General features: G+C 42.9%; 2 protein-coding genes across 13 annotated transcripts; both read left to right on the forward strand.

The window, feature by feature from the left end:
• The first annotated feature begins 2,266 nt into the window (after positions 1 to 2,266).
• FAM135A (family with sequence similarity 135 member A) lies at positions 2,267 to 143,894 on the forward strand. 11 transcript variants are annotated; one of them, XM_073336369.1, is made up of 22 exons: positions 2,268 to 2,397; positions 22,750 to 22,832; positions 25,211 to 25,333; positions 43,657 to 43,736; positions 65,316 to 65,455; positions 65,552 to 65,622; positions 66,109 to 66,282; positions 71,009 to 71,135; positions 74,111 to 74,264; positions 77,665 to 77,742; positions 81,692 to 81,741; positions 89,689 to 89,844; positions 104,311 to 104,384; positions 104,650 to 104,804; positions 105,060 to 107,391; positions 111,326 to 111,486; positions 119,701 to 119,792; positions 125,854 to 125,951; positions 137,355 to 137,506; positions 139,937 to 140,047; positions 141,638 to 141,751; positions 142,416 to 143,894. In XM_073336369.1, exons 3-22 carry the CDS (start codon positions 25,257 to 25,259, stop codon positions 142,619 to 142,621), a joined length of 4,602 nt encoding a protein of 1,533 aa, XP_073192470.1. In that variant the 5' UTR covers positions 2,268 to 2,397; positions 22,750 to 22,832; positions 25,211 to 25,256; the 3' UTR covers positions 142,622 to 143,894. The 11 variants fall into 11 exon arrangements, 10 of the variants coding, with proteins under 10 accessions (XP_073192475.1, XP_073192470.1, XP_073192476.1 ...); XM_073336368.1 differs by lacking the exon at positions 2,268 to 2,397 and adding an exon at positions 2,995 to 3,082; XM_073336371.1 differs by lacking the exons at positions 2,268 to 2,397; positions 77,665 to 77,742 and adding an exon at positions 2,995 to 3,082.
• Positions 143,895 to 158,114: 14,220 nt separating this feature from the next.
• SDHAF4 (succinate dehydrogenase complex assembly factor 4) lies at positions 158,115 to 162,600 on the forward strand. Of its 2 annotated transcripts, none has more exons than XM_073336378.1 (3): positions 158,115 to 158,328; positions 159,884 to 160,036; positions 162,307 to 162,600. In XM_073336378.1, exons 1-3 carry the CDS (start codon positions 158,295 to 158,297, stop codon positions 162,414 to 162,416), a joined length of 297 nt encoding a protein of 98 aa, XP_073192479.1. In that variant the 5' UTR covers positions 158,115 to 158,294; the 3' UTR covers positions 162,417 to 162,600. The 2 variants fall into 2 exon arrangements, with proteins under 2 accessions (XP_073192479.1, XP_073192480.1); XM_073336379.1 differs by lacking the exon at positions 158,115 to 158,328 and adding an exon at positions 158,906 to 159,766.
• The last annotated feature ends 53,976 nt before the right edge of the window (positions 162,601 to 216,576 follow it).

Here is a 216,576-nt window from a genome sequence, read left to right on the forward strand (position 1 = left end):
TGGTATCCCAAAAGGTGGTCTTGGTTCAAAGGGACTGTCAGGCCACCATACTTCACATAAGCAATCAATGAATGACACACTGGATTGTACACCTTCTGTACTGGGAAGCACAGCAAGAATGGCAGTGGGCTCTGTCCTAAACTCATTGCCACTTATCTAGAAAGGAAGAACATGATCACAGATTGACTCGATCTGTGACAGATCCTGACAAGTAGTGTCTGGACCAGGGGATGGCAAATTAGATCTCTCTGGTGGGAGATGGATCTCTGCCCTAGACAATTGCTCTCTGCCCTCATCTGAAGAAGCTATCAGTCTGTTGCTTATAGCTTGAAAAAAAGATTGTGTTAGAAAAAATTCTTTCACCAGTGGATGGAGAAATAGTTTCCTGTACATTTATCCACTAGTTCATCTGGCAGCAAAAGTTCTAGAAAAGCTTAGGAGAGACAAAGATGATATAATGGTCCAGATAGGTATGTTTCTTAATTCTGTTGCAAATATCCAAATCTAATGCTACCATGGTGTCAGTTTGGCCTTGGATAATTGCTCCGAATCAGGACCCTTTTCTACACTGCAACACAGGAGCCCACTCGCAATGCTTTGGTTCCTAGCATCCATATGCATGATTTCTCTGGGCAGGCTGCTTGTGTACTTTTACTCAGATATCATCTACCAGAAAGACCTACATCTCAAGTGGAAAAGATTTATTGTGTGGTGTAATCAAGATCAAGTACACCCTTTTATTTGCCCTGCATGAAAACTGTTTCAGTACCTTTCTCATATGTCTGAGTGTAATTTAGTCTTACCATCTAGGCACATTTGGCAGCTATTTTGACCTGTCATGAAATAGTCAAAGGTAAATCAGTATCATTGTAACCTCATGTCAGGTTTGAATGACAGTGTTGACACTTTGGAAAGCTCCATTATAACAAGCCCCTGGTATAGTCATGTTGTCCTGATAAAGCAGATGTAAGCTTCTCTTGAGTCACTTACTTCCTGTGAACTTAAATTTCTTACAAGGAAGTTCATCTTGCAGGTGACTGTGACTTCAGCCTGCAGAGTGAGTAAACATCTGGATGTAGTGTCTGATCTATCTCTGTGCAGATTTTACAAGAATAAACTGGTGCTATGGACTCATTGGAGATTCCTCTCCAAATGTGTTTTTAGAGTGCCACCAATATCAGTCTATAATCCTGCTATCGTTCTTTCCATGCCAATCCCAGTGAGGCCTTCCTCCATATGATTGATGCTAAGAAGTTCTTGGGTTTCTATTTGGCGCAGACTACAGCTCCAAACTCCTCTTTTTATTTCTTTTGACAACAGTTTACTGGAAAATGCTATTACCAAAACAACAATATCTAAATAGACATCTGATCATATTTAACATTGCTATGACTTGGTTGGCATGAAGCTAGAAGGCTACAAGGTTTATAAGACTAAAGGCAGGTCTGCCACCCATGCCTATCTTATAAACATTTCCGACACAAACATCGACAAAGCGGCTGCATGTTGGATTTGGACTTAAGACAGAAATCCAAGTTTGCTTCTACAGAACTGGTTTCCAAGGCAGGGGAGGCCAGGCTGTTCATCATGAAAGAAATTGGGGAATGGAGGTAGGAGGAATGGTTGGTTTGAGTGATTTTGTTTTCTGGACCCTGGGAGGGAATATCTTATTTTCACTAGGCAACCTTTGGGGGTTGGTTACCTGTCTGAATGGAGCCTGTTAGTGAATTTCAGAGGCATCTTATCCTCCTTGCTTTTCCGGTAGCGTTGTTGTTGTTGTTATTGCTTCTCTTTGCAGATGTGCTCTCATTTTCTCTCAGTACCTTTCTTAAGTCTTTCCAGGAGTGAGAATGCTGCCTGGTGAGTGTCATTAGAGAAGACTAGTTTGAGAGTAACAGCCATGTTAATCTGTATTCACAAAAAGAAAAGGAGGACTTGTGGCACCTTAGAGACTAACCAATTTATTTGAGCATAAGCTTTCATGAGCTACAGCTCACTTCATCGGATGCACAAGAAGACTAATTAATTATCTTTAATTCTGCTTCTATGAAGCTACTACCTTGTAGGATTCTGGCTCACCCCCAGCCCCCTTCAGAATTTGGAATTTCTCTTTTGAGGTATTTTTCTCTTGGACCTTGGTGGGTGAACGGCCTCTAAGGCAGATCTTATGTTGATTATTTTAAACCGGCTATTCCTTGTGCGAGTCTGGTGTCTTCCGCCAATGAACGGAGTGGCATGTTCGGAGGGCAGCGTTTGTGAGTGACAGGGGCGGCCATGAGCGGCCAGTAGGGGGCCTGATTTATATTACACCGCCCGCTGCTGTCAGACAGTCCCAAGCCTTGGCGAGGAGCCTTCGCTGTGTCCCCCCAGAGCGTTGCCTCAGAGCGAGAATTAGGGGTGAGTAATGTCCCCTTGTTATCGGCTCACCCTCCCCTTTGCCCCGGCCAGCAGTGGCAGCGGAAGGCTAGCCCAGCCGCCCTGGGGCTGGCAGAGGCGTCTGGGTGGCAGCCGATCCCCGCTGCCGCGGTCATTCCCCTGTTCTCTGGCCGGGACAACTGCACCCGCCCGCAGCAACGCTAGCACAGGGCAGGCTTCAGCCCGACCCTCCCTCGCAAGCAGCAGGAGCCCGGCTCGGAGGTGCAGCAGGGGGAGCACGAGCCCGGCTCGGAGCAGAGACTAGGAACCGGGAGCAGCGCGAGGGTCTGGCGCCGCCGCCGAGCCTGAGGCGGCCGCGGCGAGACCCAGCACGCGGAACCGAGGATGTGGCGGCAATAGCTGGGCAGTCACCGCCGCCGGCCTCTGCTCCCTCAGCAGCCCTCCCGAGCTCCGGCCGCCGCGCGGCTCCTAGGAGCAGGAGCGGCGTGTGCCCGGCGGCGCCCGCGGCCAGCAAGCCCCCGCCCTCCCAGAGGAACGGGGCGCCGGCGACACGGGCCGCACCGGCAGCAGTAGGCTCTGGCGTCGGATGCATGCGCTACGCCATCCCGGTGCTGCCGAGGCCTGGACTCCGCTGGAAGAGAGCACAGTGGGGCGAGGAGGGGGCGGGCGATCCCCGGACACCGGCGGCGGCTCCATTATGGCTCAGGTTGGTGCGGAAGGGGCCTGTGCAGCGGACCGGGAGTCGGAGCGGAGGGAGGGTTGAATGCCCTCGCCGCGGCCCCCCCACTGCAGCTGCGATGGGGTAGGGGTGTCTGCATTCAAAGCACACAAATAAAAGCTCCTCTGATCGGCAGCGAGCCCGCCTGCCTGCCGGCCCCCTGGTCTGGCCTGTGCCCCGTGGGACGGGGAGTCAGGACCCTAACAGCAGGGGCTTGTTTGTTTCCTTCTGGCCTGCGATGATCATACTAACCCCGCCTCGCAATGGGGCAGCAGCAGGAGAGACTAGGAAACCAGGGAAGGAAAACTCTCCCGCACTTCCCTTCCTACCCCCGCCTGTAGGATGTGGAGGGCCCGGGATGGGTGTCCTTTCCGCCCCCCTGCGCAGCCCTGACTGCATGCAACTCTTTCACTGTGGTAGAAGGCGAGAAATCGTTTATATTCGCCCCTTTCCTCTTTTATCGTTTCTTTGGCTAGTAGATAATTCTAGTGTTTTGGTACTTTGTCCCTTAAGAAGTTCTGGCTGGGTAGGATTTTTTTTAATTGTGTTTAATCTGTATAAAAGAAAGTATTGGAAATAAATCAGAATAATTTCTACTTCATTCTCTTGGTAAAGTGACCAAGTATCAAATGTGGTCAGTTAATGTACACTTAGATGAACTCCTTGGCTTTTGTTGATCTTTTTTTCAGGTTCTTTGTGAGGACAACTCTTAATATTGCCCCAATGTTGGAAGAATTATCAGCTTTGCTAATTGAATGTTGTTTCCTCCTGTAATCTAGAAGTTGTTGGATGTGAGTTAGGAATATTTTACAGCTATTTCCTGGTACACATAGCTACTTAGGGATTGCATTTGAAGGACTTGCCAAATACATTTGGACACCATCATTTAATGCTCTGCAGAAACTTCACATAGGGCAGTGTGCTGTGTGCTTCTCTATGAGAAAAAGGATATGTTGTTACCATTCCTGCTGCAGAAACAAAAGCATACTCTTATCATAATAAGTGATCTGTTCTTCACTCAGCAAATATGCAAACTTCCATTAGCATCAGGAGTAGCTGTGTGTATTTTAAAGGGAGAATAAATCAAAATATCAGCACAGTGACAGTGAATTTTAATGTTGTAGGACTGGAAATAGCCTTATTTAATAAGAGTTGGCTAGAGAGACTGACTTAATGGGACTCCTTGCTAAATTTTGTATATTTAGGTTATTTGAAATCTAAGATCAATATTAAAATTTTTGCTGAATTCTGTTGAAAACTGCTTTTAAACAAGTATTCCCTTCATGCTAGTGAGTGAGACACTGAATGTGAATTTGACTACAAACTTGACCCCATACAGAAGTGACTACTAGATGTTTCTAGTCTGAGGCCTGGTCTACACTATGAGTTTAGGTCGAATTTAGCAGCGTTCTCAATTTAACCCTGCATCCGTCCACACGACGAAGCCCTTTTTTTCGACTTAAAGGGCTCTTAAAATCGATTTCCTTACTCTACCCCCGATAAGGGGATTAGCGCTGAAATCAGCCTTGCCAGGTCGAATTTGGGGTACTGTGGATGTAATCCGACGGTATTGGCCTCCGGGAACTATCCCAGAGTACTCCGTTGTGACCGCTCTGGACAGCGCTCTCAACTCGGATGCACTGGCCAGGTATACAGGAAAAGGTCTGCAAACTTTTGAATTTCATTTCCTGTGTGGCTAGCGAGACGAGCTCACCTGCACAGGTCACCATGCAGCGCTCATCATCACAGAAGACCATGCACTCCCAAAATCGCCGAAGAGCTCCAGCATGGACTGAACAAGAGGTATGGGATCTGATCGCTGTATGGGGAGACGAATCTGTGCTCGCAGAACTCCTTTTGAAAAGACGAAATGCCAAAATATTTGAAAAAATCTCCAATGGCATGAAGGACAGAGGCTATAACAGGGATCTGCAGCAGTGCCACGTGAAAATAAAGGAGCTCAGGCAAGCCTACCAAAAAATCAGAGAAGCAAACGGGCGCTCCTCTTCAGAGCCCCAGACATGTCACTTCTATGATGAGCTGAATGCCATTCTAGGGGATGCAGCCACCACTACCCCACCCCTGTGCTTTGACTCCGTCCAAGGAGTGGCAGGCAACACGGAAGCCGGTTTTGGGGAGGAGGAGGAGGTTGTAGATAGCTCACAGCAAGGAAGCGGAGAAACCGGTTTCCCCAACAGCCAGGATCTGTTTATCACCCTGGACTTGGACCCAGTACCCCCCAAACCCACCCAAGGTGGGCTCCCTGACCCTGAAGGCGGAGAAAGGACCTCTGGTGAGTGTACCTTTGTAAATATTATACATGGTTTAAAAGTGAGCGTGTTGAATGATTAATTTGGCCTGGCATTCGCAGCCAGTACAGCTACTGGAAAAGTCTGTTAACGTGTCTGGGGATGGAACGGAAATCTTCCAGGGACATCTCCAAAAAGCTCTCCTGGATGTACTCCCAAAGCCTTTGCAAAAGGTTTCTGGGGAGGGCAGCCTTATTCCGTCCTCCATGGTAGGATGCTTTACCACGCCAGGCCAGTAGCACGTAGTAGGGAATCATTGCAGAACAAAGCATTGTAGCGTATGGTCCTGGTGTTTGCTGGCGTTCAAACAACATCCGTTCTTCATCTCTCTGTGTTACCCTCAGGAGAGTGATATCATTCATGGTCACCTGGTTGAAATAGGGTGGTTTTAGTAAGCGGACATTCAGAGGTGGTCTGTTCCTGCTGGGCTGTTTGCCTGTGGCTGCACAGAAATCTTCCCCACTGCTAGCCACATGGTGGGGGAAGGGGTGAAGCCATCATCCCAGAGAATCAGGGCATGTGTATGTGTGTGGGGGGGGATTAGTTGGGTTTCTGCTGCACGTGAACCCAGAAACTGCAGCCCCTCTTTTTAAATTGCCAACCCATTTTCAATGGGCAACCCAACGGCTACTTCGTATGGAAAATGAGGGCACTGCTGTTTGAAGCCATTTCCACTTCTTATGAAGGTTAAAGAAACCAAAAGACTGTGGCTTACCATGGCTGCCTGCAAGCCGAATTCTGCTGCCCAGCCCTCCATGAGTGATGGCGGGCTGAAGATGGTAGGTGGCATCAGCTTGCTGAAAGAAGGCAGGAGTCAATGCTCAGGCTGCTGGAGGATCAAACTCATATGCTCCAGCGTATGGTTGAGCTGCAGGAAAGGCAGCAAAAGAACAGACCGCCGCTACAGCCCCTGTGTAACCAACTGCCCTCCTCCCCAAGTTCCATAGCCTCCTCACCCAGACGCCCAAGAAAGTGGGGGGGGCCTTCGGCCACCCAGCCACTCCACCCCAGAGGATTGCACAAGCAACAGAAGGCTGGCATTCAATAAGTTTTTTAAAGTTTTAAACTTTTAAAGTGCTGTGTAACCTTGTCCTTCCCTCCTCCACCATCCCTCCTGGGCTACTTTGGACAGTTATTCATCATACAAATAGGGGGATAAAGAAAGAATGCCTGAATGTGAAGCAACAATGGCTTTATTGCCTCTGCAAGTTGTAATCGAAGGGATGAGGAGAGGGTGCTTAGCTTACAGGAAGGTAGAGTGAACCCGGGGGAGGAGGGGGTTACATCAAGGAGAAACCAACAGAACTTTCACACTGTAGCCTGGCCATTTCTGAAACTGGTTTTCAAAGTTTCTCTGATGTGCACCACGGCCTCCTGTACTCTTCTAACCGCTCTGGTGTCTGGCTGCGCGTAATCATCGGCCAAGCGATTTGCCTCAGCCTCCCACCCTCCATAAACATCTTCCCCCTTACTCTAACAGATATTGTGTAGCACACAGCAAGCAGTAATAAGAGTGGGAATATTGGTTTCGCTGAGGTCTAACCGAGTCAGTAAACTGCGCCAGTGCACTTTTAAATGCCCAAATGCACATTCTACCACCATTCTGCACTTGCTCAGCCTATAGTTGATCAGCTCCTGACTACTGTCCAGGGTGCCTGTGTATGGCTTCATGAGCCATGGCATTAAGGGGTAGGCTGGGTCCCCAAGGATAACTATAGGCATTTCAACATCCCCAATGGTTATTTTCTGGTCTGGGAATAAAGTCCCTTCCTGCAGCTTTTGAAACAGACCAGTTCTTGAAGATGCGAGCGTCATGTATCTTTCCCGGCCATCCCACACTGATGTTCTTGAAACGTCCCTTGTGATCCACCTGTGCTTGCAGCACTATTGAAAAGTACCCCTTCTGGTTTATGTACTTGCTGCGTTAGTGCTGCAGTGCCAAGATAGTGATATGGGTTCCGTCTATGGCCCCACCACAGTCAGGGAATCCCATTGCAACAAAGCCATCCACTATGACCTGCACATTTTCCAGAATCACTACCCTTGATATCAGCACCTCAGTGATGGCGTTGGCTACTTGCATCACAGCAGCCCTCACAATAGATTTGCCCACTCCAAATTGATTCCCGACTGACCTGTAGCTGTCTGGCATTGCAAGCTTCCACAGGGCTATCGCCATTCGCTTCTCAACTGTGAGGGCTGCTCTCATCTTGGTATTCTTGCGTTTAAGGTCAGGGGAAAGCAAGTCACAAAGTTCCATGAAAGTGCCCTTACACATGCAAAAGTTTCGCAGCCACTGGGAATCGTCCCAGACCTGCAGCACTATGCGGTCCCACCACTCTGTGCTTGTTTCCCGGGCCCAGAATCAGCGTTCCATGCCATGAACCTGCCCAATTGACACCATGATGTGCACAATGCAGTGGCCCGTACTTTGTGAGAGGTCTATATCCATGTCCTCATCACTCTCGTCATCACACTGCAGTCACCTCCTCCTCGCCTGGTTTCGCTTTTCTTGCAGGTTATGGTTCTGCATATCCTGCTGGATAACACGCACGGTGTTTATAGTACTCATAATTGCCGCGGTGATCTGAGTGGGCTCCATGTTCCCAGTGCTGTGGCATCTGCGCTGAAAAAAGACGCGAAACCATTGTCTGCCGTTGCTCTGACGGAGGGACGGGCGACTGACAACATGGCTTTCAGGGTTGGCTTACAGGGAATTAAAATCAACAAAGGGGGTGGCTTTGCATCAAGGAGAAACAGAATGGCCCCCTCAAGGATAGAACTCAAAACCATGGGTTTAGCAGGCTATTGATTTCACGGAGGGAGGAGAAAATGAATACAAAACAAATCTGGTCTATTTCTTGTTTTGATCCACTTCATCCATCTTTATACATCTTGCTGGCAGCAGAGTGTGCAGTACGACTGCTGGCCATTATCATCTCCTGGGTGCTTGGCAGAAGACGGTGCAGTATGACTGCTGGCCATCATCGTCTCCTAGCTGCTCGTTAAAAGATGGTGCAATAGGACTGCTGGCAGGACTGAATCACCATGAAACGAAACTTAAAAGGGAAATGACCTGGCTGAGTCACTTCCATGTTTGCTCAGGCACCCCTGACCTCACCAAGGTCGGTTAAAAGAGCACCCTGGAGTGCATCAACAATGGCTACCAGTCATACTGCACTGCTGCCGCCAAAAGGCAATGAGCGGCTGCCGTGTGGCAATGCAGTACTGTGTCTGCCAGCACCCAGGCGACATACGGTGATGGTGAGCTGAGTGGGCTTCTCTGCTTGGGTAACCCAGGAAAAAAGGTGCAAAACGATTGTCTGCTGTTGCCTTCACCGAGGGAAGGGGGGCTTGACTATATGTACCCAGAGCCACCCGCGACAATGTTTTTGCCCCATTGGGCATTGGGATTTTTACCCAGAATTCAAATGGGCGGTAGAGACTGTGGAAACTATGGGATAGCTACTCACAGTGCAACACTCCAGAAGTCAATGGTTGCCTCAGTACTGTGGACGCATTCCGCCGACTAAATGCCAGATAAATGCACTTAGAGCTTTTGTGTGGGTACACACACAATCGACTGTGTAAAAATGCTTTCTACAAAACCGACTGCTATAAATTCGACCTAATTTCATAGTGTAGACATTTGCACAGCATACATAGCAAATAAATGGAAATAACTTTAAAAATCTAATTATGATAATCTGTAGTGGTCGTGTTAGTAGTAAGAAAATATCAGTTTTAAAGCCATCTGCTTTAAAAAAAAAAGGGGGGGGGTTGTGTGTTTGTTTTGTTTTTGCTTAAGGTCCGCCTATTCTGTGTCTGTGTTTCCTGCTAGTGTTGGAGGGTAAAGTTATCTCGGTTTGGGAGTCTGACCTTATAAGCGGACAAGGCACGAGTTTGGGTTGTTTTTGTTCTTGTTTTTTCTTTTCTTTTTTTTTTTTTTAAGTCAGCCCACTGAGTTAATCTGAACGCATTTGCACTACTATTTTGGGATCCAAAGGCAAATCCTATTCAATTTTTCATTTCTTGAGCTGGCAAGAGGTGAAAGTGTTACTGAGGTGATTCTTATTCCTGTAGAAGGGATTAAATTGTATTGCTAACAGTGGCATTGGAACAATTTTTATGATGATACTGAAAGACATTAAACAAAATTGTAAACCTCTATATGATGGAAACCACTTAAAGCCAGGGGGTCTGCTGCACCCCCACTTCCAGCACCCTGATTGGTAATACAGAAATCGGTTAACATTTTGGTTGTGAAAAACAACTCAAAAGGGTGCCTGGCTCTTTTTGTAGGATGCTAACGCAATCAGAATCAGTAAGGGATCAATTCTGCTGGAGCATCATTGCTATCTGTCATGCTGGAACAATTCTTGGTTTATGGAAGAGTGCATTAAGTGCTTTAACCTACCTGTATAGCCCCTGCAAAAAAATTCCTTGAGCCTGTTCAACCTGAAAGGGCTGTTCTATAAGAAGCAAATAAGAAATCAGACCTCAGTCATGTGTCTTTGAACTTTGTATGAATGAGGCATAAGCCTATCATCTTCTTTCCATCTGAATCTTAGTGACTACCTTAGTCATTTTCTGAACATCCACATGAGAGAAATACACCACCAATCTGCACCAGACAGGGTGCCTTAATTTGTGTTTGTTTTCATCCTTACTTCTGCTTTCCCCCCAAGTCTTTCTAGGTTTCTTTCACAGCATAGTTCATCTCTCATTCCAGCTTCCCTCAGTCCTTAAGTCCCACTGCTGCTGAAGTCGATGTAAGTTACGCCAACCCCCCTTTCCCCCCCGAACGACGAAGCTTACATCGACCTAACACAGTGTCTACACCACACTGTGTCAGCAGGAGATGCTCTCTTCCTTCCACCTTTCAGGGAGGTGGAGTACTGAAGTTCACGGGAGAACGCGCTCCCATCGATTTATCGTGTCTTCACCAGACCAGCTAAATTGATGCCAGTGCATCGACAAGTCCTCAGTACTGGCTTGTAACTGATTAAAATAATAGAACATGTGTTAAATAGTATTCTTTGAAAGGATTTAAATTAGTTTATGTGAAATGTAGTACTTTAAATCCAGTTACAGAAACTGACTGACATAGTGAATGAAAGGTATTAGTTATTTTTCATAGGGAGAATGAGATGCTGCATTTAGTGAAATTAATATGGTATCCTTAAATCTAGCTCAGGTAAAAAATACATAATTTATGTTGTCATTGTTAGAATTTGGCATGAATAGTAGTCTGTTATGATTGGGAGCATGCAAGGACTAAGCTAATGTAGTGGATGAATTGCTTTTTCTACCAGAGGATGGACCTTTTAATGTCAAGATTAAAATTAATTGCAGTGGAGGAAGTTAGAACTAAAGATTTTATTACCAACATCCTTTTTAAAAAATGTTATTTGTATGGACTAGTGCCCCTCATTCTTTCTTCACCTGTAAACCAAAATAATTTGCCTTCTCTTTTTATGATCGCAGACCTACCCACCTTTTTGTCCTTTGTCTCCCTTGTCGCAGAATTCTTTTGGGATTTTTGACTTAAAAAAAAAAAAAGCACAAAAGGCTGTAATGCAGTCCTACCAAATTCTACTCTCTCAATCAACCAAGGGGTGGGAGTTTAGTTATTTATTTTATGGGTACATAAAATATCATTAAAGCTTTCATTATCTTGATAGGGGCAGATGAACAGCGTTTTTTGTGTATGAGCAGGTAAATGCTCTTGACAGTTTTGCTAATCCACTGTTATATGTGATAAATAGTCAATTTAGTAAATTCATTGTGCCAGCCCACAAATGTCCAAAGAAGGCATTTACATTCAGTGCAAATTAGGGCTGTCAGACGATTAAAAAAAATTAATCGCAATTAATCACGCAATTAAACAATAATAGAATACCATTTATTTAAATAGTTTTGGATATTTTCTACACTTTAAAATATTGATTTCAATTACAACACAGAATGCAAAGTGTACAGTACTCACTTTATATTTATTTTTGATTACAAATATTTGTGGTGTAAAAAACAAAAGTAATAGTAGTTTTCAGTTCACCTAATACAATGTAGTGCAATCTCTTTATAATGGAAGTTGAACTTACAAAAGCAGAATTATGTACAAAAAACCCCCTGTATTAAAAAATAAAACAATGTAAAATTTTAGAGCCTACAAGTCCACTCAGTTGTGCTTCTTGTTCAGCCAATCGCTCAGACAAACAAGTTTGTTTACATTTGCAGGAGATAATGCTGCCCGCTTCTTGTTTACAATGTCATGTGAAAGTGAGAACAGGCGTTCGCATGGCACTGTTGTAGCCTGCATCGCAAGATATTTATGTGCCAGAGGCACTAAAGATTCATATGTCCCTTCATGCTTCAACCACCGTTCCAAAGGACATGCGTCCATGCTGATAATGAGTTCTGCTCGATAACCATCCAGAGCAGTGTGGACCGACGCATATTCATTTTCATCATCTGAGTCAGATGCCATCAGCGGAAGGTTGCTTTTCTTCTTTGGTGGTTCGGGTTCTGTAATTTCCGGATCAAAGTGTTGCTCTTTTTAGACTTCTGAAAGCATGCTATACACCTTGTCCCCCTCACGTTTTGGAAGGCATTTCAGATTCTTAAACCTTGGGTCGAGTGATGTAGCTATCTTTAGAAATCTCACATTGGTACCTTTTTTGTGTTTTGTCAAATCTGCAGTGAAAGTGTTCTTAAAAGGAACAACATGTGCTGGGTCATCATCCGAGACTGCTGCAACATGAAATATATGGCAGAATGTGGGTAAAACAGAACAGGAGACATACAATTCTCCTCCAAGGAGTTCAGCCACAAATTTAACTAATGCATTATTTTTTTAATGAGTGTCATCAGCATGGACGCATGTCGTCTGGAATGGTGGCCGAAGCATAAAGGGGCATACGAATGTTTGCATATGAATGTTTAGCATATATGGCACATAAATACCTTGCAATGCCAGCTACAAAAGTGCCATGGGAACGCCTGTTCTCACTTTCAGGTGACATGGTAAATAAGAAGTGGGCAGCAGTATCTTCCATAATGTAAACAAACTTGTTTGTCTTAGCGATTGGCTGAACAAGAAGTAGGACTGAGTGGACTTGTAGGCTCTATACTTTTACATTGCTTTATTTTTGAGTGCAGTTATGTAACAAAAAAATTCTACATTTGTAAGTTGCACTTTCACCATAAAGAGATTGTACTACAGTACTTGTATGAGGTGAAATGAAAAGTACTATTCGTTTTGTTTTCATTTTTGCAGTGCAAATATTTGTAATAAAAAATAATATAAAGTGAGTAAAGTCTACTTTGTCTACTGTGTTGTAATTGAAATCAATATATTTGAAAATGTAGAAAAACATCCACAAATATTTAATAAATTTCAATTGGTATTTAATTGTTTAACAGCGCGATTAAAACCGCGATTACTTTTTTTGAGTTAATTGCATGCATTAACTGCAATTAATCGACAGCCCTAGTGCAAATACATTTGAGTTCACATTGATTTTTCTTTTAGACAGCATATGTTCTTCTTGAAAATTTCATGAATTGCATGTTAACCAATGCTACATATTCACCAGACATAAATATGATATTACATTTGTTTTTTTCCTTATTGTAAGAGCAAGGAAGGGGTATGAGGTTTTGGTTTTTGTTTTTAAATTTTTTGATTTTGTAGAAAATATCATAACTCCCAGAAAGTGACTTTGCATCTGGGAAACTCTCCATACATCCATAGCAAAAATCAGTGGGTTTGATCCTGCAAACACTTACATGAGCAATCCCATTGACTACAATCAGACTATTTATGAGTAAGGACCATCTGTGAGAGTGATTCCACGGTCAAGCTCTGTGGCTCTGATTCAGCACAACACTTAAGCATGTGCTTAAGTTCCACTGAAGTGGAATTTAAGCACACACTTTGCTGAACAGAAATGCAGTTAAGCACTTGCTTAGTGTTTTGCTGTATTCGGCTCTATGCAGATCTTCTATTTGGCATTGAACAATTTTTCACTTTCAGGTACATCCTGAAGTAAACTGTATAGAAAACTACAGAATTTTTTTATTTCAAAATATGAAATTGGGAATTAAATAGAGATGCACACTCTCTCATTTCTAACTATGACTGCAGATATTTGTTACAGTAAATGCAATTTTATAAATAGATGTAGAAATGTCTTTCTTAATAATTCTTTCTCACAGGACAATGCATGAAGCATCCAACAATAAAAGTAACAGGGCCTACAACAAGGAAGCAGGAAGGGAGGAAAAGAGGTTTTTTTTCCCACTCTTTGGGGTCAGTGAGAAGTCGGGGAGCAAGATGTGTTTATTTTAAGCAGAAAATAGAAAACTATGACAGCACACTTCCTATGGCAAACACAGATGGAAATACAGGGAATTAATGAAACAGCTGTGGCTTCAGTTTGTAGGTAGAACACAGATTGAAATATGCCAAATATAAACACAGTGTGAGAGATGGAATAAAACCACATCAGTCACTTTAATCTTCACCAGATAATTCTATTTTATAGTCTGTGTTCAGTTTCCTTTTTTCATCACTCTTGGAAGTTTTGGAGTGGAGGATACATCTCAAAACAGAAATGTTTTATTGTTATACTTTTGTCAGAAACAGGATACAGAGAACTCCTCATCAACATTTTTATTTTCTTCCTTTGCAGGATTTGTATAAAGAAAACTAAAAGTAGTGTTCTGTATTTATTTTAATTTTGAGTGATTTATCTTGGATTCTCTTCCTGTCTCGAGAATCATTAAAAGGGGCAATTACAGTACCTCCAGCAACATATTTACCTTCTAACATTTTGGTGACTGTGGTAGCATCTTCTGATATTTATTTATACAATCGTCCTTCATATTAGAAACAACACAGTAGAGTTTTATTTTCTATAATATTCATCAATTGTGCAGGAACCTTCCTTGCTGTGATTTTGACATTTCTGAAATATGGAGCTGTCTTGTTAATCAGAGTCAACCCATTCACACTGATCAGCTCATGGCCTTTGTTTTATAAGTCTTCTTAATTTCCTAAATATGTCCCATTACCTGGCTTAATACAGGTTCTTTGGCCTTGGTGTACAGGATGTCAGATAAGATGATACAGTGGTCTCTTCTGGCCTGAAAATGCCTGAATCTCTCTGTTCCCCTCTGCCCCCGCATATGTTGTAGGTGAGTCTCCACTGTTCAAGCCACAGAATCTATGTAGTAACCCTGGCACTGGCACCGTGCACCTGCTGCAGCTGTGAAGTAGCAGCACAGAATGGTGTCCTGAATGGGGAGAGGGACAACCAAGAGACGGCAGCTTGATCTGGGGACAGGGTTTGGAATCCGCCCCGAAGGGGAAGCTGGAAGAAGCTGTTAGAGAAGAAGGAGGGAAGGAGAAGAATCTGGATGCTGAGCTAGTGGATGAACTGGAGCTGGGGTAGGAGGTGAGGTGATAAAAGTACAGGAGAGTAAAAGTAGCAGACTTCGAAGTGAGAAGAAGGAAAGTAGGAAAGGTTTCAGGTCACGTGAAACATTAAAAAATAGACTTGGGTGTGTGAGCAGACATTATTCAAGAAGGGAAGTAAAGGGAAATAAAATCTACCAACATACTAGAGAGTCTCAAGGGAAATAACTGAAAGGAAATATAATTGGTGAAAAAAGGAATTGATCAAAACGCTGTTATATGAAAACAGTAAATGAGAAACCCACCCAGGAATGACCTAAAGTACCTGAAGAGAGAGAGTGACTGTTTGAACTTCTGTTGATGGAATACAGTTCAAAGGTCCCTAATAGACAAGTGGGAGCCCATTAGGTGAAATACCCTGCTTTTGGATAAACTTGATGCAAAGAGGTACAGCCACAGGAACATCAAATCTAAGGAGCATTTCAAGCCAAAGAGAAGCAGAGAACAGGACAGAAAGAATGGAGCTGGATTTACAGCAAAGGAGAGGAAAAGTTGATTCTTCTCTGAAGTCACAGTATATTGTTGAGTAATCTCTTTTGTTCTTGTTAATGCATTTGCTATTTACTGCACAGAGTAAGGAAGATTAGCATGTACAAGTTTGCAAAAGTTAATGTATTGGTAACCTATAGTTCATTATTATCAGTAATAAGTACTTGGTAATGTGCTATATTACTTAGCCGTCTGGTACAATTTTTGGGTTTTCTCTGATAATTTTAAATTTTTAGAACTTCATCCCTTTTGTCTTGGTTTGCCTCTGCCTCTCCTTGCAGTTAGCAGAGTCTAGCCTAACTGGGTAATTGCAAATGGGAAGTGCAAAGCCAGAGATACCCATCTTAAAACAACGTAAGTCAGTCAGGAGACAATGCAGGAGAAAGTAAGAATGCTAACTTCAAGAACCTTAACTCTGTCCCACAATGATCACCCCAGATCAAGAGTCAGATTATACACAATTGTTGTTAGGTGTGGAAGCAGTTGATTTTTTTTTTATTGGTAAGTATCAGTAATCATCAATTTCACCATGTTGGAATTAATATTTGAAATTATTAATATTGATATGGAAGATCACCAAATACTAATTTAACCATAAATTCCTTTAAATTTAATAAAGGCCATATAGTATTTATACAACTGCTCTAAACATGCCTAAAAAGCCTAACTAGTAAGAAATTTACCAGATTCAAACAGTAACAAACCATTTATAAGCATTTTGATCAAGATACTTACAAATGGGCTAACCTCAGGGGTGCTTCGATCCACATTGGTTGGCTCCAGCATAGTCAAGCAGGTATTAGCAATAAACCCTTTAAAAGTTTACATTTTATACCATTTAACAAACATATGATGTCATTGCCAGTTTCTGACTTCATCTAAAAACCAATTGGAGACAATTCACGCTTATTTCCAGTTTTAATCCAGATAAGATTTACAGCCTCCTTTATTCCCAAGGCCTTTCCTTTCTTATCTCTTCCCCTCCCTCCCAATCGCCCTGCTTTACCAGCAGAACAGTGGGAAGATTTAGGCTTGTTTCTCTTAAGACAGTTTTTCATTGTCTTGTTACTATAGCTTTTTATTTTATTAGTTACTTTTACAGCCATACATTCTTCCCATCCACTACAAGTAATATTACTTCTTATTCTCACAGCCTTCTTTTACTTCCTGGTTGGGACCTTCTTTACAATACTTATATAGATCCTTAACCAAATTTAAGCAAACTTTAATTCTTTAATTTCGTACTTATCCTACACACCATATACACACAAACTGACCAAAACATTTCTATTGATGATAATCAAAATATTCAGATAGGCAAAGTAAGAAAAATGCTGCTTGAGAGCTTATTAGAGTCTGATTTAAGGCTATTTACTTTTTATTTTTTGGCAATTTGGGTTTCAGTGGTTATAGAGATTCAAAAAGTTAAAGCTTTATGTCTATTATTATAAAATTTATCATAAAATTGTCTTACCCCCACCCCAGTTCCCTGCAACTGTGAAAATAAAAATAGAAACAAATGCCTAAATAAACGTTGATATTATCCGTTGAACTTATAAAAATAAAAATTGAATTCTGCCATGCCTAACTATTGTACACTTCATTGCTTACAATGCCACCTAAATAATACAGGTCTCTACCAAAATTGATCATTTTCTAATATTTCTCTATTTTAGTGTTACACTTTTTGTCCAGTGGTCAAGGTCCCTGTGAATATGGTCATTTAAAGCTATATAACTATGTGGCTTGCCTAACTATACTTAGCTATTTAAGTGTGTCACACTTAGTTTTAGATAAATTATCCATGTTTTTAGACCTTTCTAAAGCCCATGGGCAAACTTTGAAAGTGCACAAGATCTGTGATACATGCAGCCACAGGCTATGGAAATAAGCTACACAGAGAGCGGTAGAATTTGGGTCTTCCTCACTTAGTCCTAATCCGATGCTTACTCTGTTAGACCACACTACCATCCTTAATGGATGTTCTTGTTGTCTAGGTAGCCTTATGTAGTCAAAGTTAAGGTGGTTGTTTCCCTTACTTTGCAACTTTTAAAAATAGGATCTTTTTGTGGGGGGAGATGGAGGTGAACAAAAAACACATGCCACCTTTTAAAACTCCTTATATTTGAAAGTGTTCTGATGCTTCAAGCATTAATCTCGAACTTTTCGACTATGAACGGAAATATTAAAAAGTTTTAAAATAATAAAGGTGGTTCTTGTTCCTGCTGGGGAAAAAATAAGTTATTGAACTGTTTAGAAGCTTACATGAGAATAGGAATGGGTGGAGTCGATGGCGATTTGATAGAGGAGCATGTGGCTAGTGAGTAGGATCAGCTGTCTGTATGTTCTGGAGGGAAATGGGTGAAACTGTGAGTGATAAGGAAGGCATTGTTAAAATCCAAATACCTGGAAGGTGAGTGGGGCTTCTTATAACCTGGATTTGTACAGAAGTTCATCTTATTTTTTATTCTTCATAACATTGTATTTAATAGGTCATTTCTCATTCTAACTGAAATAAATTTGAAAGCTGCAAACTGGTGTTTACCAAACATCAGTGTCTGAATTTCTGACTCAGCATGACAAGTAAACAGCAGAAAAAAACAATCAAATTAATAACTATTCTAATGTAAATGTTCTCATCAGTAGTTTAAATAGTAACATTAAAAGGATTCATGCTCCTCTCAAAAAGCACAGAAAACTGGTTCCTTTGGATTCATCAAGATCACCAAATGTGTGACTAAATGTGCTGCTGAAGGTGTTAGAGCTGATCATTAAGTATGAAACATTTTTAAGGCCAATGTTTCTGAAACATATACATGATAATTTTAAGTCTCTGCGAGGCCTTCTCACAGCTTTTCAATATTGGCTTTGTTTTAGAGCAGTCTGTCTATTTTAGACACTCAAAAAAGTTGCAAAGCTCGGTTTATTCATAAAAGCAACAAAGGCAAAAGTTGGACTTGATAAGGTTGCTACATTCCTTTATGCTAACTTTACCTTCAGTGTAGCACAATATTAGAGAGACATGATTGAAGTACTTTGTCCTAGAAATAATTCTGCACACAAATTTTAATTCTAATCCACTTCTAGATGCTGCAAGTGAAAAAATAGAAAATTAAAGGAATTACTCTAACATTAATGCAAGATGGTTAGTCTGTTTTGATAATGACTATAAGCATCCATTCAAATAAAAATGCTATTGGCTTTGCAGCTGAAAAGAAAATTGTCCAAGTTGCTAGAGATGCCATCTGGGAATGCAGAGTAAAGTATGGCTCTTTGCCACTTGTTCAGTCATCTCAGGATGAGAACATATCAGGTGTTATCATCCTATACTTATGATGTATAGGTGTTTACACATACTATTTAAACATTTCTGAAGAAGAAGTAACATTTAACACTCTAAAGCAGTGTTTCCCAAACTTGGGACGTCGCTTGTGCAGGGAAAGGCCCTGTATGTCCCATGGCCTGCGCCATTTCCTGCAGCCCCCGTTGGCCGGGCACAGCGATCAGCCAGACCTTTAGAAAGGTAAACAAACTGGCCAGGCCCGCCACAAGCCTTTCTCTGCACAAGCGGCATCCCAAGTTTTGGAAACGCTACTCTAAAGCAAGTTGTGAAATGTGAAAAATTTTTCTGTGACCATCACCTCCTTTATGGTCACCGGTCTGAAGAAGGTGGTCCAGATGACATTTGGTGGATCTCACAGGAAGATTATATCTCTGTTAGGGTTGCCAGTTTTGGTTAGATGTATTCCTGGAGGTTTCCTCGCATGACATAAGCTTTAATTAAAGATTCTTTAATTCCTGGAGAGGCCAGGATAATCCTGGAGACTCGGCAACCCTAATATCTACATTTATATCAGACTATATAAACATTTTGAAATTAGCACTGAAAAGTTTAGGACTTCGATTGAAACATAGTATATATTGTGCAAAGATGGAACTCAAGGCTCTAAATTTAAAAAACAAGCAAAGGTTTCCAAGAAATTGGACAGATGAAGAACATATTACATGATTATTATAGCCTCAGCAGAAATCTGATTTGATCAAATTAGTAACAAAAAATGAAGATGCTAAGGAAATACGATAACTGATACCAAATAAAGGTCATAGGTTGACTCCATAACAGGATAAAAAGGCTATGTGTCTCATGAATTGTCAGTCTGAGTTGGTTCCTTTTTTCTCCTAGCATTTAAAACCAAACACCTAAACCTGTGTGCAACGAATGTTGTGTTAAAGTTCCTTCCATCAAAATAGTGAAAAATAGCGGAAGACAGAACAGTTGAATTCAGAATTCTGTCAATTTTAAAAGGCCTGTATTCATGTACAAACAGCTTGGAATCAATTGGGCACGTTTTTAGCACGTTTAAATTAGGTAGTGAAAAAGTAAATAAGGCTTTGATCCAGCTCTCACATCTCTACATGTGTTCCCTTGCAACTGCATGAAGCCTCAGTGGAATCACTGGTGCCACAGGTGCTGGCTTCCTCCTTTCCATGGGGGTGCTCTGCTCCCGCTCAGTCCCTGCCGCCTCCACCCCTTCCCCCAAACTCCCACCCTCGCTCTGCCTCTGCTCTGCCCGAGGCCCCACCCTGTCTCTTCCCACCCCTACTCTGCCCCGTCCTGCCTCTTCCTGCCCAGTTTCACCCTCTTCCCCGAAGTGCGACCAGTCTCTGCTCCTCCCCTCCCAACCAGCGTCTCCCGCATGCCGTGGAACAGCTGATTGTGGCGGGCAGGAGGCGCTGGGAGGAGTTGATTGGTAGGGCCACTGGCAGACGGGAGGCGCTGGTGAGCTGGCTGCCGGTGGGTGCTAAGCAACCTCGCTACGTCGTTCAGACGTGAAAAATTCACCCCCCGGAGACATGTAGCTAAGCTGACCTTCGCCTCGATGTAGAGACTGCTAGGATGTAGAGACTTCTAGGTCAATGGAAGAATTCTTGAGGGGGTGGCTACCAGTGTTCCCTCTAATGTTTAACAGGCCGTGTGCGCAAAAAATTTGTTCTGTGCTGCCGCCGAAGCAAAAAAAGAAAAAAAAAAAGCCGGCGTGCCAAAGCCGGAGTGCTCAGGGTGTTTTGCCGTGTGCGCAGGGTTTAAGATCTGTGTGCAGGTGCACACGCGCACAGCTTAGAGGGAACAGTGGTACCTACTACAGTGACAGAAAAAGCCCTTCCGTTGCTGTATTAAGTGTACTCTGCAGTACTACACTGCGTAGCTCTGTTTTAGCCATATTTAGCTTGAGTCGATGGCTAGACGTCAATGAGACATATCAGACAGTTTGAGATTTTAGTTATAGCACATGAAGACGTTTCTGGAGTAGTGAGGTAGATCTGTGAGTTGTCACCATATAGATGCAAAAAGAACAGGAGTACTTGTGGCACCTTAGAGACTAACAAATTTATTTGAGCATAAGCTTTTGTGGGCTACAGCCCATTTCATTGGATGCATGTAGTGGAAAGTACAGTAGGACAATTTTATATACACAGAGAACATGAAACAATGGGTGTTACCATACACACTATAACGAGAGTGATCAGGTAAGGTGAGCTATTACCAGCAGGAGAGAAAAAAACAAAAAACAAAAAAAAACTTTTGTATTGAGAATCAGGATGGGCCATTTCCAGCAGTTGACAAGAACGTGTAAGGAACAGTAGGGGGGGAAATAAACATGGGGAAATAGTTTTACTTTGTGTAATGACACATCCACTCCCAGTCTTTATTCAAGCCTAATTTAATGGTGTCCAGTTTGCAAATTAATTCCAATTCAGCAGTCTCTTGTTGAAGTCTGTTTTTGAAGTTTTTTTGTTGTAATATTGCGACTTTTAGGTCTGTAATCGAGTGACCAGAGAGATTGAAGTGTTCTCCAACCGGTTTTTGAATGTTATAATTCTGATGTCTGATTTGTGTCCATTTATTTTTTTACGTAGAGACTGTCCGGTTTGGCCAATGTACATGGTGGAGGGGGCAGTGCTGGCACATATCACAGTGATAGATGTGCAAGTGAACGAGCCTCTAATAGTGTGGCTGATGTGATTAGGCCCTGTGATGGTGTCCCCTGATATGTGGACACAGTTGGCAACAGGCTTTGTTGCAAGGATAGGTTCCTGGGTTAGTGTTTTTTGTTTTGTAGTTCTCCTGTTCTTTTTGCGGATACAGACTAACATAGCTGCTACTCTGAAACCCACCATATAGATGGTAATTGAATTTGTGTTTGCTTAAGTTGCAAAGGGAGATAAGGTGTAGAGGGAGAAGAGAGGGGGACCAAGGACAGAGGCCTGTAGAACTCTCCCCGAAAAGTTGGAGGACTATCCTCCACAGGTTTCAGAGTAACAGCCGTGTTAGTCTGTATTCACAAAAAGAAAAGGAGTACTTGTGGCACCTTAGAGACTAACCAATTTATTTGAGCATAAGCTTTCTTGAGCTACAGCTCACTTCATCGGATGCATCAGGACATCCTCCACAGGACTCGCTGAAGGAGCAGTAGGAGACATAGGAGAAGCACAAGATTACAAGCTCGTGTAATTTACTGTCTTCTCTCCTCCCTTCATCGTTTTATGTATTTCTGCTCTTCAGACTCTTCTCACTGTGTTTTTAGTGGCTGTGATGGTAAACTGCTTCTTCAGAATTTAAATGGTGATTGAATTGCTAGGATTTTAGGACTAAAAATGTCAACTACTCAACTTGAGTTTTTTCAAGTTGTTATCCTATTGTATATCTTAAACCATTTTTAAAAACGAGTGTGGGGAAATATGTATTACACACTCTGTAAGCAAAAGAAGTGAAATCCTGTCCCTATTGATGTCAATGGGGGTTTTGCCAGTGACATTAGTGGGAGCAGGCTTTCACCCCAAATCCTTGGGATTGAAAGGCACTGCGTTAAGAATGACCCACCAAGAAAAATGCCCATTTGAGAAATTGCATGTATATTTTTTTATACTGTACTTTTATTCGTTGATTTTTTTTTCCCCTCTGAAGCTAAGGCAACAATAGTTCAAATTTTATAACTGTACAAGCCTACAGAAGTAAGCTTGGGCACTATTTCTCTGCAGTTGAGAGAGATACAGAAAGGAAAACTGCAATCTGTTTGAACCATCCTTAATAAAAAGAAGTAGAGTTCAGTGTATTGAAATATGTCTGAATCCTGTTCTCTGCCTGCCTGAAATCCAAAGAAGATTGGGAAAATAAAAGTCTCTGACAGTACTTTCATTCACTTAAACGCCTGGATTGTTCACGAACATGGTGGAGATAGAATTATTCTTCACTAACATTTTGTTAATCTATTACCTTCAAACACATGAGGAAAAGTTAGGAAAAATAGTGGATGTTGAGCTATGTGTGCTTACATTAAGAGGTACAATTAATTATTATTATTCTTTTTTTTTTTTAGTATAAACATGTTTTTGATTGCAGTAATGGAGAATTGGAAGACTGATTATTTCACATATTAAAATGGATTGTTTACCAGTAGAGGTAAGAAACAAAGATTCTTCTTCTAATAGTTTATTGACCCTCTTTTGTTACCTAACATCCATGCAACTCCTACTACAGCCAGTGAGAATTAAAGATGTAAATGAAAGCAAAATTTTGGTCCTTAGTATAGTATAGAATAGAATGATTGACATCTGAATGTAAGCATTTCCATTCTTAATGCTTAATACTATTGGATTTCAAAATGATCTTCAGATTTTACCTGTGTTAAAAGAACTAGACACAGTACAGTAGAACTTCAGAGTTTCGAACTCCAGAATTTTGAACTGATTGGTCAACCACACACCTGATTCGGAACCAGAAGTATGCAATCAGGCAGCAGCAGAGTCAAAAAACAAAAAGCAAATGCAGTACAGTACTGTGTTAAACATAAAACTATTAAAAAAAAAAAAAAGGGAAAGTTTTTAATAAAAAAAAATTTGACAAGGTAAGAAAACTGTTTCTGTGCTTGTTTCATTTAAATTAAGATGGTTAAAAGCAGAATTTTTCTTCTGCGTGGTAAGGTTTCAAAGCTGTATTAAGTCAATGTTCATTTGTAAACTTTGGAAAGAGCAACCATAATGTTTTGGTCAGAGTTACGAATATTTTAGAGTTATGAACAACCTCCATTTCCAAGACGTTCGTAACTCTGAGGTTCTACTGTACTTTTACTAAAACCTTGCATTAGTTCTGGTCTTTGCATTAAGATACACTTCACTTTCATTATAAGGTCTGCTGTATGTCTGATGTTTACATAACTGCACTGACTCCTGTTGTGTGCAATGTGGTTGTAGCTCGGGATATTAGAGAGACACACTGGATGAGGTAATATCTTTTATTGGACCAGCTTCTTTTTGTGGTAGAGGCAAGCTTTAGAGCCACACCGGTCTGAAGAAGACTGTGTGGCTCGAACACTTGTTGCTGGCTATGTCTATACTACTGCGGTAAGTCGACCTATGCTACACAACTCCAGCTACGTGAGTAACGTAGCTGGAGTCAACGTACCTTAGGTCGAGAAACTGCGGGGGATCGATGGGAGAAAACCTCCCGTCAACTTACCTTACTCTTTTCATTGGGGGTGGAGTACAGGGGTTGACTGGAGAGCAATCTGCGGTCGATGGGGGGTAGGGGGTGTCTTTACTAGACCCGCTAAATCGACCGCTGGTGGATTGATCTCAGACCCTCGATCCCTGCTGTAGTGTAGACCTGCCCTCTCTCTCCAGCAGAAGTTGGTCTAGTACAAGATATATTACCTCACTCACCTTGTCTCTTGATTCCTGTTGCTTATATATAGCTAGTTTTCCACAAAGCAATCTGCTGTTTCTTAGGCAGCAGATGAGTGTTGAGTTAAAGAAACACCTCTTTCTGGATGCTAATCACTAGAATGTTTTAAGACCCAATATGGACTAGCCTTATCTGATTATTTTCATAATACTGCTACTTGTTGAATTTTGTTAATTAAAAGGCAAATTTTTGCTGCTGTTGAATCCAGTGGAAATTTAGCTGTTGATTTCAGTGGTATCAGGTTTTGGCCATGTGCAAAGAAACACTTTTAAGGTTCTGTTTTCTTCTTTTTACTTCAGCTTTTTTGGTGCTACAACATATGTAACAAACAGAAATCATAGATATAAACAAACATTGTTGGAGAAGAAACTCAAACCTACACAATCTGTTAATGATTTGTAACTTTTTAAACTGTACAGTAGGAAGAATGTTGAAATTCAAGACACTGTTCTTGCTTGCACTGACATGATTTAAACTGAAGTGGAACATAGTGATTCAGTCTGTTTTTAAAACTGATAACCATCATAAAAAGTAAATTAAGCAAAGGAATGTCAAAATAGTGTTCTGTGTGGTTAGGATTAAATGGGGTCCTAGCAATATTCTTTTTATGGCTGAAAATGGATGTGAAGACTTATTATAAAAGAAATATAAAATCATTTTTTAAAAGGGCTAGATAGTGGTTTTGCCAGAAGCCCTGAGTATGGGATGACATGAAGGTGCACTGGACCTAGGAGCAGTGCAGGGAAAGTATTGTGCCTTAGAGAAGCAAGACTCCTTCCCTCACGTTGCTTTGGGGGTAGTAATTTGCTACTGGCCAACACCTATATTTAAATTACTAACCCCCCATCCCACATACTGGCTCAGCTGCACTAGCCAAGTATGTTTTGGAGTGGAGATCTGGAGCTGAATCAAGGAGTGGCGCTAGGAACTGCTGGCATACAGCATCTCTTTACCCCTAATGCACTCAGACTCAAAGTGCAGAGAGGCAGTGTAGAAGCTTATGCACAGCCCATGCCACATACTGGTTCTGAAGAAAAAAAAAAGTGTCTTTTTGCCTCTGACTCCAGAAAAAAATTGTTTTCTCTGTTTGTTTCTAGTAACTAAGGTGCAGACAACAATTTTGGCTTATGCAGCTACATAAAAATGAGTGAAGTACAGGCTATGATAGAATTCTCCGTGGAGCTCCACAAATTCTACAATGTGGATTTGTTTCAAAGAGGGTATGTACTGAATTCTTCCAAAATGAAGAGGAAATTGTACTGTAGTGAATGGCTGTACTGAAAAATCTTAATGTTTAAGTTCTGTCATACTTACTCTTTTAAGATATGTGGATATACTGGCATTGTAAACCAAGTTCAACAGATATGCCTGTCTTTGCCAGAGTGACGATTCATGTTTTATTACTAGTTTTGTATGGTGACTTGAAAATTAAGTGTTTACTGCTTATTAGAAAGATAGCTGTGAAGGGCAGCTACTTTCTTGGAGTTTACTCCAAGGTTCAAAAATCTTAGGCATAGAACTTCAGCTAATATCAAATACTTATAGTCTGATTGGAGAGGGGTGAAAGGGCTACAATTCTGAATGTGGATAATGTGAATAATAATCTGAATGTGGATTATGCTCTTGTCCAGGCCCTTGCCCCCTCCCACCTTGACCAGTGTAATCTCACTGGTTTAACTAATGCAGCCTTGTTTTTTCAAGTCCATTTAAAATCATAGAATATCAGGGTTGGAGGGGACCTCAGGAGGTCATCTAGTCCAATCCCCTGCTCAAAGCAGGACCAATCCCCAATTAAATCATCCCAGCCAGGGCTTTGTCAAGCCTGACCTTAAAAACTTCTAAGGAAGGAGATTCCACCACCTCCCTAGGTAATGCATTCCAGAGTTTCACCACCCTCCTAGTGAAAAAGTTTTTCCTAATATCCAACCTACATCTCCCCCACTGCAACTTGAGACCATTACTCCTTGTTCTGTCATCTGCTACCACTGAGAAGAGTCTAGAGCCATCCTCTTTGGAACCCCTTTCAGGTAGTTGAAAGCAGCTATCAAATCCCCCCTCATCCTTCTCTTCCGTAGACTAAACAATCCCAGTTCCCTCAGCCTCTCCTCATAAGTCATGTGTTCCAGTCCTCTAATCATTTTTGTTGCCCTCCGCTGCACTCTTTCCAATTTTTCCACATCCTTCTTGTAGTGTGGGGCCCAAAACTGGACACAATACTGCAGATGAGGCCTCACCAATGTGGAATAGAGGGGAACGATCACGTCCCTCGATCTGCTGGCTATGCCCCTACTTATACATCCCAAAATGCCATTGGCCTTCTTGGCAACAAGGGCACACTGCTGACTCATATCCAGCTTCTCATCCACTGTAACCCCTCAATCCTTTTCTGCAGAACTGCTGCCTAGCCATTCGGTCCCTAGTCTGTAGCGGTGCATGGGATTCTTCCGTCCTAAGTGCAGAACTCTGCACTTGTCCTTGTTGAACCTCATCAGATTTCTTTTGGCCCAATCCTCCAATTTGTCTAGGTCCCTCTGTATCCTATCCCTACCCTCCAGCATGTCTACCTCTCCTCCCAGTTTAGTGTCATCTGCAAACTTGCTGAGGGTGCAATCCATACCATCCTCCAGATCATTTATGAAGAGATTGAACAAAACCAGCCCCAGGACCGACCCTTGGGGCACTCTACTTGATACCGGCTGCCAACTAGACATGGAGCCATTGATCACTACCCCTTGAGCCCGACAATCTAGCCAGCTTTCTATCCAGCTTATAGTCCATTCATCCAGCCCATACTACTTTAACTTGCTGGCAAGAATACTGTGGGAGACCGTGTCAAAAGCTTTGCTAAAGTCAAGGAACAACAAAATGTTGCTGCCAAAATCATCTTCCTCACTTATTGTGACAATGGCACATCCTACGTGAGCTCCTCCACTGTGTCTCCTGTTTATCTAGTCTTTCATCTCATTGCATCGTGCCTCAACACAGACGTCTCTCTTGCCTGCTTGTCCATTTCTTCCACTAGCACCTGCATGGGTTCTTCTGCTCCATCCCTTATGCATCAGACCCTGAGAAAAATCACAGATTTGTTTAAAAAAAATTGCAGTAGTGTCATGGGTAAATGTTCCAATTTCACAGGATATGCACAGCCCCCAGGCCCTCTCCCTCTCCAGCAGGGAGGTGGAAGCGGGTATCCTGCTTCTGCTTGCCTGCTTAGGCTGCAGCTGTTCATTGGAGGTTAGTGGGCCAGGCCCATCCCAGGAAGAGTGGGAGAATGGGGAGGTTTCTTACCCCATGGTGCTGCCTGGTCCAACCCAGCCTGGCCTGGGGTAGGGATTAAGGCCCAGTTTACTCTGAGATCAGCTCCAGCCCAGACCATTGCTGCTGCTTCCTATCCAGCCAGTAGGGAGAAGGGGGCAGTGCTGACCACGCGGTGACTAGGAATCCCAGTCCAGCGAGCCCCACGGCAGGCCCCTCAGGCCTGGGGGAGACATCAGTGTTGGCTGGCAAGGAGCTGCTGAGACTGGGATCCATCACCCCCCGATAGTTGTGTATCTAAGCTTCATGAGTGCTTTTAAAAAGTTGCATGTGTGCATGTATATAAAATATAGCTTTTTTTATTAATATAATAAAACTTGTAGGAACCATTACAAAATATCCAGTTCTTTGATTAGTGTTCCTGTGGGTGCTCCACTTCAGGTGTGTATGCGCCCTGTGCCTTTGACCAGAGATTTTTGGTAGTGGTGGCCATTTGGTCCATGCATGTGACCCACAAATCCTGGTGCCCTACACCGAGGCTATTTGGTGCTGCGCAGGTAAACTGCTCTCAGTGTCTTCTCAATCGCCTTTTGTCTGAGATGGGGTCTGCAGCATGTGTCTGTTCTCCTTTTAGGATTTAGATAGTTTATAATTACTTACCTTTTAGTGTTTCCTTCGTTTTTCCTTTCCCCCCTAAAAATAAAAGGATTTTATTTTTAGATATAGTTAGATAGTAGTTTAGAACTTCCCCTTCTTGGGGTTGTCTCTTTTGTTGTTTTTTCTCAGGAATGCCACGTTCCTCAGGATTCAAGAGGTGCCTCTCCTTCTGAGAGGTTCATTTCAATCAGTGACAGGCTTTCCCAATGCCTGCACAGTTAGTGTGTTACCCATATTCCTAGTAAGTGCAAGATCTGTACATCTTTCAGGGGTAGATTTTAAACTTCACTTCCCACTATTTTTTTTTCAAACTACTAATGATGGAACAAGCCTTATGTCCAGCTTTGGATCCAGAGGCAGAAGACCTCTCAGTACTCCTGATGCCCCACAAGATCTCAGTCATCAGAAACAGCTAGAGACGTAGGCAGTACTGTGTCACTGAATACTTCTATGCTACTGAAGTTCTCATCTACATCTTCCTCTAAACAGAAGGAGAGAGGTATAAATCTCCAAGAAGATCTTGGTCACCAACACACAACAGGGCTACAGAGACCTCGGGTCCCAAGGGGAGTTCAGCGTAGGCTCTGAGTGATGCAGGTACTGCAAAAGCAAAGAAGAAAACTCAGTCTAAGACTGACTTTGGATATCTGGATCCTGACTGACAGAGACATAGGTGTCCCGGAATAGCACTTGGTACTGATATCAAGGAAGACAACTGTAGCGAAGACCACTAGACCCTATATAATACTGCGAGAGTCAGAGCCGATTCACTCACAGGCCAAGCGCTCAGTGCTGGCTACATCAGTACTGAAGCCATCCTCCAGGTCAGTCTTTGTTACTGTCGGTACCACAAGAGTTTAGGTACCCTAAACACTTGATAGTCTCTTCAGAGTGTTGGGGGTTTGTCAGCAGCAAGACCCTCTCAATCACTGATCTCTGTATCACACAGGGAACCAGGCTTGCCCTAATCTACTTTGCAAATTGAACAGCTCCCCTCCTTGACCCCCGGAGAATGCGTAAGAGGAATCTTCAGATTTTCAGGTCTTGGTGTAGGGTTCCCCAGAACACATCACTCTCCCTCCTACACTGATGTTTTACAAGAGAATAGACCTCAAATGACACCCTCCTGGCAGGAACACAGATGGATGTCTCCATCTTTGCCTTTTGGCCTCCCTCAGTGGCCTTGCTGGGATCCCTGGGTGTTGTAACTCCAGCAATTCGTGACGAGGTCTTCACACTGTTGGAGGGAACAGAGAAGAAGGGATCATCTTCAACCTTCTTTGTCACCACCCATGCCAGAGGATGAGACCCATGAGGAAAAAGACGCAAGGGCAGACAAGGAGGTGACACCTCTTACAAATATTTCCTCTTCTTCACCTGATATGTCATGCCTCCACCACCTTCTGTGGCAGATGACTTCAGACAGTTTCAGGAAATGATAAAGCAAATTGCTGATACTTCAGATTCCCTTAGAGGATGTTCAGGAATCCCATCATGCACCTTGTCATGGATGAGAATTGCTATTTCAGTGAATTAAGCTCTTATGGAGCCCACTAAGGCAGTTTGGAAAACTCCATCTATAATACTGTCTACCTGCAAGAGAGTGGATGAAAAGTATTATGTTCCTGCCAGGGAACAGGAGTTTCTATTCTCTCACCCAGCTCTGAACTCCCTAGTGGTAGAGGCTGTTAATGAAAGGGGCAGGCAACATAGCTCTAAACAGAAAGGACTATAAGCAGCTCTATTCCTCCCCCGCCCCCCCCTCCACACTTCAGTTCAGAAGAGTAAACCATCAGGTGCTCATGGCCAAATAGGACTACGTAAATTACAACAGATTTAGTTTCTATAGTGAACATCCATCAGAGAAACACTGTGATCACTTTAAAGTCACTGTTCAGGAGGGACAACCTGTAGCAAAAACATTGCTCCAGGCTTCCTTAGATGTGGCACATACTGCAGCACAGTCTAGATCCTCTTCAGTGATCATGAGAAGAACGTCTTGGCTGCAGATGTTGGGACTTCTGAGAGAGGTTCAAAGTACCATTTGAATATCTCCGCTTTGACGGTTGCAAGCCCTTTGCGGACTCAGTGGATGTCTTTTTACACAAAGGACTCAAGAGTCACACCGAGATCCCTTTGAATCTGTATTCCTGTAAATAGGAGGAGATTTTATAGATATCAGATAGTACAAAGAGCATTCCCAGACCTGTATTCAACCTACCATACACTCTCTGAACCCCTGGCCGAGAGACCAAGGAACTCAAAAAAGAAACCCCCTTGGCTACAACTACATCTTCCCAGCCATCCATGTCCTTCAGCAACAATTATGACGGCTTGGTTGAGTGTGGTTTTTGGAGGGGGGTGGGGGGGTGAGAAAACCTGGATTTGTGCTGGAAATGGCCCACCTTGATTATCATACACATTTTAAAGAGAGTGGTCACTTTGGATGGGCTATTACCAGCAGGAGAGTGAGTTTGTGTGTGTGTGGGGGGGGGGGGCAGAGGGTGAGAAAACCTGGATTTGTGCTGGAAATGGCCCAACTTGATGATCACTTTAGATAAGCTATTACCAGCAGGAGAGTGGGGTGAGAGGAGGTATTGTTTCATGGTCTCTGTGCATCTAATGTCTTCTGAAGTTTCCACAGTATGCATCCGATGAAGTGAGCTGTAGCTCACGAAAGCTCATGCTCAAATAAATTGGTTAGTCTCTAAGGTGCCACAAGTACTCCTTTTCTTTTTGCGAATACAGACTAACACGGCTGTTACTCTGAAATCTGACCATCCAGTTCATGGGACTTTACAGCTGCAACATTCTACCGCCACTTCCTCATTTTGGATGCTGCCTCCTCCCCTTTAAGGATGCGTGAGAGTATATAATATGAGACAAATGTGTTTTGGAAGCCATAACCTCTGCTTACACTGTACATTTCAAGGCTCTCTCTCCTACCCATCCCTGTCCTTCTTCAGGGACTCCTCTCCTCATAGTCAGTTACTAGAGCAAAAAGTGACCTCACTGTTAAGTTTAGGAGCAACACAGAAGAATGGGATTCTACTCAAAATACTTCCTGATATCCATAAAGAAGGGGGAATGGAGACCAGTTTTAGAACTCAGGCTGCTAAACAGATACATAAATGTAAAACAGCAAAAATTCAGGATGACTATCCTGGCAGCAATAATTCCATCATTACAGTTAGGAGATTGGGTCAAATCTCAGTCTACAAGATGCATATTTTCATTTTGCTATTCATCCATCACACAGGAGGTTTCTTTGTTTCCAAATCAACAACGAACACTGCTAATACAGGGTGTTGTCTTTTGGATGATCTTTTGTACCACGGATGTGCTCAAAGATTTTGGCAGTAATTGCTGCCCACCTCTTTGGGCATAATAGTTTTCCAGTGTCTAGATGATTGGCTGATAAAGAGCAGATCTTGTCAGGAGGTTTGGAGTCAATAAACACCATGTGTTCTTTATTTTACAGCCTGGTCCTTCAAGTCAACCTCAAAAGTCCATTTTGACTCCACTAGAGTGTGTAGATTTTGTAGAAGCATCACTGGATGTTTTGATAGGCACAGCTACCATCCAGCACATTTCTCACACTAGTGAACCACATCAAGGATTCAGGGCAAGTTACAGTAAGAGATTACCTTCAGCTGCTGGGACATATTTACATGTGTCTTTGTAGTGTTCAAAAATGCTTAACTACACTTTCTACCTCTACTCAGATTGAAGTCAATAAAGATAATGACAAACATGTTGTGCATGTATTATCAACCATCAAGGAGGAGCACATTCCCCACCTATCTGTGCTAAAGTGAAAACTCTGGAATTAGTGCATAATCAAGCACATACTCATCTCAGCTTCTTACCTTCCAGATATTCAACACACCATGGCAGACTACTTCAACACACATTTCTCTCTAAATTACAAATGGGAACTAAACTCCAGAGGTCTTCACATAATATTCTCGGTCGGGGGGTGGGTTCTTAGAGGTTGATCTGTTTGCCATGGCAGCAAATGCTAAATGCATCACTTATTGCTCCAGAGGGAATCTTGATCCCCTATCTGTAGGGGATGCATTTCTCATCACACGTAGGGAAGTCCTTTCGTCCACGTATCCACTAACATAGTTACTATTGATGGTTCTCAATAAGATTGGGCCAGAGTCATACTAATTGCATCAATGTGGCCAAGACAAGTCTGGTATCCCTTTCTCATCAGGCTCACATCTTCTTTATGGAAGCTTCCAATCAGTCCTTACCTAATGACTTAAGTTGCAGGTCAAACACTTCACCCCAATTTACAGATTCTGTGCCTCCAAGCATGGTTCCTCGATGGTTTTCAGGGATAGAGAGATCTTGTTCCTCATTTGTACAATGTTTTATTAAATAATAGAAAACCATCTACAAGAAATATGTATCTCCAAAAATGGAAACGATACCATCTTGGGTGTAACAGTCATCAGATTTCACCAACTTACTCTCCCTTCCTAGAGTACTGGATTACCTGTTAGTAATTGAAGACAAAGTCTTTCTGTGAATTCTATTAGGGTTCATTTAGCGGCAACAACAGCCTTTCACATACCCATAAGTTTGTTTTTTCCCCCCTCTTTTATCTTCCAGCTACGGCAAGATTCGTGCAAGGTTTGACAATTATCTACGGATCAGAAGCCCCATTCTTAGCTAGGATCAGGACCTAGTCCTTAATGGCCTTATGAAGCATCCATTTGAACTACTAGCTTAAATGTTAATTATTAGATTTATCTATGAAGACAGCCTTTCTGGTAGCGATCACTTCCACCCAAAGGGTAGGAGAATTGGGGGCTTTAATGGCGGACCTCCCATTTATGGTGTTCTTCAGAAAGCAAGATTCTTCCCTAAAGTCTCCTCGGAATTCCACATTGAGGAATTGAGGACAACACATCCAACCTACCCTTAGTGAACTCTTAACTGGGAGAAGATGGCATGTATTGCTAGTCAAAGTTGGTTATTCATTGAATATCTTGCTCTGCAGGAGGTTGTATTTAGTCTTAGTGCATGATATTCCTTACTAATATAGAGTGGTTAGAGATTTCCCTGGCTGTGGAAGTGTCCCAACTGCTGATTTCTCAGAGGTAGAGACAAACCTTCCCTGTCACTTCTTGGCAGGTCTGGTCTGTCTCCAAAGCTGTATAGAAAAGCGACATAATGCTATGATCTGTGGACCTCATTCATCCTAGAAAGGAGATTTTCACATAAGGCACAAATACATTTCCCTCGTGTGCCTGGTGTGGATCAAAAATCCACTTTCCTAGTTAGTCTGTAGAATTGATGAGGTTTGTATTGTAATAGTTAGGTTTGGATGCAAATCATATTTCAGCATGTGGGGCTTTAACAATAATTTTTTGTATTGTAATAGCATTCAAAATATGTTGGGTGCGGTACAAACACAAAAACACTGTCCTTGCCTTGAAAAGCTTACAGTCTAATCTAAATAGACAAGACGGACAAATAGGCCAACAACAGACAAGCCAAATGTTTGAGGAGATGATAGGAATATGTCTAGTTGTCTTTCCTGTTTTTCTTGTCCGACTATCCCGCTGTCATATGACAATGGTAAAGTGTCATGGACAGATTGGTTTTCTTCTAGAACTGAACAAAGAAAATTAGAATAATCCTTCAAGATATCTCTTCACTGCACTGGGATAGCTTCCCCGGCCTACCCCTACCCCTATTCTTCCTACAGATGTTTTAATTAGTAATCAAATCCCAAAAGTATACACACCTGTTCAATAAGTGTAGGCTTCTTCCTTCACTTAGGCTATTGTATGAATATCATTGCCATTAGGGTCATATGGCAGTTTAACTTTTTAAGCAGGTGAAGGTGGCCAACTTTTTCTTCTGTGCTTAGTACCGTGATCAGCTTCAATCACACGTGCACTAACTCAGGGTACAGTTATGTCCATTGATTACGTCCAGTAGCTACATCATGTCCTATGTTTCTTCATTTGGCAAGATGGACCCTCCTGGTTTCATCTTGGGTAAGCTTTTTGTTATATTCCAATAGCTAAAGAAGAGAGCCTGAGACTACCAATATTTGGTGTATCACATCTCATCCTGGTGTTTTTAAGCAAGGATGGCAAATGGAGGTATACTTAAAGTTTGTAGCATTCTGTTGGTCCACAAATAAGTAGCTGAGCTTATCCCCATAACTGACATGTAGTTGCCCTAACAGCTGAGAAGAGTTAGTGTGAGGCCATGATTTGGCTGAAGTGATTTAAACATTATAAGCCCTCACATTGACGAATATGCACAATGAATGAAGAGGAGCTCTTGTTCTGCTTGTCTGTAAATCATTTTGTTTTTCATAATACTTTTTATTGCTGAATTTTACTCAAGGCATTATTATTTCTTTTTGAAACACACTTTCATAAATATGATACAAAAATGTCAAGCTGCCCCAGATCACACATTTTAAATTGTTACAGCCAATGAAAAATCTAGAGCTTCCCAAAATGTTATCTATTTTGCAAGTTTTAACAATGTAATCAGCATTAAGCATATGTCCTTTTTGATCCTTTTAAAGATATTAGATCCAACACAGGATACAAATGGATTCCCTCAAGATAGCAAAGCAAAAGTTTACCTTCGAATTCTCTGAACTCTAAAGAGATGGAGGACAGTGGGATGGGCGACAAATACTTTTGCCTCAATATTAAAGGGGTACTGTCAGATTGATTTTTAAATCAAAATGTAGGTCTTGTACAATCTTACAAAAACATAAAAGTAGTAGAATGGTGAGGGGGTTGGTTTGTTTTTTAATTCAAGTGAAAACTTATTATTTGAAGACCACCATTTTTTCAGGATTTCTTACCCTGTGCAAACACCATCTAGAAGTCCCAAAAGTGAAAGGTTTGGAGGCCTGCACACATTAACAGATGGAACACTTCAAATAGAGCTGGGCAAAATTTTTCAGACAAATAGTTTATGCACTGAAAATGCCAGTTTTAGTCAATATAAAATTGTTCCTGAATTTGACCCAATTAGTTTTTGCTGGGAAAAACTTTTTCCAGGCCAGCATACCATCTGTGGGTATGTTGGCATTGCAATAAAAGACACAGTGGCATGGCTGTGCATGGTCTGGGTCAGCTGACTCAGGTTTGTGGGACTTAGGGTGTGGGGCTAAAAACTGCAGTGTAGATGTTTGGGCTTGGGCTGGAGCCGGGGCTGTGAGAATTCACAAGGGGGGAGGCTCCATTCAGAGCCTGAATGTCTACACTGCAATTTTTAGCCCAAGCCCTACGAGCCAGAGTCAGCTGACATGGGAATCTTAGACTCCATGCTTTGAGTGTTTCATTGTAGTGTAGACATGTCCTGTGAGTCCTCCTCTCTCAGTGCATCTGTGCCTCCCACTTTATAACATTTAGCCCAGTGGTTGGGGCTCTTGCCTGTAATGAGAGAGATCCAGGTTTGATCCTCACTCTGAATCAAGTAAGATCTTCCCCCATCCCATTTGAGCACCCTAACCACTAGGTTATCCGCTGTTCTGGGGCTGGTTACACAATCTCTCCAATCGAGCTGTTCCATTTTGCATTAATACTTAAAGATTCATTAGCCCAAAGAAAGAGAGCACTTGAGAACGACTATAGCCTCATGATTAAGGCAGTCACCAGAGCAGTATGAAATGTGGATTCATATCTTCTCTATGTCTAGCTCTAATTTCAACCTTGCTGTGTTAGTGGTACCAGCCAACTGGTAACCTCACCTGTTGGTTCCTTTTTACCACTAATAATTGAGGAGCTTTCTTGGGCTACTCCTTTCAGTAGCTATAACCAGTCAACTTTTTGGCTGGATTTCTTTCTCAGGGTATTCCTCAGTGTTTTAAACCGATTTATTTTACTATTCATTTATTTCTTCTGTCAGATTTAATAAATTGGAAATAATTTAGATTTGGTAGGAAGGGCTTTTGTGGTCTCTCTTAGCATTATGATCTCTCTTTTTCTCTCTCCTTACCCCACGAGAACATACTAGTTTCCTACTTACAGTACCACTAAGATATGGGATGGGATGCTTTCTTCAAGTACAGGAAGGATGCCCTTGTATTCCTTTCCATCAGAATCTCTAGTAGAAAGATTCCTGGCAAAGCAAAGGAGAGTCAGCATTTATTTTTCCTAATAGCTCCAGACTAGCCAAGATAAATATGATTCTCAACTTCGTTTCCAAATACCAAAGCCAAAAAAGTCCTCGAACAAAATAGCATCATCCTGTGATGGTGGCTAAAGGAGAGAAAATTACTTGTTTCTTTGAAGATATTATAGTGGAACACCAGATCTGCTATAGTTAAGGTTAAGCATCACTCTGTTTAAAAGTCGACTATTCTAAGTGCTCTAAAAATCTGCATTCTGACTCAGATTGCCTTGAAATTTGCTGTGCCACATGGGAGTAGTGATGGTGCTAGTTTTCCAAATTTCTGTCATTTGAGCAAAGCGTTCCCAAAACACCCAGCGTTTTACAAAATCATCTTGTTTTTCTGAAGGTTTTCTTTGTGCACATCTGGGATTCCAACAATGGCTGTGATCCTCCATAAACTGATCTCAGTTCCTTGGGATTTAAGTCAGTTAGTGCACAGCTTTTTTTGCTGAAGCAATGTTGAAAAAGTTACTCAGTTAGGGACTTCAGGTTGACACGTACCAAACTGTCACACCTGGGATCACGAATAGAATGGTGAAATATACCTGACATCAGTCAGAGTAGCTCAGGGTGACACGCTGTAGTCATTGAATTCCAGCTATACTCAAATGTGTCATCTGGAATCTGAGAGTAATCGTTGGCCATGTTGCTACTTTGTGTCTGTAGCAAGGGAGTTTTATGCTTTTGGGAAGTGTGCCTTGCAAAGTACAGTTCTTTTAAAAGGGCCTCTAACTATTTCTGAAAGATAAATAACACCTTACACCTCCATTCTACACAGATATGTAAGAATGGTTGTTGGGCATGTTGCTGTGAAAGTGGGATAGAGGTTTTTGACTGTTTGGAAACTCCCCTAGAGTAACATAGTTAAAAGAGCCTCTAATTTTGTTTTGAACTATTGCTCTGTATACTATAATGCAGCATATGGTGCCTTAATGGATATTTCCCAAACAAAAGTTTCCAGATCAAATATGGGTTGATTCACAGGTTGCAAAGAGAATGAAATGGGTGTGCACTGTATTGAGATAGGGAAGAGTCTGTGGAAGCCTATCTGACATCACGGACTTGGAATAACTCAGGGGGATAGTCACTGAACCCGAGTGTAAGGGAGCAGACTCACCCCTGCGGCACCTCCTGCTGGTCTTGGTCAGGAATCAGCTCACCAGGCTCTGGAGCACCCTCTGCAGGTCGGTGATCTGCCTTACTGCTGGCCCCACATCCCTCCCAGACCCAGTGCCCCTTGTCTCTTGGATGGGTGCCCCCTGGCAGTACAGCCATTGTTTCTCAGGGTCATCATCCCCCCCCCCCCCCCCCCCGGGAACCCACACCCACTATCTCCACCTTGCCTCAGTGTAAGGCCAGTCACCAACTAGCCCCTTGTATCAGGGCAGACTGCAGTGTAAAAGCCACTCATCACTGGCAAGGAGGGGTTTGGACCTGCTGCCTCAGCCTACCTATGGGCTGCCCCCTTTCCAGCCCCGATACCTGCCTGGCCTTCTACTAGGCCACAGCCTGGGATTTTCCAGGTCAGAGCTCCCCCAGCTCCCTTAACCTTTCACCAGCCCTGCTCCAATCTAGGTGTACTCTGCTCCCTGCAGCCAGGTCCCTCCCTCTCCAAAGGCTGGTGAGAGAGTGAGTGTATCAGCTCCTGGCTCACTGCCTACTTATAAGGCCAGCTGAGCCCTAATTGGGGCATGGCTCCAGCTGAGCCTACTTCCCTACTCAGCCTGGGCTGCTTTCCCTAGCTACAGCCCTTTCCTGGGCTGTTCTAAGCCCCTTAGGGCAGCAGTGGGTGTCTACCCTGCTACACCCGGTCATACTCATTGACTAAATTTGAGTCCTGCCCTTGGTTGGTATTTGAGAATGGCTGCTAGGCATAAATGTTATATTTTTAGGTTGGGCACAAGTAGTGCCCCTTTTTCAGCTATTGTTGTTATATTTTGTCTGATGTCTTAACATGACTCATGTAAAGTTTACTGAAGATAGTGTTACCCACCTGGAAATCAGTTCATGCCCTGAGTTCCTTGTGCAGTTTCTCCCTTTTCCTCCCAGAATACTTAGGGTATGTATATACTAGAGCAGAAAGGTGTAAATTCCTGCGTGAAGAGACATACTCGCGCTAGCTCTGATTGAGCTAATGGGCTAAAAAACACATGTAGCCACAGCAGCACAAACTTCAGGAGAGGCTAGCTGCCCTGTGCCTTGGGTCTTGGATGGGATTGTACTTGGAGTGGCTAGTAATTGGGTGGCTCTGGGAGACATGCTGTAGTAATTGAACGGTTTTTGTTAAGGTAAATCTTGGGTTTAGGTCAGGTGTAGCAGACTGGAGCATCCTATATGGTCTATCCTCAAACACTGAGTCTACTGAGTGTAAATGTTAAAGAGAAGGTTAAGGGATGACTTGATTACAGACTACAAGTACCTACATGAGGAACAAATACTTAATAATGGATTCTTCGGTCTAACAGAGAGAGGTACAACACAATCCAAAAGCTGAAAGATGAAGCTACACAAATACATATGGGAAATAAGATTTAAATTTTTAACTGTGAGAGTAATTAACCATTGAAACAATTTACCAAGGGTTGTGGTGGATTCTCCATCACTGGCAATTTTTAGACCAAGATGTTTTTTTCTGATGTTATTTTCAAAAATATGGAATTATTTTGGGGACATTCTGTGACTGTGCTATACAGGAGTTCAGACTACATGATCACAATGGTTATTTCTGGCTTTGGAATCTGTGAACCCCTTCACTCTGCCCAGAGGATTCTTTCTGAAACATTGATTTCATTTACTCCTCAGTAAGCCCCAAAGGCCTTTGTCATGTATGCCACCAGACTGTTAACAATTCATATAACAAGATATCTGTGCACTGCTATTGACAGTTGCAATTATTCAACAAAAAAACCTTCAAAAACAGACTCCAACGAGAAACAGCAGAACTGGAATTAATCTGCAAACTGGACACCATTAAATTAGGCTTGAATAAAGACTGGGAGTGGATGGGTCATTACACTAACTAAAAACTATTTCCCCATGCTAATTTTCCCCCTACTGTTACTCACACCTTCTTGTCAACTGTTTGAAATGGGCCATCCTGATTATCACAACAAAAGTTTTTTATCTCCTGCTGATAATAGCCCACATTAATTGATTGATCTCGTTAAGGGTTGGTATGGCAACCCCCATTTTTTCTTGTTCTGTGTGTGTGTGTGTATATATATATATAATATAAAATCTTCCTCAGGGCCAGCTCTAGGATTTTTGCTGCCCCCAAGCAAAAAAAATTTTGGCTGCCCCTGCTTTTTTTTCATGCCTCCCCGCTCCTGGCTCCGCCCCTTCCCAATCCCTTCCCCAAATCCCCAGCCCCGCCTCCTCCCCAGGATTTGCTACATTCCCCCCCCAATCGCTTCCTGCGGCTCCCTTCCACCCCTGCAACGCCCTGCCCTAGCTCACCTCCGCTCCGCCTGCTTCCCTGAACAAGCCACCGCTCCACTTCTTCTCCTCCCTCTCAGGTGAGGGAGAGGCAGCGCGTTCAGGAACCGCTCTCTGCCCCAGCTTGCCTCCGCTCCACCACTGCCGCCTCCCCTGAGCGCACCGCCGCTCGTCTTCTCCCTCCTTCCCTCCCCGTGCAAAACAGTTTTGGGCGCTGCAAGCCTGGGAGGGAGGTGGGAGAAGCCGAGCGGCGGCAGTTTCCCTCAGAGGAGCAGGCGGAGCGGAGGTGAGCTGGGGCAGCAGGGGCACATTTCTAGGGGGGGGCATGGCCAACGCTGGAATGCCGCCCCTAGAAATGCATTGCCCCAACACCTGCTTGTTTTGCTGGTGCCTAGAGCCAGCCCTGATCTTACTGTATTTTCCACTGCATGCATCTGATGAAAGCTTATGCTCAAATAAATGTGTTAGTCTCTAAGGTGCCACAAGTCCTCCTTGTTCTTAATATTCACAGTACTCTATTTGCAAATCAGTAAGGCAGTGTACTGGTGCACAGTTTTGGTAAATAGAGTGTCTGTGTGTGTTTGTGTGCGCGTGCGGATGTGGATGTGCGCCTCACTGTAGTTAAGTCATTACTTTAAAAATCAGGGGATGAGATTTTAATTTACCGTTTACATATTTTGCCCTGAGCTGAACCCCTACAGGATTTTGATATTAGGATTAGAAGGTAAATGTTTTTTGTATTAAAAACTGCTTAAAGTATAAATCTGCACTGAGTATCATGAGGCCACCTGTCTTCAAAACAAATAATCCTCTCCTCTGTTGAACTACATAGTGCAGGTAATGGTATGTGGCGTTTTCCTGAATTGGAAGTGAGTAATGAGAGGAAAGGTAAAGATGATGAAATATATTTTTCATTTAATCATTTTAAACGTTAAACGAATACAGCAGGGCTTTGGAGCTGTGCTCCGGCTCCACTCCAGCTCCAGGCAAAAACCTGCAGCTCCACTGCTCTGGAGCTGATCTGCGCTCCAGCTCCGGGCTCCACTCCAAAGCCCTGGAATACATCCCTCAATCTCTGGATACATTTATGATAAAATAATTTAGAACTTGGATTGTAGACATTATTGTCATTAAATCGTATCATTAAGGTGAATTAACTTTTTTTTGCATGAAATAATTTTTAAAGATGTCAGAAGTCTCTCTTCCCTTTTAAAACATACCTTTTCCAAATTCTGTTTTCTTTTCAGTACTCTTTTTGCTTTTAGCTTGCCTCTGGCCGAAGGGGCAAATTAAGATTTCAAGTCAGCAAACCATCCCTATGCAGCAAAGTTCTTAACGTTAAGTATGTGCTTAAGTGCTTTGTAGAGCTTGGACCCAAGGTCCTGAACCTGCATTGAAAACTGTGCAGATGCAATGATCTGTGCACATGATTCTGTGTGTGTTTGGGAACCAGTTTTGTAGGTAAAGATTCAAATGGGATGAACTCTGAGTAAAGTGGCTGATATCTTTCCAAACTGTAAAAACTAAATATTTATTGTATAGAGTACACAAGTTTTTCATATGTAAAAACAACTTCTAAAACCTAAATTTCTTAAACAGCAGTACACTACACTCTGCTGAAAATCTGAGGTGGACCACCAGAGTTTTGAAGATTACCAGTTGTATTTAACCACAGTTCAGCTGCTTTAGATTTAAATAAATTAATAAATAGTAGACTTATACAAATGCTAAAAAGGGCATATACTCTAGGTGCCTTTGACATAATTAATTATATCACAAAAAATACCTTCACTGCAGCAGTACGATTCACTATAACACACCAAAGGTGAAACAGGGAAGTTAAAAGTTTATATCAGTGTTACCTCCAGAAATTTTCTACCTTTGTAATTCCCCCCCCCAGTTTTAAATGCTTGGGGTAAGGAGACGAGCTTTGTGACATGCCCCTCAGAGTATAGTTATTTTGGACTAAGGAGTGGAGCAAATTCCAAAGTAATATTCAGAATAACATGTCAAGATCTAGGTAGTTATTAGAAAAATGCTATATTTGGATCCAGAAATTATTACATATATTTGACTATATTGCATGTTTAAGATAATGGCCATTGATGAGGGTTGACAGTATGCCACCTCATCTTGTTTTAACTGAAATCATTATTAGCTATGAGGTGATGCAAAGTCATAGCTGATCCAGTGATGAGAAATAAATTCCTGTATTAGAATGCGTCCTGTATTAGAATGGATTTCTGTTGTGAAGAGTTCTCCTTTAGTTAAATAATCTCCTCAGTTCCTTACAGTAATAGAACGAGATGTTGGATATCTAATTTAAGTATTTTGTATGTATTTAATGAAAAATTATCATTCTTAACTCATGCTTGATAGGTGATGAGTCATTTCTTTGAGTATTTTGTTTTTATAGCTATTTTTTATACAGCTTCATTGTAGGTTTTTGAAAAATTGCAGAGCTTGTAAATTTAATATGGGTGCTGTTTTATCACATTTTTAAATGGTTATTTTCTAGATTGTGTAAATTGTTCAGGGTAGGGATGGTCTTCCTTTTATCTCTTGTACAAGTATTGAGCACGTTATCAGCATTTAGTTATTAACAGTGCCTTCCAACATCTCACTATTTTTGTCACACAGTTTTGGCCAAACTGAAGTTTCTTTTAACTTAGTTTTGTGTAAGGGTTCAAATTTAGAATTGATTTTAGTTACCTAGTTCTCTCTTATGTTACTTATGTTATGGTAGTGTTGAGAGGCTCTAGCTGTAACTGGAACCCTGTTGTGTTCAGTTTTGGTCACAGTATTTCAAAAGAGATGTAATAGAAATAGAGCAGGATGGGGGACTAAAGTGAGTCATAGGAGATTGAGATGATTGTGACTGCTTCATTTAGAGAAGAGATGAATAAGAGGAGTATGGCTGATGTATACAATAATGAATGGAATACAAATGATAAATCATTCACTGCTAATTATCTTTTATCATAATATGAGAATATGGGGACAGTCTGTGAAATTGAAAGAAAGCTAACTTAAAAATGATACAGGTAAATTCTTTACACAATGAATGGTTAACCTGTGGAACTCATTCCCACAAAATATTAGTGAGACTGAGCTTAGCGGGATTCAAAAAATGGATTAGACATTGATATGGGTTATCAGAAATTCTCCATTACATTAGATGAGAATTAGATGAGATATTTTTTTAAATTGGAAAGGACCAACCTTTTTGCCTCTGATATTTTATGAAGAAGCTTCTTCTGTGGGCATGTTATTCCTTAATTGTCCCCTGCAGAGCTTCTTGCAGCTTCCTGAGAAGCACCAGTTCCTAGAGATGGGATACTAGACTACACAGAGCACTGGGCTGAATGCAGTGTGGCAGTTCCCAAGTTATGAGCTATATAAAAATAGAGGTAGACACAGTTCTTGTCCTAAAGACATTATAACCTGATAATGAGCTGGTCTAAATGTAAAACCTACCCTTCAGTCTAGCCTTTCTATGATGATGAAAATGGGAAGTAAACAAAACAGGGATCATGTAGTTTACTTTTAGACTTTTATGTCATGGTGATGAGATCAGCAGGAGTTCAGTAGATTAAAACCAATATTGAAAATATATTTTCTTGAGATATTTTGACCAAAAACCAAATCAGTATCAATAAGGAACTAGAACGGGGAGGAGGCACTAATAAAATAGGGAAGAGAGACCCAGAAGATGAAATAAAGGTGGAAATGAATTGTATAATTTAGCTTCAGAGTGTATTTGAGTTTTCTACCTATCCTTATAGTTAATGATAGGTAATCATGTGGATAGCAAAAGAAAGTTAAAATTGTAACCTCACATTTTGAGGTTTGGAATTCTCTCTCTCTCTCTCTCCCCACCACTTTTAAAAGTGTGAAACTTAAAGAAGGTCGTGAAAGGAAAATATGTATTTTTGTATTAGAATTTTTGAATCTCTGTATATTGGTAAATATACGAGTGACTGTTTATTTCATAGTTTGCAAATTATTTTTTGGTCTCTTTCTTTAGTTTTTACCAGATTCGTGCTTCTATGAAAATTCCTCCAAGAGTGCCGCACAAATTAGAAGCCAGCTTGTTACCTGTGACAGGTAAGTACAAGAATTTTTATAGTGAATGTAGTCTAGTTTGACTACATTAATTAAGAGGACACCTCCAGGATTTTTATGTGCAGAATCCGACTTCCTTTAAATTATTTTAAGCTAAATGCCAGCAATGCTTCACATTCCTCAATTTGTAATTTAAAAAAAAATCTGTAACAGTAACTGAGAATAAAAAGTCTTTTTTTGTGCTGACCTGTGTTATCTGCCTTGTTCATCTTCACAGAACTATTCATTGAAGCTGACCATACACTCTATTATTGGAAATGATATGGGAGAAACAAATAAAACAGCTTGACTTTCAGATTTCATGTTGAGTTTGCAGGGTTGCCAGGTAGAAAGACATCTTTTTGCTTGTAAAGTGAGCAAATTTAATGTGGACTCACTGAGAGATCCCAATCACCATGACTTTATTAAAAGTAACTAAGTAACTTTAAGTGGAACCACACTTGAAAGGGAAAATGTTCTGACATACTTATGAGATTAGAATTTTAGTCCATTTGTTTAAATAATTGTCATTGCCTTTATGTAATGCTATATACCGTATATACTCATTCATAAGCTGAATATTTTTGGTAAAAAAGTGATGCATCAAAGAGTGGGAGTCGGCTTACAAATGGGTCTACACTAAAATTTGATGATTTTAAACTCTATGAAATCATTGAATTGAATATCTAATACATTGTCATTTTGTTTACTTGGAGCGTCTGCAGGCATGGCGTGCCACTTCCCCAAGCTCCCGTTGGCTGGGAACGGCGAACTGTGGCCACAGAGAGCTGAGGGGCTCCATGCCTGCAGACGCTCCATGTAAACAAAACGTCCCGACCCGCCAGCGGCTTACCCTGATGGGCCAGGAGCCAAAGTTTGCCAACCCCTGAAATATAGGGTCGGCTTATGAAAGGGCCATACAGTTTTTACTATTTTTACCTATCCATCTTGGCTTATAAACGAATGGGCTAATGAACGAGTATATATGGTATATTAAATTGTTTTGATGAAAAGGAATTTATTGCCCCTGATGTAAACCTTGAAAGTCAAGAGTACAACATAGATCTGAAGTGGGGAAGGGGAGCCAAGGTAGCCCTTCTGACATCACTTTTAACAATACCATCTAAATAGCTATTTCCTAAAGTCTCCCTCTCCACACCCGGTCCCAGTCTCTTTTTCCAGTCAGTCTGTCTCCCCTCCTCCATCTCCTTGCCAATCTGTATTGCCCAGTCTCCTTGCGAAACAAGTCCCAGCCTTCCTCCCCTGCAACCCTGCTCCCAGTCCCAGCCTCTTTGCCCAGCCAGTTCCAGTCTTCTCCCCACCCAACTCCCAGTGCCAGTTTCCCACTCCTTCCCCAACAGCTTTTAGTCTCAGTCCCTCCACCCACCCAACCCAAGGCTCCCTGACCCAATCTAATGCCTTTCTCCTCCTCACCCCATCCCCCCAGTCCAGCTCTTGTCAGTTGAATCAGGCAGCAATCATCCTCTATGCTTGCTTGAGTGTAAGCAAGGGGATCACTGAGAGCTTAGGGGAGACAGGCTTCCTGCTTTTAGTTCCAGTTCTCTGATCGAGCCCAGCCTGCCGCCTACAGCTCCATTTTCAGGGAAGGTCCAGCTCAGCCCTAGGCTGCTGGACTCTTCAAGGAAGTTTGTTCTGAAGCTCTAGCTACTCTCCACTGAGCACGTACAAACTGCAGTTTTTCCATACACTTATAACTTGGCCTAATCTGGGTGGATTTTCACAGGAATGGCAAAAGACACATCACTGGCATATACACATACACTCTCACATAAAAAAGCTTCCCCTCCCTAACTGAACCTGGTCAAATTTCAGATCTCTGCTCCAAAGCATGGGGGTACTGAATCTTCTCAAAGAAAAGGTTGCCTGAATTTAATATGGGCAAAACAATGTAATTTCTTTAACCTTATTTTTGTTAATAGGTGAACCATTATTACTGAAATTTCCCAAAACAGTTCAGCCTGAGGCTGACAATCAGCATGTAAAATTTCAGCCCAAATGGTTAAAGTTGGGCAAAATTATAAGCAATTGTAAATAGGTTTTGCAATAGGAAGTAGGAGGCAACCTTAATAGGTGTTGCTACCTCTCCTGCTTATAATTATAAATGGGCACTATTCATAGATTATAAACTCAGAGGGAATTATTGTGATCATCTAGTCTGACCTCCTGCATAAAACAAGCCTGAGGATTTCCTTGAATTAATTCCTGCTTTAAGTTCAGTAGCTTTGGTTTAACTGTAACATATCTTTTAGAAAAAATATCAAATCTAGATAAAAATTTCTGGTGATGGAGAATCCACCAGAACCCTTGGTAAATTGTTCCAATGATTAATTACGCCCACTGTTAAAAATTTCCACCTTATTTGTATCTGAATTTGTTTTACTTTAACTTACAGCCATTGGATCTCATTATAACTTCCTCTGCTACAATGAAAAGCCCTCTTATATTAAATTTCTTTTCTCAAAATATGTTCTGAAGGGGTGATTTGATCACAAAGTATAAAAGTCTCTTTGATGAGCTAAATAGATTGAGCTCCTTGCGTCTGTCACTGTAAGGCAGGTTCTCTGATTTTTTAATCATTCTCGTGGCTCTTCTCTGAACTGTCCCCAATTTACCAACATCCTTCATGAATTTTGGACACAATATTCCAGTAGCAATAGCACCAGTGCTGAAGACACAGGTAATATAATCTCCCTACTTCTACTTGAGCTTCACTTGTACATTCAAGGATTTCCTTAGCCTTTTTGGCCATAGCATCGTTCTGGGAGCTCATGTTCAGTTGATTATCCTCATAACCCCCAGAGTTGCTGCTTCCCATGGTAGAGTCCCCGATACTGTAACTATGCTCATGTTCTTTATTCCTAAATGTCTGACCTTATATTTGGCTGTATTGAAATGCATATTGTTTGCTTGTGCCCATCTTACCTAGAGATCCAGATCACTCTGTGTCAGTGACTTGTTCTCTTCATTATTTGCCACTCCTCCAATCTTTGTGTCATATGCAAACTTTATCAGATTTTATATTTTCTTCCAGATTATTGATAAAAATGTTAAACACAACCCTTAGAACCCCACTAGAAATGCAGCTGTTTGTTGATGATTCCCCATCTACAATTAGATTTAGAGACCTATCGGTTAGCTATCCATTTAATGTGTGCCATGTTGAATTTGTATTATTTTAGTTTTTAATCAAAATGTTGTGCATAACCAAGTCAGATGCCTAACAGAAGTCTGTTACATCGTTACCTTTATTAACCAAATTTGTAATGTCATCAAAAATGGTATCAATTTAATTTGATAAGATTTATTTTTGCATAAACTCATTCTGATTAGCATTAATTATATTACCCTCTTTTAATTCTTTATTAATTTAATCCCATATTAGCCATTCCATTATTCTGCTGAGGATCAGTGTCAGTCTGATGGGCCTGTAATTACTTGTATCCTCTTGTTTACACTTTTTTAATATTAGCATGACATTAACTTTCTTCCATTCTTTTGGAACTTCCCTCGTTTTCCAAGAATCATTAAAAAAATGTTAATGGTCCATGAAGCCCCTCAGCCAGCTCTTTTAAAACTCTTGGGTGCAAGTTATCTGGATCTGTTGATTTTAAAGTGTCTTTCTTCAGTAGCTGCTGTTTAACATCCTCATGAGTTACTGTTGTAATGGAAAGTATTTTATTATCATTATCATCTGGCTTTTCCCCAAAATACAGAAGAGAGATATTTTGAAAACTTCTCTCTTTTCTGTATTATTATTTATAGTTCAATCTTTTCCATCTGATAATGGATAATTATTGGGATTCCTTTTGTTCCTGATATACTTAAAATACTCCTGGTTGTTGTCCTCTGCTGACTATAGATTTCTCTTTGTGTCCTTTTCCTTCCTTTATTAATTTTCTATATTATCGTCTAATTTATATTGCTAGTATCTTCCCCTCCTGTTCCATTTTTATATCTGTCTGTCTATGTGTCTGTCTGTCTCTGCTTTTACTTCCCCAGGCTGTTCTTTTTTTTTAACAAGTATAGGCTTTTTTCTTGATTGTGGCTTTTTGGGGGGGCATCTAGTAAAAAAGTTCTTAAAGCTCCTAATATAAGTTTGCTTAATACTTTCCATTTTAAGACCCCGTTTTCAGTTGCTCATAACTTGGTCACTTGTTAAGTGTTTGAGCAAAAATTTTCCATGTAGGGTATCTGCCTCAGACTGATTTTTTTATTTTTGTTTTTTTTTTAAGTTTCAACTCCAGCAGTCAAGCCTGTTTCTAAGCTGCAGGCTCTAAGGCCAGAAGGGGCCATCATGATCATCTAGTCTGACCTCCTGCACACTGAAGGCCACAGAACTTTCCCCCACCCTTTCTGTAATGGACCCAGAACCTCTGGCTGTGTCACTGAAGTTCTTATATCATGATTTAAAGACTTCAAGTTACAGAGGATCCACCATTTACTCTAGTTTAAACCTGCAAGTGACCCATGCTTCAGAGGAAGGCAACCCCCCCCACCCCCCGGGTCTCTTTCAATCTGACCTGGGGGGAAATTCCTACCCAACACAAAATATGGCTATCATTTGGAACCTGGGCATGTGAGCAAGACCCATTAGCCAGACACCTGGAAAAGAATTCTCTGTAATAACTCAGAGCCTTCCCCATCTAGTGCCCCATCTCTGACCATTGGGGGTTTTTTGCTATTAGCAGTCATAGATGGGCAGCATGCCATTGTAGGCATCTCATCATACCATCCCCTCCATAAATGTATCACATTCAGTCTTGAAGCCAGTTAGGTTTTTTGCCCCCACATCGCCCCTTGGAAGACTATTCCAGAACTTCTCTTCTCTGATGGTTAGGAACCTTCATCTGATTTCAAGCCTAAACTTGTTGATGGCCAGTTTATATCCGTTTGTTCTTGTGTCAACATTAGCGCTTAACTTAAATAACTCCTCTCCCTCCCTGGTATTTATCCTTCTGATGTATTTATAGAGAGTAATCATATCTCCCATCAGCCTTCTTTTGGTTAGGCTAAACAAGCCAAGTTCTTTAAGTCTCCTCTCCTAAGGTAGGTTTTCCATTCCTCTGATCATCATTATAGTAGCCCTTCTCTGCATCTGTCCCAGTTTGAATTAATCTTTTTTAAACATGGAAGACCAGAATTGCACACACTATTCCAGATGGGGTTTCACAAGTGCCTTGTATAATGACAATAACACTTCCCTATCTCTACTGGAAATACCTTGCCTGATGCATCCTAGGATCACATTAGCCTTTTTCATGGCCCCATCACAATGGCAGCTCATAGTCATCCTGTGATTAACCAATATATTCAGGTCTTTCTCCTCTTCTGTAGCTTCCAACTGATATGTTCCCAGTTTATAGCAAAAATATTTGTTCTTAGTGCCTAACTGCATGACTTTGCACTATTAAATTTCATCCCATATCTATTACTCCAGTTTTCAAGGTCCTCCAGATCATCTTGTATGAAGTTCCAGTTCTCTGTATTGGCAATAACTCCTAACTTTGTGTCATCTGCAAATTTTATTAGCATACTCCCTCTTTTTGTGCCAAGGTCATGAATGAAAATGCTAAATAAGATTGGTCCTGAGACTGATCTCTGAGGAAACCCACTAGTAACTTCCCTCAAGCCTGATGGTTCACCTTTGTAGTTTTCACTTTAACCAGTTCCTTATACCCCTTTCAATTCTCACACTGTATTAATCTGCATCTTCTCCAATTTAACTAATTTTCCATGTGGAGCTGTATCAAATGCCTGACTAAAATCCAGGTAGAATTAGATCTACTGCATTTCCTTTGTCTAAAAAATCAGTTATCTTCTCAAAGAAAGAGATCAGATTGGTCTTGTACGATCTACCTTTTGTAAAACGGTGTTGTATTTTATCCTAGTTATCGTCAACTTCTATTTCTTTAACTACTTTCTCTTTCAAAATTTGTTTGAAGACCTTGCATACAATTGAGGTCAAACTAATGAACCTATAGTTTCCCAGATTGCTTTTTTCCCTTTTCTTAAAAATAGATACTATATTAGCAGTTAGCGTATTCATAGGATATGACCCCCAATTTTAGACATTAATTAAAAATCCTTGCTACTGGGCTTGAAATTTCATGTGCCAGTTCCTTTAATATTCTTGGATGGAGATTATCTGGGCCCCCCGATTTGGTCCCATTAAGCTATTTGAGTTTGACTTCTACTTCAGATGTGGTAATTTCTGTGATGGGTTGGGTCACAGAGACCCCCTTGGGACTGCCACCTGATGTGGTGAGACTACCTCTGAGCCCGTTTTCCCTGGCAGCTTGGGACTTCAGAACTCTGCATTGTTGAGCCAGACGTGCCAGTCTGCTCCAACACAGACCGAAGGTCTGAACCACGTCCCCCAAAAACTGCAGACTTAACTGAAAACCACGTAGCAGGTACTCCTGTCTCTAACACCCAGACACTCAGCTTCCAATGGGATCTAAACCCCAAATAAATCCGTTTTACTCTTTATAAAGCTTGTACAGGGTAAACTCATAAATTGTCCACTCTCTGTAACACTGATAGAGAGATATGAACAGCTGTTTGCTCCCCCAGGAATTAATTGCTTACTCTGGGTTAATTTATAAGCAAAAGTGATTTTATTAAATACAGAAGGTAGGATTTAAGTTGCTCCAAGTAATAACAGACAAAACTAAGTAAGTTACCAAGCAAAATAAAACAAAAGCACACAAGTCTAAGCCTAATACAGTAGGAAACTGATTACAGATGAAATCTCACCCTCAGAGATGTTGCAATAAGCTTCTTTCACAGACTAGACTCCTTTCTAGTCTGGGCCCAATCCTTTCCCCGGTACAGTCCTCCTTCCAGCTCAGGTGGTAACTAGGGGATTTCTCATGACTACAGCCACATTTGTTCTGTTCCACCCCCTGATATATCTTTGGCAAAAGGCGCGAAACTTTTGTCTCTTTGGGTCCCCACCCCTCCTTCTAAATGGAAAAGCACCAGGTTTAAGATGGATTCCAGTACCAGGTTTGATGGTCATATGTCCTGTGAGACCCCAAACCTTCATTCTTCCCAGCCTGACTCACAGGAAAGCTTGCAAGTAAACAGAGCCATCTACAGTCAATTGTCCTAGTTGATGGGAGCCATCAAGATTGTAAACTACCATTAATGGCCCACACTTTGAATAACTACAGTAGGACCTCAGAGTTATATTTTATATTCCTAGTTTCAGATAAAAGAATGATACATTCATACGAATAGGGTGAACACATTCAATAGATTACAAGATTTGTAATGTACCTTACAAGAGACCTTTTGCGTGAAGCGTATTCCAGTTACATTGTATTCACACTCATTAGCATATTTTCATAAAATCGTATGGAGTGCAATGTCAATTTCTATTTCCATATCCTCATTTCCATTAGCCACCCTGCCACGACCCCTAAATTCCTCATTATCCCTCTTAAAAACTGACAAAGTATTCGTTTAGGTATTGGACCATTGCTAGATTATTTTTAATCTCCATCCCATTCTCAGTGTTTAGCAGTCCCACTTCTTCTTTCATTGTTTTCTTTTTATTTATATGGCTATTACTCCTGATGGCATTCTGCACCAAAAAAAATCTGCGCACAATATTTTAAAGTTCTACAAAATTTATTTGTCAAACGTGGAGGCTTCAGTATGGCAGTGTGGAGCACAGGCCACTGGCTGCACAGAGGTGGGAGATCACTGTGCAGCTTGTCCCCCAGGACACAGACTCAGAAATTAGACTGCACCCAATCCTGACAGCACAAGGACCAGGCCTGCTGCAGAAACATGCCAGGCCCCGCCTCTCTATGCCAGGTGCACCAGATGTGGGCAGGCAGGCTCAGCAAGGCAGGATCCAAGTGTGGAGCTGCTTTGTGTTAGGGGATCCAGGTGCGGGTTGAGAGGGTTCTGTGTGGTGCAGTCTGGGTGCGGGTGGCTCAGTTGGGGATCAAGGTGTGGGGGGGATCTGGATGCACAGGGACTTGTTGGGGGGTTCTAGGTGAAATCATAATGGGACACTGCAGGGGGGTCCAGGTGAAGGTGGTTGGGGCTCAGCAGGAGGGTCCGGGTGTGAGGGGCTCAGTGGGGGTTCAGATGCTGGGGGAGAGGAGCTCAGTTGGGTGGGGATCCAGGTGCCACTAGTTAGGGCTCAGAGGGATGGGGATCCCTGTGTGTGTGGCTTGTTGGGGTGGTCCAGGTGCAGGGGGAGTGGAGTTCATCGGGGGGTTATGAGAACGGGGGAGGGTGAGGCTTGGCAGGAGCATCTGGGTATGAGGGGGTCTAGATGCATGGTGGTTCGTTGGATTGTGGAGCAGGTCCCTGTACATGGATCTCTCCCTCTGCAGCTGAGGAGCAATGGGTGCAGGCAGTGGGGGGTGGGGAAGAGGGAGTTTGCAGAGCTTCCTGGAGCTGGGGGAGAAATCTGGGGGTAGGTCTGACCTGGGTCCAGATGCTGTGCAGGGGAAGAGGAAGCCCCATTCTCACCAGCTCAGCCAGGACTAGCAGCTGAGCCCGTCGCAGAGTAGGAGCCACCAGTCGGGTCTTCCCCTGTCCCGCCCCCTGCCCCACAGTGATTTACCTCTCTGCTGGCTGCCCTGGGCACCCAAAACATATTGCTGGGGAGGGTTGCATGACCGCTCTTGTGGCTTCCCTTTGCTTTCCCGTCAGAAAGTCATTTTTCTGCAAGGAAGCAAAGAAATCTGCATGGGACATAAATTCTGCGCTTGCACAGTGGCACAGAATTCCCCCAGGAGTAAGCAGCTGTAGAACCTTTTCCTGTTGGTTTTAATTTCCTTTGTGAGGGTCCAACTCTGCTTGGCTTTTGGCAGTTCTCACTTTATCTCTACATTTTCTATCACCAAGAGTTAGCTTTCCTTGCTGATCCTTTCCATCTTCCATTCCTTGTAGGCTTTCTGTTTTCTCTTAATAATCTGTTTGAAATGCTTGTCCATCCAGCTTGGTCTGCAACTCTTCTCTTCAAATTTTTGCCCCTAGCTTGGGATGCAGACTTCATATAGCTTCTGCAGCTTTGACTTAAAGTAGTTCCAAGCCTCCTCCAGATTCAAATCCTTGAGTTCTTCAGGGCAGTCCAATTCCCTACATTCCCTTAATTTTTTAAAGTTTGCCCTTTTGAGATCAAGGACCCTAGTTACAGACCTATTTTTTTTTTATCCCTCCATTTAGTTTAAATTAGCTCATGATTCACATGAACCATGGCTGTCCTCTCCAACCAGTTTTTCTGTGAGGTTCTTTGCTACTTACCAGTACTTAATCTAAAATGGCGTAACCTCTTGTTGGTTCAGTGACTGATGAAAATATCATTCAGCTGTCACATCTAGGAATATCTGGGCTCTACCATTGTTACTAATACTTGTCCTCCAATCTATATCTGGCAAATAAAAGTCTCCCATAATCACACAATCCTAGTTGTATTTATTTCAATAAAAATATTAAAGAGGTTTCTATCCATAACCAAATCAGATCCTTGGGTCTGTAGAGACCCCAAGCACTATCCCTATGGAACCTCTATTAACTTTCTTTACCAAAGTGATTTTGACCCAAACGAGATTCTGTGTTATCCATTCCATTACCTCTAATTTCTTTACAGTCTACTTCATAATTTATGTACAATACTACTCTACCACCTTTCCTTTATTTCTGTCTTTGCTGAGCAACACATACCCTTCAATACCTGTGCTCCAGTCATGACTACTATTCCACCATGTTTCTGTTATCCCTATAATATCTGGTTTCCCTTCCTGCATCAGTAATTCTTCTTTGAGTGATTGCTCATGTGTATTCCACAGTAGGTGTGCATGCTCGCCATGTGCACTGGTGCTGGAAGTTTTTCCCCTAGCAGTACCCATTGGGGGGAGCGCCCCTGCCCGCAACCCCTGAAGCGGCGCCTGCCTGGCATGGTATATGGGGGGCTGCACTCCCCTCACCCTCAGTTCCTTGTTGCCGCCAGTGAAGGTGCATCGGAACTGCTCAGCTCCAGCTTTGCTGCAGCTCGTCCCCAGAACTCTTCGTTTGTTCAGTAGTACCTGTAGTCAGTTAGCTAATTCAGTTAGTTTAGGTAGTCACTGAGCCCGGGCCGGGGCATGCCCTGCGCCCCAGGCTTTAAGTCATGTGGCTCTTGTAGGCGCTCTGTGCCAAGGAGCGACCCGCATGCGGATTGTCTGCGCTGCTTGGGAGAAACTGATATCAGCGAAAGGTGCAAGATCTGCAAGTCTTTCAAGCCCTGGACCAAAAAAGAAAGGGACATTAGGCTCTGGGCCATCCTGATGGAGTCGGCATTGGCTCCAAACTCGGCACCCCACTCCAAACCGGTACCCGGCACTGCGGCGTCAGTACGCAGAGACCCTCCAGTACCATCATCCAGTTGGCACCACTCCCCGTCCACGGGGCACGCCGAGAGGACAGGAAAGACTCCCTCTTCGCAGCGGCACCGAGGGAAGTCTGGGACAGAGGCTAGGCCCATGTCGACTAGTCCTCGATCCCCATCGGGCTCTAGGCCTCCAACTCACATTGAGCGGAGTAGCCCGGCCCTTTGGAGCAGGCCTCTCTGGATGTCCAGTTGCCATCTAGGCCCGAAGCCCTCCAGGCAGCCAGGGATGTCATGTCCATGCTGGTGCCCGGAGCTCCGCTGATGTTGGCCCCACGCTCCAGAGGCTAGCCACCGCTGGGATCACCGCAGTCGTCACCAGCTCAGTACCAGTCTTGGTCGAAGGAACGTTCCCAACACCACTCAGCGCCCAGTGACTGTTCAGGGTTCAGTCCATGTGGATCGCTCTCGATGGCAGCCAGACTGTCTGGATGGGTGCCGTCCGACCAGGATTCCCAGCACTGCTCGTCTTCGCGAAGCAAACACCGATGGGACCGTGGTGGACGTCACCAATGGTCCTCGTCTCGCAGAAGATACTGCAGTCAGTCGCGGCACAATCGTCAACGCTTTTCCCGCTTGGCTTCTATTCCAAGTCCCCGCCAAGGCACCGTAGCCCCGGGTGTCGATCGCTGGCGTCTCGCCAACGCGGATCTGCCTGTCGAGGCCATTCGTGGAGCAGCTACTATCGTCGGTGCCGCTCCTCCGCATTGAGATTGCGGTCCCGTGGTCGACATAGGTCTCAGCACCACCGATACTCCCGGTCCTCCCGGCACCACCGATACTCCCGGTCCAGAGGCAGCAGCGGATCTTACACCAGCCTGGCCTCCCCTTACAGCCGCCCGTCTACAGGCCAAACTAGCCAGCCCGAACGGCTGGCCCCACCTGTGCCTCAGCAAGTGCAATGGACCAAGTGTCGTGGCCGGCCCAGTGGTACCAGTAGGCACCGTGGCCTCCGACGCAGTCCCCGCAGTCGGGACCATCGGCGTCCATCTTTCGACTGCCAGAAAAAAGGTCAGGGGGACCTGTGTCCTCGATACTGTGCCCAGAGTCCAACCAGGTGGTGGATTCTCCAGTGCCGGATGACACCAAAGCACCGGAGGTCCCACAGGAGGACTATTGGGCCCACCAAGACCTCCTAAAAAGGGTGGCAGCGAGCCTCTACCTCCAGGCTGAGGAGATGGAAGAGCCCTCAGACTCCCTGTTCAATGTGCTGTCCCCTTCAGCACTGGGCAGGGTGGCCTTGCCGCTCCATGAAGGGGTATTAAGAATTTCAAATGTCCTGTGGCAAACACCAGCCTCGTTGGCTCCCATCTCTAAAAAGGCAGAGAGCAAGTACTTTGTACTCACGAAGGGACATGAGTATCTGTATACCCACCCAACGCCCAACTCCTTGGTGGTCGCGTCGGTCAACCACAGGGAGCGGCAGGGGCAACCAGCCCCGACCCCCAAGGACAAAGACTCTCGGAGGCTGGCTACTTTCGGGTGAAAAGTGTATTTGTCGTCAAGCTTTCAGCTACGAGTAGCAAACCATCAGGCTCTCCTGGTTCGCTATGAGTTTAACCTCTGGGAATCCCTCCCCAAGTTTGAGGACTCCCTCCGCGATAAGGAGAAGTTTAAGGCATTTGTGGAGGACGGGGCGGCGGCCGCAAGGGCATCCCTTCAGGCTGCTTCGGATGCAGCGGACATAGCCGCACTGTCCATGGCCTCAGCGATGTCCATGAGACAGGCATTATGGCTTCTGCTCTCTGGGCTCTCCAGCGAAGCGCAGTCACCAATGCAGGATCTCCCTTTCGACGGGAAGGCTCTGTTTGCTGAGGAAACAGACACAAGGCTGCATGGAATGAAAGATTCCCGTACGACCCTCCAGACAGTGGGCCTCAATGTCCCTCCTCTGGCAAAATCCAAGTTCAAGCCGCAGTAGGTTCCCGCCCAGACAACCCCCCCGAAGTATGAGGCCGCCCACAAAAAGCAGCGGGACTATAGAAAGCTCCCGCAATGGAAATTCCTGGTTCTTCTAAGGGCAGGCAGGCGGGCAAAAGGCTTTTTTGACAGGATGCTCGGGGGTACCCCCCCAGTTCTCAGCAGGGACGTACCCCCAATAAAGCTCCTTTTCTCCAATCGGTTATATGCTTTCCTCCTGGAATGATCACGGCTCACCTCAGACCGATGGGTCCTCAACACCATCTCCGAGGTTACACCCTTCAGTTTACCTCCTCACCGCCCAACCGCCTTCCATCCCCATCCCACCTGGGGGACCCCTCTCACGAAGCTCTGCTTGAGCAGGAGGTGTTTCCTTATCCCGAAGGCCAAAGGGGGGCTCAGGCCCATCATGGATCTGCGAGGCCTGAACCACTACATGGTGAAACTCAAGTTCTGCATGGTTTCCCTGGCCTCCATCATCGCCTCTCTGGATCCCGGGGACTGGTACACTGCCCTCGATCTACAGGACGCCTACTTCTACATCCACATATTCGAGGGGCACAGACACTTCCTCCGTTTCATGGTGGGACAGAGTCACTACCAATTCACAGTCCTACCGTTTGGTCTGTCCACTGCCCCCAAGGTCTTTACAAAGTGTATGGGGGTGGTAGCGGCCTACCTAAGATGCCATGGGGTCCAAATATTCCCATATCTGGATGACTGGCTAGTCAAAAGCACCTCCTGGTCGCAGGTGAGGGATCATGTGGCGCTCCTCCTGTCCACACATACTGCCCTGGGCCTGTTGATAAATAATGCCAAGTCCACATTAGTCCTGGTCCAATGCATAGAGTTTATTGGGGCATTACTGGACGCAGCATCGGCCAGGGCCTCTCTCCCACCAGACAGGTTCGAGACCCTGAAAGGGCTCATCAACTCGGTCACAAGGTTCCCAGTGACAACAGCCAGGGCTTGCCTGCAACTGCTGGGTCACATGTCTGCTTGCACATATGTGGTCCATCATGTCAGACTCAGAATGAGGCCCCTCCAGCTCTGTCTGGCTTTGCAGTTCTCCCAGGCCACGGACAGAATGGACAAAGTCCTCACCATGCCAAACTTGGTGATCACCTCCCTGCGGTGGTGGTCTGCCCCAAACAACACGCTCCAAGGGGTCCCATTCAGGGTCAGGGTCCATCATTGGAGCTGGTGTCCGACGCGTCGGACCTGGGTTGGGGGGGCCCATGTGGAGAACTTTCAGACCCAAGGCCTGGCGGTCTCTGCAAGACCTACCCCTTCATATAAACGTCAAGGAAGTCAGGGCGGTGCAACTGGCATGTATGGCCTTCTGCTCGCATCTGGAGGGCAAGGTAGTCAGGGTCCTCATGGATAACATGGCCTCAATGTACTATATCAACAGGCAAGGCGGGGCCCGATCCTCTGCCCTCTGCTATGAAGCCCTCAGTCTGTGGGACTTCTATATAGCCCACAACATCTACCTAAAAGCCTTCCACCTGCCTGGCGCCCGGAATGTCAGGGTGGATCACTTGAGCAGGAATTTTTCCTCTCAGCACGAGTGGTCTCTATCCCTGGAAATGGCTCACCAGCTCTTCCGAAGGTGGGGTGTGAGCAGGCAGAACCAACGATGCCCCTGGTCTGTTCCGGGGGGGCGCAGGGAGGGGCTCTATCTCTGATGCATTTACCCTGTCCTGGTCAGGCCAGCTCCTCTACGCCTTTCCCTGGTTCCCTCTGATCAGCAAGATCCTGGAGAAAATAGACAGACAAAGCCAGGGACCTCCTCGTTGCCCCGGCATGACCCAGGCAACACTGGTACAGTACCCTCTCGGGGCTGGCAGTGGCTCCGCCATGGCAGTTGCTGCTCTACCTGGACATGCTCTCTCAGAACCAGGGCCACCGCCTCCATCCCAACCTAGCAACGCTTTACCTCACGGCATGGCTGCTCAGTGGCTAGGTGGCAAGGAAAGGACATGCTCGGAACACGTTCAGTGCGTCCTCCTCGAAAGTAGACGGCCCTCCACTCACTGCTCCTATTGTTATACCAATAAAATAAAAACCAGCAGGATCTTATTAAAGGGAAAAAGGCAAAATACCACATTAATTGTGAATACAGAAAGAATCATAGTAAGCAGTTAGTTATAGCTATAACATTCCATTCAATCTCATATTTATTCACACATTCATTCCTACACACACATACACGCACACACAGGTTCTGCAAGGTTGTTATCATAGTTACCAGCCTTAGAGTTGCTCATGCCAAGCCACTGGCCAGGTGGCCTGGACATGAGGAGGGAGCAGGGCCTTGTCAGATGCTCATCTGATGCTCCTGGCAGTTGGTTTGCAGAATGGGACCCCAAAGTTCTCACTTTCTAGAGTCCATTTTTATAGGAATTTCTTCCTATGCCAGTCTATGGGAATTGCTTCATCATGCTGTTGCTGAATCAATCAGCAGATGGCACATTCCTGACGGCTTTGTGCTGCTAGATGTTATCTTGTTCTTTGGTTCTCCCATTCTTGAGGCTGTTGGATGAATTCCAGTCTGTCCTCCGGGGGTCCTCTGGTTATTTCCACTTGACGCCTTCTTCAGCCGATGGACACTGGATTCTTAGGCTGGCACCTCCCTGATCATTCAGTTATTATCCACACCAAGCATCCATCCACATACATCCTCTATCTCTATTTTAATCACAGTTGTTAACAAAGCGAGATGAATACAACAAAAGGGCGGGGAGTCTCTGTGTGCTGTTTCTGTTGTTACAGAATATTGCTTTGAGTCTCTCTCTGTGTGAATTGCATTGAGAACAGACACTGTCTTAGAAATGTACTAACGCAATTAGCAGCTTGCAAGTTTCACACATCGAGGGAGAGAAACAGTACCAAAAACGAAGAGATCTCTTAATTAGTAATACCTTGGAATTTAAACTATGGGGAATCAAACTCATTTGTGATTTTAATACAGAACTTCTTTAATATGATCCAACACTATGTGGCGAAGTGGTCTTGGTTTTCAAGGTGGGCTGCATGCCAGGGTGTTTCCCCAATGGCTGCCCCAATCCAGCTTATCCTTGATTACCTCCTCCACCTGAGGGCCCAGGGACTGGCGCCCTCCTCAGTCAGGGTACACTTGGTGGCCATATCGGCCTTTCATCCCCTGATGCAAGGGCACACGGTGTTTTCCCATGCTGTGACCGGCCGGTTCCTTAAGGGTTTGGACCATCTCATACCCATATTCTAAGCCCCTGGTTCTGCAATGGGACCTAAACCTGGTGCTGGCTCGTCTCACGGGGGCCCCGTTTGAACCACTGGCCACGTGTTCCTGGTCTCACCTCTCATGGAAGGTGGCCTTCCTGGTAGCTATCACGTTGGCCAGGCGGGTCTCAGCGCTCAGGACCCTAACCTCCCAACCGCCGTATACGGTTTTTCATAAGGACAAGATCCAGCTTCTCCCACACCCCGCATTCCTCCCAAAGGTGGTCTCCGCCTACCACATGGGTCAGGACATTTTTCTGCCAGTCCTCTGCCCCAGGCCTCACACGACTAGTGAGGAATGCCATCTCCAAACGCTCGACGTGAGGCGAGCTCTGGCTCTCTACCTCGAACGGACCAAGCCGTTCAGAAAGTCTTCGCAACTGTTCGTCGCCTCGGCTGAGCACGCAAAGAGTCAGCCGACTTCCACCCAGTGGCTTTCTAAGTGGATCACTTTGTGCATCTGTTCCTGTTATGAGCTGGCGGGGGTTCCCCCGCTGCCCATTTGTGAGAGCACACTCGACTCGGGCGCAGGCCTCGTCAGCTGCCTTCATGGCCCACGTCCCCATGCAGGACATTTGTAGGGCCACCACTTGGTCTTCTGTTCACACGTTCACCTCGCACTATGCAATCGTCTCCCAGGCCAGGGATGATGCCGGATTCGGCAGGGTGGTACTCTGTCTCGAGAACTTGTGAACTCCTACCCACCTCCAACAGATATAGCTTGGAATCACCTATTGTGGAATACACATGAGCAATCACTCAAAGAAGAAAAGAAAGTTACCTTTTCCGTAACTGGTGTTCTTCAAGATGTGTTGCTCATGTCTATTCCATATCCCACTCTCCTTCCCCTCTGTCGGAGTTGTCTGGCAAGAAGGAACTGAGGGTGAGGGGAGCTCAGCCCCCCTTATACCGCTCCAGGCAGGCGCCGCTCCAGGGGTCATTGGGGGGGCGCTCCTCCGTACAGGTACTGCTAGGAGGAAAACTTCCGGAACCGGTGCACGTGGCAAGTACGCACACTTATTGTGGAATAGATATGAGCAACACATCTCAAAGAACACCAGTTACGGAAAAGGTAACTGTCTTTTCTAGTTCCTCCATTTTGTCGCCCAGGCTCCTTGGGTTGGTGTACAGACACCTTAGTTGTTTCTGCTTGGCTTCATCCAGATTCCTCACCCGATTAGGTACTGTCATTCTACTGCCAATATCACCTACCTAACTGTTAGTGTCGTTGGTATTGACACTCTCTTTGCTCTTGGTGTCCATTCTCCTACCCTCTGTTGCTCCTTGCTCCATTGCTGTGTCCTCTCGTACTTGACTTTCCCTCCCACTTAATGTTAGAATCAGGTGTGGAGATTACATGTTTGTTGTGTTCCCCCTGGTGGCACCAAGTAACATGCAGGAGGAGCAGCCTGACTGGAATTGAGAGGGTGAAGAACTGTAGGAGCTGGAGCCAGGGGCGTCTGAGGGGACAGAGACATGCTAGGAACATAGAGACAGAAGAAGGGTCTGTACATAGGCAGAAAACTCCTTCAGAATGTGGAATTGCACTCAGGAGTCCAGAGTGTCTATGTTCCTCTGCTGTCAGCAAATAGCCGTGAAATTCACAAGCGAAATGTATTTCTCAGCTCCTTTTAGGAGCTGATCTTTGTAGATGGTGACAACTTACTTGTGCTACCAGTTAGTCTTTTAGCTCAAGTGGTAGAGGTCTCTGCTGTGTATCTAAAGGCTTGGACTGCACTGAGGACTCAAGTTGGAGAGCGTCATGAATTCCACATGAGAGAATTACTGTTTTTCAGTTTGTGTTTTTTAAATGTAAAAGTTGGAAAGTTGAGCTCTGAAAAGTTAGGGAATGCCAGAATTAAGGTTGCTTGTGTAATCTTAATTTGGCCCCGTTCTGCATGTCAATTATGATACAGTTTTTAATTACCTGATTTTACTATTCTTTCCACAGACTCCCTGCCTCACTCAGTGCATAGAATGAACCTGTTGTGGGGATGAATCAGGGTAGTTTAGTGAATGAGGCTGTGGCTGTGTCATAAATATAAAGGGAAGGGTAAACACCTTCAAATCCCTCCTGGCCAGAGGAAAAACCCTTTCATAGAGTCATAGAATCATAGAATATCAGGGTTGGAAGGGACCCCAGAAGGTCATCTAGTCCAACCCCCTGCTCAAAGCAGGACCAATTCCCAGTTAAATCATCCCAGCCAGGGCTTTGTCAAGCCTGACCTTAAAAACCTCTAAGGAAGGAGATTCTACCACCTCCCTAGGTAACGCATTCCAGTGTTTCACCACCCTCTTAGTGAAAAAGTTTTTCCTAATATCCAATCTAAACCTCCCCCACTGCAACTTGAGATCATTACTCCTCGTTCTGTCATCTGCTACCATTGAGAACAGTCTAGAGCCATCCTCTTTGGAACCCCCTTTCAGGTAGTTGAAAGCAGCTATCAAATCCCCCCTCATTCTTCTCTTCTGCAGGCTAAACAATCCCAGCTCCCTCAGCCTCTCCTCATAACTCATGTGTTCCAATCCCCTAATCATTTTTGTTGCCCTTCGCTGGACTCTCTCCAATTTATCCACATCCTTCTTGAAGTGTGGGGCCCAAAACTGGACACAGTACTCCAGATGAGGCCTCACCAATGTCGAATAGAGGGGAACGATCACGTCCCTCGATCTGCTCGCTATGCCCCTACTTATACACCTGTAAAGGGTTAAGAAGCTAAGACAACCTCGCTGGCACCTGACCAAAATGACCAATGAGGAGACAAAATACTTTCAAAAGCTGGGGGGAGGGAAAAACAAAGCCTCTCTCTCTATCTGTGTGATGCTTTTGCTGGGGACAGACAGGAATGGAGTCTTAGAACTTAGTAAGTAATCTAATTAGATATGCGTTAGATTCTGATTTCTTTAAATGGCTGAGAAAATAAGCTGTGCTGGATGGAATTTAGATTCCTGTTTTTGTGTCTTTTTGTATCATAAGGTTTTGCCTAGAGGGATTCTCTGTGTTTTGAATCTAATTACCCTGTAAGGTATTTACCATCCTGATTTTACAGAGGTGATTCTTTTTACTTTTTATTTAATTAAAATTCTTCTTTTAAGAACCTGATTGCTTTTCATTGTTCTTAAGATCCAAGGGTTTGGGTCTGTGGTCACCTACGCAAATTGGTGAGGATTTTTATCAAGCCTTCCCCAGGAAAGAGGGTGTAGGGGTTGGGCGGATTTTGGGGGAAAGATGTTTCCAAACGGGCTCTTTCCCAATTATATACCGGTTAGACGTTTGGTGGTGGCAGCGATAAAGTACAAGGGCAAAAGGTAAAATAGTTTGTACCTTGGGGAAGTTTTAACCTAAGCTGGTAAAAGTAAGCTTAGGTTTTCATGCAGGTCCCCGCATCTGTACCCTAGAGTTCAGAGTGGGGAAGGAACCTTGACAGGGTCTCACTCACAATCACTGCTCTTTGAGTTTGATTTTATTATTTATTTATTTATTAACGGGGAGAAATGAGGAAAGGGAACTGTCCCAGTCATGTAAGTGTAAGGCAGGATGATGCAGTAGACGATGCTTTCATAGGCCCTACTTGATAACTGGACTTGAGGAATCAGCCCAAAAGGACTCTTCACAGGAATACGTGTTTGTAACAGAATGGCTTGCCTGGGGGCTGGAGATCCTGGGGCTAAGCCAGCCCTGATTACCAGACGAGCCCCCCCCGTAAGTGAAATCAGGGGATTCTAATAGAAAAGGTAGCAGGAAGCTGCAAGGGAGTGTGGTTGAGAGAGTAACTGAAACTGCCAAAGGCTGGAAACCTGACAGTAAGCTGTGGAAGTTCAGGAGAAAGCTCTCCAGGCAGGGAACCCCATGAGAGACCCTGCCCAAGGAGCAGGGCTGAGACTGCAATGGCATGTCTGAAAAGGCATCTGGAGAAGGATAAACTCCAGACAAGAGGTACAGGGAAGTAGGGATGTAAATATCATTTTAAAAGTTAACCGTTTAAACAATTAAAAAAATTTGTTTAAGCGGTTGACCGATCAAAGGGCTGGCTGGCGCCGCTGGGGCTGGGGCTGATCTGGCCAGCGCAGCTGGGGCTGGGCTCGATCTCCCAGAGGCTACTGAAGCCAATTGGGGAGATTTTAGCCTGCTAAAAGTCTGGCAGCGCAGCGGGGCTAAGGCAGGCTCCCTACCTGCCCTGACTCCGTGCGGCTCCCGGAAGTGGCCAGCTTGTCCCTGTGGCCCCTTGGCACAGGTGGGCCCAGGGAATCTCTGCACGAAACCCCCACTCCCAGCACCGACTCACAGCTCCCAATGGCTGGGAACAGGAAACCACAGCCAATGGAAGTTGCGGGGCCGGCGCCTGTGGGCGGGGGCAGCGTGCAGAGCTGCCTGGCTGCCCCTGAGCCTAGGAGCTGCTGCTGGACATGCCACCACTTCCAGGGGCTGCCCGAGGTAAGCACCTCACAGCCGGAGCCTGCATCCTGAACCCCTCCTGCACCCCAACCCTCTACCCCAGTCCTGAATCCCCTCCCGCACCCAAACTCCCTCCCAGAGTCTGCACCCCCTCCTGTAACCCAGCCCTGAGTCCCCTCCTGCACCAAACTCCCTCCCAGAGCCAGCACCCCAACCCCAGGCTAAACCCTAAGCCCCCTCCCACACTCCAAACCCCTTGGCCTCAGCCCAGAGCCCATACCCCCTCCTGCACCTCAACCCCCTGCCCAGTGAAAGTGACTTTGCGCCACGAGGGAGTGCTCATGGTACTACATTGTGTTTGTCCACATGTGGACTTTAAAGATTCTTCTTTGCTGACTGCTGGTCTGCCTTGAAAGAATCTATTCTTTCTCACCACCAAACTCACGTGAGCTCAGTGCATCCTCAGCGTCATTCTCCTATACCATTCTGGACTGGTGTAGTATATAAAAGGGACAAGATTTGGGCAGCTCTGTCAAGCTGAAAATGTGACTCATTGTGAAGTCATTGTCAAAAGTGACTATCCCTTGGGATTGACAGGATGCAGCTTGTATAGCTGTTTAGTCCAAGAGGCATGCAGAGAGTTTGCATGGCTGGAGACAGAGAACTTGAATTTGAGTTGGATAGCGCTCATAGCAATCATAAATATAACCTGAGTATGTAGATTAAAAACACTCCAATGAACTAATACTTATATTTGCTTCTAGTTCCTGATAGATTGCAAAAGGCAAAACTAAAATGTTATGAGGATTATAGAAGGGCATTGTCTGCCACACTTACAGAATCTAGAAGTGGAAAACATCTATTAGGATATTGCCCTGTCTGCCCGTTGAGGATTGTTCCTTATAGTATAGTATATACTGCATAGTAGTGCTCTTACTCTTATTTTGCCTACTCTAGTTAGTATTTATTTCGTTTATTTGTTAGGCAAAAATAATGTAGGGTCCTTAATCCACCACCTTTTTGATCAGTAGTTACATATTTGTATATGATTGAAGAATTTAACTGTACTGTTTGTTTGATTTCCAATTTTTTTTAAAAAAGCATGAGACTATTGGATCTTATATGGGAACAAAGAGGAAGTAATATATTTAACTGCCCTCTTCTCATTTTAAATCACTCCCGAAGAATCACTTCTAAGCCAGTGCCACAAGAAATGAAGCAATAAATACACTTGCATGTTACGTTATATATATTTATATGTGTGTGTGTGTGTGTTATATATAATATTTCTTTTTAAAAAATCTGACTGCACTGTGTTACACTTTTGCTCAGTAACTCTGTAATCTGATTGCTGTAACCCGCTATTCTTCCTGCAGTGTCCCCTCTCCCTGGTTTTATTGGCTCACTTCATTGCATCATATCTGAAATTAGATAGAAATTCTTCGAGATTGGGACTTTGGCTGCTGTATGGTGTCTAGCATACATTTGGATACTGTAAAATAATAATAGATTTCAAAGTAGAACAAAATAATATTTTCATTATCTGCGTTGTATTCTTTTAAAACTTCTATGTCTGCTTGATTTTCAGGTGCTGATCTTGCCTTTCCAGCTTCAGTCCATGACAATGTAATTTGCAGTAAAACGTTCCAAATTCTTTACAAAAATGAGGAGGTTTCTGTGAATGATGTTATGATCTTCAAAATTAAAATGCTCTTAGATGAACGGAAGGTAATCTGCCATTCAAGTATATTTAACTATTCAGATCCTTTAGGCATAATTTGCAAAATACTGAACATAATTGTCATGTTTTTAACTCCTTTTCAGATTGAAGAATCCCTTAATGAAATGAATTTCCTGCTATCCTTAGATCTACACTTCACAGACACAGATTATTCGTAAATTTAAAAATAATACAAATTTTATTAAATAATTGAAATGCCTGTTAACTGCTTTTTTAAAATTGAGATTAAAATTATAACATCGTACATACAAAATATTGCTGAAACATTTTTAAAATCTAGAATGCTTAATTTATTTTATTTTATTCCGCTATTCATATATTAGAAGTTTATTTGTGTGGGCAAAAAAATCCAGTTAATCTCTTGAGACAGGTTGCAGACTTTAATTACTGGGTTTAGGAGAGATTCCTTGTTGTTTACCTATCCATCCTGCTGTTCCCTTTTAGAGATGTAATTATATTTATACATGATATAGTATAAAACAATACTATATTTTATATATTAAAGTTATTGAAGACCAATATGGCTATGGCCTTGTGTTGTTTAAATAATGGGTTGCTGTTTCTTGTATTGGGGATTTTATTATTGGATGACTTAAAACATTGTTCCAGTAATTACACTTTTTTTTTTTTCCCCCCCAAGGCCAGATGATCTGAGCACACTGCAACTAATTAGTAGCCGAACTTTAAAGTTGCACTTTAGCTTACACCAGGGCCTTCATCACTACGTCAATGTTATGTTTGATTACTTCCACCTCTCTGTCATATCTGTTACAATCCATGCTTCTTTGGTTGCTCTACACCAGCCATTGATAAGGTAATATCCCATTAATAAGTTTCAATTAATATATTGGATTATTAGTTATTGTAACTTATGTGAGACTTTTGGTGAGAATGGATGTAATACTTAGAGTAAAGTTTATGTATATGACGTATTGTGCTTTATGATGTTTTACATTAGAAGCTGTTTTGGTGATTTTTTTTTTTGTTTTTTTCCTTAAAACTGTAAAATTCTGAGTTCTAGTTTATGTAGAATAAAAGGAGTGCAGGTGGTAAAAGACAGATAACTGCAATAATTGAATACACCCAAGAGAAAAGAAGTAGACAGCAATATCACCCTATGCTAGTGTTCATACAATCTGTAGTTAGGGTGAGGTGATCTCTGTTCATTTTATTTATCTTTTTTATCCCTGGATTGAACTGAGCTGACTCTCAACGGTTTGTTGAGATAGTACTCTTTCCTGATTTCTACACTTTGTACTCCAGAATCTGCTTTCATTTTTTTTGACATCTCTATCCTTTGTAGATGTGAAGAAAAGCTATATAATGTGAACACAGTATAACCAGTATGGCAGCGTCTTTTGAGTGTACAGGCAGCTTGAAAAAGTAGCTGAGTAAACTTCCATTGATTATTTAAATGCATTGTTAACTCTGGAGCATAGTGATGACGCTATCCACATAAGCTTTAACTATTACATAGATTATCAAAGGATATGCCAGAAAGAAGAGGGATAACCCTGTTATGAATTTGAGCATAGTTTACTGCATGTGATACTTCATTTTGTCCTGAGTAGAGGAGCTTAGTTTGTGGACAGAGCTTGGTAGAGTAACACCACTTTTTCCCCCCACAGTGTTATGCTGTAATTATTTTTTGCAGGAAGAGATTGAAGAATAATGAATAAGGGAGTATGTGGGCTTGTACATTCTCATTCTAGCAGGGTTTGGAGTGATCATGTATTTGGTGGTATGCTCTACTGGTACCTTTCTGATGGCCTTACCAGTATGTGTTAAAGTGTTTATTTTAAGAGTTTCTTTCTTGTATTTACGTGCCCATATGAAACTTACATTGCAGTAATCTAACTGATGGAGCTTTAAAAGCGTTGTATGAGGTTGTCTGCAGCAATGGAAAAACCTACAAACAAACCTTTTTTTAAAGTAGTATATATATTTATGCAAACTAAACGAATAATGCCAAATTAAGAAAATAACCATCTATTCCTCTTCCCCCCCCACACACAAATAGGCAATATCGTGCTCTGTAGCCTACATTTATATTCTACATTTGTACTAATGTGACTCAACAACAAAAATAGGACTCAGCTGAGCAGCTTTTACCATTATTGCAGTAAGAGAACCTACTGCATGGTTTTATATGAATATTTATTATTTGTATTACAGAAGTACCTAGATGTACCAAATGAGAGCAGGGTCTTATTGTGCTTGATGCTGTACATATACATTTTAAGAAACTATCTCTCACCCTTTGTCTTGCCTATTTAGAAATAAAGTATTGTTTTCCCTGCCATTACAAAGATCAGAATTGGGGAAAGAAACATTAAGGGTATGTCTATACTGCACACTCTTTACAGCAATGTGTAGAGTATATACTCTGCATGTCCCTCTAGAATGGTTGTAAATAGCAATGTAGACAGTGAGGCACTGCTTGTGTGAGTAAAGACACACCTTCGGGTATGTACCCTACATGGTTCTCTATACCCTCAAGCAGTGCCTCTTCTGTGTACCCTGCTATTTTTAGCTATGTAGTATCCTGCTTCTTCCCCACTGTGGGAGCCTTTCCCCACTGCCAGAGTCTCTCTTTGTGTTGGGGAAAGGCTCTGACAGCTCCCTGCTTCCAGATCCTTTCTCTGCTTCAGGGACTGCCAGACCCTTCCCCTGCTACCTCCCCATTGCCAGAGACCTTTCCCAGCTTGTGTAGCTACAAGCCACAGTGTGGATGCAGCTTGTTTTTCATTCTGGCATGTAGCTACAAATACAGTAACTCCTCGCTTAATGTTATAGTTACGTTCCTGAAAATGATACTTTAAGCAAAACGATATTAAGCGAATCCAATTTTCCCATAAGTATTAATGTAAATGAGGGGATTTGGTTCCAGGGAATTTTTTTTCACCAGACAAAAACATACATACATATATACATACATACACACACACACACACAGAGTATATGTTTTAAACAAACAGTTTAATAGTGTACACAGTAATGATGATTGTGAAGCTTGGTTGAGCTGGTGAAGTCAGAGGGTGGGATATTTCCCAGGGAATGCCTTGCTGCTAAATGATGAACTAGCACTCGGCTGAGCCCTCAAGGGTTAACACCTTGTTGTTAATATAGCCTCACACTCTACAATGCAGTAGAGTGTGAGGCTATATTAAATGGAATGGAGGGAGGAAACACAATAGATGCATGGCAGTGGCCACAAACATTCCCTGAGGAAACTGAAGCAGATGAAGAACCCACGCTATCCCACTGGAACACATCACTCCCTCCACTTTCCAGAGTGCTGGGTGGTGCATGTGCGTGTGAGACAGAGACACACACCGTGTGTGTGTGTGTGTGTGTGAGAGAGAGAGAGAGAGACACGCACATTGATCTTTTAAGTACTCTGACCCCACTCCAAGTACACTGCCTTTTTAAGTAGATCAGCAAGTTGAGACCGCAGCTGCTGCCAGTAATCTCCCTCTGTCCTGAGCCCTGTCGTGTCCTCCCCGCCGCTCTGTGGAGATGGGGTCGAGGAGCAGGGGGAGAGGGACACTCTGACATTAGCACCCCTCTTCCCCCCTACCCCTTGCACAGCAAACAGGAGGCTCCCGGGAGCAGCTTCAAGGCAGGGGGCAGGAGCAGCACACGGCAGTGGTGGGAGGGACACCAGAACTGCCCGGCAATTGATAGCTTGCTGGGTGGCTGCCACAAAGAGAACTTAGGGGAGCTGATGGGGGGCTGCCAGCCCACCCTGGTTCCAAGCCCCCACCAGCTAGCTGCAACGGGCTGCTCTTCCTGCAAGCAGTGGACAAAGCAGGCGGCAGCCAAACAATGTTATAAGGGAGCGTTGCACAACTTTAAACGAGCATGTTCCTTAATTGATCAGCGACGTAACAACATTAAGCGGGACGACCGTAAGTGAGGAGTTACTTTACCCTGCTCTCTGGCACCCATGGTGTGCAGTGTAGACATAGCCTTAGTGACCAGCTCTCACAGAAAGTCTGCGACAGAGCTTGGGAATTGAACCCAGATGACCAAAATCTCAAAGCAGCATCTTAATGACAAAATCATCCTTCTTTTACCTGTCTCCTTTTTAGCATATACATTCTGTCTGTGACACTGACTACATCTGCTTTATTAGTTTTACAGTACAAGTCAACAATGGTGTTGAGTCTGGGACTAACTCAGAAACACTGTTGAAGCTCATTTTTATGCAGTTCTTTAAGTAAATATATTATGTCAATGTTTTTGACCTTAATAGGTGACTAATACACTTTCTCTTGCAATACAGCAGTTTATGCTACATACTAGTCGGAGAAAGTGGTGGCTCATCTACTAGTGGGGAATTACTAGAAGAAGACTATTTGGTTCAACAGCAGAAGCCAAAAGGATTAACTGCTGACTATGGTTAACAGCCAATAGACAAGGAGATGCCTGCAGTAGCTGCAATTAGCACACTTTTAGTTGCCGTCATTGCTGCCCTTGTCCTTGTTTCTGGCCTTTTTCTTTTGAGGTTCTTGTCACTGTCACAGTGGCATTAACATCTGCCCTGCCTTTTTATTGGTCATCTTTTGCCTAGTCTCCTAAATTTGTAGGAGTCAATAGACTCTGTATTCAAACACCTTTCCTAAGTTCTCTTAAACTGTTCCTCATATGGGGGTGGGGGAAAAATCACTAATTTTTATGTTTACAGAACACATCAAAAATAAGTGTGGTGGGTGGAAAAACAAACAGCATTACACTAGTAATATTGATTTTGTTATTTAAACACCAATTTTTCTTTGAAGTATGTTTCTTTGCTTTCCTTCCGAATCTTCAAATACTCCATGTCAGCTCCTTCTCTTTCCCTGAACTCTTTCTCATGAGTTCCAGTGCACATGTAAATGTCAGTCCGCAAAATGATATTACAGGAAGGTGAATTTATTATTTAAGCTGCCTTAGCTATGGTACACAAATTTCATGTTTGCTAGCAAAAACTGTTCTTATTTGTATGTATGATGTCTTCAGAGAATCAGGTAATATTCTTCCATGGCACCTTTATACAATACTGGCAAAAATTTTGGATTTGCTGGTGTTCTGTATGTGCAAATTTTTCTTCCCAGTTTTGGCTCTGACAATAGTGAGTGAATGGAGCAATTTAACTTTATATATCAACTCAGTAAAATGTGAAAAGAGACACTAAAACGAAGTAGTAATTTTCATGTTGCTACAGTCGTCATTGGAGCAGAATGTTACCAGTTCACCCAGAAATATTTTTAAATACTTTTAAAAATCTGATCATCCAAGGTGTCCTTTTTAATACTTTTCAAGAAATTTTCAACAAACAAGCTTTGCAGTTGTTGTAAGAAGGGACTCAAAACCAGTAATTACCTGAACATCTTGATTCCCTCTGACTTTCATTTAAAAACACAAGTGATTTGTGTTAAGAATTTCTGCTACTATGATAAATAATTGTGGCACACACTCCTTACTACATGTATTCGGTTCACTTTGTGTTTATAATCAAGTGGATATTTTTCTCTATTTTTAAATGGTTCTGGCAGCTTTCCTCGTCCAGTGAAGAATACTTGGTTAAACAGGAACACACCAGCACAGAACAGGGACACTGTGATTCCTACTCTTGAAAGTGTGGTCTTCGGCAATAACTACACAAAACAATTATCAGCAGATGTAAGAATATTATTGATTATTTTATTTATAATATTTCTGATGTTTATTAGGTAATAATTCTTTTTGAATTAATGGTATCGAAGGGCAAACTTAATTAAAGGCACTTTACTATGCCTAGTGACATGATGTAAAGGGAAGAACTTTAACAAAGGACTACGATGTATGTTTCAAGTTCCCTTTTATAGAAAACTTAAAATATTTAGTATAGGGCTGTTGATTAATTGCAGTTAACTCATGTGATTAACTCAAAAAAATTAATCACAGTTTAAAAAATTAATTGCCATTATTTGCAGTTTTAATTGCACTGGTAAACAATAGAATACCAATTGAAATTTATTAAATATTTTGGTTTTTTCTACATTTTCAAATTTTTTTATTTCAATTACAACACAGAATACAAAGTGTACAGTACTCACTTTATATTATTTTTATTACAGATATTTGCAGTGTAAAAATGATAAACAAAAGAAATAGTATTTTTCTGTTCACTTCATACAAGTACCACAGTGCATCTCTTTATCATGAACGCACAACTTACAAATGTAGATTTTTTTTTGTTACATAACTGCACTCAAAAACAAAACAATGTAAAACTTCAGAGCCTACAAGTCCACTCAGTCCTACTTGTTGTTCAGCCAATCGCTAAGAGAAACAGGTTTATTTACATTTACAGGAGATAATGCTGCCCGCTTCTTGTTTACAATGTCATCTGAAAGTGAGAACAGACATTCTCATGGCATTTTTATAGCCGGCATTGCAAGATGTTTATGTGCCAGATATTCTAAACATTCGTATGTCCCTTCATGCTTCAGCCACCATTCCAGAGGACATGCTTCCATGCTGATGATACTCATTAAAAAATAAATCATTAATTAAGTTTGTGACTGAACTCCTTGGTGGAGAATTGTATGTCTTATGTTCTCTGTTTTGCCCGCTTTCTGCCATATATTTCATGTTATAGCAGTCTCAGATGATGACCCCACATGTTCTTCATTTAAAGTACACTTTCACTGCACATTTGACAGAATATAAGGTACCAATGTGAGATTTCTAAAGATAGCTACATCACTTGACCCAAGGTTTAAGAATCTGAAGTGCCTTCCAAAATCTGATTGGGATGGGGTGTGAAACATGCTTTCAGAAGTCTTAAAAGAGCAACACTCCGATGTGAAAACTACAGAACCCGAACCACCAAAAAAGATAATCAGCCTTCTGCTGGTGGCATCTGACTCATATGATGAAAATGAACATGTGTTGGTCTGCACTGCTTTGGATTGTTATCAAGCAGAACCCATCGTCAGTATGTTATACCAATAAAATAAAAACCAGCAGCATCTTATTAAAGGGAAAAAGGCAAAATACCACATTTATTGTGAATACAGAAAGAATCATAGTAAGCAGTTAGTTATAGCTATAACATTCCATTCAATCTCATATTTATTCACACATTCATTCCTACACACACACACACAGGTTCTGCAAGGTTGTTATCATAGTTACCAGTCTTAGAGTTGCTCATGCCAAGCCACTGGCCAGGTGGCCTAGACATGAGGAGGGAGCAGGGCCTTGTCAGATGCACATCTGATGCTCCTGGAAGTTGGTTTGCAGAATGAAACCCCAAAGTTCTCACTTTCTAGAGTCCATTTTTATAGGAATTTCTTCCTATGCCAGTCTATGGGAATTGCTTCATCATGCTGTTGCTGAATCAATCAGCAGATGGCACATTCCTGACGGCTCCGTGCTGCCAGATGTTATCTTGTTCTTTGATTCTTCCATTCTTGAGGCTGTTGGGTGGATTCCAGTCTGCCCTCCGGGGGTCCTCTGGTTATTTCCACTTGATGCCTTCTTCAGCTGATGGACACTGGATTCCTAGGCTGGCACCTCCCTGGTCATTCAGTTATTATCCACACATATCCTCTATCTCTGTTTTAATCACAATTGTTAACAAAGCGAGATGAATACAACAAAAGGGCGGGAAGTCTCTGTGTGCTGTTTCTGTTGTTACAGAGTATTGCTTTGAGTCTCTCTCTCTGAGTATTTGTTGTTACAAAGAATTGCTTTAGAACAGACTCTGTCTTAGAAATGTACTAATACAATTAGCAGCTTGCAAGTTTCACACATAGAGGGAGAGAAACAATATCAAAAACCAAGAGACCTCTTAATTAATAATACCCTGGAATTTAAACTCTGGGGAATCAAACTCATTTGTGATTTTAATACAGAACTTCTTTATATGATCCAACAAGCGTGGTTGAACCATGAAGGGACATATGAATCTTTAGCAAGTCAGGCACGTAAATATCTTGCAACGCCAGTTACAACAGTGCCATGCAAACGTCTGTTCTCACTTTCAGGTGACATTGTAAACAAGAAGCGGGCAGCTTTATCTCCTGCAAATGTAAACAAACTTGTTTGTCTGAGCGATTGGCCAAACAAGAAGCAGGATTGAGTGGACTTGTAAGTTCTAAAGTTTTACATGGTTTTATTTTTGAATTCAGTTATTTTTTTTTACATAATTCTATATTTGTAAATTGCGCTTACAAATTGATAAAGAGATTGCATTACAATACTTGTAGTAAGTGAATTGAAAAATACTATTTCTTTTGTTGTTTACAGTGCAAATATTTATAATAAAATAAATATAAAGTGAGTACTGTACATTTTGTGTTACATGTTGTAATTTAAATCAATATATTTGAAAATGTGGAAAACATCCAAAAAAATTATATATATGGTATTCTATTATTGTTTAGCAGTACAATTAATCATGGTTAATTTTTTTAATCACTTGACTGCACTAATTTATTGTATTTATCTTTTTTGTGAGATGGCACTCAAGTGGACATTGCAGGGCTAGGGATGAGTTTGTTTCAGATGAGTTTGGGGTGGAGGATGATCTATAGAACATCTTTTTAGTTATTCTGTTAATGCAATTTTATAGTATGTAATTAATATGTATATGAATCCTTTTTTAGGGTTGCAGTTTTGTGATTGCGGAGTCCTTCCTGAATCACGCCTACAATCTCCACTACACACTTTGTGCCAGTTTGCTGCTTGCATTTAAAGGGTTACACAGCTATTTCATCCTGATAGCAAAGGAGCTCCCCTCCTCACACCGAATAGAACTGGGTATGCTGAACACAATAAAATAAATCACTTTTATTCTCTATCACAAAGATATTTTCTGTCTTCTTGCTGTGCTCCTTAGAAAGGCCTGTTTTCTCTCCTTTCTTCTAGATTGAAATATAGTTAATCTTATACCTTGTACCTGTTGTGCACCTGCTATTTTACTACTGGAATTGAAATGAGTCTTTTAGTAATGATCAAAAATATAACAAAAAACACTGCCATCAAGTTAATAAGATTAACAAACTGGCTTTACAGGATCTTAAATTATTTTCTTATAGCTTTTTCAAATCAATACATTAGTACTAAAAATATTTGAAGCAAATCCCCACCTCAGTCTAAATACTGTATTATGCCTATGTGCATGCTGTAAGGAAATGTGATTGTTGTATATAAATAAGTTTAAAGTTTGATTCTAAAAAAAAATCTAAATGCTGTAAGTTTTTATCTGAAAAGAACATCATGGGGAAAACTTGAAAATAAGGCCTCAAGAAGAAATTATTTCTCAGTCAATTTTTTGTTTTTTAAAGGCTGGATGCTCTTAAATTGACATAATATTAATTATCTGAGACTTCGGAAGAACAGATTACGCTGTGGACTAAATCTATGTAACTGAACAGTCAGTAAGATTAAGTTTAGTTTTGAGAGTAGCCACTTTTTCATCATGATTAAAATTGAACAGTTAGAGAACATATTTTGAATCAGCCACCTTTTGCAGATGGAGCTAAGGAAATATTGCTTAAAAATATAGTTCTTCTAATAAGTCTGTTCTGCAATCGGAATTTACTTTAGTATATCTTTGTCTCTCAGGGGTGTGAAAAATCCATACCCGTGAGAGACATAGCTATACTGACCTAACCTCCAGTGTAGACAGAGTGAGTAGGTCCCTCTCAGGGAGGGAGATTACCTGTGCCAATGGGAGATCCTCTCCCATCGATGTAGGCAATGTCTATGCTGTAGCATTTTAAGTGTAGACCTACTCTAACATGCAGGATTAGTACTAAGCTAATGTCAGTTTTGAGTTGTGCAACCAAAAAGATGGCATAGGTGTAAAGGGATAATGCATTGGCATTCTCAAGGACCACTAGAGTTTACATCAAGCACGTTTGTGTTGAACATTAAAACTTTTTGGCTTTTTAAAAAAAAAGGGGGAAGGGCATTTTGGAATCCATGAGTATGTTATTTGATAGGGGTTAACATTTCCACTACTGTTAATTTGCTTTGTCTTTTAACATTATAGGATGAGTAATCAGTAGGCATTTACCATGCAGAACTTTGAGACATGAAAAGTGTTGGCAAAAAATGAAAGAAAAAAATTTATTAATATGAGGAATACCCCATAAATACAGTAGAACCTCAGAGTTACAAACAACAAAGTTATGAACTGATGGGTCAGCCACACACTTCATTTGGAACCGGAAGTACGCAATCAGGCAGTAGCAGAGACAAAAGGAAAAAAAAAAAAAAAGGAAACACAGTACAGTACTGTGTTAACTAACACACACACACAGAGGAAAGCAGCATTTTTCTTCTGCATAGTAAAGTTTCAAAGCTGTATTAAGTCAATGTTCAGTTGTAAACTTTGGAAAGCACAACCATAACATTTTGTTCAGAGTTATGACCATTTCAGAGTTACGGACAACCTCCATCCCCATGGTATTTGTAACTCTGAGGTTCTACTGTAATCTGTTTGATATGGTGTCTTTTTTTCTGCATAAAAATTTATATTCATTAAAGTACCATTTACACTAGAAACTAGGCTTTCTATCATCAAGAACAGGAGCAGTGCTTTTAGTCACAGTACAAAGTATATTGTGTGCCAATTACTTTAATCCTCCTGTGGTGGGGAACACCCTTTTTATGTGAATAACTCAGCTTTTAGCAAGAAAACGCCTTATGTGCCAAATAGTATCTATTAGTTTTACTCTTTATGTAAAGATATGCTTAGAATACCAAAATTATTTAATTGAAACTCCAGATTGAACTTCTGAATGAATCACAGCTTTTTCTTCAATTCCCTAATACATCGTATAAAATAAAAAATATGTAATAAAATAGAAACCGGGATTTGAATAATACAACTGTATAGTATCATCCAAGTCCCTTTGAAGTCAGTGGAAAGATTCCCCTAGTCTTAAGTGGGTTGGGCTCATACTTACTTTCAGAATCTTAATTTACCTTTTAGAGTAGCAGCTGTGTTAGTCTGTATCCACAAAAAGAAAAGGAGGACTTGTGGCACCTTAGAGACTAACAAATTTATTTGAGCATAAGCTTTCGTGAGCTACAGCTCACTTCATTGGATGCATTCTGATGAAGTGAGCTGTAGCTCACGAAAACTTATGCTCAAATAAATTTGTTAGTCCCTAAGGTGCCACAAGTCCTCCTTTTCTTTTTAATTTACCTTGAGATTCTGCAAGTTTGAACCAAAATAATCAAAAATAATATATTTAGTGCTTTGAAAATTGACTCATCTTCTATATATACTGTACATTTATTGATAACATTTTCTATATTTTAATTTTTTTCTCAATCTTTACAGTTTAGTATGCTCATATCCTTTTTTCTTATCTGTGATTTTTTTTTGTTATTTCTGTTATGTTGTATATGCTTAGATCTGGACTGTTTATATGACAACAGTGACTAAAGCTGTTTATACAGATACTAACATTTCTAACATTATTCACTTTTGCTTCTGGAAAATAACCAATACTGATAGCTAAGAACAAGGACAGTTTTCTTTAAAAACTAGCAATAATCAGAGACAACTGCACTTCTGTAAAAATAAACAAAAAAACCCTGCACACTAGATTTTCACATTCTATATTACATGTTTTATTTTTGCCATTTGTTGTTACTATTTATCTTGAGTTTTTACACGGTAAAGTATATTTTATAGCTGAGATTCAAATAGGCTTTTTTGGGAAAAAATCCCAAATCCTTTTTAAATCTCATAAAAAGTATTGTTACCCTTTGTTTTAAATAAAATGTCTTTATCTTGCTTTAATTTTGTTTCTTTTGTTCACTTAATTCTATGATGTACATTTTTATTCATTTAAAAGTGTTGATCTATATTTTTTTTTAAACAAATTGAATTTGCAACAGTATATGCAAAATACTGTTGGACTTTATAAATAAACTTAATTGTTAGCATTTGATCAATGTTCGTTTTTAAAATTCAAAACAGACATTAGGAAATTTCAAAAACAGCCTTAATGTACATCATGAGTAACACCTAGTCTAGAAACTTTACTAAAATTATATGCTTTAATGTTCTATTCCAATTGCACTAATTTCTAGGCTAGCAATAAACTTTCTTACTAACTTTAAGGCAAATATGCACAGATTGAAAAAAAAAAAAAAAGAGTGTAGTAACTAGTCATCTGTGTGCAATCCTTATAACTAGCCAAGGCCAGCATGCAGGTCCTTTATGAACGCCTTCTCAGAAGAAAATATCCACGAACCCAGAGAGACGCCTATCTAGGTATGTTTTTAAAGCAGGTGATATAATCCCTTAGATTTTTATTATTAGTGCAGAGTATTTTTGTTTCAGGTTTAAAGTGGAGCAAAAAAAACTAAGGACCATATTCAACCCTGATGCAAATGTGTGGAACTCCAGTGAGAACAGTGACTGGGATAAATCTAACACTGTATGTCAGTGGAATGAGCTACCACTATTGATACTCAGTTTAGTTTCTTTCTGTTTAATAAAATAGAAGTGATTGAATAGTTAAGTGGCTTCAGCTGATTTGAAATCAAATAACTGGAGAAAACAAGAATTTCATTTAGCTTCATTAATTGGTACAACTTCAGATTTCTAAATGATAAAGAAGAATGTATTTTCTTCCTGGGGAATCTTCCATGTCTCTGCTAGAGCCTCCCAACTTGTTTTCTCTTATTTCTAAACCAACCAGTTCTCAAGGCTTAAATTGCAGCTGTTCTCTCTTTGGAGATTGTCAGCACTTTTCCATAATTGGCCAGGGGAGGATGATATTGTAGCACACTCCAGCTCAGAGGTGGGGAGAGAGAAACTGGTCCACAAATCAGTCGCAGGTCTATTGCATGGCAGTGCAGAGACTTCTAGTAGGCCTAGCATAGACCAAGTATGACTCTGTTTTGTCTGGAATTTTTCACTGTTTTTTTAACCAAAGAGCCAGCAAAATCATATCAAATCATTGCTGGATGAACATTACTGATACAGAATATTTTACTTTATAAGGTGGTATGATTGAAGTTAGTTATATTCAGTTAATTATAGTATTACAGTTTCAGTTTCATCTTTCAACTTGTTCCTCAAAGTATTATAACTGGGATGTAAAATCAGTTTGGGGTTGCAGTTGACATGCACGGTAAACCTTCAGCATGATGATGGTTGAATAAGCCATGTAATTTTTTTCACAAGTAACTGAATTTGCATGGTTTCAGAGTAACAGCCGTGTTAGTCTGTATTCGCAAAAAGAAAAGGAGTACTTGTGGCACCTTAGAGACTAACCAATTTATTTGAGCATGAGCTTTCGTGAGCTACAGCTCACTTCATCGGCGATGAAGTGAGCTGTAGCTCACGAAAGCTCATGCTCAAATAAATTGGTTAGTCTCTAAGGTGCCACAAGTACTCCTTTTGAATTTGCATGGTCCCACACACAACTGAAAATGTATCTCAGATGACAAATTTTCATTTAAGCTGTTGGGAGAAGGGGATAATTATCTTTATCAGCTATTTTGATTATAGGAGTGTATGTAATTGTTTTTAATTGCTATTTTTACTAGTTTCTGACAACTTGCATTACTACAAATTGAAAGCTTGATTTCTCAAAACGAAATAGGCTTTTAGTTATGTAGATTAGGTCATTTGGTGTTACTTTCAAACTTTTTTGAAAATATGTAATTTAAATATATTTTACCCAAATCATTATAAGAAATCCATTAATATAAATTAAGTAAATGTTTGTCATTCTATAAGTATTAAGTATATCCTAATTTTTTTATAACAGGAGGTTTAGTGTTAACTCATGTTTCCACGAGAAAATGTATTTCCGCACTTGTCCTTCATTTTTATGATATTGCAATGTTTCAAAAATGGAATTAACCATACAAATTGAACACAAACATTAATTTTGAGGTATATTCTGCCATCCTTATTCATGGAGCCTGAGGTAAGATGGCAGAATGTTCCGTAAATTACTGTTTGTATACAGATTTGTCTAGGGTAGTTATCTGGTATTCCATTTTTTGAGATACCTACAATATCATAAAAATCAAGGAACTGAAGAAATAAATTATCTCCTGGCAATATAAATCAGTGAGACTACTGAGGGCTTGTCTACATTACCCACAAGATCGACGGGCAGCGATCGATCCAACAGGGGTCGATATATTGTGTCTAGTCTAGACGCGATAAATCGATCGCTGAGCGCTCTCCTGTCGACTCCGGTACTCCACCAGAGCGAGAGGCGCAGGTGGAGTCGACGGGGGAGCGTCAGCTGTCGACTCACCGCAGTGAAGACACCGCGGTGAGTAGATCCAAGTACGTCAACTTCAGCCACATTATTCATGTAGCTGAAGTTGTGTAACTTAAATCGACACCACCCGCCCACCCCCCCGCCACCAGTGTAGACCAGATCTGAGAGTTCATGATATGAGACTCGTGCATAAATCTTTGTAAGATCTGGCCCTTACTCTGCAAACAGTCCTGTTAATTTCACCACTAAATTCATTCTTACTAAACAGTGTGAGTAAATATTTCTACTTTTTGGAAATTCTTATGTGCCATATGTTTATAAATAAGTCATCCACATTTTGTGATCTTATTTCAAGCTGCCGTCATGTGCGATTTCACAATATTGACAACTTGAAATGATAAAGAAAGAGTAGTTCTTTTTGAACAAATATGTATTCCCTGAATAATTTGAATTAAGGTAACAAAAATGGTAACTTCAGTGGCCAACTTACTTGACAAGGTATTTCATCTGAGAGAACTCTTCTTTAAAAACAGATTCTTTTTGAGTAGGTGAGAGATATGCAATTGTTTTGTAAGTGATCTTGGCATTCACTTGCTACCCGCTTTTTTATGTAAATAGGTTGTGCCCCATTCTCAGCCCTGCACATGATCAGATTCTACTACTATGCTCTAAACTCTTTCAAAACAAAAATGCTGCCATTCCAAATGCATAGACAAAATAGTTCTAATTGTTACTTATTTCAGAGCTGCAGTATTTCTGATAACTTTACTTTGGCAGATATTTAAAAGAACAGTTTTAAAGAATAAAAATTTTAAGAGTGTACAAGCCCCTTTTCTAGTTAGACTTAGGCTCTTAGGTCATTTAGGTGCTTTAGAAAATTTTATGCAAAATGTTTATTTTTACAGTATCAAGTATATAAATACATATACAAATTATATGTACGGTAGATGTACAATCAAATACAAATGCTTATGTACATACAAAACAGTGTTTACACAGACTTCTTAAAAGAATAAATTAATGTTTTTATTAATCTAAAATTGTCTATTGATATGAAAGTATTTTAGTCCAGAAGTTTTCTCTAGTTGAGAAAAATGAACAGTTTATAAAGTTCAGAAAATAATTGTTTATAAGTGTGGAAGAGCTCCAAAAAACACTTACACGTGTGAGTATTAGGCATGCAAGCTATCCCGCTAACTTCAACAGGATTACTTATGTGCTTAGTTTTTCACATTTAGAAGTGGATTGAGGCCTATGTGTTTGTTACCTGAAATAAGGAATGTACATCATATAATCAACCCTTAGGCCCTGATCCTGCAATCCGATCCATGAGGATGAGTCCTGTTGAAGTGAGTGAGGCTGTGAAGGGGTCCAGCCACATTGATCTAATTGCATCATCATGACCGTAGTCTTGATTTAAATCATTTCAAATCACAAAGATACAAATGTCAATTCCATTCTATTATGCTGCTTTACTTTAAAGAGATATCATCAATTAAAAAATCACACTTCTATATGAAAATATTTTGCTTTAAATTGTTATAGGTAATATCTAAGGTTACTGAGATTAAAGGAATTTTTTTCCTCTCTTTATCAGAAGGTTTTCTTTGTGTATTTGTCAGCATACCATGTGTCCCTGTTCCTTCAGTATTGTCAGTTACTCATTTCTCATTGTTTTCCAAACAGCTACAGGAGAGATTTTTTTAAAAAATAGGCAAATGTAATTATAAAATAAAATGAAAAAATAACATAGAGACTCAAGGTCTTAATATTAGTTGAAACATTATAGCTCAGATTTTGAAATGTACTAGTTTTCAAGTTAATGGTAATACTTTAAATGACATCAAGCTTTCTTTGAGTCTTTTTTGTTAAATTGCTTTATGAGGGAAGTTGATTTGTTCTACAAGTTGGAAAATATGGGTCTGAATTTGGTAAAATATAATTTCATGCATATGCACCCTAATCTTTCCATAGAGAACATAGATGTAGAAGCTCGCCTTACAGAACTGTGTGAAGAAGTAAAGGTACTTTTTGTCTTTTATTCATAATAAATGTAAAATAAGTTAAAAGCAAAGTATTTTCTATCAGTATTTCATAGATTGCTGCAGAGAGAAATTATTGATTTTGGGTAATTATTTTCTGGGTTGTTCGTTGCTCATTCCAAGAGATGCTTTATCCCAATTATGGATTGTGGCACGCTGAGAGATATGGTTACTAGTGATGTCTCAAATGCAAAAGATTACTGAGTCAATCTTAATTTTGATATTTCTCCTTCTCTCTTCACTGCTAAACTCTACCAAATCTTCTTTACATTCTACTCCCTTTTAAACTGTCATCTTCTCTTTCTAATCCTTCTCTGCCTAGAATCTGAGAAAATAAAAAAAAAAAACAAGATTTTCTTTCAACAGCCTTCTCTTCTTCTACTTTACCTCCTTCCCAGGTTCTGATGTTTTCTTTCTACTATCCCACAATTGGCCCAGCCTCCCAGTCTCCCTCACTACTTCTTTCATTCACTCAACTTTCCTTATTTTACTAATACACACACAGTTTCCAGTATGCCTTTATATTCCCTTTCCTAAAGCTTAAAGCAGGAGTTCACAAATATTTTCTTAGTGTGGTCCATCTCCCCTGTTATTCAGGAATATGCAGTCCACTTTCCCTTTCATTCTCAATAGCATAATATTGCTAAGGCAGTTACATACAGCAGTATAGCTTAGGTGGAAAAGAAACATTAGCTAAAAATAAATCATTTCCTGTATTTAATATGATGTGAAAGCTGGAAACAAGGAAAGTCAGCACCATGTGACTAGCCAGCTCTCCGTGGACCACTAGGAAGTGTTTCACAGGCCAACATTGCTTCACAGACTGAAAACTTCTTACATTTATGTAGTCTTCTTTATCTCTTTCCTTCTTTGGGCATAGCTGATCACACCTCTCTTCCTTAGATCCTCTCACAGCTTCCTCACCTCTGCATTCTTCTGGTTTCCCCTGCATCACTGTGATCACCATGTAATCTTCTTCAGCGGTGTCTTATCCTTTCCTTTCCCCTGTTCTCTTATCCATTGGTATCACTTAGAGGTTATGTCTCTGTTCCCCATCTCTTCTCTCATCCTCACCTAGATGATTACTAAATCTCTGTCCTTTGTCTTTTCACTCCAGTCTTGTGTCTCCAAATATGTCTAAGATATCTCCTTTTGGCTTGTCCCACTGTCATCTTAAACTAATCTTTTCCAAAATGGAGCTTTATATTTTTTCCTCCTATTTCTTTTTTTCTGACTGTTGAAAATACCAATATTTTCAATCTCTCAGAATTAAAATCTCTGTGAAGTTTTTTACTTTGAATTATTTACTCTTTAAGCCTTCAAAAGCATGCTGGATATTTTACACTTACACCCTCCCCACAAACACACCACACAAGACCAGATTCCAGCCACCTGTATGCTGAACACAATTAATATTAACAACAAAGTGGAAGGAATGGAAGACAAAACAGGAAAAGAACAAGTTAGACTATTTAGAGAAGTTAAATGCATTCAAGTTGGCAGAGCCTGATGAAATGCATTTTAAGGTGCTTAAGGAACTAGCTGCAGGAATATTGGAACTGTTAACAATTATCTTAGAGAACTCATGGAGGATGGGTGAGGTCCCAAAGGACTGGAGATGGGCAAACATAGAATGTCTTTTAAAAAGGGGAAAAAAGAGGACTTGGGGATTTACAGAGCAGTCAGCCTAACTTTAATATCTTGAAAGATACTGGAACAAATTATTAAATAAACCATTTGTAAACACCTGGAGGATAAAAGGGTTATAAAGACTAGACGGCATGGATTTCTCAAGAACAAATCATGCCAAACCAACCTAATTTGCTTCTTTGTCAGGGTTACAGGCCTCATGTATGGGGGAGGGGGGAGCAGTAGGTGTGATATATCTTGATTTTAGTAAGGCTTTTGGCAGAGTCCTGACATGACATTCTAATAAGCAAACTAGTGAAGTGTGGTCTAAACCAGTGGTTCTCAACCAGGGATACCCAAACCCCTGGCATTACGCAGAGGTCTTCCAGAGAGTATATTAACTCATTTAGATCAGTGTTTCTCAGCGTGAGCGTCATGACCCCTAAGGGGTTGCGTGACAGATTTAGTGGGGTGGCAGTGAAGGGCCAGCATTAGGGGGCAGCAGCAGGGCTATTGCCTTGGGCCCCACACCACAGGGGGACCCGTGAAGCTAAGTTACATACTTCAGTCCCGGGAAGCAGGGCTCAGGCTTCAGACTCCTGAAAAGGGTACAGTAGTATGAGGTTGAGCACCACTGGTCTAAACAAAATTACTGTAAGGTGGGTGCACAGCTGGTGGAAAAACCATACTTAAGGGTACTTATCCATGGTTTACTGTCAGATGTGGAGGATGTATCTGGTAAGGTCCGACAGCGGTCAGTTCTGGGTCCAGTACTATTCAGTATTTTCATTAATGAGTTGAATAATGTAGGGGAGAGTATGCTTATAAAATCTGCAGATGACACCAAACTGGGAGAGGTTGCAAGGACTTTGGAAGACAGGATTAGAATTCAAAAGGACCAAGACAAATTGGAGAATTGGTCTGAAATTCAGTGAAGAGGAGTACAAAGCACAAGGCGATGATGATCAACAGATGGCTCTGGCAGTGGTGCTATAAGGAGGACTTTGGGATGTATGGCCACTGGGAAGCATTCATGGACAGAGGACTGTTCTCTCGGGATGGACTTCACCTGAGTAGGGAGGGAAATAGAGTTTTAGGATGGAGGCTGGCACAACTGATTGAGAACTTTAAACTGTGAATTTGGGGGAGATGGTTGGGAGATGTCCAGGTAATCTCCATGCCGGATTTTAACATTGAGAGGGAAGAAAACGAAGTAAGAAAGGGTACAGCCCTGGGTAGGAGAATGGACATAAGGAGGAAGGGTAGTGTAGATACTAGTCTAATAGGTGATACTGATGGTAGAATGTCTGTGCCTAATTGGGTAAAGAATGTGAGCGAGGCCAAACAGCAAAAATTAAGATGTGTGTACACTAATGCGAGGAGCCTCGGTAACAAAATGGAGGAACTAGAGCTACTGGTGCAGGAAGTGAAACCAGATATTCTAGGGGTAACAGAGACCTGGTGGAATAGTCGTCATGACTGGAGTACAGGTATTGAAGGGTATGTGCTGTTTAGGAAAGAGAAATAAAGGCAAAGGTGGTGGAGTAGCACTGTATATCAGTGATGAGGTAGACTGTAAAGAAATAAGAAGTGACGGAATGGATAAGACACAGTCTGTCTGGGCAAAAATACATTGGGGAAGAAAGCTACTAGAGCCTCCCCTGGGATAGTGCTTGGGGTGTACTATAGACTGCCGGGATCCGATTTGGATATGGATAGAGACCTCTTTAATGTTTTTAATGAAGTAAATACTAATTGGAATTGTGTGATCATGGGAGACTTTAACTTCCCAGATATAGACTGGAGGACAAGTGCTAGTAATAATAATAGGGCTCGGATTTTCCTGGATGCGATAGTTGATGGATTCCTTCACCAAGTAGTTGCTGAACCAACAAGAGGGGATGCCATTTTAGATTTGGTTTTGGTGAGCAGTGAGGACCTCATAGAAGTAATGGTTGTAGGGGACAACCTTGGTTCGAGCGATCATGAGTTAATTCAGTTCAAACTAAATGGAAGGATAAACAAAAATAGGTCTGTGATGAGGCATTTTGATTTCAAAAGGGCTAAATTTAAAAAATTAAGGAAATTAGTTGGGGAAGTAGATTGGACTGAAGAATTTGTGGATCTAAAGATGGGGGAGGCCTGGAATTACTTCAAGTCAAGGTTGCAGAAACTATCAGAAACCTGCATCCCAAGAAAGGGGAAAAAACTCATAGGCAGGAGTTGTAGACCAAGCTGGATGAGCAAGCATCTCAGACAGGTGATTAAGAAAAAGCAGAAAGCCTACAAGGAGTGGAAAATGGGAGGGATCAGCAAGGAAAGCTACCTTATTGAGGTCAGAACTTGTAGGGATAAAGTGAGACAGGCCAAAAGTCATGTCGAGTTGGACCTTGCAAAGGGAATTAAAACGAATAGTAAAAGGTTCTATAGCCATATAAATAAGAAGAAAACAAAGAAAGAAGAAGTGGGACTGCTAAATACTGAGGATGGAGTGGAGGTCAAGGATAATTTAAGCATGGCCCAATATCTAAACAAATACTTTGCCTCAGTCTTTAATAAGACTAAAGAGGATCTTAGGGATAATGGTAGCATGACAAATGGGAATGAGGATATGGAGGTAGACATTACCATATTTGAGGTAGAAGCGAAACTCAAACAGCTTAATTGGACTAAATCGGGGGGCCCAGATAATCTTCATCCAAGAATATTAGAGGAATTGGCACTGAAATTGCAAGCCCATTAGTAAGAATTTTTAATTTATCTATAAACTCAGGGGTCGTACCGTATGACCGGAGAATTGCTACCATAGTTCCTATTTTTAAGAAAGGGAAAAAAGGGTGATTCGGGTAACTACAGGCCTGTTAGTTTGACATCTGTAGTATGCAAGGTCTTGGAAAAAATTTTGAAGGAGAAAGTAGTTAAGGACATTGAGGTTAATGGTAATTGGGACAAAATACAACATGGTTTTACAAAAGATAGATCATGTCAAACCAACCTGATCTCCTTCTTTGAGAAGGTAACAGATTTTTTAGCCAAAGGAAACACAGTGGATCTAATTTACCTTCATTTCAGTAAGGTATTTGATATGGTTCCACATGGGGAATTACTAGCTAAATTGGAAAAGATGGGGATCAATATGAAAATTGACAGGTGGATAAGGAACTGGTTAAAGGGGAGACTACAACGGGTCATACTGAAAGGTGAACTGTCAGGCTGGAAGGAGGTTACTAGTGGAGTTCCTCAGAGATTGGTTTTGGGACGAATCTTATTTAATCTTTTTATTACTGACCTTGGCACAAAAAGCGGGAATGTGCTAATGAAGCTTGCGGATGACACAAAGCTGGGAGGTATTGCCAATACAGAGAGGGACTGGGATATCATACAGGAAGATCTGGATGACCTTGTAAACTGGAGTAATAGTAATAGGATGAAATTTAATAGTGAAAAGTGCAAGGTCCTGCATTTAAGGATTAATAACAAGAATTTTTGTTATAAACTTGTGACACATCACTTGAAAGTAACAGAGGAGGAGAAGGACCTCGGAGTATTGGTTGATCACAGGATGACAATGAGTCGCCAGTGTGATATGGCTGTGAAAAAAGCTAATGCGGTCTTGGGATGTGAGGTATTTCCAGTAGAGATAAGGAGGTGTTAGTATTGTTATACAAGGCACTGGTGAGACCTCATCTGGAATATTGTGTACAGTTCTGGTCTCCCATGTTTAAGAAAGATGAATGCAAACTGGAACAGGTACAGAAAAGGGCTACTAGGATGATCCGGGGAATGGAAAACCTGTCTTATGAAAGGAGACTCAAAGAGCTTGGCTTGTTTAGCCTAACCAAAAGAAGGCTGAGGGGAGATATGATTGCTCTCTATAAATATATCAGAGGGATAAATACCAGGAAGGGAGAAGAATTATTTAAGCTCAGTACCAGTGTGGACACAAGAACAAATGGATATAAACTGGCCATCAGGAAGTTTAGACTTGAAGTTAGACGAAGGTTTCTAACCATCAGAGGAGTGAAGTTCTGGAACAGCCTTCCAAGGGGAGAAGTGGAGGTGAAAGACATATCTGGCTTCAAGACTAAGCTTGATGAGTTTATGGAGGGGATGGTATGATTGGATAGCCTAATTTTGGAAATTAATTGATCTTTGACTATTAGCGGTAAATATGCCCAATGGCCTGTGATGGGACGCTAGATAGAGTGGGATCTGAGTTACTACGGAGAATTCTTTCCTGGGTGTCTGGCTGGTGAGTCTTGCCCACATGCTCAGGTTTAGCTGATCGCCATATTTGTGGTCGGGAAGGAATTTTCCTCCAGGGCAGATTGGCAGAGGCCCTGGGTGGGTTTTCTCCTTCCTCTGCAGCGTGGGGCACGGGTCACTTGCTGGAGGATTCTCTGCATCTTTAAGTCTTTAAACCATGAGTTGAGGACTTCAGTAGCTTAGACATAGGTCGAGGGTTTGTTACAGGAGTGGGTGGGTGAGATTCTGTGGCCTGCGTTGTGCAGGAGGTCAGACTAGATTATCATAATGGTCCCTTCTGACCTTAAAGTCTATGAGTCTACGTTTAGAAAGGAAAAATCAAATGCACAAACACAAAATGGGAAATAACTGGTTAGGTGGCAGTACTTCTGAAAAGGATTGGGGGGTTATAGTACATCACAAATTAAATGAATCAACAATGTGACAGCATTCTGGGGTGTATTAAAAGGATTGTCGTATGTAAGACATGGGAGGTACTTGTCCAGCTCTGCTTGGCGCTGCTGAGGTCTCAGCTGGAGTATTGTATCCAGTTCTGGGCACCACACTTTAGGAAGGATGTGGAAAAATTGGAGAGTCCAGAGGAAAGCAAGAAAATGATAAGGAATTTAGAAAAAAACAGAACTCTGAAGAAAGGTTTTTAAAAAAAAAAAAACCTGCGCATATTTATTCTGGAGGAAAGAAGACTGAGAGGACGTGATAAGTCTTCAAATATATTAAGGGTTGTTATAAAGATGACTGTGATCAGTTGTTCTCCATGTCTGCTAAATGTACGACAAGAAGTATTGGGCTTAATCTGCAGCAAAGGAGATTTAGGTAAAATACTAGGACAAGATAGATGGAAGCTGCATTTACCTGCCCCTGCTCCTCCCCCTCCTTCAGATTGGGCTAGGCCCTGAAGTTCATGCAGCCTAAAGTTCAGACAGAATGTCAAATGAGAGCAACAAATAGTGGGAAGGAACTGAAGAAGGGAGGACTTGTGCATTATCACACTACATGTAATTCCTGTTTCTTCTTTCTCTATAACATGACCAAAATCAGCTCTTTCTTTACTAACTCAGCTGCTAAAACGTTTGCCTCAATACCTTGATAATTTCTCACCTTGATTACCTTCTCTTACCACTTCGCCTGCCATTTATATGTTTATAGTAGGGCTTAAAGAACATGCAGCTGGTCCAATAGCAATTTTAATGTATGGTGCTGTATTTTTGAGATCATTTTAGATTAGTGTTAAAATATACATAGTAGTTGAATATTAAAATCCCTTATTTCAGGGAATACTAACCAAAGACACCGTCCGTAGCACTCAAATTACATTTAACTGTAATGGAACCATGCTACAAGAGAATGTCCTAGGGATCCAGTAAACTATGAAGAAGGAAAGACTAATTTCCTATGTATCTTTCTTTTGAGAGGGCCTGGTTCTATGAGGTCATTAACACCGTGTGAGAGTGGGCCCTGAGGAAGCAAACTGACTTAAAAATACAAGTATCACACAGTCATAATCAGTGGGGTCAGTTCTGGAGGGGAGATGACTTGTTTTAAACTAGTTGTATGATAGCATCAGTGTCTCAGTTTTATTCCCGCAACACCCATCATTGGCTGTGATACAATTTTTGTTAGTGTCATGTTTCTAATTCCTGATTCCCAGTTTTTGTACTTCACACTGTAGTTTAGAACTCTACCAAGTACAGTGGTTACAACCTGGCCTTCATTTTAAAATTACAGTTGATACGAGTCAAGTTCTCATTGTAATTTAAGATGATGTGACCTGATTCTAAAAGACTTTCTAGGATAATATCTGGAACCACACAAAAAGTGTTCTGTTAGTAATGTAATTTTAAATGAAACCAGTTGTTTTTGATGTTTGGACAAAAAAGCTTTAATTTAAGAGTTCTCTTTTTGTAGAATTGTTGTAAGGGTAAATATTTTACCATATGAAACTGAGTTTATTTCATTGTTTTTGTGTTCATGTGAAGGCATCATCTATAAACAAGCATTTATAGATTTAGTAAGAATATTTTTTCCTGACTTCAGAAAATGGAAAATCCTGATGAACTGGCAGAACTTATAAACATGAATCTTGCACAGCTTTGCTCTCTTCTGATGGCTCTGTGGGGGCAATTTCTAGAGATCATTACCTTGCAGGAGGAAGTCACAGCATTACTAGCACAAGAACATCACACACTGAGGGTAAGTATTGAACCTGATGGTTGAGCATTACATAGAACAAATTCATATCTTTTTAAGCTTTATTGATGACCTTTTATTCTGTAAACTGGTAGGTTTTCAATGAGATGACAAATTCTACTTTTTTTCTGCTATGTTTGTGAAAATCAGAAGAGTAGAACTTTGAGTGTAGCTTTTGTACTGCATTTATAATTGTGAATTAAATTATTGATGCTACTTGGTGAAATGTGATTTTAAAAGTAATTAAAAGACACACATGTTTACTACAAAGCAGCAATTAATTGCATTTCTGAAAAAGAAACCCAGCTTAGAAGAAAAATTTCAGGCTCTGGAGAGGTAGCATTTGTGCAGAATAATATATTTTTCTTTAGGAGTCCTACCTAGCTGGTCTATCCATTGTACTTCGCTGTTACATGTAGGTGTTCCTTGCCAGCCATGAATCAAAATGTGCAACTTAAGAAATGATAGCATTCATGACTTCTTGAAGAGAAAAGCCTGTTATGGGGAATCTTAGAAGAGAAGAGACAAATCAGAAACAACCTGGAACATGAGTGAAAAGCATCTGCCTTGGGCTTATTTTAGGCAAAACAGAGGTGATGTTGGTTAAGAGTAAAATATTTTCAAGAATAAGCAAAAACTATGACTGGAACCTCAAATGAAGGTATTTTCTTCCTCCTCTCTTCAATTATCAAGTAGGGATGTAATTATCCATTTAAAAAGTTAACAATTTAAATTATTACAATTATGTCGTTTAAAAGGTTAACCGATTAAAGGGAGAGGGGCTGCTCTGGCCAGCCAGCCTGGGCGGCAGGGGCTGCTCCGGCAGTACAGCTGGGGATGGGGTTGGAGGGCTGGCCCAGGGGCTGGGGTTGGAGGGCCATGCTGGGGGTTAACGATTTAACCGTTTAGTATTTTATATCCCTTTTATCAAGGTTATGTGCAAACTTGGAGTGTAGACTCCGAGATAGCATGAGTAGCTAGAAACCTCTTCTGTTTATAGCTGATCAGGAAACGGTCTCAGACCTTACTGAATGAGACCTAACCACAGTGATCCATGACTGTCATGTTCATGCTAAATTATTGTAACGCACTATATCTGGGATAAACAAAAAGTCACCTGGAAGCTGCAGCTGGTACAACACTTTGCAGCTGATCTGCTGAGCAGCACTGGCCCTTCATACCACATCATACCAGTGCTTTATACATTACAGTAGTTACCTATTCAACATAAAGTCTGTTTCAAGGTTCTAGTCCTCTACAAAGCATTGGCTGGCTTGTGACCCAGCTGTCTCAAAAACCTTTCTCTTTGGGCCCCACAGTTATCATAGACACTTTGATTGAGTCCAGGGTATACCTAGCACAAGAGCTGGATACTCTGCCTTCTTAGTGAAAGAACTCATGACTGTGGAACTGGTTTCTCCTGGACAGACTGAGCCTTGAATCTTGATGCAAAACTTGTTCTGTAGGAAGGATGTTTTATTAGTAGTTGGATGACCCCATGCAACAATGTATCTATCCTAGTCTTACACTGCCACCCATCACTGTAGTATCTGAGCACCTTCCATGTAAAATCAATAGCAATAGTGAGGATCCTCCAAATTATTTCTGAGGTTGGACATAAAGGGGAAGACACTCTTACTTAGAAATAGCTGTATGAGAGCCCAGATAGTATGTTGATGTTTACAGACTGTTTGTATAATAAGAATACAGAAGTTTAAATATTTTTTTTTCTACCTTAGCTCTGATGTTAAAGATAAAATATTTTAGGTAATGATTTGTATGTGCAGTATCTTATACTTGTTTTTAAATATCCTCTGATTTTAATTTTTTTAATCTTTCTAGCTCAGTTATCTTTGAAAATTAAATATTGATGCACTTATTTTAGGTAATTTGTCTACTTCATCAGTATATACTGAACACCCCATTAACTGGGTTGAGATATACACATCATCAAAAACATTTTTTCCCAAGATCCCTATCCCTGCAAGCTTCCACTCCACTGTAATGTCCTACAGAGCTTCTACAGAGGTCCCCTCCATATTTTTGACAGCGTTGAATGGTTTTACAGGAGCTTTTTTATCTTTATATTCTTTTTATATCCATTTGAGATATGATGTATTTAAAAGGAACTTGTACTGTGTACTAATAAAGTAATTTGCTACTATATGGTCCTGCTTTAGGTTCTCTTTTGAAGTTGAGGGATGGCTGTTTTCAAGCTACTTTTGACCTCAGAATCATTTTTGAGCATAAACATTGCTGAAATTTACTTCTTTGGTAGAAAACCAAACTTTTAAATCTTCAAACGTAGCTACGGGAATATACTTCCCAGAGGTGCAAACAGTTGCATAGCTGGGGGGGAGTGGGGCAGCGGTCACTCCCCCACTGAGCACAAGTGGCGCCTTGTCAAAGTCTTGGCACCTTTTAAATTTTCCCCTGTTGAGGGAACAGGGGGAGCGATCCAAAAAAAAAGGCGCCACCCACTCCAGGTCTTAGGCGGCGGGACCTTCAGTACTGCCGAAGACACCCAGAGCAAGTGAGGGCCGGCCGCCGGCGCGCTGCTGGCTCAGTAAAAGCGCTGGAGCGGGTGGCGCTTTTTTTTGGATCGCTCCCCCTGTTCCCTCCTGGCTACGTGGCTGGGTGCAAATCCAGATGCACAGCCCCAAGTTGGGATGGAATAATTCCATGTTATCCACAATGTAGGGTTCTATGGAGGGATGCACACACTGCCACATTTCTGAAGTGACAGCTCTGTACTTGAAGGTGACCCTTTTTATAGCTAAAAAGAACTAAGCTAATTCATCTCTTTTCAAAAGTGACCTGCAAGTATTTTTAAAACAAATTTTTAAGGTTCCCATACAGTAGGTGCTCTGTCCAGACATCAAAGGGTGAAAGGGGCATGCAGGGCATAAGTAATATTAAACTTTTCTTTTTCTTTTAGGCCTGACAAACTCAGGTTATTGAGTCTAGCTCTTTGGCCACAGTTGGGCATGAATTGGGTGATGTACCATTAACTAGGAAACCCTCCTGGAGCCAACTTGTAGGGGGCAGTTAAATGGAACTTTTTAAGTTATAAAGCACTGGTTTGCAAAGGTGATTTTCATCATTTTCTATATCAAAAGATGTTTAAAAACTGTTTCTCTGAAACACTGTGCAAACACGTGCCTTTTAATGAAAAATAAACAAAAATCCATGTCCACTTAATTGACCCCATAAAGTGTGGCTGCAGGATTGAGCAGAAAATTCTGGTTTATGTTGCAGTCCACAGAAGACACTCTGCTGTTCACATATCATTGTAGCAGCAGCAGCCAAAAATCCTGGAGTTATGGGGACCTAAAATTTAAAAATGAATAGTAAATTTATGAGCATTGATTTAAGAGAATGTTTGACTGTGTACTTGGAACCTAATTCTGGGATGCACAATATAGCACTTGTGTTATTCAGTAAATACTAATGAGAGTCTTTATGCTCTGGGGATTCCTGAGATATCCTTGTGCTGGAGAGCTTGCAGTGAAAAGGGGGCTCACTTATTATATGATCTGCTCATGTCTGATGGTGCAGCCTTTTTGGTTTTAGGCTGCTAATACATTTAGTTGTGATATGAGAGATCCTATTTATTATCCTCTCTGCCACAGAAAGTCTTGTGCGCCTTTATTGCAAGAAATTGATACGTTGCTTGATAACATGCTCTATTAAATGCTTCATCTTTGCTAATTTAACTATTCTCATATTTATAGACTATCCTTTCTGCAAAGTATCACCTCTTCCTGCGATAAACCTGTATTATGCTGATTGATTTTCCTTGTACTGGATTTTGTGTGCTGTTTATCGAAGACATCTGGGTCTGTTTTTTATGCTCATTGTATGTCTTGGTATTGCAATATAAATATTTCTGAAGCAATTATGCCGAATTTTTGTTATTGGAGACATTCAGCACATAATGCAATTATATTATTTTTTAAAATTCTTGCAGATTACCTTTAATAAGACATCATCCCTCTGAGTTAAAAATTGCAACAGATTTTGATTGCTACATTACAAAAATAACTACAGTCTTGTTGAGTGAGAGTTTGTATGTACACAATTACAATGTACAGCTAATGAGGTTTTTAATTAGGTAGGTTATGTGAAAAAAGATTTTAAAATTAGAGCAGTGGTTCCCAAACTTTAACAGCCCGCAAACCCCTTTCACTAAATTCTGAAATCTCGTGAACCCCCTCTTAAAAATGAATATTTCCAGGGATTTAAGTTTAAATTTCCTCCACACTCGGCGGGGCTCTTGCTGCTGGACCCCGTTGACCGCTCCGGTGACCGCCGGGGCTCAGGCTGCCAACCCCAACTGCCCGGCCCCCTCTCTCCCTGGGGCTCAGGCTGCCAGCCCTGCACGGAGCACTGGGGTTCTGGCTGCGGCTCCCCCGCTCATGGGGGCAGGGCTCGGGCTGCCAGCCCCAACTGCCCGGCCCAGCTCTTCCTGGGGCTCGGGCTTCCGGCCCCATGTGGAGCGCTGGGGTTCGGGTGGCCGGCTCCCCCGCTGACAGGGGTAGGACTCGGGCTGCCAGCCCCAACTGCCCTGCCCCTCTCTCCCTGGGGCTCAGGCTGCCAGCCCCACATGGAGCACTGGGGTTCGGGCAGCCGGCTCCCCTGCTGACGGGGGCAGGGCTCGGCTGCCAGCCCCAACTGCGCGGCCCCGCTCTCCCTGGGGCTCGGGCTGTCTGCCCTGGAATCGGGTCCTACCTTCTGCCTCTAGTGCCCAGGGTCCTCTGGCCGCCATTAGTGAAATTTTTCTGGCGAACCCCCTGTAACGTTCTGCGAACCCCAGTTTGGGAACCAATGAATTAGAGAGAGTTATTTTTTATAATATAAATCAATCAATCTAGTATATAAACATTTTGTAATGATAAACTTTTGTTCGATAGTGACATCTTCTGGTAGGCCTGAACACATTATCCTGAAACTATTTCTGATATCCCAACTAAAAATTTAAGAAAACTAAAAATCTCACATTGACTGCCTGCGCATCTCTGGGCAACAATGTGTTCTCCACAGTAATGTGATTTTTTTTTAAAAAAAAAAGATCCCTCCTCTTCGTTTGTTTATTTCTTATTGGAAAACACAATTGTGTGGGACTTCATGATAGATGATTTATAATAGGGTACAAAACCTTTCACAGCTAAGTCTCTGTTATGAAGTCATCCCGAGTTGGTAATGATAGAAAGTCATTGCCATCTGCTGGTTGACAGGTGTCATATATGAAATTAGTTGGTAATCTGTCCATTTCCTCATGGATATTTGGCACTAGTTGATGCCCTTGTTATTGTAATCTCTACATAAAAGTCAAGCGTCAATGAGACATGGAGACTGAACTACCATAGAATCATAGAATCATAGAATATCAGGGTTGGAAGGGACCCCAGAAGGTCATCTAGTCCAACCCCCTGCTCAAAGCAGGACCAATTCCCAGTTAAATCATCCCAGCCAGGGCTTTGTCAAGCCTGACCTTAAAAACCTCTAAGGAAGGAGATTCTACCACCTCCCTAGGTAACGCATTCCAGTGTTTCACCACCCTCTTAGTGAAAAAGTTTTTCCTAATATCCAATCTAAACCTCCCCCACTGCAACTTGAGACCATTACTCCTCGTTCTGTCATCTGCTACCATTGAGAACAGTCTAGAGCCATCCTCTTTGGAACCCCCTTTCAGGTAGTTGAAAGCAGCTATCAAATCCCCCCTCATTCTTCTCTTCTGCAGGCTAAACAATCCCAGCTCCCTCAGCCTCTCCTCATAACTCATGTGTTCCAGTCCCCTAATCATTTTTGTTGCCCTTCGCTGGACTCTCTCCAATTTATCCACATCCTTCTTGAAGTGTGGGGCCCAAAACTGGACACAGTACTCCAGATGAGGCCTCACCAATGTCGAATAGAGGGGAACGATCACGTCCCTCGATCTGCTCGCTATGCCCCTACTTATACATCCCAAAATGCCATTGGCCTTCTTGGCAACAAGGGCACACTGCTGACTCATATCCAGCTTCTCGTCCACTGTCACCCCTAGGTTCTTTTCCGCAGAACTGCTGCCTAGCCATTCGGTCCCTAGTCTGTAGCTGTGCATTGGGTTCTTCCGTCCTAAGTGCAGGACCCTGCACTTATCCTTATTGAACCTCATCAGATTCCTTTTGGCCCAATCCTCCAATTGGTCTAGGTCCTTCTGTATCCTATCCCTCCCCTCCAGCGTATCTACCACTCCTCCCAGTTTAGTATCATCCGCAAATTTGCTGAGAGTGCAATCCACACCATCCTCCAGATCATTTATGAAGATATTGAATAAAACCGGCCCCAGGACCGACCCTTGGGGCACTCCACTTGATACCGGCTGCCAACTAGACATGGAGCCATTGATCACTACCCGTTGAGCCCGACAATCTAGCCAGCTTTCTACCCACCTTATAGTGCATTCATCCAGCCCATACTTCCTTAACTTGCTGACAAGAATACTATGGGAGACCGTGTCAAAAGCTTTGCTAAAGTCAAGAAACAATACATCCACTGCTTTCCCTTCATCCACAGAACCAGTAATCTCATCATAAAAGGCAATTAGATTAGTCAGGCATGACCTTCCCTTGGTGAATCCATGCTGGCTGTTCCTGATCACTTTCCTCTCATGCAAGTGCTTCAGGATTGATTCTTTGAGGACCTGCTCCATGATTTTTCCAGGGACTGAGGTGAGGCTGACTGGCCTGTAGTTCCCAGGATCTTCCTTCTTCCCTTTTTTAAAGATTGGCACTACATCCCTAGTACTGATTCCTTTAAGTCAAGTTTGCGGCAGTTTGGTCAAGCTTGCCAATGACATATACAGAGAACTGTCTAGAGCTGTTAATCCAGCTCCTTTCATAAGTGTTAAAATTCACTTAATAAACAGTTGTGTATAATGCATTGTTCTTGTAGTTCTGTCGGTCCAAAGATATTAGAGAGACAAGAAGAAAAGGAGTACTTGTGGCACCTTAGAGACTAACCAATTTATTTGAGCATGAGCTTTCGTGAGCTACAGCTCACTTCATCAGATGTTTACCGTGGAAACTGCAGCAGACTTTATATACACACAGAAATCATGAAACAATACCTCCTCCCACCCCACTGTCCTGCTGGTAATAGCTTATCTAAAGTGATCAACAGGTGGGCCATTTCCAGCACAAATCCAGGTTTTCTCACCCTCCACCCCCCCACACAAATTCACTCTCCTGCTGGTGCTAGCCCATCCAAAGTGACAACTCTTTACATAATCAAGTCGGGCTATTTCCTGCATAGATCAAGGTTTTCTCACATCCCCCCCACCCCCATACACACACAAACTCACTCTCCTGCTGGTAATAGCTCATCTAAACTGACCATTCTCCAGGTTTAAATCCAAGTTAAACCAGAACATCTGGGGGGGGGGGGGGGGGTAGGAAAAAGCAAGAGGAAACAGGCTACCTTGCATAATGACTTAGCCACTCCCAGTCTCTATTTAAGCCTAAATTAATAGTATCCAATTTGCAAATGAATTCCAATTCAGCAGTTTCTCGCTGGAGTCTGGATTAAACTGCTGAATTGGAATTCATTTGCAAATTGGATACTATTAATTTAGGCTTAAATAGAGACTGGGAGTGGCTAAGTCATTATGCAAGGTAGCCTGTTTCCTCTTGCTTTTTCCTACCCCCCCCCCCCCCAGATGTTCTGGTTTAACTTGGATTTAAACCTGGAGAATGGTCAGTTTAGATGAGCTATTACCAGCAGGAGAGTGAGTTTGTGTGTGTATGGGGGTGGGGGGGATGTGAGAAAACCTTGATCTATGCAGGAAATAGCCCGACTTGATTATGTAAAGAGTTGTCACTTTGGATGGGCTAGCACCAGCAGGAGAGTGAATTTGTGTGGGGGGGTGGAGGGTGAGAAAACCTGGATTTGTGCTGGAAATGGCCCACCTGTTGATCACTTTAGATAAGCTATTACCAGCAGGACAGTGGGGTGGGAGGAGGTATTGTTTCATGATTTCTGTGTGTATATAAAGTCTGCTGCAGTTTCCACGGTAAACATCTGATGAAGTGAGCTGTAGCTCACGAAAGCTCATGCTCAAATAAATTGGTTAGTCTCTAAGGTGCCACAAGTACTCCTTTTCTTTTTGCGAATACAGACTAACACGGCTGTTCCTCTGAAACCTGTCATTATGCTAGAGAGACAAGGTGGATGAGGTAATATTTTTTATTGGACCAACTTCTGCTGGTGAAAGAGACAAGCTTTTAAGCTTATACAGAGCTCTTCTTTGGGTCTGGGAAATGTATTTTGAGTGTCACAGCTAAATACAGGGTGGAGTAGGTTGTTTGGCATAAGTAGTTAATGCATATTGGTCAGCCTCAGTAGTTAACAGATATTGTAAGAGACCATTCAAGGTGAAGTGGCCAGTTAACTTGTCTCTAGTCCAGGGGTCAGCAGCCTTTCAGAAGTGGTGTGCCGAGTCTTCATTTATTCACTTTTAATTTAAGGTTCCGCATGCCAGTAATACATTTTAATCTTTTTTAGAAGGTCTCTCTGTATAAGTCTGTATATTATATAACTAAACTATTGTCGTATGTAAAGTAAACAAGGTTTTCAAAATGTTTAAGAAACTTCATTTAAAATTAAATTAAAATGCTGATCTTATGCCGCCGGCCCGCTCAGCCTGCTGCCAGCCTGGGGTTCTGTTCACCTAGGCCGGCAGCAGGCTGAGCGGGGCCTGTGGCTGGGACCCCAGCTGGCAAGGGGCTGGCAGCCAGAACCCCAGACCAGCAGCGGGCTGAGCGGGGCCGGTGGCCAGGACCCCAGACCGGCACTGGGCTGAGCGGCTCAGCCCGCTGCCGGGCTGGGGTTCCGTCCGCCAGCTTCTGCCAGCCAGGGTCCCGGCTGCCAGCCCTGCTCAGCCCACTGCCTGTCTGGGATCCCAGCCCTGCCCACATAGAGTGGGTACCTACCTTCTCCCTGGTTCTAACCAATTCTCTTCCTCTCTCTCTCTGCACTGAGCTGAGGGTGGGAGTGCACTGAGCACAGGGCTGGGGGTGAAGGAGCAGGCTGGGGGTTGGGGTGTAGGGGATGGCCAGGAGCTAGAATGAGGGAGGGGGCTCAGGGTTGGGGCAAGAGGTTTGGGCATGGAGTGCTTACCAGGGCAGCTCCCATTTGGTGCGAGGGGTGCAAGTGGGAATGTGGTGGGGGGGGTGCAGGAGCTCCCGTTGGGTGCTCAGGGTGGGGGTGGGAATGTACGGGGTGAAAGAGTCAGGGCATGGAGTGGGGAGGGGGGGCGGGAATCAGGGCTGGGGTTGTGGGGGGGTGCAGGGGTCAGGGCAGGAGGCTGGGGTGTATGAGGGGTGCAGGGGTCAGGGCAGAGGGCTGTGGGTGTGCGAGGGGGATGTAGGGGTCAGGGCAGAGGGCTGGGGGGGTGAGGGGGAGCAGGGGTCAAGGCAGGGGGCTGGGGTGTGTGGGGGGTTGCAGGGATCAGGGCTGGGGGGGTAGGGGGGATGATGGCTGGGGTGTGGGGGGGTGCAGGGGTCAGGGCAAGGGGCTGGGGGAGTGTGGGGGTGAGGGCTGGGGGTGTGGGCTAGGGTCCTGGAGGTGCTCCCAGCACACTGCCCAGAGTGGCTTCTGCACGGCCCGTCCCCACCTCTTCTCCGCCTCCTCCCCGGAGCAGAGAGCGTGCTGCGGCTCGCTTCTCCCCCTCCCTCTCTCACAAGAGCCATCAGCTGATCGGCGGCAAGAAGGGAGACGAGGAGGGGCAGGAACCCAGCACGCCAGCGGAAGAGGTGGGGGAGGGGGAACTTGCCTGCCCTGCAGCAGCAGCCGGCAGGACCAAGCTTCTTCACCCTGCCCCCGCAGGTGGGGGGCCGGAGAAGAGCGGGCCGGAGTGGGCAGGATTTTTAATGGCACACTGCTGCCTGCCGGGGTCCTGGCCACAGACCCACTGCCGGCCTGGGTTCGGCAGCACGATGAGTGGGACCAGCAGCTGGGACCCGGTAGGCAGCAGTGTGCCATTAAAAAACGGTTTGTGTGCTGTCTTTGGCACGTGTGCCATAAGTTGCCGACCCCTGCTCTAGTCATAGGGAGAAAAAAGATGGGGGGGGGGGGGGTATTCAGTCCATGATTTTTTGTGACTAGCAAAGTTATGAATTTAAGTTCCCAGGTGTTGTGCAGGTTTCCTTTTGAGGATGAGGACTGTGAGGTCAGATAGGCTTTGTGAAAAGTGTTGCCCCCAGGTGATTTGGTGTTTTTTGTCTTCTATCATTTTTCTGTGTGAGTGCATTCAAGAGTATATTGATTGTCTCGTTTCACCCACATAGTTGTTATTCGAACATTTAGTGCGCGGTTGTGTACATGTTGTGGTAGGCATTTGTAGGACCCATGAAAATATCATTGATGTAACTCAGACATATAATTACATCAATGATAAATCCCTATACACCACCATCCATCAAAATGGTGGCATCGCTGTCTGCCTCAAATATCTTCAAGGCAATGGACAACACTCAGCCACCTCAAACACATCCCCAGACTCATCCATTTCATTCTTGCCCACAACTATTTTATATTCAACAACAAACCCTTTGTCCGAACCATGGGAAAAACCAAGGGAACTAGGTTGGCTCCTCAATATGCCAATCTCTTCCAATCTATGGGTGACCCTTAGGAAGAATTTCTGGACAAATTCACCATGAAACCAATTATATACCTGAGGATACATCAATGATATTTTCATCCTCTGAGCAGACCTAAACTCCCACATAGGTTTCCATCACAACTTCAGCAACTACCACCCATCCATTAAACTCTCTCTAGACCACTCCCACACTAACGTCAACTTCCAGGACACCACAATCAGCTTCAGTGATGGAACCCTACAAACAACTATATACGAGAAACCCATGAGTCACCATACTTACATTCACAGATCCAGTAACCACCGCCAACATGCCAAGAAATCTGGTATCTACAGTCAGGCACTCAGGTACAACAGAATATGCTCCAAGGAGAAAGTCAGGGATATAAACCTTGACTCACTTAAAACCGCCTTCACAAGATAGGGACACTCCATCAGAGGAGTGGATCACATCATGGAATGGGTCACCCAAATACCCTGAGAGAACCTGCTACAATACAGATATAAAACCCTCTCTGACTGCATACCCCTAGTTGTCACCTACCACTCCACACTGGAACCCATATGGAGTATCATTAAACAGTTACAGTTGATGGGGACTACATCCTGAAGAAAATCTTTCCTGAACCCCCTGTTCTGGCCTTCAAACAACCCCCAACCTCTCTAAACTCATCATCAGAAGGAAGCTGCACAAAATAGGACACAGAAACTCAAAACAGCACCAGATCCTGCCAGAACAGGAGATGCATAACCTGCAGCCATATCCCCCCACTGCTATAATAATCAATACCCCCACAACACATTTTTCAAGGTCCATAGGTCCTACATATGCCTATCACAACTTGTGGTGTACCTCATCCAGTGCACTAAATGCCCCAATAACAACTATTTGGGTGACACGAGACAATCACTGTCCTCTCAAATGAATTTACACAGAAAAATGATGAAAGACAAAACCACCAAATCACCTGTGGGTAAACACTTTTCACAAAGCAATCACTCTATATGTCAGCTGTCAGTCCTCATCCTCAAGGGAAATTCGCACAACACCTGGAAGCTTAAATTCATAACTTTTGCTGGGCACTAAAAATCATGGAACAAATAGAGATACTGGATTTATGTCTTATTACAAAAATCTATAACCCAGTAAAAGCCCCCACACACACACACACACACCACCACCTGGGGTTCTGTTCACCTAGGCCGGCAGCAGTAAAAGCCCCCCCATACACACCATTTCTAATCACTGGTTTAGGACAAAAATCAATTGTACTTCAATTTTGGATAATTTGAGTAATATCGCTTTTGTTAATATGATGCACTGGGTTCCTTTCCTAAATTACAGTGCAGGGACTGTTTTACCGTATTCTTTGAATGTGGGTGCCACCATAATCCTAACAATAATAAACCTACCACTTACAGGTGGGTCTGAATTGGCTTGTTCTCCCTTACAGGAGCCTGTCACAGGTAGGGCACATCCTATGACAAAGAGGAAGAGTTAATTTCTGTGTAAAGAACTTTTCCCATGGTGCTTGATTGGAATGTCTCATTGAAGTTTTTGTTTTGTTTTGTTTATGCTTTTCCCATTTGAACACCCATCCAAGCTCTTTCTCAGACTTCCGAGGAAGGGATATTAACATGACCATTTCTCCATATTTCCCAGGCCATGCTAACTTTTCCTCCTAAGGGTTGTGTCTGGGTTAGACAATGCCTTAACCATTTTTCCAGAACAAAGGGATGCAATCTTTTGTAGGAATGAATTCGAAAGTGTGGTTTGTCTGATGATAAAAACAAAGACCATCTAGCCAAGATTGCTTTTATGCTTCCAGAGCAGCAAATTTAAGATCTAAGGAGACATTATAACTGAAAGTCTACTTCTACACACAAGGACATTTGTGTATCATTTAAATATGATTCCCTGTGACAGGAAAAATAGATGAGCTTTTTCTGCTGGTAAAAGCTATAACAAAAGCTATAAGTTAAGTTTGCAATGCAGCTATTTTCATTTCCCCATAACTTTTTGGAAAAACTTTTTTCTGTGGTTGAACCTTTTCGTGCTTGATGATAGCCTAAAGATGAATTTTGTGGTACTGTGGGTTTTTTTTCTTTTTCTGAATTATGCAGCTGGGAAGAAATATTTTTCCATTAAAATAAACTTTAATGACAGAAATTTTAAATCAGATTTTGACATATGGCTGGGAAATAGTTCTCTCTGAAAAATATTTACTGTGAACACTTGCTGGCTGGGAAAATAACACTTAAATGGGCTTTTACCCATAAACCAAAAAGTCATTTTGTCTTTTCATTTTAAGTATTGCCTGTGTGTCTACATGAATTGCATAGTGCTATAATCGTATGCTGTAGAACTCAGTAATGCTTGACTAGATTTTCCTTGTATAGTATGTAGCTGTGATTGTTGGTGTATGTGTGTAGCTGAAATGGTGGCACCCAGGGGAATCAATTGGGGATTGACTGAGTACATACTGAGTCAGCTTCTGCCCTGAAGAGTGTATAATCTAAGAAGAGACCATGAGTGTATCAAGTACTCAGAGGGGACGGGCAAGAGAAAGTAGCAAGAAAACATTGTTAAACAGACTATCTACAAGTACAGTTAGATGGCCGAGTGATTTCAAACATTTCTTACAATTATTATATCAGATAGTAAATAAAACAGATGTTTATGCTGAAGATAGTAGCATGCAGGGTTGCTCGAAACTCTGCTGTTCTACACCACAACATCTTTCTCTGCATCTCCTTTAAAACCAACCAAACTAGGTAAAATCTATTGTAATGCAGCATTAAAATGGCATGTTTGAACACAGCGGTGAGGAGATGCAAAAGTAGAAGTTCTCATAACAATGTTAATTTACCCATGTTACGTTTATATAAGACTTGAGGTTACTGGTTAGGCTACTGTATGCATATCTTAATATATGATATGTGCAGTTGGGGAGATCTGATGTTCCTGACTATTGTGTACTCACGTGTGGAATATTAACATTGCACTACTGTATTTTTTTACATATAATAGATTACTGTATATTCCACAGTTTCAGTTTCTCCATTTTAAAATTAATCGGATATATTTCATTCTTCTGTTTTGACAACAGGTAAATATAAGCTCCTTTGTGCTGCAAAAAAACCTAAATATTGTATTTGCTTTATTTTATTCATGTATTTTGACAACTAAATCTTAATGGGTAATCATTGCTGGCACAGTACTTTTGGCATTATAAACTGCAGGAGCAATGGTAAAGGCAATGTAAAATGTAAAATCTGTACATTGTAATTGGATGGATGGACTATATTTTGTTCACTTTGAAATCTGGAACAGAAAAAGGTCAAATTACACACCCTTGTATAATTCTGGCCTGCCTCATTCTCATGAACTGAAGAATATTTGATGAGTTTCCACTCTTGAGGATAACCATTATACATTTTTGAACTTGCTCATAGATATTAACTAAACTTCCTTTTATTCAAATTTATCTTAATTTTTTTTGTTCTTGTCTCTGTTATGTGTCCAGATAGGCAACTGGAGCATGTTACATTTGCCCTATTTGGTCAAGACCATGCTGCCCTTTCAAAACTAATATCTGCCCTAATCCTACATCTGTTAGTACTGCTGAAAAAAAAAAAAAGAGACATCAACTGACACTCTTGTTCATGAAATTTGATGACTGAGCATTTCATGAAAATGTTACTATTTATTCATGCGCGACACTGACATTGTGACATAGCAATGTTGTTGGGTTTTTTTTAATTGCTTTTTCTATGTAAAAAGAATTCTTATTTTGCTAGTTATAATTGTTGGAATCTTTCAGGTACGAAGGTTTTCCGAAGCATTCTTTTGTCTTGAGCATCCAAGGCAAGCTGCTCTTGCATATCAAGAACTACAGTGAGTAACTTGAAATAGAATATATTGAGGCTTTTCTTATTACTTTTCCAAATCGTGTTGCTAAATGCACGGAAACAGTTTGTAGTGCACAGCATATGTCACAAGTGTGCGTCAGATTACAAAAATGCCTTGTACATACTTGTGTAACTAATTTAATAGGAACTTAGATTTAGCGCATTCTGTTTAAGTATTAACAGTAACAATTTACTTTGTAGGATTACCATCCTCTGTTATAATTCTCTTAATACAAGGTAATATTTTTCAGTGCTCAGAGTCATCTACAGATGTGTTCAGCTATCAAAAACACCTCCTTCTGCAGTTCTCTTCCACCTCTTCCTATTGAATGCAGTGAACTAGATGGAGATCTGAACTCATTACCTATAATCTTTGAAGATCGGTATTTAGATTCCATTACCGAAGGTAAATACAAGCTTGTGTGTTTTTCCTCTGAAGAATGAGTTACGCTATAGAAAAATTAGGTACACTTTTCTGTATATTTTCTAGCTATAGAGAAATGTTCCTTCGAAATGTTTATCTAGTTTATATTTTGAATAGCTGTAGAGTTTTTTTTTAATTTCGTAATGAAAGTTGTATAGCTTTAGTAATTTGCATAATCTTGTTATAAACTGTACTTTCCTTTTCTCACTTTTTTTTTTTTTTTTTTTGTGGTAAAAGATTTGGCTGTACCCTGGGTAGCAGTTGAAAATCTTCAGAGGTCAGAGTCCAATAAGCTGGATAAATTTGAGGCCGAAGAAGGTTTTGTAGCTGGTTTTTCTAGCCCAGAGTTGAAAATCAGACCTGCAGGTGCCTCCAACATTTGGCATTCAGAAAGTGAAAAGCAGCTAACAAAGTCTTTGAAAGGGAAAAATGAAGATGTAAATAAATCCAAAGTTAAGGTTACTAAACTAATGAAAACAATGAAAACTGAAAACACAAAAAAAATAGTAAAACAGAATTCAAAGGACTCTGTGGTCTTGGTAGGCTACAAATGTTTGAAAAACACAGCACCAGAGGATGTCTCTAAATGCTATGAAGGCAGGCCTTCATCTCATCAGAAAGGACTGGATCCTGCAATAGATGGCTTTGCTTGTGACACAAGGACCTGCACAAGGCAAATAAGTCAAAAAGAACTTAGATGTTTGCCATCTAGAACTGAACAAAAATCTGCCCAAACTGACCATGTTCTGCAAAGCCAGTGTAGCCCTGTGATCTCTCATTGTGCAAATTCTGCCATTTTTGGCAGACTTAATACCTCCCAGGCAGGTACTGGAGTTACACAGGTGGATAGCATCTTGACACCTAGAAGCACAGTTGAAGGTTGTCCTGGCTGTCAGCCAACTATATCAGGAGTGAGGACAATTGAGGTCAAACCAAATAACAAGAATCCTTATGAAGGGGAGAAAGTGACTGTTCGTACTGGGTTGTGGGCAGAATTTTTGCAAGATGGAGAGAATTTACAGGTGCCCAACTTTCAGACCGCAGAATCTGGAAGTAAAACTAACTCGGGGGAAGAGGTATTGGTGCTTGAAAAGGACGATGTCCAAGAAATGAACTTTCAACATACTGGAGATGCCTTGACAAGAATAAAAAGCAATCATTCTGCTCTTTCTACAAAAGAGACTCATGTTGCCATAAGTGGAGACACGGTTAAGTTACCAGATGTTAGTGTCATTTATGCCTCATCTAGGTTTTCAGATTCAGGTGTAGAAAGTGAACCAAGCTCTTTTGCAACACACTCCAACCCTGATGTGTTTTTTGAAACCATTCAAGGGCAAAGTGCTTACAACAGTGAAAGACTGTTTCCTCAGCTTTTACTAAAACCAGATTACATAAAAAATGCAATAGAAAGCTATTGTACTGAGAGTACTAGTGCATTGAGTGAAATACAGTCATCCCTGACATCCATAAACTCTCTACCGTCAGATGATGATGAGCTTTCACCTGATGAAAATTCAAAGATATCACTTGTACCTGAATGCCAACTAAGTGACAGCAAAACTATATTAGATCTGGGAACAATTGATTTGCCAAAATGTGATGACAGTAAAAAATCAAATATCATTTTACAGCAACAGTGTGTTGTATTTTCAGGGCATTCACACATTGAAACTGTCTCTCTGCATTCCTCACTTTCAGACAGAAAAGATTCTTTACAGTTAGTTGCTTCAGATGAAGATATATCTACTGAGATGAAAAATTACAGCTCATGTGCAAACTTTGACACAGTTTTTAAGGACTCTCAAAGCCTTGATAGGCATCAGAACACTACAGAAGGAGAAACTGAATTACATTCAGAAGTTATTTATCTGGGAGAACCATGTGTTGTTTCAGGTTCAGTATCTAGTAATGCTAAGTGTAATGTAGAGAAAACAAATGAGGGAAAACATAACGAACCTTTAGAATTAAGGCAAACAACTGAGGAATTGCCAACAGTTGACAGTGAGACTCACCCAGATGCAAATAATCTCTCATCAACCAGCAGTATCGATATTGTGAAACAAGGTCTTGTAGAAAACTACTTTGGCTCTAGAAGCAGTACAGATATTTCTGATATTTGCCCTACTGACAACAACAATCCTGATAGTCCTCAAAAGGAAAAATCTGAAAAACAAACTGTTGGCTCTTCGCAACGGGAGGAGGAGGAGGAGGAGGAGGAGCAGGATCAAGAAATGGTTGAAAATGGGTATTATGAGGAAACGGATTATAGTAATATTTTAGATGGAGATACAAATGCTGACTTTGAGCAGAATCATGGTCTAATGGAAGAAAAAGCTTTGAGATCTGAAAGGATTGACAGCGAGCATCTAAGAGATGGAATGAATATGGCTCCTATCTGTACTCCTGGTTGTTTGTCTTTTCCCTCTGTGCTGAGAGACTCTCCTTGCAGTGTTATATGTTCTTCAAAAAGCAAATCTGATGCAATAACAAAACAGCCAGGCAGCACATCCTGCAGCTCAGCTTCACCTATTTCGTGGTATGAAAGCTCCCCCAAACCTCAAATGCTAGCGTAAGTGATCATTTTAAAACAAAGTCTCTTTAAATTTTGAAAAACTTAAAATATGGTATTCAGAGGGGAAAGAAACATGGTCTTTGATCAAGATATCTTCCAGGTTGATGAATTATGGATTTATTTTCTCCTGCACAGACAGCTAACTTTTCAGGTTTTAGAGGGTTGTTAGAAAGCGTATGTTGACACAGAATTCCAGTTATCACATCTACTTATCTCACCTTGTTTGGCAAGTTTAAAGCAAAATTGAAACTTTAAGATTTATATATGTTGAATACATTTACATTAAAACACATTTTAAAATGAGGAATTACAGAATAGAAATATTTCAAGATCTCAGAGAAAAGAAATATGGTGTTTTATAAAATGAAAACTTAACATAATAGGTAAAGAAAAAGGCCCCGTCATGATTTACAAAATTGTTTAAGACAACAAAACTAAAAGCTGCCCAGCATAAGTGATCAGGCAAAGTGAGGTGTAACATTCAACTCAATGGCAATTTTTTGTCATCTGTTTGTCTGTAACACAATAACTTTGGAACACTACATCCCACCAATTCCAAAATTACAGGGAATGTTTCAGGCATCCAGGGGCACAAACCTATTAATTTTTGCAGCAAATTGGAATACAGGAGAAGGCTGAGTCAGGGGAAAATCAGGGTCCCCCCACTGCTCCAGTGCTTCAGGCAAAGGAAATTCTCTGTTCCTGCCCCCTTACTGCCTACACATCAGAGGCAGCAGCTTAATTTGCCATGTGGAGACATTGTGCATAGCCCAGACTGTAACAGAAATAAGAGAGCTTTACAGGGACAGTTTGTAGGGGGGACGTGGGGACGGGGTGAGGGAGAAGTGGGGATCCAGTGAGAGAAGCATGAGGGACCAGAAGATAGGAAATGGTGGGAGGAAAAACAGGAACCTGGGGAGGTCTGGGTCGCGGTGGTAGAATCGGGGGTGGAGAGAAATGTGGGGGACAGGTGGATGGAGGGACCTGGAGGCAAAGGGGGGAAACCGAGACCTAGAATATGGGTGAGTAGATGAGGGACAAAGCAGGACCTTTAAAGGGATTGGTTGGGGACGAGGGAGTGGTGGTGGTGTGAGAAGCAGGGACCCGGGGGGGGGGGGGGGGGTTGGGTGGGCGTGGAAGCAGAGACACAGGGTTGGGGAGTAGAGTTGGGAAAAGGAAAACAGGAACTGGGGAGGAGAGATGGTAAGGGAGGGAGGAGAAGCCCTGGGAAGGAGGAGCAGACACTGTAGTGGTGGTGGTGGGAGTTGGAGATGGGATGGAGAGGAACACAGAGACCTGGGGGGAGGAGGGGGCAGCGGGGGGGAATAGCCAGTTATATGTGGAGGAGACATGTGGGGGCACACAGAGGGAGGCATGAGGGAGGGGGTGATGGGACTAGCAGAGAGACCCTGAAATGAATGGGCATGGGAAGGTGGCCTAAAAGGTGCTTGTGGGGCCCGGGGAGGAACAGAGGGATGTAAGAAGCCCCTGGTGGGCGCAATGTGCTCAGCCTACAGAAGCTACAATGTGTGCAACCCGCTACTGGTAAAGAATGGGAGCATTAAAAAACTCTCCATTTACATTTATTAGAGCTATAGATGTATAGTAATTCATAAAGTCTGCATCTATACTAAGGACTATATGTACAGTAATCAAATATAAATAAGCATGGACAAGGGCACTTAGAATAGGGTTGTTTTTTATGGTGAAGTGATTTTAGCATCCCCTGCTTTCCTGACTCTCACTTGTGAGACCTCACATAATGATCTTTTTCTCTACTAACGAGGATGGTACATGGTTCCTTTTGGAGCACATCAGTGGCAATTCTTCAGTTTGTTACAAGTGGCTGCTGGTAGGCAATTCCAAGCATTGTCTCCATCCTCATCTGACGTAGAGATTGAGGCCTGGATGCAAAAAAGGAGTTAGGCCTCCTACCATTCTTTATCCCTCTGGTACCTGCACCTAAGTACCAGTTTTAGGCTCCACTAGGATTCACAAAATTCCCACTCAGCTGCCACCTAACCCTGTAGGTGCCTAAATAACTCAGCACCCACATTTTTACAGTAAAAGTTTCCGAGATAACTGTGTTTCTGCTTCTGAGTAGGTGCCCTGCTACCTCCCTCAATGCACCTGGATATCTATTTCTTGCCTAAGACCCAGAGCGATTCACAAACCATGGGAGGATGATTAACATTTGGCCTCCGAAGTTGAGTGTGGGGCCCAATCCAGTAGGTGTGCTCAGACGCTGCCTGCCAGATTGGGCCCCCCAGATGAGTTCACACAAAACAGCAAAGATCGGGGGAGGACGAGGATTTCTCTTGTAACTTCTAGCAAAGTGGTTAGGATACTTCCCCAGGAGGTTGGGAGGCCGCCCAGTTCAAACTCCAGTTTGATCGTAGGTCTCCCACATCTTGGATGAGTGCTCTAACCTCCAGGCTATAGAGTCATTCTCATGCTTGTATGCTCTCACTCTTGCCCTTTCTCTCTCAAAGATAATGGACTGAATAGAGACACTGGATTTATGGTTTATTACAACAATCTACAATCCATTAAAACTCTTCCCCGAGCTTACCCTTTCCATTCATGACTGGGGAGGTGTAACTGGCCACTTCACCTTGTATGGTCCCTTGAAATATGCTTTCACCTTGTATTTAGCTGTGACACTCTGAGTATGTTTTCCAGACCTGAAGAACTCCGTGTCAGCTTGAAAGCTTGTCTCTCTCACCGACAGAGGTTGATCCAATAAAAGATATTCCCTCACCCACCTTGTCTCTCTCTCACATGTGCACAAGAATGAGAATGACTCTAGTCTGGTGGTTAGAACAGTCATTCAGGAAACAGTCTCTCTGCTCAAATGACTGTCATGCACTATTTATCTACAGTGCAGTACTTCAACAAGAGAGATGAAGTGAGCCTCCCATCAGAATATCCCACAGCCCAATAGTTGAGCACTCACCTAAAAGGTGGCAGATTCTATTCAAATTCCTTTTACCCCTCAGGTGGAAGGGGGAATTGAACCAAATGTCTCCCATGTCCCTGGTGAGTACCCTAACAGCTGGTAAATGGTGGGAAATGTTGAAGGAGGGTCTCCTTCCCAGGACCCCATCCTCTTCTTGCTAAAACAACATAGATGCCTAACTCCAAAGATAGTTGCCAGCTGTGAATTGCTAGCAGAGATAGGTATCTCCCTGCAGTCTAGACTTAGGCTATATCTACACTACAGTACTTACAGTGGTGCACTGTAGTGCTTGTGGTGGAGATGCTCTTAGTCAACAGGAGAGATCTCTCCCATTGGCTTAATAACACTTGCCTCTGCAAAAGGAGGTGGCTATGTTGCTGTGATGCTCAGCATTGCAATGACTAATTCCTTTTGTGCAACCAGGCCTGAGTGCCTGCCTAATCCAAAGTCCAGTAAAGTTAATGGGAGTCTGTACTTACTTTGACTTCCAGTGGGCTTCAGATCAGGCTTTAAGAAAGAATTAAACCCAGTTGTATTCACATTAATATTTCATTTAGATGAATGCTGTTTATTGCACTTGACAGGAATAACTCTAGAATCTTGTGTACCTTTATGATATGCCTCAAAGCCGACCAATTTGCACAGGTGTTTGGAGGATGGAGAGCTTGTGTTTGTGGCTGGGGACTTTATTTGGGGAGAATAGGATTTCATGAGATCTGAGGTGGAAAATTTGGATTTTGGGGACTGACTACTTTTGTTGTTTTGGCACTATTATCTTGGATTGCACTTTTTTAATAATTTGTCATGGGTGCCTAAGTCTGGAATAAATGGTTTTTATGCTTTATATGAACTAAATAAATGAAATATTTAAGTAAAAAGCAGTGGAAAATTATGTTCTTGCAGACCCTACATTTATTGGATTTTAATAAGGTATATAACAGAATTATTATAGTAAGCACTGTTTTGTTCCAGTTTTCTCCAGGCTAAAGAGGAATTAAAGCAACTTAAACTCCCTGGATTTATGTATAGTGATGTTCTCAGACTGGCTTCGTCCGCACCTTATTTCAGCACAGAAGAGGATGAAGGTTCAGAAGATGGAATACATCTCATAGTCTGTGTTCATGGCCTAGATGGTATGCTGTGGTGCTTGTTACTGAATAACAGATCAATTGATCAAGATCAAGTTTTGGTTTTGTTGTTTTGAGCTCTGAGTTAAACCATGTTGAAACAAATATTCATTAAAATGAATTAAGAATGTGATGTTCTTCAAGCAGTGTCCCTATGAGTGCTCCAGTTCAGGTGTGCATGCACCTCTTGAACCCTTGATTGGAGATTTTTCCATTAGCAGTGCCTGTTTGGCCTGTGCCTGCACCCTGTGCCTTCTTGTCCCAGACACTGGGGCTGTATAGTAATGCGTAGGCGAACCACCCTTAGTTCCTTCTGTACCGCGTTGGTCTGAGATGGAGCTTTAGCATGTCCACTTTGAGAGTGCTTCAGCTATTTCGTATTCTAGTTTAGACTATAGTTGTTCGTTAGTATAAGTTAAAGTTAGTTAGCATTAAATAGTAAGAGGATTGTTTTCCTCCTCTTTTTCCCTTTTCGGAGCCTTGTCTTCCTGGCAGGGCATGTCATTAATGGAGTCTGTGTCCAGATCGAGGTGGCACACTTTAGGAAAGATGTGGACAAATTGGAGAGAGTCCAGGGGACATCTAAAAAAAATGGTAAAAGGTTTAGAAAATCTGACCTATGGGGAAAGATTAAGAAACTAGGCATGTTTAGTCTTGAGAAAAGACTGAAGGGGCATTTTCAAATGTGTTAAGGGATGTTATAAAGAGGATGTGATCCATTGTTCTTTATGCCCACTGAAGGTAGGAAAAGAAGTAATCTGCAGCAAGTGAGCTTTGGGTTAGTTACTAGGAGAAAGTTTCCAACTATAAGGATAGTTAAGTACTGGAATAGACTACTAAGAGAAGTTTTTTGGAATCCCCATTATTGGAGGTTTTTAAGAATAGACTAGACAGATACCTGTCAGGGATGCTCTAGGTATACTTGCTCATGCCTTAATGCAGGAGGAAGTACTCTGAAGACCTCTCGAGATCCTTCCAGCCCAACATTTCTATAATTCTTCTTCAAGTGATTGTACTTATGCATTTTGTTCTTGGTGTCTATGTGCCCACGAACAGCTGTCAAAACTTTTTCCCTCAGTGGTACTTGTTGGGCAGCTCAAGCACCATCTGCTGTTGTATGCCATTGCGTATAGGTATAAAGGGCAGAGCTGCCCCCGGCCTCCCTCAGTTCCTTCTTACTGCCCATGATGGTCATTGGAACCCCTGTTCATTGCAGAACAATTGTGTCTCTTCTCTGTATATATGGTATAGTTGTAGTTTAGTACTTGTTATAGTTAGTAAGTGTTAGTTGTTTTGTTTTAAAAAACAAAATTTTATGTGTGTATATGTATTCTGCTGCCGGCACTGAGGCATGCCCCGGTTGCTGGGCTTCAGGCCATGAGCTTCCTGCTCAAAACCTATGCTGGTAAACGACCCACATTGTAGTTGAGTGTGAGGGAGGAGCAAATACACTGGTGCCAGATTAGCTAGGAATTCAAGCCTAGGACAACAAAGAATAAGGAGGCTAGGCTGAAGTTGCTGCTAATGGAGGTGGTGCTCAGACCATCCTGGGAGCTATCCTGGTCAAACCTGCTGTCAAGTGCTTAGCTTCAGTTAGAAGTGCGCCTCCACAACTGTCGGAGTCCTGGGACTCTTTCACCTGTGCCTCGGAAGAAGTATAAATCTTCCAAAGAGTATCTGACCAGGGGAAGATCTCTACCCTCCAAGCATGGAAAGAGGGGTGAGAGGTAGTCGAGTAGAGTGCAACTGAAATCTAAGCACGCCTCCTCCAAATCAGTGTCTAATTCAGCACAATTGGCTATGTGCTGGAGAAGATACTGTTGAGTCCAGTGCCAAAAGCATCAACTTCAGCGGCATCGCAGCAGACAGATATGGTCTCAGTGCCAACTACCCCAGAGTCCTTTGCAGCAGCAAGGAATTTACTCTACCTCTGAGTACTGGTGTCACTGGTGGTTCAGGAGTCACATCCCTCTGGACTACTGAAACAGCTGACACCAACGCCAGCGATACAGCATGCAATACTACACCAGCTGCTTATTTCCCAGATAGTCAGATCATCAGTACTGTCCTAAGGGGAAGCCAGCAATGGTTGCGACTCTCTGCCCATCGCCAAGTTCTCTGCTCCAGTCCCCGGCACTGGCTTGAGGAACCCCTCCATGATTGGAGGAAGGGGAATTTCTCTTCATCTGACTCAGAAGTGGCATCTTATATCTCTCAGCCTCAGAGCAGGATCTACCGGTCCCCACCTAGATTCTCCTTCTCCACATTCCTTCGTGACCCCACAGTGGGAGCTACTGGGAACATGGCCAGGAGGTCACTGGAGTTTGGCCCCTTATCAATGGCCATTTTAGAACCCGTGGGGGTTCCCCCAACTTCTACGTCCTCTTCTTGTCAAGCCTACTCTGTGCCCTAATCCAGGTGGGTTAGTCCTTTCACCAAGCTGCTCCATCTCAAGTGTTCGGGCCCAGTACTGACTGTCAAGAAGAGGCGCTTAGGAAGAAGAGGAGCAGCCTGTGGAAGTTCAGCTACTTCCAGTCTTGGCTTCATGCTCACCCTCTCTGGAGAAGTTTCTTTCCTTGGAGGCAATTTCACACCTTCCTGATGATTACAAGACCTACCAGGAATTGTTAAAGAGTGTGGCTTTAGACTTGGGCATTCAGATCAAGGAGGTCAGGGAGTCCTTTCATCACCTGACTGACATTTTATCAATGACAGGTCCACCTAGTGTGCAACTGCCAATCAACGAGGTGATATTAGAGCCTATGAAGACACTATGGCAGACCCCATCTTCATTGTCTTGCACCTCAAAGCATGCAGAGCAAAAGTACTATGTGTCCTCTATGCACTATGAGAGTGCGCATCAGGCTTCCCCCCACCCCCAATCAAACGAGGCAAATAAACTGAACTTGTTTGGCATGAAGTTTTATTTTGAGTGGGGAATTGTAGCTTTGAATTGCCAACCAACAGACTCTGCTGGGGCATTATGATTTTAATTTATGGGGCTCCATGGAGAACAGGGGTAGACTAGTAATGAGAACTTTGGTGCAGGCAGACCTGAAAGTGGCAGACTCAACGGCTAGGACCATGGCTTCTGGGGATGCTATTCAGAGAGCCTCATGGTTACAGTTTTTTGGTCTCCCCTGTGAAACGCAGAATACTATTTAGAACGTGTCTCTTGAGGGTCCTTCTTTGTTCTCAGATCAGACAGACAGGAAGCTCCATGGGCTTAAGGACTGAAGGGACACTTTTAAGTCCATGGGTTTGTACATGCTTTCCCCAATCAGAAAGCACTATCATTCTCAGTAGACGCACCATTTTCCCACTCCACATCCTCATCTTGTCCTTTCAGAGAAGTCCAGAGGTTATAGGTGCAGGCCTCACCCTCCTGCTGCTTCAGCTCCAGCTCTGGGCCTTTCTAGATATCTGGTAAGTGCCAGCAGCAAGTGTGATGGGCCAGTTGGGGAGCCCATATTTCCAGACCCTGCCCCTGTTACATTTGCAAACAGTCCCACTTCCACAGTGCTTGGTCCTGAATTACTTTGGACCAGTGGGTCTTTGAGCACTGTGGAAGTGGGATATACCGTTCAATTTATGTCTATCCCTCCCTTCCCCTCCTCAGGGACCACTCTCACAGGGAGCTCCTCCTTCAGGAGGTACAATCTCTCCTTCAGTTGGGGGCCATAGAGGAGGTTCCATGCTGCCACAGAGGGATGGAGTTTTATTCCCCGTTTCCTGATCCTGAAAGCAATGGGGGATTCAGATCAATTTTAGACCTGCGTCAACCCAACAAATTATTAAAGATAAAGTTTTGCATGGTCACTCTAGCTTCTGTTGTCCCTGTCCTGGACCCTGGAGACTGGTATGCTACCCTTGACTTAAAAGATACCTAATTCCATGTGGCAACCAACCAAGCTCACAGGAAGTACCTCAGATTTCTGGTGAATCAAAATCATCAGTTCACTGTACTACCATTTGATCTGTCAGCAGCTCTCAAGGTCTTTACAAAAGTTATTGCAGTAGTAGCTGCCTTCCTCAGAAGATCAGGAGTCCAAGTTTATCCCTGTTCGAACAACTGGTTGTCAAGGGCTGATCCAGACTGCAGGTGTGATTCAGTGTATCTCTGATCTAGTCAACATTTACTGCTTTAGGACTGCTAGTCAATGCAGAGAAGTTTCCTCTCCCCAGTTCAGAGAACAGAGTTTATGGGGGCTGTACTAGACTTGAATCAAGCCAGAGCTTTTCTTCTGAAATCAAAGTATCAGGCAATTTGATCAGTTATTATAGATCTCAAAGCTCAACAAATCCCAAAAGCACGAAACTGTTGGAGGCTTCTGGGACATACATGGTTCAATACACCAGACTGCCCCTCAGAATTCTTCAGGGTTGGCTAGTCTCAGTCTACTCACCGAGCTGTCTCAATTTAGACATAGTGGTGAGGATACCCTCTCATGTCCCTTCCTCCCTTGACTGGCTGGACTTGTCCACCAATGTACATATGAGTGTTCCCTTAGCCCATCTGAGACCAATGCTCACATTCGTGTCAGACACATCTGCCCTTGGGTTGGGGGCCCATCTGGATTCTCTACAGAATCATGGGTCTATTGTTTGCAGAGGACTTAGCTTTACACTTCAATGTCAGAAAGCTGTCAGATTTGCATGCCATCTTGCTCCAGATCAAGGGAAACAGCCTGTTAGTCCTTACAGACAGCACACTGGCAATGTCTTACCTCAACAAGCAGAGAGGAGCCCATTTGTCTCCACTGTTGAGGCATCTCTGCTTTGGGAGCACTGCATTGCCAACTTGATTGATCTGGAAGCTTCTTACCTACCGGGGATCCAAAATGATGTGGCAGATTACCTGAGCACATAGTTTGAGTTACCATGAGTGGTATCTTTGTCCAAATATTTCCAGATACATTAGTGAAATCTCCACTCTCACTTCCTTTATACTTGGACCTAATCTCCCTGTGATGGAGGGCGCTTCCTGCTGGCTGTCCCAGGGATTAGCTCTGCTAGCCAGTGTGCCGCCTTCTTGTGATGTCTCACTGCCTGGACCCATGTCATTCCCAAGAACCATGGCATCCTCTTCAGGACACACCCTCCAGCTGTGCAACACTCTGTGCTCCCCCTCTTCTGGGGGAATGTATTGGAGTCCAAGTGTCCAGCCACTTCCTCAGTGGGGATGAGGGGAGGACCCGGGCCTGCTTACTACTCCGGGTTCCAGACCAGGGACCCTGTAGATGGCAGCCACATGCTGTGTCCCCACCAGCTTCCCCTTCCTGGGCCACGTCCCTGCAGCCCCAGCACCTTCTCCGCCCTTATCTCAGGATCTCAGCATAACAGTTTTAGCAGTCAGCCAGGAGGTGTCTTTCTCTTTCCTGATCCTATCCAGCACTTCTCTGTCCAAGGTGCTAACTTTCTTCCTCCTGCAAGGCAGCCTGGTCTCCCTCCTCAAGCTCTAGGAAACAAATAACTGCACCTGTCCTGCCCTGCAGCTCTTTTCATATGGGCCTGCCAGGCCCTGGTTGGCTGCTCATCGCAGCCCCTCTCCTATTGGCTCCCTAGGGCTCCATTAACCCCTTACAGGCCAGTGTGGGGCGGTCGCCCCATTACACTCCCAAAATCATAGTCACGTACTCCACCTGATCCTGCAGTCTCTCCATTTAATTGTATAAATGCTCCATTGCTAGACATTAGAGAGCAGTCTTTCTCAAAAGAAGTTCAAGAGATCCTGCTAAATAGTAGAAAGCCTTTTACTCGGACTACTTACCTCTCTAAGTGGAGATGTTTTTCCAACAGGTCTCTCCATTACACAGTATCACCTTCCCATTCTTCCATTTAACACATACTAGATTACTTATTGGAGCTGAAACCACCAAGGTTAAGCTGTTACTTTTCTATCAAGGTACATGTGGCAGCTATTTCAACTCTCTACCCTAAAATGGATAACTGATCTGTTATTTTTGTAATGACATGTCCATAAGGTTTTTGAAAGGTCTAGTCAAATTATATCATCAGGTGCAAGACCCCATTCTCCCAGGAGATCTAAACTTAGTGTTGTCAAGACTTATGCGTCCCCATCTGAACCTTGCTACTTACTTTCTACTACTTCTATCAATGAAGGTGGCATTTTTGGTTGCCATCACCTCAGCCACAAGAGTAGAACAGCTGCATGCCTTAATGATCCCTATATGATCTTCTTTAAGGACAAGGTTTACCTGTGTCCTCATCTGAGGTTTATCACAAAGGTGGTGTCCTCTTGCCATATCAACCAGCCAATGTACTTACCTGTATTCTGACCACAGCCACATTCGAGTAGGGAAGAGGAATGTATGCACACTCTGGACATCAGAAAAGCTATGGCATTCTACCTGGACAGAAGTCCTCCCAACTGTTTGTCCTTTTATTCTCTCTGCCACAGCTACAATCAGCCTCCACTCAGAAAATTTCTTCCTGGATAGCCTCCTGTATATGCATGTGCTATGAACTGGCTAATGTAACCCTGCCACAGGTCATTCAGTGAGATCACAATCGGCCTCAGTGGCTTTTTCTAGCACATGTTCCAGTTGTGGACATTTGTAGAGCGGCAAATTCATCCTCAGTCCACACATTTGCATCCCATTGTTAGGACTAGCGACAATGGTAGACTTGGACAAGTTCTACAATCTTTATTGAAATAAACTCCGAGTTTCATGGCTTGTGAGTCACCATAGAATCATAGAATATCAGGGTTGGAAGGGACCCCAGAAGGTCATCTAGTCCAACCCCCTGCTCAAAGCAGGACCAATTCCCAGTTAAATCATCCCAGCCAGGGCTTTGTCAAGCCTGACCTTAAAAACCTCTAAGGAAGGAGATTCTACCACCTCCCTAGGTAACGCATTCCAGTGTTTCACCACCCTCTTAGTGAAAAAGTTTTTCCTAATATCCAATCTAAACCTCCCCCACTGCAACTTGAGACCATTACTCCTCGTTCTGTCATCTGCTACCATTGAGAACAGTCTAGAGCCATCCTCTTTGGAACCCCCTTTCAGGTAGTTGAAAGCAGCTATCAAATCCCCCCTCATTCTTCTCTTCTGCAGGCTAAACAATCCCAGCTCCCTCAGCCTCTCCTCATAACTCATGTGTTCCAGTCCCCTAATCATTTTTGTTGCCCTTCGCTGGACTCTCTCCAATTTATCCACATCCTTCTTGAAGTGTGGGGCCCAAAACTGGACACAGTACTCCAGATGAGGCCTCACCAATGTCGAATAGAGGGGAACGATCACGTCCCTCGATCTGCTCGCTATGCCCCTACTTATACATCCCAAAATGCCATTGGCCTTCTTGGCAACAAGGGCACACTGCTGACCAAGAGTGGAATGCACATGTTCAATGACTCAAAGAAGAAAAAAGTTATTAACCTGTTCAATAACTGTTGTTCTTTGAGATGTGTTACACATATCCATTCCACAAACTGCCCTCCTACCCTCTACATTGAAGTTCCAGCAAAAAAGAAACTAGTGGGGCCTGGGGACAGCTCTGACCTTTATACGTGTACACAGTGATGCACAGCAGCAGAGGCTCTCGAGCCACCCAAAGGGTACCACAGAGGAAAAATGTTTCCAACAGCAGGGCACGCAGACACCAAGAGTGGAATGGATGTGTACAACACTTCTTGAAGAACAACAGTTACTGAACAGGTCAGTAACCTCTTTTTTTATAATCCATTTTGCCTTTCTACTTTACTAATCCTTATGTAGTGCTGCTTCTAACTGGTCCCTTACTCCTCTCTCCCATCCCTCAAATTCTCTAATCCTTCCTTCCTCCTCCCCCAGTCTGAGTTCATTTCACTGAATTTTATCAAAATTAGTTAGTACTTAGTTGTACTTTTTGCCTTAACATCCAGTGAATGTAAAATATTATACACATAGTCACCAAAACTTAACTACGTAAGTTCTGGGTTTTCTAAAATGGCTGTGAGCTTTGTGTCATTTCTGTAGATTGTGATTCTATCATTGTGTTTGGTTTTGCTACTACAGCATCAGAGGTCTTAATTAGTTTTAATTTTGATATGGTAAAATATAAAATTTGCATTAGTTTGTTGGGGAATGCCAGTGCTGCAGTTGTCTGTCTGTCCATTTTGTCTGTCTTGTTTCTAAATTAGTATATTTACCTTGTTAAATAGCAAGATCACTTTTGTCATAGCAAGCCTTTTAACCTTTTTTGTTTGTTTGTTTTAAGGTAATAGTGCAGATCTAAGATTAGTGAAGACTTATATTGAGCTTGGACTACCTGGCGGACGAATAGATTTTCTTATGTCTGAGAGGAACCAGGTATTTGTAAACAACAAAAGGATTTTCATACAACAAATTAAATTGTATACATTTTTAAAAAATGTTTTCTTAAGTTACCATTATTATTGTATTGTAATAAATTTAGACCCTGATCCTGCAGAAGTATCCATATAGACAGACTGCTTAGCCATTTTAGATAACTGTTGTAATTGGGGAGACTAAATGGTCATAAAATGGTCGATGCAAGTGAATCCCTTTGCAGAATCTGAGGTTTAATTTTATTATACACTAAGCCCTAGTTTACCCTAGGAATTGAGGTCAAATTTAGCAGCGTTAAATCAATTTAACCCTACACCTGTCCACACGACGAAGCCCTTTTTTTCGACTTAAAGGGCTCTTAAAATTGATTTCCTTACTCCACCCCCAACAAGGGAATTAACCCTGAAATCGGCCTTGCCGGGTTGAATTTGGGGTACCGTGGACGCAATTAGACGGTATTGGCCTCCGGGAGCTATCCCAGAGTGCTCCATTGTGACCGCTCTGGACAGCACTCTCAACTAGCATGCACTGGCCAGGGAGACAAGAAAAGGCCCGCGAACTTTTGAATTTGATTTCCTGTTTGGCCAGCGTGGCAAGCTGCAGGTGAGTGCAGAGCTCATCAGCAGAGGTGACCATGCAGCGCTCATCAGCAGAGGTGACCATGATGGAGTCCCAGAATCGCAAAAGAGCTCCAGCATGGACCAAACAGGAGGTATGGGATCTGATCGCTGTATGGGGAGAGGAATCTGTGCTATCAGAACTCCATTCCAGTTTTCGAAATGCCAAAACATTTGTCAAAATCTCCAAGGGCATGAAGGACAGAGGCCATAACAGGGACCCGAAGCAATGCCGTGTGAAACTTAAGGAGCTGAGGCAAGCCTACCAGAAAACCAGAGAGGCAAACGGCCACTCCGGGTCAGAGCACAAAACATGCCGCTTCTATGATGAGCTGCATGCCATCTTAGGGGGTTCAGCCACCACTACCCCAACCATGTTGTTTGACTCCTTCAATGAAGATGGAGGCAACATGGAAGCAGGTTTTGGGGACGAGGAAGATGATGAGGAGGAGGTTGTAGATAGCTCACAGCAAGCAAGTGGAGAAACCAGTTTTCCCGACAGCCAGAAACTGTTTCTCACCCTGGACCTGGAGCCAGTACCCCCTGAACCCACCCAAGGCTGCCTCCCAGACCCGCCAGGCAGAGAAGGGACCTCTGGTGAGTGTACCTTTTTAAATAGTGTACATGGTTTAAAAGCAAGCGTGTTTAATGATTAACTTGCCCTGGCAATCGCGGCCAGTACAGCTACTGGAAAAGTCTGTTAAAGTGTCTGGGGATGGAGCGAAAATCCTCCAGGGACATCTCCATAAAGGTCTCCTGGAAGTACTCCCAAAGCTTTTGCAAAAGGTTTCTGGGGAGGGCAGCCTTATTCCGTCCACCATGGTAGGACACTTTACCATGCCAGGCCAGTAGCACATAGTAGGGAATCATTGCAGAACAAAGCATTGTAGTGTTTGTTTGCTGGCATTCAAACAACATCCGTTCTTTATCTCTCTGTGTTATTCTCAGGAGAGTGATATCATTCATGATCACCTGGTTGAAATAGGGTGCTTTTCTTAAGGGGACATTCAGAGATGGTCTGTTCCTGCTGGGCTTTGCCTGTGGCTGAACAGAAATGTTTTCCGCTGTTAGCCACAGGGAGGGGCGAGGGGAGAGGGGCTAGCCACGTGGTGGGGGGAGGCAAAATGCAACCTTGTAATGAAAGCACATGTGCTATGTATGTAATGTTAACAGCAAGGTTCACCATGAAAGAGTGTACCCATTGTTTTATAAAATGTGTCTTTTTAAATACCACTGTCCCTTTTTTTTCTCCACCAGCTGCATGTGTATCAAGGATCACAGGATCTTCTCCTTCCCAGAGGCTAGCGAAGATTAGAAGGCGAAAAAAATGCACTCGTGATGAAATGTTCTCTGAGTTCATGCTGTCCTCCCACACTGACAGAGCACAGATGAATGCGTGGAGGCAGACAATGTCAGAGTGCAGGAAAGCACAAAATGACCGGGAGGAGAGGTGGCGGGCTGAAGAGAGGGCTGAAGCTGAAAGGTGGCGGCAGCGTGATGAGAAGAGGCAGGATTCAATGCTGAGGCTGCTGGAGGATCAAACTAATATGCTCCAGCATATGGCTGAGCTGCAGGAAAGGCAGCAGGAGCACAGCCCCTGTGTAACCAACCGCCCTCCACCCCAAGTTCCATAGCCTCCTCACCCAGACGCCCAAGAACACGGTGGGGGGCCTCCGGCCACCCAGCCACTCCACCCCAGAGGATTGCCCAAGGAACAGAAGGCTGGCATTCAATAAGTTTTAACCTTTTAAAGTGCGGTGTGGCCTTGTCCTTCCCTCCTCCACCACCCCTCCTGGTGCTTTTCTCCTCCACCACCCCTCCCAGGCTACCTTGGCAGTTATCCCCCTATTTGTATGATGAATTAATAAAGAATCCATGAAGCAACAATGACTTTATTGCCTCTGCAAGCGGAGATCGAAGGGAGGAGGGGAGGGTGGTTAGCTTACAGGGAAGCAGAGTGAACCAAGGGGGTGGGAGGATTCATCAAGGAGAAACAAACAGAACTTTCACACCGTAGCCTGGCCAGTCATGAAAATGGTTTTCAAAGCTTCTCTGATGCGCACCACGCCCTCCTGTGCTCTTCTAACAGCCCTGGTGTCTGGCTGCACGTAACCAGCGGCCAGGCAATTTGCCTCAACCTCCCACCCCGCCATAAACGTCTCCCCCTTACTCTCACAGATATTATGGAGCACACAGCAAGCAGTAATAACAGTGGGAATATTGGTTTTGCTGAGTCCATAAACTGCGCCAGCGCGCTTTTAATCGTCCAAATGCACATTCTACCACCATTCTGCACTTGCTCAGCCTGTAGTTGAACAGCTCCTGACTACTGTCCAGGCTGCCTGTGTACGGCTTCATGAGCCATGGCATTAAGGAGTAGGCTGGGTCCCCAAGGATAACTATATGCATTTCAACATTCCCAATGGTTATTTTCTGGTCTGGGAATAAAGTTCCTTCCTGCAGCTTTTGAAACAGACCACAGTTCCTGAAGATGCGAGCGTCATGTACCTTTCCCGGCCATCCCATGTTGATATTGGCGAAACATCCCTTGTGATCCACCAGTGCTTGCAGCACTATTGAAAAGTACCCCATGCGGTTTATGTACTCGCCGGCTTGGTGCTCCGGTGCCAAGATAGGCATATGGGTTCCGTCTATGGCCCCACCACAGTTAGGGAATCCCATTGCAGCAAAGCCATCCACTATGACCTGCACATTTCCCAGAATCACTACCCTTGATATCAGCAGCGCAGTTATTAGCATTGGCTACCTGCATCACAGCAGCCCCCACAGTAGATTTGCCCACTCCAAATTGATTCCCGACTGACGGGTAGCTGTCTGGCGTTGCAAACTTCCACAGGGCTGTTGCCACTCATTTCTCAACTGTGAGGGCTGCTCTCACCTTGGTATTCTTGCGCCTCAGGGCAGGGGAAAGCAAGTCACAAAGTTCCATGAAAATGCCCTTACACATGCAAAAGTTTCGCAGCCACTGGGAATTGTCCCAGACCTGCAACACTTTGCAGTCCCACCAGTCTGTGCTTGTTTCCCGGGCCCAGAATTGGCGTTCCACAACGTGAACCTGCCCCATTAGCACCATGATGCCCACATTGCCAGGGCCCATGCTTTGAGATAAGTCTGTGTCCATGTCTTCATCACTCTCGTCACCGCGCTGACATCGCCTACTCGCCCGGTTTCGCTTTGCCAGGTTCTGGTGCTGCATATACTGGTGGATAATGCGTGTGGTGTTTAATGTGCTCCTAATTGCCAAAGTGATCTGAGCGGGTTCCATGCTTGCTGTGGTATGGCATCTGCACAGAAAAAAGGTGCGGAACGATTGTCTGCTGTTGCTCTTACGGAGGGAGGGGTGACTGACGACACGGCTTACAGGGTTGGCTTACAGGGAATTAAAATCAACAAAGGGGGTGGCTTTACATCAAGGAGAAACAAAAACAACTGTCACACAGAATGGCCCCCCAAGGACTGAACTCAAAACCCTGGGTTTAGCAGGCCAATGCTCAACCCAATACTCAACTCAATGAGCTATCCCTCCCCCGGTATTTCAGGCAGGACTGAATCTCCATTAAACTTTTTAAGGTGCCCCTGACAGACCTCACCAAAACAATTGTCGGCAGTTGATTTCACGGAGGGAGGGAGGGAGCGGGGAGCAAATGAATACAAAACAAATCTGGTGTATTTCTTGTTTTGATCCACTTCATCGATCTTTTACATCTTTGTCTGGCAGCAGATGGTGCAGTAGGACTGCTGGCCATCCTCATCTCCTAGCTGCTCGCCATAAGACGGTACAATAGGACTGCTGGCGGGACTAAAGAGAATGATCTGGTCAAGTCACTCCTATTTTAGTCCCTGCACCCATGTCTGCCCTGGCGCTCCTGACCGACCTTACCGAGGCGGCCAGGAGCACCTCAGACATGACGACGATGGCTATCAGACCTATTGCACCGTCTCCTGCCACAAGGCAATGGGTTGCTGCTGTGTAGCAATGCAGTACCGCATCTGCCAGCACCCAGGAGACGTACGGTGACAGTGAGCTGAGCGGGCTCCATGCTTGCCATGGTATGGCGTCTGCACAGGTAATTCAGGAAAAAAGACGCAAAACAATTGTCTGCCGTTGCTTTCACAGAGGGAGGGAGGGCCTGACGACATGTACCCAGAACCACCTGCAACAATGTTTTTGCCCCATTAGGCATTGGGATCTCAACCCAGAATTGCAATGGGCGGCGGAGACTGCGGGAACTGTGGGATAGCTACCCACAGTGCAATGCTCCGGAAGTCGATGCTAGCCTCGGTACTGTGGAAGCACTCGGCCGAGTTAATGCACTTAGAGCATTTTGTGTGGGGGGGACACACAATCGACTATATAAAAACGATTTCTAAAAAACCGACTTCTATAAATTCGACCTAAATTCCTAGTGAAGACATCCGCTAAAGCAATTATACAAACTGGCATGACCTTGCTAAATATATATTATAATTTATACATATTATATAAATTAATACATCTCTATAGAGCATTTAGAGATATAGTAATATAATCTGCAATCCTCTCTTCTTCTCAGCATAATAACCAATTAAGACTAGAACACCCCTAATTTTTTCCCATCTTAGCTGACAGGAGCGAAGCCCAGGGTGGGAAGAAAGAAGAGCTAATGTTTTATGGAACAGAGTCTGAGAACCACAAAATAGTCAGCCTTTCCTTTTTTATTCTTTTTTTTTTTTTTTTTTTTGGTCATTGCATTGCAATATTGGTATTATGATGATAAATCAGTAGCAATTACCAATCTTATATATCTTTGGTTTTGTTTAAAATAGTTTTCAAATGACTTTAGCTTGAAAAAAGTATAGCTGACATTTTAATATGATTTTTATCCAATTACAATACATGTTCTAGATGTACTTCAGATAACCAGTCATTAATGGATTTAAGGTGAAACAACTCGTTCGATCTCAGTCCACAGCCACTGTAACTTGTTGCTATTAATTAGTGTAGAGAAGCAGCCCTAGATTGAAATAAGGGCCGTTTTTTCACACTTTGAAATAAGAGAGAGGTGCATACAGTAAATTGCCTCATATTATCATTTCAGTTACAGTGTGGCTTAATCTGGGATATGTGGTTTGTCTTTTCTCTGTCCAGCTGATGAGAACTGTGCATATGTGATAGAGGTTAGACTAGCGGTACTGTTAATATTAGTTTTGGTGCTCTTTGGAGCAAAGTACTTATCATAAAATGATGTACAGACAGTTTATTCCTTCCTCCCAAAAAACCCTATCCAGGAAGGGGCTGCAATGTTGTGTTCTGATATCAAAGTTAGTATGCATGTTTTTATATGTGTGTTTAGTTGTTATATATTTGATTAATAAGAATTTATACTGAATGTAAAATAACTCACTGTATTTGGAACATACGTAATTATTTTTCCTTTCTACAGAATGATACCTTTGCTGATTTTGATTCCATGACTGATCGCCTTTTAGATGAAATAATACAATATATTCAAATTTACAACCTAACAATTTCAAAAATCAGGTAATACCTATGTTGTATATTACTTTATTTCTATAAAATATATAATACCCACTAGAAAGTACATGATTAGTTGTCCTAAACTGTCATACAATTACTTGATAATCAGGTACAAAAAAGATGGGGTTGGGGGAAAACATACCAAAATGAGGGTAAGAGAAAATTAAATGATGTGGGCTTCTAAATGAAAAACAAACAAAAGAAGTTTTAATACACAATATTAAAACTATAAATAGTGTTATGGCTTCAGGTTACGTTTAAAAATTTAACAGTCTGCAACATCTTAAAAGGAAAATTTCTTCGTCAGTAACTGAAGTTCTCAGAATATAATATATTAACTTTTAGATCCACACTGTGGGAATTAGTGTGATGGGCTCTGCAATCCTGGAACCATTTAAAGTAGTCTAGCTTTAAGGTCCAATGTTAAGGATTTAGACAGCACTACAAGCTGTTGCGTCATAGGCATCATGGGCTGATTGTAATGTATTCTGGGCCTTCCTGGATTATTGCCTTCAGTAACCTGTCTGAGAACATCAAGGAGGAGATATGTCATGAGGAGGATCTCATTTCCTAGGTGGATGCCATACCATACCATCAATCCTTGTTAACTGACAATACTCATGGAGGCACCAGTTGCCAGCTCCATATTTAAAGTTGTGTTTTGGTTTGCACTTTAAGAAAGAATTCATGCTTTTTATTATGAGTTCACAATTCAGAACTATTGTTTTAGGCTCTCTGCAAACTCAGATATTGCTGCACAGGTTACACTTGAAGTTTTGAAGTTTTTCCTCATAACAGTAACAGCTGGCTAATATTTTTAATGAAAGCTGAGAGAAAACAACTGAGTCTGTCCACACCCCATGCTTTGGGAAATGCTGTTCCTCTGCCTCTTCAAAGGTCCAGTCTGCTCAGCAGTAAGACTCTTGAGGAGACTGAAGGAAACCAGAGCAGCTCAGTTTTTAGAGGGGTTTCATCTTACTATTAGGCAAAGACAACTTCCTTCAAGTATCATAGGAACTATACCCAGTATCACATGGAAATACCCAGCAGGAGTGTCTTCTGAACAGCAAAAAAAAAAAAAAAAAAAAGTGGCCCCATTCTGCTTGTTAACTTAAAGGGGTACAGCACAAAGAGAAAATATCTTCATTTCCAGGTTCTCCAGGACTGCTTCATCCTCTAGAAAGTAGCAGTTTTGATATCTTAGTAGAGAGCCCATTCCCAGTCCATGCACATGCTCTTCCCCTTGTCCCATTCTTCTTCTGCATCATTTCACAAACATAGGAAGTGATCTGTCTGCATCCAGTTTCTGCATCAGATACGAGTTTCATCTATATCAAACTATGTACTTTTAATTTGTTTTCACAAAGTCTCATAGCATCCTTGGGGAGATTAGAGTGCATAAACAGTGTGTCTGGAGCAACTGTTTAGAAGGACCCAAAACCTTTCAGATGCCCATTTCCCCATTCATTCTTTCTTTGAGGAAAAGTCCAAAGGGAAACTGATCTGTTCAGAGAGTCCAAATGGCTAAAACTCAGTATCCAGGCCTGTTATGAGAAGGTAAGAGTTCAACACCAGAAATACCTTTAAGTCCCTTTCCACTAAGGTAGCAGACATCTCCATAATTTATCTGTGTAATGTACCTAACTGAAGTTAGTATGGCTGTCTTTCAGTATTTAATTCACACATATAACCAACAGTATTTTTTTTACTCTAGAACTATGAGAGTACCTGAATAGATAGAACTCCATTACATGCTTGTTTCAGGAGGGCACTACTTCAGTTTGTATTTAGTTAACCATTCAGCTGTCATCCTCTAGAGTTCTACTTTTTGTTAATGTGGGTGTCTCTTAGAGACAATTGCATGAGGAAAAAAGGAAAAATATGTATTAACCCAGTAATTAGAGTTCTCTGAATATAGTGCCTCTACAAATCGACACTAAACCTTCATTCTTCCCCACTTCTCTTGGAGTTTGAGATGGTTTAGATGAAAGAAAGAGCAGCTCAAGACATTTACAGGAACAGGCCTTTTAGAATGGTAGTTACTGCCTAATTCCTATGCACCCCCTAATGACTAAACTGGTTTAGAATGGTTTTCAGGATCACAAGGGCATGGCTCACAACTCCTACAATGAGGATCTGCACAAACAATTATATGAGAGAATAGCAGACTTTAATTCTTTCATAATTACTAAAAGTCCTTTCCAGCCCTACATTTCTGTGATTCTATTATTGTTCAGTTAATACATAGATGGACTGACATCAAATACCATGGGGAGCAGGGACAGTGAAGTGCCATCCACTGAGACAGCATTTTAAAAGGTTACCTTTTGGAAGGCAGTACTATGTAAATGATGCAGAGCCAGCAAGTCAAAATATATATCACACTACAAAATCCTTAACAGAAATAACACTTCTATAGGGCTTTATGCCTGGCAGTGACTTATATAAGGACTCCCAGAACTCCTGTGTTCAAGTTACACAAATGTATCGTTCTTAATTTTAGTCTTTTATAATGTTGTCCTTGTGAAAAGTGCTGGATAGGCATCTCTGAAGACTGTCTCTTATTTATGTAGAGAGCTAATGCATGATGAACAGTGGCAGTACAAAGTTAGTACTGCCACACTATACTACCAGTTAGTACGCCACACTATAATACCAGTATAGCTTGTCAAACTGATGTAATCTACCAGAAGTGTGGAAGGCTAGCTTATTTTCCGTGTTCATTTAATTCTTGGCTTATCTCCTGAGACTGCTTTCAAGGGTGCCAGTTGTGGTTTTTTTATTATATAGACATATGTCCTCTATGATTGGGTTGACATTTGATTTCTTTCACACACAAATTGACAAAAAATTAGCTTGGCAGCAAAATTTATTACTAATCTGGGATGGAGTTTGAATGGTGATCAATAGAATGGAAGGTTATATATCCTATTAACAGTACTCATAGGGGAACAAAAGCATATAGAATGAATACATTTTAGTAATCAACTAAAGCACATGCTTTTTTCTCTAAATACAGACAAACAGAGCAAGGCAACACACAGTCAGTCTATTTTGAAAAGCTGCATATCTACAGTGGACTGCTTAGAAAGATTTGCAAAACAGAATAGTGAATTAATGGAAAAATGCAGCTCCAGTTCCATTAATATATTAAGAATAATGCATGACTGAGGCAGTAAGTTTGGCAGAGGACTCAGGGAAGGCCTGGATTCCATAATGTCCCTTTTTTCCCCCTTTGAATTCTGTAACTTAATGTTTTTCGGAGACTCTGCTGAGGTTGAAGAATTTCGGCTGGTTTCCCAGAGGCCAGTGCTTATTAAGTCCTGTCTAGACTGGAAAAATAGGTTGTGTTTTTAAAATGTTAGCAAACACGTTATAATTAAAATGTTTAAACACTGGTTTTGACAGGGTTTAACATCTTTAAGGTGTTTTGTTTTCTGTCTACATCAATGTTTAAAATACATTAGTAAAATTTTTAAATATGACCCATTTTTGTAGTAGACGGAGCCCTAGAAATATCCACACTTGGGAATTCCTTCCTGTGGGGTACCCTCAAGCCCTTTCACCCCCATCTCAGGAAGAGCTGAGAGAAAAAAAACAAAGGAAATCAGCTGTTGCCACCAGCTAGTTAAACAACATATGCACAAACTTCTTAGGGACACAAAAATCCAATCCTGTTCTTAAAAAAGGTAAATTTTACTAACCTCCCCCTCCCCCTGCACACACACACACACAATACATTTTGAAACTTAGGCTTTTTGCTAAATCTTTAAAAAAACAATTACAAAAATTAAGCATCAAGATAGCTCTCTTGAGGTTCAGCTTAAAGGTTACAAACAAAACAAAAGCACCTGGGGTTAGCACAAAGGAGTCCACAAGCCCGTAAGAAATAAAAGAAATAACCCTTATCATGTCTTTCTAGACATTCCCTGATTTACTTACATAGCTGGGGTTTCAGGTAAGTAGGTTTGAGATCTGAATTAATGCTTCTTTATACCTTGTTTTAAAGCTGCTTGCAAATTGCTACTCTGTGTCTCCACTCTCCAGAGAACAAAAGACAAAAGAGGGTAGTCTTGTTTCAATTTTAAAAAGTTCTAGCCTTGCCATTGGCTTTTTTGGTCAGGTGCCTACTCCCTTCTTTTTACCTGTGGGCTTTTTTTTTTTTTTATCCTTTACAGGTAAAGCAAGTAGAGAACAGGGATTTTATAGCTAACTGGCTGGCTGGGTGTGCATAAAAGGGAGCTTCCCCTGCCCCTTCATTTATCACATAGCCTAATTCGAATTCCTGGAAAGATACTGGAACAAATTATGAAACAATCCATTTGTAAGCACCTGGAGGATAATAGGGTTATAAGGAATAGCCAGAATGGATTTTTCAAGAACAAATCATGCCAAACCAACCTAATTTCCTTCTTTGGCAATGATAATAGGCTAGTGGGTGTGGGGGAAGCAGTCAATGTGGTATGTCTTGTTTTTAGTAGAGCTTTTGACACAGTCCCCCATGACATTCTCATGAGCAAATTAGGGAAATGTGGTCCAAATGAAATTACTGTAAGGTGGATGCACATCTCTTTGAAAGACCATACCAAAGAGTAGTTACTAGTGGCTTGCTGTCAAACTGGGAGGATGTATCTAGTGGGGTTCTGCAGGGATCAGTCCTCTGTCTGGTACTAGTCAGTATTATTATTAATCACTTGGATAATGGAGTGGAGAGTATGCTTCTAAAATTTGCAGATAACGCTAAGCTTGGAGGAGTTGCATGAACTTTGGAGGACATGATTAGAATAAAAAATGGCCTTCACAAATTGGAGAATTTGTCTGAATTCAACAAGATGAAATTCAATAAAGGCAAGTGCAAATACTTCATTTAGAAAGGAAAAATCATATGCTCAACTACAAAATGGGGAATAACTGGCTAGGTGTTAGTACTGTTGAAAAAAACCTGAGGATTATAATGGATCAGAAATTGATTTGGGTTAACGAAGTGATGTAGCGGCAAAAATGGCCAGTATCATTCTGGGATGCGTTAAGGGAGTGTCATATGTAATATAGAGGAGGCAGTTCTCCCCCTCTACTTGGCACTGGTGAGGCCTCAGCTGTAGTCTATGTTCAATTCTGGGCTCCACGCTTCAGAAAAGATGTGGACAAATTGGAGAGATTCCATGGGACAGCAACAAAAATGATAAAAGGTTTAGAACCTGACCTTTGAGGAAAGGTTAAAAAAACTGGGCATGTTTAGTTGTGAGAAGAGAGGACTGAGGGAGGACCTAATAAGTCTTCAAATAAATTAAGGGCTATTATAAAGAAAATGGTGAGCAACCATTCTCCATGTCCACTCAAGGAAAGATAGGAAATAACGGACTTAATCTGCAGCAGGCGAGATTTAGGTTAGATATTAGCAGGGGTATGCTCAGGAATTTAAATGTTGTTGCTTTTGGAGCTGCCCTGGCCCCAGAGCTAGAGGCATTCCGTGCCCCTACCGATTATTGGGGAAACCCAGACCTCTGCTTTCCTCTCTTTGTGCACACCCCTGGATATTAGGAAAATCTTCTACTATAAGGATAGTTAAGCTCTGGAATTCCCATCATAGGAAGTTTTAAAAAACAGGTTGGACAAATAGCTGTCAGGTGTGGTCTAGGTTTACTTGGTCTTGCAGTAGTGTGGGGGGCTGGACTTTATGATTTCTCAAGGTCCCTTCCAACTCTACATTTCTGTGACTGTTAAGATCAGTACCTCACACAGTGGGCCATGATCTTGGTTGGAATCTGTAGGCACTTATTATAACTATGAATTCGGTGGCAAAAAACTGTTAATGCAGAATTAAGGTTGCTTGGTGTTATGTCATCCCCTTGCAGATCACGCAAAACTTTTGAAAACCAGGAAATGCACAGTTCAGGTTGCCCATGCACCCTCAACTCTGTCCTCTCTCAGCAAAGCCCCAGTATGCCCTGTTAATGCCCATACTTTTACTCTGCCAACTGCATAGTTGTTGAAATGTACAAGCTCTTCACCTCCTTTACAACCCATTTGCTCTCACCCAGAGGACTCCATGTAACACTACTAAAGGATCTAAACAGAAAAGGAGGAGCTGCCCATGTCATCTTCCCTCTGGTCCCCGGAGCTGACAGTAGCCAATGGGAATTTTTTGCATACACTCCAGGTGCAGTCAATATGGTGGAAGCCGTAATTGGGCTTGCTTGGTAAAGATGTGTTTGTGATATGAGGACACATGCAGATTACTTTGAAGCGTGTGACAGAACTGTGATTATGATACGAGATCTGTGTTTTGCACCCTCTCATGTTTTGCGAGAAAAGGAGCTGCATGTGTACCTTCAGGATCCAGTATGCATCATTTAAATGCAGAAATATGTAGGTTATCAGGACATAGGGCTTTTATTACAAAGGATGTTGTCAGCATTAAAGTGGAAAATGAAAACATTCTAATGCTTTAATAATGGTTAAGAGAAAGTGTAGGATGACAATCCTGTCAGTAAGTGTAAGGGACTTGTAAAAGGCTGTGAGGTGGTTCTTAAATTGTAATGTGTGCTCTTATTTCTGGGGAATTGACTAAGTGTGTGAGTGTATGCCAAGATCTGGAGCCAGCTGAACCTTATAGCACCGAGGACTAGTGTGAGTATGTGCATTTTGGGGCATTGCTCAATGAAGGTAGAAGAAAGGTGACGTGGGCAATCTTTTCCCCCTCTCCCCCCACTGACCTTCAGTACTGTTAATTCTAATCCTCCTTTTAAAAGGAGGTGAAGAGCATGTATATTTCAGCAACTCTTGGATTGGCAGAGCAAAGGTATGTGCATTAACAGGGCATATTGGGGCATTGCTGACAGAGGGCAGAGTTAAGGTTACATGGGCATCCTTAGCCAGGCATTGCTTGGTTTTCAGAAATTTGTTTTGTTCTACTCTGTGTTCTGCAAAGAGATGACATGCTACCAAATAATCTTAACGCTGTGTTAACAAAGTCTTTTGCCACTGGATTTTCTTACGTTTTGAACAGGAAAAGACTGGTTGGTAGAAGGAGTGACTAGTCATTTAGGCAGTTGCATATATCACAACCCTCAATTTGCATATTAAGCCAAATCAACCTATAGTAAGCAATTCCCACGTCATGGTGTACTCCTTGCTGTCCCGCAAAATTCTGCACCCTCATAATCCAGGAATTGCTGAGAATCCACACAATGGCACCCACACGTTTCTTTTCCTTCAGCAGTCAAGGCACCTGCACTGTCAGTTCCAAACCTCTGCACTATGTGTCTTTGGAAACACCACATTAATCTGCCCCAAGATCAGAAAGTAGCAACTTCCCCGTCTCCTCACTTCCCCAGGGGCGAGTAAAATACAGATTTTCTTGAACAACGAGTCCAAGGCTTGCTTACCACCCCTCTTCTTTGACACAACTGGCTGCTGACTATTCTGCTGTGTTCACAGTAAGCCGCTTCATAAAATAAAACACGTTATAACAGAAACAGCTTTTAGCAAGCAATATGAGATACTTCTATAAATTCGACCTAAATTCCTAGTGAAGACATCCGCTAAAGCAATTATACAAACTGGCATGACCTTGCTAAATATATATTATAATTTATACATATTATATAAATTAATACATCTCTACAGAGCATTTAGAGATATAGTAATATAATCTGCAATCCTCTCTTCTTCTCAGCATAATAACCAATTAAGACTAGAACACCCCTAATTTTTTCCCATCTTAGCTGACAGGAGTGAAGCCCAGGGTGGGAAGAAAGAAGAGCTAATGTTTCATGGAACAGAGTCTGAGAACCACAAAATAGTCAGCCTTTCCTTTTTTATTCTTTTTTTTTTTTTGGTCATTGCATTGCAATATTGGTATTATGATGATAAATCAGTAGCAATTACCAATCTTAAATATCTTTGGTTTTGTTTAAAATAGTTTTCAAATGACTTTAGCTTGAAAAAAGTATAGCTGACATTTTAATATGATTTTTATCCAATTACAATACATGTTCTAGATGTACTTCAGATAACCAGTCATTAATGGATTTAAGGTGAAACAACTCGTTTGATCTCAGTCTACAGCCACTGTAACTTGTTGCTATTAATTAGTGTAGAGAAGCAGCCCTAGATTGAAATAAGGGCCGTTTTTTCACACTTCGAAATAAAGAGAGAGGTGCATACAGTAAATTCTACTGTTGCATACAGTAAATTGCCTCATATTATCATTTCAGTTACAGTGTGGCTTAATCTGGGATATGTGGTTTGTCTTTTCTCTGTCCAGCTGATGAGAACTGTGCATATGTGATAGAGGTTAGACTACCGGTACTGTTAATATTAGTTTTGGTGCTCTTTGGAGCAAAGTACTTATCATAAAATGATGTACAGACAGTTTATTCCTTCCTCCCAAAAAACCCTATCCAGGAGGGGGCTGCAATGTTGTGTTCTGAGGGGAAAAGCCACACACACACCCCTAAAAACTTTTTGAAAAAATGCTATTTTTTTCAGGGTTTATATCTCTAAAACCCATGGCTCAAATGACCCAAATGAGGGTCACTGTACTATAACCTTACTTAGCACTCTCACAAGGAGGGGTGAAAGTAACTTAAATTTCTTACCGGTACAGTCGTATCGCAACCTCCCTTCCCACCTACACATTTAACTTCATGGATCCCTTTGCATGACTTTGATACAGTAGCTGTCTACTAGTTTTATTCTAGAGTATTGCTAGTAACTTTAAGCTTTAACACTGGCTGTATAGTCATGGCTCCAGTGCTGGGAGAGAACTCTCCCAGCGCTGTAATAAAACCACCTCCATGAGGGGAATAGCTACCAGCGCTGTCTACACTGCCACTTACAGCATTGAAACTTTCCTTGCTTAGGAGTGTGAAAAAACACACACACACCCTCGAGTGAGGAAAGCTTCAGCACTGGTAGCTATTCCCCTCATTGGCTATATAGATATACCCTTTTGTGGATGACTTTCAGCTTCTTCATTTGTTGCTGTTCTTTTTAACTGACAATCCCCCATTTCCTCACTTTTATGTTTAAACATACCCGTTAGTGTGTAAGACGGGAAGAGGGCTGGGGAGGTGTCACAGACCAGCAAACAGCAGCAAGCTCCCACCATTGGGAAAGAGGCGTGAGATGAAGAAGTTTCATTCGGGGTGCCAGCTGCTTTGGAACCCAACTCGCACGCTGCCATGCCCCATGCCTTGCTTCCTCCTCTTCCCCCCCCCCCCCCCCCCCCAGCTGCTGGATCCTTCCTCTGGCACCCCATAGCTTCCAGCAACAGGGACTGCTGCAGAGACTCCTGCAAACAGCCTGGTCACAGGAGAAAGAAAGAGGGTCCCTGGCTCTGGTTCTCCCCGATTGAAGCCAGGTGAGCTCTCCCTCCCGCAGCTGGCTGAATAATGAATGAACCCAAGGGCTGGAAGCAGAGTACAGCGCTCTGGGCACAGAGCACAAAGCCACCCCTTCATCCTGCAGCACGCACACAACACTCGCTCCCCAAGCTGCCTCGTCCCCAAAGGGCCCGCGTGTATGGATCTGCACGCTGGAGGGCAGGCGGCACACAGGAGAACCAGCCCAAGGGAAGCAAGGAGCTTTCTGCACAAGCACACTCCTGAGTCCTGCTCGCATTGCACTCCTTAGACTCCCCTCCCTCCCCCCCCCGCCTGCCACCTTTCAGCTCCCCTAATCTCCGAGGTCAACTCTGATTCCCTCTCCAACTATGCTTAGGGGTGGTCAGTTAGGTTGCAGAGAGAGATGTTTGCTGCAATCCATTCTGCCTTCAGGGATTTCACAACACTGGACCCCTTCCAACAACATCTCCACTCCAGTGAGTCGTTCCCTCTTATCGAAGGCTGAAGTATGCAGTGTGTGATTCTGTAATCGACTACATTTAATTACTTTGTTCCAACGGAGGGGACAATCACAGTGGGTGCTTTCTACTGTAAATTATGCGCCTGTCACGACAGACTTGACCAATAAGAAGCAAGTGGTTACCATGATGGCACTCAAAAGCTAATGTTCGAAATCATGTGAACATCTTCCACCTGACAAGAAGTAAAAACTGAAAAGGAGCATTTTGTGTCTAGAGAATGTAAAATATATTTAATTCAAGACATAAATCAGATTTTTTGTTATTACTACAGTTAAACCTAGCCTATTTTACCCATTTGTACTGAATGCTTTGGCCACTTTCTTACCGGTACGCCGTACGGCTTACTTTCACCTCTGCTCACAAGGCATTGCAAATTTTAGAGCACTTAGAAGCGTTGGCCTTTAAAAAAGAAGGATAGAGAGATAACAGAAGGAGGTGGCTTTTCTACACACCCATATACAAAGCTCAGAAAGGTGTGAAGTGGTCCATTCATCTCAATGGGATGTTCTCAGCTCAATGAGAACACTGAGTAGAGGTTACATCTCAGTGCTATTGTTTCAGGTTGTAGTGTGAACTTTTCCATTCATCTCAGTGGGTGTTCTCATCCCCATTCTGTTGCACCACTATAATAAGCTATTTGGGTCATTTGAGCCAAGCTTACCTTGCAGCATATTTAATGGAAAAATCCTTTCAAAATAATTGCTCTCAGTATAAGAGGAGAGGCATGTACATGGTGTATGTATGGTATGATAGAGCTTAGGACAGGGATATACTTGTCCTGCTAGGTGTGCCCAAGTTTCAGATAGGTGAAGAATAGCCCCACTCCTCTTTACTAGTGGCGGTAACAAATTTGATATACTCCTGTCAGCTGTAGCTATCTTACTTTTGCAGCTAGCTCGACTTGCTCACCGCTCTGGAGGGACAACTGAACCATAAAGCTAAATATTCAGCTCTTTAGTCCATTCCCCAAGCAAACGCACCTGAGATGTTGCTTCCACCAAAAATCTATCCGGGGTGACATTTTCTTCCCCCCAGGAATACTTGTAGAATTTGTATCATACAGGTTGTCTTGGCAACTGATAAGCATCCATCCCACTAACCTCCACAGTCATTAAATACCAAAATGATGTCTTATTCAGTCATTCACATCACATTTATAATATTTTCTCAGTAGTTGGTGTGTACCTGGTTCAGAAACAATAAACTTGAAAAAAATTGGTTGATGTGTTAACTGAAATAGGTTTTTTTATGTGTTTAACAATTCTGAGGAGCTCACAAAAAACTTCTCCCTAAGCTAGTTGGGCGTTTTGGAAAATATTGAACTTTATAGTAGTTTGTTTTTGTTTTGTTTTATTACTTAACATTTTGAAGTCACGGGGAGTGGCGGGGGGGGGAGGGAGATTGGAAATATTCCATTTCTTTCTTTCTTTACTCCTTAAATCGTTTATAAAGGCATCAAATTTCACTTTAAGGAAAAATAAAATAAAAAGAATTTCCCCAAGGTTTCATTTTACGCTGTTTTTCTTTTCAAATAGTTTTATTGGACATTCGCTGGGCAATTTAATAATCCGTTCAGTGCTCACAAGACCTCGGTTTAAATATTACCTCAACAAACTTCACACCTTCCTGTCTCTCTCTGGACCACATCTTGGTACCCTCTACAACAGCAGTGCTCTTGTTAATACAGGTAAAAGCTTCAGTGTTGTTTTCAATGGTATGAATTCAGGATACATTTGTTCAGGAGAAAATGAGTAGGCATCTCTTGCTTTTGAAATGTTAATAAAAGGCTCTTCTAGGGCCTACAGCTTTGTGCATTCTTTGAATTAGGAAAATCAGGCACATTCTCACACTCTGCTTTTAGGAACAAATGGAGAAAGAGGCAAGTGTAAAACCTTAATGGGAAAAAAGACAACCATTATAAGAGCACATCAGTCTGTTTGAACCAGTTTTTATGTTAAAATATTTTTCAAGGTATAACCTTCTAAGATTAGTTTATTGGTAAATACCTAGCTAAGATATAATTAAACAAATCTTCAAAGAAAACAAATGTAATAAACAGTTATATGCATACAGTCAATGAACAAAAACAACCTGTGATCTTTGTGTCCATAAAAACTAACCCAGACAGTTCAAATATTGAATATCAAATGTGCTCAACAAACTGCTAGTGAACAATGGTGTTCCCACACCTTGAATACTGCATGCAGTTTTGGTCACCCCCTCAAAAAAGATAAATTAGAAATGGAAAAGGCACAGAGAAGGGCAACAAAAATGATTAAGGGTATGGAGCAGCTTCCATATGAGGGGAAATTAAAAAGACTGAGACTGTTCATTTTAGAAGAGAGATGAATAAGGGGGAATATGACCGAAATCTTGAAACTTATGAATGGTGTAGAGAAAGTGAATAAGGAAGTGTTATTTACATAACACAAAGACCAGGGGTCACCCCATGAAATGAATAAGCAGTAGGTGTAAAACAAACAAAAGGAAGTAGTTCTTCACGCAACACACAGTCAATTTGTGGAACTAGTTGCCCTAGGATATTGTGAAGGCCAAAAGTATAACTGGGTTAAAAAAAGAATTAGATAAGTTCCTGTGATATGAGTCCATCAATGGCTATTATCCAAGAGGATCAGGGATGCAACCCCCTTGCTCTGCGTGTCCCTAAGCCTTTGACCACCAGATGCTGGGACTGGACGATGGGATGGATCACTTGATAATTTCTCTGTTCTGTTCATTCCCTTTGAGCTGTTTGGCATTGGCCACTGTTGGAAGACAGGATACTGGGATAGGTGTTCAATTGCTCTGACCCAGTACAGCCATTCTTGTGTTCTTAACAATCTACAGACCAAATAAACAATTAAGGAACATGTATAATCTATATGCGTACATTTTCTGAATAGAAAAAAGGTGAAAATTGTTGTGCATTATTTGCCCAAATATAATTGGCTAGAGTTGTGAGGATATCAGTGAAATTGAGTGGGCTTTTGAAACTTGGCATGTACAATATGTAGCCCTCAATGTATGCTTTACTGTGGTGGGGGGGAAAGTTTTGCCATAAGTGATCCCAAAAAAATTACACACTAAGCATGAACAACCTATTATTTGCTTTTAGTATTCCAGATGATGTGAGATTTGGATATTTGAGTATTTTCATAGTCAGCAGTGAGTCTAGTTGGCTTTAGTCATCTTAGTAATAAGGTTAGACCTTTCTAGGTATCATACAGAAAACTTTTATACTTTCTGAAGAGTTGTATCGCTTGTGATTGATCACGTCTCACGATACCATTTTTTTACAATAACCCTCATTGCTTTTCATATGTTTAATGGATTATAAATTTTAAGTTAATATTCCAGAAAACTCAAATAATTACATGCGATATAGCATTTTAGGACTGAGCATGACTAGCATTAAAACTTTGGGTACTAGCTATATATTTATTTGTGACCACTTGAGAATACCTGGTAGTTTGTTTTCTTCTGCTTTATAGAGATAACAAGGGCTTGTAAGAATTTCTGAAAAGTCATATTTAGACGGATGGCTTTACCCATCAACTGGGAAAAAAAGGTGCTGCACAACATCCAGGAGGGTATAATAATGAGACCTCTTTTCCATTCCTCTCCCCAGTCCAGAGAATGCCTTCCCTTTCTTTTCTGCCTACTTCCATGAATCTTGACCTCTGTGATTCTAAAAGTTATTTGTTTTGGTGACACTTGAGTCTCTTTTATATTTTAGACAAGTTATATATTTCAGCATCAAAACATCTGAAACATTATTTTAAAATGTTGAGGGTATGTCTGTATGTTACCTTGTGGTTAATATTTAAAGACATACCTTGATATTTTGGTGAAAGAACTTTTTCCCCTAGCACCAAGAATATTAACTTTGTTTTAACTAAGGACAGTATTCATTATTTATTAAATACATATCAGATAGGAAACAGTGATGGCTGAGAGAACTATAGAATGGTTGTGGGTTTGATAATGCTAACATAAATGTAAAATAAAGAGTGGGAAATGTAATGTATGGACATTGACTTTACACATTTAATTGCCGTTTAGTGATTCTTATTTTACTGCTGAAATATACTTACATCCACTGTATGTAACCATACAGGTCTCTGGTTTATGCAGAAGTGGAAGAAGTCGGGTTCTTTATTACAATTGACATGTCGAGATCATTCAGACCCACGGCAAACTTTCTTATACAAACTTAGTAAAAAAGCAGGTAAGTTTTGTTCATGTTGTTCATCTTGTAGACAAGTTTGTACAAGATGTCAATAAAAAGAAAAAAATAGAAAATATTTTTTAGATAAATAATTGCATGTTCTACCATTCTGTCAGCTCTACAGTCCATTATTTGTCTATACTAAGTATTACTTCAGAAATAAATCAGACTGTGTTTGTACTGTGGTAGGTAGATCATCAAGGACCTTTCTTTCTAATTAATGAACAAACTAGCCAACCTGTATTTGGGCCTGATCTTGCACCACTGATGTCAGTGGTTTCAGTGAGAGTAAGATTGAATGCATTATACAGTCATGAAGGACCAAAAGCAGGGGTTATGTCTTTTCATTTCTAGAACTGTTTGATAACCTACATATATTTTTTTCAGATGTTAAGCTTCTGTTGTAATATTTGTTCCAAGATCACTGATTAGGCAGTTAGTTTGTCACGGAGGTTATTGACATAATAAAAACCTATGACTTGTATATAAAGATTTTAATTCAAATCTTTCACTAACCTGCTAGCTATCCCCATTTTATCCTTCCATGTACTTTTCCCCACTCCATTTGTTTGTGTTATGCATTAAGTCAATGGCTAAGAATCAGTTTAGGTGGTGTCTGAGATGTTAATAGTTGAGGTTGATCACCTTTAAGCATTGTGAAGTGGATATCAGGTAAATATTGCTGAATGTGTATGTCAGGCAGGCGTGCACTGAGATGGAATCCTTGTGGAGCTCAGTCAGGCACTTGCATCACCAGCTAGGCTGTTGAGCCCTCCTAGGGATCCACCAGCCATCCAGGGTAGTGGCAGAGGTCCCTGGCACCTGAAGGTTCCATCCATGCTGGAGGCCTTCCAGGATGCTAAAGACAGCATGTCTTTGCCGGTGCTGCCGACGCCCCATCAAGACGTGGTCGTCTTGAGGGAAGCTGGCACTGGGGCCCACGCAACATTCCCCATCCTTGCGGCATTGCTCCCCAGCACCGCGGCAGAGATACAACGATTGGTGTTGGGGGCATTGGAGAGGCGATCGGCAATGGTTGAAGTGTTCTCCGACTGGCTTTTTAACATTATAATTCTTGATGTCTGATTTGTGTCCATTTATTCTTTTGCGTAGAGACTGTCGGGTTTGGCCAATGTACATGGCAGAGGGGCATTGCTGGCACAATCTACCAATGTGATATATGCCATCATGTGCCAGCAATTCCCCTCTGCCCATGTACATTGGCCAAACTCGACAGTCAACCTATTGCATGGGAGGGAAAAGCCTAGTCTTTCAAAAGTCAACTTTCACTTTGGTTGCTTTCTTTCAAGAAGTCCCTTATTTCAGTATTTTTGAAAGGTGTTTGGGTTTTGGACTATAATTTCTGGCTGTTTGAAAAAGTTCAGGGTTCTTGGAAGAGTTGAAATGTAACTTGATTGGATATTATTTTTTTAACTTTAATGAATGAAATTAATCTTCTTTCTTTTTTTACAATATCTAATAATAAATCAGTCTCCGGTTTCTATCTGAAAATTTTTATTATGTTTATCTTGCAGAAATTTTCAAATGATGCATATTGTTTATATTTACCATTTCTTTTCCTTCCTGCAGGTCTTCATTACTTCAAAAACATAGTGCTAGTCGGATCCCTGCAGGATCGTTATGTTCCTTATCATTCTGCCCGCATAGAGATGTGCAAAACAGCTTTGAAAGATAAACAGTCAGGTAATAAATGTGAAGTTTCTGTGTGTTTAGAACATGGATAGCTTTATAACCAATGTCAAGATAAATAAACCGTTATTTTCAAATAATTGAATTTTCCATGTAAGATTTCTCATACCTTTTTTTTTTTAAACTTAAACAGTAATATTGTAGAGCCTTGACCATATCCCCATTGAAGTCAGTCAGAAGCCTTGCCATTGACTTTGGGAGCAGAATGGTGCCTGTAATTTAAAAAAAAAAAAAGGCAGATTTTATTTAGCAGAGGCCCAATTCCATACTAGCAGTGAAAAGAAAGGGTTTTTCTTCCCCCCACTTACGAAGGATCATTTCTGATTATAGTTCATGATGAGATATTATGGCACATCTGTACTACAGCATTATTTGTCTGAAAAGTAAATAGACAAAATATTCTGGAGTCGTCATAAATTAGTACTGGTAAACACAATTTCACTATGAAATGCGAACAGTAAAATGTATGGGTTATAAGATTTTTTTTTTAAAGTCTATGGAAATTAGATTTCAAATGTTCTCTTAGTAGGGAGACAATATAAAATAGGTCTCTGTTTTCTAGAATGTGTTCATATTTTCATATTCAGGGACACATAATTGTAGCTCATTCTGGGTGACACGTAATACAAGTGGGTTTTTTTATTTTGTTTTTTTACAGGACCGATTTATGCAGAAATGATCCAGAACCTGCTTCTACCAGTTCTTCAAAACAAGGAATGTAATTTGGTCCGTTATAATGTCATCAATGCATTGCCCAATACAGCCGATTCTCTCATAGGGAGAGCTGCACACATTGCTGTTCTTGATTCAGAAATATTTTTAGAAAAGTTCTTTCTGGTTGCTGCCCTAAAATATTTCCAGTAGAAGAAAAGCATTTTAAGAGACTTGACTATTACCTCATTAACAGATGAATCAAATAATGTGTGGTATTGAAGTATAGCTGCAGCTGTATTTTAAGAGATATTTATACTTTTGTATGGAAGATAATTTATATCATCCATGTTTAGAGCTTTTTTAACATCGACTTTACTTTCTAGGTAATGTGGCTGTGCAATATTTTTTATTTGATTCTTTTTACTTTTCTATTACTTTTTCTTAATTTTTGGGTACCTAATTGAGTGGAGATTAAATTACAGTATGTACATTTGGTTGGTTTATTATTGGTTCTTAGACTACAAAAGTCAATGCTATATGGCTACATTTTAATAGAGGCTTTGGATGCCAAAATAAATTTGAATTTAAAAATTCTAATAAAGTATTATGCATCTGATTGTTACATTTTAGCATTGTAGAAAGTCTAACTGGAAAAACAATTAGCTGCTAAATTATCATACATTGAAAACAGCTATATCTGAAATGCTGGTAAAGACCATTATTTTAATGAGCGAACTGAGTCGTCTGTTCAGATATCACTACATCCTAATAATTTTCTACAAAATCATCGTCATTATTAAACATGTTATGCCTGTGGAAATATATTTTCTACTGATGATCTCAAAAACATGTTGGTTTACATATTCACTTATATTACTGGAACTTTAGTGTTCAGAAGTAAGCAGCAATTAGGGATTTTTGAATGTTTAAATAAACAACAGCTGCCTTCTAATAATTGGGGTGTTGCAAATTAAATAAAATTGCTCTTACTCTCTCAGTTCAGTTCTTCAAATGAACCTTTTACATGGACTTCCTTGTATGTACGTAAAATAAGCAAATGTAATAAATTTCTGCAATACTTTTATGAATTTAGATAATTTTTAAATATTCTTAAAATGTTTTATTGATTACAAAGTATTGTAAATATAAATCAAGGTATCTTGAAATGGAACAAAATTATAAACTTTACATGTTTAGTGATGCAGATAAAATGTTTTTGATATACAGGAATGTTAAAGGTCTGTTGACTTTTTACTGGTGCTGAATAGCATTGAGTTCAATTCCTCCTCCCTATCCCTTTACCTGTTTAAAACAGTAATGCACTAAATGTGGAAAGGAGGTAATATGTGCATTCTCTAATTATAATGAACAGAATTTTTTGAAAAATATTAATTGGTTGTATAACTAATGCATGTTTATTTTTAGCATTGTGTTATTGCATCTGGTGTTAATAAAATGAACAAATGACTCTACTAGAAAATTAAAGAAACTGAAATCTTTTGCTAGTTTTCAAAATTTTGGGAGACTGTATATATTTTGTATTATTTCACAGAGCTATATCAATACGAGTTTATAATTAAGTAACCTTGCATTTTGATAGAGTTTGTTCTTCTAATCTTTGTAAAATTATTTTTTCTCTGTAGTTTCAAGCTTCAAAAGACTACCTTAGACTAGTCAGCATTGCAGCCATTTGATCACTTCAAAGAATGTTGTATTATTGAGTTGCATGAGGCAAGTCCTTATGATGCTGACAGAGAATACAATAATTAATACATTCAGCTGTGAAAATGGCTGTTTTATTAGTGGTTGTAAATAGTATTTTACACTCGTATTACTCTAAAAATTTATTTTAAGCTCTAGTAAATGTTTGAATTATGTTCAGAGCTATTTTTGTTAACAAGAAACCAAATATTTTGGCCATCAGTAAACTGTGATATTAGTTTAGGGACCTATTCTAGCAAATAGTTTTGCCTGGTTCATGTTGATCAAATTAAACCATTTTTAACACATGAGGAGAAACCGTTTTCAAACCTGTTAGAAGATTCTTCTTTAGACCTGGCCATAGCATGACAAACTAAAAGTGTAGCGCATTCCAGTGGAGTTAATCTAGCAGAAGATAGTGCAGCCACACATCTACTTCCTGTGCAATGGCAGATCTTACAAGTTTAAGCAGAGTTGGACCTAGTTTATATTTGTATGACAAGGAAAACGGATGTTGCAGGTAGTAGGATGGTACTGGTAATTCCGTAGGCCCTATTCTTTTGAGACAGTATTGAACCAGTATCCCTACATGGTCTAAGATGGCGCTATGCTACTACTGGAGGTGCCTTTAGAATGAGAGGGAAAAAAGAGATCCATAACACCTTTTTCCACGAATCAGCAGTCTGTTGGCAGCAATATTCTACTTTTGTCACTGCAAAAAACTTCCATTAATATGATTGGGAGATATGCATATAGAATGAGAGTAGTGTATCTAAATATTTGGGTGAATTATTTATTTTGTGCTTGAATCCTCTTTCAGAGTTAATCCAGTTGTAACAAATCTTATCTGAAATATTTGGAGAGCAAACCCCTAGTTGCTGAAACAGGACACTTGTTTGGGATGTCCTGAAAGAAATGAGAAAAAGCCAATCTCCTGGTTCTTCTTTGAGTGCTTGCTCATGTCCATTCCATTGTAGGTGTATGTGCTCACCACATGCACCGGCATCGGAAGTTTTTCCCTCAGTGGTATTCGTAGGGGACTGGCTCTGGCACCCTCTGGAGTGGCGCATGTATGTAAGGGGCGCTACCGGCTCCCCCCGCCCTCAGTTCCTTCTTACCGTCAGTGACGGTGCTGGAATGTCTCCTTGCCTCAGCAAGCATACTCCTCTTAACTGTGCCTAGTTGTGAACTTTTTGTATATAATTGCTAAAAATGTTGCTAGTTTTATAGTACCCTTAGTATAGAGTTAGTGATAGTTTGTTAGTCCCAAATGGGACTTTAGCCTAGGGACGGGGCATGCCCGGGCTTCAAACCTTGTGACTGTTGCAAGAAACCCATACCAGTCAGTGATCCCTATAGAAGCTGTCTGAAGTGTTTAGGGGAAACCCACATTAGCAACAAGTGTTGCATCTGCAAGAGCTTCAGACCACGGACCAAAAAGGAGCGGGACATTCGTCTCCAAGCACTCCTTATGGAGTTGGCTCGTCACTGGCCTCAGAGCCAACCAGATCAGACTTTGCTCCTAGCACCATGGCCCCAGTGTGGAGTGCGCTGCCAGCACCAGCCTCACACTGGCACCGATCCCCATCCCTGGTACTGGCTAAAAAGCAAAGAAAGTTCGGGATGGAACGTTCTCCTACGTCCTGTAAAGGGAAAGAGCGAGATGGAGGAGAGCAAAGACCCGCGCAGGCCAGCGCTTCCCCTCCGGATGGTGGTCAGGCCCCAACTCCCACTGAGCAGTCGAGCCGACTCCAAGACCTGCCCACCACCCCAGGAAGTGGCAGAGGCACTTGGCACCTGGTGGTGTCATCCATGCTGGAGGCCTTTCAGGCCGCTAAAGACATTCTGTCCCTACTTGTGCCACCCATGCTGGCCATGGAGGTGCCCTGTTCGAGGGGTAAACCTGCCTTGGGACCCTTTCAATGGTTCCCATCAGTGCAGCACTGCTTCTTACTGCAGGGGGTGCCCTATTAGCGCTTGCCTGAACAGCCCCCAGACATGGGTCAGGTTGCCAGCCAGAGTTTCCGGCATCAGTCCCCAGACTCGAGACAGCATTCATTAGGCTCTAGGCATCAATCACCAGTGGGCTGGTGCAAAGGCACAGCACCAGTCCCCAGCGGCTCTCTCAGCTCATGGCACCGCTCCAGAGGGTCAAGACGCCAGTCCCCAGAGCCCCATCACAGATCACCAGATTGCCGGTACAGTTCACCACTGGCGCGTCGATCGACGGTTTCCAATATGTCAGTCTTCTCACTCCCACTCTACAGAGCGGCACTGCTTGCTAAGTGTCAGGCGTAGATTGCCGGGGTACCATCACCGATTCACTGAATGCTGCCAGCAGTCACCGGGATCGTGGTACCAAGAGCCGTCACCCTTCTACAGATCCTCAACAAAAGTCTGCAGCCAGAGCCGATGGGATCATGGTAAAAAGGCAGCCTCGGCACCATCCTGATCCCTCCAGACAAGTCGTCCCCTCCTCAGGCTCCTGACAGCAAGGAGCAAACACTGCCCCCAGGCCAGGGCTACCCATCAGGGGCATTGGTATTCCCCGCTGGGCCACCAGTGGCAGCTTGGTCCCAGGGCCACTGGCCTGCCCCCTGGCAACTCTAGAACCCTTGGGGATATCCCCACCCATCATTGGGGCATAGGTCAGCCTAGGGGGCATCCAACAGATGATCGGCGACAATCTCTCGTCCTCCCCCTGACTCGGATGCGGAGTCAGAGCAGGTTCCCCAGGACCAGCCAGCCTCAGCTGAGGCTCCCACAGCAGATCCGCCTGTACCTGCCTCCTCCTCGTCTTCTCCTGATGAGGTAATAGTGGGGCCCTCTCACCCAGTTTCCCAGGACGATGCCAGGGCCCACCAGGAGCTCCTGAAGAGGTTGCCTCAAACCTGCGGCTGAAAGCTGAGGAGCTGGCGGAGCCCTAGTGCAACAGCCCCCTCCAGGGTGGCATTGCTGGTGCACAAGGGAGTGGTGAAAATTACTAAGGCCCTGTGGCAGACATTTTCCTCGGTGCCCCTCATCTCCAAGCAGGCAGAAAGAAAATACTATGTCCCTGCTAAGGGGTATTAGTATCTTTATATCCACCCTCCCCAAGCTCACTCGTCGTGTGGCCAATTGGGATCGATGCCTAAGAATAAGGAGGCAAAGAGGCTTGATCTCTTTTTGGTAGAAAATTTTATTCTACATCCAGCTGAGAGTGGCCAACCATCAGGCCTTGCTTGGCTGTTACGATTGTAATATCTGGCAGTCCATGGCCAAATTCTCAGACTCGCTCCCAGAGGAACCCAGGAAGGAATTCCTGGCTATCTTCAATGAGGGCAGGGCGGTGGCCAGGGCAGCCCTCCAAGCGGCCTCAGATGCAGCAGACTCTGCGGCCCAGACTTAAGGCTTTGGCCATTTCAGTGAGGTGGGCGTCCTGGTTTCAGTCGCCGGGCCTTTCGATGGAGGTTCAACAATCCATCCAGGACTTCCCATTCGATGGCCTGGCATTGTTTTCTGAGCAGACAGACCGTAAATTGCATGGCCTGAAAGACTCAAGGGCTAGCTTGCTCTCCCTGGGCCTGTAGACGCCGGGGCCAACAAGGAAGCAGCTTAAGCCATAGCAGACCTACAGGTTCGGGAGCCATCCTTGATCAGAGCCCTTCCACAAAAAGGGCATGGGCTATAAGTGCCAGTACGGCCATCAGCTGGCTTGCTCTGCTCACTCAAGCTCCACCCGTAACCAAGCCGGCATTTTGAAGGTACGCTCAAGGGTGATCTTCCAGCCTGTGTTCTGGATCCTGCTTCCCTATTATTTTACAACATCCTGTTCCCCTTCCTCCCTAAGTGGGCTGCTTAACATCTGACCGATAGGTTCTCAGCACAGTAGCAGCGGGATATACCCTCCAGTTTATTTCTGTCCTCCCCATGTCCCTGTCCCTCTTCAGGGACTCTTCTCAGGAGCATCTGCTCACTCAGGAGCTACAGGGCCTTCTGCGAATGGGAGCTGGGAAAGGGTTTTACTCCTGCTATTTTTTTAATCCCAAAGGCCAAGAGAAGTCTATGCCCCATCCTTGATCTGTGGAACCTCAACAAGCATCTCAAGAAGTTGAAGTTCCACATGATTTCCCTGGCCTCCATCTTTCCTTCCCTGAATCTGGTAGACTGATATGCTGATATGCTGCCCTCAATTTGAAAGATGCTTACTTTCACATATCGATATTCCATGGACACAGACGGTTCCTATGTTTTTTAGTTGGGACCAACCACTACCAATTTGCGGTGTTCCCCTTTGGCCTAATAACAGTGCCAAGAGTGTTTATGAAATGCGTGTTGGTGGTGGCAGCCTATCTCAGATGTCGGGGCATCCAGATTTACCCCTACCTCGATGACTTGCTCATCAAGGGCTGGTCCAAATCCAGCGCAGCATCAAGATGCTGCAAGCCACTTGTCAAGCTCTGGGCCTACTGATAAACAAACGAATATCACCATTAATCCCAGTCCAAAGGATATAGAGTGGTAGTCGACTCTACCCGAGCCAGAGCATTTCTGCCAGAGGTCAGGTTCAGGGCAATGTCACACCTCATTGCCAGCGTCACCACTCACTGTGGCCCGAGTCGGTCTCAAATTATTGGGTCACATGGCAGCATGTACATATGTTGTCCACTAAGTGAGACTCAGGCTGCCCCCCTCCAAATGTGGCTGATGTCGGTTTACTCCTCAGCCAAACATCACCTAGACAAGGTCATCACGATCCCTCCAAAGGTACTTACCTCTCTGCAGTAGTGGATGTTGCTGTTGGAAGGAGTGCCATTTGCAAGTCTGTGACTCATGGTCTCCCTGGTTTTGGATGCGTCTGACCTCAGTTGGGGAGCATAACTTGGTACCCTGCGGACTCAAGGGTTATGGTCTCAAGAGGAGCTTGCATTACTTATAAAAGTCAGGGAGCTCAGGGCCATTCGTCTAGCCTGTGCTGTCTTCCTTCCCCAGCTGTCCAGATGGGTGGTGCAGGTGTTGACGGACAACACGGCCTCTATGTTCTATGTCAACAGGCCTGGGGGAGTGCTTTCATCAGCTGTATGTCAGGAGATCCTCTGCCTGTGGGACTTTTGCATTCAGTATACAATCCACCTGGAAGCCTCGCACCTCCCCGGCATCCAGAACATGCTGGCGGATCACCTCAGCAGGTCCTTCTCTCACCACAAGTGGTCACTCCATTTGGAGGTCGTCAGAGCGCTCTTACAGAAGTGGGGGACTCCCCAAGTGGATCTGTTCACCACCAGACAGAACAGAAAGGTCCATCAGTTCTGGTCTCTCCAAGGCCTCAGCAGAGGCTCACTTTCCGATGCTTTTCTCCTGTCATGGTCAGGGGACCTGTTGTACACCTTTCTGTGAATTCCACTCATCAGCAAAGCCCTCTCAAAAATCAAGAGAGACAAGGCATGAGTAATTATGATCACCCTGGAATGGCCGCGCCAGCATTGGTTTGGCACCCTCAGGGATCTGGCTGTGGCAGCCCCATGGCCACTTCCCAGCTGCCCGGACCTACTCTCACAGGATCATGGTCGGCTTCTGCACCCGAACCTTGCCTCTCTCCACCTCACAGCTTGGATGCTGCATGGCTGAATCCAGAGGAACAGGCCTGCTTCAGTCAGGTACAGCAGATTGTCTTGGAAAGCAGAAAGCCCTCCACCAGAGCGAGTTACCTGGCAAAGTGGAAGCGTTTCTCCTTCTGGGTGTCGGAGGGCAACATCTTCCCGACCCAGTTGTCTCCGCAGTCCATCCTGGATTACCTGCTTCACTTAAAGCACCAAGGCCTCGCCTTCTCTTCGATCAAGGTGCACCTGGCAACCATATTGGCCTTCCATCCTTGCGTCCAGGGTAAATCGGTATTCTCACATGAGATGTCAATCAGGTTCCTGAAGGGCCTTGAAAGGTTCTTTCTGCCGATCCAGGACCTGGTTTCCCAATGGGACCTCAACCTTGTCCTCTCCAGGCTCACGGGTCTGCCCTTTGAGCCCATGGCTTCTTGTTCCCTTTCCCACCTGTCGTGGAAGGTTGCATTTCTTGTAGCAATTACCTCAGCGAGGCACATCTTCGAGATTAAAGCCCTCACTTCAGAGCCCCCGTACACGGTATTCTACAAAGACAAGGTCCAGCTGTGGCCCTATCCAGCTTTTCTCCCTAAAGTGATGTCGCATTTCCATGTCAACCAGGATAGCTTCCTCCTGGTGTTCTGTCCAAAGCTTCACTCGACCAGTGAGGAGAGGTGATTGCACACTCTAGATGTCAGGTGCGCTCTGGCGTTCTACATGGAGCACACCAAGACCTTCCGCAGGTCAACCCAGCTCTTTATCGCAATAGCTGACCGGATGAAGGGCCTTCCGGTGTCCTCTCAGAGAATTTTGAATTGGATCACCTCCTGCATCAGTACTTGTTATGAGTTTGCGCAGGCTGTCTCTCCACTGATAGTGAAGGCCATTCGATTAGGGCACAGGCGTTTTCGGCTACCTTTCTGATGCATGTCCCTATCCAGAATATATGCAGGGTCACGATGTGGTCTTCAGTGCACACGTTCACGATGCATTACGCCATCCCCAGCAAGCCAGAGATGATGCTGGCTTCGCAGAGTTGTGTTGCACTTGACAGGTCCGTGGACTCCGGTGGTACTGCTTGGAAGTCACCTACAAAGGAATGCGTATGAGCAGGCACTGGAAAAAGAAAAAGAAAAGGCTGTTACCTTTTCGTAACTGTTCACTATATGTTCACTAGATGTGTTGCTCATGTCCGTTCCATGATCCATGATTCCATGACCCACCCTCCTTCCTCACTGTCGAAGTTTCTGGCATGAAGGAACTGAGGGAGGGGGGAGCCATACGCATGCAACTCCAGAGGGCACCAGAGTCGGTCCCCTACGGATACAACTGAGGGAAAAACTTCTGGCACTGGTGTATGTGGCGAGCACACACACCTAACATGGAATGCACATGGGCAACACATCTCAAAGAACAACAGTTACAAAAAGCTAACTGTCTTGTCCTACGAGTGAAGGGGGATTTTTTCACCCACTCTCCTTCTCGTGGAACTGATGTCTTCACACACTATTCACCTTCCTCCTTTTTGGCAATGGAAAAGAGGGCTTTTGACTTGCTTTCTCAGTCCCTACCTTCAGCTCATCTTCATATATCTGCTGTTCATAGCCAACATAATGGGACCAAATTCTGCAGCAGAAATTACTATATTTTTAAGCCCCTCCATTTTCGGTTTAAACCTATTTTTACCGAAAAAATCCTGGGTTTTACAAAAAGTATTTTGTTTTTTTCCCGATTTTCACCCTACCTTTGTATCAGTCAAATATATAAAAATAACTTGTTTTATTTGGAAAATACAGTACATTGCATGATATGTATATATTATGATAATAAATTAGTCTGTGTGTATAAGCAAAGCTGCCTGTTGAAGTAAGGTTATGTATTAGTCAAGAAGATACAAACAAACAAACAGTAAACAAACAGGCATGCACACAAGCTCTGAAATGTGTGCACATCTGAACATACTGATGAAGGTCGTGCCCACCACATACACATTTCAAGCTGTCAGCCAATAACGGTTTAAAGACTTGATACAGATTTTCATTTTCTTCCCATTTTAGTGTATCGGAATATGTTTCAGAACATAAGGAAGTATTCAAAAGTTTTAAAAAACAAAAACAGGAGAAAAGGATGAAGTTGTGTTCTTGGGGAACTAGGGCACAGTGTCTAGCCTGTCTAACTCGTGAAAGCCCTACCCCCTGTGACGAGTTGGATCACAGAAACCCCCTTGGGAACTGCCAACTGATGTGCCAAGACTACTTCTGCTCCTGCTTTCCTGCCCTGTCCGCTTAGACTTCAGTGTCCTGCCTGGTTTAAGCCAGACCCGCAATCCTGCTGCAAACCCAGACCCAGGTCTGAACCATGTCCCCTAACAGCTGTAGGCTTAACTGAAAGTAGCTTACAGAAGTGTTCCTGGCCTTGACACTCAGATGCCCAATTCCCAATGGACAGTCAGATACCCAACTCCCAAACCCTAAATAAATCCGTTTTACCCTCTATAAAGTTTATACAGGGTAAACTCATAAATTGTTCGCCCTCTATAACACTGATAGAGAGATATGCACAGCTGTTTGCCCACCACACACACAAGTATTAATACATACTCTGGGTTAATTAATAAGTAAAAAGTGATTTTATTAAATACAGAAGGTAGGATTTAAGTGGTTCCAAGTAGTAACAGACAGAACAAAGTGAATTACCAAGCAAAATAAAATAAAACACGCCAGTCTAAGTTTAGTACAGTAATAAAACCTGAATATAGATAAAATCTCACCCTTAGAGATGTTTCAATAAGTTTCTTTCACAGACCGGACACCTTCTAGTCTGGGCGCAATCCTTTCCCCTAGTACAGCCCTTGTTCCAGCTCAGATGGTAGCTAGGGGATTTCTCATGATGGCTGGCCCCTTGTTCTGTACCACCCACTTATATATCTTTTGCATAAGGTGGGACTCCTTTGTCCCTCTGGGTTCCCATTCCTCCTTCTCAAAGGAAAAACAGCAGGTTAAAGATGGATTCCAGTTCAGGTGACATGATCACATGTCACTGTAAGACCCCAAGCCTTCATTCGTCCTAGCCTGACTCACAGGAAGGCCTGCCTGCAATCAGAGCTATCCCAGTCAATTGTCCTGGTTGATGGGAGCCATCAAGATTCCAAACCACCATTAATGGCCCACGCTTCGCATAATTACAATAGGCTCTCAGAGTTATATTTCATATTTCTAGTTTCAGATACAAGAGTGATACATTTACACAAATAGGATGACCACACTCAAAAGATCATAAGCTTTATAATGATACCTTACAAGAGACCTTTTGCATGAAGCATATTTTAGTTACATTATATTCACACTCATCATCATACTTTCATAAAATCAAATAGAGTGCAATGTCACCCCCACCACCAGCCTTTGCTTGAACCAAAGCCGATCAGAAGAAAGACTTACAAAAAGTAATGAAAAGGCAGTGGAAGACAAACTTAAACCCCTCCAGGCAAGGGTGACAGGATTAAGGAAATTCCCCTAGCCTCGTTTGCATCGAAGATGGGACAGGGAGGCATCTCCATTAGCATACAGAATGGAGAACAGAGGTTTCAAGGCAAGAACCGCACTGAACTCTGGGACCAGAAAAGCAGGGAAGCACTGCATGATGGGGGATCTCTGCTCCAGATATTAATGAACCCATGCGGCCACACACGCAGCTCAGTAGTTATCAGACCAAGTCTAGTAATACATCCTTTACCGGTATCCAAAATACTGAAGCTGCCTAATTGCATTGTGAGCTCCCTCGAAGGAACACTACCCATAGCCGGGAATGATCAGTTTCTATTGTCTAGCCTGAACAAAACAACTTTGGTATACTCCTGTCATAAATATAAAGGGAAGGGTAACAACCTTCCTGTATACAGTACTATGAAATTCCTCCTGGCCAGAGGCACAAAATCCTTTTACCTGTAAAGGATTAAGAAGCTCAGGTAACCTGGCTGGCACCTGACCAAAAGGACCAATAAGGGGACAAGATACTTTCAAATCTGGGTTTGGGTGGGGAAAGGTTTTGGTCTGTCTGTTCTGTGTGGTTGCCGAACACAGATCAAGGAAGCACGCAATCCAAATCCATTAGAATTAGTAAGTACTAGCAAGGGAATGCATTAGCTTATTTTGGTTTTGCATTGTGATTTTCTCTGTGCTGAGAAGGTGTATTCCTGGTTTTCTTTTTGTAACTTTAAAGTTTGGCGCAGAGGAAAATCCTCTATGTTTTTAAATCTGATTGCCCTGTCAGATTATCTTCCATTCTAATTTTACAGAGGTGTTTCTTTTACCTTTTTTCTTTATAATAAAGTTCTGTTTCTTCTAGAATCTGATGGGGGGTGGGGTTTAGTGTCCTAAAAAACCCCAAGGTTGGTCTGTGCTCATCTTGTTTATTCTCAAGCCTCCCCAGGAAAGGGGGTATGGGGGCTTGGGGGGATATTAGGGGGAAGTAGGAACTCCAAGTGGTCCTTTCCCTGAGTTTGTCTAAGTCACTTGGTGGTGGCAGCATTACCTAATCCAAGGTAGAAGGGAGAATTTGTGCCTTGGGGAGTTTTTAACCTAAGCTGGTAGAAATAAGCTTAGGGAGTCTTTCATGCGGGTCCCCACATATGTACCCTAGAGTTCAGAGTGGGGAGGGAACCTTGACAATTCCCTTGAGCCATCAGTTTACCCATAAACAAATCCAGTGTTCTCCCTTGAACCATTATTCTTTCCTTACAAAAACCCCTACCCACGCTCAAGTAAGTGCTCTGATGCCTGGATCCAAAAACTGCATCAGTTCCATTGGGACTTCTTTTTCTCCTGACTGATTGTGCTGGGGGCTATGCCTGCCTCTGGCACTCTGGACCTCAGCTACCATCACCACCACCTGGGAACCCTGATTGATTCAAGCTGCCCGGAGTGGTGAGAACCTCTCTCTCTCTCTCTCTCTAGGTATAGCCTTCTGACCCTGACTTGTGTGATCAGGTATAGTTTTCTAAACCTGACTTTTATACTGAAATTTATGTTATATTTAATATTCTGTTTTGTTTGGCTCCCCTTGTATGGTTATTACCTGGCAATAAATAACTTTCGTGGTTAAGCTGGTTGCTTCTCTCTCTCTCTCTCTCTCTACAACAATGCTCCTCGTACCTAAGCTAAAGATCCCTGCAGTGCCCAAAAATCCTGTGGGTTACTACCAGAACAATTATAACATGAAAGTGAGGATAGGGATGTGCTGAACCTGGGGCATATGGGGATGGGACGTGCTGAACCTGCTTGGATGTGCTGCTCGACCTAGCCTGATGAGTCCAGGGGAATATAAGAGTGGAAGCTTGAAAGTGCTGCTCGACCTAGCATGTTCATGTTATACCAATAAAATAAAAACCAGCAGGATCTTACTAAAGGGAAAAAGGCAAAATACCACATTTACTGTGAATACAGAAAGAATCATAGTAAGCAGTTAGTTATAGCTATAACATTCCATTCAATCTCATATTTATTCACACATTCATTCATACGCACACACACACACAGGTTCTGCAAGGTTGTTATCATAGTTACCAGCCTTAGAGTTGCTCATGCCAAGCCACTGGCCAGGTGACCTGGACATGAGGAGGGAGCAGGGCCTTGTCAGATGCTCATCTGATGCTCCTGGAAGTTGGTTTGCAGAATGAGACCCCAAAGTTCTCACTTTCTAGAGTCCATTTTTGTACGAATTTCTTCCTATGCCAGTATATGGGAATTGCTTCATCATGCTGTTGCTGAATCAATCAGCAGATAGCACATTCCTGACGGCTCCGTGCTGCTAGATGTTATCTTGTTCTTTGGTTTTCCCATTCTTGAGGCTGTTGGGTGGATTCCAGTCTGCCCTCCGCGGGTCCTCTGGTTATTTCCACTTGACGCCTTCTTCAGCCGATGGACACTGGATTCTTAGGCTGGCACCTCCCTGATCATTCAGTTATTATCCACACCAAGCATCCATCCACATAGAATCATAGAATATCAGGGTTGGAAGGGACCTCAGGAGGTCATCTAGTCCAACCCCCTGCTCAAAGCAGGACCAATCCCCAATTTTTGCCCCAGATCCCTAAATGGCCACCTCAAGGATTGAACTCACAACCCTGGGTTTAGCAGGCCAATGCTCAAAACACTGAGCTATCGCTCCCCCCTCTGTCTCTATTTTAATCACAATTGTTAATACAACAAAAGGACGGGGAGTCTTTGGGTGCCGTTTCTGTTGTTACAGAGTATTGCTTTGAGTCTCTCTCTGTGTGAATTGCTTTGAGAACAGACTGTGTCTTAGAATGTACTAATGCAATTAGCAGCTTGCAGGTTTCACACATAGAGGGAGAGAAACAGTACCAAAAACCAAGAAACCTCTTAATTAGTAATACCCTGGAATTTAAACTATGGGGAATCAAACTCATTTGTGATTTTAATACAGAACTTCTTTAATATGATCCAACATTCAGGCATTCTCTATTCCAGTGCCAGCTTGGAAGTGCTGCTCGACACAGCCTACTGAGTCCAGGATCATATAAGGGGTCAGCTTGGGAGTGCTGATTAACCCAGTCCTCTCAGATGTGCTCTGGAGAGGGAGAGAGAGAGTGTGTGTGTGTGTGTGAGAGAGAGAGAGAGCAGGATAGCTCCACTGGGAGGGAACTTGCAGACGGGAGAAGTAGAGCTCCATGTGAGAACTCAAGTGACACAAGTAGTATATTGATAGAATTACCAAAAACCCCCAGCCCCACAGAAGAGTAACCCAAATAAATGAGTGTACCCCAAAGTAATGGGAAAATCTGGTAACAGTGGTGTGTATGCACTGTAAATCCTGTGGCCCAATTATTAAAAGTAAATACTTATAAGCTAATAGTACTAAGTCCACAACAGTAAACTATTCAAATTAAAAGTTTTACTTGGGGACTGGAGATATTTTTGTTCTTAAACTCACAGGTGGCATTGTGTTTTGAGTTCTGTTTTAGTTCTGCAGCAAACCACATTGAATTCCATTCATCGAAGCATTAATCTACTCAATACTTTTTTTCCCAGTCCTTTCATCCATCAAAATAAACTCTGATATTTACCCAGAAAAATTAATAGTTTTTTCCACTGATTTTTTGTTGTAGTAATAAACACTGATACATTCCCATAAAAAATTAAATAAAATAAAAACAGAAAACAGAATGTCAGCAGCAAATGGCAAATTCTACAGTAAAATTATTGGATTCTGTAGCTTCTTGGAAAAATGTCAGCTGGTTGTGGAATTGCAGAGTTCACAGGGCCCTGAGTGAGATGAGCAGTTCACACATCTCAGAACTATTGTTTCAAGACTGTCTGCAGCCCCAGAAAGATATCATTTAATCAGTTACATTCATGTTGTCAGTGTTATATCCACACTAAAGGTTCAAGAAGTAAATTCTGTGTTTGCGTGTTTTTACGTGAAAAAAATTGTTCTATATTTGATCCTACAGTGTTCTTTTATCCTTATGGGCTTGAAAAAGTGAACATATTAGCAAGAATTGTCAGTGTTTTGTAATACTTCCTACATGATTGTTTTTTTTCTCTTGCCCACAAGATCTTAGGCCAGGTGTACCCACAAGAGTTTAATATAATTAATGTAAATTGTTTTTAGAAACGGATATAGTTAAATCACTTAAGTCTTATGGTGTGGACACTTTCTCAGACTGATTTAAGCATGCTTTATATTGGTTTCACTTACTCTGATCAGGAAGTGACTTAAGCTAAACCAAGAGACTTCAATTTGAGTGTCCACAGAAGAGAGTCATGCCCATTTAGGGAAGAGTGATACATTCTGTTTGTAGTCAAGGGGACTGTAGGAGTTTTATCTTCTTGACATGCTTTTGTGTGTTCCTCTACCTAAATTCTCCAGACTTTTATTTTCCCTGGAAGGGAAGGGGGCAGACTGTAACAATTTTTCTGTTTGAGTGGTGCCACCCATAATCCTCTTGACTCTTCATCATTCAAGAAGCATTTCTTGCACTTACTGCACAGAATAGGTTTTTCCACTGTTTTTAGAGGGGGCCCTAATGGAGGGAGAGGGGGGCCGATTACAAGTATTTCTGAAGCACCTCTCACTGACTGGAGTAGCTGAGGGCTTTGTGAAGTTGAAGGGGATAGTTCTGGCCTGGTCCTGTGTCCCTTCCGCATCGGAAACTTCCCCTGACTTCAACACGCTTCGTTGCTAATGCGAGCAGTGGAGGGAATCACGGACTGGTTTTTGAGAAACGTGCTGTAAACACCGCTTTGCTAGCGCTACCTTGCAGCCCTGAGCCCCGCACCCCCCAGCTCTGGGGAGAGCCGTGAACCGGGCGGGGAACAGCGGCAGGGTCGCGACCTTCCTCAGAGCCCCCGACACGCGTCACCCGCCGGCGGGGCCGGAGGGAGGAACAGGGAGCGATTTGGGGCGGGCGAAGAGCCGGGCGGGCGGGAAAGCGCCAGGTCCGCGGCTGTCCCGCCCCGCGCTGCTCCCCCAGCCCTGCCCCCCTCCCGCAACGTTTTTCAGCCGGCTGCCGCGCAGGCTCAGGCCGAGCCTCGCCCCTGCCTGCCTGGCGTCCTCCGCAGCTCGGCGGGGGGCGGCACAGCATGGCTCTGCGGCTGCTGCTGGGCCGAGCGACGAGTAAGCGGCTAGGGTAGGGTAGGGTAGGGTAGGGTCGGGTCGGGTCGGGTCGGGTGGGGCCGGGCCGGGGCGGCGGGAGCTGCCGGATGCGCCGCTCCGGGCGCAGCGTGCAAGGGCCCGGGCCCTCGCGGGGGCGCTGAGGGCGGAGCACGCCCTGGGCCGCTGCAGCTGCGTGGCTCGGGCCTGCTGCTGGGGGCCCTGCGTGGCGGCTCCCCTCTGGCTGCGCCTCCTGCTGGAGGCCCGGCACGGGCGGCTCCGACCCCGGCGCAGCTGGTGGTGTCGCCGCTCTTGGGGTTGGCCTCCACCGGCTGCATCGAGGTGAGGCTGCGGCCCCCGTCCCCACTGGGCACTGACCAGCGAGACAGGGGTCTAGGCCGGAAGCCCCCCTTTGCAGAGAAGACCTGGCTTGGTGCTGCCTGAGGCAGCTCCCTCTGCAGCAGCCCGTGGCTTTGCGGCCCTCTGTACAGCTTAGGAGCACATTGCGCATCAAGCGTGGTATTTTGATCTGAATTGAATTACTTTGGAGGGCCCCACTAGGCTCAGCATCGGGGAGATGTCTGTGGAGTTAGGGCAGAGGAGAGTTAAAAGGATTTGTCCCCTTGCTTTTGCTCTGTAAACGTACTGCTTTTCTTCCTCGTGTTGGTCATCTTATATCGTGGAGGTTTCCTTGAGGAAGGATTTTCTTTTGTTTTTTAAACTCTCTCCCGTCTTCTACAATTTAAAAAGTGTTCATATTCTTCCATATCCATAACGATCTCCAAACATATCTAGGCATTTACTGGATTTTTTTTAAAATGACAGCTCATTTTCATTGCAAACATTGTGCTTCCATACATGTGTCGAGCTGTATGTTTATAGCGCTGTGATATGATGAACTGACAGGTTTTCACACATGACTTGGCTGTGATTAATTGTGAAGTGGGGCTTTTGCCAGATGTTTCCCCAAATTCATTTTCTAAATGTTGATCGGGCTTTCTGAGAAAATCAATATTTTTCTTTTAATTTTGTGTGTACATCTTGATTATACAATATAGATTGAATTCAGATCTCCTCACTTTTGTCTCTGTTTCCTCACTGAAGGCTTTGGTTGGAATTGCTTTGCTGCTGTAGCAAGGGGCTGCACAGTGTCCCAGCACCTGCCACTGGCTGCTGGGAGTAGACCACCCCATCCAGATGCTGCTGAGAGGAAGTTGAAACCCACTCCTGGGGGGAAAATGTGTTTGTTAGAACATGCCAGCATACTGATTATTTTGACTGCTTCAAGTGGTTTATAACCTTATCAAGTTTGAGAGCCAAGATATACACTAGAATACTGTTTCTTTCGGTATCTGCTTCTAAGGTCTAAAATTAAGAAAGTGCACTGATGTCTTAGGACTTTCTGCATATTGAATATTAAATCTTTTTGTGCTCCTGCCCAGAATGAATGCTTCATTCTCTAGTAGGTGGAGTTGAGTGAGTTTCTATGAGGATTTTTAAACACTGGTTGATGCAGTTATTCAGCATAAAACTGTTACATTTTAACAAACTTACACGTTAATGTGCATTTGTTTGATAGGGCCAGCTCCGCTGTGCAGCTCCTTGAGGAGAACTAGTTCTAATGTGGAAGGAAAGTCTGAACCTATACAGAAATCCCCTAAAAAATCAAAATTACCAGTAGGTCGTCTTGATGAACCAGAGGAGTCCAATAGAGAGAGGGAACCACTGGAAAGTAAGTCATGGTTTTTCTAAAAAAGGGAAAAAAGTACTAATTAAAGGCCTGATCCAGAGAGATGCTGAGTGCCTGCAAATCTTATGTGAGCTGTGGATGTCAGCACTTCTTGGGATCAGGCCTTACATAGAACTCTGAAACATGCTATATAATGTTCATAGCTAGCATTAAATGCTATTTTAGTCTATTTTATAGTGCACTGGGAAGTGAGAATAGATGATCTGGTGATTCCTTCTGGCCACAAATTCTATGACTGAGTTGTATATAGTGGTAGTAAAACAAAAGCATCAGAGCACCAACTCCTTTTAATATATGAACTGCTACTTTTAGGCATTGGTCCTGTAAAGCCCCTTGCACTTGATTTCAGTGGGGTTCCTTTAGTAGTGATAATCATAGAATATCAGGGTTGGAAGGGACCTCAGGAGGTCATCTAGTCCAACCCCCTGCTCAAAGCAGGACCAATCCCCAGTTTTTGCCCAAGCTCCCCAAATGGCCCCCTCAAGGATTTAACTCACAACCCTGGGTTTAGCAGGCCAGTGCTCAAACCACTGAGCTATTCCTCCCCCTTCCATGTGGAAGTTCTTGCAGGATTGGGGCCTTAGAGTGTTACTATTGCTATAAATCACAAGAAAATAAGTATGAACTATGTGAGTGTACACATGCATTTTTAGGAGCCATTCCTTTTGGCCTAAAACAGGTAAACTCATATAGCATGTTTCATCTGTAGCCACACCCATCCATAGAACCATGATCAGTTGCCTTTTGTTGTCTATTTCTTAGTCTGATTATAAGGCACAAATTTTATTTAATTTACTTTTAAGCTGTCAAGTGCATGGTTTTTTTTACATATCTGTAAATACCGTAAACATTTGGAGTGCTATGTAAATGATTTAAAAAATAAGTGAGGAATGCCTGAGGCTGTGAGCAGTACTGGACTGTGATTACCATCAGGATTTATTCAGATTTGGGGAGATCGTGTAATCGGAGAGAAGTGCTTATTCTGATTCTGTCTTGAATCCTTTTACCCCCAAAATACGTAAATGCCAGTACTGACATTAATTTAACAAATCCATAATTGTTTTGTTTTGTTCATGTTTAGGGGTTCTGTGTTTAGGGCTAAGCCAGAAAAATCCTTGAGGTTTTTATTTTCCCTGTGCCTGGGCTTACTGCTGTTGACACTGCAAAAATCATCAGTTAGAAGGCCAATAGCTCAGTTCTTGTATGTTGGCTTCTAACCAGATCGTAAATTAGGACTTAAACTAACCAATCACTATCCACTGCTGTTTTGTCACTGCCACTGAGGAGTCTCTTGAGATGCTGCTGCTTAGATATTTTGATAAGTTTCATAGCATCATTTTAAATAGAGATGAAGCATTTGTGCTCCTGCTACCCATGCCAGAAGTCATATGCAAATATTGACGTTTAAAAATCTATGTAGATGCTGAACAAGACAACACAATAAGGCACATTTAAATATATTTAAGTTAAAGATATATTTCTAATTTTTTAGGTTATCTGTGTGGTTTAGGGTTTTATGCTTCTGTCCACCGTCATAGTACCTGGTGCCTTCTTTATAAAAGCAATAGCAATCCACATACAGTTTCTGGTAGAAATTATTATTTGTGTGAAAACTCAGTTGTTTTTATGTAAATCAAGATGTCTACCCATTCTCACGAGAAAAAAAGAAAAGAAATATAGACAGAATGAATCTTGGCCAAAATTTTCAGATTTGGGTGCTTAAAATTAGGGATCTAAGCAAAAGTGAAAAGTGGACTGATTTTCAGAGGTGCCAAGCACATGTAGCTCCTATTCAATGAAGTAAATTCTCATTTTGAATTCAGTGGTAGTTGTGAATGCTCAGTATCTTTGAGTGTCAGGTCACTTTTATTAAGGTGCCTAATTATGGTATTAGGTTCCTGACTGTAGATACCTATGTTTGATAATTGTGGCTAAGATTTTTAACTCCAAGCTCCATGAAATTGCTATTGCATTAACCTAAATTATTTATTTTTTAAATCAAGATCGGTCTTTTGTTATAAATGGATACAAACATGTTTACACTGTGGAATTTTTACCTTTGTGCTGTATCTGCCAGCTTTATAGGTCTTTAAATCATAGATTAAAAAAGATAAAAAAAAATAGAACCATAGAGTTGGAAGGGACCGCAAGAATCATCTAGTGTAACCCCCTGCCAAAATGCAGGAATTGTTGTGTCTAAACCATCCAAGGCAGGTGGCTATCCAGCCTCTTAAATTTCCATATTGTTGTAGAATTTCCAGATGACATCAATCCTACTACAAAGGAAAAGGGTGGACCCAAAGGCCCTGAACCTACTCGTTATGGAGACTGGGAGAGAAAAGGACGTTGTATAGATTTTTAATGCACAAATGTATCTATATTGCTAATAGTATGTTTGATATTTGTTTAAAGAATTTACTGTAGATAGAGAAATTTCGCCGAATTGTTCCTTTTAATTCTTAAATGGAGCTTCTTTTTTCCAACATGTTTTTGAGGAATATCCTGAGGGATGTTTTCTGCAAATAAACATTGTTAGTCAATATTAACCTTTTTAGTCCTCTTTTACTTGTATATTAAATTAATCTGTGTATTACTCCTGGGGGAATTCTGAATAAAAAAAATAAAAATTCTTCACACGATATTTGAAAATTTTGCAAAATTCTGCATATTTCATTTGTCAAAATAACACAATATAATCATGCCCGTTTCGATTATTTTGGTAATTTATTTCAAAATATCTGTCAGCAAGTATGTTTGTAACAATACAGACCCAAAAAAATTAAAGATTCTGGTAAAAAATTTTTTTTTTTTTTTTTTTTTTTTTTACAAATAGATTACTGGGCATGTTAATACTGAACTTTGTGTAATTTGTTTAAATTACAAATACAGAACTGTATTTCCTTCACCTGTCAGAAGCAGTCCAAATGCTTGGGTGAGTTGGGTAATGGAGGAGATGAGGGAGAGGGAAGGAGCCTAGGAATGAACCTATTGGGTGTGGGTGGGAGGGTTTTTTGGTTTTTTTTTGTGGGGCCAGGGGAAGGAGAATTGTTAGGGATTTGGGAAGCCTTCCCCAAGCCTCTCCCATTCAGTCAGGCATGTCTGTCCCTGCATTCCCCAACCCCATGGGTTTCTGCAGCCCCCATCCCCAGGCTCAACACTGTCACCCCACTAGCTCCTGAGCCCATGCTCCAGTCTGTCCCTCCCACTAGCCATTCTGAACCCCAGTCTGTGACACTCCTCCCCCCTGCAGCCTTGTGTGCTGCACTCTGCCATAACCTGGCTCTGTGGGCAGGGTGCTGTGATGAACTTCTACTCCTGGGGGAATTCTGAAGCAGTGGGTATAGAATTTTTTATTTTCCCTCATAAAACACATTTTGCCTAAGTAGTGTTGCAGTTCCGCCTTTTGCCCACCAGGGGCCGCTGTGGTGCCAGAACAGGGGCATGAACACAGCCAGCTGTTCTGGTGCCTCAGCGGCCTCCGGTGAGCAAAAAGCAGCAGTTCTTAGGCAAAATGTTTGTTTTTTATGTGGGAAAATACAAAATTATGCGAGACAGGAATTCTTTGTGTCCACAGATGTGCAGAATTCCCCCAGGAGTAGCATATTAACTATTCTGGAATCGTTAATATATTAGCAAAGAGTGTGTTTGAATTCTAAGGCCCGGAGTATTGGTTCTTAACCTACTAGTGACCTGTATTCAGGAATTTCATGTGATTGAGTATTCGGCTGCACCTCATGTACTGCTGGTGCCTCCAATTCTGTGGGAATCAAATGTCTAGGGGAAAGACAACCTCAAACTAATAAACAGTGTCTATAGAAGTATGTTGTAAACAAGACTGGATGATTGAGAAGGGGTGCCTAGGATATAATTATGTTCCGTGATTAATGAGAGATACTTTTTATTGCAGATGTTTTCTGTAATGGATGAAATAAGGATCTGTTGAAAAATGATTTTAATTCATTAATTGGTGGTTGTCACAGCTGTCAGTAGTAATAACTAGCTTAGAATTCCCTTTAGCTTATCAATCATGTAACCTAAAGATACCATAAAAGAAATTCCCTACGTAATTAGGTAAAATGAAAATGTAAAAAACAGAACACATAGTGAAATTAATCATAGGAAAGCAATTTTCCCTCCAAAAAGGAGTTTCTTTGTCTCACACCCTGTAAAAAGGAGGAGGATTAGAAAGTTAGTTAGGGAATGAACGCTGTCAGCATTCTACTAGGTATAGAGGAGGGTACCAAACAACCTTCTCTTCATCATCCCCAGAGAGCGATAAAGTATGTCTTTCTGTATTGTGTATAATGATGTATTAATTTTTGCTTAATTATCTTTAATTATATATTAGTTTGAGACAGTTATCTGACAATCTGAAATTTTTATTAAATTCAAACATGCAACAACATTGCTGTAAAGTAACTTTTTGGAGCAGGTAATTATATCATGTGCACTAATCTTCAATAGTATTTTTACTCCCTAATGCAAGACTGGGGATGTGAAACTGATGGTTGTGATAATCTTACTGAAAAATATTTAAAACCAAAACTCTTAAATGTACTAATATTTATAGGGTCTTACATGCTGAAAAATCAGTATGTTTCACAAATTGTGTGTGTGTGTGTGATATCACATCACACACACACGATTTATGAAACACTGTATAGTGAAATGCAGCGGCTACTGGAGAACTGGCCAGCATCTAATTGGTATACAACACAATAGTTAAGTGGTAAGGGAAGTTTTAATCAAGGGCACCAGGCCAAATCACTACTCTTGAAAAGTGCCATGTTTGTTTGTTTGTGCAAAGCATACAGGACCTTAGTTTTATCTTAAAAACTGACACAGTAAACTGTATGACACTCAATTTATCAATCTCAGAGAGGTGGAGGGCTGAGTTGACCCTCTTAGGACTGGAATTTATGGTTTAAAGCCATCTAGGAATGCCAAACATGAGGCTTAGACAACCGTTATCTCCTGTGGCTTATATAATGACATGTATGTGTATTTTTTGTTGGATAAATAAAGGTGACTATCTGAAAATTGGTTAAATCCTGTCTAGGGAAAAATAGATTTATTTTCACAGATTCATAAATATTAAGGCCAGAAGGGACTGTTAGATAATCTAGTCTTACCTCCTTTATGTCACAGGCTGTTAATTTTTACCCAGTTACCCCTGTATTGAGCCAAGTACCTTGGATTTCAGTAAACGATAACTAGTTTGCCTAAAGCTTGTCTTCCAGACAGACATCTGTTTTTGATTTGATGACATTGAGAGTTGGAGAATCCATCACTTCCTTTGGTAGTTTGTTCCAATGGTTAATCACCCTCACTATTATAGATTTGTGCCTTATTTCTAATTTGAATTTGTCTGGCTGTAGCTGTTAGCCATAGATTCTTGTAATGCCTTTGTCTGTTAGATTAAACAGCCCGTTAGTACCAAGTATCTTCTCTGCATTAATGTACTTTGATACTATAATCAAGTGACCTCTGAATTTCTTTTTGATAAAATAAACAGATTGAGCTCACTGGAGAGCATTTCTCCAGCCCTTGAATAATTTTTGTAGCTCTTTTCTGCACCATTTCCAATTCTTTATCCTTTGTAAAATGTGGACCTTTCTACTACTATGCTTACTACTCCCCTGTTTATATCCAAGGATCATAGCTCTGTTTGCCACATTATCCCACTGTGAGCTCATGTTCAGTTGCTTATCCACTCAGACTCCTAAATCCCTGTCAGGGTTGCTGTTTTCCAGCATATAGTCTCCTAGTCTGTAAGTATGGCCTGTTATCTTTGTTCCTAAATGTATGATTTTGCATTTAGCTGTATTAAAACTCATTTTGTTTGAATAGGCACAGCTTACCATGAAATTCAGATCCCTCTATATGACTGTCCTTTCTTCATTATTAATTGCCACACTGACAGTATATCATCTGCAAATTTTATCATCAGTGATTTTATATTTACTTTCTAGATCATTGTGAAAATGTTTAATAGCAAGAGGCTTAATACCAATTCCTGTGGAGTCCCACTAGAAATACTCCCATTCAGTTGTTCCTCATTGGCAACTACTTTTTGAGATCTGTCAGGTAGCCAGTTCTAATTCATGTAATGTATGCTTTGATATTGTATAGTGCTAATGTTTTAAGCAGAATATTGTGCAGTACAAAATCAAATGCCTTACAAAAGTCTAAGTGGATTACATCTACCAATTACCTTTATCAACTAAACCGCAGTATGATCACATAACGAAATCAGGTTAGTTTGAAAAGACCTCAGAGGAGTGAAGTTCTGGAACAGTCTTCCAAGGGAAGCAGTGGGAGCAAAAGACATATCGTGATAAGTTTATGGAAGGGATGATATGGTGGGATAGCCTAATTCTGGCAATTAATTGATCTTCAACTATTAGCGGTAGATATGCCCAATGGCCTGTGATGGGATGTTAGATGGGGTGGGATCTGAGTTACTACAGAGAATTCTTTCCTGGGTGTCTGGCTGGTGAGTCTTGCCCACATGCTCAGGGTTTAGCTGATCGCCATATTTGGAGTTGGGAAGGAATTTTCCTCCAGGGCAGATTGGCAGAGGCCTTGGGGGTTTTTCACCTTCCTCTGCAGCGTGGGGCACGGGACACTTGCTGGAGAATTCTGTGCACCTTGAAGTTTTTAAACTACGATTTGAGGACTTCAGTAGCTCAGACATAGGTTAGGGGTTTGTTACAGGAGTGGTTGGGTGAGATTTTGTGGCCTGCATTGTGCAGGAGGTCAGACTAGACTATCATAATGGTCCCTTCTGACCTTAAAGTCTATGATTCTATGACCAGGATTGGTTGGAGAAGAGTCAATGTGGCTTTTGTAAAGGGAAATCATGCCTCACCAAGCTGTTAGAAGTCTTTGAGGGGGTCATCAAACGTAGACAAGAGTGATCCAGTGGATATAGTGTACTTGGATTTTCAGACAGCTTTTGACAAGGTCCCTCACCAGCGGCTCTTAAGCAAAGTAAGATGTGATAGGATAAGAGGGAAGGCCCTCTCGTGGATCAGTAACTGGCTAAAGGATAGGACACAAAGGGTAGGAATAAAGTCAGTTTTCAGAATGGAGAGAGAGAAATAGCAGGAGTCCCCCAAGGATCTGTACTGGGACTAGTGCTTTTCAATATGTTCAGAAATTATCTGGAAAAAGGGATAAACAGTGAGGTGGCAAAGTTTGCAGATGATACAAAATTACTCAAGATAGTTAAGTCTAAAACAGAATGCACAGAGTCACAAAGGAATCTCACAAAACTGGGTGACGGGGCAACAGAACAGCAGATGAAATTCAGTTTTGATAAGTGCAACGTAATGCACCTTGGAAAACATCCCAACAATATATACAAAATGATGGAGTCTAAATTAGCAGCTGCTACTCAAGAAAGAGATCTTAGAAAATTAGAGTCATTGTGGATAGTTCTCTGAAAACATCCACTCAGTGTGCAGCGGCAGTCAGAAAAGCTAACGGAATATTAGAAACCAGTACAAAAGGGATAGATAAGACAGTAAATATAATTCCACTGTATAAATACATTGTATGCCCAGTTTGTGCAGTTCTGATCATCCCACCTCAAAAAAGATATATTAGAAATGGAAAAGGCACAGAGAAAGGCAACAAAAATTATTAGGGGAATGAAACAGTTTCCATAAGGGGAGAGATTTTAAAAAATGGCACTATTCAGCTTGGAAAAGAGATGACTGGGGGGGGATATGACAGAGGCCCATAAAATAATGCATGATATGGAGAAAGTGAATAAGGAAGTGTTGTTTACTTCTTTACCTAATACAAGAACCAGGAGTCACACAATGAAATTAAAAACAAAAGGAAGTACTTCTTCACACAATGCACAGTCAATGTGTAGATTTCATTGCCAGAGGATGTTGTGAAGTCCAAAAATATAACTGGCTTCAAAAAAATTAGATAAGTTTATAGAGGACAGGTCCATCAATGGCTATTAGCTAAGATGGTCAGGGATGCAACCCCATGGTCTGGGTGTCCCTAAGCCTCTGACTGCTAGATCCACGGGATGGATCATGCAATAATTATGCTGTTCTGTTCCCTCTGAAGCATCTAGCATTGGCCACTGTCAGAAGACAGGATATTGGGCTAGATGAACCATTGGTCTGACCCAGTATAGCCATTTTTACATTCTTCTAACCACCTTAGTGATCAGAGTGACAGGAGATAAAATAGGAATTGATGTCTCAGGGATGGTCTTTACTAAAGGGTTAATACAAGTTATTCCACTTGAGCTATCTAGCAAATGATGGAGCTGTCCTAGCTCAGGTGAGAGCTGCCTCTCTGCAATATGTAACTCAAACTATACTCAAGTTGCTGTATCCACACTGGCATTGTATTGAACTGACTGAGGTGCTAGACCTTCTGGGTGTAGGCCTAACTTGTCCAGTCTGACAAAAGTAAGATCTCATTTCTCAGTTTGTATGCTTGAGAAGGTGAATGGAAGATTAAATTGTAAATTAGGGCGTAACACACATTAGGCTGGAGTCTGTCTAGCTAAGATAATCAGAAAGTAAGTCCCTGGTACGAGGGACAATGGACAAGATGAACCTGGAGTGTAGAGATCAGGTTATACAGGAACATCACATGGCCAGAGCATGCTGTACAGGGATTATTTCCTGAAGCGCATGATGCAGTGTATAGTCAGGAATACAGGTGTTAGTAATGAAGTATATAAGGAAAAGTTTTGCTGTGTAACTTTGGATTTGTGATGTACCCTGCTTCCCCCCTACCCCCACCCCGTGCCTTTGAGCTGGGCCAGCTTGGGCATAGTGTCACTGTATGCCAAATAAAGGTACCTGAGTGACAAATTCTGCAATCGAACCATGTTTTTGGAAACCAAGTGGAAGAGGGTCTCAAAGTGCAACGCTGGAGTGCAGTTGTTGGTTCTTAGCACTGTGCTAGTGTGAGATATTCTTTAAAAATCTGTCATGGGGTGGCAAGCTTCCTTCCCCACTCTGAACTCTAGGGTACAGATGTGGGGACCTGCATGAAAGACCCCCTAAGATATATTCTTACCAACTTAGGTTAAACACTGCCACCACCAAAGTGTTATACAAAGAACCGGGGAAGTGCCCACTTGGAAACGTCTCCCTCCCCCTCCCCGCCCCCAAAATATCCCCCCAAGCACTACACCCCCTTTCCTGGGGAAGGCTTGCTAAAAATCCTCACCAATATGCATAGGTGAACACAGACCCAAACCCTTGGATCTTAAGAACAATGAAAAGCAATCAGGTTCTTAAAAGAAAATTTTAATTAAAGAAAAAGTAAAAGAATCGCCTCTGTAAAATCAGGATGGTAAATACCTTACAGGGTAATCAGATTCAAAACATAGAGAATCTCTCTAAGCAAAACCTTAAGTTACAAAAAGATACAAAAACAGGAATATACATTCTATTCAGCACAGCTTATTTTATCAGCCATTTAAACAAAACAGAATCTAACGCATATCTAACTAGATTACTTACTGATTTTTTACAGGAGTTCTGACATGCATTCCTGTTCTGGTCCCGGCAAAAGCATCACACAGACAGAGAGAACCCTTTGTTTTTTTCCCCCCTCCAGCTTTTAAAGTATCTCGTCTCCTCATTGGTCATTTTGGTCAGGTTCCAGCGAGGTTATCTTAGCTTCTTAACCCTTTCCAGGTGAAAGGGTTTTTCCTCTGGCCAGGAGGGATTTAGAAGTGTTTACTCTTCCCTTTATTTTTATGACATGGGGTACTGTGGGAAAAGTTGTGTGTTCTTTCTGGGCACATAAGTGGAATTGGTATTAGCCTAGCAGCTCATTATCGCACATTACTTATGATTTTGTGTTCATGGCCTGTGCTCCAGTATGAAGGCATGGATCCTTTTTAGTACCTGTACCAAATGTCGTCATCAATGGAATTCTCAGTTCGGGAACAGGTGGCAGATACAGGGCAGGAGATGCAGTGGAGAGCCTTTCAGTGTGGCTTCTCACCCTCCGAAGGTAGCAGTGTGCTTTGCTGAGAAGATCACACAGGTGGCATCTAGACAGAATGGCAGAGTGGAGACAGCTCATGCAGATTTTCGTAGCTGAGGAATCCTGCCATTCCAACATCAGGAGGAATCCTCAGTCACCAGGCAGTGGAAACAACTCCATGGCTAGGGTGACCATATTTCCCTATGCTGAATACGGGACACCTGGTAAACTTATTCGTATTCAAGTGAGTTCAACGGCAATCAATCAGAACTATGCAGTACAAATTTTCAAATTAACACCAAGTTGATTGAGCCCCTGTTAAAAAGAAATACTGTGTAGTTGGATTATTTTAATTTACCATCTTATCTTTAAGGCTTTAGGGTTCACATGGGGAGAGGTGACACACGCTCCCGCACACCTCTCACACAGGAGGGGTGACCGACAGACCCAACCCTCCCTGCCTGGTGCACTCCGCCCTCCATGCCTGGCTGGGCCCCCGAGACAGACCAAACTCTCCTGGTACCTGGCGCCCCATCTTCCTGAGGCAACATGTTGGGGGGGGGGGTACACAGGGTCACATGTTCCACCTCCTCAGATTTCTGCCAGGGTTCACACCAGAATATGGCCAGCATCAGCCTTTCGACACTGTGCAGGAGGGAAAGGACGGGAGCTGCTTGCGGGGGGGGGGGGGGGGGGAGGGGGAGGGATGATCTGACCTGTGTCTTTGCAGAGCTCATCTCTTCCCTACCCGCACCTTCCACTCTCCTGTGGCTAGAAGCCGCTTGTCCCTGCCTGCCCACACAGTGTCAAAAGGCAACTAACGCCTCCATGATGCTTCTGGCCACCGACATAACCCAGCCACCTCTTGTCCCCTGGCTACAGCGTTGGCAGGAAGGGGTTAAGCCCTAAGGACGCATTGTGCTCCAGGGCCCAGGGAACCTGACTGCAGGGGCTTCAGCAAACCCAGCCAGAAAGGCAGCTCAGCCCTGGTCTACAGTGGGGGGTGGGGTGGGGTGGGGGGAGGTTGACCTAAGATATGCAACTTCAGTTACGCTAATAGCTTAGCTGAAGTCGGCGTATCTTAGGTCAACTTACCTGGCTTTGACGATCCCCGATAGATCGATCCGGCAGGTAGTGAAGACCTTCCCTCAGCATGGGAGGCTGCCTATGGTATAGAGCAGCCCCGCACACCCTGGGGGCAGGACCCAGGAGGAGGGCAGGTAAAGAGGGTGCTAACCCCTTGCCTGCGGGGCTGCTGTGGAGCTTGCAGGGTCAGGGCGCAAACAGGCTGGAAATCACTTCCCCCTGGCCACTCCAGAGCTTGGCGGAGGGGCTTCACCGTGTCAGCGCTATGTGGGGCTTTGGAACACAGTGCCCCAGGCTGGAAGGTCTTGGGCTTTCCTGGGGCGCCAGCCCAACCAGAGGCAGTGGGGAAGGAAGGAACCTGCTGGCCAGGCTGTTGGTGAGCTCAGTGCTCCAACCAGGGGCTGGTGCTCTGCACAGCGCTGGGAATGGGACATGCCCCACCAGGGGAGGATATAAGGAACAGTGGGGGTGAAAGGGCAAAGCAGGGAGAGGACAGAGAGAAGGGGAGCACATAAAGGGCCGATGGGTGGCCAGCAGAGGTGACACATAACCAGCTGCTGCCTGGTGTCTGCCTGTACTCACCAGGCACCATGGCACACAGCACGCAGCCAGTTCCAGCTGGAAATGGGATGGGAGGGGCAGGGCCCTGCTTGATGAGAGCCAGCACGCAGGGGGGGCTATGCTGGTGGACCAGCAGGGGCAGTAGCTGGCCCTGTATGCTGTAGCTTTGCCCCGCCACCAGCCTTGCACACCCATGCCCATTGTTGGCCACTAGACCCCCCGACACTCACTGCTGGTGGGCGAGCGGCTGGTGAGCAGGGATCTAGCCAGCAGCAGGACCCACAAGTCCTAATTGGGGAAGGAGACATAAAATTCGGTACAATTTGCCCTTTTTAAAAAAAAAGTCAGGACACCTGCAGGAGGGCTTAAATAAGGGACTGTCCCTTTAAAAATGGGACATCTGGTCACCCTATCCATGGCACAGATGGATGCTTTTCTCCTAGAGGCCTAGAACAACTGTTCTCTCTTTCACTCAGGACTCTTCGGCAAGTTCATATCTTCCAATGCCTCCAAAGCCTGAAATAATATTAACACCATTACTAACGCTGTTCTGATGTCTCAGGCCTCTCCTCCCACACATCCAAGCCAATTTTAAAATTAAAATATTAAAATATTTTATATATAGCACTTTCTGTTGTCCTCCTGGGGAGGAACCTTGGACTGAGCAGCTTCAGGGTAGAGAAATGCAGAGATGGTGGAAAATGATTGCTAAGAGAATAAAAGTTGCAAATTTTCCCTTGCTGTGACCCTGAAAGTTAAAGGGGAGAATTTTTTCACTTTTAACTCAGACAGAAAAACATCACAAATTCATCACTTTTCGTCTGCCTGGTGAAGATGAGGCACCAACCTAGGATTTTCTGACAGGCAGCACTAGAGTCCAGAACCTCTGAAACAGAAGGACGAGGCCAAGGAATGACCTGTTGATTGAAAATGCACATGGACTTTAGAAGGAAGTCAGGCTGCCTCTTCAGTCTGCAGAGGGAGATGCTGGAGCCAGCCAGCCAGGCAGAAGGCTGCAGCTTAGAGTTTGTTAGAAAGGACGGTTACAAACTACATTGACAATGACTGCCAGCAGCAGCAGAAGGAGCACTAGCACCAAAGGGACCTGCTAGAGCATATCCTGCTCAAAATACTCCCCCTTATTCGTACATATGCTGTGCAGAGTACAGATTGCTCTAGTAAAATGAATGGCATTATACATACTGCTGTACGAACAGTTTTGTGGGCAGCACAATTTGGTCGTCAGTCAGCCAAATCCATGTTCCGCAGCTGTCCTACACTTGCTCAGTGTGTAATTAAACCTCCTTCTACCAGGTGCCCCCAGGGTAGGGCTTCAAAAGCCAGGACAGTAGAGGGTAGGCTGGTTTCCCCAAAATAACAGTGAACACAGACACCCTGTCAATATCCATATCATTGGATGGGAATAAAGTCCCACCTTACCCAAATTCAAAAGGGCCAGATCTACAGAAAACCCTGGCATTATTCGCTCTGCCCATTCATCCTACAAAGTTGGCCTGTGGTCTACCAAAGCTTGCAGAATGCTAGAGTAGTATCGTTTCTGGTTTACACAGTCACGTGCAGCTTGGGGAGGAGGGGCATACAATGGCCATGTATGCCATCAACAGTGTAACAGATATTGCAATCAGATGCACTATTTTCAGGGGTCTATTATATTGTTATATAGATTATCGTGGGCTAGAGATTGTATTCTACTCAAGTGGGGGGAGAAGGGGAAGGGTTACCACTGCCCTTCCAGGAACTAAAAACAGCATGCAGCCCTGCAACTGTGACTAGCTCCAGAAAAGTACCACCGCCTGGGGTGATATGCATTTAGTGGTTCAAGTTGGGTTTCAAGAGAGGCATGACACAAAGAATTCGGGGTATAAAGGGCCAGCTTGAACTGACAGAGGGGGTTTCTTTCTGATTCAACAAACTGACATGACCTTTTGTCCACGCAGGGCCCCCACCCTGCTAAATGACTGGAAAGACTGGAACCTGCCAGGGTCTCCACAGGACGGATGAGAGTCTACTGTTAAAGCACTTAGATTCTGTTATTGGTTTATATATTTTCTCTGTATGCTTTTACCCACAAATAGAGGTGCTCTGCTTTGAAAAAGCTGTTTGATTCCTTGTAAATCACTGTCACTGTCCTTGGAAAGAAAGCAAAGAATGAAAGCTGGACATCAGAACTGCTTGGGACAATCACAGTGGCTGGCAGGGGAGCTGTAGCCTGAACTCCCTGGTCAGGAGGGAAAGTGGGACATAGGTCTCTATCCATAGAGATGTGACAGCTAGAGGCCCGAGACCTGAATTGGCATTCCTGGAACAGACCATAGGGGTGTGCGTGTCACAGGTGCAGTTTCGTTGAAACTGTGACAGATGGTACCAGCACAGTTTAAAAAGACCATTTGCTCAAAGCCCTCCATTATTTCATAGACATTTCCAATCTTTACTACTTATGGGTGAACAAAAGCTATTGCCTTGCAAACCTCCATCACCACAGCACCAACCGTTGACGTCCCAATGTCAAACTGATCATACTACCACCTAGCTGAAACCATCCTGATGTGTAGAAAGAATAGTAAATAAGGCAGGCAACCAGCTTGGCTTAACAGTGAAATCCTTGCTGATCTTAAATACAAAAAAGAAGCTTACAAGAAGTGGAAGATTGGACAAATGACCAGGGATGAGTATAAAAATATTGCTCGGACATGCAGGAGTGAAATCAGGAAGGCCAAATCACACATGGAGTTGCAGCTAGCAAGAGATGTTAAGAGTAACAAGAAGGGTTTCTACAGGTATGTTAGCAGCAAGAAGAAGGTCAAGGAAAGTGTGGGCCCCTTACTGAATGAGGCAGGCAACCTAGTGACAGAGAATGTGGAAAAAGCTAATGTACTCAATGCTTTTTTTGCCTCTGTCTTCACGAACAAGGTCAGCTCCCATACTACTGCACTGGGCAACACAGTATGGGGAGGAGTTGACCAGTCCTCTGTGGAGAAAGAAGTGGTTCGGGACTATTTAGAAAAGCTGGACGTGCACAAGTCCATGGGGCCGGATGCATTGCATCCGAGAGTGCTAAAGGAGTTGGCGGATGTGACTGCAGAGCCATTGGCCATTATCTTTGAAAACTCATGGCAATCGGGGGAAGTCCTGGACGACTGGAAAAAGGCTAATGTAGTGCCCATCTTTAAAAAAGGGAAGAAGGAGGATCCTGGGAACTACAGGCCAGTCAGCCTCACCTCAGTCCCTGGAAAAATCATGGAGCAGGTCCTCAAGGAATCAATTCTGAAGCACTTAGAGGAGAGGAAAGTGATCAGGAACAGTCAGCATGGATTCACCAAGGGCAAGTCATGCCTGACTAATTGCCTTCTATGACGAGATAACTGGTTCTGTGGATGAAGGGAAAGCAGTGGACGTGTTGTTCCTTGACTTTAGCAAAGCTTTTGGCACTGTCTCCCACAGTATTCTTGCCAGCAAGTTAAAGAAGTATGGGCTGGATGAATGGACTATAAGGTGGATAGAAAGCTGGCTAGATTATCGGGCTCAACGGGTAGTGATCAATGGCTCCATGTCTAGTTGGCAGCCAGTATCAAGTGGAGTGCCCCAAGGGTTGGTCCTGGGGCTGGTTCTGTTCAATATCTTCAAAAATGATCTGGAGGATGGTGTGGATTGCACTCTCAGCAAGTTTGCAGATGACACTAAACTGGGAGGAGAGGTAGATACGCTGGAGGGTAGGGATAGGATACAGAGAGACCTAGACAAATTGGAGGATTGGACCAAAAGAAATCTGATGAGGTTCATCAAGGACAAGTGCAGAGTCCTGCACTTAGGACGGAAGAATCCAATGCACCGCTACAGACTAGGGACCGAATGGCTAGGCAGCAGTTCTGCGGAAAAGGACCTAGGGGTTACAGTGGATGAGAAGCTGGATATGAGTCAACAGTGTGCCCTTGTTGCCAAGAAGGCCAATGGCATTTTGGGATGTATAAGTAGGGGCATTCCCAGCAGATCGAGGGACATGATCGTTCCCCTCTATTCGACACTGGTGAGGCCTCATCTGGAGTACTGTGTCCAGTTTTGGGCCCCACACTACAAGAAGGATGTGGAAAAATTGGAAAGAGGCCAGCGGAGGGGAACAAAAATGATTAGGGGAATGGAACACATGAGTTATGAGGAGAGCCTGTGGGAACTGGGGATGTTTAGTCTACAGAAGAGAAAAATGAGGGGGGATTTGATAGCTGCTTTCAACTACCTGAAGGGGGGTTCCAAAGAGGATGGCTCTAGACTGTTCTCAGTGGTAGCAGATGACAGAACAAGGAGTAATGGTCTCAAGTTGCAGTGGGGGAGGTTTAGGTTGGATATTAGGAAAAACTTTTTCACTAGGAGGGTGGTGAAACACTGGAATGCATTACCTAGGGAGGTGGTGGAATCTCCTTCCTTAGAAGTTTTTAAGGTCGGGCTTGACAAAGCCCTGGCTGGGATGATTTAATTGGGGATCGGTCCTGCTTTGAGCAGAGGGTTGGACTAGATGACCTCCTGAGGTCCCTTCCAACCCTGATATTCTATGATTCAATGATAGGCAGATTAATGACTGGTGCGGGGAGAGAGAGGATTGTTCTTCAGGAAACCTGGCAGATTGGAGTTTCTGCTGCATAAAAAGTTCTCCTGCGTCATTACCCAAGAGTGATTACAAATCAGGACAACATCAACAGGATGTTGAACGAGGATGCAGCAGCACAGCATCACCATAGATACACCATTGCAACATCCACACCTCCAACCCTGGCAACCAGACACTGGACCTGTACTTCTGAGAAATTTTGCAAGTGCTCTGAACGTAAAACTGCCACAGGCCATGTAGTCAATTTTTATCTTAGGTCAGTGTCATTTTTTTTTAAAGTTTTGACTGCTTCTGAAAATGATATAATGCTAGTGCCAGTTTGAGTAAAACACTGCTATCTACGCACTGTGCAACTAAGCTTGTTCCATCCATTTCTACATTTGTTTAGCTTGTATTAATACACTATTCCCTGTGTTGCACACATGCAGCAGTGTGCGCTGCAGTCAATCACTGCTTGCATGTGTAAAAATTTTCCTCCGCGGGGAATCCATTTTGGATAACATGGTGGCAGGAGAGGTGGGGTGGGGGTGAAATGGTGATTCTTCCACCCTTAGGTGAAGCTACAACTGGCATGAAAAGCTCACTCTCCAGAAAAAACATCCCCCACTACAGTAATAGAGCTTGTTCATAAACAAGCAATGATGGTTCCCTTATGTTGTCATATATGCCTAACCATAACAACAATGGTGAATCACTCCCTTACCAGGCTGAGGTGATGCTGGTTTCTCTGCTGTATCCTCCCCAGTCTGTTCCTCCATCTCCTCTCTAAATAGGTCCAGGAAGTCCTGGATGAGGCCAGCAGTGTCCAGAAGTACCTAACATTTCTATCTCAGCTCAAATTGCTGTAGTTAATGCTGCTCTGGCTCCAGCTCCTTCTCCGAGTCCTTGGTTGCCCATGCACATGGCTTGAAGTGTCCTTGGGTGTATCTGAGCTCCAAATTTAGGGTGCTGCTGAGCATCCAGTTCAGATCCTCATAGAATCAGGGCCATTCTAGGAGAGTTACTGGACTAGGAGTTTTGGTCCTTTGCCTGGCAATACAGGCTCTTCAGGGGTTTTAGCTTCATTGAGTTCTAGTCTGGTGGATTCCTTCCTCAGCTAGGTTATTGAAGATAGCATCCTACAACTTTTAATTTCTGGTCCTGGACCCTAAATCATATAGCTTGCTGGACTCATACCATATATTTATAAGCACTTTGGTGTTAACCTCAGGCCAGCGAGACACACACTAGGAGTTTGCTGTCCTGGATGTCATCTGATCAGAACAAGTGCAGTAGCAGTGCTATACAAATATTACAGGTACAGAGAGCCGCCTGCTAAGGTGGGGTCCAAATGCTGAAGCAGGCTATTTATACTGGCTGGGGATAACTCAGTCCAGAACAAGGGAGCAAGTAGATAGACACAACAAAGGCTGCAGAGGGAATTTTGGGAAGGCATTGGAGGACTGTTAGTACTCAAGTGAACTCTTGAGGCATTCACACAGCAGCTCAAGCATCAGCAGCACCCACGCTTCATTTTATATCCCCTACAGGAAATCTAGGTTGACTTTAAAGAACCATCAGTTTGAGATTTTTGTATGTGGATGGGAGTCAGATCAGAAACAAAAGTTGAATTATAACTTGAATTAACTTTGCAGTGAAGCCATGCTCTCAGAACAGAAGACGATGTATCCATACTGTCACATAATCTGCATAGGAAAAAGTGGTGATTCCAACTAGGTATATTTTCACTGGTTTACCCTCACTTTCTGTATCATATTTAAAATTCTTGTCCCTGCCTGTGAAGCCCTAAAGAGTTTAGTTCCTGCTTATCTCTCCACGCATTTCTTGTCACTCCCCACTCAGCTCTTCCCCCATCACTTTTAGCTCCAGCTGGACCTTACAACCATCTCCTTTGTCACCTTTCACTCCCACCTAACCTGGTGCATTTCATCTCCACTTCAAATTCCTCCCCAAAATAGGCTTCTTCCAAGAGTATTGACTTTGCTGGATGTGCTCCCTTCCCAGAGAGTTTCTTTAAATGATTTTAAAAAACCCAACTCTGTGGAGTTAACAAGACACTTGTTAGACCATGTTTGATGAAATGTATAATAAATTATTAATAATCTGTGTCCATATGGGACTGACACCCATCTTTAAATGGTCACTTTTTCTGAGGTTTGGTGGGTGATGATGTTTACTTAGCAGGAGTAGCCAAACAGCACTCTGATGACTGGACGTATAGAAGTGCTAACAAGCATGCTTTATTCCAGCTGAGGTCAGCATTATCACTAAATGTGGTATGTGACGTATGCTATCTTTTCTGGGAAAATTGCACACCATTTTGCAAACCATCCCAATACCAATATGGACATTGTGTGAATCAGGTGATCTGTCCTTTTTCAGGGATGACATTATATGATGGAGCCAAAAGTTGGCACTGAAGTTGCTGTCATAAACATTATTCCACTGGCTGGAAGTTAAAGCCAGACAAATTCAAATTAGAAATAAGGCAGTTTTTTAACAGTGAGGATGACTGACCATTGGAACAAACAACCCAGGGAAATGATGGAAACTCCATCTATTAATGTCTCTAAGACTGGATGCCTCTATGGAAGCTATGCTTGGGCTCAATACAAAGGTAAGTGGATGAAATTCTGTGCCCTGTGTTATACAAGAGGTCAAACTAGATGATCTAATGGTCCCTTCCTTAAAATCTATGAATCACCAGATTTTGGTGTTCCCTAATATAAAAATGTAGGTACGTCTGTTCAGATGGATGCTGTTTTTCTACCACAGGGCTCTGTGTTGGTCTCCATCACCCCAATATCTGAGCATGTGTTTGTTTGAATGGTAATGAGATTGCATCAACATCTACAGAAAGTCATTCACTATGACCTTGCTCTTATTTGCCCTTCTTTAGTGAGATGAACTGTATAAATCATTCGTCCCCATGCTAGGAAGTCACTTAAATAGCAACCTCCCACACAAAGATTAAATTGAAATGTGTAGGCACTTCTCAAATATGAATGTCTACATACATTTGCATACATTTATTCATATATATGCCCATTACAGAAATGTTTGCAGATTTTTTCACTGTGTGGGAGGTTGGCATTTCATGAACTAATTTCATAGTGCATGGAGTTTTGATAGATATAATTTGTAAGAAAATATTTTACAGCACTGCCAAATCACAGTGAATAGCAGTTTTTATTCTGAAGTTTAATTAATTGTCTTTTTTTGTGTCCATTTCTAAAGGTAGGTTGCAGGTCAGGCTCCTCTACCAGACATGGACTGGCTACAGAGCTTTCTCTGCAGAGAATTACACCAGACGGGCATTCACTTTACGATCACTAGGGCCCTGCCAATTTCATGGCCATAAAAACATGGCATGGACTGTGAAATCAGCCCTCCCCCATGAAATCTGATCTCCTCTGCTGCTGGGAGCTCCTAGCTGCTAGTCCTTCCAGGACTTGTCCTTCCCCTGCATGGCTGCTCTTGGTGGGGAGATCAGATCCATCTCCAGAGACAGCACAGAAATGAGGGTGGTACACCCTCACTTCTGCACTGTAGCAGCCCAGGAGCTGGGCTCTGGCTTTCCATCCCCGCTACCCCACAGTTCCTGGCATGACTCTGGGAGCTGAGCTCCCAGCTTCACCTTCGTCCCACAGCCAGGGCAACCTGGGCTTGAGGCTTCTGCACCTCCCCCTGTCGGAGCAGCTTGGGGCTTCCGCCCCCCCAGTCGGGGCTCAGGGCAGTCTGGGCTCGAGGCTGCCCGGGCTCAAGGCTTCAGCCCCGCGGCTGCAGGTGGAACTCAGGGCACCCAGGCTCGGAGCTTCTTCCCCCAGGGCTCCTGTCGGGGCTTGGGGTGACCCAGTTGGGGCTTCTAACCCAGGGCTTCTTCTAGGGCTGGGGCATCCATTTTTCCAGGTTGCCCCCAGATTGTCCAGGGGCCCCTTCCTTAATCTGTCACTGGCTTGGACTAGCAGCTAGGAGCCCCCGGCTGGGGCGCTCCTAGCAGCATGGGGAGATCCTACCCACCTCCATGTCCCGGAACCTCCTCTAACTGCAGGAAGCTCGGAAGCTGCTGCCTAGACAGCACAGAAGTGAGGGTGTTAATATTGGGACCCCCCCACAACAACTTTGCAACCCCCCTAGATCCCATTTTGGGTCGGGATTCCCATGGTTACACTGTGAAATTTCAGGTATAAAAATCTGAAATTGTGAAATTGACCAATTTAAAAGCCCCTGGACATGAAATTGACAAGAATGGACTGTGGATTTGGTAGGGCCCTAAGGATCATTTAATGTTTTGCCAAGGTTTATCTGTGGTGTGCTCAGATAAGGTATGTTGCATGTGGTGCCATCTAGTGGCTGAAGGCTATAGTACAGTTTCGCATTCTGTTACAACCACAGCCCACACAGTTGACTTTCCAACACCAAACTGGTTAGCAATGGACCTGTAGCAGTTTGGGGTAGCCAACTTCCAGGTGGCTAGAGTAACTCACTTCTGACCAGCGTGGCTTCCCTCAGGTGTGTGCCTGATGCTGGAGGATGAGGCCAAGCTGCTCAGAGAGCTCCAGAAATGTATCTGTGCGAGTTTTTTCATGAAGTTGATAGATTTCCACTTCATATGGCTAAATTCAGTGTCTTGCATGGTACCAAGTATCAGAGGGGTAGCTGTGTTAGTCTGTATCCACAAAAACAATGAGGAGTCTGGTGGCACCTTAAAGACTAACAGATTTATTTGGGCATAAGCTTTTGTGGGTAAAAGAAGTGGGGGTTTTACCCATGAAAGCTTATGCCCAAATAAATCTGTTAGTCTTTCAGGTTACACCAGACTCCTCGTTGTTTTAGTGAATACAGACTAACACGGCTACCTCCTGATACCAGAAATGTAGTTTACCTCATGAGAAAGTTCTGGAGCCAGTGCTGGTCATCCCAAGCCTCCATCATGATGATGGTGTCCCATCAGTCTGTGCTTGTGGCCTTTTTCCAGAAGCACCTGTCTATACAGGGTGTATCGGTGGCTATACCAAGCCGCATCATACAGTTCAAGTCTTCCATGTCTGTATTGCCATCCTTCTCCGACAGGCATCTTCATTAGATCAGAAAACACTATCAAAGTGTCCACCAACATCTCATGGATAATCTGTTTCCTGACACAGGAATGAAAATGCAAGCAGGACAAGTTCTTTAAATGATGACTTCCGTGTTGCAGGCTCTGTTTGCCAGGAACATGCAGACCCGAAAGGCGGATGTGTTAGTGGGCTGCAATAACTTCCTGTAAATTGCCGTGGGTTGGACAGTCAAGTTTTCCCACAGTGTACCACAAACAAAGGGCGAGAGTGGCTACAACTGGGGGGGAGTGCTAGGAAGCCTGAGATAGGCTGGTTTGATTCAGATCTGTGTAGAACAGTGTGGATGCATGAGATCAGGTGTGAGAACCGGGTCCAGAAATTCTAAACCTAGGCTCAGTATTCAACGTAGATGCTCAAACCCAGGTTTACAAACACCAGCCCTGTGGGCTCGAGTCCCACAGACCTGGGCTTACATTGTAGTGTAGACCTAGCCTCAGGGTATGTCCACACTTCAAGCTGGGGGATTTAGTTCCCACCCAAGGAGACATACCCATTGCTTTATTGAAAATAGTGTCACCAAGGCAGCGTGAGCAGTGGGAGGGTCCAGCTGCCCTGACTGCATACCTGGTGCCTCAGATGGAATTGTACTCACAGAGGCTAGTCCCGCTTGCCCGTTGGTCTGGTCAGGCTACACTCTGTTTTTAGAACGTTAGCAGGGATATGTCTCCTCAAGCTGGGAATTACATCCCCAGCTCAGAGTGTGGCATCTCCTTAGAGACTATGTCTTTACTATGTCTACACTAGAGAGCTTACAGAGGTGCAGCTGCTCCGCTGTAAGCTCTCTAGTGTAGTCGCTCTAAGCCAACGGGAGAGAGCTCTCCTGTCAACTTAATTAATCCATCCCCAACAAGTGGCAGTAACTATGTCAGCAAGAGAAACTTTCCCACCGACATAGCGCTGTCCACACTGGTGCTTATGTTGGTGGAATTTATGTCACTTAGGGAGGTGGTTTATTCAGACCCCTGAGTGACAAAAGTTATACTGACATAATTGTTGGTATAGACATAGCCTAAGTCAGTCCAACTTCACAGGAGCCCTGTTCCCTACTGTATGTTTTGAAGTGTTTTAACCAGTCTAAGTTTAAATGCCTCAATGAGAGGGATTCCGCCATTTCCAGGAAAACATGAGAGCAGAGGGATACAGTCAATAGAACCACAAGGACTTTCTTAATATAAAAAATGTACAAAACAGACCTAACACAGCAGCAACCTGCTCCTGCACCTAATGAATTATATTGCAAAATTTCCATTAATTTTAATGGGAGCAAGATTGAGTCCCAGGTGGATAAAGGAATCTTTTTACAATTAAAAATGTTTGATTAAAGTTTAAGTAGTTTCTTTGCATATTTATCATTTGCAATAATAATGCCTTTACACTGACTTTTACAGTAATTGGAAAACAAAATTAGTTTGAAAGGCTCTCAGATGTGGAATTACATTTTCAGACTACCTTCTGCTGTTCCGCTTCCTCACTGGGGGGATGATCTATATGCATAAGTAAGTCCTTTGCTTAGTTCTGTCTTCAAAATTCACACCCAAATAGGTCCCCTTACTTCGGCTTACTGATATGCAGTCCAATCCCATTTGTTTATGTACATACTGCCTTGTTGCTTTTAATTAACTTTCCCATAAATTCTAATGTAAGCAGCAGTGTCTAGTTACTATGGCCCATATATCCTGGCTTCTGACTACATTTACAGTCAAAAACCAGGGAACTGCATTCTACAAGTGTTGTGTAGCTCCTCCCCAGACTTACACAGTTCACACTCCCTGTGTCCTCCCATGTACTGAACTGCTGAAATGCATTCCTGGGCAAGGGTTGGGACTAAGGGAAATGATCAATACATGATAGTGTAATCAACCTGTGACCCCCACGCACCTTCTGTTACTTGGGTTGCCACTGTGTGGGGGCTGAATTGGCATTAACTACATTAATCAAAAACAGTTTTCAGAGAAATCTGAAAACAGGCTCTATTTTCCTTGACCTCAGTGCAGTATATGATATGGTGTGGCACACGGATCTACTTATTAAAATATCAAGAGTCCTTCCACCATGGGTTACTGCTACTCTGAGATGGACAGTTCAGGGTACACATGGGTGAGAAAACAAAGTGCTTGGAAAAAACAGATGAACAGGTTGCCCCAGGGTTCTGTTCTAGCCCCAACTGTGTTCAATCTATACATCAATGACCTGCCACCAACCCAGTCACAGACATTCATCTATGCAGATGACATCTGCTGTGGGCTCCAAGCTCCAACTTTCTCTGAGCTGGAGAAGAGCCCAAGTGCCGATGCTGCAAAGCTGTCTGACTACTGCAAGACATGGCGCCTTCAGTCTAGCACCAGCAAGACAGTCTCTAGCACATTCCACCTCCACCCGCTAAGAGGGTACTAAACATCATAATGAATGCCAAGAGGCTGAAGCATGAAGCATACTCCAGTTTACTTAGGTGTGACTCTCACCGAACACTGACATACAACAGCCGCCTGAGCGAGATAGCAGCGACGGTCAAGAACACTCAATAACCTTCTCAGCAGACTGGCAGGTTCTTCATGGGGAACCGATGTTCCAGCCCTAAGGACCTCAGCCCTTGCCATTTCGTACTCAGTAACAGAGTACTGTGCACCAGTATGGAGTTGGTTGGCACACACTAGATTTGTTGGCGTGCAGCTCAACTTAGCAATGTGCATCATCTGACCAACTCGTCTTCCATGGCTTTCAGTTCTGAGCCACATGGCTCCCCCTTACATCAGGAGGAAGATTGCAGCTGACAAGCTTGCCCTTGTTCAACAACCATTTTAACCAACTGCATGTCTTTCATCACAACACCCACTATGGTTGAGGCTGCCATGCCAGGACGTGACAGCCGAGTCCCTTTGGCGGGAAGACTGGTGCTCAATGCCAGACACCAATCAGTTCCTCAGCACAAGACTCTACTGTTCACCCCCCCGGCTTCGACCTGCCACATCATCAGTGGGCCCTTCTTGACTGATTCTGATACAAGAGGCTTTTTAGCTGTTCAATCCTGTGTGAGAAAAGCAGTACCAAGGACAGCACTCTGCCATACAACTGAAGCAGGCAGGGAGGGAGAAAAAGATAGTAAATCTGACCTGTCCCAATTAGCAGATTGGTGATGGTAACATAGTGTTTAAACATACATAAAATGTAGTTAGTTATAGATTTAAGGCTTTTAATAAGGATTAAAGAGTGATAGTTTAAAAGCAGGTTTAGTGAAAAATCCAAAATGGCGACTGCAATGATATTACCTCTGAAAAACAAAATGGTGAGCTTAACATAAATTGACCAATAGTGGACAAGGGTGACTGGGGTGAAATTAAGATCACTCCAAATACCTGAAGGGAGGTGTCAACCAAGTAAGAGACAGGTTCTCAATCAGGTCCAGCTTGATTGATAGGTAAAACTGCCTGAACAGATATGCTAATGACTGGAATTGAAAGAGCAACCAATCAGAAATAGTCAAAAACTGTATATAAGGCAGAGAGCTGACAGGCTTCAGTGTGGGTGTGCAGCAATTAGAGAAAAGAAGATCAGGCCACAGGAAGTGCGAAGAGCAGAAAAGAACAAAGAGCGGAAAAGGAGCAGACAGAGAAACTAGGTAGAAGATAACAACAAAACAGCTGAAATTACTCAGACAGATCAGAAAGACTGTCATAAATATAAAGGGAAGGGTAAACCCCTTTGAAATCCCTCCTGGCCAGGGGAAAGCTCCTCTCACCTGTAAAGGGTTAAGAAGCTAAAGGTAACCTCGCTGGCACCTGACCAAAATGACCAATGAGGAGACAAGATACTTTCAAAAGCTGGGAGGAGGGAGAGGAACAAAGGGTCTGTCTGTAGTCGTCTTGGCCGGGGACAGAACAGGAATGGAGTCTTAGAACTTTTAGTAAGTAATCTAGCTAGGTATGTGTTAGATTATGATTTCTTTAAATGGCTGAGAAAAGAATTGTGCTGAATAGAATAACTATTTCTGTCTGTGTATCTTTTTTGTAACTTAAGGTTTTGCCTAGAGGGGTTCTCTATGTTTTTGAATCTAATTACCCTGTAAGATATATACCATCCTGATTTTACAGGGGGGATTTCTTTATTTCTATTTACTTCTATTTTTTATTAAAAGTCTTCTTGTAAAACACTGAATGCTTTTTCATTGTTCTCAGATCCAAGGGTCTGGGTCTGTAGTCACCTAGGCAAATTGGTGAGGCTTTTTACCAAACCTTGTCCAGGAAGTGGGGTGCAAGGTTTTGGGAAGTATTTTGGGGGGAAGGACGCGTCCAAACAGCTCTTCCCCAGTAACCAGTATTAGTTTGGTGGTGGTAGCGGACATTCCAAGGATAACGGGGGTAATATTTTGTACCTTGGGGAAGTTTTGACCTAAGCTGGTAAAGATAAGCTTAGGAGGTTTTTCATGCAGGTCCCCACATCTGTACCCTAGAGTTCAGAGTGGGGGAGGAACCTTGACAAAGACCATAAGAAATAACAGAGGGATTTAAGAAGAGGAGTAAGTATCATTATTTTAAATATAAAGAATGTATGCATATGATTGCTAATAAAGCTGGATGTTTGTGTATGGATGAATTTTAAATCACTGTATGAATTCTGCAAGTGACTGATCACCACTTGTAGAATGTCACTACTTGGTAATGTTTAACATGTAATATTGTGATGTTATTTAAGGCCTTATACATATATATAAAAGGGGTCCATGTGTTGCATTGTAATAGAGTTAAGTGCTGTATTGTGCAACACTGTGTTCTGCTATAGAGTTTATATGGTATGTTGTACCATTTTATTGTATGATTTTTAAATGCAAATGCAACATTGTATTATGTCATATAGTTTGTAACTACTAAAAATGTAGTGTAATTTAATATTATGTTTAAATAAATGTTACTTTGTTTTCAAAGAATTACTTTTTGAGTGAAGGGCTATATTCGTGTCCTCCTATGGATTAACAGAACTAGCCTGTTCTGGACAGTCCTCTGTAGGTCAGAGACAAACTCCCTGGTAAAACAGGTAATTTCTCTAGGGTGCGGCACCTCCCATTACCCACTGAAATGAAATTGACAGTTTAAATTTAAATCAAATTGACAATTGGTTTACAGATATAAGCAGGCCATTATTAGAGTGGCTGGGGTAAAAATTTTGGGATAACAATTCCACACTAAGCTGCGGTAAAAATTTTGGGATAACAATTCCAGACTGTGCAGCCAATCAGCACTGCTGGGGTCTTCAAGACCATCCAAGCTGCAGCTGTGGCACAGATCAAACAATTATATATGTTGTTGAGGAGTGCCTGCCAACCAAATTCAGCACTGGGCTCTGAGAGCTCCACTTGGCTACTAAAAACACTATTGCTTGACTTGGCTAATATGCAAATGCTTAATAATCAAACAAATTAGTTGAATACATAGGTGCAACAGAGGCTCCTATGCAAAAAGTCCTGTTTTCTTTGCAAACAACTCTCACCTCAAACCTGACAAATTCACTACACTAAACACTTCTTACAGTATATTTATCCATAAAGAGTAACATGTAAGGTATCTACAGAAAGATTGTAACTTGTCAAGATTCATAACCATTGTGTGATGTATATATGGGAAATAAATAGTTAAGGAATATTTAAAGTATGCTTGTGGACTTGAGGTAAAAATTAGTCAGCAGGGTATAATATGTCTTAGTGATGGCCTATTCAGGCAGGAGGGAAATATCACCCTATCCAGTAATGCACAAACTATTCTGTTGCCGGCACAGAGTGCCCAAGACAAGCAACAGTAGGGGTTCGTTGCCCGGTGTGCGTTACCCAATAATCACAATGGGGTGGAGAAGCAGAGAGTTTATTCGCAGCTGCAAACAGGCCCAGGGAGACACAGCTGTTTTAAATCCTGCAGCCCCGACTGCAGATTATATTATACAATTTATATATTTTTTTTAATTTAGCTATAGAAGCATATATAACTAATTACCTATTGCCCTGTACAATAATACAGCCAAAGTGGCCAATTAGATGTTTTCTCATTAGTATTATGTAAGCCCTGCCTTATTTGGTTGTATCTGTTTCTGTGTTGCAGAAAGCTAGTGCAAAACATTTTTTTTTATTTATATGCTTACCTTGGCTGGAGCTGTCTAAAGGCTGTCTCTGAGAGCAGGCTGTCTGCTCTAAACTGTTTTTGCAGCTTTCTGTCTCTGTTTTTATACTAGCTTCCTCATCGTCTGGCAGGATTACAGAAAGTTCCAGGAAAGGAGAGGCTTTGGTTTGTCTGGGCCTAGCGCGGGGGGGCTTCCTCGGCACTCATGGCCTTCCACCCTTCCGAGTTACCTAGTATGATGCCAAGTGTCACCAACAACTCCCTCCTTTGAGAATACTCAACAAGCTTGCGACTGAGTTTTCTCATATTTCGAGGACAATAATTGGTTAATTGCTGAGGAATCAGAAAATTTGATAAGAGGATATAATGGGGCTTCTGTGGAGCGGGAGGTACAAATTTTACATAGTAGCACTTTGCAACAAGCAAGCAGGAAAAGAGTAAAATACACAACACTGCACCTATGAACAGGAGACGAACAATGCCTCCCCTCAGGGTAGGCATCCATCCCCAAAGTAAGTCAAAAATAGTGGGCTTTCTTTCTTAGGCTTTTCACTGGTTAAAAGCCTGTTCAGCTGACAGGATGTGCTTGTTAATGTCCTGTGCATTTTCTGGGACATAAGTACAACATTCATTCCCAATAAGGGCACACACCCTGCCCTGAGAAGCCAGAAGATAGTCTAAGGCCTGACAGTTCTGCAGGGACAGCAATTGCAGTTGGATAAAGCTCTGAGTTAAGACCTTTTTCTATGGCTAAGGTATTATTAGCAAACCTGGTGAGGAATACAGAGAGCTGGCGATAGAGCTTGGTTAATTTACCTACCTTATATGCTGGGAGAAGGATCATACCAAATCTACCCTTCTTACTAATGGGCATGGGGGTGGCATACAGAGATCGCCGATGTCAGAGACGGCCAGACGGGAGCTGAAGGGGAGGGGTAAGGTATCCCAGATAACAGCTTCCGTGCCAGTGGTGGGCTAGCCATTTGTAGGCTGAGTTACCACAGATATAAAAGGACTGTTCATTAGCTACCATTTTATTGTGGCCCAATTTGTCACCTGCGGCTACCAAGGGGGGATAATATTGAAGCCCTTCGCCTGTGTCTTGGCCAGAACTATTACACAGAGGAATAGTGGCATTTGCAGAAGGGGACAAATAGCATTGTTGCTGCTTAACTTTGCCTTTTTAGTACAGTTGGCCACTAGGGTGGCCCGCCCTAACCGAGTGGCCTTTGATTTTAACCACTGGTCGCAGAGATCAGACCAGTTGTGAGGGGTTGCTCTTCAAGGAAAGCTGCCTGCATGGTAGGGGATTTGGGAACATATCCAGCAGTTTGAAAGATTAAATTTCGGGGCAAAGGCTATTTTTAGAGCCTTATAGGTATTTACATTTTGGTTAACAGTTTTTATTTATTTATTTATTTATTTTTTAGAGCGAGCGAGAGAGAGAGAGAGAGAGATGAGGAACACCAGGCAAATGACACCCACTATGAGGGCCTTCATGGTGTATATGCCTTTTCAGTCAAGCCCCCCCCCCGCTTTGTTTATGTCCTTTTAAACAATAACTTGAGTTCAAGATTGTCGGAGGGTAAAGTGGTAATGGGCTGGACAGTTCACCGTTCCGCTGATGAGGGAGTAGGCACTGCCTTCAGGCAAGAGTGATGGATTCAGTTTTTGTATTTTTCTGCCTTTGCCGCCGTGTGGGAAACCAGCAGGATGGTGTGGGTCCCTTCAACTTCTCTTGGAGAAGCTCGTCTTTTCAGATGCAAATAAGCACGGAGTTACCTGGCTGCAAGGACTGGATAGGGGCATCCAATGGAAGAGGCTGGAAGTCTTTGGTGTACCTGTGGAGAGAAATGAAAACAGCAGACAGAGCACATATACTGAGACAAAAAGCCACACCCCATTTCCCACTCCCCTGCCAGAACCGGTGTTTCATTCATAGGCTATGCCCTTTTAAACATAATTTCAAAGGGACTAAGTCCTAATTTACCCTTTGGGAGAGCGTGGATGTGGAGCAGGACAAGGGACAGAGCATCGGGCCATCCGCTGAAGCGATCCACCAAGACGACGAGATATTTGAACCCTAGGGTCCGGGGAAACTCAGTAAAGTCTATTTGCCAAACCAGTCCGGGGCCTGGAGTGGGTTCCAGGGTAGCTGGTGGTACTGGATGTCCTGGTTGAGGGTTATTCTTTTGGCAGACTACACAGTTACCTGGGTAGCCAGGGGTCAGAGTCCAGAGGTCAAAAAGTATTTTTCCATTAGCTGGATAAGAGCTTCTCTGCCAGCATGAATGGTCTGGTGCAGTTTCTGCAGCACTGGCCGGATTAGGCCCTTCGGTAGAAGGATCTTTCCTTCCGGAGAATAGAGCCATTCCTTTTTTTCATGAAGACCGAATTTGTTAGCTGTTTTTTTGTTTTTTTTTTATTAGAGTACTGAGGAGTCGGAAGCTCCCCCACTGATGGGATAAGGGCATGCATATAAGCATTCTCAGTCTATAGGGATTTCAGGGCGGCATGCTTAGCTTCCCTATCTGCCCTGGCGTTACCTCTGGCCACATTCTGATCTTCCCTTTGATGGGCTCTACAATGCACCACCGCCACTTCTGAGGGGAGTTGCACTGCTTTTAGAAGCCGGAGAATTTGGGGCCCGTACTTTACTGGAGAGCCTTGGGCTGTCAGCATTCCCCTTTGCTTCCACAGGCCAGCATGAGCATGCAGCACTCCAAAAGCATATTTTGAATTAGTAAAAATGTTGACCCGCTTTTCTTTTGACAGTTTGAGTGCACGGGTCAGGGCTACTAGTTCGGCAAGCTGGGGAGAGGTCCCAGCAGGCAACCTCTCGGCCTCCACGGTATCATGGAGGGTCACGACAGCATAACCCGCCCTCCTTTGCCCATCTGTTACAGTACTGCTACCATTAGTGTACCACTCATGATTTGCATTTGGGAGGGGTACATTCTTTAAGTCTGGGAACTTTCCACCCACATCTTTACTCAGGGTTCCGGGGGAAGGGTGGTCCATCTCCCCTGAAACCCCTATTGCTGTTCCTCCGCCGCCATCATCACAGGAGCACATTTTTTCTTTGGGCATTTATTTTTCCAGTGGTTTTTTTTTTTTTTTTTTTAAAAAGGCACACTGATTGCAGCCTAGCCGTCTCTCCTGCGAGCCCGAACGTCCACGTCCATGGCCCTTCCTCCTCGGCCACTTCCCTTTGTGCCAGCCTGTACGGCTGCTACCATTATTTTGCATTGTTTTTTTGTTTTTAGGCTATAAGCTTGGTTTGCAGTCTCTAAGATTTGTGCCATAGTTATGCCCATTAAGTCCTCCTTCTTTTGCAACTTTTTTTTAATATCGGGGGCTGCCTGGCTGGTAAAAATACCCTTTTTATGATTGCTTTGGTTTGCAGATCATTAGGGTCTGCATTGGTATTCTGCTGGATTGTGTCCCGAATACACTGTACAAAGGCAACCGGACTCTCCTTTGGTTCCTGTATTACTTCATGCGGTTTGGCCCAATTGTTGTGTCGGACAGCCAAGTGTTGGAGTCCATGCAAAAGTAACTCCTTATAGGAGGTGAGACTGGCCATGTCCTCAGTATCATTAGGGTTCCATTTGGGGTCTGCCAGGGGGACCATTTGGGCGATACTGGGTCCCCCGGGGTTCCCTTTTAGCTTCACCTGTGCCCCCTCCCTTGCCTTAGCTATAACCTGATTCCGTTCTACCTCAGACAATAGGGTCCCCAGGAGGATATTACAGTTGTCCCAGTCTGGCTTGTGGCTAGTGAGGCACCCCTCAAAGACTGAAATAAATCGGCTTGGGTTCGTTGAGAATTCCCCAGCCTGTGCTTTAAAAGCTGCCAGGTCTACTGGATTAAAAGGCACATGGGTGTAAACTTGCATAATAGTGGCCTGGTGTCTGTCCGCTCCTGGGCGGGCCACAACAGTCTTGGTAATTAAAGGATAGAGTCCCTCCGAGGAGGCAATCTCTGGAGCCCGGGGCGTCCCATCTTTATAAGGTGGGGGTGTTAGGACCGAAGGGGAAACCGTATCTGCCATTACAACTGCAGGAGGGGTCTGAGGACTAACACTGATTACTCCCAATCCTGTCGGAATCAAATTACACCTCTGTAAAATATTTATTCTATTTTTAAAGCTATAAACAATTGCGCATACAGATGTTCATTCCATTTACCTGTTTGCTGACAAAACAGGAGTAATTGGAGGATTGTACTATAATTGATTGACCCTCCTGGTGGCCACCGTTCCTCGTCCTTTAGCTGATATTGAGGCCAGTTGACTGTACAGAACCTTTTTAGTTTGCTTTTAATTATTGGATTTGACCCAAACTCTTTCCAGTTTGCTAGAATGCATTCTAGGGGTGTACACTGCACCCTGCCTGTGGTACTCTGTCCCTGTCCCATACCTACAGGAAAACACTGAGCATCCCCAGGTCTTAACAGAGGAAGTCCAGACCACTGGACTGTTCCTACCTTATCCACGGGATCAGTTCCCCACCGTCGCCCGCAGTTGCTTCTCCACTATAAGGGGTGCATTGCACCGTTGTGCCCTCCGGGGTCGATTGAATCACATCTCTTCCGAGGCCCCCGATGAACTCACCGGTGTGCACTGGGCGTCCGTTTTCGCCGCAATCCTCGACCTCCAGGAGGGCTCCAGGCAAGGCTAAATAGCAGCCTCGTGGCCCACCCAGGGACGCCAAAAGCTGTTGCCGGCACAGAGTGCCCAAGGCAAGCAACAGTAGGGGTTCGTTCCCCGGTGTGCGTTACCCAATAATCACAACGGGGTGGAGAAGCAGAGAGTTTATTTGCAGCTGCAAACAGGCCCAGGGAGACACAGCTGTCTCAAATCCTGTAGCCCCAACTGCTGATTACATCATACAATTTATACCTTTTTTCCCAACTTAGCTATAGAAGCATATACAACCAATTACCTATTGCCCTGTACAATAATACAGCCAAAGCAGCCAATTAGATGTTTCCTCATTAGCATTATGTAAGCCCTGCCTTATTTGGTTGTATCTGTTTCTGTGTTGCAGAAAGCTAGTGCAAAACATTTTTTTTTATTTATATGCTTACCTTGGCCGGAGCTGTCTGAAGGCTGTCTCTGAGAGCAGGCTGTCTGCTCTAAACTGTTTTTGCAGCTTTCTGTCTCTGTTTTTATACTAGCTTCCTCATAGTCTGGCAGAATTACAGAAAATTCACGGAATGGAGAGGCTTTGGTTTGTCTGGGCCTAGCGCGGGGGGGCTTCCTCGGCACTCATGGCCTTCCACCCTCCCGAGTTACCTAGTATGATGCCCAGTGTCACCAACAATTCCTTATAGTTCCTTTTAAGAGCAGGAAGTAAGAACTACCTTAAACTTCAACTTACATGTAATGTATAAAAAATGAACACAGAGAAGATGAGCGTTTCAGAACAAGGACTGGACAGATGAGCAGCCTTAGGACAAACTAGAATCTCACCTTAATCATTCCAATCCCTACTCCAGGGACATAGGAATTAATAATACCTAGCTCTTAAATAGGGCTTTCCAAAGGAGGGCAATATCATTATCCCCATTTTACATATGAGGAAACTGAGGCTCAGCGAAATTAGGTGATTTGTGCTAGTTAACCCACCAAGCCAGCAAAAGAGACAGGAATAGAATCCATGTCTCCTAAATCCCAGTCCAGTTTTTTAGCCACTGGCCACATTGCCTCCCATGTTGCCATATTGGATCAGGATCAGGCTCCAGTCTAGTCTCTGTCTCTGACCTGGCCAGCACCAGATGTTTCAAAGGAAGTTACAAGAAACCCCACAGATTTGAGATAATCTGCCCTCATTATAGTCTCCTTCTAACTCCCAATAGTGAGAGCTCTGAGTTTTATAGCTCTTTTAAAACTTTGCTTTAGAATATAAACATCCAGTCCCTCTTTGAATCTTTCTAAATTACTGGTTCTAACATCAACTGGCAATGATTTCCACAGTCTACGTATGTGTTGTGTGTAAGAGTATTTCCTTTTATCACTTCTGAATTTGCTATCTTTCAATTTCATTGAAACTCTGGTTGGGGGATGAGTGCAAATACCGTCCCATGATGTATTTAGAGAGAAGCAGCATTTATAAGGTAAGTACATATAAATGTTTAAGGATTCCAGAAGTGACAATCCTGCACAGATGGTGAGTAAGAAACTAAAGGGATGTTCCTCAATAAAAAAAGATAATAAAGAACATTGCAGGTGGGAAGTAAGGCTAACATAATGACATAGTAATGGTTGGGTTTTTTAAAATAAACAAAAGAATGATAACATACCTCCCAACTCATAAAGTTTAGACAAGAAAATCTTGCTGGTAAATATCCAAATTATCTTAATAAAAGGAAGTTTAAGAAGTAAATACATCACAGTCTACAAGTGCCTGCTTGGGGAGAACATTTCTAATAACAGAGGGCTCTTTAATCTAGCAGACAAAGGTATAACAAGTTCCAGTGGCTGAAGCTGGACAAACTTCAAACTAGAAATAAGATGTAAATTTTTAATAGTGAGAATAATTAAATACAGGAACAACTTATCTAGGGGTGTGGTGGATTCTCTGTCACTTGAAGTCTTTAAATCAAAATATTAAATCAAATATTTCTAAATGATGTGCTATAGGTCAGCCAGAAGTTACTGAGTTTTGAGGTAGGAATTATTGGATGAACTCCCATGAACTGTTATACAGGAGGTCAGACTAGAAGATCATAATGGTCCTTATGGCCTGAAAATTTATAAATTTCCCAAACCCTTGTCCATTTTAATAGGGGACAGTCTGATTGGATCAAAAAACTGAAAGGTGTGAGTCTGGGCCCCTTGTTTCAGAAATAGCTTCTGCAGGACTGAGAAATGATGCTAAAATAGGATTCATTCTTAGAGGCTGGATCTAAATAATAGAGCCTTGTGAACAAAATAGGGAAGATATATGCTTGCTTTACATAAGTCTATGATTAAAACATCCCTGTGGCAGTTGGATGGAACTTCTCATCCTTGAATTCTATAGACATTGACATGACTGAGTAATTGTGGGCCTTCAAGGTTAGGTATTAACAAATGCAGTCAGAAAAGCTATTGAATCAAGATCCTCATGGTGACAGCACCAACCAGGGAGCTGGAGTCAAAAGAAACACAGGTTGAGTGGACTTCCCAAGGTCTCTGCTCCACTTCAAGTAGGACTGCAAGGACACTGAAATTTTGAGTGGATGGGGAAAAAAATCCTTTTTGGAACAGGTATTTATTTGATCAATATACTTATTTATTTATCTATACAGTTCAATCTCTTTTACTTAATGGGTATCCGTTCAACAATAGCCATTTAAATCTGAAGTTTATCACATTGTGCAGGAAAGTTCTTTAATGGTTCCTTATCCCTCAATTAAGCTGAAAATATCCATGGACTTCTGAATCACTCTGATCCAGAAAAGCTATGAATGCTTTCTCCATGTCACAATAATCTATATATGGAAAAGGTGAGCAAGAACAAAAATGCTGAATAATCTCAGCCACTCCAGTTCCATGCTGTGGAGTTGTGGAAAGGCTCAGGGAGAAGAATGTATGGAAGTGAGCTGACAATCACCAGTGCTTCACAACTTCTCTTTGTAGGAGTTGCCTCTATTACCCCATTCACTCAACAACAGGGGATTCTAAAATCTTTCTGCATAGCAAACCCAAGTTGGAATAGTGATGGTTCAGTTTAAGGATCACTTTGCTTTGCTTTAAATAATAAAATAACTGGATTTGATGATCGGTGGGGAGTATTTCTTCCGCCCTCGATGGCTCAACCAAAAAAAAAATGGTGAAAGACTCCTGATTTCGTCATCAATGGTGAGGACCCTCTCCTCAATTACAAAAAGCCCTGGGTAAACCCTCCCTGCTCCTGCACATCCATTTGTTGTGCAGGGGATCTGAAGGTCAAAGGCTATGCCCAAAATGTCTGACATGTAATAAGAGTTAATAGTTGCTGTAATTACATATTTTAAGAGTTCAGGATTGCATAGCTGCTCAAGAAGAAAGTTTGCAGGAATTTCCCCTCATTTGTGCTCAAACTTAGCCAGTGCCCTAACACCACTTCTAGCCATTCTGCTTTTATGAGGTTTCAGCCAATTCAGCTATCTCCAGGGACTTATAAAGTGCCCTCTGGAAAGGCAGCCCATGTTCTGTGGAAAGATGGGAGCCTTCAAGTCTGAATTTACTTTAGATTATACATCCTGTGATGTTGCACTCTATATGTTTATGGAAATATGCTTATGAGTGTAAATATGACATAACTGGATTATGCTTTGTGCTAGATATGTTATGTAATATATCTTTGCAAAGCTCATGATCTACTGAATATGTTCATCCTATTTGTATGCATGTATCATTTTCATATCTGAAGTTATGAGCATTGTCTCTATGCTTGTATTTGAAGTGTTTGCTGTAGAAAGCACATAAGGGAGGTTTGGCCAACATATTGTGAAGGGACTATTCAAGTAATGGGGAGTACTTAACTAACAATGGACTTTGGGAGACGCCAATCCACATCTGAGCTTTCCTGGGAACGTTCAAACTAACATGTAAACAATGGCATTGGCCTGCAAAAAGCTAAATGATTCATGTACATGTGACTTGCCCAGGTGGCTACAAACTCCATCTTGTTGCTGTGATTTTGCATAGAAGAACGAAGGGGTTTCCACCCACAAGAGAGAGAATATAAAAGACCCTGGAAGCCTCTCCATTTGGTCTTCAGCTGGCTCAAGAGATGGCCTCTCCACCCCAAAGAGATGCCTGAAAGAAACTGGAACAAAGGACTGTAATTATGGGGTGTGAGTAATTGCTGGACCCAGGCCATAAACTACAACATTGGTCTGAAAAGGATTGTACCTGAGATAACATCTAGTTTGAGAAGTTAGTATTTGTAACTAGATCCTTAGTGCATTAAGTTAGCCTTGCGTGTTTTGTTTTATTTTACTTAGTTACTTACCTTGTTCTGTCTCTTATTACCACTTAAATCCTACTTTTTATACTTAATAATATTACTTTTGTTTATTAATTAACCCAGAGTAAGTAATTAATACCTGGGGGAGCAAACAGCTGTGCATATCTCTCTATCAGCGTTACAGAGGGCAGACAATTTATGAGTTTACCCTGTGTAAACTTTATACAGAGTAAAATGGATTTATTTGGGGTTTAGAGCCCATTGGGAGCTGGGTGTCTGGGTGCTGGAGACAGGAGCACTTGCTAAGTTGTTTTCAGTTAAGTCTGCAGTTTTGGGGGTGTAGTTCAGGCCCTGGGTCTGTGTTGCAGCAGGCTTGCATGTCTGGCTCCATAAGGCAGGGTTCTGGAGGCCCAAACTGGCAGAGAAAACGGGCTCAGAGGTAATCTCAGCACACCAGGTGGCAGTCCCAAGAGGATCTCTGTGCCTGAACCCATCACACACTCATGGCAATGTTTTAACTTTAACATTACAACCGCAATAAAATTATGACAATATGAGAATGTTTAATGATTTTATCAGTGATTTGAAACTTTATTCACCTGCACATGACTGAAAATGCCATTTAGAATCATAGAATCATAGAATATCAGGGTTGGAAGGGACCTCAGGAGGTCATCTAGTCCAACCCCCTGCTCAAAAGCAGGACCAATCTCCAATTAAATCATTTGCAAATGCATATTTCATTTTTGCCTGATTCAATTAGTATTTTTAGTGCTGATTGTAGATAATTGTGAGAAATTACATTTAGACCAGGACAATATAATTAAAAAGCAATGAAGGACATATAAAATTATTAATGTATATAGCTTCAGAAACCTTATTTAGTTCATACTGTATGTGGTATGCTTCTCCTTTCTACATATTTCACACACTATTGTTTCTCATTCAGCCTGTGCACATCAAGGTTATTCTGAGATTAAGTTCAGCGCAGGACTGCTGGAGCTCATGTGACTAATATCAGTGTGAGTTAAACTTGTGCTGCTGAAAAGTGCAATGGGAAACAATGTTTCTTCTCTCCTTTCTATTTCCATCAAATCATAACGGGTTAGGTAAATGTGTGCTGGAAAAATATGAAAGAGCTCAATACTGTATTTAGTTTTAAATTATACATGTATTACATCTAAGTCATGAAAAAAGCTAAGATTAGAGTGCAATTTAATGGGATTAGTAAATCAGTGTCATGTCTCTGAAAGCTGCAGTTTGAAGGACAAGAAACCTAGTTTTTTTACTATTGAAATGCCAAGGGAGGAAAATGACAGAGAATACAATGAGTTGATGTAAAAGGCAACCAGAAATAGAGGAATTCCAGTGACATTATGATCACCGTGGGACACGAGATCAGCCCCACAGCATCTGTAGTGTAGACAGTGAGTTTAGGTCTCACATGAAGGAGACCTCACCTTCAGGGGTGACCATGCATGGTTTATGCAGTTGCTCAGCCCACACAAATCCAAGAGCAGAGTCACACACTTCATCTCATTCCGGTGTTGAGGGGTGGTATTGGGGATGCATTAAGCATGGGCAGTGTCTTTCTTTAACTGCTCATAGGGGACCTTCTGGACTGTCAGGTAAATTAAATTACAGACCCATTGCTGCTCAAACAGAGAACGCCTAGACAACAGTACAAAACCAGAAGTTATACTGTGAGTCTATACCAGAGTCCAGGGCTTATTGTTCTAAACAACCCCTCTCCTATGGAGACCAGTAGGGAAACACAGCCACCTGGCAACTTCTAATCCTACCCTTCCATCAGAGTACTTCCAGAAATTACTCAGATAGCCAGAGTGCAGGTCGTTTTCACATTGAAACCACGTACAAAATATAATACTCTGACATTATTGAACTCTTATCTCCAACTGATATTATTTCATCAACATAACATGGATTTTAGTTTATCTCCAATCAGTTGCAATGACAGCTTATTGTAATAAAGTAGCAGAGGTGATAATTTATGTAAGATAAACAGTATATGGGTCCAATATTTCAAATTGTTGAGTGCTTTCTACACTAATTACAATGTGAGCTTAGGGTACTGAGAACTTCCCAGGGTCAGGATTTATAATTCCAAACAGGATTTTGACTGAACGATTTGTCAGAAGAATGCCAATGTGCAATTTTTTTGTTTTATAATGTTGCACCTTTGTTGTTCTAATTAAAGATTAATAGTTAGCACTTATGTAGTACTTTAGAAGCTATAAGATGGTTTTATTTGAATGTTTTCCAGTGTTGTTCCACATTACAAAATGTCACATAGCTATACCAAGTATGTCATGAATAATGCATATGTATCAAAATTTCTGCTTCACAGTGACTATAAAAAGGTTATTGTGACTTTTCTTATAATATTATAAACAGATGTAACAGACATAAATACTTAATTTGTATAATAAGAAAAATTCAGATAGACAACATAATACTAGGAGATAATGACTGAATTTTAGATATGTCATTTAGATTCATGATTTAGCACAGGGATGGGCAAACTATGGCTTGCGGGCTGGGTCCGGCCCATCAGGACTTTGGATCCGGCCCACGGGATTGCGAACCCCATGGCACCGCGAGTCTAAGGCAGGCTCCCTGCCTACCCTGGCCCCGTGCCGCTCCTGCAAGCAGTCGGCACCACATCCCTGCGGCCCTTGGGGCAGTGGGGGGCAGAGGGCTCTGCACGCTGCCCTCGCCTGCAGGCACCACTGCCCGCAGCTCCCATTGAACGGGGAACCATGGCCCATGGGAGCTTCGGGCGAGGTACCTGCAGGCAAGGGCAGCGCACAGATCCCTCCGCTCCCCTTCCCCCAGGGACCGCAGGGACGTGGTGCCAGCTGCTTCTGGGAGCAGCGCGGGGCCAGGGCAGGCAGGGATCCTGCCTTAGCCCCGCTGTGCACTGCTGCCACGCCAGAGCTGCTCAAGATAAGCAGCGCCGGGCCGGAGCCCACACCCCTCCTGCACCCCGCACCCTAACCCCCTGCCCATAGCCCCGTGCCGCATGACTCCTTCACCCCTCCTGCACCCCAGTCCCCTTCCCAGAGCCCCCTCCCACACTCCACACCCCTTCTGCACCCCAAACCCATGCCCTGAAGCCCCTCATACACCCCACACCTCTTCTGCACCCCAACCCCTTGCCCTGAGCCCCTTCCTGCACACTGCACCCCCTCCTGCACCCCACACTCCCTCCCGCTTTCCAACCCCCTGCCCCAGCCCTACATTCATGGCCCTGCATGCAATTTTCCCACCCAGCTGTGGCCCTCGGGCCAAAAAGTTTGCCCACCCCTGATTTAGCAGATTGTGTCACAGCATGTGAGTTGTGAAGCCTATAGTGTTTTGTTACCAATTATCCTTTAGTAAGCAAATAATAATGTCCTGCCTAATACTAGACTACTGTTAGATCTGCTGGATTAACAATAGTAAAATCAAACAGGGTTCTCAGTCAAAATGATGTTGAAACATAAAGCATTTAGGTGTTGTCTGTTGCAGGAAATGATTAAATAAATAATTATTTCAACACTGTCTGTTTCATCAGTCTTTTATTTCACTGCTATGTGATTAAGGATTAATTCCTGAATTGTTTCAGTGCAGACAAACCTCTGCACCTACACAGAGTTAATTACAGCAGAAAGCCTAAGGGCTTGGCTACACTTGCGAGTTACAGCGCAATAAAGGAGCCCTGGGCGCCCTAGCTCACTACCCGTCCACACTGGCAAGGCACGTAGAGCGCTCTGACTCCGCGGCTACAGCGGTGCTGGTTCTCCACCTCGGCGAGTGGAATAACGTTTGCTGCGCCCCCGCTGGAGTGCCGCGGCACCAGTGTGGACCAGTGTCCTGTAATGTGCTCTGATCAGCCTCCAGAAGTGTCCCACGATGCCTGGGCTAGCCACTCTGGTCATCACTTTGAACTCTACTGCCCTGCCCTCCGGTGACCAGCAGTCAGACCCGCCCTTTAAATTCTCTGGGAATTATGAAAATCCCCTTTCTGTTTGCTCAGCCAGGCATGGAGTGCTCTCAGCGCATCTTTCCAGGTGACCATGCCTCCACGCGCCAGGCGATCCCCAGTATGGAGCAATGGCGAGGTGCTGGACCTCATCAGTGTTTGCGGGGAGGAAGCTGTCCAGTCCCAGCTGCACTCCAGCAGCAAGAATTATGATCTCTTCCGGCAGATATCAAGGGCCATGCTGGAAAGGGGCCATGACCGGGACGCACTGCAGTGCAGGGTTAAAGTGAAGGAGCTGTGGAATGCCTACCGCAAAGCCCGAGAGGCAAACAGCCGCTCTGGTGCTGCCCCCACGACCTGCCGTTTTTACAAAGAGCTGGACGCAATACTTGGGGGCGACCCCACCTACATGCCGAGTACCACCATGGACACCTCAGAGGCCAGTGCAACAAGGCAGGAGGTGGTGGAGGAGGAGGAGGAGCAGCAAAGCAGGAGCAAGGGTGCTCCAGTGGAGGAAGACACCCTGGAATGCAGCCAGGAGCTGTTCTCAAGCCAGGAGGAAGGTAGCCAGTTGCAGCGGCCGGTGCTTGGGGAAAGACAAACACCAGAGGAGGTTCCCAGTAAGTGGCTTTTATTTTGGGAAGGAAGTTATTCGGTGCGGGCTCCTGGGGCGAGGAGGGTTAGGGCTGCAAGCATGCCTAGATGTGGAATAGGGCATTGATATGCTCTCTCACATTGCAGCAGTCGGCCTCAGTGAGCTCTTCAAAGGCATTGTGCCGTGAGGGGTGGGTGGACCATTGCTGCACACAGGCAAGCTGCATATGGGCCAGGGTGGAAGCTGCATTGCTGTAGAAGACGCTTCCCTTGTCACCCTCAGCAGCAAGATATCTTCCAGGATGAATGCCTGTAGAAAATGTGGGGTCAGTGTTCAGTATAGAGGCTCCCTGCCGCTGTTGGCTCTCCCAGAAGAAACCCAGAAGACAGTACAGCCATGAAACAATCAGTTATGCTTGACCCTGTGCTTACTCACCATTTTGGGTCTCCCATGGGTTATGTGCACTCGCTTTGGGACAGGCAAATTATGCTATTGTGTATACTGTGCTTGCCCTTGAGTACAGGGGAATCATTGCTCTGTCTGGTGTGAACCGTGCTGCCTTTGTTAAGTGTTGCATTTTGCCTTTACAGATGCAACCTTGAGATCTCAGCCATCCGTGTTATCAACGGTCGAGAGACTGCAAAGAATCAGGAAGAGGCCACATAAAAGCAAAGAGGACATGCTGCATGAAGTCATGCAGCATTCAACTAATGAAAATCAAAAAGTGCAGGAGTGGTGAAAGGAGGATCTGCCAGCAGAATGAGGAGCGCCAGCACAAAAGCATGGTGCTCCAGCAGCAAAGCACGGATCGGCTGATGAGCATAATGCAGCGCCAAGCAGATTCTATCCAGGCATTCGTAGTCATGCAAGCGGAGCACTACCATGCCCTCCCCCACTGCAGCCCTTGTCCCAAAACCCTTTCCCTTGTGGTCCCATGTCACCTCCAACCCACTTTCCCCAACATCCGGGTCCTTACCACCACCAGCTGCCTCCAACACCTGTAGCTTCACCACCCAGAGCTGAAAACTACAACCCTCACCCACAGCACTCAACCCCCATCACCATGCAGTATAGCCATCCTGAAGTGCAGCACTCATTGCACAGCACTCCAGACAGGACATACGCAAATCTGTGATTATACCATTACCCACCCACCCTACCCCACCCCCTTGCCCTTTGTGTTTCCCAAGCAGTTGTGTTGTGTTTCTTTTCAATAAATTGATTTATTGGCTTTGAAAACATTCTTTATTATTGCATAACCTTAGCCCAGGAAAGCAATAGGCACTGCAAGTCAGTGTATCATACGTAGCAAACACAGATTCCTACCACACTTCACTCCCGTGCAGGGCATCACACCAGACATTACTGTTGGCTTTCAGCCTCAGATTGCTCCCTTAAGGCATTCCTAATCCTTGCAGCCCAGTGCTGTGCCCTTCTAATAACTCTGCTCTCTGGCTGTTCAAATTCAGCCTCAAGGTGTTGAACCTCCTAGTTCCATGCCTGAGTGAATCTTTCACCCTTCCCTTCACAAATGTTATGGAGGGTACAGCATGTGGATATAACCACGGGGATACTGTTATCAGCCAGGTCCAGCTTCCCATACAGAGAGCGCCAGTGGCCCTTTAAATGGCCAAAAGCACACTCCACAGTCATTCTGCACCGGCTCAGCCTGTTGTTGAACTGCTCCTTGCTGCTGTCAAGGCTCACTGTGTAGGGTTTCATGAGCCACGGCATGAAAGGGTAAGTGGGGTCTCCAAGGATCACAATGGGCATTTCGACTTCCCCTACGGTGATCTTCTGGTCTAGGGAAAAAAGTCCCAGCTTACAGCTTCCTGAACAGGCCAGTGTTCCAAAAGATGCGTGCATCATGCACCTTTCCGGGCCAGCCTGCGTTAATGTCAACGAAACGCCCACGGTGATCCACAAGCGCCTGGAGAACCATCGAGAAATACCCCTTCCGATTAACGTACTCGGAGGCTAGGTGGGCTGGTGCCAGAATTGGAATATGCATGCCATCTATCGCCCCTCCGCAGTTAGGAAAACCCATTGTGCCAGCCACAATGTCATGCCCGTTACCCAGAGTCATTGTTCTTCTGAGCAGGATGCAATTAATTGTCCTGCAAACTTGCATCAACATGATTCCAATGGTCGACTTCCCCACTCCAAACTGGTTAGCGACCGATCGGTAGCTGTCTGAAGTTGCCAGCTTCCAGATTGCAAGAGCCATCCGCTTCTCCACTGTCAGGGCAGCTCTCAATCTTGTGTCCTTGCGCTGCAGGGTGGGGGCGAGCTCCTCACACAGTCCCATGAAAGTGGCTTTTCTCATCCAAAAGTTCTGCAGCCACTGCTCGTCATCCCAGACTTGCATGACGATGTGATCCCACCACTCAGTGCTTGTTTCCCGAGCCCAAAAGCGGCTCTCCACGGTGGTGAGCATGTCCGTGAATGTCACAAGCAAACTCATGTCGTTTGCATTACTCGAGTCGATATCGTCGGAGCAATCACTGTCACTTTGGATCTTAAGGAATAACTAGACTGCCAAACGTGACGTGCTGGCAAGACTCGTCAGCATCCTCCTCAGCAGTTCGGGCTCCATTCCCGCAGACTGAATGGGAAGACAGAGTGCGCAGTACAAAAAACATTGAAAGATGGCGCCAAATGTGGATGGAAGCAAAGAGAATGCTGAGATGCGAACCGATGCATCATGGGGCATTGGGACAGGACCCAGAATGCCCTGCACCCCCAGCCCCCTTCCCACAAGCCACAGCGCCAGAATGGGAAGAGGTGATCTGTGGGATAGCTGCTCACAAGGCACCGTTGCCGTTGCTAGTGCTGCAAATGTGGCCACGCCAGCACGTGTGCAGCTGTCAGTGTGGACAGACTGCAGCGCTTTCCCTACTGCGCTGTATGAAGGCGGGTTTAACTCACAGCACTCTACATCTGCAAGGGTAGCTGTGCCCTAAGTGTGTAGTAAAAGTATTAGAATGAATAAGAGGTTCTTATATGTAGTGCCACCTGCTTTATTTTTTTAAATAAAAGATACATACAAAAACTATGTTGAAAGAACATTAAGGTTGCAAAGTCAAACATTCAAAAGTTAGGAAATGTCAGAATTACGATTGCCCATGCAAAATACAGGTTGTATTGGGAAGTCAAGATCTGTGGGGCCTGGAGTGTGCTCAGTGCAGACAAAGTCAGTAAGAGCATGGAGCATGCTCAGTATAGATGATAGCTCAGTGGCATTATCCTTGCTCAGTGCAGATGGAATGTTCAGAGATTTTAGCAGGCCCTAAACTGCTGATTTTCAGAGGCTTATAACTTGGTCAAATCTGGGTAGATACTCATAGGGTCCAAGAGATACTTTTCGTTGTCCTTATCACTATTCTGTTGCCAAATATCAAGGCCCTGGCTCCAAACCCTGGAGGTGCTTCTTCAAAGAAATGCTTGGAATAATTTTTTAACTTTAGCAAAACTATGTCCCCCCCCAGCCTCATTCTTAGAAATAATTGAGCTGTGTCTGCTGAAACTTTCCCCAAAAAATCAGCATGATACAGAGACCAAGTATGAAAAATTTGAATCCAAGCCGTTAAAATTTCTCAAAGTTATGAGAAACTTAAACAGGAGTTTAGAATGGAACATTTTAGAAAATTGATAAAATACAATGTGACCTTTCCCCTCCTCTCAGCTCGTTGTCCCTTCCTCTCCTTCCCCCAGTTACAGATACAGAAGTTTGTCATCTATTCTCATCCTCTAATCCATCCATTTCACTCAGTGACCCCATCCCATCTCCTGATCTCCTTGTGCCTACTCTTATCCCATTCTTTACTCTTCTCCTTAACCTCTCGCTCTCATATGTTTTCCCCCCTCAAAATATAAACATGCTTTAGTCTACCCCATTTAAAAAACAAACAAACCCCTACTCTTAACCCCATTTGCCTATCTAACTACTGCTCCATCTCCCTTCCATCTCTATACTCATTGAATGTGCTGACTGCAATCACCGTCTGGAGTTCCTCTACTTCAGTTCCATCCTAAACCCTCTCCAGTCTGGCTTTCACCCCTTGCATTCCTCTGAAACCCTCTCATCAAAGTCTCCAATGACCTCTTCCTAGCAAGAGCTCTGTCCTGTACTCCAGCCTCATCCTCCTTGACCTGTTGGATTCCTTTGACATAGTTCCTTTGACATAGAAGACATGCTCTTCTTCTTGAAATCTTGTCCTCACTTGACTTCCATGACTCTGACCCCTCCTGCTTCTCCTCCTACTTCTCCAATTGCTCCTTCAGCATGTCCTTCAGAGGATCCTCCTCATCCCCACTGCAGGGAAGGTCCACAGGCCTCTGTCCTTGGTCCCCTTCTTTTCTCCCTTTACCCAGAGATAAGGTGTAATCTCATCCACAAACACAAATGCAACTACCATCTCTATGAGGATGATTCACAGATCTACCTCTCTATTCCAGATCTTTCTCTTTCTGTCCAAACTAAAACCTTAGCCCATCTCTCTGATATCTCCTCAAGAGTGCCTGGTTGTCAGCTCAAGCACAACATAGCTAAAATAGAGCTTTTGCTCTTCCCCATCAACACTCCGCACTACCTCCTTTCTTGATCACTGTGGACAATACCGCCATCCTAACTATCACATAGGCCTGTAACCAATCATCTTTGATTTGTGCCTCTCTTTAGGCCTTGTCTACATTGAAGAGTTTTGTCAATGGAAGTTATGCCAATGTACAGTCACTGCTGCAATTAAACCGCTGTTGCATGTCCATACTATGCTCCTTGTGTTGGTGGAGCACATCCACAGTAGCAGCTCTTGCATAGACACAGAGAGCAGTGCACTGTGAGGAGCTATCCCACTGTGCAACTGGCCACAAAATCCTTTGGGAAGGTTTTGCAATGCCTTATGTGGTAGGTACAGCGTCACATGATGAAGGTTTCTCAATTTCATCATTCTATGGGCATCCTACTAGACTGCTTGCTGCATTTCAGCTGCCCTGGTAACATGCACCCCTCTTCTCCATCATATCAAACATGAACAACTTGTCTTCACTTTCAAGGCCCTTCACGATCTATCCCACCCACCTATCATCTCTCATTTGGGATTGAAAAGTCAACACTTGCCTCTGATTGGCTCATGATGTAAGTGTCCAACACACACTTGTTAAATTTTCAAACAAGCACCTTCATGCTTTTCCCCATGCTAATCTTTGCACTTGGGAGAAATTCCCCATAAATATCTACAAAGCTACCTCATTATTTTCCTTCAAAACCCTCTTAAAAACTCTACTTTGCTGTGAAGCGTACAGAAAAGTTGACAATGATTAGACTGCTGGTGTCCTGGGACCACTGCCTCTCATGTGGACCAGCACTGTCTCATTGTTTCCTTGTACTCCGCCATCTGTCTGTATTTGTTATCTCTTTAATTATATTTAGACTATAAGTTCTTTGGCACAGGGGCCGTCTTTTTGTTCTGTTTGTACAGTACATAGCACAATGGGGTCCTAATCCATGACTGAGACTCCTAAATGCTACAATAATAATTATCATTAATAATAATTAATAATATAATGTAAAGTGTTCAGCAGGTTACTAGGGTGTTGTTACTAGCTCTACCTATACTTTTATCTTTACATTGTTTTAAAGAAATTTATCTTTTTTCCCAGTCTACTGACCCAATCATTTGAGCATGTGAATAATATTACTCCCATGAGTTGTCCCTTTAAAAGTAAATAGGACTACTCACATGAATACAGTTTACTCACATGCTCACGTATCCTCCAGATCAGGCACTCTTTTTGTATATGAGCAAAGTCCAGTAATGCAGTAATATTTAAATCACAATAGACTCTAAATTTAGATTGTTTTAAATTACATGCATCTACAAAAACTAAGACAATGCAGTTGTTTCTATTATTTCTTAACATTCCAATAGATGTCCTTCAGCATTTACAAATTGCAACTCAAATATTGCTGTGTTGTGCTGAAACTGATATTGACTAGCAACTGGCTATACACAAAAAGTGAAACTAGTGTACTTTAATTGTTCAACCTAATATAGCTGCAAAAAATAAATACATTCAGCTAAAGAGTAAATTATACATTTAAAATTATTTCTGTTTTAATAATCTAAGATGTAATTAGTTACAAAGACATTTGTTTTTTAAAATTTAAAAATATAATTTTTAGCCTACATTGTCCCTCTGCTTTGTGTTTGTGTTTTTATTAATTATTTTACAGTACCCATTAATGTGATTGGGTCCTCACAGAAGGCAAGTCCCTTCCATGAAGGACTTACAGTCTACATTGCAGTCAACAGGACTCTGAGCGGGAGTAAAGGTCAAAGCTACTGGATCCCACTGCAGATCAAGGTTTAGGTGGTGGACCTGACAAACAAGTGAGAATATAATATACTCCAGGAAGATGCAAGGGCAAGGACAAAAAGGGTTATGGAAATGAGGCCTGGGTCCTGCAACTCACTCTGAGTGGAATCAACTTTTGGATTGGGACCTACGACTATGCAACAACTCAATTTAGGTATACACTTGTCTTGATAGTTCAAAATATGCCTTTTTTTTCTATACCCACTTGCTTTTCTTGTATATGTACTATACATTTTATGTGGCCTGCTTTGTTTTCTCCTTTCATTCTATAACTTTTACTTCCCTCTAAAACTGTTCACTTTGTAAGTTCAGTAATTTATTTTCATAGTCTGTTACCTAAATATTATATGGTTTTGAATTGTTCATCAGAAAGGTAAACTTTTTGTAAGTAAAAATTATATATTATTTTTATGTACTTCTGTATATTGAAGCAAAGCAAAAGAAATATGGTTTCCTGGGAAAATGTCAGAGCTAAATAAAGAAACATAGAAACAATGTACCTCTGGGGAATATAAGAACGTATTAGGGCTGATCATATTTGCCAGAACGTTGAGCACAAACTCATCAGGTTGATTAAGTCTGTCATAACAGTCGATAGTTAAGTCCTATGACAAAAAAATATGACACATTGATATGTCTAGATAGTATATTTTTACATGGTCAAAATTATTATTGCTGTGAAAATACCCTCCAAAAACAACCAAACTCATTGCTGTACTAATTTTTATGGGGCAGAACTTTAATGTCAGATATGTTGTATTTGCATGCTGCCATGTAGTATATATATACTGCATGTGCAAAAATCTGATAGTATTTTTGCACATGCAAAGGTTTTTGAGAGATGTGGTAACCAGTATAATGAGTCTAAGATGATGGTAGGGAAAGAATGGGAGTGTTGGGGCAGCAGCTTGAATAGGGGTGCAATACAAGCATTGTTTCTAACCAGCTCCATGGAGAATCTGCTGAAATATGATGAGGCTGCATTAACTTTTGTATACCTTTCATGGTATGGCATCCTGATTTGGGGGAATTCCAGAGGCAACAGAATGGGGAAAATGAGGTGGGAAATCCCTAGGAGTCAGAGGCAGTGCTGGGAGGGGCCCCAAAGCCAGTGCAGAGGCACTGGGATTCTTCACAAATGAGACTGCCCTGCTGTCCTTCACATCCTCTGAGATTCATGTGGATATTGAGGAGCAACAAATTCTGGGAGTTGAAACCCATCCCTCCCCCTTATGGAGTGATATGGGGAAAATTCTGCAAGGAGAACCCTGCAGACTTCTTAAGGGCCTCCTCCTGTGGATTTTTCCACATCTCTCCAACAGTTTCATCTGCTTTATATGTAGGTATTCCCTGTCTTGGGCTAAAAGCATTAGTCATAAATGCCTTTCTATGGCATAGGTTCCTCCTTTGTGGATATGTCCAGCAGTATTTTCTCCTTGTGTGATGGTGGCAAGGCCTAGCCTAGGTCAAGAAGGAAGAAACTGTAAACTTAGCAGTTCCCAATTAGAAATCAAATATTTTCCCATTTCTTGAGTTTCTAGTAGCTGAACAGACAAACGGCCTTCCCCAGCTGCGAGCTCACTTTGTAGATTCCTGGGATGGTCTTTTACGCTCACGGTTAAAAGGCTTACTGATTCTGACAACTTGAAAATTTCAGGACATTTAGTCTTGCTTCAAAATTTTGGAAATATAAAAGATCCTTCAGGAGTTCTGCACTCCAGGAAAGCCCATAAATCAGCTTGATATAGGTAGGGTAGTTTGAAATACCTGGATCCCTTATAGCTAAGTGCTGTTTATTTTTCATCTCTGTACTACAAACAAGGTAAAGCGCATTGGTTCATTTAAAGTATTGAGGTTGTTATGGGATAAATAAAAGTAAAACCTAGACAAGCAGTATTCTGTTCGCTGGAGAAATAAGGGCATAAACCGTAAAAGTAAAAAATGGACTTTTATGCTATGTCCAACACAAGACTTTCCATGGAAAAAGCCAAAAAAAGATATCCAAGGAAGAGCTCTTATAGCTCAAAAGATTGTCTCTTCCACCAACAGAACGTGGTCCAATAGTCCAAAATAATAAAAAGATATTACTTTGTCCACCTTGTCTCTAAAAAAAGATATCAACATTTTGAAACTGGCTCATTACTTCCTAACACCATCATATAAACACTTAAAGTATGGAAAGTAGGATAATTTTTTGAGGGCCACAACGTCAGATTCTTTGGTGATAGAATAATTATTTATTACCACTGTTTGATTTCTATTTTCTAGATATTTAGGAATTACTCTGAAATGGTCTCAGACACACCAGGAATCTCTCTAAGACTACAGCAGTGGTGGGCAAACTGCAGGCCACATGCTGGCAGGCCACAAGACTGTTTGTTTACATTGACAGTCTGCAGGCATGGCTGCCGCAGCTCCCAGTGGCTGCGGTTTGCTGTTCCCAGCCAAAGAGAGCTGCAGAAAGCGGTGCAGGCCACAGGGATGTACTGGCTGCCATTTCCTGCAGCTTCCATTGGCCAGGCATGGCGAACTGTGGCCACTGGAAGCTGCGGGCGGCCATGCCTGCGGATGGTCAATGTAAACAAACTGTCTCGGGGACCGCCAGTGGTTTACCCTGACGGACCGCGTGTGGCCTGCGGGCCGCAGGTTGCCCACCACTGCTCTACAGCAATCGTAATTTATATCAAAAACTGCCAAAAAGTCCATCATGATCAAAATAGTCAACTTTCTCTGCCTAGACTAACAATGGGATCATTCTTGCCCCTAAGTAGTTTGGTCTCAGCTTCAAAGAAAGGTCAGAACCAAAACCAATAACTTTTCCCATCACTTACGGATATTTTGTTCACCTTCAAGGCAATTATAAAATGGTCACAATCACAGTTATTTGGTGAACTGTGTCTTAAACCCTTTTTAGTCCCTCTCAAGTGCATTTGGTCTTAGATTGGATCTTTTACCCCAGGGACCTGTGACCACCTGTAAGCCCTTCACTCCAGAGACCTGTGATCAGCAAGATAGTTAAAATGACTAAAAAAATAGCTTCTTCAAAACAAATTATGTATTCACTGACCCAAAGGTACAAAGCATACAGAGCAAAAATTTAAAACAAGAAAGGACTACATGCATATTTCCCATTATCTAATCCTTAATCTTCCTTGCAATCTTTTGTACATTTCAGACAGCCTGGTTATCTACACCTCTGAATTGTGAGAAGTGGACTGACTGCTGCAGTTTCTGCCGCTCGTGCTCTCTCTCTCTCTCTCTCTGTTTCCTTGATAGCATGTCAGCTCTTGCTGACACTCCTCTTACTGACACTCTCTGGCCATTCACTCTACCCTCACCCATTCTTAGGCCCAAACATGGACAGCAGGTTGACCCCCATTTGGGGAGGCTAGTACTCTGCCCCACCCCCTCTCATCCAAGGTCCCACCCCTACCATGCCCCCCTGTCACCCACAGGAGCTAGAGTATCCCTGAGACCCCCCCACCACAGTCCAAGCCTCCCAGGCTCTGGGCCACCCCTGGCTGCTGCCGGCCCATGCCACCCTGAGCCACTGGCCAACTCGAGCCGAGCCCCTGCTGGCTTTGGGGGACAGGTGGAGCGAGGGCAAGGCCTTGGGGTGGAGCATGGATGGGGCCACTGCCTGGGTTTGGAGAGGCTTTGCCTCCCCTGGCCTATTATACCTGCCACACATGGTCCAAGGACCTTTACTGTTTAGTATCCTCCTTTTGATTCTAGGCTTAGCCTTGGGAAGAGTAATCCATTCTTAGCCTGGCTAGAGCCAGGTAGTAGGTATTCCCCAATAAACAGCTTCCCCATTATTTCCTCAAGGACTCTTGTGTGTGTCATTGTGTCAGCTTTCCTGCTTGGTTCCTTAAGCAAGCTCTTTTGATCTAACTCAATTGCAAGTGACCCATCAGAATCATAACCACAGAGGTTTGCACCACATTCATGAAAAATAATTCAGTTATTTCCCAGTTTGTCACAGTCATATTTAAAGTGTTTCTACTGGCTTTAATACTTTTACTGATTTGAGAAAGATTTTCTCAAAATATAATGGGTAATACTGGTAGGACCAATAAAGATTTTCAAACTGATGGCAATATTCCCTTTTATTTAAAACCAGCACTCTGACTTGAAAATGTAAAACATGGATTAATTTACACCAGATATTATACATAAAATAATATCAGATAAACAAAATAACATATTCCTTGAGTACTAATTATGGAAGAACATCTCTGTCTTCAATAGCTACATATAAATGTGTGTGTGTGTGTGTGTAAGTTGCCTGATGATTCCTAGCAATTACTTAGGGCCAGATCTTCAAAGGTATTTATGTCTAGCTCCCATTGAAATCAATGGGAGTTAGATGCCTAAATATTTTTGAGGCTCTGAGCCTTAGTTCTTTAGACAAGACCTTCTCCAAGTGTATGACTTCACTGGGGCACTACAAGAGCTATGCAATACATGGATCACAAACTCCTGTCATTAGAGAGCTGAAAGTAAAACCCATACCATCTGAAGGGAAGAACAAAACCTCCCTGGTGTCAAGTATCAGAGAGGTAGCCATGTTAGTCTGGATCTGTAAAAGTGGCAAAGAGTTCTGTGGCACCTCATAGACTAACAGACGTATTGGAGCATAAGTTTTCGTGGGTACGAAAGCTTATGCTCCAATACGTCTGTTAGTCTATAAGGTGCCACAGGACTCTTTGCCACTTTTACAAAACCTCCCTAGTTTTGGTCATCCATCTCCTAACTGTTCACTTTATCCTAGTCAATGTTTAAAGGTTCCAGAGAGCAGCTTTTTCAGAGCAATACATAAAACACTAATCTTCACAGTGGAGCTCAGTTGTTTCTTCCTGTATTTCACAGTTCACTTTATTTTTTCTCTGTATATTTCTTCCAAATTCCAAATTAGTTTATGCAGCAATTGATTTCACAACTGATTGTTGCACTTGTCCTTGGCAAGTTGTCAAGAACTGCTGGTACCTAAGGCTGGCTTTCTTATTCTCAGAGACTGAGGGAGCCAACTGTATGACTCATAGTTTCCTCTAATATTCTCTCTGAGATATAGATTCATTATAACAGCTGTTTAAACCCCCCCAAATTAAAATAAGCTAAAATTAAAAGTAATACAGGCTGAAACAGACATGTTTTAAATAACTGAAAATACATCCTGAACATATAGAATGCAAAATATTTTGTTTCAGAGGGGTCTTCCACAGACCTGTCACAGCAAAGAGGACTATTCCCTTTCCTCATGTATTACACAATTACTGTAGAGAATACAGTAGTCCAATATTTTCAGTAGTTCGACATTCATTGTATGAAAGTCTTTTATTCATGGTCCATTGAGTTTGTACAATTCATGATCAGCAGCAGAGCTCTTTGAATATGTCCATCAACCCACACCTATTTTATTTATATCCTGTCAGTTTTGTATTTTGTACTGTATTGGTCATTTGTATTTAGCACTGCAATTGAGAGAGTAATAATTACTCTCTGTAAAACAAGCTTGTGTGCCTGAGATGTATCATTACATGCTAGGATGTCACCAGATGATTAATCCCTTTACAAGATGAATGGAGATCCAGTTCTCGCATTTACAGATTCTTGGCCTGATTTTCAAAGGTGCAGCGTAACCACAACTCTCTGATTTCAGTGCAGCTGTGTGTGTTCACCACTATGAAAATCAGGCCATTTGTGTCTGTGACATTGTTTTAATGGATTAATGCAGTCACAATCTGTTGTATGGCAGACTGAAGAGCAGTGGTTTGATTTTCTTCGTCTTTGTCAACCATTCCATATTAAGTGGCAGGATGAGATGGGCAATGGAAGATATTCATAGCTGAACCCAGCAACTGCCTCCGTCAACACTGGTTTGGTTTTGGCAGATTTCTTGGTATGAACATATTATTAGGATGGAAGACCAACAAATTACATAGCACATATACCAATGAATGCTGCTACATAAAAAGAGATCAGGTGATCAACAAAAGCTTTGGTGGTGCAATAAGATTGCCAGTGATGGACATAAACTGAATATTCAACCAGATTACTTTAAGAACCTTGCTAGAGATTGTTCTGGTTGGGGCTCGTTCTGCAAGGAGGCTATGTCCCTTGGGATTTCCCATGATGATGATGTTCAGATGATGCAGTCACAGCTTGGAATTTATTGACTAATATATTTTAATACCAGATGCTCAGTCTCCTCTTTATGGAAAAGAGGAGGAGGAGCAGGGAGAAGAAGAGGGATAATTTACTTCTGATGATGCAGTCAACAATGAACTATGAATGAACAATGAACAATGGTGACTAAGAGGGGAGGTTTCAGAGTAACAGCCGTGTTAGTCTGTATTCGCAAAAAGAAAAGGAGTACTTGTGGCACCTTAGAGACTAACCAATTTATTTGAGCATGAGCTTTTTGAAAACAAATTCAGGTTTTCTCACCCCCTCCACCCCCATAGAGTGAGTTTGTGTGTGTATGGGGGTGGGGGGGTGAGAAAACCTGAATTTGTGCTGGAAATGGCCCACCTTGATTATCATGCACATTGTAGGGAGAGTGGTCACTTTGGATGAGCTATTACCAGCAGGATAGTGAGTTTGTGTGTGTGTTTTTTGGAGGGAGGTGAGGGGGTGAGAGAACCTGGATTTGTGCAGGAAATGGCCCAACTTGATTATCATGCACATTGTGTAGAGAGTTGTCACTTTGGATGGGCTATTACCAGCAGGAGAGTGAATTTGTGTGTGTGGGGGGGTGGAAGGTGAGAAAACCTGGATTTGTGCTGGAAATGGCCCAACTTGATGATCACTTTAGATAAGCTATTACCAGCAGGACAGTGGGGTGGGAGGAGGTATTGTTTCATATTCTCTGTGTGTATATAAAGTCTGCTGCAGTTTCCACGGTATGCATCCGATGAAGTGAGCTGTAGCTCACGAAAGCTCATGCTCAAATAAATTGGTTAGTCTCTAAGGTGCCACAAGTACTCCTCTTCTTTTTAAGAGGGGAGGTTTCAGAGTAGCAGCCATGTTAGTCTATATCCTCAAAAAGAAAAGGAGTACTTGTGGCACCTTAGAGACTAACAAATTTATTTGAGCATAAGGTTTCGTGAGATACAGCTCACTTCATCAGATGCATTCAGTGGAAAATACAGTGGGGAGATTTAAATACACAGAGAACATGAAACAATGGGTGTTACCATACACACTGTAACAAGAGAGATCAGGTAAGGTGAGCTATTATCAGCAGGAGAGCGGGGGGTGGGGGCCGGGGAACCTTACAGCTCATATCTGTCCTGGGATCAGCTACCAACTGGTTGCAATGATACAATATTTATAAATCATAGATCTTTAATTTGTGTTCTACTTTATAATAATGACTTCAATGTGTGAAAAAATTTAGTGAAACCTTTGGGGAACGTGAAGCATAATTTTGTCATCTTTATGTAAATACAGTTTTCCAAGTTTTTCCAAGTAGTGTTCATCACTTGGTAGTGTCTCTGCTCGCCTCTGTATTCCTGGTTCTTTGAATTATATAAAAAAACTGCACTGTATTAATTGATGCATAATAGGTAAAATTATAAAGATGTATAGCTATTATAAAGTATAAGCACAAGGAACCAGAGATAAGGTTGAGCTTTTAAAACTTGAACTCTGCACTTTCTGATTTTTGCATCCTTGAATTTTTAAAAATCTTGTTGTGTTTACAGTATTGCATAGAATTTCCTTGGGGTTTTGTGTGTGTGTTTAGCAAACAAGGATAATAATAGAAACTCCCAATGTAGCTGTAATTCCAGGACCTAGAAGTAACTTGCTTCCTGAACCTCCTTCCTTTGAGTGAGGGTTTTGAACCCTCCTTCATTTGATGTTTATTTATCAGCTTTAGTATTACACCAGAGATTACAGTGTCACACCTATTTAATGTAACAACTGTGTACTTGATGAATGCATCCTTATTAAGTCAAATTTATGCAAACACTGTTCTGATTTAGCAAAACACTCACTGAGAATCTGGGAGTATTTCCCAGTTTGGTAAGTATGCTATTGTATTATTTAGTCAACAACTAAGATCACAAAATATTTCACAAATTGTCCAGATTTAGCACCACTGTAATGGCTTGTGGTGCGAAGGATAGCAGCCACGGACAGGCGGGGAGAAGAGATTTTGCATGACTGCAGCAAACTTTTGCACTTACCAAATGCACTTTGGTCTCTTTAATATCTATATCAGAGCAAACTATGGCCCGCGGGCCACATCTGGCCTACGGGCCCATCCTGCCCAGCCCCTGAGCTCTAGGCCAGGGAGGGTAGTCCAGCCCCTATCCTGCTGTCCCCCCTCCCCCGCAGCCTCGCTGCGCCACCAGTGCTCTGACCTGCTGCTTCTACTGGGCAGCGTGGCAGCGAGCTCCTGCTGCTCTGAGCAGCATGGTAAGGGACAAGGGATCCCGGGGGGCAGTCAGTGGACAGGGAGTGGGGGCGGGGAGGGTTTGGATGGGGCTGAGGTTCTGGGGCGGGGTGGTCAGGGGATGGGGAACAGGGGGGATTGGAAAGGTGTGGGAGTCCTGGGGGACGGTTAGGTGCCGGGTGTGGATACGGGTCGAGGCAGTCAGGGGACAAGGAGTGTGTGTGTTGGGGGGGGGGGGGGGGTTGGATAGGTGTGGGAGTCCCAGGGGGCCTGTCAGGGTGTGTGTGTGGGTGTCCCAGGAGGGGGCGGTCAGGGGACAAGGAGCAGGGGGGATTGGATGAGTCAGGAGTCTTAAGGGGGGCAGTCAGGGGGCGGGAAGTGGGAGGGGGCAGATAGGGGGCGGGGGCCAGGCTATTTGTGGAGGAACAGCCTTCCCTACCTGGCCCTCCATACAGTTTTGCAACCTCAGTGTGGACCTCGGGCCAAAAAGTTTGCCCACCCCTGATCTATACACAGAGCTTCAGTTTTTAAGATATTGGCTGAAAAATGTATGCAGTAAGCTACCTGGAAGTCATTTTCTGTGTCTTGAAGATGAAGGGCCTGAGCCATCTCTCTGTTGATTTGTACCTCTGGCTAAATTATTTCAAACCTGTTGGTTGCGTCACAAAATCAAAGTAATTCTGCAAAGCATAGTTTATTTTGATAATATCCTGTCCTTCTCTAGGCTCTGAAAAAAAGACAGCAGAGC

This window comes from Lepidochelys kempii, chromosome 3 (genome assembly GCF_965140265.1).
Source record: "Lepidochelys kempii isolate rLepKem1 chromosome 3, rLepKem1.hap2, whole genome shotgun sequence".
Taxonomy (NCBI): Eukaryota; Metazoa; Chordata; order Testudines; family Cheloniidae; genus Lepidochelys; species Lepidochelys kempii.

Excerpts from the sequence above, each read along its gene's own strand:
- SDHAF4 (XM_073336378.1), top strand. The coding sequence starts at position 158,295 with ATGGCTCTGCGGCTGCTGCTGGGCCGAGCGACGA. Across the intron at positions 158,329-159,883 it reads GCTGCTGGGCCGAGCGACGA|GGCCAGCTCCGCTGTGCAGC; the intron begins GTAAGCGGCTAG and ends TTTGTTTGATAG. Across the intron at positions 160,037-162,306 it reads AGAGAGGGAACCACTGGAAA|AATTTCCAGATGACATCAAT; the intron begins GTAAGTCATGGT and ends ATATTGTTGTAG.
- FAM135A (XM_073336367.1), top strand. The coding sequence starts at position 2,967 with ATGCGCTACGCCATCCCGGTGCTGCCGAGGCCTGGACTCCGCTGGAAG. Across the intron at positions 137,507-139,936 it reads CAGTGCTCTTGTTAATACAG|GTCTCTGGTTTATGCAGAAG; the intron begins GTAAAAGCTTCA and ends GTAACCATACAG. Across the intron at positions 141,752-142,415 it reads TTTGAAAGATAAACAGTCAG|GACCGATTTATGCAGAAATG; the intron begins GTAATAAATGTG and ends GTTTTTTTACAG.